General features: G+C 46.9%; 1 protein-coding gene and 1 long non-coding RNA gene across 4 annotated transcripts; one reads left to right on the plus strand and one right to left on the minus strand.

Annotated features, from left to right (window-relative positions):
• Window positions 1-46372: 46372 nt before the first annotated feature.
• LOC138557997 (uncharacterized) lies at window positions 46373-130100 on the minus strand. Its single transcript, XR_011298152.1, has 5 exons — window positions 129974-130100; window positions 129109-129169; window positions 122081-122333; window positions 121493-121625; window positions 46373-46530 (listed from the first exon to the last, which is right to left on the minus strand). It is a non-coding gene; the product is annotated as an uncharacterized lncRNA (long non-coding RNA).
• A 192-nt stretch (window positions 130101-130292) lies between these two features.
• Window positions 130293-181856, plus strand: LOC138557993 (zinc finger protein 615-like). 3 transcript variants are annotated; one of them, XM_069642648.1, is made up of 4 exons: window positions 130293-130554; window positions 165051-165319; window positions 171474-171575; window positions 172687-181856. In XM_069642648.1, exon 4 carries the CDS (start codon window positions 173089-173091, stop codon window positions 174499-174501), a length of 1413 nt encoding a protein of 470 aa, XP_069498749.1. In that variant the 5' UTR covers window positions 130293-130554; window positions 165051-165319; window positions 171474-171575; window positions 172687-173088; the 3' UTR covers window positions 174502-181856. The 3 variants fall into 3 exon arrangements, with proteins under 3 accessions (XP_069498749.1, XP_069498748.1, XP_069498750.1); XM_069642647.1 differs by lacking the exon at window positions 165051-165319; XM_069642649.1 differs by lacking the exons at window positions 165051-165319; window positions 171474-171575.
• The last annotated feature ends 53952 nt before the right edge of the window (window positions 181857-235808 follow it).

Consider the following 235808-nt stretch of genomic DNA (forward strand, 5'->3'; position numbering starts at 1 on the left):
CGAGGTCTGCTCGCTGGACCCGCTAAGGACGTCTGGTAAAACCAGGCATCCTTAGTGGGTCCTGCAAGCAGACCAGGATGCTAACAACGGGCACATCATTAACGGGCCTGTTGTTAGCATCCTCCCCATTCTCATTGAGCACTATGTGGGCTCAAATGAGGATGTACCAGGTCTGGGTTCCTTGAATGGAGAAATACCGGGCCCTCCAAAGTCGGAATGGCCCCATTCAAGGAACTCGGACCCGCTAAAAGCGGCATGGCTACCGCCATACTCGTAATGAGGCCCTAAGTCTTGAAGTGCATTTTCAAAATACACAGGCCATTTTGTGCCTTCTGGTGAATTGCATTCTGGTATTTGTAGTCTTCCCTTCAAGGCAGGGGAATAATGAGACAATTGTAAACATTTAGCATAGCATATTTCTATAAGGATTTATATATTTGTGTGAGTACTTTACTATATTTCGTGTAAAGGGATGTCATTTCACCGAAATGACTGAGGTAGCAGAAGTGACATCGCATGAACATTGACTTGTGATAATATCACAGGAAGTGATGTCATTTGAACCAGCCCCCAAGTGAAATCACAGAAAGTGATGGTACACAACCTTTCACACCTTGACAAAACAGGAACTGGCATTAAGCACGGTTCGTCAGTACACTAAGAAAAATATGGTTATGATATCACTGTAATCTGATAAAAATGTCATGCAAGAATGGATCACCATATGAAGCATTCATATTATCAGTGTGTGTATGCCAAATTGCTGTGAATGTAAGCATTTGCACGTACCTTGGCTAGCCTGTAGTTATGGTCATCCTGAGCTTCCGGACAAGGCAATACAAGCTGCTCCTGCTTGCTGTTGCTGTGCTCTGGCCAGAATGGCCATCCGGCTCCCAATCCTGTGCCACAGGATGTGGAAACCTGGCATAGAAGGAAATGGCAATGCGTGCTCAGTAGTCAGGGTGCACAAATACACAAAAAAACAATTGCAACGTGCGCCTAATGAAAAAATGAGGCAAAGCACCATGCAGGAAAAGCTACAGCAACACTTGACTTAAAGCGCCACTCAGTTGTGTTGGGAAGGGGACAGCAGAAATGCATGCACTAGGCCTAAAATCACAAGTCAAGAGAAATCTACAGCCATGCCCGAGCTCCACTGAGGACAGCCCACACCCCCAATCACCACAACGCCTCTTCATTGTTCTAACAGTGTTGCAAAGATGTTCGGGAGGAATGTGTTCTACAAGGCCGTGATAACAGACCGGCACCTGGTGTGCATGTTATCTCACACTGGCTAAAGCATGACCCGGCCCTTCCTCAGGTGACCACAACTTACAGCCCACATAACTGACTAAACCTCAAGATCCCTGAATTCCATGGCACCAGGTGCCTGTTGACCACCAACCCCAAAGTAACAAGTCCTGAAATGTTCCAAGAGGACGGACAGGGCACATCATTGAGCGACAATTGTGTGATTTATGTTGTGAGGTGCTGGGAGGGATACATTATAGGTCAAAAAGAGGTTGGAGAGCTTGGAGACGGATGGGAGTGAGTGAAATGTGTGTGTGAATGTTAGAGTGCCCCAGAACCTCCTTTGTGCTCGTCTTAAGACCTGCCAAGTGCACAGTATGAGTGATAAAATAGTTGTATGGTAGGAGTATAATTAATATGTTTCCTGACCTTCGATGTGAGAAGATGCTCACCGTAGCACCCACGTGATGGAAGACAGACGGCTGGGCTGGAACCAAGAGCCTGCCATCCCTTATGGGGTCGGCAGATTCTGTATAGGCACACACCAACCGCCGTGCAGTATTTTACCCTACTTAACTGCGGTATATAGGTGTGTTGCTTAATAAGATTCTGCTTGTACTACTTTTCAGTAGAACGTTCTTAGCAGCAGAGTTCTTTGCTTTTGCTCTCATCTGCGTGTGAGATTAAAACGTATTATCCTTACAAGATCGACTTGGGCCTTTCTTCCCTAGTGGGTTGTATTCTCTCTGGTGCGAGGGTTCAGGGGCGTGAATTCAATTGATGACCCTCAATGTGATCCCAGTGCCCTGGTACCTGCAGAGGCTTCCAGGCCGCTTCTCCAGAAGGAGCTGTGTCCACCTACAGAGACAGGTCCCGAAAAAACACATTTTCCGAGTGGTTTAGCAGGAGCCATTTTAAGAGAAGTCCTCTCTGTTCTTTGAAGTGGGGCCTGGCTCCGAGGAGAGTGCAGGCCGGTGTTGGAACCCTGTTGAGGAGTTTGGGTGAGCCACACGTGAGTAGACTCTTGTAAGAGATAACAAATAGTGGACAGATGCATGGGGAAGTGTGAAAGGCATGAGTACATGGAGAGCGAGGTCGTCGATGTGACATGGGTGAGGTCAGAGTTATTTGTTATTAAAATATGTACTTTGAAGAGAGTGTTCGGTAAGGCAAAGGTAAGGCAGGGAGCCCCTCCTCGGAAGCGGAGGGAAGGTGGAACCACAAGACATATTATTTAAAGGAGGAATACAGAAATAAAACCAGTGGTCTCATAATAGGCCTGGAAGTAGTGTTCATCCTGTTAGCTTATTTTATTGTATTTGTGTTGTATTGAATAAAGAGTAGGACCTAGAAGGGGCGGTAAGTGTGTGCATCGCGGTGTGGTATGGTATGGTATGGTATTGGATGGTTTTGTGGAGTGGTGTATGTGTGTAAGGAAGGGGGATAGAAAAAGGTTGAAGCTGATTTTCTTTGTTTTTGTTGTTATAAGCAAGCATCAGCGTGTGTGGTGCCTTAGTACGTCTTTGCAGGGTCAGTAAGAGATGGACACCACTAGCATGGGGAACTGGAACAGCAATAGAACATATGTAAAAAGCCTGCTACTGTATCATGACAGGGTGGAAAAATATAAGCAGTGGATTGGACAGAACTAAGAAGGAAATAGGGTCTTGAGAAAGGAAGAAGCCCGGGTGGGTGGATAATCTTGGGAGAGGAAAATACAGTGTTGGGAGAGAATGTGGAGGAAGAGGACGATGATACATTTGCGGAGGGTCAGAGCAAAGGAGAAGGAAGGGGTGAAGGGGCAGGTGAGAAAAACCCTCAAGTAGAATGTCTGTGGGCTGGGGACAGGTTGAGGAACACGGCCGGCCGGATGGCGTTGGTAAAGAGGAGAAGAGGAGTTGTGAAGAAGGGTGTGGGAAGTAGGGAAAAGATGCAGATGACCCTCATACATAAGGAGGCAGGGTGAACACAGTATGTGCCCTAGCCCCAAATGGATACGAATAATGTAATTAAGGCCCTCCCGTAGTTTACAGCAGTGGCGAGCAAGTGGATATATGAATTAGAAAAAGCAAACAGCAGGAGTGCCACTGACAATAGGGAATTTTAATAGCTTGATGGTTGCTATAATTGGGGACCAGGCTGGGGATATGTGGGTTAAGGCCAGATACCCAGGAGTAATCCGGGGGAAGATGCACATGATGGAGCAGCGTTCAATGGAGTAAGAGCACAGGTATGGGATGCACTACGGAGGGCCATCCCAGATCCCAAATGTACAGTTCCTGATGCAGAATACTATGGGTGATGATGAGTACCCAGCTAGAATTTATTCTTAAAATGCAAGACATGTGTAGAGCTGAAACGGGAGGGCCATGGGATCAGTCAATACCACGTTTCCATTTTATCGTAAAGAGGGGCTTGTCAAAGGAAGTGCAGAAGGCCTTGGATATGATCGTGGGTATTGAGGCAATTTGACAGCGGGGTTGGCTACAACAGAGTTTAACATACTCTCATAAGTACTTTTTGAAGCATGGTCTTAAACCAAATCTTCTTAAAACAAAGGAAAGTCAAACTTTGAATGGATCCTGGATAACTCATTAATTGGGGTGGTGGATGAATACAGGTATTTGGGTTTGGCCTTTCCTCACGAGGGGGGCTGCAGATGTGGTGGCAAAGCAATCAACCATGGGTTAAAAGTGCTTTCTCGGTTTTATCATCAATTTGGGGGCATCTCCCTGTGGATGTTTGGAAAGCCTCCAAAACTCAGGGCTTTGGAGGGTCACAGGTTCCCCCTCAACTAGTTCCCCGGGTGATGGGTTGCAACATGAATTGGGGCTTATCAGTAGAACCATCCAGGTCCAGAAAAGGCTTTTGAAATGTTTCTTGAATACCCATCTTGGCACCCCTACAAATCCAAACATCACTATTGCACTAGGAGTATACCTGTGCTTTGCCAGCAAAGATTATAAGAGGTGATATAACAGCGGGATAACTCTAATGAAACAATGAGGTTTGAGGGGTGCAATAGCCCTTGCTGATCTATCGGATAATCAGTGCGAAGTTATGCTTAAAAAAAAGGGAGCCAATTTGGAATCCGGCGCATTACAGGATAGAATCACGAAATTGCCCTTATTGCAACATTATCTCCACATGTGCAGTTAAGTTTAAACCCTCCTCAATCTTCTTTCACAAGCTCTGCAAGTTTTCCATGAGAGCTGGTGCAGTATGAGAAGCAACCATGAGTTTCTGTCTTCTGATTCGAGGAAACAACTTTCCTGAAGTGAGAAAGATCAGCCACCAACCACCTTAGCTACTGAACTCCCCAGCTTTTCTGAGGACAAGGAAGACCTTGAGACCAGGAGGGCTCCATTTAAGGTACATACTATCTGAGGAACGCAGCCTTGCTTAAGGATACGAGGAAGGTGCTGTTTATGCTACCTTAATCTTGGAGAAGAAGAAACATCACAGTAGGCCTGTCCTATACACCATGGAGCACCTTTGATATGGATATTCTTTTTCTAATGTATATGCAGTTTTTCCTTCATAACAGCAAATATTTATGTATTCAGCTAAACGCATGTTAGACACAAATAAGATTACATTTATGACAATCAACTTGTTATGCATGTCCCTAATCATGGTAGAACTGCAATTGTGTCTGCTGTAATACACAAGAATTGTACCTACGGCCAGTGCAGTATCTGGATGTCTAAAGAAGGCATTGGGTCAGAGATCCACGACTAAAGGAGATTTCCTGGGTACCCTTAGAGACACTGCATTCCAGTAAAAAACCTAAGAAAGCCGAGGCTGGTTATGAAGGGGTCAGATACATCAAGTGGCCCCCTGACCAACCAGGTTCTTGAAAATTCCAGGTGACATCAAAAAATTACTGGCTCCAGTTGTGGCATGTGTAGTATCAATCATATGCACAAAATATATACTTTGTGGTAGTTTTAGTGAGGCAAATGTGAGGCAGGAGTCATATCATCAGAAACTAGATATGGAGGAATACTTTCCACGACGTCACTTGCTGTGTGGCATGTAGTACTGATGATGTCTTCAAGGATGGACACAAAGTTCATCAAATCTTCTATATCTCTGTTACTTATGGACATATCTTAATTAATTCTCAAAGGAAACTATTTTCAACCCCAAGGCACGACTCGGAATATAAGGCAGACATTTAGTCATAGGGTATTCCGCACCAGCCATAAAAAGCCTGGTGGACCAGGCAGAGGGCCTTGAACTGAAAACGTGTGGCAACCGGCAGCCAACTGAGTTCATGGATAAATGTGACAGCCGCGTGGCAAAGTTCTGAAGAATTTGCAAACGATCCAGTACATAGGCGCACTGGAATATAGGAAATGGCCCATTGCAGGAGCCTGAGCTGGAAGTGGCCGTGCCAACCTGTGCCTCCATGGACAAAGATGAGGTAAGTTTAAACCCCAGGTCCTTAACCATGGAAACTGGCTGAGGAAAGCGGCCCAGAGAAGACGGTCAGTTACTTACATGTACAATCAACATATTAAACTTCCACACACCAAGTGACTGTTAGCATGCACCACACTTAGAATTCTGAACCCTAGCTTCCAGATGGAAGTGTGCCTGTTAGCATGTGCCACACTCATATGGAATTCTGAAGTTTAGCTCGTGCCACACCTAGATAGAAATGTTATTCTTAACATGCACCACACTTAGAATTTTAAACTTTGGCTCGCGTTGCATTTGGATAGAAATGTAAATGTCAGCATGTACTGCACCTAGATGGAATCGCATAATTGCAATGGACAGCAATGCCAACTAACCAACCAACTAACAATTCCATCCCTCTGCATACACCTCTCAAACTCCAACCAAACACAACCATAAGCCTAAAACGCAGCAATCCACACAAACTTCTCAACAACAAAATAAACCACACAGACTTGCATAACAGCACACAACGACTACGGACCGTAAAACGCCCCAAGCCCAGCCAATGGACCAACCGGGCTGAGGCTGCCAACAGCACATCACTGCTCTCTTGCACTTTTCCAGCTTATTCCCACTAACCCACCCCCTCTACTCCCCTTTTTCAGAGCCGCCAGAGCGCCATGGGACCATTTCAGTGGTGATAGTTGGCGGTACAAATGTCCTTTAACATTAACCAAGTGCCACTGCTTTATCTTTTTTAGAAAAAGGTTAGACACAGTGCTGCTTTAAATGCACATATGCACTTTTCCTTTTTCAGTCCATATAAAACGTGATACTTTCCAAGCTTTCTCATTGCATCTCTTACAGTGCCACCATTCCCACCTGCTCACACGTGTGTATACTGGCAAAGTGTCTATATAGAACACTTCAACTTAAGAACTGTTCTTTCCCAACCACTACTACTAGACACCAAACACTGCTCCAACTACAATCTGCCATTGCATTACCACTAGGCCAGTTTACCTATTCTTTAAAAACACATTACAAATACATTGCACCACAAACAGAGCATTTCTCTTATTTTTTTAATTGTGTTGTGCATCTTAGCCCAAACAAATTTTGACTTTTTAAACAGAATACAAATAGCATAAAACCATGTAATATTAAATTATATAATTGAACACAAATGAAGAAATGAAATAACTACATAGAACTTGCTGAACTGCATAAAAAGGAAAGAGAAAAATAAAACAAAACAATTTTGATAAAAAGTATAAAAGTTTCCATACTCTCGACAGATAAACATCAGAATATATGCCAAAGAATATAGAAGAAACTAAAGAAGATAAAAATACAAGGATACAAGGATTTGGACTCCTCGTGCAAGTACCAAGCATTAACTTACAACACCAATTTAAATAAGAACATGTTCAACCAGTTTTAAAGCACTGAGAAGTTTTACTACTTCCATTGTCAAGAAAACTTTAACTGAGATAATTCTCTCCCACAGGTCATCAGAGTCCAGCCATTTCTCCCTACCGAAGAACCCCTGCAGTCTCCCCCATCTCAATTCCCTGATCCCAGGACATGTTTTGCTGTATGTTTAGTGTTCATCTCACAGTCCTGACATATGTCCGATGGGACACCTGTCTTATCCCGATTGTATAGAATTTCCAAGGAGGGCAGGATGTTTAGTTTAAATTGAAGGAAATTCATCCTGGCCTCAGGGAATTTTTGTACATAGGTCGGTAGAGCTCTAAGTTTATCATAAGCTGAAAAAAATATATGGATAGCTTTGCTGATGGTAATCTATCGATTGTCCTGAGTCAATCTCTTCTCTTGGTAAATTCCTTAGATCTTAAAGGATTACAATTCAGGGTATCTATGTCTGAGTCCGCTGTGCGAAGGATATCGGAACATTTAGATTTAAGTATTTCCAAAAACATATTGGGCCTCATTACGAGGTTGGAGGTACCTTGCCGGTTTTACCGGCAAGGCTACCTCCAAACTCGCATCTGAGTCCGGAACCTGTGAATGGGCAATTACTGGGCTATTCTGGCACAGCCGGACCCAGTATTTGTCCTTTTGCAGGTGCCGGGCCCAGTACATCCCCATTCCCATTTGAGCCCCCATAGGGCTCATTGGGAATGGAGAAGATGGCAACACCTGTACCGTTAATAAAAAGTAATGTTGCTCCCATCATGTTCTGCTCACGGGTGCCGGTACGGCCACCATGTCAGACTTGGTGGCTCCAAAGGCCACCGCAAGCAGAACCCCTTTTATGGCAGTACGGTAGCAACGGTGCCGGTAGCAATACCAGGGCCGTTGTTGCCTTACCGTCATACTCGTAATGAGGCCCATTGTCTCCCTTAAACATTTGGATTTGAACGTCCTTGTAAAGAGAGTCAATTTGAGGGACGTTGATCAATCTATATGAAGTAACCCATCTTAATTCAATTGATAAAAGAAGGGAAGACAGACCCAGCTCATAACGGATAAAGGCCATAGGAACTGAGTTGGGAAGATTCAATACTCTCTTCCATATCCTTGCTTCAGTACATTCATAGTTTATTTCAAAGCTTTGGATGTTACACTCCAGTCGGAACAACAAGGTTGGTATAACCTTCCCGACATAGTATTTTATCAGCGGTATCAGTGAAAATGTACAATATTTTAAGTGGATCTTGATCATATGAGATCCTAACTTTATTGCTTCCAAATCTAAGGCGTTAGTAAGATCCAATTTAGTTGGACAAGATACACGAGTTCCCCTGGGGAAATGGCTTTGTTTTTGTCGCTCCATCTCTCTGTAATCTTAACGAACGCTGGGATCTTATCCAGTTCCTAAATGTATTATATTTTTGCCTGGCCTGTAGATAGTACTGAGATTTGGTCTTATTGGATTTTTTTAGGCGATAGATCTCCCTTCTTCTTTCTCTCTTATTTTCTAGGATCCTAATATCAAAACAATGGGTATGAGTTTTTTTTTTCTTTTTGGTAGAACAGACTTCTGGTGGATCCAAGTTCCATAACAATTTTACAAAATTATTTGGTTCAAGATAGAATAATAGCTTCTAATCATTCCAATCAGAGATCATTGTCTACAGCATAACATTCAGGTTCTGTCCCCCCTATCAAATCTAACCAGCCTACTATCAGCTACATTAGATAGCAACATCGGTTTCATGTGGGTCGTTTTCTGATTTAGAGGAATTTCGAAAGAACCAATCAAAATGGTGTGATCACTCAACTTTTCTTCTACAATCTTAAAGTGACTACACTTCTCAAATAGTACCTGAGAGGCAAAGATGTAATCAGTGGTAGAGTGTGAGGAGCCCCTTCTCCAAGGATGGGCAGCCCCAGTATCCATCCCCAGATTACCATTGAAGGCCAACAATTCCCATTCTTTCATACATTCAAACCACACTCTACCATCCAACATTGTTTGCTTTCTCTGAGCCAGATGTAACATATTATCCACTAAACAGTTTGAGTTAAAATCTCCCATTATTAATATATCATCTGTTGGATATTGTGTCATAAATACAGTCAAATAGTGCCACAATTTCTGCACAAAGGGAATAATTGGGATCCGAGCAGGGCCCCAGTAAACATTTACCATTAACCTACCCCTGTCCCCTTTCATGTTCTTCAGCAAAGCTCTTATGATGATCCCCAAGATTTCACAGCTGACCTCCAAAAGATCTTATTTCTACAAAATAGAGTTAAGCCACCCATCGGGCGCCCAACCTCCCCCCTCATGGACAGTTGGTGGTAAAATGAAAAACCATCTATATTGAAAAGCTTGGAGAGCCATGTTTCTTGAAGAAAAATCAGATCATGAGAACCAAATATATACTGTTTCATTACATCATTGCTGAATGAACGAGAGCCCCTGGAATTCCATGACAGGGTTCTAATCATCAATGTAGTTAGAGATGCTGATCCGCAATACCCAATTTGAAGAGAATCTGAGAGACAATCTCTGGCACCATTTCCAGCACTGTTGTTGAAGAGTTAGTTTCTTTCATTTGTCTACAGTCAGAAAGATCCAAGCCAAATTTCGATTAGAGGTAATGTTTCCAATGGGCTCAATTGGCTGAGATTCTGAGATACTTAGACACCTACAAGACCACTCGGCACTAGTTCCAGTAAAGAAGACCACCCAAGCTTAGATTTAAGTGTAAGCTTGACAATGTTCATATTGGGAAGACAAGGAAAGCCAACAACCTCAATATTGGTCGATATAAAACATTTTAAACTAGGGATTCCCCATATTTCTGCCAAAATAGCAGAGCAATTCAGCAGAACTTTTCCTTTCGATGTTGAGGAAGGACAGGACAGATATATGGATAAAACTTGCCCAGGGTTTTTCATGTGATTTTCCTTATGATTTACACCCAAAGCATCTGTGCGCTCCAAAAGGAAGATATCCTCGTAGGGATTTCTCCTCATGTCTATTATCTCTAGATTCAAATCCTGGAAAGTGAGGCTTCTCTTTTAGAGATTCGAAGAATGGTAGAGACTTCACTTTGTATTTTACATCTTGCCACAGTGCCTCTTTTTTATTAGGCACATCAACATGCCCTCCCATTTCTACAGACGGCAATTTTTTCTTATCTTTGGGGGTTTCACCATCTACCAAGAACTGATTGAGCTTGGCCATATCATCTCTCATCTCTTCCCATTTTGAGGGTATGAGGTCGAATTTCTGTGATTGAGTTATAGACGTGTGTTTTTGAGGAATCATACATTTCCCGGTCTTTCATCATTTCCAACAGGTGACCAGAATTTATTTGAGCTTCAGTCTTGGTGTCTTCACAGACCTTTACGAGTGAACCCAGGACAAAGCTGAGGGCTCCCATAGATGGAGGATTGAGGTGGCCATCCTGGTGGAGGTTTTCCTTCTTTTCTTCCTCAAAAGCAGTCAGCTCTTTATCAGTTCTTTTTTCCTGAAGGACTTTGGCTACTCTCGATACCTCCAAGAGAGCAGAGATGGCATTCAGCTCAAAAGATAAATCCACATTCGGCAGAATGTCTGAGTTAAGCAAATCTTCCTCAGGGAGATCTATTCTCCATTCGCCACGGGTCACAGCCTGTAATGGCGACTTAGCTGGCATAGGACTCCCTTTAGTGTTTTTCTCACTAGCACAGTTCTTTATGTGGCCGAGATCCCAAGGGAAGTAGTTAAAAATTGTATTTTTTATGGAGGTGGCCGTCAAAATATGATCGCTGTTTAAAGGCGGATTATGGATAGAAGGAGGCCCTTTTGGAGTAGGCGCCTCCACTTCACTTTGTACTGACAGAGAAAGTTGCGGGAGACCCGAGCACGATGGATTTTGGCCATCAACCGGGAAAATGCTTTGCTTCCCAAAAAAAGGCACAATAGTTTTACTCCGAGGCACAGATTTAAAAATAGATCTGTTAACTCTTGGTATAATAGATGAACTGGAGCCACAATCCTCTAATTCGGGAGTACGGAGGTCTAAGCCAGCTGATGCACTTCTCAAATTATAGGTCTTCGTTAGATCAAACGTAGAGGTCTCTCTTTTTCCCCCCTTTTTTTTCCTTGGCTCTCTTCTCTTTCCCTTCTTCTCTTCCTTTCCTCCCCCCCCACCCCCCAAGGAGAAAAGAAACTTAACCAAACTGCACAGAGTTCACAGAAGAGTAGAGTAATGTGCTGCAACCACCCGATAACACAGAGAGCAGTCGGCTCGCAGTCCCCACCCCAGCAGAGGACTTTGCCTGGTTACTCGGCAAGAGAGCAATTTCACAGTGATTCCGCAACTAGCCCAACGACCGTCGGGTGGGTCAAAGGTAAGTTACCCGCAGTCCCCACCGACTCATAAATCGGTAAAGGGCACTATTCTCAGGATATGCAAATCGAGCCGACTGTATGTGTATCACTGTGTCGTCTCAGAACACGGACGCCGCAGCAGCTATCAGTGGCTATCACGGACGCTGCAGCGGCTAGCAGCTAAAGCAAACATTAATGTCAAAATCCGTTCGAGAGGCAAAGTACCTTGAAGCAGACAGTCGTGAGACAGAATTAAATACACGGGACAAAGCCCCTGATCGAGTGTTGCTAATGTCAATAATAAGTTAACACCTCATAAGGTACTCGCGGAAAGCGAGATCCGAGCCAGGAAGCACAATCAAAATCAAAGCACGCACACCGGGTCTTCCTTGATTGAAAAGCCTTCACCTCTTCATCTTTTGCAGACGCCCAAGCCGCACTGCCCGCCACAGTCTGCCAAGGTCTGCAGCTACACTCTGTTGCCTCACTCTGTGGCCCGCTCCGCGACCGCAATCGATTTTTAAAGGTGTTGAATGGTAACAGGCTCCACCTTCCACAATAGTAGCAGTAGAAAGACTTGGGTTCCAGGACACAGTCTGCCAATGTCTGCAGCTACACTCTGCTGCCTCACTTTCACATTTCTCTTATAAAATCAAGAGCACAAATCTAACGAACATATGCATCTGTTTCACACACACATTTTTGCATTGTTCCGCATATCACAAACAGCACTAGTCTTAGTCTAAATCTTCTAACATAGTTAACATTCTTTACTACCTTACCCATAACACAACTTTATTAACTCCCCCCCCCCCAACAACTCCTCCCAATGATTGGAATGTTCCTGTGCTTAATGATTGCAAGGCTCCTGCACCAGTTCTCAGTACTGCCTGCGAGCCCACTGCTAGTACAATTGCCATGCCAAATGCCATACATAATGATTGTAATGCCCTGTGCATAATGATTGGAATGCTACTGCACCAGTTCTCAGTACTGCCTCTGAGCCCACTGATAATACAATTACCATGCCAAATGCCATACCTAATGTTTGTAATGCTCCTGCACCAGTTCTCAGTACTGCCTGCGAGCCCACTGCTAGTACAATTGCCATGCCAAATGCCATACCTAATGATTGTAATGCTCCTGTGCCAGTTCTCAGTACTGCCTGCAAGCCCACTGCTAGCACAATTGTCATGTCAAATGCCTACCTAATGATTGGAATGCGTGTTTGCCTAATGATTGAAAGGCTCCTGCACCAGTTCCCAGTACTGCCTCTGAGCCCACTGCTAGTACAATTGTCATGCTAAATGCCATTCCTAATGATTGTAATGCTCAAGCACCTAATGATTGCAATGCTCCTGCACCAGTTTAGTACTGCCTACAAGCCCACTGCTAGCACAATTGCCATACCTAACGATTGTAATGTTCTGATTACTTACCGGTAATCTTCATTACTCCTAGTCCTACTCTTCCTCGTCACAGTACTTACCTCATGAGGCACCCGCCTACTGACACAGGACCTTCTTCTATTTCTTCTTATTTCTATAACTCCTCCCCCACACCCACGTTACTTAGTTTCATATTACCAAGCCATAGCATGGGACCTTCCCCGCAGGGAGGGTGAGGAGGGTCGTCAGTACTGTGACGAGGAAGAGTAGGACTAGGAGTAATGAAGATTACCGGTAAGTAATCAGAACATTACCTCCACGTCCACTCTTCTTCGTCCCAGTACTTACCTCATGAGGTATACCAAAGCAACAAACGGGGAGAAAGGTCCCAATGAGACACAGAGTCAAAACAGTGCAGAAACGCACACCTTTAATAACTCCAATTTTACATCCCCACAGACAAAACTCCAACCCCGAAGGAACCAACCCCCGAGTGGGAGACATTCAACCTATAGTGGTTGATGAAGGTGCTCTGATCAGCCCAAGTGGCAGCTCTACATATCTCCTGTAGAGAAACCCCCCTAGCATCGGCCCATGAGGCCGCCAAACCTCTGGTGGACCGCCCCTGAACGTGCGCAGGCACAGGCAGGCCCGAAGCCACATAGGCCATGGAGACCACAAGACGGATCCATCGGCTAATGGACACTGCAGATGCCTTACGCCCAGCCCCAGCCGGGCCAAAAGTAATCAGAAGACTGTCAGAGCGGCGGAAAGGGGCAGTTCTAGCCAAGTACTCCAACACCGCCCGCCGCACATCAATGTTATGCCAAGCCACTTCCTCTGGCGTTTGCGGATTTTGAAAAAAGGCAGGGAGAACCAGATCCTGAGAGGTGTGAAAATGAGAAACAAGTTTAGGGAGAAACTTCGGATCACACCTCAGCACCACCGAGTCCGGCAGAACCCTCAGGAAAGGGGGGTGACATAACAGAGCCCCAATCTCCCCAAGCCTACGGGCAGAAGTTATGGCAATCAGAAAAGCAGTCTTCAGCGTCAGATGTTTCATATCAATTTCGGAAATGGGCTCAAAGGGAGGCCCTTGAAGAAACTTTAAGACAAGAGGGAGATCCCAAGGAGGAAGCCCCTTATAGGTACAAGGACGGGAAGAAGAAAAACCCCTGAGCAACTTCCCCACCAACACCTCCCCATCCAAGTGCCCATCAGAGTCCCCCAAAAGGAATTTTATGGAGGCCCACTGAGAGCGAAGCGTGGAAACCGCCAGGCCCTTGTCAAACCCATCATAGAGGAATTGAAGGATAGCGGGGAGGCCATAACGCAGGGGGGGAATCCCAGACCGCCCACACCAGTCCCGGAAATGGCTCCAATGTCTGCCGTAAGCCTTCAGAGTGGAGGGTCTAAGAGCATTCATTATGGAATCCACCACAGGACCAGAAAACCCCTGAGATATCAGCCTAGCCCGTGCAATATCCACACTGCCCATTGTATCTGGCGGACCCCCAACCGTAGCTCCCCCAGAAGGGGACAAGGCCACTTCGGAACCAGCCAAGGCTCCTGGCACCGAAGCTCCAACAGAGAGGGGAACCAACTCCGGCGGGGCCAGTACGGAGCGAACAACAATACAGTCACCCTGGATATTCTGATGCGCTGAACCACCCGAGGCAGAAGAGGAATAGGTGGAAAAGCATAAAGGAGACCCTGAGGCCACTGCACAGAGAGGGCGTCCACCCCCCATGCACCCTCTGTCTGAAAACGAGAGCAGAAGAGGGGAACTTTTGCTGAGGCTGGAGACGCAAACAGGTCCAGAATAGGGGTCCCGAACCTGACACAGATCTCTGCAAAAACCTGGGTCGAGAGGACCAGTTCCACCGAGGAGGGAAACCGGCGGCTGAGTAGATCCGCCCGAACATTGTCCACCCCCCTGATATGTGAAGCCAACAGGGACACCAGATGTGATTCCCCCCAAGCACCTATCTGAGCTGCCAGGGCATTCAAGGAGCGCCCGGAACCCCCTTGGCGGTTGACGTAAGCCAAAGCTGTCGTATTGTCCGTCCAGACCAAAACTGCCCGGCCCATCAGCAACCTCCAGAAGTACACCAGAGCCCGGAGAATGGCACACAACTCTCGCCAATTGGATGTCCGATGGCTCTCTTCCGGATCCCACAACCCCTGAGCAGAGAGGACTCCCAACGTAGCTCCCCAGCCCCTTCCACTGGCGTCGGTAGTAAGTGTGGTCACAGGAGGAATGATCAGGGACACCCCAGCCCGTAGTTTCGGAACCCTCAACCACCACTGCAGGGAGACCCGCAGCGCCAAAGACACCGGAATCAAAGCCTCGAAAGCTTGAGATGAAGGGAGCCAGTGGGAGAGAAGATAGGACACCAGGGGCGTAGATGAAGACGGGCCCAGGGAACTAGAAACACGCAAGAAGCCATGTGCCCCTGCAATTTCAGCAATAGGCGGGCCGGGACATACTGCCTCCCGAGAACCCTGCCCAGAACAGTCAGCAAGCGACGGACCCTCTCCAGGGACAGGAACACCTTCCCCATCCTGGAGCAAACCTGTGCACCAATGAAAACTAGATCCTGAGAAGCCTCCAGTTGGGACTTCTGCCAGTTCACCAGGAAACCCCAGTCCTGCAATGCCTGGCAGACCAATCGGAGATGAGAAATGACAGTCTGCTGGCAGGACGCTTTGATCAACCAATCATCCAGGTAGGGAAATATCTGAATGCCCCGCAGATGTAAGTGCGCCACCAGGGGAGCCACCAGCTTGGTGAAAACTCTGGGGGCAGATTGCAGTCCGAACGGGAGCACCCTGAACTGAAAATGTCGGGATCCCACTGCAAAGCGGAAGAACTGCATGTGCCAGGGACGGAGAGCCACATGGTAATAAGCGTCCTGGAGATCCAGAGATGTCATCCAATCCCCCTTTAATAACATCGGAAGAATGTTCTGTAAAGTCTCCATCTTGAAGTGTTCCTTTTGGACGAAGCAGTTCAGGGCTTTGAGGTCCAGAATTAGACGGTACTTCCCCAAAGGTTTGGGGACCAGGAACACCCGTGAGTAGAACCCCTGACCCTGCACAGGGAGAGGAACGGGCATGATGGCCGCCTTAATTCGGAGAGCGCGGCTTCCATGGCCAACCTCTTGAGCTGAGACCTGGGAACCACAGTCCGAACCATGCAATGCTGGACAGGAGGAGACAGGAAATGCACTCGATACCCCCATTGTACTGTGTCCAGAACCCATGAGCCGGAACACCACCTTTCCCATAATGGAAAAAACTGCAGGAGCCGCCCGCCCACCGGCAATTCCAAACCATCAGGACTTAAGTGCCGGCCCAGGACGTGAAGAGCGTGGAGGACCCCGACCCCCCCTAGCTCTCTGAAAAGAATGTAATGAGGAGCCAGGAAAAGACCTGCTGGTCACTGGACCAGCCCCAGAGGAAGACTTCTTGGCCGTTGAAGGAGGCTTGCGTCGAAGTTTGTCAGCATGTTTGTCCGCCCTAAAAACTTTGTGCACCTTATCCTCAAGGCAATCACCAAAAAGCCTGGACCCAGTGAAAGGAAGTTTCAGGGCAGCCACCTTCTGAGACCCATCAGTCTTCCAGTCCCTTAGGTGCAAATGCCTCTGGGCAGATATACCAGCCCCCATGGCCATGGCTGAACCACGTACCCCATCAAAAGCCAGATCGGCCAAAAACTCAACCTGTCTCTGCATGTCTGTAAGCAAAGGGGCACAATCAGAACCTTCATTGACAGCCTTTTTCAACTCCCTGAAACCATTCAACACTGTTTCAGCTGTGTAGGAACCATAGATATTTGCTGGAAGGGCCAGATGCGCCCCTGCATGAACCTTCTTAAGGCCGGAATTAACTCGGCGGTCCACTGGATCCCGGACGGCCGCCTCCTCGGCCGACATAGAGGAGCGACCCACCAGGCTGGCGAGGATATCGACTGGATCAGACAGCAAAGTCTCGCCCTTCAAAGGGTAAAGTTTGGACATGAAGCAGGGCATTGCAATCTTCTCCGGGTCATGCCATTCCCGGAGGATTTTTTCCCGGATATCGGAAACCAATGGCAACCCCTTCCTAGGTGTATGCCTATACTGGCGAATAGAAGGGTCGGCCCCCTCCACCGGCACCAGGGGCTCTGAAAATCCCATGCAATCCCCAACTTGAGCCAGCCCCTCCTCCACTCCCTCTCTGTCCAGATACTTCCCTTCAGCATCAGCCGAAGAGGAACAAGAAGAGGCCGATGACTCAGCGCCAGAAGAAGAGGATGAGGAAGACAGACGCCTGCGCTTGTGTCCATGAGCACGTGTGCAACTCCCTCTGCGATGCTTAAGCAGCTTCTTCAACTCCTTTCTGGTCAGGGAAAAACGCTTAGCCTTCTTCTTTCTCTTTCTGTGTAAATCAGGAGAAGAGGAAGACGAAGAAGAAGAAGACAGGACCAGATGCCTGCTCTTTGCAGAATGTTTTCCCATGTTGAGTAAGCTCAAAAACAGTGACCAAGGAAGCCTGCTTCACCAAATAACCCTGTACACCGAATCAATGCTCCACATACAAACAATTGCTAACGTGCCTCTCCCACATTCAAATAGAGGCCAGAAAGAACAACAACCAATAGGAACAATAATTCCTTTGGCAACATGCCTGCAGCACCAGAGGAGGAGCCCACCCTCCTCCGGAGCACGTGGCTCAAACAAGAAAAAGGAGCCGCCAATCCGTGCACAGCCACCCATGCAGCATGGCCATGCAACAGGAAAAACATGCCCCCCTTCTCCTTACCTTAACCCGGGTCCGTTCTCCCAGAACCCAGGCCACGATGCCCTGCGCTGGCCAAAGCCCAGCAGAAACCAGGCAAGGCAGCCTGACTCAACCGGGTCCCAAGCCCCGCAGGGAACCCAGGAGTCTTGCCACACCTGAAGGAGCCGAAGGCCCCGCCACACAGCCCCACCAGGGGGCCAGCATTCGGAGCTCTCCAGCGCCCCGCGCCGGGAAGAAAAACCAAGCCCAACCTGCCGGAGGCAGGAAAAATTAAACTAAGTAACGTGGGTGTGGGGGAGGAGTTATAGAAATAAGAAGAAATAGAAGAAGGTCCTGTGTCAGAGGTGGGTGCCTCATGAGGTAAGTACTGGGACGAGGAAGAGTGGACGTGGAGGTAATGGTCCTATGCCTAATGATTGCAATGCTCCTGCACCAGTTCTCAGTACTGCCTGCGAGCCCACTGCTAGCACAATTGCCCTGCCAAATGCCATACCTAATGATTGTAATGCTTCTGCACTAGTTCTCAGTACTGCCTGCGAGGCCACTGCTAGTAAGATTGCCATGACAAATGCCATACCTAATGATTGCAAGGCTCCTGCACCATTTGTCAGTACTGCCTCTGAGCCCACTGCTAGCACAATTGCCATGCCAAATGCCATACCTAATGATTGTAATGCTCCTGTGCCTAATGATTGCAATGCTCCTGCACCAGTTCTCAGTACTGCCTGCGAGGCCACTGCTAGTAAGTGTGGCGTTGCCCCGTGAGGGTATGCGCACGCGGCGGCGTGACGTTGCACGTCGCCGCGTGTGGCTTAAATAAATGGGGCGTGCCCGGCCGCAGCAGAGCGACCGGGGAGCCCGAAACACACGGACGTGTCCTGCGTGGAGTTTGTGGGTGGAGGGGCTCACGGGCACGCATGGGGGCATCCTGAGACCCCCAACAGTGGCGACGAGTGTTCTGGATGCCCGGGCCCGGCGGTGAGAGTCATCCGGGAGATTTTTCCATTCGTCGGAACATCCGCGGATGTTTCGTCTTACGCCGTGGCCACGGACCATACACGCGGCTGGCGGCCATTTTGCACACGTGGTTGCGGAACTTCCAGGAGCTCCGGTTTGGAGTCGGAAGGTGATCCGAGCCAAATTTTTGGATATGCTGACTGCGGGCAGCCTAACCTGCAGGCCCATGCCTGGGTGTTGATGTTTTGGCCAATTTTGGGTCTCTGACGTCGTGTAGTAGCTGGGAGACGGACTGAGGTGGCTGGGCCTTCTCAGCCCACTCCAATCTTCAAGCTCAATTTTTGGAACCTCCAGCCCGAGGAAGTTTCTTTAACCCCTTCATCATCACGAGGGTGGTGGCAGTGTGGGGAGAGGTCCAAGTTGCGGCCCTTAGGACTGGAACGAGGGTGCCTGTGCGCTTGGGCCTATGAGTGATATCGGCGCCCTGGAGGGTGCGGCTGCCACGACCTCGGAGGATTCACAGGACGAAGCGCTTGGCAGATCTATTTCGGCAGAATCCCCCCGCGGTAGGTGCCGCTCAACAACCCCCTTTGGCCATGGCCCAGGCCAGGGCGCAAGCGGCCCTGCAGCCCATTCCAGAATTTGACACTGCAGGTCCCCCATCCAGCCTGGGCCCCCGGTTGAGAAGATGGATCGGACGTCTGGACATGTATTTCCGGGCCGCCCAGGTGACGGACAATGATAGTATGGTGGCGACTATGTTGTATTCAGTCGGAGTCGCCGTCCAAGAGATATTTGAATCACTGACTCCGGTGGACAACTCCTACGACCAAGCCAAAGCCGCTCTCCTCACACACTTCATTCCCCTTGCCAACGTGGATTACGAGAGATTCGTCATGCTGTCGGCCAGGCAGAAGGAGGATGAGACTCTCGACACCTTCTATGGTCGCCTGCGCCGCCTCTCCCAAGGGTGTGCGTGGGGGAATGCGGAGGACATGATACGGACCATGCTAATCCAGGCTTGTTCATCGGGCAAACTGAGGCGGCAGGTCCTGAGGGAGCCCGGCCTCACCTTACCCCGCATCCTGGAGCTGGGGCGGTGTCATGAGGTGGCCGAGGCCCGTGCCAGCAAAATGGAAGCCGGATCCCGCGCCGCGCGGCCGGAAGAGGTGTGCACCGTCTGGCGGGGCGGCAGAGGGGTGCGAAGGCCCGGTGGTGCTCCCAGAGACAGAGCAGGAAAACCTGTGGAATCATGCCAAAAGTGTGGCTATGACCTCCCCCACCCATTTGAGTGTGTGGCAATGGGGAAGATCTGTGGACGCTGCGGGATACCCGACCATTTCTCGAGGGTGTGCAGGGCGACCCTACCTTTACTGATTCCGAGAGGGCAACCTCGACTGTGGACTCCTCGCCAGAATCGCCCGCCCAATGTAGCTCAGGTGGCGCAGGCGGAAGAGGATGCGCCGGCGGAGGAAGCTGAGGAGGAGGACGAGGAAAACATTTTCTTCATCTCCAGCATGGAAGTCCTAAAAGGAAGGAGCAGGAGACAGCCGAGATGTGTCGTGGAGGTGAACTGCTCGCCTGTCCCGGTGCTGGTCGACACTGGGGCATCAGCCAATGTAATGGCGAGAGGACATTATGCCGCGCTCAAACCACCACCGAGTCTGGCGACGCCGAGAGCCCGCATCTTTGCATTTGGGGGGCGGGAGCTCTTGCCATTGGACGGTGCATTCGTTGCAAAGGTGGAGCATGACGGGTCCATGATTAAGGCCCGATTCTACGTGACTCCAGTGAGCAGCAACACCCTGTTGAGTTGTGCGGCAGCGGAGGCTCTTGGCATCGTGAGTTTCGCATACTCAGTCTACCTAGAGGACATAAACGACCTGCTGGACAAGTATGCTGCCATCTTTAAGGGGATTGGGAGAATGAATGGTGACCCGGTGAGGCTCCACATTGATGAGTCGGTGCAGCCGGTGGCTCTGAAACATAGGAGGATCCCTTTTCATCTGAGGGACCAGGTTGATAAGGAACTAGACAACCTGGTGAACCTGGACATAATCGAGAAGGTGGAGGGCCCGACACCCTGGGTGTCCCCCATAGTAGTGGCGAGGAAACCGAAACAGCCGGACTCTGTCCGGATCTGTGTGGACATGAGGTTGCCCAACAAGGCCATCAGGAGAGAACGGCACTTGACCCCGACCATCGATGACATAATCGCAGAAGTGCAGGGGGCCAGGTTCTTCTCCAAGTTGGACCTACGAGCCGGATACCATCAAGTTGTCCTCCACCCAGAGTCCCGCTACATCACGACCTTCACTACTCACAGGGGGCTCTATCGATACAAGCGGCTGAGCTTCGGAGTATCATCAGCAGCCGAAGTGTTTCAAAACATAATTCGAGGCGCCCTCGCAGATCTGGAGGGCGTCCTCAACATTAGTGACGATATTCTGGTCTTCGCCAAGACTGAGCTGGACCATCTGAAACGTCTTGCCAAGACCCTCGAGAGGCTGCAGTCGCTGTGGCTCACCCTCCACAAGGACAAGTGCGAGTTCCTCCGCCCGACCATCGAGTTCTTTGGGTTCATATTCAAGGAGGGCGGTGTATCGCCGGACCCGAAGAAAGTCTGTGACATCAAGACAGCGCGACCGCCTGAGTCGGCATCGGACGTGCGAAGCTTCCTGGGTATGGTGACATGCTGCGGGCGCTTCATCCGGAACCTGGCCTCGAGGTCGGAGCCACTCAGGGCCCTGACAAAGAAAGACACAGCCTGGCAGTGGGGCCCGTTGGAGCAGGCGGCGTTCGAGGACATCAAGGGCGCCCTGACAGCAGATGATACCGTGGCCTTCTTTGACCCGGCCCTTGAGTCTGAAATTGTGGTGGACGCGAGCCCGTTCGGCCTGGGAGCTGTGCTCACTCAGGTGGGCCGAGATGGAGGAATCAGACCTGTGGCCTACGCCAGCAAAGCCCTCTCCGAAACCGAACAGAGATACTCCCAGATAGAGCGTGAAGCTCTGGCCGTCCTGTGGGGCTGTCGGCACTTTTGGCTGTATGTGCTCGGAAGACCTGTAACGGTGGTGACGGACCATAACCCACTGCTCCCGATAATGGCTGGATCCTCATCGAAGCCGCCGGCCAGAATCGAGAGGTGGATGCTTGCCCTATTGGAATATGGCGCCACCCTGATCTACCGGCCGGGTGCCAACAACGCGGCTGACTGCCTGTCCGGACACCCGGAAGGTGGTGGAGGATCAGTGCGAGACTCCTGCGCCGAGGAAGCCGACGACCACATCAGAATGGTGGTAGAGGGTGCCACTCCCAACGCAATGCCGCTACCCGAACTGGAGGCTGCCGCGGCCAACGACGAGTGCTTCCGCATATTGAGAAGCTCAATGCGATCGGGATCCTGGAAATCCGTGCTGGAGCTGGTGGCGGGGCGCACTCAAGAGGCCAAAGTGACCCTCGAGCAACTCTGGAAAGTGAAGGACGAGCTGTCCTTCTCGGAGTCAGGCCTTCTGCTGCGGGGCGATCGCCTGGTGGTGCCGGGCTCCAAAGTCAATGAGGTCATCAGCCTGGCACACCAGGGACACCAAGGAGCCGCCAAGACGAAGGTGAGACTGAGGCTGAAGGTGTGGTTTCCAGAGCTAGAAAGGAAGGTGGACGACTTCGTGGCGGCCTGCGTGTGGTGCCAGGCGGCCTCCCCGGTCCAGCGGGAGCCTGAGATCGAGGTAATGCCACGAGGGACCCGGCCGTGGGAGATCGTACATGCGGACTTTGGATCCACAGCTGTGGGCACCCACTTCCTGGCCATTGTGGATGAATACTCCCGATACCCCGAGGTAGAGTTCGTCGAGTCAGTGGCTTTTGAGCACGTGGTGGGAGCAGTGGAGAAGATCTTTGCCACCCATGGGTTTCCTGTAACCCTATGTTCGGACAATGGGTCCCCATTCCAGAGCGCACGGTTCTCGGAGTTCCTGGAGAGCTGCGAAGTGACACACAGGAAGGTATCCCCGCTGTGGCCCCGTGCGAACGGGGACGCAGAGCGGCTGATGAGAACACTGAATAAAACATTCCGAATAGCCCAAGGGCAGGGCCAGCCTCTCCAGCGGGCACTATACCAATTCCTGAGGGTATACTGCACCACCCCACACGCCTCGACGGGGGTTGCCCCGGCGGAAGTCTTATTCCGACGATGCCCCCGAGGCCTCCTGCCGGAGGTACGAGAAAAGGAGCCCGGCGTGATAGATGATCAACGGGTGGAGGCGGAGCGACAGATAAGGACACTCCAAGAAAATATCCGGCGGGGTCTCCGTCCACAGTGGCTGGAACCGGGGGACGAAGTGCTGATCCGGAACCGGCATCCCCATGGCAAGCTCTCGCTCCCGTATGAACCGGAGCCCCTGGATGTGGTTGCAGTAAAAGGGTCAATGGTGACGGCCTCGGATGGGAAATCGGCCGTCACTCGGAATGTGAGCTTCTTTAAGAAGCTGGATGACTCTCGAGCCGAACTCCCGCCGGACCCGGATGAGACGGACCTCCCGGATGAAGACACCCCCGGGGGGAACTCTCGGGGTCGCCAGATCGAGGGACTGGAACCAGAGGAAGTCCTGCGGTGGAGGTAGGCGGGAGGTACCCCCAGAGGGCTGGGCGAGGGAAACCTGCCTACCTCGGGGACTATGTGTTGGGACCGATTGATTGTGTTCCGGAGTGAGGGGACTCGGGTGGCTGACATTAAAGGGGCATGGGCTCTGAGTTTTCAATTGTTGTTTGGTGTGCAGTGCAATATCTAGAAGTGTGTGTTGTTGTTGTTCCTCCCGGAAAAAGGAGGAGTGTGGCGTTGCCCGTGAGGGTATGCGCACGCGGCGGCGTGACGTTGCACGTCGCCGCGTGCGGCTTAAATAAACGGGGCGTGCCCGGCCGCAGCAGAGCGACCGGGGAGCCCGAAACACACGGACGTGTCCTGCGTGTCCTGAATGTGCCTCAATGATTGAACTAGTGACCTTCTATCAGATCGCCAGTAAGGCAGGCTCTATTCAGCATCTACTCTAATAATCTCTATGGAATGTGCCTCAATGATTGAACTAGTGACCTTCTATCAGATCGCCAGTAAGGCAGGCTCTATGCAGCATCTACCGCCTCATTGATAGGACTAGTGACCTTCTATCAGATCGCCAGTAAGGCAGGCTCTATGCAGCATCTACCGCCTCATTGATAGGACTAGTGACCTTCTATCAGATCGCCAGTAAGGCAGGCTCTATGCAGCATCTACCGCCTCATTGATAGGACTAGTGACCTTCTATCAGATCGCCAGTAAGGCAGGCTCTATGCTGCATCTACCGCCTCATTGATAGGACTAGTGACCTTCTATCAGATCGCCAGTAAGGCAGGATCTATGCAGCATCTACCGCCTCATTGATAGGACTAGTGACCTTCTATCAGATCGCCAGTAAGGCAGGCTCTATGCAGCATCTACCGCCTCATTGATAGGACTAGTGACCTTCTATCAGATCGCCAGTAAGGCAGGCTCTATGCAGCATCTACTGCCTCATTGATAGGACTAGTGACCTTCTATCAGATCGCCAGTAAGGCAGGCTCTATGCAGCATCTACTGCCTCATTGATAGGACTAGTGACCTTCTATCAGATCGCCAGTAAGGCAGGCTCTATGCAGCATCTACTGCCTCATTGATAGGACTAGTGACCTTCTATCAGATCGCCAGTAAGGCAGGCTCTATGCAGCATCTACTGCCTCATTGATAGGACTAGTGACCTTCTATCAGATCGCCAGTAAGGCAGGCTCTATGCAGCATCTACTGCCTCATTGATAGGACTAGTGACCTTCTATCAGATCGCCAGTAAGGCAGGCTCTATGCAGCATCTACTGCCTCATTTATAGGACTAGTGACCTTTTATCAGATCTGGGAACATGAACCGAGGTTTTGTTAGTGATAACAGTAAATAGTACACAATGGGCTCTGCTGCATTGAAGGCGCTCTGGTGTGAACAGGGAGGCCAGTATGCATGGGATCTTCACACCTACTCTCCATAGCGAGAGTCGGCTACTACAGACGCCACAGCGCAGGAGCACTGAGGGATGGATGCAGAAACACATACTGTAGGGTTCCAAATCGAGGGGAGCTGGGAGCTATTTATCTCCTGCTTGTACCGTACAAGAGGTTAACTTGATATCGACAGCTACCGGGAGCTACTTTGAGCTCCCCAGGTCAACTGATGCCGAACAAGCAACATCTATGTTTAACTCTGTGCGTTTGAGACAATTAATAAATGCACTTTATTACACATGTATACAACATTTAAAGCATAAGGGTAATACATAAAAGCCAAAATGTTAGGTTTTGCATCGTATGTGTATGTAAGATTTGTGGAGCTAGCTCCTCCTTCCCCATTGGCTGCTCCTGGTCACTGGCTAATGCTGGATACCCAGGAGCTGCTTTTAGCTCCTGCTTTTGCAATCTTAATTTCGACCCCTGGGGAACTGATGGGGAAGGCTGTAGCACTGGTGCCCACTATCCAAATCCCTTGCGCCACTCACTGCAGGCAACTCGGATGCCGGGGTCACACTCCACTCCACACCTCAGCCCAGCTGACTTTCTTTGCTCATTTTATGCTCCAGGACTACCATGTTGTGACTAGACATTAGCCACCCTGGGGTTTTCAGAGGGGTGCTTGGGCTAAACCCACTTCCAAATGTGCCCTCTGGGCCCCTGCATCATTGGGCCTCTTCATATTCTCACCTGAACCCTCTTAATCATACTTCCTCTCCATTAGCCACCCTATCTGACCCCTCCCCCAGACTCGCGTTAAGTTGTGCCCCCCACCCCGACAGACCCTCTCTTAGGTGTTGCGCCCATCAGAGCCACCCTGCAGTGGTCGCAGGCTTGCCCTTTCTAGAACCTCTAGATTAAACCACTTATAATGAGATCTCTGACTTCAGTTAGCCCCCACCATGCCCCACTTCAGGCCTCCTACTTCAGACCAACTTTCAGGTGCGCCTGTTGGACTCTCTCGCCAGTTTCTAGAATAGTGCTCCTTTCTAAACTTCCAGCCCTCCTCTGCTTTTGCCCCAATCCAGCTCAGCCCCGTACCAGCTCTCCTCCTTTGGGACCTACTCCCAGGTACCCCTTTTTTTTCTCCAACCATTAGACCCTCAGATCTCAGGTAGATCCGCAACCCCATTCTTGTACTGATTTGGTTGACCTGACTTTAAGGTTAGATTATCGGTTGATGGAAAGAAAAGTGGAACAGAGGAAGGAGTTGACCGCATGCATAAGGTTAGATAAGGTACGCGCAGTACGTGAAAACCGAACGAGAGAGGGAGAATCTATTGTGATAGGAAGTGTTCCTGGACCTCTGAGGCAAGAGGAAAAGGAATAAAGGAGAAGGCATAAGCAGTGCTTGATTGTCCTAAAGGGATGGCATGTCCTTCAGGAAAGGTTTGGAGTCAGGAAAAGTAGTGTAGTGTGGGGAGGGGGACGGTCAGGAGGAAGGGTACATGCCCCTACATATACCCCTAAAGTGCCTCTTTCGAGTAGAGTACATATCTCTATATCAGATGGCAGAATATATACCTGGCTGTAGTCACCGGACAATTCCAACAATACCTGCGTGTCATCTGGCTAGTTGGCATAGCAGACCCTCATGCTGTCAAGCAGATCAAGCAGTGGCCTGGTATATATCTAAAAAAACATGGGGGAAAGGCAGGAGCCTTGAGGTACACAACAGGTAAGTTCTATTGAAGCAGCCCTGAAAATTCCCAACTGCTACTCTAGCTTTCCAAGGACCCACAAAGGAGTTTATCCAATCTGCAGCAGGTTTGGAACAGCTGCCTATTTCCAAAAGTCTCTCCATAAGCAGGGAATGGTCTACCCAGTCGAATGGTGCAGACAAGTCCAACAGCATCAATAATGCAGTATGACCCTGGTCAATGATATTTACAATGTTAGATTTCCAATCAAGAATAGTTTCTTTCCCATATCTGGCTCGAAAACCGGACTGGCGTGCCCTAATCAAGTTGTGAGATTCCAGAAAGTCTTGAAGTTGAAGAAATGCTGCTCTGTCCAATATTTTCAACAAAAAAAAGGATCATGATTGATTGAACTGTAGTTCTCTACTATGAAAGGGTCCAAGTTTTTTATTTTTTTTAAAGTGGTGTAATCCTACGCCTCCTTAATGGAAGCAGGGAGTAAGCACTTGGCAAAGGAAGAATGTATGATTTTGTGATGCAAGGGATAAGGGCAGAACATATATCCCCTAGGCATGAGGTAGGTTCCATACCCCTCAGGATCAGAAGCACTTCATCTTCCGTCACTTGATGAAAAGCAAACAAGCCTTGCCCTGAGGAAGGCGATGGCACAGTAATCGCACCAGAATTAGCAGGTTGCAATGGAGTGAGATTGAGAGATACTTGGCGGGATGCAATGTCCTGCTGATGGACAGAAACCGTTCTAACAAACGAATTATGAATTTCCTGACACCAAGCATTGCTCATTGCAATTTCTCACCTTTTTTTTTTTTTTTGGTTTATGCAATCCTTTCAAAATAAGAAACACTCTTAAAAATACATACAAAGCAAAATAATTATAAAAATTAAAAACACAAAATTAATTACAAAAGCAACATCATGGATGACGAAAACATCACCTAAATTATGTAAATAGAATAGAAAAGCTCAACAGTCCACACTATACACTGATTTTAGTAAGTTCTTATTCAATGTTTTTGAGAAACAGTGTCAGGGCATAGGTTAATTTTCTGTCTTTTTCCCTGAAGCATTCTTCCCACCATTCTTCAATTGTCCGGTGAGCTTTTTCTGCAACAATTGCTTCAAAAAGTATCTTTCTTATCGGTTCAAACGCATTGCAGGTAAGGATTAAGTGCTTGATGTTTTCTTCATGATAGTTGCAGAACCTACACTTTGGATTCAACTTCTTATATTTGGGCCACTGCATGATTACTTCTTTTGTTTTAAATTGATTCAATCTAAATTTCACTAAAAGTATTCTTTTTTCTTTGGACATTTTTCCAGGTATTTATACAAAGAATTATATGCTTTCCCTTCCAGTGGAACATTTTTCATTAACAAATATTTTGCTCTGCTCATATCCGTATTTATCCAATCATGTTCCCACAATTTCCTCTTAAAGGCATCTGGATTTTCAATCAGAGTAGTTTTATCACTGCTTATGTCAGCGAAGATTTGATGACATTGTTTTATCGAAGCAGAAAAAACGGAATTTGATTGTTTCTTCTCTTGCTCGTGGAGTATTTTCATTTGTAGTGGACCATTGGGCAGGATTATTTTGCGAAAAATTGCCAAGGTATTCCAAATGACCTTCGCATTAATAGATATTAGTCCCAATTCATATCGTACAACAGCTGCTGGAATGCCCTTCCCCACTTTTAAGATTCTGGACCAGAAAATATTTTCAAGGGTATCCCACAAAGTAGCTGGACATCCAAAGGCGGTTTCTGCACCAAATATTGAGGATGAGACGGCCTTTTGCTTGTAAAATTTTATTGTGGGAACCAAAGAAAATTTGCCATATTTCTTGCCATATTTCTTGTCAAGTGCTGCAGCTTGGGCACTAAGCTGGTGACACTTGGACTTTGTTTTTTCTATCCAGATGTGGTCGTTTATATTTGAATTCAGCCACTGGCCCAAGTATTTCAACTGATTCACATGTTGCAGGGGCGCACCATCCAAGTGCCATTTGAATTTCTTTGCATTAACTGCACATTTTCTAAGATCTTGTAAAGTAAGAACAACTGATTTACTTGGGTTTATGTACAACCCGTTGTCCTTTACATACTCCTCTAAAGCTTGCAGTTTACCTTGTAGCCCAATTGGTGTAAGATCCATTAATATCAGATCATCAGCATAAAGAATCCAATTCAGGGCAGCATCATCTATTTTTGGAGCAAAACCCTGAATTTTCCCCAACACCTCGCCAATATCAGAAATAAATGCATTGAAAATTATAGCAGCCAAAGGGCACCTTTGCTTAACTCCATTTCTCACCTCTTTTTCTTTCCCCCAATTTCACAGAGAATTATAAAAAGCTCCTGTGAATTAGATTTGGCTTTGACAATTCTGCTATTATAGTTGATAGCCTAACCGTCCACCACAAAAAGAGCGCTCATCCATGAGCCCGTCAACCACACGCTCATCGACTAAACAATGGTGGGAGGAGCAGCATCTATGCATTGGGAATCCCAGAGTGCCCCGTCTACTAAACCCGTTGATGGCTGGATTGGGGCCAGAAAGCCCAACGTGCACTCTTTGACCTGAGTCACATTGTCCACGAGCTTGAGGGCGACATCCATGAAAAAATAACTGACAGTCAGCTTGGTCAAGCCAAAGGAAAAACGGAGGCTACAAGACTGTCGACTGATGTAGAATTGAGGCGAGCTCCCTCATCGACGGGTGGAAAAATTTCTTACGCAGAGGAAATTCCAGCATAGTCATTGACGATGGCGTCGACCACGCCACTCATAGAAATAACTCCTCAAAGGCTGGAGGAAAACATACCGACCAGAACCAAGGGAGCAAAAACGAACCTCGCAGAATGCGCAGGCACACAAGCAGAAGGCAAGAGAGAATCAAGTCAGGCAGAGGAGCAGATGCAGGTGTACACCTCACCGGTCTCTCCAATCATTTATTCCAATGTGATGCCAGAAGATATCCTGCAGCATGAAAGCGATTCAGATTTCATGGCCCAGCAAGCACATTCCTGACACTTTTCGGATTCGGGACAGTCTGTGGTCAGCCATTCACGATCTCTCAGACTGCCACCCACACCTGGAAGGTTTCAGATCCAGTTGAAACCACAGGAACCCACCACTTAAGGGGCAACCAGTCGCCTGCCTGCAACTGCATATATAGGGGGTCATAAGCCTGGGTGTGTACACACGCCCCAGCCTGCCCAATCACTACAAAACCTGCAAGCTTGATCGCTTCAGGGCCTCTCGTCCTTGCTAGCGGTGTTGTCACAGTTACATGTTAGACTTTCACCCGCTCAATCACACCAGCCAGACGTACATCTGCCTGTCTCCCCCCTAAGACCTCCAACCAGGTCAACGGTAGGGTCCGCACCACACTCTGCACGTACGTCACCATCAAGGTCCAGACACACATCACCAGTCGGATTCTGGTCACCAATCTGTGCGACCTTCACTGGGAGAGTCAAGGTCATTGCACAGGTCAACAGAACACTGCCAGTACTTGCAGGGCAAGTTTAAAAGAAGGTGCTCCGCACAGCAAGAGACCCCACAGCCTGTGTTGCGAAGGTCAATGGCAGTACCCCTGCCAATGCCCTCGATCAGGTTCAGGGAGTAGGAGGAAGGTGAGCTTCCGGACATGGACACAGAAGGTCCTCAAGACACTGATTCCACCACAATGGCATCCCCCGCACACACCTATTGGGACACCGACACCTCAGTGGATGACCAACAGAACGAAAGTCCGAACTCCTCACCTCAGGATGACATAGGAGCTTTTCATGCTACAATCTCAAAAGCCTGTCAGGAGTTTAGCCTGGTACCAGTGGAGGACAAAAATAATGTTTCTTATTTGACCACAAGGAGAAAAAAGAGGAAGTTACCGGTGTCCATCCTGATATTGGACCATATCTGGGAAACAGGGATGCATACTTTAAAAGTTTCCCTTTACAGAGCCTGCTGCCACGGGTAGATGGGATAGCAAGTTTAAGGCGCCGGACTCCACAACGAAATGCCTGACTTCACAGCCCACGCCAGAATCCGTTGTGTCTGCAGTGGCAGGTAGCAAGGCACATTAGCAGGCACAACAATGCACCCTGCCACCGGATAACAAAGGCTGCAGGTTAGTCATTCGTGAAAAAAGTAATTAAAATTGCAGCAACCACAGTTAAAGCGGCTAACTCGTTGGCGATAATGTCTCGCTACGACCGTGAAATGTGGCATAGAATTGCTCCCTTGCTGGAACACCTGCAACAGGATAAGAAAAAAGAAGCAATGTCAATACTAATTGAGGGGGAAGAAGTGGCCAACGAAAGCACAGATATGGTGGTAGATCTGTCCGAAACCGGTTTTAAGCAAATCCAAACCAGAGTGGCAATGAGAAGACACAGCTTGTTACGGTGCACATATTTTAGGCCTGAAGTTCAACACAAAGTAGTGCATGCCTTTCGAGGGTAATGACCTCTTTGGCCACAAAATTGATGAGGCACTGAATGCAATTAAAACAGACACAGAGGCGGCCCGATTACTCACCAGCCTACAAACGAGGAAAAAATGTCATCCCTTTAGAGGGGCATCTGGAAGAAACTATCCTACCTCATCCAACAAAAGTGGTCCGACATATTCGAAGGGGAAGTACTACTGGCTCTCTTCCCAGGAAACTAACATGCAACTAACCTTTTTCTCCCAATTGTATATACTGCCTCTGCATCACTGTTTGTAATTACTGTACTTTGCCGATACAACTTGCCTATATGTCCCTATGTCTTGACTGTATTCAATGTTTCTGTATCGCTCCCTTGCTTATGCACCCTGCCACTATAACTTTGCACCTATGTAACCAAAGTAATGCCCCCAGATGCCTGAGGGCTTGGTGTGCTATACAAATAAATAAAATACAAAAATACTCCCAAGGATACAAAAGGTCCTTCCAAGGATACAAGAAATCGAAGGAGTTCCATCAGTTACAAAGCTCGAAAACAAACTAACACTCAAAGAGGGAGACAAGTAAAGCAATTGCTGTGACTATGCCCTAAAACAGGGGCAAGATGGGGGAAATGTATCCAATCACATTCGTCAGTGGCGCTGCATAACTACAGACAGGTGGGTCCTACAATAAATCACTTACGGACACCTGCTAGAATTCATGAAGCGGCCCCCTGCCACTCCCTCCACCTCACACTCAAGGTCACCTAATGGCGCTGCTTCAAGCGGTCAAGCCAATGCTGAAAGAAAAAACTTGAAAGGGTGCCAAAAAGGCTAAGAGGGCACGGAGTGTACTCCAGGTACTTCGTTATGAAAAAAAACGATGGCAAGTGGCGTCTCATACTGGACCTATGCAGTCTTAACAAATTCATAAAGACAACGTTCCAAATGGTAACGCTACAGCGAGTAATCACCGCCATTCAGCAGCACCACCTCTAGGATCCCTGGATATACGGGATGCGTACTTCCACATTTCCATACACCCCAAACACAGGAAGTACCTAAGGTTCATAGTGCACAACAACCATTATCAGTTCTGTTACATGTTCTCATTGGAGCACCACTACTCTGCCACCTATTGGGGTGCCTTTCCCCAATAGATGGCACTTCAGAGTTGTATAAGTTACTACGCAAGTTAACATCACTACTTCTGAGTAGAGTCTTATTACATGTGCTGCCTGCGATTGTGAAGGTGTTGAAACTAATAATGTGCATCTCCTTTTATGTTAATAGGTGACTGATGCCCTAGATATGCAACAGCAGTGATAGATTCCCTGGACTATCGCAGTGAAAAGCTTCATTGTTAGAATATGCAATTTCCAAGCATTTTAGAAGTGTGGAGGTTTGGGGTCCAGTTGTATTTTCAGAGTATTCAGGAACTGAGATTGAGAAGCTTGTTGGATACATGCTGGCTTCCATCCATGCAACACTTTCGTGGTAACATTTAGTAACCAAGCCTGTTCATTCTGTCAAACCTGGTGGATAGGAATATCTAGCACAAAAATGACATTGTGTTATGTACAGTAAGAAAAGCATTTCTCATTTGCTCTGAATTTGGAAAAGGTTCTGTGAAAAGGGTCCTGTCATTAAGCACCTGACAACAGAAACTGGCAAGAAACTGTACACGTATGCAGAATGTGGCAACAATTGCCATCTCAAGAATATACTTATTGCCCACATGAGGACATAGGTGAAAAAACGTATCAGTGCACAGAATTTGATAATGGCGTCCATTTGCATGATACACTTCTCTGCCACGAGCAAATGCATAAAGGTGAGAAACCACGTGTCTGCATTGAATGTGGAAAAGGGTTTGCTACAAAGGGAGAGCTTACTATCCACCAGAGAACACATACAGGTGAGAAACCCTATCAGTGCACGGAATGTGGGAAAGGGTTTTCTCAGAAGGGACATCTTATTAGCCACCAGAGAAAACATACAGGTGTGAAACCTTATGAGTGCATTGAATGTGGGAAAGAGTTTGCTCAGAAGAAACATCTTATTAGCCACCAAAGCACACATATAGGTGAGAAACCGTATGAGTGCATTGAATGTGGGAAAGGGTTTGCACAAAAGCAATATATTACTCTCCACCTGACAACACATACATGTTAGAATCCTTATGAGTGCATTGAATGTGGGAAAGGGTTTGCTCGGAAGGGACTTCTTATTCGCCACCAGAGAACACATACAGGTGACAAACCTTATGAGTGCACTGAATGTGGGAAAGGGTTTGCTACAAAAGGAGAGCTTACTATCCACCAGAGAACACACACAGGTGAGAAACCTTATGTGTGCACTGACTGTGGGAAAGGGTTTGCTGGAAAGGGAGTTCTTACTATCCACCAGAGAACACATACGGGTGAGAAACCTTATGAGTGCACTGAGTGTGGGAAAGGGTTTTCTACAAAGGGAGGGCTTACTATCCACCAGAGAACACATACAGGTGAGAAACCTTATGAGTGCCCTAAATGTGGTAAAGGGTTTGCTTACATGGGACATCTTATTTGCCACCAGAGAACACATACTGGTTTGGAACCTTACAAGTGCATGGAATGTGGGAAAGCGATTACTCAGAAGAGACGTCTCATTAGCCATCAGAGAACACACATATGTGAAAAACTTCATACCTGTGTTTAGTGTGGAAAATGGTTTAGCCATAAGGGAGGTCTTATTTATCATCAGTCCTTACATACAGGTGAGAAGCCTCATAAGGGTAGTGAATGTGGCGAATACTTCAGCACACAGCATGTTCTTATCTGCCATGAGAGAGGCCATGTAGTGAATGTAGGAAGAACTTCTTTGGGAAGAGAGATCTTATTTGCCACCGTAGAATACATACGGGTGAGAAACTTTATTGGTGCTCTGAATATGGAAAATGCTTCAGTCGGAACAGTCACCTTATTAGGCACCAGACAAAACATGCATGCCTGAGTCTATTTAATAATAATAATTTAGCATTTATATAGCGCTACGAACCCTCAGGTATCTGAGCGCTGCTTATTATTACCCATGGTGTGAGGTGCTCATTTATCGGCCTCGGAAGGATGAAAAGCTGAGTTTGGCCCTGCCGGGATTCGAACCTACATTGCAGGCTCTGCACGGATGTCAAAGTGAGTGCTCTACTCGCTGTGCTATCTGACCAGCTATTTCAGGTTAGTGAGTTTGGCATGGCTGCCTCCACAGCTGTTTTTGGTTTCCTTAGGCACACAAATGATGGCTGATTATGATTGTTGAATCACTGCAGTTTGAAATGCACCCCTTCTAGAATATTCAGAAGGGAGACTGTATCTGTGTTTAGGTAACCATTCTATGGAAAACTTGCAAATTAATGGGCACCAACATTTTGTAAAAGCTTAAAGAATCAGTGGTTGAATCAATAACTATAGACCCTCATATGATATATGGGGTGTCCCTTGGGACCCCGGCAACTAGTAAAGGCTCTGACCTTAAAGGATAGTTCCGGGACTTTTTTTTTATTGTCCCTACGGGTCGGCCATGTGTTTGTAAGCATAAATCGGTAGATCGTAGGAAACTTTCCTATGGACCTTACCCGACTTTTCGCCCATTATCGCACTCGAAATCAGCCTCCATTTTGTGATAATCCTATCATTCCGCCGCATCGACCTGGCTCACCTGCCTTTGCGGCACTAAATCAAATCCCCCGCCCCTGAAACAGACTTTATCAAAACATTCATATTCCCCGCCTCTATCCGTGACGTGACTGAGCTGCGTAGGCAAACGCGCCCAGGCGTCTTCTACGCGACTCCACACAGACCCCGGAAATCAACACAGATCAGCTCACAATACAGCGCACCACAATTCGGAATATGAAACTGTACTTTGAAATCAAACCGCAAGATTGTAAATGTGGTAAAGTACATTTATTTGACATCAAATGTTTAGAGAATATTCAGCGATTTGCATTTTTATTTGCTCATGTTCCAAAAAGTTCGTATTGAGGAACGCGATGGTCCTTTGCTGTACACAGGGTCTTAGAGCATCTCACAATACAGCGCCACAATTCGGAATGTGAAACCGTGGTTTAAAAGCAAACGGCAAGATTGTACATTTGGCAAAGTACGTTTATTGGACATCAAATGTTTAGAGAATATTCAGCGATTTGCATTTTTCTTTGCTCTCGATCCAAATTAGTTCGTCTTGAGGGAAGCGATGTTCGTGCGCAGTACACAGGGTGTTGGTTTACGATAAAAATAAGCTCTTCGGTCGCACTGATAATCGCATGGCTGTTCCAACAACGAGGCACTAGGCCACCACAACGGTAGGTATGTTGCATCTAACCGTTAGTACCGCGTAAGGGCATACTTGTACTTGGCGATCGTCCCATAAAATGGTCAGGGTGGTAACGTTGTTCACGCGGAGAAGCAACTGGCGGCTGTAGAAGCCGTCCGCCGGTGTCCGGTACTCGTGACACAGACAGTAGTGAATGATGTACCTAAAAACATAAAAAATGAAATTAGTCTCACCATCAGATCCTTATTAAAATCATAGCGAGGACAGCGCTACTGGGTGTACACAAGTGTTTAAAGGCGTGGCGAGGCAGGGAGGGGGGGGGAGTGGAGTACAAGGTAAGTAGCATAAAATAATAAATAAATAGGGCCAGCTGGTGGCAAGTGCAAGGTAAGTGCAGAACAAGTGCTGGGAAGGGGGGGGCTGTAGGATACTGAGACAGTCCCCCAGTGCAGGGGTTGACAGGGAGGCAGTGCAGGTGGAGAGTGGAAGGGCCCAGGACCGAGGTCGCAGACAGTGGACCAGTTGTAGCAGGGGAGAGGGAGAGAGAAAGCAGAAGCAAAGAGGAAGGTTTTGAGGTGCTTCAGTAAAAGCAGATGTTTCTCCTCAAGATAGTGCGCGGTAGAAAACAATATGCCACATAGAACGAACAAGTACAACTGAACCCGTCTTTAAAGCCACTGTATAGTAATGAAATTGCGGTATAAACTCATCAAAAGTTACTTACATTATATTTGCATTTTCCATTGTGTCTCTGTGTAGGGCAGACCCGAAACACCACTCCTTCTTTGCCGACGTTACTTCTTCTAATGAACGTGGCTCATCGTTTCGTTTCTGAAATTTTATTCATTATCTTTTCTTAGTCTTTCTGGATGGTCCCGGCCTGTCAAGGTCAAATCACAATAGAACCTTATATTGGGTCGTGGGCCGTTCCGCCACCCGAGCAAAACATCAAAGCAGCTGACCTTCACTTTGAGCGAGCACACATTTCTAGTTAGCTGCAGTTAGTGTAAGGGCATCTTGTCTGCGTGCCTTTTTTTTTTATTGTCCCTATGGGTCGGCCATGTGTTTGTAATACGGAAACATTCTATAATTTTTGTAAAAATGATTTATATTACTGTTTGGTTTAATTGCAATGGGCCTGCAACATGAGGAGACTCGAGAGAACAGACAATCAAATTACAATCATTTAAACCGTGATGTGTATTTCTCAATGAGCTCTGCTTTAGGTGGACATGGAACAGAGGCAATGTTGGGTGGCAATGCAGTTGTCCCCTGCATAGGTTCGTTCACCACTCCATGTATGTGCCTATCAAGGACATCTACGATAAGTCTCTCAATAAACTCATATTGCATATCCTCAAACACTGGTTTGATCACCCATTGTTTACTTCTTTTAGTGAAGGCCTTATTGTAGCGAAGCGTCCCTAAAGTTCCGGTCGTCCTACTTTGTTGACGGCCAACATTATGGTTATGTGCCAAGACCGCTAGAAGAGTCCGATTTATCATGCCTTCCATGCCAAAATGCAATCTTTTGGGCCTGTACTTTAGGCACATATTGTGGAACACCTCCAAATCTCCTGTGTGGCAGAATTCCGTGAGTCCCCTCAAATCTCTTGTTATAGTTTTATCAAATACAATCTTTTCAATGGCCTTGTGAGTGGGTGATGAAGGAATCAACCACTTCTTCTTCCGTGCCTCCTCTGTGGACAAATGGCCATGTTCACATTTGTGGAAATGCTCATTTGTCGACCATCGATGTACGTTGCTACAGTGCAACATTACTGACCGCCATTTTTCCAGTAGAATTTCCAACGACCCTTCACATGTTTTTGAGCTCCACCAAAGATGGTTGCTGATTGACTTGGACCACTGTGAAATACCTTGCATATCTTTTTTTTTCCTGCAGCCGACAATTTTTTATTGATTGTTTTTGCAAGATGCCATACGTCAAATTGGTGATTTATATTTTGTACTCTTCTCTCATTGTCTTGGCAATTGAAACGTGTCTGTCCGTGGCTATCAGGTCGATCACCATTCCCCGCGATTGTAGTTCTTGCAATGATGCTACAAAGCCAACTTTCTCTATGGCCACTGAGGATGTACTTTGTGACACCTGCACGACCACCGAACTCACAATTTTCTTACTTTCCATGTCCTGAAAGTGGTAGGTGCAGTACTTGGCTGAAAATCCTGGGCTGTCGCACTGTCCATCACCGGCTAGCCTGAAGCGTTTGCCCGCGAATGTACTTTCCATTGACATTTTTTCCATTCTCCAAGCTTCGCTGATGGCTGGAAATAGATAATCGGTTTGGTATTTGTAGAACTGACTTTTCGCAATGAAATGGATTCCCACAAACTGAAAGAAATACTGTAACTTTTTAAAACTTGAACCACTAAAAAGTGCGGCCGCTGCACAAAGTAGATTGCCTGCTGGCAGTTGCCCCAGCATGGGTTGTGCAGACCATGCGAACGGATGATATTGTGTACAGGTGGCATGTATTTTAAGGTTAGTGCCTCGAATTGCACGAGTCACATTAATCAATGGCTCCCCACATACTTCCCCACCAACCCAATGCCCACATTTCATCATCATAATAATATCCATCAAACAGCTATCGAATACAATGAATTTGGCCTCTTTCCTTATACTGTCACTCTGCATCCCAGCTGGTTCGGCCTGTAATGTTGAGGACATGTCACTCGCATGAAAGGTACAATCTCTGATATCGTCTTCCGCTATGCTGAGTGATATTGATGGTGTTTCATTGTCGTCCACTTCATTCTCTTCCATTGCAACATCTGTTCCTTGTCCGGAGATGGGAGAAAAAAACAATGTCTTCAACTTTCGCGCGCTCTTATTTTTTGCGGGTGTGGATTCTGTGAATTGATCTCCGACTGCATCCAAACTACCAGGAGGACATTCACTATCAATGGCTGGTGGTGGTATAGCTCCGTTGTCAATCACTTCATATTCTTCCCATTGGCACGATGCATCTCCAGTCTCAAGTCCCTGCCAAAAGGTTTGACAAGCAACATCTCTCGTTCGCTTCACTGTCTGTGTAGATCTAGTTCTTACACCCACTCGCAACTAGAGGACAGATTAGAAAAGGGATGTTCAGTTTAAACACAACTTACAGTATTGAACTATTGACAGTGAAAGACAACATAATATAGTGAACAGGACACTAACCTTCTTTTGCTTTCTTTTCTTTGAAACTTTCTTGCCTCGAACTTCAACATCTGGACGCTGTTGCTCCGACTCGTGTGTGCATGTCTCCACTTCCTCTCGCGCTGCAACGACTATATTTTCATGATAAGCACATCCATCACTCACTGAGGCTCCATCGACTCCCTGAAACATAGAACTTTCATTAGTATGTATAATAATATTGAAAACACAAAATGTACTTGGGGACCAATACCCATACGTACATCTCAATAGCAAAACACGAATGAACGCATTGTGTAGAACATTCAAACGACAATAGTTCACGCATTGTTGATCTAGTTAGATTGAACTGTCAAGATCCATACCTCGGGCTCCGCATAGACTTCCATTGATGATATTATTGAAGATGACGCTTCAGCAACTCCCTGAAACACAGTAATTGCATTAGTATGGTTTTCTATTTTGTTTAAAAGAACATAAACTTTCTGCAGGCGTCAACGGCTCATCTAAATAGACCTGCACAAATGATCAGTTGTCTAAAATAAATAATGGATATCTAAATATGATTCGATTTGCTCCATCGTTGGAAGTGTCACCACCCAGAGATCTGCATCAACTACTAGGGGTGATGTTCTTGTTGAAGAAGCTCCGTCAGCTCCCTGAAACATAGTACTTGCGTTAATAAAGAAGGAAGTATAGCGGATGTAATCACGTCATTTGATCTCGCATGATTGATCTGTCAGTATCCATACCTCGAAATGCATAAGAACATCAAGGGACGCTGTAACTGCGGTGCACACTTCTGCAAGCTGTTGCGCCGACCCGTAACTGCATGCTCCCCCTTCTTCTTGGACTAATGCTCCATCGACTCCCTGAAACATAGGACTTTCATTAGTAATGAACACAATATTGAAAAAAGAAGACACATAGGAGGGCGACGACAGAAGGACATACCAATGGCTAAAAACGAAAGAAACATTGTGTGTAACAATCACGCTACAAGAATGCAAGATCTGATGATCTCCATCGATGGAACTGTCCGGAAACGTACCTCGAGCATCTGAGTGACATCTACGGTTGTCGTCAATGCGTTGGACTCCTCAGCATCTCCCTGAAAGACAGTACTTGCATTATTTTGGATAACAATAATTATAACTGAAAACAAAGACTAGAGGACGAGTACTGTGGTGTACCATTAGGTAAAATAATTACACGATCAATTAAAACTATTGATTTACATGCCTAAAACAAGTCAGTGTCAGAATAGCTAAGTAAGATTACCCGATAGGCGCTTGAAGTGGCTGATGACTGCAATAACGACACGGATGGAGAATCTTCCGCCTTCATATTGAGTGGATACATAAATGGGGAAATTATTGTTAGCTAATGCTACACACTACCGCAAGGCCGAGAGACAAATACGTAAACTTGACTCACCAGTGGAGGGATGTGGACGAATAGAGTGGGAATAGCGGTTGAGAGCAATTTTCGCCTCGCTCGCGGTGTTTTCTTCTTTATTAGCAATGATGTGGAGTACATGTCTGGGCTAAAGTGCCTGCTGCAGATGCGGTATCGATCACCCCTCTTGTCCGCAAAGACTTCTAGGACTCTACTTTCTAGCTCAGAGGCTGGATATCCGCAATATCGGACCCATTCTCTTATCTGATCTATTGTCTTAGGGAAAACATGCATTATAGTACCTTCAGATTTGTTATGGGTCTTCGAAGGGCAACCGCCAATGGAACAGGCAGGCATTATGGAAAGTTCTGAAAAGTAAAGATCAACAATTCTCTATGAATACCAATGTGTTAAAACATTAAATGACACATAAAAGGTTCAATGCAAGGTCCGTTTTGGTTCTTGGAACTATACACGTTATTCACATGCGGATAAGTATTTCAATAACTTTCAAAAAATAGAAAAAGTAATTTGACTAAACTCAGAACATGTGACTAGTTCCTTGCATGTACTGTCGTGAACGAAAAGAAAACATGGATGCAATTTGATGACTACTAGCAAATAGATATAAATTAAAAAATTGGACGCAAAATGATTATGGTACATGGACTTACCTTGACGAACAAACAGTTAGATGCAGGGATCAGAGTAGTTTCTTGTCGTAGAACAGGGAGCAGTTCACAGGTTGCAAACTGACGAGTTTGCTCAAAGTGGTCACAGAAGTTCACAGAGACGAAGAGCAGATAACCAGCACCTTCACGGGTTGACTAGCAAAGCGCAAAGAAGTTCTCATTAGAAATATGAAGTGGGTTATAAAGAATTCGAAACAGGGGTGTGTTTGTGAATGAATGACGTGTATATGTCGTGGCATTATGCGGATTGCAGGGGGGTGTCCAGCGTGAGGGGGGATGCTTGGCAGGAGACACGGGGTCTGGAGGTAGACATGGGAACAACAACCCATGCTCTATAGACCACTTTGAAGTGTACATGGTCTTTGGCACCTCTTGGCCTTTATCGCTCCCTGACAGCTCCACTTGCCAGCGCAAGCACCCCGGTGCGAACTGCCTTTGATAGGGCGGGGGGTAGATTGGGGCGGTGGTCGTGCAGACAAGACACAGGAAGACTCGTGAATGGAGACACACTTATGTGGATTGCAGGGGGGCGTCCAGCGTGAGGGGGGATGCTTGGCAGGAGACACGGGGTCTGGAGGTAGACATGGGAACAACAACCCATGCTCTATAGACCACTTTGAAGTGTACATGGTCTTTGGCACCTCTTGGCCTTTATCGCTCCCTGACAGCTCCACTTGCCAGTGCAAGCACCCCGGTGCGAACTGCCTTTGATAGGGCGGGGGGTAGATTGGGGCGGTGGTCGTGCAGACAAGACACAGGAAGACTCGTGAATGGAGACACACTTATGTGGATTGCAGGGGGGCGTCCAGCGTGAGGGGGGATGCTTGGCAGGAGACACGGGGTCTGGAGGTAGACATGGGAACAACAACCCATGCTCTATAGACCACTTTGAAGTGTACATGGTCTTTGGCACCTCTTGGCCTTTATCGCTCCCTGACAGCTCCACTTGCCAGTGCAAGTACCCCGGTGCGAACTGCCTTTGATAGGGCGGGGGGTGGATTGGGGCGGTGGTCGTGCAGACAAGACACAGGAAGACTCGTGAATGGAGACACACTTATGTGGATTGCAGGGGGGCGTCCAGCGTGAGGGGGGATGCTTGGCAGGAGACACGGGGTCTGGAGGTAGACATGGGAACAACAACCTATGCTCTATAGACCACTTTGAAGTGTACATGGTCTTTGGCACCTCTTGGCCTTTATCGCTCCCTGACAGCTCCACTTGCCAGTGCAAGTACCCCGGTGCGAACTGCCTTTGATAGGGCGGGGGGTGGATTGGGGCGGTGGTCGTGCAGACAAGACACAGGAAGACTCGTGAATGGAGACACACTTATGTGGATTGCAGGGGGGCGTCCAGCGTGAGGGGGGATGCTTGGCAGGAGACACGGGGTCTGGAGGTAGACATGGGAACAACAACCCATGCTCTATAGACCACTTTGAAGTGTACATGGTCTTTGGCACCTCTTGGCCTTTATCGCTCCCTGACAGCTCCACTTGCCAGTGCAAGTACCCCGGTGCAAACTGCCTTTGATAGGGCGGGGGGTGGATTGGGGCGGTGGTCGTGCAGACAAGACACAGGAAGACTCGAGAATGGAGACACACTTATGTGGATTGCAGGGGGGCGTCCAGCGTGAGGGGGGATGCTTGGCAGGAGACACGGGGTCTGGAGGTAGACATGGGAACAACAACCCATGCTCTATAGACCACTTTGAAGTGTACATGGTCTTTGGCACCTCTTGGCCTTTATCGCTCCCTGACAGCTCCACTTGCCAGCAGCGCAAGTACCCTGGTGCGAACTGCCTTTGATAGGGTGGGGGGGTGGTTCGGGGCGGTGGTCGTGCAGACAAGACCCGTTTGCCGCAGGGCCTCACCAAGGAGAGGCCATCTAACTGAATGTAAGAGGATGGCTGCAGGATCTACTACATGGAAGGCAGGGGGGTGAGTTTATAAATACCTCACCCTCCCAGGAGAATATACACTAGATTCATTTAAAAAATCAAAACAACCATTGTTAAAATATATGTTGGGCTTTATTTTAGATTTTAGTTAAACATAAATAATAAACATTACACATTGTAAAGTTGAGGTTGCAGCACATCGAGGGAAAATCCGCGGTATTGTCCACTGTCACTGGGGAAATGTTGTCTAATGGCAAGTACCGCACAGGCAGGTATTACTCTCCGAACGCGGTGTCCGAACCTCCCGTGAAGCCACCAAGTGAAGCAACGATAGGCCACCAGCCTGTACCACCTGTGAAAAAAAAAGATGCAAACTGTATTAAACTGACCAAACTTTCTTATCAATGTCGATTCAGGTAACACATGTCATTTTTCTTAGAAAAAAATTATATCTAGAAAATGCACTATATGGAACCAATTTACATGCGTTCGAATGATATGTAAATGTAATGTTATATGTGGGAGACGACCATGAAATAGTGGTGGCATCACTGACATCACAAACAGAGTATACTTACTCGTTACTCGGATTACGCGGACGAACAGTGCCACGAAGTTCGTGCATAAGCACCATCATCATCCTCAACACTGTCCGTGAGAGGCAGGCTTCCCTGAACTCTGGCAGCTCGGTGATGCATTGCGGACTTTGCTCGCCTTCCTGCAGACTTTGCTCGCTTTCCGAAATGTAGGCCAAGCACCCGGAATTTTCACGGCAGCAGCAGTTCTCCTCCTCAGTTGGCATTAGCTCGCACCGATTGCACGTGCACCAGGTGGAGACGCCGTCCATGCGACATGGTCCAGGCTCTTCATCCGTTGACTGGTCCTCCCAACTGCCGTCCGAATCCCCATCGTTTTCGCGTGCTTGCCTTTCCAGTAGTTCCTCCTCGGTGTACTCGGGCTCGTACATATACGGCATTATTGTGGCCATTGTGCGGTAAAGATAGTAAAATAATTTACAGAGATGGTACAGGTGTTCACACGGGCTACAAGCGGCGAAGGTAGCTGACCAGAGCACTGAAACGAGTCACAGAATACTCAAAGTAACACAGAGAGAGGAATGGAATCGAAAATCTGCTGCTGTATGTTGTGAAACGGTCTGTTTATACTTATTGGGGAAAGAGGCGTCCTGCCATTTCCATGGCAACACGTCAATAGCTGAGGCGCAGCGATTGTTGACACGAGACGTGCTTGAAATGGGCAGTACGCGTCTGCTGATGTCAGGCTCAGGGGCGGGGGATTTGATTTAGTGCCGCAAAGGCAGGTGAGCCAGGTCGATGCGGCGGAATGATAGGATTATCACAAAATGGAGGCTGATTTCGAGTGCGATAATGGGCGAAAAGTCGGGTAAGGTCCATAGGAAAGTTTCCTACGATCTACCGATTTATGCTTACAAACACATGGCCGACCCGTAGGGACAATAAAAAAAAAGTCCCGGAACTATCCTTTAAGGGGAGGGCCGCCGCTCCGCCCCCAGCTTTCTGCTTAGCTAAGGTCTAGCACCCTTCTTATGCGACAGGGAAGCTACCAGCTACTGAACTGGAACCCCGAGGAAATATTGTCTTTTTCAGTACCGATATTATGCTCTTGCTACATAGATTCTAAAAGTTGATTCAGAGGGGCTCAAAGTGCATTTCCCACAGCTCTATCAATGTACACTCCCAGGTTCTGCAATGTGTCCACGACAGTTCCTGTCGCATCTAATGCACATATATAGGTATAGAGCAGGTTTTCACAAAACAGAACCGCTTCAGGAAGAGAGGCATAATATGCATTACATAAGTGTGTTACCCATTAGCATTTCACTGAACCAACCTCTTAGAGCCAAGACTGACTAACGTTGTAAAAAAGGAAGTATTTATCTACACATATAAAAACCCTCATACATTCTCTCTAGAATAACAAAATATTCCAACTCTCCACGTTCACGTAGAATTCAAACACATGTGTTTGTCTGGTAAGCATCAAGTCTCATATTCTGTGATCAAATCAATCTACATCACTTCTTTAGTTGTGGACATTCAAAAACATGTCAAGCACATAAAGCCCTCTCCAGTTCCACCTGAGGTTTAAATCGCCTTTCCATTGACAAAGGCACACAAGTCCTGTCCAGCCTTATCCCTTCTGCTTCAGGAAATTCAAAGTCCAAATATCACTGAATCAATATGTATAAAATGGCTTTGCATTACTAAAGGCAAAGCACAACGTTTAAACCTCTAAACTAATAACTTGTATAGCCTCGTCAAACCTATCTAATGGCAAATCACAATATATCAAGCAATACATTTCAATGTATATAATCACAATGTCCAAATGCAAAGCAAAATATCACTGCATCATCCAAAAAAGATCACAATTGGAGCACAGTGTTCAGTCAAGCAAACCCCATAGCAATACTATCCCAATCATGACTGAAATGGGCAGCTTAAGGCATGCACCCCCTGCTCCGTCTGACAGGATCTCAGCGTAGCATCACCTCAGCAAGTCAGCCAGTCCGCTCCTGTATAGATGCTTCTCAACCTTCAGACTCTTATGTCAGTTGTTATAACCCAAATTATTTCCAGATTTGACTATGGCAATGCCATTTTGTCTGTGCTCCCTGGCGTATGTGACTAACTTCAAACTGCTCCCTGGCGTATGTGACTAACTGCCAAACTGCTTCTGTGACCTCTCACATTGGCTTTAAGGTGCTTTGTCTGGCCCATTGCGCCTTTTATCGCAAATGCCTCCCCCCTTTCTGCATTGGATCCTTCCACCCTTGTCCTCCCTGTACCTTTAATTATATTCCTCTAGATGAGGAGGTGGTGTACCTTATTTTGGTATTTGCTCCCTATATCTGGAACGCCCTCTGTCTAAGATTGCATGCCACCACAGGCCGTATGACCTTCAGATGGTTGCTGAAGACCCATCTGTACTGGTTTGTTTTTCCTTCATTTTGCTGGATGTTCCTATGTTTTAATGTCCTCCTGCTGTTTGAACCCATAAACCATTGGGTGAATAAGTGCCATTGAGAAATACTTTCTTAATAAAAAAATGCAGCTCTTAATACCAACCCTTACAGATAAGCGGTTTATTAACAATGTACTCCCTAAGACTAAGCAAATACTCCCTTCAACAAAGAAGCCAAACTCCCAACTGTAAAATTGGAAGCAATGGAAAACAGAGGTGCCAGCCTTCTGGTTTCTCCCACTCAGGTTCATGAATATGTTTAGCCCAGTGATGCCAGCCGGGCAGTACCAGTGGATGCTGGTCTACAGGGATTTCTGCCAGATATGTAGAGAAACTATAAAGTAATGTATATTTTATTCTACATGAATTGCTAGTCGTAAAGAAGTGTGAATTACAAAGAGTTAAGTAAATTAACAAATTACTTAGCTCTCTATAATGGTTTTTTTCTGATGGATATACCTGAAGCAAATCGTATCAGTGATCAAGGCTATCTATGTCACACCACAATTGTTAAAATATTTGATTGGTATTTAGACTTTTCTGTTTATTATAAAACACACGTTTTTGTTAATAATTTTTTGTACCAAAAAAGACTGTTTCTTAAACATCAGTTCACCTACACACATTCTATGGCCTTAATCATTTCAATTTCAGACACAAACAAGGGCAATTGTATACAGTTGAGATGTATTGTTCACATAGAGCCCTCTTCTTAATGACATTTTTACAGATCCTGACGTAGTCCACGATGGATACAAAGTGTAGTTCTTTTTTCATAGGGCCTTCCCTATCTTTGCAGTGTCAGTGGTTGCTATATTTTCTAGTCGACGCAGTGTGTTTCGGCCGTCAGGTGAACCAGGGATGTGGTTGCACCACTACGCAGCCTTCATCGGGACAAATTCAAATATTGGGTGCACAATAATGTGTTTTGTGTCTACAAAGGAAACAAATAATTGTGTGTATTAGACAAAAAGGTGTGACATGTATATTAAAAAGGATGACAGAATTTGTCAGAAATTATTCAGCTTAGTCAACTAATGCAAGGCATCCTACCTTTTCGTAGTAGCCAGATATCCAGAGGGAAATCACTAGGCCTCATGTGATAAAACAGTATAGCTCAGTTTGGAAAATGTGTTACAAATAAATGTATATCAGTATGTATCCAGTTTACAACACCACATTTCAAGCTGCTCTAGTTCACAAGCAGGAGAGTATGAGGCTTACCCGTGCTTGAGTCGGGGTGAGCTTCACTCGGAACAGTCTCTCTCTTGTCCGAGATGGAAAAGACAAAAAGTGCCTTTCTTGCGGGTCCTGTAAAGGACACAGCCAAGGGTTAGCCGTGTGAACTGTACCTCAATCCGTTTCATCTCACTGCTAAGGCCTTATGTGATATGTGGTAAACGGCATCATTCCCCACACGATGGGAAGGAAAAAAAGGGCCCCATCCAGAGCTTCAACAACTTTCTTGGGGACAACCGTGGTGCTGCGAGATGTCTGTGTTGTTAAACAATAAAACTCATGCAAATTTGGAAATAAAATGGTGCCTTTCTGTCTGGAATGAAAGAGTTGTGGGTGTAATGATTTCACAGCTGTTCTTTAAATTCCAAGATTGAATAGTGGACATAAATGTATACAAAATAAAGCTGATATTGGATAAACTGACATGTCTAATGTAAAACTCTCCCACCTGGATTCATACACTGAGTGAAATGCTGACAAAATGAATATTGAACTTCAGCCAATATGTCACTGTGTTAACATCAAATATAAATTGTTAGTAATAACTCAATTCATGTGTTAAATCTCTTTTTGTTCTGGCTTCACTTTTCTGTAAACTGCTTCCTGGAATAGAGGTGATTCATTTGTTTTAATTAATGGGGTGACCACCTCTATTCCAGTTTTATGCTGGAATGAATGTTATTGTCCACTTATTAAAATGTATTGCCATGGAAATGGAAGGAGCTGGTCGTGACTGACTAGGTGGGGTAGAGAGAAGGAGGTGGTAATGGGTTCAGTGGATGGGTGGGAAAGAGGTGAACATGGTGGGAGGTGGTAGTGACAGAGGAGGTGGGGCAAGGGGGTGAGAAAGAGGTGATCATGTAGGGCGCTGGTCGTGACTGAGGAGGTGTGGTAAAATGAAGGAGGTGCTGGTGTTCAAATCCCCAGGGTGTGACCTTCTATACCTTAACCCTCAGCTAAAGAAGACATGGCATTAAAGAACAAATGAGGGAAATCAAGATAAAAGTGCTCACAAATCAATGGATTGATATAAAATTGAGTAATCGATCCAATGAATTAAACCCACCTTCTACATTTCCTGTCTTTGTATAAACATTTGCTAGCATGACCTGCCACTTTTCTTACACTCTGAACAAAAGCAATGGATTAACTTTATTTTGTTTGGGATAATGATTACTGTGGTGTTTTTCTTTGTATGGGATTGTGATTAATCTGGTGTTTCTTTTGCACAGGATTTTGATTACACTGGTGTTTCTTTTGTATGGGATTGTGATTACTCTGGTGTTTTTTTGCATGGGATTGTGATTACTCTGGTGTTTATTTTGTTCAGAATTGTGATTACTCTGGTGTTTATTTTGCACGGGATTGTGATTACTCAAGTGTTTCTTTTGCACAGGAGTGTGATTACTCTGGTGTTTTTTGCATGGGATTGTGATTACTCAGGTGTTTCTTTTTTATGGGATTGTGATTAGTCTGGTGTTTTTCGTTGTATGGGATTGTGATTACTCTGGTGTTTCCTTTGCACAGGATTGTGATTACTCTGGCATTCCTTATGCATGGGACTGTGATTACTCTGTTTTTTTTTGCATGTGATTGTGATTACTCTGGTGTTTTTCTTTGTATGGGATTTTGATTACTCTGGTGTTTTTCTTTGTATGGGATTTTGATTACTCTTGTGTTACCTCTGTATGGGAATGTGATTACTCTCGTGTTTTTTTGCATGGGATTGTGATTACTCTGGTGTTTCCTTTGCATGGGATGTAATTACTATGGTGTTTCTTTTGTATGGGATTGTGATTACTCTGGTGTTTCTTTTGCACGGGATTGTGATTACTCTGGTGTTTCTTTGCACATGATTTTGATTACTCTGGTGTTTCTTTTGCACAATATTGTTATTTCTCTGGTGTTTTTCTTTGTATGGGATTGTGATTACTCTGGTGTTTTACTTTGTATGGGATTGTGATTACTCTGGTGTTTCTTTTGCACAGGATTGTGATTACTCTGGTGTTCCTTTTGTATGGGATTGTGATTACTCTGGTGTTTTTTGCATGGGATTGTGATTACTATGGTGTTTTTCTTTGTATGGGATTGTGATTACTCTGGTGTTTTTTTGCATGGGATTGTGATTACTCTGGTGTTTCTTTTGCACAGGATTGTGATTACTCTGGTGTTTCTTTTATATGGGATTGTGATTATTCTGGTGTTTTTCTTTGTATGGGATTGTGATTACTCTGGTGTTTTTTTGCATGGGATTGTGATTACTCTGGTGTTTCTTTTGCAAGGGATTGTGATTACTCTGGTGTTTTTTGTATGGCATTGTGATTACTCTGGTGTTTTTCTTTGTATGGGATTGTGATTACTCTGGTGTTTTTTTGCATGGGATTGTGATTACTCTGGTGTTTCCTTTATATGGGATTGTGATTACTCTGGTGTTTTTATTTGTATGGGATTGTGATTACTCTGGTGTTTTTCTTTGTATGGGATTGTGATTACTCTGGTGTTTTTTTTGCATGGGATTGTGATTACTCTGGTGTTTCTTTGAAATGGGATTGTGATTACTCTGGTGTTTTTCTTTGTATGGGATTGTGATTACTCTGGTGTTTTTCTTTGTATGGGATTGTGATTACTCTGGTGTTTCTTTTATATGGGATTGTGATTACTCAGGTGTTTTTCTTTGTATGGGATTGTGATCACTCTGGTGTTTTTCTTTGTATGGGATTGTGATTACTCTGGTGTTTCTTTTGCACAGGATTGTGATTACTCTGGCGTTTCTTTTATATGGGATTGTGATTACTCTGGCGTTTCTTTGTATGGGATTGTGATTACTCTGGTGTTTCTTTGTATGGGATTGTGATTACTCTGGTGTTTCTTTTACACAGGATTGTTATTACTCTGGTGTTCCTTTTGTATGGGATTGTGATTACTCTGGGGTTTTTTTTGCATGGGATTGTGATTACTCTGGTGTTTTTTTGTATGGGATTGTGATTACTCTGGTGTTTCTTTTGCATGGGATTGTGATTACTCTGGTGTTTTTTTTGTATGGGATTGTGATTACTCTGGTGTTTTTTTCACAGGATTGTGATTACTCTGGTGTTTCTTTTATATGGGATTGTGATTACTCTGGTGTTTGTTTGCATGGGATTGTGATTACTCAGGTGTTTCTTTTGTATGGGATTGTGAACAGTTTGGTGTTTTCCGTTGTATGGGATTGTGATTACTCTGGTGTTTCTTTTGCACAGGATTGTGATTACTCTGGCATTCCTTATGTATGGGACTGTGATTACTCTGTTTTTTTGCATGGGATTGTGATTACTCTGGTGTTTTTTGCATGGGATTGTGATTACTCTGGTGTTTATCTTTGTATGGGATTTTGGTTACTCTGGTGTTTTTCTTTGTATGGGATTTTGATTACTCTTGTGTTACTTTTGTATGGGAATGTGATTACTCTGGTGTTTTTTTGCATGGGATTGTGATTACTCTGGTGTTTCCTTTGCATGGGATGTAATTACTCTGGTGTTCCTTTTGTATGGGATTGTGATTACTCTGGTGTTTTTCTTTGTATGGGATTGTGATTACTCTAGTGTTTTTCTTTGTATGAGATTGTGATTACTCTGGTGTTTTTCTTTGTATGAGATTGTGATTACTCTGGTGTTTTTCTTTGTATGGGATTGTGATTACTGTGGTGTTTCTTTTGCATGGAATTGTGATTACTCTGGTGTTTCTTTTGCACAGAATTGTGATTACTCTGGTGTTCCTTTTGTATGGGATTGTGATTACTCTGGTGTTTATCTTTGTATGGGATTGTGATTACTCTGGTGTTTTTCTTTGTATGAGATTGTGATTACTCTGGTGTTTTTCTTTGTATGAGATTGTGATTACTCTGGTGTTTTTCTTTGTATGGGATTGTGATTACTCTGGTGTTTCTTTTGCACAGGATTGTGATTACTCTGGTGTTTCTTTTATATGGGATTGTGATTACTCTGGTGTATGTTTGCATGGGATTGTGATTACTCTGGTGTTTCGTTTGCATGGAATTGTGATTACTCTTGTGTTTCGTTTGCACAGGATTGTGATTACTCTGGTGTTTTTTTGCACAGGATTGTGATTACTCTGGTGTTTTTCTTTGTATGGGATTGTGATTACTCTGGTGTTTTTCTTTGTATGGGATTGTGATTACTCTGGTGTTTCTTTTGCACAGGATTGTGATTACTCTGGTGTTTCATTTGTATGGGATTGTAATTACTCTGGTGTTTTTCTGCATGGGATTGTGATTACTCTGGTGTTTTTCTTTGTATGGGATTGTGATTACTCTGGTGTTTTTTCTTTGTATGGGATTGTGATTACTCTGGTGTTTCTTTTGTACAGGATTGTGATTACTCTGGTGTTTTGATTGCCCAGGATTGTGGTTACTCTGGTGTTTTTTTGCATGGGATTCTGATTACTCTGGTGTTTCTTTTGTATGGGATTTTTATTACTCTTGTGTTTTTTTTTTCCATGGGATTGTGATAACTGTGAGGAGTCAGGAATGATACTCGTCCACAAGTTAGACAGGATTTTGGCTGAAGACTTTTATTATAACTCAAGCTGTGTTGTGAGAAGGCCTTGCTGTCCCTGCACTAGCAGATTTTCCCAACCTAAACTCAAATCTAAGGATCAGTCACTGTCAGAATGTCCAAAACAAAACCATCATGTTTTCAAAGTACTATTCTGAACCTCCCACTCTAATTAAATGATTTCTAAGGTGCAAAAGATGATGTCTTTGGTCTTGCCATGTCCACCCCGGCGGTGGGGCCTGAAAGCAATTTGCACCATGTGATTTCCCGGGGTGCAGATAGCTTTCTTCTTTGTTCTTTTGTTTTGCCCAACGGGAGATGCGCTCTGCGTGAGCGCATCTCCTGTCTGGAAAAATAAAAAAGGCTGCTGCCATTAGAATGGGGGTAGGACTAGGTCCTTTTTCAGATTCTGATTGGTCAGACCGCCTTTCACGGTGCGGAGAACAGTTCTTGATGTTCCCTTGGGTCAACAGCAAAAGTTATCTTCAAACTTGTTGTCTTCTTTTTTATGTGTGGTTGGGAATACCTGGTGTACTCTCCTGCCAGGGATTTTGTTCCCAAGTCTCTTAAACCAACACATCCTACTGGCTATGTCTTGTGTCTTATGCACTTCCAACTCTCCTGGTGTATCTTACACCTTTGTAATAGTCTGGTATACTCTCCTGTCAGGGCTTTTCACATGTGTACTCCTGCCCACTCTCCCACCTTTCATGGTTCTGCTTTTTTGCCTCCTTGGCTAATATACTTGGTTTCTTATATATGGTCGCTTTGTCTCTTATATACGTGTAGCATGCATTGACGAACTTGAAAGTCTCTCTTCTTTGAAACTTGCTCTTTCAGCCTATCTCTGGTTTTAGAAACCATTCCTTTACTCTCGCTTGATTTCGCTGAAGGTGCTCCATCTGCTGACAGAACTTATACCTAAAAATGTTTCACCCTGCCTCATTCAGGGCAGAAAACCATTGTGCCCATCCAGAATGTTCCTGTAGTTCGATATCGGAGTCAGAAAGGTCACTCTGGGTTCCGAGTCATGGGGAATGTGAACCTGTAATTGTGGAAGGAAAGACACGAGAATTTGAGCAAAGGCACTGGTAGCCAATGACCTGAGTTTTGGAGAAATTGGGCCTCATTACGACCCAGGCGCTAACGGGTTAACAGCGCCGTAAAAGGCTGCGGCGCCGTTAACCTATTAGCACCTAATTACGAGGTCCCTTTGCGGGACCCGACCTTAATGGCTGGTGCAGACCAGCCGTTAAGGTAGGGACCCGCAAAGGGACTTTTGTGCTAATTACGGTGCCGCAATTTGCGGCACCGTACATAGCGCCTTCCCCATTCCCATTGAGCCCTATGGGGCAAAAATGGGAATGGGGAAGGGCCATGGAGGAAGGAGGAATTACCGCCCCGCCAACCTTGTAATGGGGTGGTAATTCCCCCTTTCTCCATGGCGGAGTCGGTAACTTACCGGCATGGACCATGGTGCTAATAGCACCATGGTCTTCCGCCAGGGTCGTAATGAGGCCCATTGAGTATCAGGTGGTAAATTGTTGCGCAGTGCTGAATTTTAGACAGATAATCATTGCTGTGGGAAGAAAGCTCTGGTTAAAGGAGGGAAAGTGTTGGAGAGTATTTGGAGAAGAACTGGTAAGGGGACTCGCAGCAGATGTGCTTGCTTAGGAGCTGGATGTAAAGTGTAACTTGTAGAAGCCAAAGAAGAGACACTTGAGGACATCTTCTGATAGAGTGGGCCAAGAGGATGTTGTGGCATGCAAGGAGGAGAGAAACTGTCATTTCAGTAAGTAGGTAGCAATACAGGCTTGGGCACTGCCCACCAAGCCGTGGTGCAACAGTCAAATAGGAACAAGAAATCAGAGAGACTGGTGGGAGTGGTGAAGCATGGGCGAGTGCTGTTTCACTGTGGAATTCAAATGGGATTTAGGTATGCGTTGGGTGAGCTTTCCGTCCATGCATCCCAATGAATGACGATGCAGCTGGGCACCATATGCTCATGAAATCTGAAATAGTTGAGAAGTGATACATGACGTGTTAAGCAGTGTTGATGTCATCAGCTGTTATGTTTACCCCCACTCCATCAGATGTAGTGACAGAGTAGAACAGCAGGCAACCTATTTTAGGTTAGGAAGATTGCAGTGAACCTGGAAGAGGTTGAACAATGAGAGCAGTTGGTGCAAGGCAGGGGTGTCTGCTCCTGGGTGATAATGGATTGAAAGAAGCATGGAAAGTGTCAGCCGACCAAAGGATGAGTGCTGTTCTGCTAATGGAGTGGGGGTAAGAAAGTGATTGTAGAAAATGAGAAGAGAGAGTGTGAGGGTGTTGGGGAGAATGCCACTGATCTTTAGTAGAGCAGTAGTAGACAGTCATCAAGGGCAAGGGCGTAGAGCACTGACAATTGGGGTGGCAAGAATGGACTGGGGGACCTTGATAACTTGCAAGGCTGGGAGCAGCGGGAGTAATATTACTTCATAATAGGTGATAGTACCTAACATACAAGCTGCATTTATCATACCGACTGTACCACGGCTATTCATAGTTGCGAAAATATGACTCCTGCTCTGCCTGAGTACAGGGATGAGTACCGGCTAAACCATCTACTCGACCTGACATTGCTACTAATCCGGCAGTGATCCAAATCCTAAAGGTCAAACGGGCAGAGCCTTGTAGGTATATCACCTTCACCTCTTTTGCTAATGTGGGCTGAGGACAGGCTATATCTTCAGGAGGGGTGTGAGCTGATAAAGTCACAACACAAAATAATAGTACAGTGGTGTCAAAATAAAAGAATGTCAATCAAGGTTCTGAAAATAGGAACTTTAGCAAAAATGATCAATAGATCCAACACATTGAAACAGTCAGGAAAACCCAGAGAAGGTATAGTTTGAGAATAAAGGACATTGGTGTTTCAGGGAAAAGATTTCAGCATAAGTGTCAATGTTCAAGATATCTTTTAAAAGGCAAAGACAGGTTTGCTTAAAAGCCACTGTATGGTCTTGTGTTTGGGTGCTCAACAATTTTGAAACAACCTTCTAGGAGCTTCCAGAGGTGATGATTTGGTGTCTGATTGGTGAGCTGGTCCTCTGGGTCCAACAGGTGGTCTGGTCCAAACTGCATCAGCCTGTGGCATGAAGAAGCTTGTGATGGGCATGTGATGTCTGCATCAATGCAGCTTACTAGCTGAATGAGGCAGGGACCAGGACCCATGGCTGTTACTTGGCTTTTGGGTTGCTAGGAGACCCAGTCCATGATCTCTATGGTCCATGAGAAAGGTCATCACTTGCTTCACATATTACTAAAAGGAAATGTAAACCTTCTGCCAGTCCTCCCTTTCTCTTGGGCCTAAAGTTCTTCCTCTCCTCCTTCACACCTGATGCCTCTTCTACTAACTCTGTCTTCTCCACCTTCTAATCCCTACCATATGACACACTCTCTTCTCGCTTCCCACTGCTTACTTTCACCACAAGGTCTCAGAATCCTCCACCATGGGTCACCCCATTCATCTGCCCTCTCCGGACAGATATGTGCAGGCTGCTGCTAAAATGGATGTGTACTCACTTGCATGAGGACCTGCAACTCTACCTCTCTGCCGTAAATTCTCTCAGCACTTACCCCCTCTTCCCTCTTCCTAGCTGCACTTGCATGTTCTGAATAATCACAAGGCATAGTAGGTTCGTCCCTCTCCCTCTTCCCCCCACTGATCTTAAATATTGTGTTGTAATGTATTTCCCAGCCTTGCTCCCTCTCTTCCCTGTGGGCGCTTTGAAACAGTATGTTCTTATTGTATAAGACCCTAACAAGCAAACTATAAATAAATTAAATAAATAAATAAAAATAAGTCCACTCTTACTAGAGCAAAAAGGGAATTCTACTTGACCCTCATTGAATCTCACTCCAACCATCCTCGCCGGCCACAGGACACCCTAAACTCACTCCGTCTTAGTCTGTCTATTGTGAAAAACCTAAGGGTGTTTCACGGCCCAGTCTCCGGGGATCCCTTTTTCAGGTGGTCATCGCTTTGGATCCCAACCCTGGGAGTGGACAAGCGAGGAAGGATCGCCTGGATAAGGGGTCCTTGGGGAGTGTGGACGAAAAACACCAGAGGGCAAGACATGGTATCCCTCTGTCCCTGCCAACCACCTATCCCATATTCCCTCTGCCTTCATGGGATATTACACATCACATACCTCGCCCCCCTTTGCATGCAAACCCTACTACTGAGATGAGGAAGAGTGAGTTTGTGAGGATTACCACTAGTGCTGGTCATTGGCCCTGTCCCACTAATGGGGTCAGGCACTTACTCCCAATCACACACAACAGAACAATATTGAGGTCTGTACTGAGTATAATAGGTGGAACACAAGAAATGTAAAGAGGCAAGACCGGGGAAGGCGAGCTGAATGGCGGAGCAGAGGAGCAAAGTAGGAGTCAGAAAGCAGGTCATGGATAATGGGATGCCGAGACGCTGGTAGGCTGCAGGATAGGGCTGCAAGCCGCGTGGCGTGGGAGCCAGGTCTCCAAGTAACCAAAGAGTTGACTACAAGGGCAGCGAGTAGGTGTGCTCGACCCTTGGCTTCAAGAGACTCCACAGTGCTTGATGCTACCCAGAGGCTTCAATAGTGCCTGGGAGCATCTGAAGAGCAGGTGGCCAAGACCCTGACCTCAATCGTGGAGAGAACCAAAGAGTGCAACATTGTATTCACTGCCATTGAGTCTGTAAAGGGAAGAGCCCGGTATGTGATACGCACGAGTGAACCCAAAATTACAATGTTGCACGCGAGGCTACGTGAGAAGAGGAAAAGTGCTTTGAAATTCAGGAGAGACTTTGTGATAAACCGGTGGGGGACTCCGAGAGCAATATAAAGTAACAGATCGGTGCCATAAGAGGAGGCACATTGGAAATATGCCTCAGTAAGATGAAAGTAACGAATGAATGAATGTCAAGGATATTTCAATGGAAAAGGCGTAAAAGTGAAGAGGGATTTGCTGCAATCCTTAAGGCTAAAGATTGTCAGAGAAGGTTGTTAGCTGTTTCTGATTGAGGGGCCGTGGGCCCACCTGAGTGACCTGTAATTGAACTATGAAGAGAAACCCTTTTTGTCGGAGTGGTCACACACAGGGGTGACAATACTGTGTGGTTGCGAAGGTCTCTGACAAAGTGCTGATATTGAACATTATTTGTACCCTGCTGTTGGAGTGGTCACGTATGGGGGTGATAGTAGCATGGAGTTGCGAAGGTCTCTAAGAGACGGAAAGTACCAAGTATAAAGGTTGGGGAAAGGATTTTTTCCCGAGCTCTACGAGGTGGAGCTAACCTGAAGAACAGTGTGATGCACTGACAGGTTTGGGTTTGTTTTGAACCATTGTGAATGAAGTAATTCGTCTCAGCGAATAATAAGAAAAGGAATATATTGTTTGAGAAACATCACGTGAGCAAGGGAAGCCCGGAAAAGGTCAAGTACCATTGTCATGTATTGAACTGTTAAGCAGCATAGGCAGACGAATCCTATGGAACGTGTGAGAAACTGATGAATTGTGCATTCCAACTACCTTGAAGAACTGTGTGAATACCCCAGTGAACTTAACTTGGGGAAGGCAGTGGAGGGCCATTTTGTCATTACTTAGAATACACTCTTTTTTTTTTATCAAAGATGTTATTGATTTTCAAGGTTAAACATCATTACAAACATCTCTCAACATTTCAGGGAGGGGGCATAGTGGGTGAAGGAGGGCGGAGGGGGAACGGAAGGGGGGGAGAAGGGGAGAGAAGGGGGGGAAATGTCAAGGCAGGGGTGTGGGGGGGAGAGAGCAATGTAATCAAAAGAAAACAGCATTAACCGTTACAAACTCAGCTTCAGGGACCTTGGTCAGACAGACCATCGTTTTTTTCATAGGATGATTTCATGGCAAAGGGCGGTCTTAACAGAATTAGTACTTCCCTTTCAATGGGTCTCACACAGTTGCAGTGGATGCAGGGTCGGCCTCGGCCATCAGCTGTCCTCCTCCCATCTTCTCCATATTTTCTCTGCTTTATGGGGGCACCCTCTTCCTTTGTACACCCGGTGCTCCATTACCGCACATATGTCCACGTCCGTGACCCACTGGTCATAGCTGGGTGTGCGCTCTGAACCCCACAGTTGTGCAATGTTCCGCCTAAGGACTGCGAGCGTGCTTGACCACAGCAGTTTCTCATATCGAGATAAGTCAGTTTCTCCGGAAACCCCCAGAAGCAATTGTTTCGGGCACCTCTGTATCGTCTTTCCCAGGACGTTAGACAGTTTATCGCAGCATTTCTGCCAGAGAAACTGAATACTGCTACACTCCCACAGAATATGAAAAAAGGTACCTTCCTCTCGCTTGCAGCGTAGGCACTTTGTGTCCACGGCCCTGCCCCATCGGAAGAGTGCTACTCTCGGGTAGTAGGTGCGGTGCAGGATCTTCAGCTGGACGAGTCGGGAGTCTCGAAGAGATGGTGGTTTCACGTGGGTACATCAGGGCCTCCGTCCAGTCTTCCGGAAGGAGGGGACCTACATCTCGTTCCCATTTTGTTTTCAGGTCGGATAGCTCTGAAGTTGCGAAGGAGGTTATTACAGTGTACATGGTGGAGGTGACCTTCCGCTCCACCCAATCCAGAACTATGTTTCGTTCATGTGGGGAGCTTTCGGGCAGATCTTGTATGGTCCGTCGTTGGGCTGTCCAGGCATGATTTAGCTGCATGTGGTGGAACCTTTCCGTGTCCGGCAGGGAGAACCTTTCTTGCATCATTTCAAATGTTGCCAGGTTGTCTTCCTGTACCACATCTCTAACAGTGGAGATTCCACGCTGGGTCCATTCGGGCCATTTCGGCAGTTTCCGTACTTCGGGGAGGTTGCAATTGTTCCACAAAGGCTGGGCCAGTGTTGTTTTCCCGCCCCAGCCCAAGAATCGAAGCGCTTCCTTCCAAATTCTCGTTATGTGGGATGCCATGTCAGATTTCGGAGGGCGGTCCAAGTCTCTGTGGAGGTGCTCTATTGGTTTGATTGTAGTGTTGTAATGGAAGCCCCTGATATGCGGGAGACTCCTGTCACCGTGAAGCATGTCGTTTATTACATCCATCTGACTGGCCCAGTAGTATGATTGCATCCTGGGCAGCCCGATCCCCCCTCCCAAACAGACCTCTGAAGGGTCGCAAGGACAATTCTCGGGTGGCCACCTTTCCAGAGCAGCTTTCGCAGGGTGCATTCGATTTTGTGGAATTCCCGGTGGTTGGTATGTAATGGCGCATTTTGCAGGACGTATAGAAATTTCGGGAGGGCGATCATTTTAAACAATGCTGCCCTACCCATCAGTGTCAGCGGCAAGGAGATCCAGTGGTGAGTGTCGTCTGCAAATTTTGCCATCAAAGGGGACAGGTTCAGGGTAGTATATTCAGTAAGGTGCAGTGTAATGTGTATCCCCAGGTATTTGAATTGTTCCTTCTCGATTTGGTAGGGGCCGGTCGCCAGACACGACGATGGAGTGTTCCCTATAGGAAAAAGGATGGACTTGGACCAGTTCACGCGTAGTCCACAGAATGCCTCATATTGGCCCAGCAGCTTCACGACTCTGGGGCAGGAGGTACTTGGTTCCTTCAGGTAGATGAGTAGGTCGTCTGCGTAGAGGGATATTCTGTCTTCCCAGGTATCGGACCATCGGAAACCCTCCCATGTTGGGTCGTTTCGTAACAGGATCGCCAGGGGTTAGATCGCAATAGCAAAGATCATAGTGGATAGTGGGCAGCCCTGCCTTGTACCCCTTCTCAGACTGAAGAGTTCTGATCACCAACCGTTGACCCTGATCCTGGCAACCGGGGATTCGTATAGTAGCTTCACCCAAGTCATGAAGTTCTCACCAAAGCCCATGCGATGCATGATGGTCCAGACAGCCTCCCATCTCACCGAATCGAAGGCTTTTTCAAAGTCAATTGCCAACAGGGCCAGTGGTCCCTGTATGCTGCCGGCTCTTTCCAAAGCCGCGAATAGTCTGCGGAGGTTCATGCGAGTTGATCTCTGTGGCATGAAACCGCACTGGTCCGGGTGGATCAGGGAGGGAATTACCTCTTGTAAACGGTCTGCTAAAAGCTTTGCCAGTATTTTAGTTTCAGAGTTGATGAGTGAGATGGGCCTGTACGAGCTACATCTGTCTGGGGGCTTGTCCGGCATAGGGATCACTACGATTGTTGCTTCTCGGAGATCTGGGGGGAGAATGCCCTTCTCACGAGCATGGAGGTACATTTGCAGGAGCTGGGGGGCTATCACGTTAGTGCCCACCCTTCGCCATAGCTCTACCGGGAAGCCGTTTGGACCAGGAGTCTTACCAGTCTGGAGCCCAGAAATGGCGGCTAGGATCTCATCCTCCGTGATCTCCCGCTCCAGTCGTTGCCTTTGCGCCTCATTCAGGGTACGGGTTTCAATTCGATCCATAATCGTGGTGTCCATTAGGGTTGTGGATTCACTGTATAGCTCTTCGTAGTATTCCGCAAAGCCCTGAGTTATTTCCTGGTCTGTCACCCTTGCTTTCGGACCATCTGCTTCAAGTCTCCGGACATGGCTATGTCCCTGCTCCTTCCTTTCCAGCCATGCCAGCATCTTACCCGCCTTGTCACCAGTTTCGTAGACCCTTGCTCTCATTGCAGTGTGCGCTTGGCGCGCATTGTCCATCGCTATGCTTTGCAGTCTTTTTTGTGCAAGTAGCAACGTCCGAATAGAGGCTGGCATGTTTTCATCTACGTGCCTCTTCTCTGGCTGTTTGACTTGGAGCTCTGCTTCAAGGATCTTACTTATATGTAGCCTCTTTTTGGCCGCCGTCCAGGATATTAGTTCGCCCCTCAGCACTGTTTAATAGGCTTCCCATAGTATTTCAGGGTTCGTTGCGGTCGGTGTGTTTAACTCAAAGTATGAGCTGGTGGTCTCCTGTAGTTTATCTATCAGCTCTGGGTCCCCCAGATAGTAACTGTTCAGGCGCCAACATGGCGGTGGGACCCTCCGGGACGTTATGAGTAGCATTTCTAGCAGAGAGTGATCAGAGATGCCTCTAGGTAGTATGTTTATTTCCTGTGCCCTGTGTAGATCAGTTGCGGGAGTGAAGAAATAGTCCAGTCTAGAGAGCGAGGCATGGGCCCCTGAGTGGAAAGAATACGCTTTAGCATCTGGGTGCAGTTCCCTCCACACATCGCACAGGTCGATTGCGTTGGCGAACGTAGCAAGCCTAGTGGGGACTTTGGTGTTCCTATTACGCATATGGGATCTATCCAGGGTGACATTCATGACTTCGTTGAAGTCACCGCAAGTATCAGGCAGTTAGAGGTGTCATTAGCAATTAGCGGGGTAATGTCAGTGAGCAGTAATTCCAGAAGGGTCGGTGGTGCATAGATCAGTGCAATGGACTGCCCCCATAGATCGCCCGTCACATATATGTATCTGCCTCCTGTGCCATGGGTCACTGTGTAGAGGTGGAGGGGCAGTTTTTTGTGTATCAAGATCATAATGCCTCTTGAGCCCATCGTAAAGCCTGAGTGAAATGTCAGCTTATAATGTGTACGCTTAAATAGGGTGCATTCTGTGCCTGCAAGATGTGTCTCGGACAGGAACACTATGTCAGCCCCCCGTCTGTTCAAAAATTGACGCACCAAGCGGAGCTTAATTGCATTGCCTAGGCCATTGAAGTTCCACGACATGTGCCTCAGTGTTCTGAGAGTGTCGACCTTATGACGATACTGAGTGTGTGTCGGTGGCCGCCCTGCTTATCACCGGCAGCGTTATGCGCCTGTTGGAGACATGCCAGTGGTGTGCTGGAGACCTTACTGGCCATGTTCCTCCATTAGCTTGATAGGACCCTGATATAGCTGTGCTTAACAAACCCAAAACCCCCCACCCCATACTCCTCCCAACTAGAAGCATTGGTCGCCCGAACAAAAACTCTATGGTGTCAACTGGACACCTAACATGCACCAAACTTAATATCAAACAAAAGTGGTCTCCCTCTAGGGAGAGCCCGGGGGGGAGGTAGTACTCCTCTAAAAAAGGGGGGATCCCCAAGGGCAATCCCCGCGTAGACTACACCTGGGATTTATTGTGCTCTCAGGGGGGGGGCTCTTTTCCTATCGTAGTGCCTAGGGCGTACCGCGGCCGCTACAGGTGGATGTGTGCTGCCTATCATTGTGTGTGTGCGTGTATTATGAGAAGATCTATGGTCTGACTTGCGTATTTCGGTATGGACACAGGATTGTTGAGGGGGTTATCACCCCCCTAGGTCTTCCGGTGGGTCCTGCGGTGGTGGTCGGCGGGGTTCTCGCCGCTGGTCTGGCTGAGGTCTTCGGTTTCTCCCCCTATTTTCATGGGGGGCGGACCAGTCTCCTTCTATGTTTTGCTCGGCCCAACGCCAAGCCTCCTTAGGGTCACTAAAATGGATTGTTGTGCCTTTATGGTAAATCTTAAGTTGTGCAGGGACGAGCAGGCCGTATTTCACGCCCATCGTGTGTAGCTGTCGTTTCAGGGAGTCAAAGGATTGCCTTGCCTTGCCCTCTTCACTTCCCTCGTGTAGTCCGGAAAAAAGGTGATTTTGGAGCCATTGAAAGTGACTGCTCTTTTGGCGTGCACATGTTGCAGCAGGGCGTCGCGGTCTCTGTGATTTAAGAATCGTGCTATCACAGTTCTTGGAGGGGCTCCAGGCGGTGGTCTGCCTGTGGGCACCCTATGTGCCCTTTCTATGGAAAAGAACTTGGAAAAGGCATCAGGCTCGTATAGGTCAGAGAGCCATTGTTCTAGAAAGAGTTCCATGCAGGGGCCCTCTGCCTTTTCGGGTATGCCCAGGATGTGTACATTATTGCGCCTGGACCTGCCCTCTCCTTCCTCAATTCTGTCTTCCAGCACCTTCAGTTTGGACATTGTGTTATGGAGTTGTTGTTGCACGGTGTTCATTCTGTCCTCCGTATTAGAAATGCACTGCTCGGCTTCCCTGGTGCGTGCCGTTAGTTTTTGGAGGTCGTGCCTGAGGAGGGAGACATCCATGCTAATTCCGTCCATTTTCTGCTCCATGGACGTGCGGGAGCCGGTAATGGCGGCCATGATGTCTTTGAGCGATATTCCTTGGTCCGTCTCCATGTCGACTGAGAGTTCAGCGGGTTGGGGAGGAGGAATGGTGTATTGATCCATTTTGCTTTAGGCGTGAAGCTTCCTCGGCCTGTCTTTCCCCATAGCGCCCGGTCCACCGCGTACGCTATGTGGGCCGATGTGGTTGGCCTCGTCCGAGCACCTCGGTGCCAGGTGTGCCCCTTGTCTCTTTTACCTTGTCGGCGGATCGCACCTTTCGTAGCTGCTATGCTCCGGGGATATGTCCTCCCTCCAGGGCCGACGGAAGTAACGTGCCTCCTGGGGTAAGGCGTGCTCTTTGCTCTCACACCGGCCCGCGGGTCCACGCGTATGATACTGGGGTCGCCTCACAGAGCCGCCCCGCTCGGAGGGCAGGGCTCACCGGTTTTCTCTCCCCCTGCAGGCCTTCTTGACTTCCCAGCCAGTGATGGCGCTCCGGCCAGACCCCCGAGGGGGCGGGAGCGGGCGCAGGAGGCCTAGGATCCACTCTTTGGCAGGCTCTCCCGCTACCTTCTTGTCTGTGCTGTCCTGCAGGGAGCGTGTCTCCGGTCGGGGCCTCCCCGGGGCCGCACCTTTCTCCCGCTGTGATCAATCAATCCGTTGCGGTTCAGCCACCGTCGCATCACAGCCTCGCTGGGTGTGCACCGGAGGTTCAGCTGCGTGCGCCCGCGGCCATTTTGAACGCGGGCCGGCTGCTATCGCTAGAGGACTTCACACGGTCGTCTCCGGGGAATCTGACCGCGGTTCTCTTCGATCTTCGCTCCAGGAATGCCCAAGGGTGCTATCGTATCAGAGTATTTCCAGCTCTTATTACCCCTGAAAACAGGCTTTTTTATATCAGGATGTTAGTGCGGCCGCGGGAGCCGAGCAGATGCACGTCTACTCCATCCCGCGGTTAGCCACGCCCCCCCTACATCCTTATTTTTAAATTAATTTCACCACACTTGGTTATTGTAAAGCATGAGGGCAAGTATATGTTTATGACACAGACTATTCTTTTTCTTTGACTGACTGACTTGGACTATTTGGTTTACTTTGATGGTCGAGACTACTCCCATTATAGAGTTAGGGCCAGATAGGATGTCTCCAACGCCTGTCAAACTTAATAAATGTTGAACCTTTTGTTTCTGTGTCTTCACTTGTGAAACCATGCATGCCTCATATATGGTGTCAGCGGTGGGATGCGGCTCAACTGAAACAAGTTGAGGAATCTATGCTTCTAATTATATTGCCTCCAGTTGGGGAAAGAATTCTTGTAAATTTAGAGAGCACAGACAGGATACAATCCATCAAACAATCAATCTTCTTACAGACCCATTATTTCTGGTCTCTAATACTGTGGGATATTCTTCCTGCTTCCCATTTCCAGTTGAAACAGTGGGACCATATTGTTCTAAAAATCAGAGCTCCACAAGCTTATATAAAACCCAGCGCTTTAGGGATCGTACTGGCAAGGAAAACTCTCTGGAATTAACCTACCTTCCAATTCTAAAACATTTTTTTCTGAGGTAAAAGGTCAATATTCCCCTCATAAAACTGATTTGGATATAGCGCAATCAGAATTCATTCTGGAGTGTGACGAAGAGGATAAACTTGAGTCTCTTTCAGTTTGTTCGGAATTCAGAAGCGAGTCGGATCAGACCTTAACTCCAGGTTTTGACATGGCCTCCCTAGAGAACGCCCTAACCTGTTTGGCTGCTCACCAATTACAGGCCAAAACATGCTTACAAATTGGGTTAGAACAACTTATTACAATACAAATCAGACCCTGTCTTCCACAACAGATTTTACAACTATACCATGAAGGTGAGGATTTAAACTTTGAAAGTCTGGCTGTCAAGTTTGGATGGGAAGATTACCTTAAAATCTGTTATCTGGGACCCATATGAGGTGAGCTTCAAATCTCTTATCAGGGATTCCCAAGATGGCTGCCATGAGGAGAGCTGTGTAAACAGAGTCCCCCTTCCCCCTGGGGCCTAATACCTAGGGATTTCACAAGCTGATCCCTCCCCAGGCTAGGGTCGGTATCACCTCCAGGTGATCCACAGCCCCACTGGCACGAAAGAGAGTGCAAACTGCTCAGAGGAGTGCTAGGGGGCCAGCAACACAGTAGTGAACGGGTAAGCAATAGAGTGAGGCCTGTGGGACAGGGCCCCCCAGCGGTTGCAGCGCATCCACAAGGGAAGCAGGAGAGGAGTAGCCCCAGAAACACGCCCGTGGGGACAGCAGTCCAGCAGCATCAGAGATACTGTAAGCCCCCTGTTGAGGGAACTTGGTGGGGCGGGGGGGCTCGACACGGCACACAGGGCTCCTATATGACAGTCACTGGGAAGCTGCCGGGTTTGGAGCCAGGCAGGTGCACTCCCATCTCCTCACCTAGTTCTACGACGAAACTTGTGGAGAAGTGGCAAAAAGAGAACCCACCACACAGAGCATAAAGAGCCTGGGAAGCTGGGGCTTACCAAAGTCCTGTTGTCAGCGCCAGCAGGGAGCCTGCCATGGTTTACCACAATCAACACTCCACTTGCCCAGAATCTCAATGGATAAAAAGTGAACACCAGTGAGCAAACGGACAAGATAACAGTTCCAGGATCCTATGTGACCACCGGCATTCAGCTCTGCTTTCAGCTCATAAACCTGACGCGATCACCAGTTTCATTCCCATCCCGGCAAACACCCGACGCAGTCACTAGCGAGCAATCTGCGTTTACCTCTGCACAATACAGCATCGTTCTCGGATCGTGCTGCCACTTAAAGATAACTTCATGGCACTCCTTTATAAGATCTAATTCCCTCGGCTGCCCCCCAAATTCTATAGTCATCGGCAAAACAAAAGTTAGCAATGACATGGGGACATGTGTAATCTGCGTACAAAGGACACCAGAAGGTATAAAAGGACACTAAACACGTTGCACTCTGCAAAACAAAAAGGCATTATAGAATACCCATCAAAAGATTCAAAAGGAATACAAAAAAGTGCATGCTACGTAAACAAGTAAACTGCTGAAACAATTGCTATTGAACTGAGGGACATATTACTGCACTAAGGAGAGCACATCTCAGTGTGGCCAACCGGGCCCCAGGAAAGCTAAGAAGCACTTGGGTGCGGAGCCGGCCGAGGGGGAGAGGAGGACCCCCAGCCCCACACCTAGATCAATGGCGAAACCTGTGGAAGAGTGGCAGACTGGGGGAGACAGCTGGTTGGAAACCCCCCCACAGAGTGTGAGGAGTCAAGGAAAGGCACTGCTGGGGCACCGCACGATGTTGGATATCCAGACCCTGGTCGCTGGTGAGTCGAGTAGCCGGCATGGAGAATGTGCCGGTGAGGCTGCAGGGACCCGGGTAGGCAGAGGACTAGGGGAGACCTCTCACCCACGGACAGGGTTCGGCAGGGTTGGCCTGAAACAGCAAAAGGAAATAGACATCCCACCCTGGTGAAGACAGGTTCAAAAGCTAGGATCGTAGATCACTGAAGGCCATCCCTTGGCACCCCCCCAACACTGCAGGGTCTAGCGTATCGATCTTTAACCACTATTAGGACCACCAGTACCTCTCCCTGCCATCGCTGGGTAAGAAGTCTAAAAATAAAGGAAAAGAAGCCCAAAATCTAACAAAATCCACACAAGAAAACAAGAGGGCAACTTGCAGAAACTTTGGTGTAAAGATGATGGACATTTGTTGGAGGGCAAGCAGGGGACCAGGAAGGACCAATGGAGGTGGGTCCCGAGACAAGCAGCAAATGACCAGGTAGTTACTCAAGGAGTCCTTTACTAGTGCTTCCAGGACTTTGGGGACAATATTGCGAACAACCTGCTGACGCAAATGAGCAAGATGAGCTATCACTTCTCTTCAGCTCTGCAAATTGATCAAGACACTCTAACATAAGGATTAAAGTCCTGGCGGAAGAAGTGGGCGACAATGACCTGAGCTTGATGGCCAAACAAGTGTTTGTAGGCTTAATAGTGCTGGAAGATGGTACAGAGATAAAAGTTGATCGGACCTTAGTGGAGCGACTAGGTGCAAGACCCAGGGATGTGCTGGTCGCACTGCATAACTACAAGCAAAAAGAGAGAGTGTTGGCAGCAGCAAGAAGAGTAAAGGCAATCAGTACAACAAATCCAGCCTGCAACTTTATCAGGAACGAGCCCAGATCACCTTGGCAAAGAGACAGATGATGGGTCCAGTGGTCAGAGCACTGAGGAAAAATGAGATATCGTACAGATGGACCTTTCCATTCGGTCTCTTGCTTGAATGGAAAGGGCAGCAACCCAGGATCACCTCATGTGAAGAAGGAATGAGACTCTTGGGAATCGAAGAGGAAGGAGACCATGGTTGTACCCAGAAATCAGCAAAGGAGCCGGTCAAGAGGAAGTTGTGGGAGTGGAGTAAACACACATCCATGAGCCCCAAGAATAAACATGTTCCAAACGGCCCATACGGAGGGCTGGCGGAAGATGGGACCCCCCCGACGGTGTCCATGATCACTACACAATGATTGATTTTGTTTCCACAGGATCATGAATAAGGCCCACCTGTGTTGGGTGTTTGGAAGGAGGCACAGTGGAAAGGTTAATAGAAAAGGCTATCTTGGAATTTTTCATGGATCTGGGGGGACCAGCACAGAAATACGCTGGGCTAGAGCTAGGGCTCAACTCCCAAGACGGAGGGTCGGTGGGGGGCTAGAGGCTGGTTGACCCTGCCCAGTGGAGAGGTGTGGGGTAGGGGAAAGGGAAACAGGGAAATGGGGGAGGTAGATGGGGGGTCCGAATCTAAGGCCGACAACTACAGATGCATTCCAAGGGGTGCACCACGACCATGGCTAAGAGGGACACGCTTAGGGTCATCTCCCTGAATATCAGGGGGATAAACTTCCAGGTGATGAAAAGGAAAAATGTAGAGCAATTCTTGGGGCGGGAGGGGCCAGGGCTGATAGCCGTCCAGGCAATTCACATCTGAAACCAAGACAAACATAAGGTGTGATTAAGGGGATACCGTCAAATCTTCCATTCTAGCACAGTACCTAGCAATAACCTTTCAAGGAGGTGGGGGGACATACACTTTGGCACAGGTATATGCTCCCAACGTGGGGCAAGACAGGTTTCTGAGGACAACAATAAATAAGCTGGAGGTCTTTGCGAAAGGCCGCATAATACTGGTAGGGGACTTCAACATGGTGTGGGACCCCTGTGAGGACAGGAGTGCGAGGCTCTTTCACAATCAGGGCAAACTGTCAGAGGAGTTGAAATGAAAAATGACAACACCAGTGGACGTGTGGAGAGAACTGCAGGGGAATTTGCAGGGATGTACTTTTTACACCCACGTGCGTAGAAGATTTTCGAGGATAAATCACGCCTGGGTGTCGAGGTCCTTACTCGGCATGGTGTTGGAATTACAGGTAGGTGCAATTGCCCTTGCCGACCATACTCCCATCACGCTGACCCTAGATATGGAAAACAGCCAGCCGAGCTTGTGGAGTTGGCGCTAACCACCTCACATTCTCATGAGATCCTAAGGGGAGAGATGAGGGTCAAACTATCGGAGTACTGCGAGGATAACAATTTGGGATGCATTCAAAGCTGCCATGCGGGTGACGTTAATAGCTTTGAAGGCCCGAAGGGATAGACAATTAAGGATGTTGAAATTGGAACTGGTGGCTAAATTAAAGCAAGTAATAAAAAGAATGGTGGAAAGGGCGGAAGGAGCGATCAGGAGGCAATGGTGGATGATAACGGGGAGTTGTAGTTCCTGAAAACGAAGGCCGCTAAGTCGTTCTCCAGCCTACCTCAAACAGAGATACTACATCAAAGCTAATAAAGCTGACTGCCTGTTAGCGAGGATGCTAAGGAAGAATGAAATGGCCAGAACCAAACTAAGGATCAAAAAAGAGGGGGCTAGGGAAAGCTCAGCGCTCTGCAAGGAAGTCAGAGGGAGCTTTTATTTTATTAAACTGTCAGATTGTGGTTGAAGTGTAGTCACTATTTCAGCACAAAGGTCCTCTTTTTTGTTAAGAGGGTACTTGTGAGTTGAGGAAAAAGTGAGCAATATAACAAGACAAGGGGGGGTCATTCCGAGTTGGCCAGTAGCCATGGTGCTATTAGCACCATGGCTGCCTCCCAAACCGGGTCCGGGTCCGGTTTGGTTCAATGGGGACTTAGCGGGTCATTCCGACCCTGGAGGACCCGGTATGTCCCCATTCAACCAACCATTCCCCATTCCCATTTGAGCCCCCATAGGGCTCAATGGGAATGGGGAAGGCGCTAATAACGGTGCCGCAAATTGCGGTACCGTTATTAGCGCCCTGGTCCCGTATCGGGACCCGTAAAGGACATGTGGCCAGACAACACGTTCTTTGAGGCTCCCACTAAGGGACCTCGGAATTGGGTGGTAAGGGATTACCGGCACCAGTCTCCTTACCAGTGCCCGGTATCCCTAAGCGCCCAACTCATAAGGACCCACAAGGTCCACCTGCCAGAACTGCCTATGCTGACTGCATCACAGTACCTCACTCACGCAGAGTGCGTGCTGGAGGATCTAGCGATCTAGCTTCCCATCTATGGCCGCCACTCTCTGGAACAAACTCCCAGACCAGATCAGATTGATCGAGTCCCAATACCGCTTTCCGCAAGGCCCTAAAAACAAGGCTCTTTGTCTAAAGTGTCTATTCCTCAGGTATAGTGTCTCTACTCCTGCTATAACTTGAACTCGACATACTCTGTATTGTAGAACATTGTACTCAGTAACTCAACTGTATAAATAACCGTATGTTGTGAAGCTTCAAATTGGGCCACTTCTTGTAACTCACAAGCAAGCCTCCTTAAGTCTACTTATAGTGCCTTGTTGCCTAGAGGGCTGTAGTGCGCTTTACAAATCCAAAAAATAAAATAAATAAGGTCTCACAGTTTCACCACCTTTCCACACAATTGGGGGTCAGAATTAGTGTAATGCTTCGAAAATTGCTACATATGAATCAGCAATTACATGAGGTCAGGGTCAATAAAAAGGACAATATATTTAAAATAAAATGTATAAAACGCTACAGAAGCGGAACCACACATCATTACACACATAAAAAATGTATACAAAAAGCAACAAAAAACTACAATGACACATACGAACACTATTGATGCATATATCACTTGAACCAGAAGTGGGTGCCAGGTATCTGTTGACTTTCTGAACCGACCTGAGAATCTTCATTCAAGGTAAGCACCCTGGTTCCATCTCACCTGCGCGTCTCCAGTGTTTCTTCACTGGAGACTAAGGAAGTCCCAAAACAACGTGCACAGGAACAGCCTTTGGGAAACACCCTCCTTAGAACTGCTATTTTAGTCCTCACCCCTGCTCGCTGGCACTCCAGAAATGCTCTTTTCAAAAAATGTTGCTAAAGGTAATCCTGTCCTGCCAAAGACTGTCCCCATTCACACAAGTGACCTCCCTTGTCCTACCTTAGAAATGCAAACCTAGGTAGGCCCTTTTTTAACGTATTACTGAATATTCCCTTCCAGTAAAGAGACTTTTCTCAAACTGAATCGTTCTCCTTGAATGTATCTATGTGCCTGATACATTGTGGCACTTTCTTGTTCAAAGTTTACTTACCTGTAAGTGTGGTGTGTTTTTAGATAGAGATTATATTTACAACAATAGTGCGTGGACGCTCTCTCTAATGGTGGTAATTTTGGAGAGTGTGCACTGTACTTGTGAACCACCCACTCACCTCCTGAGAGACATCCTGGGATTCTCATCTCCACTCTCACTAGATTGTTTGGTGAGTTTGAGGGAGTCGTCAGTAGGACCCCAAGTCAGAAAGATGCCCCTAAACACCCTGGCCCAATGGGATGAAAGGGAAATCTCTCGCATAAAAGGTTCTTATGGATGGTCTTGATTGTGTTGATTTGTTATAAGGAAAGGCATGCATTTCATCACCACCTCCAGAAAAGGCTAAGGATGGGGCTTTCTGCATTAAGGATTATGGAACAGCGGGCCAACTCGTCCCTGTCCTAGATCCACTTAAGTCTGGTATGTCCTTTTTCATCCCGGTACTTTCAAGATAAACAATGTCTTGAGTATTACAATAGCACATCTCTTTACTAGATACTGAGTTCTCAGGAGATAGAAAAGGAGAGTAAGGGTGTGTGGTTTTGGTGTGTTGTCCCAGACCATACCCAAGATAGTCATCTCAGTTCCCAGAGGGAGAGTCCATCCCCATGAGATCCCCCCTCATTATACCACTATCAGTTGGCCTCAGGGAGAGGTGACGACCTCTAGGGATTTGTCACATACCCTTCACCTAATGATGCTGGCGTGCAGCATTCTCTTGCTCAAGGGAAACAGGATAGAAAATCAACGTTCCCTTGATCTTTTCCATTTCTATGTTCCACACTAAAGCAAAAGAGCTGCAGATCGAAAAACCAGCACTTTATCTGCTGTTTGGTGTCCTTTCCAAGATTGAGCCATGTAAGGAGTGAATGGTCTGTGATTAATTTAAACTTCCTACCCGTCAGGTAGGAATCAAGATGTGATATCACCAAACAGCTGTGGTATTTTGGAATAATGTATTTAATCTCAAAACAATCTCTTTCACACATAATGTTTAGGTATTTACATTACTTTCGATAAGCACGAAAGTGACACGGACAGGTTTGGTATTCTAAAAAAAGGGGGTACAACTATGTACCAACCTCTGGATTTGTAGAGGTAAAGTTCCCAACAAGGTGTACAAGTAAAGTTTTCTCCAAAATACCACAGTTGTTTGGTGATCTCACATCCTGATTCCTTTGATATTCATATATGTACCCTCCTGGGCATATCAGGACCCTGCCAGCTGCCCTTTAAATACATGTTTGACTCAGCACAACCCGTGGTTGTAGGGCAACTTGTGTTAAGAGTATGAACTAACATCCATACTCTCAAACCAACTAACGATGGAAAAAGTAAACATAGTGTTTTACACGGATGAATACTTTCAGAAACTATTAGGCACAACAACAGCCTTTGGATCAGAAGGAGGAGCCATTGTGCAAGGTTCAAATAAAGATGATTTAGATACTATCCATCAAAACAGAAAGAAACTCATTCGCACTGAGATGCATGGCACCTTCATGCTTGAATACTTAAAATCTGGCATCATACCAGAAGGACTACAGGTCAAAAACATCCCCCGAGTCTTCACAGACAACCCCAAATTTAAGACCAATTTCAGTGGAGTTGGTAACAAGTGCAGCCGGGACTGGATCATCCTCATCATTGATACAGCAGAAGAAGAGTGTAAGAAACGGGGAGAAGAATTGGCCACACTAGAGAAAAAATTCATCTATGATACCACCATCACAGAAGCCAAGAAGAAACTAGAGAAACTAGAAGAAGAAGTTGCGAAGTTCAAACAGATCACAATAGATAGGAAGGTGCAGAAATACAGGAAAGAGATCTCTAATTATGCAGAGGAGAAAACATACCTCTACCTAAAAGACACCTAATATAGTGATTTACAACAACAGCAGCACAACAACTATAACAGATGTAACCAAATTGTCAATTTTTCTGGAAGCTCAGATTCATCTAGTGGCAGCCTCCCCTGTCCCCCAGGTGGAAATAGGACCACCGGATCACCACCACAACACCCTTTGTTTCAGAGGGGGGGTCAACGGGGCAGACCGAAGAGGAGGCCACAGCAAACGGGCCAGTACATGCGCACAAAACAGTGGCATACCAACCAGCCGTGCCATCAATCCCCATCTTCAATTTATCATCAAGAATGTTGAATAACTCAGAACAGACACTCTTAGAGAGAGGCTTATCCTTCATCCCAGCTACAAAAGCAGACTCCTTCCAAACAGAAGCAGAACTAAAAAGGTTTTTTCGAAACCTCAGACTCAAATACTTCTTCGAAATATATCTACCGGAGAAACAGGACTCTGAAAATGCGATTCCGCAGGAACCAGAAAGACCATGAGATAACAACACCATGGGCCTCAAACCAAGGTCCAATTTTATGCCACCTCCACACACCATTCCCGGAGAGTTTGACACCTTCGAAAAAATAGTAATCAAAACCATTACCGCTGGATTAGCACAAAAAAACGTATACCAAGAAAACCTGAGCAGAGAAGAAAGGACATCCCTCAGTGCACTTAACACCAACAGATCCATTACGATCAAACCAGCCGATAAGGGCGGTGGGATTGTGGTAATGAACACCACGGATTACAATGACGAATGCCTGCGGCTTCTAGCAGATACTACATCCTACAAGAAGCTGAACAGAGACCCTACCCAACGACTACAAGAAGAGATCACTAGTCTCACCAGACATGCAGAGGACGAGGGATGGATATGGTAGGATGAACGCAAGTTCCTCAATAAAACACACCGAAGGACAACAGCCTTCTACATCTTGCCCAAGATACATAAACATGCAACAAAACCAGCGGGCAGGTCAATTGTTTCAGTATGTGATTCATTACTTGAACCCCTCACTCTACACCAATCACTTTATGAAACCCTTCATTGGACAAATGTAATCATACATCATGGACAGCGCAGACACCATCAAAATCTTGCAAACCTTGAACTTGACCTCCAATTCGATCCTGGACACCATGGATGTAGAGGCCCTATATACCTCAATTTCACAACAAGAAGGACTAGAAGCACTTGCCTGCTGTCTAAACAAAAGAGCTGACGTTACCTCAACACCAACTAATTTCATTCTTGAATGCATTCGCCTAGCAATGTCTGAGAATTTCTTCCTGTTCGAACACCAAATTTACCAACAAATCAAAGGTGTCAACATGGGCGCCACATTTGCGCCAGATGTAGCCAAATTATGCATGGCTCAATATGAGGAAGATCACATATACCACGACAGCAACCCCTACAAAGACCACATCAGTCTGTGGCGTCGCAACATCGATGATGTTCTCCTGATTTGGCTAGTCAGCAAGGAGCTACTGTTAGCATTCCACCACTGATTATGAAACACACACATCAAATTCACCATTGAACTGGATTTTCAATCCGTCAACTTCCTGGACCTACATATATAGTGGCCTGGTAACCTACTGAAAACCAAACTCTTCAGAAAACCGACTGGTAGGAACAGACTTCTCCATTTCTCCAGTTACCACCCCCAAGGTCTCAAGTATAACCTTCCTTATGGGCAATTTCTCCGTATACGTAGAAACTGTACGGACAAAGAGAAATATGAACACCACGCAAAACAACTGCAAACAGGTCTCGGCAGAAAGAGGTTACCCAAAGAAATCAATTAAAATGGCAAAAGAAAAGAGCAGCTAAGACCGACCGCACCATTTGTCTAATGCTAAAACCAAGGATCCCATAGACAGGACCGTCTGTGTAACCACTTTCAATCCCATCAGCAACCTGATAAACACAACAATCAACAAACATTGGCACCTCATCAAGAACAAAGGAAGCCTGTCCAAAAAAATGCTTTTTGCATTCAGAAAAAAACAAAAATTTAAGAGACACTCTGGTGCACACTTTCCTTGAACCTGAAAAAACACAACCAACACTATGGAATTTACCACCTGTCGCGGGGACATTATAGCTGCGGCCATTGTGTGGCATGCCGGTACACTGAAACCAGCAAAACCTTCAGCTATAAGGACTTCAACTGGACAATGAGAAACCACACTAACTGTGAGAGTAAACATGTCATCTACGTCATCAAATGTCCCTGCAACCTCATATACATTGGCAAGACGATCAGGCCCATCAAACAAAGGATAAATGAACATAGATTGTGCATATAAAATGCCGTTCAAGACAAACCACTTGTGGGGCACTTTACCCAAAAAGGACACACCAGCAATTCTCATGGAACATCCACAAAAATGAGGAGGAGACATCAACCTAGCCCTAACCAGACTCGAACAGAAATGGATCCACAAACTTGACACAGTAAAAAACGGACTGAATATCACAGTCGAGTGGAAGCATTTCTGGGACTAACCCTGCTCTTTCATCTCAAATATGAAAGCATTTAGCCTTCCTTGTTAGTTACTGTGCATAAAATGAATATCCATATGCTTCTGCCTTAATTATCAAACTGCAGAGATATTATATGGGGTTTTACACTATATAATTTGTCATGTTACATCCATAACATTGTACACACATAGTGGTACCATCTCCACCAAAAATATTTTATGTAATGGATGCCTGGTTGTCCCAAGGGTTACCAAACCTTGGGTTTAGCCTATTGTAATACAAGAAATGTTTAGAAGGAGAATACTAAGCATATTGTGTGACTAAAAACGCTCTTCATATAGAGTTCCTTTTGATTTGTACTCGCTGTATTACAACTGAATTATCATGTAAATGAACCAGACTGGATTATCTCCATCCAACACTACACCGTGAGTGCAACTTTAAGCAGTCACAAGGAGCAGCTACACCGAGCGCATAGGCAGTCACCATTGCTCGGGCCTTTTACGCCTTATCACAGTGCGCACAACGTTTCCAAAGATGCCTGGTGGTTGAACCAGTCCCGGGCACCCCAGCGCTGGAATCACTGGCAAGCCGGTCTTTCACTTTTGGTTTTGCGGTAGTACGCCTGCCCAGCCGCACACCCCCACCCCGATTGGACCACTATCTCCAAGGGCGGGACACAGCTTCTCCCATTGGCAGAACCTTAAGCCCACGTAGCCCGGTTCCGTTCTTACAGTGTGCCTCACGTCATCCTACGTGCACACCTGCAATTCCATGGGTCCACAAGACCTCTCCTCATATGCCATGCGATGCTGTGGGCATGGTCTGGCATTATCTTTACCCTGATCTCCACGGCAACCGTCATACTCTAGACGGCGTGTCCGCAGCGAGATCGCCTTATCCACAGCGCTGGTAAGTGCCAAAAAAACCATAGGTTGATCATACTACTAGGGGCCTGCACGTTTATTATACGCGCACCGGAGGTGTAAGGGATGACTAGCACCCTTTGTGACCCGATTTCATTCCCACCCCAGGCGTGGCGTTTTATTTCAGCACCATAATGTGGCGATTCATTTCAGCACCATAACGTGTTGTTTAGTTCACCATTTCGTGTTGCTCCAGGGGCCCAGTAATTCACCCATGCCAGCACCATTGCACATCATTATTGACATCATCACTCTCCTCTGCACTGTAAAGAAACACTACCACGTGCCTCACGTGCTGCCCTCAAGCATTAAAACTACTTGCAATGGCGCCACCACGTCTAATCAAACACACCATCACGTGCTTTTAAATTAGAACTCACAGCCCCCCTTTCACATCTAGAGCATTAGACATTTACTGTCACGCATAATTGATGCTATGGCCTTTTTTTCCATGGCACCAGCTAGCTTGTATATCGCGGTGCACCATGCCATGTTATCACACCAGTCTGATTTGGGAGACGATATTCAGACATCATTTTGCCTTCCCTCATACAGATTCGAGGCCTAAAAAGGACCATTAACTGGCATTTTGGCTCCTGTTGCAATCCTTTGGATCCAGGAACCAAAGGTCCACTCGCTTCAGTGTATTCATTACACGACAGCCCTCCATGATGCCATGAGAGACTCTCAAGCACAGCCACACCGCCAAACTCTACATTATACAATACATGTCTATACATTATCAAATGTATAGATTCTAGGCCCTACTCAGCCACTAATAAGTAACTTGAAAGAATAAACAGTAAAATTCCAAGATCCTGACAGCAATCCTTTCCCCCTTAGATAACACTCACGGACAGAACCGCGCTTCACGTCTCTCCAGATGAAGGCCACCACAATAACAAGCTCGAAAAAAGCCCCAGTTGGCCGAAACACTACAGTGTCGATGATCTGTGGCACAACTGTTTAACCCCATTTGTATGTTTACATATAGTGTTATGTACACTGTCTGTTAAATACCCTTGGACTAAAAATAGTCCAGGGCAGCACTACCTCAAGTTCTGTTTGATCTAGTTGCTGTATTTACTTGTGCACCTTGTTGGGAACTTTACCTCTACAAATCCAGAGGTTGGTACCTAGTTGTACCCCCCTTTCTGAGAATACCAAACCTGTCCGTGTCACTTTCGTGCTTATCGAAAGTAATGTAAATACCTAAGCATTATGTGTGAAAAAGATTGTTTCGAGATTAAATACATTTCTCCAAAATACCACAGCTGTTTGGAGATCTCACATCCTGATTCCTTTGATATTCATATGTACCCTCCTGGGCATATCAGGATCCTGCCAGGCGCCGTTTAAATACATTTTTTACCCATCAGGTAGTACTTCAAGTAATCTGCTTCCCATTCTATCGCTAGCTTCTCTAATTCGAGGGTGGCATAATTCCGTTCCTGAGGGAATAGTTCCCAGCTGATCTGTAGCATGGGATGTTCCATGTCCTTGTACTCTTGTGAGAGAACGGCCCCTTTCCCCACCTTGTTGGCATCTGTCCGGAGTATGAAGTCCTTATTAAAGTTGGGAACCTTCAGCACGGGCTCACTACAAAGTATTGATTTTAGAGTGTTAAAACTAGTTTGGTCTTCTTTTTTCCATTTTATGTTTTGTGGTTCTACATTCTTTAACTTATGGGTCAAACAGGAGGTGATGGCTGAATAAGTTGGAATTAACTTCCTGTAATATCCGGTAAGCCCTAAGAAGGCTCTTAGATCCCGCTCATTCTTTGGGGCTGGTGTTCCTTGGATGGAACAGACCTTTTCTAGTAGGGGTTGGACTAATCCATTTCCCACCAAAAAAAACTAATATTTGACTGCTGACTGGGCCAAGTGGCATTTCTTGGGGTTGGCGTTTAGCCTGCTTGAAGCTCACCGTCTCCAGAGCCCTGGTTCTCTCCAAGCTTGTCCTTGGCCTCAAGCCCAGGGATCGTATCTCTCCAGGACTGAAATCCCTGCACTGGCTCCCAGTGGCAGCAAGGATTAAGTTCAAAACCCTTTGCATTATCCACAAGGCCTTTTGGGGCCTGAAACCTCACTACCTCCAACTCTCTCTTCCTAAATACCTTCCTTCCTGGGTTCTTCGCTCAACTCCCTCAGGGTTAGCCGCTTCTCCAAGCAACGAGTTGGTGGTCGATCTCTCTCTCCTTGGCTGGGGCCTCTCTCTGGAACAGCCTTCCTGCCTCCCTGAAACTCGAGGAGAACAATCTCCGGTTCCGGAAACACCTCAAAACCTTCCTCTTTGCTTCTGCTTTCTCTGCCTCTCTCCTGCCTCTCTCCCCTGCTGAATTTCCCTGCCGATTCTGCACTGGTTACCTGGCAACCCTTTCTGATCCTGGGGCCAGGTCCCACCTTTTGCTCACCTGCCCAGCCTCCCTGGCAACCCCCTGCACTTGGGGACTGGTTCTGAAATCCCTTCAGTCCCCTTACCTGCATTTATGTCTGCTCTTACCTTGCACTTGCCACCATCAGGCTGTTTTATTTATCGAAGCAGGAGCCCAAATGGCTAAGAGTGGAGAATGCCATCTTTTCTTTATCTGCTGGACTCGCCAATAGCCCTTGGTGGGATCAATAGTCAGACATGGTTCAAGGATAGCTCTGTCACAAGCTTTGACATACTCCTCCCTGAAGGCTACAACATCCTCTCTGCTCCCAGGCCACAGAAGACAGTGTGGTCGGGAGAGGCGCTGATCTTCCGAGAATGGTTACCTGTGTCCATCATCCCTACTCAGGCCTACTACTATTTTCGAGTGATTTGTTAGGAATCACACATAATATTGGGAACTGATTTTACACATATATATTGATGTCATACATTGCATCGAGTAGTATGCACCTAAAACTTAATATATAGCTAACGGTGAGAGGCCTAACATACAACTTATAACCTTATGTGCAGTTGAAGCTGGGCGAGGGTTGCCTTATTTTCATTATATACAATCTCCTAACGCACACCCACAGTGAAGAGATGGATTTATAATTCTTCCAGGAGAATTAGCTGCTTGGGTGAAACTGAGTGGCACACAGGCTTGTCCCCTGCCTCTTTGTCAGGAATAGGGGTTGGAGCAAGAGGGGAGTGTTTCATTGTCAGATATCCTGAAGCACGGTTCCGTGTTGACCCGTCGTGAAGTATATATTTCTTCCTACCAATGTGATTCTCAGGAGTACGAAAGGACAGGCTGAGAAACTAATTGATCGGAAGATGGTGTAGAGTCGTTGGGATCGGTAGAGTTGAGCGGACCGCAAACTTCCCGATAGATGGAGAATCCAGGTTCCTTTCAACGACTGCAGAATATTACACTGATTAACAATCAAATACACCCCTTTCCGGATAAACTTTAAATCAATAGTTAACAGACTAACCTGAAGAAAGCGGGTTTTAAACCAGAAGTGTTTCATGTAAGAATGTCCTCAATACAGGGAAATCTGGAGACCATAAGAAGAGAAAATACAATCAGTACCAGATAGTAAGTGAGTAGAGAATGGTAATGAAAGTTAGGTTTCTTACCCTGGTTTCCCTGGAAGTGGTCGTCTCTGGCAGCAGATCCCCTTCTCCTTTTCGGTACGGACTGTGTGATGGTATCAGCCCCGCCTGTCCGACGAACCAATTAATCCAATGGAGCACGGAAGTCACTAGTCCAGCAACAACCTATTCCCGCCGGCACGAGGACGCCTAAAAGGTGCTCAGGAAGTCTCTAGTCCAGCACCTAGCCTATTCCCGCCGGCACGAGGACGCCTACAGCACCCTGGAGGAAAGGACAGGGAAGGAATAGGAGGGGAAGAGGAAGGAAGGAAAGAAGAAGGTAAGAGGTCTCCCAACCTTCAAGGTCCAAAGTCGACTTAACCAAACCACTAGGCAAGAATAACCAAAAAACAATCCGAGGTCAAAATGCTAGAACAGGTAAGGGCAATCCGTGAGCAAATCCAATAAACGTAATCCGAGATCAAAAACCCACCAAAACTTTCAAACTAGAAGAGCCGCTGTCAATAAGGGATCAGAAGCAGCGAGAAGTAGGCGCCGGGCCATTAAGTACCTGAACTACCGGCAACAAGATGGTCACGTGACCCTGAACGTTTCCTGTCACATGGAAGACGCCGCGCCCACTGACGTAACCTCCATGGCAACTTCCACGTGAGGCGTCGGGAACTACGTTCCCGATGAAAACGTCTACCGCGAGTAGAGTGTGGATAAGGCAAGCCCGCCTCCTGTCTGATGTTCGAGCGTGACAGGCGCTTTTGGCTACGCGAAGACAAGAGAACCGAAGGGGTATCACAAGACCTGAGGCGTTTTCTGACAGTATCCTCCCCCAAAGGACCCCCATGCCCCCGTGAGGCCAGAAACCGGGATACCAACAACGGGGCATGCACATTCTGCTCTGGTTCCCATGTCCGATCTTCCGGACCGTAACCCTTCCAATCCACTAAGAAATACCTGGTACCACGGGAAACCTTGGAATCAAGAATGGAATTGACTTCATACTCCTCTACCCCTTGAACCAGTATCGGAGACGGAGAAGCCACTACCCTGGTACTGTCCACACAAGGCTTAACCATGGACACATGAAAGACCGGATGTATCCTCCAAGAGCACGGCAAATCCAACTTGACTACCAATGGACTCAAGACCTCCTTAACCACATAAGGACCGACAAAACGAGGCAACAAACATCGTCGTCCTGGAATGCGTAGATTCTTTGTGGACAACCATACCCGCGAACCTGGAACGTAAGTGGGTGCAGGACGGCGATTCCGATCCGCGTACTTCTTTGCCTGCTCTTGAGCTTGTTCCAGATGTTCCAGCACCCTATCACGGACCAGAGACAGGTCCTTGATACAGGACTGAACTGCCGGGCAATCCGCAGGTAGTTTCCAATCAAGAGGAAGGGTGCGTGGGTGTTGCCCATATAAGGCATAAAATGGCGATGTTCCCGTAGATGAATGGCTAGAATTATTATAGGCGAATTCCGCTAATGGAAGAACGGCTAACCAGGATTCCTGATGTTGAAGGATGAGACACCTGAGATACTGCTCCATAGTAGCGTTCACCCGCTCTGTTTGACCATCAGTCTGGGGATGGAATGCTGTGGAACACCGTTCATCCACCCCTAATGAGGACATAAGATGTCTCCAGAAGCGTGATGTAAACTGGGACCCTCTGTCCGAAACCACAATCTCCGGTAATCCATAAACCCTGAAGACATGTCGCAAGAACAGCTCCGCCAGCTTAGTAGCTGATGGCAACCCTTGGCAGGGAACAAATAGAGACATTTTTGAAAAGCTGTCAACCACTACCCATATAGTATCAAAACCGTCGATCAAAGGCAACTCCACCACAAAATCCATGGTAATCATCGCCCATGGTTTGGCCGGTACTGGTAATGGCTGGAGTAACCCCATGGGTTTCGCCGAATGGGATTTACATTGGGCACAGATGGCGCAGGTCGAGATATACTGCGAGACGTCTCTTCGCATAGAGGGCCACCAACACCAGCGTTTGAGGAGTTCGAGGGTCTTCTGTGAACCAGGGTGTGCTGCGATCGCGGCGTCGTGACATAATGAAATAGCTGCACACCGGGTATCCTGATTAGGCATAAAGACACGACCCTGGACATATGGAAGACCATGCCAAATATCCATGTTATATTCTGCCAATTCTGCGGGCTCTTTATCAACCCAGGTCTGAAGCGTTGATTTCAAAGTGGGTTGTAGAACACAACTACAAACCACTTGTGTTGGTAACAACAACGACCCATCCTGTGGACGTGAAACCTCATTCCCCAAGCTTCTGGATAGAGCGTCAGCCTTGGAATTAAGAACACCTGGGCGATAAGTCAACGTAAAGTTGTACATAGAAAAGAACTCATGCCAGCGGGCATGTCTCGCAGTGGTACACGTCAAGGACTGCAATGCCAACAGGTTTCTGTGGTCAGTAAAGACCTGGACCGGTACTTCCGTACCAAGAAGATGATGTCGCCAGACCATGAATGCGTCCCTAACGGCCAACAGTTCCCGTTCGGTTACGGTATAATTGCGCTCATAGGGCGTTAACTTGCGTGAATGATAAGCGACTGGATGTAATTCCCCGGTATCAGCGCATGTCTGGGATAGGATAGCTCCTACCGCAACATCCGAAGCATCAGCTTCGATGACGAAGGGACGTTGGACATTTGGATGCAGCAAAACAGGAGCTGTAGTGAATGCAGCCTTTAAAGACTCAAAGGCTATTTGGGCTTTATCGTTCCATAGATAGGGTTTCTTGTTACTGGTCAATTCGGTGAGGGGTGCAGCAATAGAAGAGAACTGTCTAATGAACCGCCTGTAAAAGTTAGAAAACCCCAGAAACGATTGCAACTCTTTCCTTGAAGTTGGTACAGGCCAGTTTAAGACCGCTTTTACCTTACTGCTACTCATCTGCACTCCTTTGTTGGTGATATCATAACCAAGGAATTCGACCTGATTTGCATGGAATACACATTTTTCCAACTTGACAAACAGGTGATGCTCCCGCAAGCGTTGTAAGACTTCTGCAACATGTCGTACATGTTCTTCCATAGATGGAGAATAGATAAGTATATCGTCTAGATAGACGATAACAAACCGGTCGATCATGTCCCGCAGAACGTCGTTGATGAAGTTCTGGAATGTGGCCGGGGCATTGCAAAGCCCGAATGGCATCACCAAGTACTCGAATAGGCCATATCGAGTCTTGAAGGCGGTTTTCCACTCGTCCCCTCGACGTATCCGGACCAAGTTGTAAGCACCCCTTAAATCCAACTTGGTGAAGTATTCCGAAGACCCTAACTGATCCAGTAAGACAGAAATCAGCGGAATCGGGTACTGATTTCGGATAGTACCTGCATTGAGCTCCCGATAATCAATACAAGGTCTTAAGTCACCCTCCTTTTTGGGTACAAAGAATAGCGGTGAAGCAAATGGAGAGTGAGAAGGCCGAATGAAACCTAACTCAAGGGCTTTATCCAAATATTCCTTAAGGACGGCTTCTTCCTTTTGGGTAAGGGAATAAATTCGTCCCGATGGTGTCTTAACATCTGGTTTGAGAACAATTGGGCAATCGTAGGGCCGATGAGGCGGCAGAATCTCCGCTTTCCCTTTGTCAAAAACATCCTGATAACTTGTGTATTCGACAGGCAATACGGTGTTAACAATTGCTCCAATGGTAACCACAGCGTCCAACAAAGCCCGACTAGGAGCTTCAGACGCTTCATACATAGCCTGTACTGTATTGCATGATCGAAGACATTGCTGAGAACTGAAAGCGATAACCCCGGTCTCCCAGTTGATGACCGGATTATGAAGCTTGAGCCACGGTAAACCCAGGATTAGTTTATATTGCGGTGCCATAATGACGTCGAATGCGATGGTTTCCGAATGCTCAACACCAATGGTTAACAATAACGGAACGGTATGTTCAGTAACAAGCCCGGAAAGAAGGGTTGATCCGTCAACGGCATTGACAACCTCAGGAACACTCTTTGACAATAAGGGAATACCCCGTTCCTGAACATATTGGGCGTCAATGTAGTTACCAGTTGCCCCAGAGTCAAGAACAGCTAGCGAACTCCAAGGCGTGACCTGGTCATAACTTAACATAGCGTCAATATAAAAGGGTGTGGACAACAAGGAACCCTGCATGGAAGAGCTCGGCGTAGGGGTTCCTTCTACGACCGGGCTTTGGCGTTTCCCGACTTGCGGGGTCTCTTTGGGCATGCACTGAGTAGATGACTCGCGGAACCGCAATAAAAGCACAGATTGTTCCGTCTGCGATGTTCTCTTTCTTCCGAAGTTAACGGGCCCCTTACTGCCCCGATTTGCATCGGTTCGTCACCGCCAGAAACAGGAATCGGGGAAACGGTAGTATTGACTGGAACTACTCTCTTCTCCCCTTTTCTTTCGGCGCGTCGGGCATCAATCTGAAGTACTAGGTCCAAGAAATCAGGAAAGGACGTTGGAACCACCGGAACCGTGGCTATAGTATCTTTCAATGAATCTGATAATCCTTTATAGAACAGGGCTGCCTTTTTATCTTCCGGCCAACCAGTTTCAGCAACCAACTGGTTAAATTTAGCCAAATACGACAACAAAGGAGTATCCCCCTGACGGAGACTCAACAATTCCAGATCCGTGGCTTGAGTCTTGTAGCGAGTATCAAACACCCTAGTCATGGCATTGATCAATGCATCGCAGTCGAACAATAGCGGACTGCCTTGTTCCAACAAAGGATTAGCCCAAACAGCAGCCATACCACCGAGATTAGATAAGACAAAGGCAGCTTTAGTAGTCGCATCAGGAAAAGAGGTAGGCCGACACAAGAAATGCAACCTGCATTGGTTAACGAAAGTCCGAAAGGATTTAGGATCCCCAGTGAATCTTTCTGGGGGAGCAAGCGGAAACTGAGCGGCCATGTACACATGCGTGGAGTCAGATCTGACCGATGGCCCTGCCTGACCTGAAGCGGAAGCGGAGGCCAAAGACGGAGAGCCTGTAACCACTTCCCTGATACCAGCTTGCATTTCGTCAATGCGCCGGTGGGTGTCAGCCTGGGCCGCCGTCAAATCGGCACGTAGATCGGCCACCAACTGAACCAAAACGGCCAACGGGTCATTCGCGGCATCCATGATAAGGCTTCTGATTCTGTCAGATATCCTGAAGCACGGTTCCGTGTTGACCCGTCGTGAAGTATATATTTCTTCCTACCAATGTGATTCTCAGGAGTACGAAAGGACAGGCTGAGAAACTAATTGATCGGAAGATGGTGTAGAGTCGTTGGGATCGGTAGAGTTGAGCGGACCGCAAACTTCCCGATAGATGGAGAATCCAGGTTCCTTTCAACGACTGCAGAATATTACACTGATTAACAATCAAATACACCCCTTTCCGGATAAACTTTAAATCAATAGTTAACAGACTAACCTGAAGAAAGCGGGTTTTAAACCAGAAGTGTTTCATGTAAGAATGTCCTCAATACAGGGAAATCTGGAGACCATAAGAAGAGAAAATACAATCAGTACCAGATAGTAAGTGAGTAGAGAATGGTAATGAAAGTTAGGTTTCTTACCCTGGTTTCCCTGGAAGTGGTCGTCTCTGGCAGCAGATCCCCTTCTCCTTTTCGGTACGGACTGTGTGATGGTATCAGCCCCGCCTGTCCGACGAACCAATTAATCCAATGGAGCACGGAAGTCACTAGTCCAGCAACAGCCTATTCCCGCCGGCACGAGGACGCCTAAAAGGTGCTCAGGAAGTCTCTAGTCCAGCACCTAGCCTATTCCCGCCGGCACGAGGACGCCTACAGCACCCTGGAGGAAAGGACAGGGAAGGAATAGGAGGGGAAGAGGAAGGAAGGAAAGAAGAAGGTAAGAGGTCTCCCAACCTTCAAGGTCCAAAGTCGACTTAACCAAACCACTAGGCAAGAATAACCAAAAAACAATCCGAGGTCAAAATGCTAGAACAGGTAAGGGCAATCCGTGAGCAAATCCAATAAACGTAATCCGAGATCAAAAACCCACCAAAACTTTCAAACTAGAAGAGCCGCTGTCAATAAGGGATCAGAAGCAGCGAGAAGTAGGCGCCGGGCCATTAAGTACCTGAACTACCGGCAACAAGATGGTCACGTGACCCTGAACGTTTCCTGTCACGTGGAAGACGCCGCGCCCACTGACGTAACCTCCATGGCAACTTCCACGTGAGGCGTCGGGAACTACGTTCCCGATGAAAACGTCTACCGCGAGTAGAGTGTGGATAAGGCAAGCCCGCCTCCTGTCTGATGTTCGAGCGTGACAGGCGCTTTTGGCTACGCGAAGACAAGAGAACCGAAGGGGTATCACAAGACCTGAGGCGTTTTCTGACATTCATGGAGCCAGAAAGGGCTAGGGCCTGAAAAGACATGAAAAACTACATTTCCCAGCAGTACTTGGGAAGACTGTGTAGTCAACAGCCGTGCGTGACCAGCTGACCCTGATTAGCAACAGTTTATGAGGAGCCAACGGCGCATGGCAGGTGTGGCTTATTTTGTGTTCGGTATGGAGCTGAGTTGGAGGAACGAAGGAGACGCCCGCATATGGATCCCGCTGTTGGTTGGAAGCGGCAGGCATGAGTTTTGTAGCGGTGAGGGAAGAAATCACTGCGGCTACTACGGGCTACACCATACTACGTCCGGGTGGGCTCGGGAGCCTCCCAGACTTAAGATAAGTGCGGGAGGGGTTCTAATGAATGGCAAAGTGTATGTGCTCAGCACGAGCATTATTATTTGTACAAACTGGCGTTGTTCTCAAGGTGGTTCTGTGATTTCATCATAGTAGCATTTTAGAACTCCACATGAGCTCTGCAGGTCCTTTGTGCAAGGCAAAACACCCCTGTAAGAAATAACTCGGCCTGTATTTGTTTAGGGAATACGCGTTCGTTAACGCTTGAGGTGCCTCATGTCCCCGATTACCCAGTGCTGCTAACTAGGTTCTTCTTGGGGAAAATTCATGAGTAGAGTGTGCAAAAGCAAAATCATTACGTTTACATGTTCACCACCAGTTATGTTCATTGTTTGTAAGTGTTGCTTATGCCAGCCCAGAGGGTCATGTGTTATGTCTTTCATAAAGGGAACATTCCCAGTTGTATGCCTCACCTTGCTTGCTATGCATATTGTTCATGTCAGAGGGTGAAATAGGTACATGTATCAAGGTGTACCAAAGGTGTATGTTATGAGACAAGGAAATACATGGTTGATGGTGTTACAAGGTACTAGGCAGTATAGGGTTTTTTCCCTGTTGCTTCCCCAGTCCTATCCAAACTAGGTTCTCCCTTACCCTCTATCGGTTGTTCCTAAAATACCCCACCCTGTCCACAACCTATCCCTAACCCTCTTCCCCCCACTGGCTGCCACACGGTGTCCTGTTTTCTGTCTATCTTCCGCATTTATTTTGTATGTTATTTATATGTTGTTATTTTGTATTGACACTCTGGTACTTCAAACCGGGAGCAGGGTTGGGGGGTTATCCCCTGCATATGTCGTAAATGTAGGGTCTGCAATGGGACGGGACAAGTTTATGGAGATGGCTTGTTTTTCTCAAACCCCAGACCTGCAGACCGCTTGTATTCATGCGGCCTAAGTCGTTATGTTCAAAATGGATCCGTTGTGTGCCACAAAATGGAGTCTGCGATCATGCTGCTGGCTGAGTATTTGTCATGACCCTCGCCCAAAACCCACTCCGACAAACCCATTGGCCTGGTGGAGTCAGGACTCGGGCCTCTAGAACCTGGCATCCTTTTCCAAAACCCTCTTGGGGCCACTCCTGGCGTCTGTGGTGCCAGGCTCACACAACATGTGCTTGGTAACTAATTAATGGGTTATCGGCCAACATGGAGGCTTCCACATAGCTTGGTTCCAAGGAACCAAGGTATGCGGTCTAGTGTTTTGGGTGTGGTAGTCTAGGGACTACTTTACCTATCCTATTTTGTTGGGGCTATTTAAACCACACCCGAGCAAGACAACATGCTTTGCGTTACTTTGCAGCTTGGAACGTGACGCTCACTGTGTCCAGCTATTCCCTCGAACCTCGGAGAAGCAGAACCTGCAAGGAGACAAAAGTAACATCATTAGCAGCAGCATCTTACCTGTAGTTATCATCTTTAGCCACTCGCAGCTACTGAGGACAGCTTCCTCGAATCTGCATGCCTCCCGGACAGAGCGACCTGAAAGAGGAAGATAGAGGCAACATTAAAGAAAGCAGTAGAGACATTTGCAAGTTACGAACTGCTCAAAAGGCTTACTTGGCTGGTCGTCTCTCGGCTGGCACCACTCCAGACATTCCACTCGCGCTGAAGAACACCGCAACCTACAAGGAAGGAAAACACAGATTAGCAAAGGCAAGACTTTGCAGCGCTGCGCATTGTGCTTACTTACCGCATCATAGCACTCTTAATACACCATCATTTACCACTGGGGCTCGACCAAGCCAGTTTGCTGCACTGAAGCTCTGCATACCTATGAGAGAAACAAAAGAGACATTTTAAACAAAGAAAGGCATGCAGGATAGCAACAAATCTAAAGGACAGCAATAAGACCTACCTGAACAATATCAAATGGGCCGGGGTCAGTGAAGTAACTGGACCATACACGCCCATGAAAGACAACGCGCCCCTGCAAAGAAGGCAGGATGGAGAGCACGCCTAATTCTACCACAACGTGATGAGAGGGCCCCAGATGGGCTGAAATCATACAGGGTTGGAGGGAGGATACTTACCTTGGTCAGTCAGCCTTGAACACAGTCCTCCTGTATTTTCAGGCAGAACCTTCCCCGCAGACCACATCTGGGCAAAGCTGAGAAGCATACCAGCGAGTCACCCAGCTGGGTGGCGTCCCTGTGGATACCAGGTGAGCATAACAGTATTGCAGCCACATGTGTCGACCCGCATCCATCTCCATCCTGCATCCCTGGCCACAGGCGCATGGGTGGCTGCTGGACGAGTCATAGTCTGCATGTTAGTGAGGGCAGTGGGGCCTTGAAGACCCTTCCTTCCATACATTCCCCCCTTTCGTTACTTAAGTAATGGATACAACAGTTGACCCAGCCTCTTTCGTTCGTCCTCCTCAGCCATGGCTTCGTCCCAGGCAGGTGTTCCCTTTCGTGGCATCCAGGCTCTACACACTCCTTGTATTCATCAGGAGTGCACGTCATATATATATACCCCCTATCTCCTTCAAGGTCCACCCACACCTCATCATACCACTCTAGTGTGCGGAGTTCTTTTATTGTAGTGTGAATAAAGTTGTCTACGATGTACCCGTCATAATACATTGCTGCCAATCTATATTTAGGCCCTGGGTCGTCTCCTGTTTTTACTTGTGCTTCGTGTGTCATCTGCATCACTCCTTTTGCGTTGCCCATTGCCACCATCATCATAGCACTGTTGGGAACTGCATCATCAGCGCAGCACCGAAGACCCAACTGGCACACACAAAAAATCAGGAGCAAAAAATCGATGATGAGTACTAATAGTTTGACGGCCATCCCAAGCCAGTAAGGGACCCACGAAAAAATGTCATCAAACCATGAGCTGGGCTGCACCCCTCCTTGTTCCTTCATCCGCTCACCAAGGTTGTGCACGGCTGCAATCACGTGCGAAAGAGTTCCATTGTCCGCTTCTGCAGAAGGTACGAATGTGCAATATGCGCTCCTGATTTTTCAGCAAACACCTCCATCCATGGCCGTCAACCGGTCTAGGACATACCTGTTCTGCATCATCATCAGCCGTAGGGCCCTTAGCTCCACCTTAATCACGTTAAATCCTTCCCCTGTGTCATTGGCCAGTTGAATCAGCTTCCAGCGAGTGATTTGGAGCCATTTTGCATTGGCTCGTGATTGGATGCTGGGGATGAGGGAGGCGAAAAACATTTCAGCAGAATTGAACAACCGGAACCTGTCTGGAATTTGTGCCAAGAGTTCTGTAGATGCCTTGGAGATGTAATTGGATGACCTTCTTTTTCGTGATACTGAGCTTTGCATGTTTTCGGCGGATAAGGCATACACTGGGGCCTCGTCAGTTGATTGTGGGGCTCCTGATTCCTGGACAGCCGACAGCCCCTTCCCACTTTGGATGTGACTTTCAGGAACCACCATCAGGGCAGAATGCAATGTTGCCAGGGAAAAAGTGCCCCTTCATGACTGTGGGAGTACGCCTGTTGGCCGCAAACCCAATATGTGTCCATTAAAGCAGCTGTTCCCTTTTTCATGTATGGGATGATGAGCATTTTGTTGCAGTTCTTGTTTGTGGCCATATTTACTTTTCCTTCTCCAAGAAAACACAGGTCGTAGGCGATTTCTTTTTGTACTTGGAAGGGCTTTTCCAGGGCTGTGACCCAAGTGAGCTTTGTGATTTTGTGGGTCCATATCGGGGCAGATGTTTTCTGTATCCATTGCAATTTTACAGCTGCCAACCCTTGCAGCGCCTCTGCTTTGCATGTGATCTGCTCGTCTTGCCATTTATTGTCCAAATACAATGTCCCTTTGATCACTAAAAACAGCTCTTTCAGGCACACCACTCCTTTAGGTTTTTTGTGGCATGCTTTTTCATTCTGTAACATTTCAAAAGTGACGGTGTGTGCCTGGAAGGTGTTCTTTATTATGCATAGCGTGAGATGAAGGCGATACTGGGCATCAGCGATAGGTGACTCTTGTGGCAGCAGTACTTTAGGAGTACCCGAGGCATGAAGTATTAGAGAGCACACATAACAGCTCTCATTGGCTGTCTGCTTTGCAGTGGAGCTCATGTCTACGTACCATTTATTGGACTGGTGTTGGTGTTGTGGGTCTTCTATTGTGTCTAGCCCCAGCCCATAATATTCATCATAATTTCTCTTCCCGCCCCCCTTTTCCGTCTCATTTCTTTTGGAGTGCTCTCTGTCTTTCCCTTCTCCGTACTGGGTTAAGGGTATTCCACTTGCCCCCCGCCCCCCAGTTCCCACACATTATACAGGGCAATACATTTCTTGACAGTTTCCGCATTCTCATGTTCTACATTTTTAGAGGACATTACCATTTCGGTTGTTTCTGGTGTTATAGTTGGATCAGTGTCATCATATAGCCAGGGCAATTCAGAAGAACCAGGGTTGTTTAATCTGTATATGTTATATGCGGAGGCATTATATAAGGCAGTAGGGCGCACTGATACAGGTATATTGGCTGTGTTGTTTGTATGCCGTGTGCCACTATTGTGTGTCCCATGCTCCCAAATTAGTTTAAACCCATCCCATATAAGATAGGTTCCCCTTCTTACCATGTTGGTCCCATTTCCTCCACCCTCATTTATATCTACCGATATAAATGCAATTGCACAGTATACTATCAGTCCAAACAACATGGAAAAGAATATCACTGCACACATAAAAAGTCCACATTCGTAACTATATCTACGCAAGTCAAAGTTTCTATTGGCCTTCCTATCTATCCTAATGCTGTTGCTGTCTGGGGCCCCTTCCGTTGCCATGGTTTCTCCTACATAATGAGACATAAAGGTGTATTAAGCAACACATATACATAAGAATTTTTCATATTTACATTCTTTTTCTACTTGTGCATTACTCTTTACTACTCAGTCTATGTTTGCTATGTATGTAATCTTTCTTATTATCTTAATAGAGGAGGGATACATGGAAGGAGAGTGAAAAGAGAGAAAGAGAGAGAGAGAGAGAGAGAGAGAGAGAGAGAGAGAGAGAGATAGGGAGAAAGAGACATTTCTTTTATCACATCATATTTGGCATAAACATAATTTTGTCTTTTATTTCTGCTTTTCATTTCCTGCCACGTTCACATTCTCCAGTCCCCAACATTTCCCTCCGAGGTTTGTGTTATCTCCTCTGTTGTTCCTGTCTCTGTTTCCCGTGTCACACTATCTTTTTTATCTAAGCTTTTCGGATGTCAGTCAAATGTATCAAGTACCTCAGCCCCTTCACCTTTACAGCTGTGGGTGTGCAGTACACCACTCCATATGGGCCATGCAATCTTCAAAGTTTTCCACCGACGTACGAAACTCCTTACGTACACCATCTCCCCTGGCAAGAGCTGACCTGCTGGACTATCCGCGGCTGGCGTTACCATGTCATTTGCTGCTTCTTTTGTGAACAGTAGTGTAGCTGCCTGGCGATCATGTGAGCTGCTTTTGTGAGTTTTGTCAGATATTCATTTAATTCTTCTCCGAGTACTGCCACACTCCTGTGAGCATCTGAGTGTCTGCGCAGTGGAGAGTGTGCTGTATGCATGCGTCTTCCTGTCACTATCTCATGGGGGGACAATGGCGGTCCTTGCTGGGTGGATTTCTCAGTTCAAACAAGGGCAGTGGTAAACAGTACACCTAATTTTTCTTTAGCGTGTAGCACAGTTTAGAGAGTCTTCCTTTCAAGAGGACATTTATTTTCTCAACCACGCCGTTCAATTGCAGCTGATAAATCATGCACAATTTATTCCCAACATTGCTGTTACTTCTTTGAACATATAATTGACAAAATGTGTCCTGTTGTCTGAGAGTAATACTCCGAGCAAAATACTACCCGCACTAGGAACTTCGCTGCACATTTTGCATCTGGGTGGGCACAGGGGCCTGCTTCCACCCACCTTGAAAAGGGGCATACCACTATTATCATGTAGCATGATCTGTTGCATCTCTCGCCCATGTCGGCGTAATCTATGTGTAACTCTCTGAATGGCCGGTTGGTTTTGGCAGTGTTCCCTGCAGTGTTCTTAATGTCATTCCTGAATTATATATCTGACATGTTGTACATTCCATGGCCATTTTTGATATTTGCTCCTGCAACCCTGGTACAAACCAATTTCCCTGTATTTCTGCTGCTATGTGTTGTTTGGCATTATGAGCTGGGAAGTGATGCTGTTGGAACACTATTTCTAGTAGTTTTTGGGGCATCACTACTTTACCTGTATTATTTTGACACCAGAGGAGATCAGTGGATGACTGGCTACACCCTCTTTTTTCCCACAACTCTTGCTCCTCAGCGGTTACTCCTTGTTGTAATTCTAATCTTCTTTGAACAATAACTTCATATTCACCTTCCTTCAAACGCACAACAGCGACCCCCACATGCTTTTCTCCTGTCTCTGAGTTAATGGATGCTGATACATCTATAAAATATATCTCCCCTTCTGACAATGCATCTTCATGTGGTGCAGGCGTGTGTTTGCATGTCTTCCACTCTGCATGCTTCTGTGAGAAAGGTTGCAGGGTTTACTGTTTTACACCTCACTATTTGCATGTTGGCACTTGATAATATTATCTCGTATGCTGTAGCTCTCTGTGTTGCTAGTGTGATCTTTGACCTCTCTAATATTGTGAATAATGAATGTTCCATGAACAATGTCACAGAACACCCCATCACAATTGCGGCACTTTTCTCAATTGCAAACGCTGCGGCTGCGAGAGATTGTTTGCAAGCAAAGTGTCCCTGCATTACTGCTTCTAATGTACCACTGTAGTACGCCAGAGGCTTGTGACCCAATGATGTTTTTTGTGTCAGTACTGCTGTCATGAGGGTCCCATCGCAATGCAAGAATAAATAAAATGTGTGCTCATAATCTGGGTTTGCGAGTACTGGTGCTGTCTTTTAGTGTACTGAAGGCAGTGTCCATTTCTGCTGTCCATTGTATGGCTGTGTGTTCTCTTTGTGCCTCTTTTAGTCCCTGTAATAGTGGTTTTGCGTACCCTGCCTATTCACATATCCAGGCACGGCAGTCGTTGCACGTACTGCAGCAGCCTTTTCTGGTATGATTCTTTTTCCATCTTTGGATATTAACTGTCCCAAGTGCAACACCTCTGTCAGACAGTATTGTGGCTTCTCTCGATCTACCTTGTAGCCTTTCTGGGCCAACAATGTCAATAGTGCAACAGAGTCCTGCCTGCACGCATCCTCGTTCTTCCCACAGATCAATAGATCATCCACATATTGAATGATCATGCTCTTTGTGTCGATATTTCCTAGATCGTCATGTAAAATCCTGTTAAATATGCTTGGGCTCTCACAGTATCCCTGAGGCAAACTGCAATGCTCATATCTTTTCACTCCCAGGGGGAATGCTTTCAAATACTGTGACTCGGGGTCCAGTGGGACTGAGAATAATGCATTCTTCAAGTCTACCACTGTAAAACTGGATGCATCCTTGGGTATGCTACACAATATTGATGCAGGATTTGGAACCAGAGGGAATTCTTTTTGTATGACGTAATTAAGTGGGCGTAGGTCCTGGATCATCCTCCACGTCCTTCCCTTTGCTTTTTTGATAGGGTAAATACAAGTGTTACACAGCGAATTTGAGGGCCCTATTATCCCCTGCACTAGCAAGGAATATATTGTTTCTTTTATCCCTTCTTTTGCTTCTCGGGACAAGGGCTATTGCTTTACCCGGGGTAACAATGCCCCTGGTTTGAGTTTTATTTTTACTGGTGTCACTTCGCGCAACAGTCCTACATCATGCAGGCCTGTTGTCCATAGCTCCTGTGGCACTAACTGCATGTCATTATCGAAAAAGGGAGGTGGAGTACCTACTACTGCCATTAGCTGTACTGGCACTTGCCTTGTCTGAATCATGATGTCGCAGGGGATTGCTATCTCCATCACTATCTCTCCATCACTGTCTGAGTCAGTGAAGAGGTCCTCGTCAGATAGGTCTCTGTCTGAGTCAGTGAAAAGGTCCTCGTCAGATAGGTCTCTGTCTGAGTCAGTGAAGAGGTCCTCGTCAGATAGGTCTCTGTCTGAGTCAGTGAAGAGGTCCTCGTCAGATAGGTCTCGCAGAGCTATGTTTGGATTGATACACAATACTGTTCGCCATTGACACCCATGTATGTCCATTCCTACCGCTATTCTTTGCGCGAACACCTGTACTCCATGCAAATCTAGGGACATCACTGTTCCTGGCATTATTTCTGGCCATGCTATAGGGCGAAAAACAGATTCTGCGGGCACTCTCCACTCCTGACGCTTCAACTCAGCTACAACCCGTGCTAGTGTTTTTAGCCCCTGGATGAACATGTCTGGATCAACTGGTATTCCAGGCACCAACATCACTCGCATTGGACAGATCCCCGGGGTTGAGCAAACTATCCCTCTTTCAGTAAAGGATATTGTCATATTGAGTTTACTGAGGAGGTCCCTCCCCAATAAGTTAATGGGCGATTCTTCATAGTACAGTAAAGGTGCTCGAACTGTCTTCTCGCCCACCGTTACATCCAAATCCTCTATGTATGGAACCTTGACCACTACCCTAGAGAACCCCTTTGTTTCCAATTTACGATTAGATAACGGAAACCTGCCTTCTCGTAGGCATGATTTTTTGGCTCCCGAGTCTACCATAAAAATGAATTGTTTGTTTCCTATCTCCACCCCCACCAGTGGTTCCTCAGCTGTATCGAGGGTTGTTGATAGTACTGGACACGCAAGTGCTCTCTGTGGGCTGTCCTATGCTGAATATCTTGTGTTTTCCCCATTGTCAAAAACATTCCCCGACACCACTGCCACCCCCCCAAAAGGTGCGGGGCACCGTTTACTGTTCTATTTAACGGGTTACCTTGTACATGGGTCATGTGTTCGCGGGATTTTGGGTGCTGTTGAACATTACGCGGTGGTGCTCTGCGCTCGTCTGTGCACCTCTGATCATGTTGTTCTTCTCTCCCTCCACCACCCTGGGTGGGGGTGGCCATACTGCTGTTCGTTTTGATAATTATTCATGGGTCTACTCCAACACTCCCTCCAGAAATGTCCCCACCTCCCGCAATTCCAACAATTCCCCTGTCCCCCACATGGACCTGGACCTCTGTACCCTCCATACCCATATCCACCCCCCCTTTGACCCTTTGACCTCTGTACCCACCTCGTCCTCCACGGGCATTCCTTGCTTGCCATTGTGGCCCTCTGTATTGCTCCTCATCATTCCACTGCTCCTGTCCGTTTCGTGCCCAATTAGCTGCCATTCTAGCTTGTATTGCTGTTGACCTCCTCCTCTCATTCCCTGTCTGTGGGCAGCGCGGCTACAGCTGCTGTGACCTTCACTAGTTTCGTCTGAATTAATTTGGCCTTGTCTGCCAGCCTTCTCTGTGCTATCTCCTTCTCTCTTTCTTCGATCCTTTTGCAATGCTATACTATGATGCTCTGTATCTATCTATCTGTATCTATCTATCTTATTGAGGGCTTTATGAACTTCCTTCAGGAAACCTCTCTTTATTATGAAGTAGAACAGGAAGGTGGATTGATCCCAGGCCGTGTCCGTCTCCGTCCTCCACATCTCCTGCACCCGTAAAATGAAGGTCATTGCATCTTCCTCATCAACCATTGTGCACCACATTACTGACTGTAAATCAGGTGTGTCTGGAAAAGTATCTCTTAGTGCATCCCATATTCTTGCCCTCACCGTATTAAAGGAGGCGCTATCATGGCAGTCACAATCCAATGTTATTCCTGGGAAGCCTGCTTTCACCCAGACCCTGTCAGCTTGGTCACCTACTGCAGATACTAGCAGGCTTTTGACATCACCTACTGGTAAAGGGATCCCAGCATTGTTTTTTTCAAATGCATATATCCATTTACTTGCCCCTCCTGATAGCCGGGGCAACAATTTTAATAAATTTGCCTTATCCATCTGGGCCCAGGGTATGTAATTTGGCCTTCCCCCTCCCCTGTGTATCAATGGTAGTTGCATCTTCCCCTTGGTCCCTTTCCCCGTACTCACCTTCGTCCCTCTCTTCCCTAGCACTGCCATCCGCCACATTCTGTTTCTTAACCTCCCATTCCATTCTTCGTCCATTGCTCGTCCCAGCAGCGTCTGTTCCATCCCCGCTGGCGCCCCTCCTGCTGCAATCCCTATTCTCCTTTCTTCTAGTTCTTGTTCCTCTATGTCACACCAAAGTTCTTCCTCTCTTTCTGATGCCATGCCCCCTCCGATTGTTTCCCCCTCGGTCATGTCTTGCCCTATCTCTATTATCCTTGTTGGTGTATCGTTTATCCGAAATAGTATTTCCCCCTTCTTCCACCCTTCTTCTGTAGACCTGTCGAGTGACTGTGACATTTATGTCTGTTCTATCCTGGAGGTGCCTGATCCACTTTGTTCACACATGTCTATTAGTCTGGATAGTACGCTTCGGGCCATTGTTAACCCTGAGTCTAATTCTTGTGTAAACTTTTCAATGTCTATTGCCGGGGTACTCACCTGTCCACCTGATCTTGGGCACTCATATGGGGGAGGCGCTGTGTGTTGAGGTGTGGTTGGAAAATTTGGGCTTTGACACATACACGGGATCACTGTATCCTTCAGCTGGTACTGGTTTTGGTAAAGGGTATATAATCGTACAACTTCTATTGGACCTTCCTTTTCTTCTCCCTCTTTCCCACCACTGCTTGTTGCCAGGGGAGATGAATTATGTTCCTTTACCAGCTCCTTTACTTTTATTGGCAGGACTTCTTGAAAAAGTCTCCATAAATCTAGTATCTCCCTTCTGCTGTGGTATTGCCTACCTTTATATTTCATGTGAAGACACGTGGCCACCATGTCTAGGACATTCTTATCGAAAAATCCCCCTTTTGGCCATACCTGGGGTAGGCCCTCCCCCTTCAATTCCGTGATCCATTGATCATGATATTTGGTCATTCTATCTGTATAACCTGCCAAACTCTAACATATATGGGCCAATGGCGTCTCTGCACCCATCCTGTCCTCTGACCGCTTCTGTTGCCTCTCCTAGTATGTTTTATATGGGCACAGTTTTCATTACCTCAATATTCTGTGTCGTTTTATATACCACTTTTGCACAACAGTATTCAAATTCAATTGTTCTTCAAAATGTCACACTTACAATGACCAATAATCATGCATGAACGGCATCCCCGCCCTTTCCAACGACATGTTCTTAAGGGCTCTTGCAGCCCGCTGTGCGCCGCCGGCATGTAGAGGGCAATAAGAACCGTTAACGACCTGCCATTGAAAGGGCGGACATGTCCAGTGCATGAACGGCATCCCAGCTCTTTCCATATGCAGCCTGCTAAAGGCTCTTATTGTCTACGGTGTAACTGGGGCGGGGAGCTGGTAATTAGACGACCCAGCTCCCCGCATTCGTTTTACCCCAAAAAAAGAAAGCTTGCAGCCGTATTAAAGCAAATGCGGTAATACCGCGCGCCGTTTGTTTTAATGCGACTGCAAGCCTCTTTTTTTGTAAAACAGATGTGGGGAACTGAGTCATCTAGTAACCAGCTCCCCACATTCGTGTTACAAAAAAATCCTTGCAGGCGCATTAAAGCAAAGGCGGTAACACCGTGTTTGCTTTGATGTGCATAGATGGTGCGCCTGGAGGCTGGCTGAGGCAGCCCTCTTTATTTTGACAGTTTGCCCTGTCACCCACCAAAGTATTCATTTGCCATGGAAGTTTGAAAGTTAATATAATTGTCGCTCCAAATACATTATATATGGAATAATATGCGTGTGCAGCTTAGATTACTTTATCCCATCCTAGTTTCAGTTTTTCTTCAGAAACTACAGCAGTTTCTATTTTAGGTGCTATGTCTCCTGTAGCCTAGATTATTTTATTTCATTTTATTCTGGGTTTTTTTCAGAAACTATTTCAGTTTCTATTTTAGGTGCTATGTCTCCTGTAGCCTAGATTATTTTATTTCATCTTATTCTGTTTTTTTTCAGAAACTAGAGCAGTTTCTATTTTAGGGTTTCTTTTGTTTTGTTTATGCTCTTTAAAGTTCCGGATGGGCCTTTCCCTCCAGTAACTTGTACATATATAGACAAAAAAAACTTTTTCATGTTACTTTATATTCTTATTGTGTTTTTCTATATTGTTGCTGGTCCTTTTCCCATCTTTTCATTTTACATTTTTCTAATCAACAACATTATAGACACAATATATTCGAACACGACGTTCAACATTTATTTCAATGTGCCCTTAAGCAAGGCTTACTTTTCATCAAGCGGCTCCGTTTGGGCATTTTCGGACTTGGCTGCGTGTTTATTTATGGCCACGGCCCAGAGGTGGGGTTTTCCTTCCCGGCTTGGGCTCGTGTTTCTGCTTGCCAAGCTGCTGTTTAGCTCCTGAAGGCGGATGGTGCATCATGTTAGTAGTATCCGCCCGCTTGGATACTTGAGAGGTCCTCTGCGGTGCCAGGGTTCAGGACGGATGCAGTGCCAGACGCCAATGTAACTCAGGTAAGCCAGCCCTATGCTGAGAGCTGGGGCACCGCGTTTGCGGTAACGGGCAGCAATTGCTAACTTATGCCTGCTGTCAGCCGTTTGCAAGGAAGGGGATCAGTATGGGCCTCTTTAGCTTCTGCTGTCTGCCGCGAGTCCTTAAACTATGTTGGACATTGTTCCTAAGACGGCATATTGGGCTTTTTCCAACATTTGGGATACTGCTAGCCATCATGTGTTATGCTGCTCTTTTTCCTATTACGCTCGGTAATGTCGCTATCTTCATGGGCGTTACAACAAATTTACCGCCTTAACCATTTGTTGAAAATGTCTCCTAAATGTCATGAAACACCAAGGAATGCCTTTTATTCTTGTTCTGCAATGCCGTTACTCCCATGAATACAGCAGCAATTACATCGTTTGCGCAATCTGTTGAAGCGCTTGGAAACACTTAGGAATACAATTTGATTAGCATTAGTCTGATCACCATAATACAAGCATGATCGGTTATGAAAACGCAATGCATTGGTGGTACATTGCTTATCTATTTCTTTATTTATTTGTTATTTTTTCACGCTGTTTCAGTTCCTGGTCTGCCTACTACACCATGCCGAATATCATTCTGTCTTGGTAGGACATTTTTTTCCCAGACGCCCTAACGCCATCTGTCGCCTGCAATACAATGTCAAGATTGATTTTTTCTTCGCCCTGTTTATTCTTACTCAGGTGAGCATAATTTTTTGATCCAATGGTCACATTGGGAAGGACTGCAATTCAGTGGTTTTTCGCTGGTTTCCGGAGAGGTTTGTAGTCATTTGCTACCACTCCCCGATTATAACATGTTCCTGTTTCTTGTTTTCGTTTTTTTGCAGTTCTACGTGGTACAGAACTGACTCTATTGGTCTACATTCAATTTTCAGGATTTATATTCGGGAAAAGGTGACCAGTTTAAAGGTTGAGATAATGGTAAATTGAGAATTTAATTGCTAAACCTTTTTCTCCCGTAAACAAGTATGGAGGATTTTCTGCCAGACTATCTTGGAGGGAGGTGTTCATCCTGTTCGCTATTCACAAGATCATTCTTATCAAAACCACATTTTTAGTTTATTGCGTTAGTAATTTAGTTTTAGTTTTATATTTATTGTATAATTCATTTATGAATTTCTTTGATAAGGTTTTTGTGTTTTTCTATTTTGTTTGATGTTTTAGGCAAAATTATGGATTCAGCCTGCAGAAATCTCTACAGCTGAATGCATTATCGCACAAGATATGCATTTTTCCACATTATAAATTCCAGTGACATACACCTTGATGGGAGTGCACCGTCTTGAAGAAGATGGGCATCAATTGTGAAACAGCTTAGATGCTCTGTACCATCGAAACTACTGTTTGTTTCCATGTCAGACCCAGTGTATACAATAGGTCATGACAGTATAGTAGTAGATGTATGGCACCCCCCCTCTCTTTTAGTTTCAACTCCAGAAATAATCAACATTGCCTTGTTTATGTAATTGTGGTTGTTCTTATATCATTAAATGTGGCCGTAACCTCTGACCACCAGCCGGATGATCCCCTTCAACCGGCATGATGTTCAGATTGCTCGGCTACATTAAGCCAGTACAGACTGAATTATCAGTCGTGTTTTTAGATAAGCACTATGTTTGATTATATATTCTACTTTCTGATTAAATGTTTTCATTTAGATAATGAGCTTGAACATGATTTAATATGTATATTTTAAACAAACAATAAAATACAAATAAAATATTCATGTTTTCTAATTATGTTGCTTTTAGTATGGTTTGATCCGTAGTTCCGAATTTGGGTGTCCCTCTCCCTGTCCTTTAGCCGGATTCCTCCCTTAACTTAATTTTTCCGCTGACATACTTTGTGTACATTAAAGTGTATATTGGCAGTACCACCCGGGAGCTGAGAATAAGGATAAGAGAACATCTGGCCAACTTAAATAGTCAAGATGCTTAACTACCTTTCTCATCACATTGGCAAAAGGAACATCAAATGGCACATCGAAGTGACATAAGATTTGTGGGTTTACAACACATCAAGCCACACACAAGAGGTGGTGACAGACAATTGAAATTACGACAAGCAGAAGAACGTATGATTTGTAGGTTATGATGTGTCCAGCTTGGTCTAAACCAAGAACATGAACTGAATGTATTTCTAACCTGACTTAGTAATGTGGCCAGTGCCTGTGTGTAACTCGCATCACCTAGTGCACCATAGCAGGTTAGCCCCTTGCTCTGGATAGTGACCAACCTTTAATGAAACTTTAACCTCTGTCATTCTCTATTACCTCACTTACCCGTGTATACCTCTCATATGAGAATATCAACTCGGTGCCTAATTATTACTGGCACACATACTTTAATATATCTCCAGGCACCTCATGACACGAATTATGAACTATGCATAAATAAGGGACTCTAGCTATATGCCTTGGTACGCGTGTAGCCATTACACTTTCATTGGATATTTGTTTCTGTCTGATATTATACTTTTCTAACAATATTAGTACAGTTGCACACATTGGGGCCCACTTTTAACATGAATTCACTTATTAACACGCACATGTGTTACACTGCTGAGGGTATGCTGCGATCAGAACAGCACCCAGTCACACAATCCGAGAGCGGGTTACAGCTGAACTATCAATTCACCGCCTGCTCGTTTAATAAAATTTTCGGCGGTAACCCAACATAACTTAGTGGCTTCAGATTACAGCTCATTTATGCACATTGTTCGCCTAATGACAGTTAAGGCATTTACCTAACATATTACAGAGTTTTTAAACCACAGCTCGACTTTGCATATTACTTCAGCTTTACGACCCATGCGACTTGGAAACAGACGTGTGTGAAAATGCTCAGTACTTCAGGACAATTATATTCATTGGGGCAGTAAAACTTCCTTTGTGAATCAGCAAACAGACGAGTGAGGTTCTGAAAGGGTGTTATGTGGGAGCACAGCACGGGGTTGCTAGGCAACCAGTGCTCAACCTGACATGACCAGTGACCATATTTTCTTGCTGAGCTGTTATAGGACAGCCCAGACAAAACCCACATTCCACAAGGCTGCTACCGGCCAGAAGGCAGTAATCCTTAGTCACGTACGCATTCAAGCAGTTAATGGGTAAGCTTCCGAAGCGTTGTCTGCAAACCGCATTTTACATGGCGTTTCCTGCCTGGTGTTTAAGATACACGGGCTGACACAACCTATGGTCTTCTCTCCTTCTCTCTTTGTCTTATTCTATTATTTAGAATACGAGTTGGCAACTAGACCTCACGACATGATTTGGCAAGTTTAAAATAGGATCACTTATCATATAAATCCTTTGATTTACAGGTAAGCTGCAGATCGCTATTCATTCCTATTTAGCATTGGAAAATGGGACTACTGACTCAGTATTATAATAGCAGGCCGTGTCTGCATTTACAGATCCAATATACTGCATGGAAATCTCGCAGAGATTAGATGACAAAACTGCCTAACCACACACAACCCTTGGCACACAGCCAGCACCACGTGCTCTATTTCTCAGGTACCCCTCTTGTTTAGACTGTTATTCTCTTTGGGATGTGGATATGCTCACCTACTACCTTTGACTGCACTATAATATTAATGAAAAAACACAGTTAAGATGGTGCATTTTTTCGCTGACTATTTCTTTTGTTTTTGTTTTCCCTTCCCTTTCCCCTACCCCGCTTTTGTATTCATGCCTCTATATCTTCATTGGAATTCCATAACCGTTGTTTTTGACCTACAATTATGTTGATGATTTATGTGTTGAAACATGTACAAACTTTTATGTCTGTTGGTAGCGATACATTTTTTACGCCCTGAAGACGGCCCAGTTAGGGTTGAAACACGTGTTATTATATAAATCCTGTGACTTACAGATCCAATATACCGCATGGAAGTCTCGCAGAGATTAGATGACAAAACTACCTAACCACACACAACACTTGGCACACAGCCAGCACCACGTGCTCTATTTATCAGCCATACATTTTTTACACCCTGAACACGGCCCACTTAGGGTTGAAACACGTGTTGGCGTTTTTGAAGATTAAGTTTGGCGATTTTGCTGAATAGGCTTATGGAACATTAAAAACAATTTCTTGGCATTTATGAGTAGACCAATCATATTTCCAATAATCTCATCTGGAACCTCCTTTGGATGCATGATAGTCTCAATTTATGTTACTGTATGTTTACCAATTTGGTAATTCTCAAGTTGTTAAAGTTCATACTCAATTGCATTAGCTGGAATTACTATTAGCTCTGTCACATATCATTCACATTGATCCAGGTTGGCAGTGCAGATAGTGAGGCATTCCAAACTTCTTACCTCTTTATTTTGATGGCTGGGGTTGGAGGGTGAACCATGACAGGGCTGGGTCTTCACGTTTCACCCCTGCTGGCCCAATCAACGAGGGGGTGCCGCACCACAGGGTGCGGGCCACCCCTCCAAATAAGGGGCTCTGCAGGGTGATGCCACACCACCCGGGGGTAGGACCCCGCAAATAAGGGGGCCCAGCAGCAATTATCTATGCAAGCCTCTTGTGACACAGCTTGAACATCACCCCAAATTGGATGTTTTTGATAAAATGTGTTAGTGTCCATTTTAATGAATATTCGGCAACACTGGTCAAAACTATAAGCCTCTGTGGGGATACGCCTCGGCGCCAGCAGGATATGTTGGCTGCACCGGCTGCACCGGTGATCGGGGGCCCTGGGAACCGCGGGTCGGCTCCTCCGCTCTCGGCTGTCATAAGCGCCGAGAGCGAGGGAACGCGAGCCGCTGCTCGGAAATGCGGCGCATCACAGCTGCACTCACCTGACGGGAGGCCCGACCCCGAAGGAAGGGGGACAAGGGCGCAGGCACTCCATGGCGGCGTGGAGTGGGGGCGACCGGCCCTTCAGCGTGGCGTGCCCCGCGGCGGCCCCGGAGCGGGTTGCGGCTGGAAGGCACCCAGAGCACGCCCATACCCAACGCGATCGCGGTTGCGATCACGTGATCGCCTCCGGCGTTTTCCAGGTCTCGGGAAACAGGAAATGGTGTACGCTAGCACGGCAGCCTTTAAGGGAGGCGGGACAACCCCTCAGCAGCCAATAAGGTGTAAGCCAGACAAGGCTGATGCTGATTGGTGGGGACTTGAACCTAGGGAACCCTTTAAAAGCGCGCCAAATGAAACTGACGAGGTTCTCTCATTTTCCAGGAAAGAGAAGAGGACGAGGAACAAAGATCGGAGTGGTGGGCCTATCCGGACACCACGAGATAGGACAAAGTTGGGAGCTGCTTCAATCTACATTGGAAGGGCCAAACACTGGTGAAGGAAACCAGAGGACGATACTCTTTGTTTTGTTAAGGACCCTTTACCCATTAGAATAAATATTGTTTTAGCATCCGCCTGTTTCCTGAAGTTTCATTATCACACTGGCGACGAAGGTGGGATACCGACAACGTCATGGAGGCACTGATCAAAACGCTATCGGAGGGGCAGCAGCAGCTGCAACAATTAATACAGCTGCAAACCCAACAGGCTGCTGCCGATAGACAAGCCTTCCAGCAGGCCATCCAGCTGCAGGGCACCATACAAACCACAGCCCAGGACAAACAACACAAGACCATAGCCCGTCTCACTGATGTGGTGGCCAATGTCAGAAACCAACCATTGGTGCCATCAGCTCTACTCCAGAAATATAGGGAGGGGGAAGATCCTGCCTTCTTTTTTACCAGTTTTGAGAGGATCGCCAGGAATGCGCAATGGCCTCTGGACCGTTGGGGACAGTATGTCGCCCCCCTGCTATCCGGGGTGATGCAGGGTGCCTATCAGGCGGTTAACCCCAATGGCAGCACTCCCTATGGAGAAATTAAGGCCGCAGTCCTGGATCGTCTAGGCCTAGATGAAGAGGCTTACCGGATACAGCTGAGAGAGACCAGACTCAGGGTGGGGGAAAGCCCGCGCCAGCTATACTATCGTATAAAAGACTTGGTCGAAAAATGGCTGCTACCTCCCACCCCAGCAAATCAATCCGTCCTCGACAAGATCATCCTGGAGCAATTCATCGAAGCCCTACCAGGACAGATGCAGAGGTGGGTTAGACAGCACCACCGGCCCTCCTTGACTGAGGCGGTAGATATCGCCTCAGCATACCCGAAGGCGGGTCACCACAAGATGCAGCCAACTGGAATAACAGCCCGGATAGCAATCCCAATATCCGACCCCCTTGCATTCCGAAGTGGTAGGACCCTACCCACGAGGTGGAGACACGCCGACGACAGCTCCAGAAAACCGGAAGACAAAAAAACAGGAGGTGAGGAAAAACACCCATTGGCAGCACCAGGATACAAGCAACCGCAATGCTACGAGTGCAATGAATGGGGCCATATAGCCAGGTTCTGCCCTAGAAGGAGACCAGCCGAACCGATGGACATCGGATACCTGAGCCCTGGGTCGGAGGAGAGCATCCCGGGTCCCTATGTGGTGGACATCCGGGTGGATGGCAGACCAACGCGCGCTCTACTCGACAGCGGCAGCCGGCAGACCGCCATATCACCAACCGTGAGTAACGCTCCCTATTTATCTAATATAACAGTACCCATTAGATGTATCCATGGGGATGTAAAGTGGTATCCAATGAAGAATGTGGTGGTAGAACTAAACGACACAACCACTCCCTTGAGGGCTGCCGTCCTGCCGTGTCTGCCTGCCCCGGTAGTTATAGGGACCGACCTGCCTGGCTTTGAACAGGCCATGGATGCCCTGGAGGAAAAGAGAATTCCGCGCGATTCCGGCGCCCCAGCGTCAGACTCTGCTTCCCTGGCCCCTGTGCCAGGCCGGAAAAGACGAACCCGGATGGAATGGTGTCAGGCTAGTTACATGACCAGACCCATCGATTGGAATTTGGAGGAGAATGAAGACACCCTTAGGGGGGAGACCCTAACTGACCCAACCCTACGGGTAGCACGAGAAAGGGCAACACAAGATGGGGAACCCGATCTAAGTAAGGGACCAGGGTTCCTATTACGCCGGGGTCTACTATATCGGAGATATAAGGGCGAGGATGAAGTCGCCAAGGAGCAATTGGTACTACCAAAAAAACATCGTGCCATAGTTGTACAACTGGCTCACAACCATCCTTGTGGCGGCCATATGGCTTCCCTCAAGACCCAGCAGAACCTATTGAAGCGGTTTTACTGGCCAGGCATATACGGGGAAGTGGCGCAGTTCTGTAAAAACTGCCCCACATGCCAATTGACCAGCGGTGTCCTACCAGCAAAGGCGCCACTACAGAAAATGCCTCTCATAACAGTTCCCTTCCAGAGAATCGGCATGGATATTGTCGGTCCCTTGGAACCTGCTAGCAGGGGGTATAGATATCTGTTAGTGATCGTCGACTATGCCACTCGATACCCGGAAGCGTTTCCCCTAAAGGGGACATCCGCCAGAGTTTTGTGTGATCAGCTTATTCCATTTTTCGCACGAGTGGGGTTGCCTTCGGAAATAATCACAGACCAGGGTACGAATTTCATGTCCGCCCTCCTACGGCAAGTATGTGAGAATCTCCAGATCAAACAAATGAGAACCTCAGTATACCATCCCCAGACCGATGGGCTGGTTGAACGGTATAACCAGACCATCAAGAAAATGCTGAAGAGGGTGACAGGGCCGGACACGAAGAATTGGGATCGGGTGTTGCCTCTGGTGTTGATGGTATTAAGGGATACACCCCAATCTTCCACTGGTTTCTCACCCTTTGAACTGCTATTCGGAAGACAACCCCGGACGATATTGGATCTGGTTAAAGAAGAATGGGAAGCCAGCAAAGAGGTATCACTCACTGAATACACTGAGGAGCTAAAAACCCATCTGACAGCTCTGCGTACCTTGGTCGAAGCAAACCTCAGCCAGGCTCAAACGACTCAAGAGAAGAACTATAATAAAGGGAGCCGAATGAGGACCTTCAAACCCGGAGACCAAGTACTGGTACTCCTGCCTACGTCTGCAAACAAGCTATTGGCCAGATGGAGAGGGCCATACAAAATCACGGACGTGCTCAGCCCAGTGACTTATCGGGTGCATCAACCTGATAGGACCACAACCGACAAGGTTTATCACATTAACCTTCTGAAGGAGTGGAGCGAGCCGAGTCTGAGTGCCTTCACAGAACCAGAATCAGAGGAAACCGTGAACACCGTTCCTGACACCCTCGAAGCCATCAATTGGGGCGATGTCCTCTCCCCGAACATGAAATCAGACGTCATGGACAAATTATTCCCCTATGCCGATGCCTTTTCTACGTTGCCCGGTCGGACCAGAATATTGGAACATGGGATCAACACAGAACCCGGAAAAACCATAAGGCTTAGGCCATATCGAATCCCCGAAGCCAGGCGAAGAGTCATCAGTTCAGAAGTAGACGAAATGCTGCGGATGGATATCATTGAGCCATCCAATAGCGTATGGTCATCCCCCATAGTTCTGGTTCCCAAGCCGGACGGGTCCGTCCGCTTCTGTATGAACTACAGACAACTAAACACAATTTCCCAATACGAAGCGTGTCCTATGCCGCGGATGGACGAGCTCTTGGAAGGCCTCGGAGCGGCCCTCTTTCTAAGCACCCTAGATCTAACCAAGGGATATTGGCAAAACCGCCTTCTCCACACCAAGGGGACTCTATCAATACAAGGTTCTGCCCTTTGGACTACACGGCGCCCCCGCCACGTTCCAGAGGTTAATAGATATCATCTTACGACCACATGACGGATATGCAGCCGCTTACCTGGATGACATTGTGGTGTATAGCAAGTCCTGGGAAGCCCATCTAAACCATCTGGAACTAGTGGTTGCCGATCTGCATAGAGCTGGTTTGCACATAAACCCAAAGAAAAGCATGATCGGAACCCATGAAACCAAATACCTGGGGCACATAGTGGGTGGGAGTGTCATGAAACCACAACTATCCAAGACTCAGGCTATACACGATATTCCGACTCCCACCAACCGGAAACAGATCTGAGCGTTCTTGGGGCTCGTTGGATATTACAGGAGGTTCATACCTGACTTCTCCTCGGTGGCTGCCCCCTTGACCGATGCTTTAAGGCTCAAAGGTGTTCCTAACCAACAACCCGAGCGCCCTGAACGCCATAAAACTCCTGAAACATAGGATTTCATCGAATCCTGTACTTTGTTGCCCGGACTTTCAAAAACATTTCTACCTACAAACAGACGCCTCGAACCAGGGCTTAGGGGCTGTACTCTCACAAGACCGGGGGGATGCCCTACGTCCTGTATGCTTTATCAGCCTGAAGTTGCTGCCTCATGAGGCTGCCTATTCAACCATTGAGAAAGAATGTTTGGCCATCCGATGGGCCATCGACTCCCTTAAGTACTACCTATTGGGTCGCCGGTTCACCTTGTACACGGACCACGCCCCCTTGCAGTGGCTTGCGCAACATAAAGATACCAACCAGAGGGTGCTCCGCTGGTTCCTCTCCCTCCAGCCTTTTGACTTCCTCACATTGCACAAACCGGCCAGTTTTCAGTTGGTGGCCGACTACCTGTCTAGGTGTGCTTCCCGGCCCGAACGGCCTGGGACTGGGGTGGGGATGTGTGGGGATACGCCTCGGCGCCAGCAGGATATGTTGGCTGCACCGGCTGCACCGGTGATCGGGGGCCCTGGGAACCGCGGGTCGGCTCCTCTGCTCTCGGCTGTCATAAGCGCCGAGAGCGAGCGAACGCGAGCCGCTGCTCGGAAATGCGGCGCATCACAGCTGCACTCACCTGACGGGAGGCCCGACCCCGAAGGAGGGGGGACGAGGGCGCAGGCACTCCATGGCGGCGTGGAGTGGGGGCGACCGGCCCTTCAGCGTGGCGTGCCCCGCGGCGGCCCCGGAGCGGGTTGCGGCTGGAAGGCACCCAGAGCACACCCATACCCAACGCGATCGCGGTTGCGATCACGTGATCACCTCCGGCGTTTTCCAGGTCTCGGGAAACAGGAAATGGTGTACGCTAGCACGGCAGCCTTTAAGGGAGGCGGGACAACCCCTCAGCAGCCAATAAGGTGTAAGCCAGACAAGGCTGATGCTGATTGGTGGGGACTTGAACCTAGGGAACCCTTTAAAAGCGCGCCAAATGAAACTGACGAGGTTCTCTCATTTTCCAGGAAAGAGAAGAGGACGAGGAACGAAGATCGGAGTGGTGGGCCTATCCGGACACCACGAGATAGGACAAAGTTGGGAACTGCTTCAATCTACATTGGAAGGGCCAAACACTGGTGAAGGAAACCAGAGGACAATACTCTTTGTTTTGTTAAGGACCCTTTACCCATTAGAATAAATATTGTTTTAGCATCCGCCTGTTTCCTGAAGTTTCATTATCACAGCCTCATGGTGAAGTAAATCATCAAAATGCCCCCAGGGGCCCCAGATCCATATTGTAATCCATGCCTTTTGTGACACCATTTGAACAGGCCCCCAGGGGGTCGTTTTTGACAAAATGTCATAGTGTACATTTTAAAGAATGTTTATTTAGCAATGCTGGTCAAAACTATTAGCCGCATAGTGCAGTAACCCCACAATCAGCCCCCAATGGTCCCCAATGAATAAGGGCCCCAAGCATGGCATGTTGTGTCTCTTGTGCGCTCATGTGTCTGGTGCCACTTGGTTTGGTCATTTGCAGTATGTGAGGCCAGAAGCTTGTGCTTGTCTATCTTTTTCTAGCCGGGGAATATGCTACATGGATCGCCCGTTTGGAGGCAGTCTGTCTAGATTCCGAAACCCTGACTAACGTCTTGAACGAAATCGGGATTAATGTTGAGACTTTTGGTGTGTATTAATATGTGTAATTAGATATTGATTTTTAATTATAATTTTACTTTTAAAATAATATGTGCTGTTTCTTTTTTTTGTTTCAGTGACACGCCCGATGACGCTGATACTCAACCGCTTGATGCGGCGTCTTCTGAGGCTGGGAGAGAGGCATCAATCATTGTAGCAGGTAATGACTGCTGTCACTCTATGTTAGTTTTATAAGGGATGGGACAGGGGCGTTACCTGCATCATCCTAAACCAATTTCTGTATTAAAAAGGTAAGAACCACCAGAAGTACATTTATTACTGCAGTTATCTCAGGTGTATAGCCGATAGTTAAAGGCTTTGCTACATCTCTTTGCTCAACAGTTCACTAAATGCAACCAAAGTGACCTCATCAGTTCAACATTCCGGTCTTCCTACTGTGCGCATCGCCTTGCATTTCTGGAGTGAGGAAGATGCTTCCTCCTGTGTTTCTTTTATAGTTTGTTGTTGCCTGGCTGATGTACGGATCACATGGCGGATGTCAAGAGTCCATATTGCGTAACTGCTATTCAATATATATATATATATATATATATATATCAATCAATCAAATGCCTGAGTGACCTCCTCAAGTCTATGGGTGTGCAATTTGCCAACTATGCCGATGATACCCAGATAGTTGGTACACTATCTGGGATCTACGACGAGGACCTGGCTACTATCAATGAGATATTGGGGCAATCCAGAAATGGATGGCCCTAAACTCTCTAGCTCTTAACGACAAGAAGACTGAGCGGCTTATCATTAGCACACCTTATAAAAAGAAGAACTTGGATACTCGATACAAAGCTTTCACACTATCCTGGTGTCCGACTATGTAAAAACTTTGGGAGTGTTTTTTGATGCCCATCTCTCTTTCCAGAAGGATGTATCCCATCTTAAATCATCATGTGCCTTCTTTATACATCTCCTGTGGCAAATCCGTCCTTACTTGTCAGAACATAACAGAGCTTCAATTGCAGCAGATATAGTCAACACCAAGTTGACTACTGCAATAGCCTCCTTATGGGAACAACCAAGGGCAATTAGGAGACTGCAGATTATATAGATCGTCGCGGTTTGGGCTGTCTGTGTGCTGAGTCGTCAAACAAACATCACAGAATATAGGAAGAAACTACACTGGCTCTCCATAGAGCAACGACTTAACTTTAAAGGGTTAGTCATGGTTTTTAAATGCCTTTCAGGTGATGCACCGGATTACCTTAAAACTAGAATTAAAAAAAGTCACACCAAAGAGGACTCCGTGATCGAATAATCAGATGTTATTGGTCCAACCTCGCACGACCCTGAAGAAATTGGGTGGCGCAAGCTTTACTGCATGGGCCCCTAAAAATTGGAATTGGATCCTGCTGCAAATAAAACAATGTACGACCTAGCAGCAGTTCAGGAAACATCTTAAGACATTTCTCTTCAAAGCTTAAGTTCAATAACAAACAACTAACAACCTCTGACACCTTGAAATGACTGTCAGTCACTATGTTTAGTGACTGTTTCCTACTCACCTACCACCTCGGCCTGTTTATGTTTTGTGTTGTCTGTCTATGTGAGCGTCCCTACACCTTCGGGTTAGTGTTGCCCTATATAAGAATGTATTTAGTTAGTTAGCCCGATCAGGTAGATACACGACAACATCATGCCGAGCAGCGACTTGATGGCCCTCAGTGTGGCGTTCTTCAGTGTCAACAGCTGTTGCGCTTTTCCCAAAATGTCTGCTAACCTCTGTTCCGAGGGGGCTGCCAGGCAGGATACTGTGTTGAGCCTGGCCCCCAGTAACAGCACGTCCTGCGATGGAATCAAGCAGGACTTTGGATAGTTCACCGAGAACCCCTGATCTGTCAGCAGCCGGACGGTCCTTTCAGTGTGATCGACGGCAATGTCCCATGAGCCAGTCATCGAGGTATGGGTACACATGTATTCCCTGCAGACGCAGATGGGCCGCCACCGGAGCCAGGCACTTTGGGCCTCATCACGAGTTTGGCAGTAACCCTTAAATGAGGCGGTAACGCTATTACCGCTGCATTTAATGGTCCACCAAATCACAGGCTTGCCAGATTTTCCCCCAGCTGAGCTGGGAGCAAATCCGCCGTGATTTTGCCGATTTTCAGCATTATTACCACCGGCGGTAAAAGCGCTGGTGGTAATAGCGCCGAACATTCCCCATTGGGAAAATTCCCAAATGAGCCCAATGGGGAATGGGGACTTACTGGTCCGCCAAACCCGTGATCCAGCGCTAATAGCACCAGTGGGTTTGGCGGTAGGGCTAATAGCCCCGGCGGTAATGCTGCTGGGGTTAGCGCCCAAATCATGATGAGGCCCTTTGTAAAGACTCTAGGCACCAACTTCAGTCCGAAGGGGAGAGCCTTGAACTGGTAGTGTTTCCTTTGTACGACAAATCGCAGGACGCTGCAATGTTTTTTGTGAATGGAGACATGTACGCATCATGTAGATCCAGCGACGACAGGAAGTCTCCCTCCTTCAGTTGGCCAAGCACGTGCTGCAACGTGACCATCCTGCATTTGTGGGACTTGATGTACTTGTTGAGTCGTCTTAGATCAAGGATGGGCCTCCAGCCCCCGGTCTTCTTTCTTACTAAGAAGTATCTGGAGTAAACTGCAGTGCCACGGAATCGCTTGGGAACTAGCTCTATCGCCCCTTTTTAACATGACCAGGACTTCCAGCCGCAATTGAGAGATGTGGTGTTCCTGCTGTGCCACTGGTGCTATCTGAGAACATCTTTTGCTGAAACTCCAAAGTGTGTCTGATGGTGAGAGCATCCTGTAATAACGAGACCTCCACAGGTAAGTTATTTAGGTATTTATTTCTCAAACCCGAACTCCGTACATCATCTCTTCCCTGCTCCTTTCTCTCTCTCTCAACCAACCGTCACCCCCCGAACATTAACACATCAACATTCTACTTCTAGAACCTTAGACAAGAGCTCGCGGAAGCACGAGCAACTACTACACATCTCCCCCTGTAAACCTCCATAATGAACATTCATTAATTATGAACATAGGTAAGGCAAGGTTGGACAGGAAGAATCCTTAATATGCAATAAGAGGCATATATATCTATATGGAACATTGATAATTCATTACAGTCCAAGCATTAATCATCTGCAAATTTTAAAACAAAATCCTTGTATTTCGCTGGAATATTCTTTATTCGGTTTGGGCGATTATTCACTTGGTTGGAGGATTCCGCAAGGGCAGAGTTTTCACACAGTCCCCTTCCGTGTGGAACTATGCTTGCATTATCTGATGCAAGCACTGACAACTCCTCTGCAACCCTTGCATCCACACCAGTCAAACCAAAAGCACCTTTATCAGAATCACACTCAGAATGTACATCCTTCCCCTTAGCACATGTGCTCCTTCTAATGGCACAACATCATCACTTTCCGAGGCAGACGCCTGCCTCCTTCCATGCCCCACCCGAGCATCCTGCCCCTGAACAGCCATATCCTTATCCCTCTCTAGGGGAACCACATCCTCAGAGGCATATTCTGGATCAACTCCTATTGTATCACCACCTCCCTCACAACACTGTTCCTTAGTACCCGCCAGCTTTCCCTTAACAAGGACCACCCTCCTCAAACTCCATCTGGTACCATCTTGCAATTTAACGTATCCATGACCTACTTTGGTCACAATTTTTGGTTCCATAAATTTGGACAAACCCTTTGCTACAAATCTTGGATTTTTCACCACTACAAGATCACCAATTTGTACACGCAGGGGTTTCTTTTTTTTAAGCTGAGATTCCCAAAAACTGGATTGTTTAACACGCACTTTGTCAAGAACCTCCTGCATGTTGATGCAACTTTGTACACCACCCCCAAGAGCGGCCACCCTTAGTTTAGATCCTGGTTTTCTCCCTCTCATTAACTCAAAAGGAGACACTCCAGTAAAGGATGAAGGGGTAACCCTATAGGCTTTTAGAGCTTCAGTCACCACACTGCACCACGGCAAACCATTTGCGATGGCCAACTGAACTGCCCCCTTCACAAACCTGTTCATCCGTTCAACTAATCCATTGGCCTCTGGATTGTACAAAGCCACTTTATGGTGACGAATTCCTAGTTTGGAGAAGAACTCTTGCATGGCGACTGATACAAATTGGGGACCATTATCGGAGACTATTCCAGCCGGAACCCCTTCCCTGTCAAACACTGCTGACAAGAAGTCAATCACCTTCTCAGTGGTGACCGAGGACAAGGCCGTGGCCTCCACCCACCTAGAGGTATAGTCCACTAACACCACAAAATATCTGAAACCTCCACCCAAGGTGTCCATGGGACCCATAATGTCTACTGCCACTTTTGACCACACCTCTTGCGGCACTTCCACAGGCTGTACGGGTTGGGGCGACGTTGTCTTACTTTTATCACTGACTGAACAAGCCATACAATCCCATCCTCGTCGCCAGTGTAATAACGAGACCTCCACAGGTAAGTTATTTAGGTATTTATTTCTCAAACCCGAACTCCGTACATCATCTCTTCCCTGCTCCTTTCTCTCTCTCTCAACCAACCGTCACCCCCCGAACATTAACACATCAACATTCTACTTCTAGAACCTTAGACAAGAGCTCGCGGAAGCACGAGCAACTACTACACATCCAGCACCCATCGATCAGTGGAGATGTTTCCCCACATGCTGACGAAGATCACCACCCAGCCTCACACCAGGGTGCAGGGGTGGGGGCCCAACGTCTTGGTCAGTTCAGTCCTGCTTGGAGGCCGGCGCGCCGCCTTGGGAGCCTTGACGAGGACGGCGGCCACCTCCAAAGGCCTAGGAATGGCCCCTCAAGGTCTGCTTGGTTGAGGAACGGGAGCGCTGGCAGTAAGAGGACAATCCTCCGCCGAAACCCTTCAAAGATCTGCCCGACTTCCCTCCTGAGGAACGAAAGGAAGGGCAGTGCTGTTGCTGTATGCCCAGGGCACGGGCTGTCTCTGTGTCGGTCTTGATGGCCTGAAGAGATTAATCGACCGCCTTTCAGAAGAGATTGTCTCTGTCGAATGGCATGTCCAGCACCCTCATCTGAACATCTTGCCTAAAGTTGGTGGCCTTCAGCCAGCCACGACGACAGAGACAAACCCTGTTTATGATCTGGCAGAACCCCATGTCCGCAATGTCCAGTGCCACGGTGATAACATGGTCTGACGCCACCTCGCTGTTCTAAAGGTGCCGCAAGGTAATGCGGTCAGGATACAGCTGCTCGGAGTCTGAACAAATGACAGAAGGCTCCGCTAGGAAGTGCGGTGAGGAGTCCTTAGAGAACAGCAGCTCCGGAACATAGCGTAGATGAACAACGATCAGAAGCGCCGAACCCCGGAAGCTCCTGATTTAAATACACGTCAGGTGATGTTTGCGTGTAGCTCGTGATGACGTTACATCAGCTGACACTCGCAAATGCCGTAGATCAGATCATGATCGGCATTATGCAGCTGCAGATTGGACGTTCTATGCAATGGGGATGAAGAATGCATAGTCCTTAAAAGCATAAGTGAAACGCTTGAAAATGTTAATGGAATCGTTTGCCAGGAAGTTTGCCTAAGAGACGCCAGTGCGTAAAAAACAGCCTGGCTGTCCTCTGGGCTGTGCAAGTAGGCATAGGGGAGAAGCCAGGTTTGGCAGGCATGACATTTCCTGAAACCAAGACGGAGAGTAGGTCCTTCGGATGAGTAAATGCATGCTACTTTGCCCTTGCAGTTCTTCCCCTCCAGGCAAGCAGAATGCATTATAGGGTCAGCTTTTCTGCATGGGAATACCAGTGTAAGTACCTCCTCAAGTCATGCTACAGTGCTGGACATGGAGGACATCACGGGAACTGGAGGTGCAGAGGCGGGTGCCAGCAGCCAGGAGGCATGAGGTGAGTCAACCACCCCACCTCACATGTGCATGCATCAATGACAGCCTAGCAGAGGATGCCCAGTCAACAGAAAAGGAGCCAAGCATGGTGGCAGGGTGCAGTGAGTGGGTACCACATCCACCACCTACCACAATAGCCATGCGAGTCTGATAAGTGGGGAGGGGAGCCAAGGGACCCATCAAAGTGCTATGCAGTACATAACCATGCTGGCAGCACAGCAGTTCCATGTAAAAAGCCAACCCCCCACCCCCAATTTGAGTGGCACCCATGGAGGAGACCTGCATGAATGGGGACCAGAAGCATACAAGCCACAACAGCTGCCCAGCACAGATCCCCTAGCCATCTCCACACACAGGCCAACAACCAACTGCCCATGTGACACACATCCATATCTGCATCCGTCCCCATCATTGTGAACACACATGTGAACACCCCTGACCAACCATGCCCATCAGCCCAATTGTCTGGGGGTCCTACTCAGCACCATGTAATAAATGTCTTGCATGTCAAAACACGTGGGGGAATGAAACCGGACGGCATCTCCTATGTTCCATACAGGCACTCAAGCAATGCCAGAGGCATTCGAGGATAATGAGTTGGCAGGCCCATCTGGGAGTGGGACATCTCGGGCACTCAGGAACCGCCAACACTACCACCACCACCAACACCACCAGCAAAGGCGCATGTCCTGACATGACACAATGCATCACAGCAGCACCAGGCCCACCCACAGCCCACCAGGAGCACAGTAATGCAGCTGCACCCACTCCTGCAGCTATGGGCTCCGCCACAGAGGCCACATAACCTAGCGGAATGACCGTGGAAACATAGGGAGACAGCATCCTGGTCACAACACATGCGAAGTGCCACCAACCCCTGGCTGCAGCCTCTACCAGCCACCTCCCACTACACCTGAGAGCTCACCCCGCCAGCAACAGCGTGGACAGACCCCATGAGAGCCCACCACGCCGGCAACAGCGTGGACAGACCCCCTTACCGCCCACCACACCATCGGCACATGCATACGCCCAAGCCGGACACTGACACACCATCATATGACTCCCCTGACAGCTGCCCACGCCGATAGCGCACCCCCTCTCCAGCGCAGCCTGCACCTACATTCAGCATGTTGCTGCAGAGGTTGGGGCACATGGAGCAGAGACAGAGGGAGATGGAGGCCATTGAGCATACAAACTCAGGACACCTGCAGGCCATACGCAACAGTATCCACAGGGACATATGCAGGATTGCACGGGACAATGCAAGGAACCGGAGAGTGACATCTGCCAGTACGGCCACACTGACGGCATTTGGCCTGAGGGTGAGGGATATGGCGCAAGGCATATCAGCACTTGCAGAGGCCATCCGCCAAAGGAATGAGTTGGTGCGCCAACGTCTCCCGGGGCCTAGCTCCATCCCTTCAAGTTCCACTACCCCAACAGGGGACACAGATTCATCAGTCCCTGTGCCACCTTTGCTCCAGATCACCAGGTGCTGGGAGAGGTGGGGGGCTGGAGGAGAGGACGAGGCCACAGACATAGTCAATGACATGACAGCAATTGACCCGAGTGGCCATGCCGTGGAGTTGGTAGTAGGAGGGGGGATAGTTGGTGCACAATAATTCATTAAAACTGTTCAACTTCATGAATGCAAGGACATTCCTGATTGTCTTCATGTGCAATGCTTGTTGTTTGTTTGTTTATTTATTTGGTAATGTGCACCAAACCCTTAGGTAGCTGGGCGCAAACAGGACAAGTATACTTAAAGCTTAGTTACAACCCATGCAGAGGGTACAGGCATACAATGATAACTTGCTACCACTTGCAGGTTACATTGGGGCGTGGTGCAATGGTTCCATATACATAACACGCGGTGTGTGGGCAATGGTTCCAAATACATAATAGAGTTCTATAGGCAGAGATAGGGAGGCAGATAGCTGGAGCAGTGCTAGGGAGGTGAGGCGATTGTTAGCAGCTGTTCGTACGTAACCAGTTCAATATGTTACGTCTGAATTTAGGATAGGGTTGTTCAGTTCTAATGTCTAAAGTTAGTGCATTACAAGATATAGCTTCTTTGACCGGGAAGCTAGACCCGTCAGCTGTGGCTAACTTAAATCTTGGGATCTCTAGGAGATGGGCATTGGCAGATCTGGTTAGTCGTGTAGAGGTTCTCCTGATTATTCTTTCTGAAGGATATGGTGGTGCTATATTGTTCAGGCACTTAGATGTGAGTGAAGTTGTTTTGAGCAGGATTCTGTCCTTCATATTTAACCAGTGGGCATTTCTTCTGAAGTTAGTAATGTGCTCTCTATTGGGGATATTTAGGGCAGCTCTTATGGCATTGGTTTGCAGCCTTTGGATTTAATCAGTGATGTATTTGTTAGCACCCGAGTACAAAGCATTACAATAATCCAGACGTGACATTATAAGTGCGTTAGCCACGGTGATACAATTGGTTTCGGATAGAAAGGCTCTGCAGCCCCGGATAAGCTTACAAGTGTAGGCGGTTGAAGATGCTAGTGTGTTGACTTGTTTCTTAAAGGTTAGTGTGGAATCAAGGTAGAAGCCTAGCGTTTTCCCTACAGGCATCACCATGATAGCATTACCGTCAATATTGAATGAGGCATAGCTAGGGCTGAGTTTTTAGGTTCACCTCTGAGCCTAGGATCAGCATCTCAGTTTTATCGTCATTCAGGCAGAGGCCATGGGATGCCATCCATGCCTGAATGAGGAGGTATATCCTGTTTACCAGAGCCGAATCCTCGAGAAAGTTGCCCGAAAGGGGAATGAGGATCTAGGTGTCATCTGCATAATTTGTGTAGGTGACACCAAGTCTGTCCAACTTGTCGAATAGGGGCTTAGTAAAAATGTTATACATAGTAGGTTAGACGCATGATCCCTGTGGTACGCCGCAGGATGTTTGTATAGGGTAAGCGGATGCTAAGGGGGAGAAGACTTTCATCGTACTGTTTGCTAGGAAGGACTGGACCCATAGTATGGCATCACTTGAGAAATGGGCTGCCGATCAGAGTTGATTGCATAAGACTGCATGATCCACCAGATCGAAGGCTGCCGATAGGTCAAGGAGGAGTAGCATAGCTCTCTTCCCATTATCCTTCAACTCATCGATTTGGTTCTTAAGGTCTATTAGGGCTGTTTCCGTCCATGTAGAGAGCGAACCCAGATTGTCGTGAGCCTAATAAGTGGTTGACTTCAAGGTAATCCTGGATTTGAAGGTACGCTACTCTATCGATTATTTTTAGAAGGAAGATGACAGTGGTGATGGGTCTTTAATTAGTTGGAATAGAGGGATCCAATGTTTGTTTTTTAAGTAGTGGGAGAACCCAGGATTCTTTGAGGTTATTGGGCACTGAGTTGGTCTTGAAGGAGGCATTGATCAGCTTCGAGATGAAGGGGGCTAGGTCTCTAGCTGCGTCCTTTATCATTTGGGCCGGACAGCTGTCTCCCTTGCAGTTTGATGGATTTAGGTAGAGAATGATTCTCTCTGTTTCAAGGATAGAGACTTTAGTAAATCTAAAGGGTATAGTGATTCTGTCCGGAGTGGATTGGTCGGTGGGTGGCTGCCTGGATGGGAGCAGTGAAGCTTTTTTGATAGCTATTTTTTATTGGAGGGAGGCAATTTTATTTGACAAGGCATTTTGTTTGTCGGTGCACCATTGCTTGTCTTTGGGGGCAATGTCGACGGGAGGGATAGGTGCTTCCATTTTCCTAAGGATGGTAAATAATTCCTTACTGTTAGATTTAGCCTTTGAGATTCTATCATTAAAGGTGTCCTTTTTTGTGATGATTATTTCTTTTTTGTACAGCTTACAGTGGTCAGTTAGCTTGGCTTTATTCTCATCGGTAGGAGAATGGCGCCACCTGGATTGAAGCTTTCTTTTTTGGAGCCTTAGTTCTTTGAGGTGGGGCGTAAACCAGACATTAAGGTGTGCTTTTTGTCTACCTTTGCGAAGTTTGGTAGGAGCAATAAGGTCCAATGCGTTGGTCATGGAATTGTTGAAGACCTCCACTAATAAGTTAGGGTCTGCATCACAGTCAAGGTTGTTAATAGCGGGGAGGAGATGTGGGAGTATTTTTTGGCTGTAATATCCTTTTTACTTCTTGTGGGGAGAGGTGGAGCCATGACAATGGTTTTGGGGATAAGGAGATCTAGTGTGGTGGAGAAGGAGATTAGATAATGGTCTGTCCATGATTGCGGGGCCATGTTTGTGATGGCAATGTTGCAGTTCAGGTCGGCCAACCAATTGAGGGTCCTTCTTTTGTTATGGGTGGTGGTAAAGACTTTTTGTAAAAACCCATGATCCATCAGTATAGCTGCTACTGATTGGGCATGTTTATCCTCAGGGTCAGTGAAGCCCAGGTTAAAGTCCCCCATCAGTAAGGTCTGAGAGGAGTCTTTTGTGTGGTTAGCTAGGAGGCTAGTTAGATCCTCCTCGAATGTTCCCAGTGGACCTGGAGGTCTATATATCACATGGATAGTAAGGGTACGGTTACTTGATAAGGGAAGTTTGGTTGTGAATGTCTCGCATGATTGGCATGACAGTGGAGTGGACAGTCTAATGGCTAGGTTCGTTTTGGAGATGATGGCTAGGCTACCGCCTCCGGCATTAGGTCTGTCAACCCTGAGTATTTGGTAGCCATCAGGTATGGCTAGCATAAGGGTGGGGCCTGCAGTGTTGGAAGTGGCTTGAGTCAGGGTAGTGCTCTAGAATAAATTGTCCATTAGTGCCTGCCATGCAAGTCTCCCATCCCTCACGTCATCCCTTTAAGTGGCTGGTCTGGCTCCTGCCTCCTGCCTCATGCAGTTCATCTGAATCTTCCTCTGGGTGTGGCATGTCCGTGTCTGGGGTAGTGGCACATTCCTCCTCAGGCAAATTGTATGCAGCATTGCGCACACTAGCACAGTTTGTCCGGGGCATACATTAGGGCTCTGCCAGTAGGATCTTGGCACCAGAATCGTGCCTTGAGGAGTCTGAAGGTGCGCTCAATGCACACACATGTCTAACTGTGGGCATGGTTGTAGGCGGTCTCATGTGGTGTATGTGGGTCATGCACAGGGGCATCAGCCACACCAGCTGGGGACATCCGCAGTCAACTGAATGAGGTGATGCACAGACAAAAGTCACAATGTCATACGTGGGGGAGGTCCAAAGCATTATTGGGGCAATGGTCATCGTGTGCATGCATGTGTTCATGCCACCCATGCCATGTGTATGTGTGATGTCTGTGCAGCCTTTGTCAATGGTGTCATGCATTCCTTTGCCTGCACATGCACCCTGTGTCATTGTGGCGGTTGTTCAGTGGTGTGTCCCTGGTGGCTGTGTGCTGCTCTCATGCATGGGACATGCTGGGTTGGTTTGTGTCCTAACCTACTATTCTAGGGGCAGTGTGTCAGCTTTCCCAAGTGGATGCACATGGGCGCATGGCAGTGGCACTGGCTAGCCTGATATTGGGTGCTGTAGTGTGGTTGTGGTACATGTGGTCATGTGTGTTGTTGTAATTGCTGCAGTATGTGTACGTCAGCGTGTGTGTCCAGCGTGTGCATGCACCCTTTGCTATCCCCTGTTGATTTGGGTGCTTGTCGGGTGCTGCTAGTGCATTCACTTGCCATGCCATGCTTTGCATCAGTGTTAACTCCCCCACCAATTTTCGTCAGGTGCTTCACTGTGCATATGTGGAGGCGATTGTACTCACCCAACATCCACATCCGTTGTCCTCTGTGCCTCTCCATGTATCCCGGCAGTGTGCTGTAGTGAAGGACCATGGAATCAGCTTGACCAGTGGGTTGACAGCTGTGCAGATTTTGATACTGCTCCCAATGTCCTCCTGGATTGTGGCCAGCAGTTTGGTGATGTTCTCCCTGTTCAGGCGATACAGGGTGACCAACTAGGTGTCAGTGAGGGCCCAGAGTAATGGCTTGACCCTGGGAATGGGTGCTTGCCTAGCGTGGAAGGTTTTCCTCCTCCTGTGCGGTGCTCACTGTGCCCTGGCCTGGTTGTCCAGCATCTCAAGATTCAGACACAGCACGAAGCAGCTGGCTGTCCCAGCTTGCAGCAAATAATGGCAGCATGGTGTTGGAGACAGTGTTTGGGGTAGGGCTGTGCATTATGTAGCCCTCTGGAGTGCATTGGATGCACCTGTGGCTTCATTTCTGGCACCTGTGTTCATTTGCCTCCAGCTGGAGGTTGGAGATAAATCTTGGCTGCATTAGCGCCGGATTTTAGTGCTAATACCACCGTACATGGACTTGATATGGCTGTAATTGCGCTTTGTGTTGTCAAGGCTATTAGCGCTGGCTGTAAAAGCACCAATTTGTTTCTGTGGCTGGAGGTATTAGCTCTGAATTGTGATCCGGCGGAACGGTATTGGCAGTGCTAATTCCGTTACTGCTGCATTTAAGGGCTACTGCCCAACTCGTGATGAGGCCCGTTATCGTTTACTGTGCCAAGCTAATCAGTAGTTTTGGAACAACCATGTACAATGTGGCTAGTGTAGCTTCTGGGCTGCAACGCAATGGTCTGGGATGTGTTCCAATAGTTCTTTTTGTTTTGGTTAATAGTATCCAATGATCTGAATACAATAATTAAGTCCTGAAAGACTACAATGGACTACCAGGCTTCTGGGCTAGGCCAGATTTGAGGGAGATTGTTGACGGATGTCAGGATTGAGCAGCAAAAGAGGGGCAGGATCTCTGTAACACTGACCCCCAGCCCACATAAAACACCAGGAAGGGGAGGCACAATACACTCCTTACTCACAAAGGAAGCCCTATTGTGAAGCCATACCACACCTGGAGGCAAAGGGGCTCTGTGTGCATGGTTTGTCGTGGAATGCTGCGATCTGTGCACAGAGATCAAACTACCTTTTCCTGAATGCCCAGCCGCTCATCATTTTGGGAAACAAAGCCTATAAAAGGCCATGCCACTCTGCAAACCGTGCTCAACATTCGCAGTTTAAGTGAGTAATATTTACCTGTTAGCAACTCGGTCCAGGTGCGTGTTTTCTTCCTACGCCGTTGCCTCCTTGTTTCTTCCTGGCCGTTTTTCATTCGTTGGTCTACCATCTGGCTTCAGGATGAACCCCTGCCCTCTGCACTGTTTCGGACCTAAAAGAAGAAAAGAAGCAGATAAGTGCTACGATGCAGCAAGTGCATGCAAGTTGAATCCATTATAATATCTGAAAGACCTGTTGCATGCTGGAGTGTGTCGGGCACTTAGGCAATACCTTCTTATCTGTAAAACTACGCTAGAGACCTGTTGACTGCCAGAAGTGCATCTGACCTTTGCACTAATACTTTGTTTGTTAAAAAATGCTTGGTGTGAATTAACAGTGTGCTTATGGAAGTGTGCTGATATAGCGAAGCTAATGAAGAGTGGCACTTACATCGCGTCTGGCCCGTTTGGACGCAACCAGAGAACCTTTCATCAATAACCTATCCAACCACGCTGTGAGCCCCTTGCAAAACCACCAGGTTCATAGCAGCGATGGGAGGGGAATGAAAACAGGGAAAGGAGGGGAAGACAAGGGTTGTAGCCTAGGTTACACGCTCATTGCTTTTACCTCTCTCTCTCCTCCATGCAGGCAGTGCAATTCACATCCAAGGATTACAGACTACATGACGGGATGATTCCGCCACAAGAAGGTTCAGCACATAGAAACCCATTTCTTTTGGGGGACCTGGGTGGAGGGGCCGTTTCATTCCAGTGCTGCTATCCAATCCCACGTTGGCGTCTGTGTGCTATCATCACTTGTGTCTCTGCTTTTCCTGGGAAATCTGTGCCAACCCTGCAGGACCTCAGGTAAGGTGTTACAACTGAAAAAAAGAGCATCAGGCTTTTAGACATATAAAAGCTTTCGGCTTCAAGCTTTTGGTAAACAACTGTGCTAAGGCTATAAAAAGCCAGTTTCTAGGAGGAGGCAGGCAGTGCTGTTTGTGAACCCTGAACAAATGCCATCTGGCTGGAGAGCAGTGCTGGAGGACAAGCATCGAGCTGGAACAACTTCCTCCATTATGGCCATAGAGGAGGGGTTAATATTCACACCTTTATTCTGCTTGGATTTTGAAGCTTTTGGAATTGAATGTTTGGGCTCTAGAGACTCAAAGCTTTTCTTTTTGCGAGAACTACTATATTTGCATGAGCTGCACAGGGAAGTAATCCTACCTATGGTAATCAGCTCACTACCTATGGAACGATTTTATTCAGATTTGGCTTATGTTTGCATCCTGGTCAATTCCAATTGACACTATATTTTTCAAGTCTCAGTTACCCTTTTTGATGCTTTTTGCTAAGTGACCATGATGTTTGGATAGGCGGTTTATCCATCTGAATTTGATATTTTGGAATGTTTGCATCATACAAACCACATGCCTTTGAAAGGATGGCAGACAGAAAACGTAGAGTAAAACCAATCCAAATGACCAATATAATCACTGCACCTCTTTGCAAGGAAAAACAAGGTTTATTATATGCAAAAGGTGTCTCAGACAGTTCAATAGAGCGAACCTGACAAAGAGCTTGTCTTATCTCAAGACGTTACACTTTATATAGCAGAAAAACCACAAATTGACAATACTATGCTTAATAATGAGTACAACATAATCCCACCACACTCATTGGCTACCACCTATAGAACATGCTAATCCCCTGTAGTCCCATGACCAATTGGCCACATCTACGCTACCCCCATTTCCATAGACACGTGGTCCCCTACATAGTAACTTCCGAACCCAAATTTGTGATTGGTGCGTCCTTTTCAATAAGCTTGTACATTTGGGACCATCACGTGATGTTCACCCTCCTGTTCCAGGTGCAATCAAAGCACCTTTGCAAGGCCAACCCTACTTTTGATGAGACAGTAGGCTTCCTCATTTACCCAGATGCAATGGTGCACGCGAGCTGCGCCCCCCAATTTGTACAAAATGTATTGGAATCAACTCTGCTACACCTGTCCCGAATCACAAGACTTTCCAGACATGGCTCCCTGCCCTTATCGCCTCACATCCACAAGTTCCCATGGATGCGTTGACGAGGGCACTGTTCTCGAGTCTGGATTTCAAGGGTTTGTTTGCTTAAATTGTGCGTCTAGGTGTAATTCATATGGGGTGTCCATCCCAGGGTGAGGGCTGTAGTGTTCTAAATCATCAGCTGGATGTTGGCATTACACAGCAACGTGCACTATTCTCATGAATTTGTCCTTACTGCTCTTACACCAACTAACATTCCGTTCCCATCACATCCAGGCCCTGCAGCTGGATACAATTAGTGCTTACCTGCGTACAATGAATGCCTCTGACCTGGTGGAACGGAAAAAGGGCTTTGTTTTTGTAGCTGGACTTACCGAGCAGCAGATCCACACTAAGTCCAGCATTTTCATCTGTTCATCGTGTGCTAGGCCTTAACATCCAAAATGGCGTTACTCCTGTCACTTTTACCACACTGACCTCGTTTCTACCATACTACCCTACTGACTCCATCTTCCACCTACATCTGCTTCTTCCCCCATATCGCACATCAATACATACTAATAATACAACAACTAAACACCCGCCTATAAAGGTGCCCTATCTATAACCTCTGCAACTGGAACATTAACACACGTGTTGCTCTTTCTGTGTTGCTATATGTGGGCATCTAAATGTATTGGATCTAACTAAGACAATGGGCCTCATTACGACCCTGGCAGCCGTGGTATGAACGGTGCCGGTAAGGTACCGGCACCGTTCATACCGGGCCGCCACATTACGAGTTTACTCGGGGGTGGCGGTATGTACGTCTGGTCTGGCCACACGTGCATACTGGCACCCGTGAGCAGACCAGGATGCTAACAACGGACTGTTAATCAGTCCTAGGAACCCCCACTTAGCGGGACCCAATCCAGAGACTGAAAGTGACAACTGCATCCACGACACCTGGACCCTCTGCAACCTAATTAAGCAATCCCAGTGAATGTAGTAATCCTAGTGGTAATTCTTAGCTTAATTGGAATAAGAGGGACAAGCTTGCATAGGAATTATACTGCGCACACACCCATAACAGGGATTAAGGGATGGAAGGTAATCACCCTACCTCTTCCTTGCCCGCTATGATTGGTGTAGTTCTGGCAAAGGCTACTCCACTGGCCTTCAGAGCAGCGGTCTTCAAACTGGGGGCTGGCCCCCGGGGGGTGCCAAGGATGTCCAAGGGGTGCCCCAGCATCTTTAAAAAAGGATTAAAATGACTGGTTTAATAGAAACTTGGATAAGGGGACTGCTTTTAATGGAAACTATAAGCAGTAAATAAATCTTCTTATATTTTTAAAGAGCTTGTGGGCACCCTGGACATCCTTTGATCCACCGGGCGACAGGGGCAACCGTTATGAGTGGGCCAGAAACAATAGTTTTACTCAAGGAGTGTGGGGAGGGGCTCAGTATGAAAAGGTTTCAAGACCACTGTACTAGAGTGATGGGATTGGGAAAGGACGCCTAATCTTTCACACTTAACTTGTTCTTTCATCACTGGAACTGTTTACTCATGTGTGGGCTTTGCAAGTACTTGTTTCTTCACTTTAAAGACTTGTGACTCACTACAAAACCTATATTCTTGGAACCGACGGGCACTGGGTCATCTTACCATAACAGGGAAAGACTAAGCACTATTGGTCTTATTCCATAAGAAGGGTACGGTTGTGTGTTGCTTTTTTAAGGCAATTTTTGTATTTTGTATTTAATTCATTGAGCACTTTCGCCAAAGCACTTTATAAAAATTCAAAATACAATGGTCCAATAAAAATGACGCATGATAACCCAATTAATGATCAAAGCTAATTAGAGGAAAGCGAAAGAAGAGGAGTTTTTAATTGGGAATGAAAAGAAATCTGATAGGTAGAGGATGCACCGACAGAATGAGGTAGAGGATGCACCGACAGAATGAGGTAGAGGATGCACCGACAGAATGAGGTAGAGGATGCACAGACAGAATGAGGTAGAGGATGCACAGACATAATGAGGTAGAGGATGCACAGACAGAATGAGGTAGAGGATGCACAGACAGAATGAGGTAGAGGATGCACAGACATAATGTGGAAGAGCATTCCAATGCTGAGGTGCCAGAAGAGTAAAAGACGGGAACCGAGAAGCCCAGGGCAGCTGAGGAACGACAAGAGGGACAATGAGATGACAGAAATCCAGCATCCATTTTAAGCAAAGCTCCCAAGATAACAACATAATTTCCATAATAAAAATCTGGATTTGCCCTCTTTGGAACGAGTAGGTTTATCCATTTTTGCTGCCCACTTTCACATGTAATTGACGGCATCATGATTCACAGTGATGCGAGTCAGGGTCTGGCAAAGTCGGAAGACCCTGGTAATTCCTCATTGGCGGGTGCCGGAATTTTTCGCAAGTTTGGTGGTAGCCTGCCGGTTTTACCGGCAAGGCTACCACCAAGCTTATAATGAGGCCTCTAGGCCAAGTTGAGGGAGCCACACCTTGGAGCTTCCCACCCAGGGCAATGTGTGGACTAGTGCTTCAAAGTGGGTCTTCATCAGAAATGCACACGGGATGCTAGCCAATAGGGGGTCCTAACACCTCACATTGCCATTTGGTCATTATTTCCAATGACTGGAGACAAGGGATACAGATGATTTCAGGAGCCTGTAATACTCTGATCACCTGAAAGTCTAACCATTCACGAACGCGTGTAAGCAGTCATGAAACTGTCCTTGACTCACCCCCCTTCACAAGCGTGAAAAAGGGGCTTCCTTTTCAGTCACCTCATGCTGATGCCCATCTAGCGGGTGGACAGGCAAGCGGAGTGTGGGTCTGTCATACTTCCGCACTAGATACTATCCTTTCCATCGACTCTACCTCTGTTAGGCAGAAACCTGTGCAGTTCCCTCTGGGACCACTGCAAACGATTTAAGACTACAAGTGTTTGGCAGTAAACCCACTTGGTAGCAGTCTGTACCACACAGATTCACTTGGTAGCTGTGGCTGAGCAGTCAGACTTCCCTCAAGAAGAGTTAGGCAGTATACAGAGTAATCACAATAGGTCAAGAGAACACAGTAGAACAAGTAAACACTGACCAGGGCTCGGTGTAAAAGAGATGTAATTATTTATTTAAAACCATATCTAGAAAAACACACAGGCACTAATAGTAAGCAATTCAAAAACACGGTCACTAAAAGATATACACTCCCTTAAAAGAATATTAGACAAGTCTTAAGTAAAGCCCCACTTATTTTCAGACAGCGGTGAGCGCTTAACGTAGATGGCACTCTAATAGTTTGTTTTTAAAAGAGAGAGAAAAGCAGAGAATAAGTTGAAACAGATCCCAACCCTTTTACAAGAGCATAATAAGAGAGGAAGGCAAAGTTAAACCGTGAAGTTAGAGTTCAATAGGCCGGATCCACTTTAAGAGGATCAAACAAAATGTGTCCAAGGTCACATGGTTGCAGTGCACAAAAGTCTTGTAATGGTTCAAAAAGGAGTTGGACAAAAGAAAGGGACCAGTTAGAGGGTTAAGGTGGCCAGCCCAGTCCAGAAGGTTAAGGTGTTATTATTACCTTGTAGCAATCTTTAGAAAGGGAGGCCTGGCTGACACGGTACCTTAAGTGGTGAGAATACTCCAGTGGGGGCAGTTGTTCCTGGCAGCGGATGCAAGTCGATGCTTCGTCTGGGGGAAGAGAGGATCTCGTCTGGGAGGAAGACAGGAGTCTGTTGCACTGCCAGGGAACAAACTAGCCGCAGAGTTTCTAAGGTACAAGGAGCGATCCGTTGATTCGCGGTTCAGTGGTGAGTGGCTATCCGGCCGCCGGGGTGCTTGGCACGGGCAGTTCGACCACAAACCGGTCTGGGGTGCGAAGTAAGAAGGCAAAACTGGTTGTGCCCACCAGTCAGGGGAAGAAGCCTCTCCAGCCAGGAGATCTTCTCTGTCGTCGGGAAGTGGTGATTCGGTTGCGCAGGGCTCCACCGGTGGTGTCGTCGTGGTAGGTCGGCTCAGCTTCTTCCTCGTCTGATTCTCAGGTCCTGTGGCAACTTCTGAAGTTCCAGTCCCGAAAGCCCTGCTTTTATGCAGCATACCCCCATTCACTCAGCCTAACTGTCAATCAAACATGCTAAGTGGTGAGCCGGCTGGCTCACCACTTGGGCCAATCACACAAGAGTGCGACTTGACTTACCAAGGTAACTCAGTCCAGGGTGCCTACACCCCCTCCCACTCCTCCCCGTGGTACCCAGATAGAGTGGCACCACTTTTGGAGGCTTCTGTGGAGAAGCCCGCCAAAAAGTGGAACAAAGGGCTCGACTTGGGTTGGAGTCACAGAAGAGAACACAAACGCCATTTTAGAATCGAGTCCTGGCAAAAAATACCAAACCGGCGAATTAATATTAAATAAATAAACCGGCGGTATGTTCGAGGCTATGAGAATTAAATAATTAACATTGGTAGTCTCGAACAAATGGGAAAATGCCATAGGAAAATATTTGCGGTCGAATATAAAAAGTAGTTTCCACTGCCACCAGCCAAAACTTGATCAGGGGGGACGGAGACGTGCCCCCTCGACTAACAGCCCCGGGGCAATCAAATTGTCCCGACCAGTACGTCCACAATAGGATGGTTTGTACTGGTTTCTGTTAATAATTTGGGACTAGTAAAGTCAATGGTGACTTTACATGCCCTGGGAGACAATAGTCAGTCCCAGGGTGGGGTGCCACTATGACACCCCTGTGTTACTGCACGGAGGGTGCTGTGTAACACACATAGTAAAACACATGAGACCCTATGCAGTAAAGGACCCCATAGCCCATAAAACACATTGACAGTCAAAGGAACACCATAAATCATGTCCAAGAGTGGGAGAAAAAGAGTATCACTCTTGGCAGGAGGAAAAAAACAAACTCCAGAAATCCAGCAAAGCTGCTGGGGGACTCACTAGGTTAGGAAATTCAGCCTAAAGAGAGAATTCTCCCTAACAACCTCTTGCTCTCAATTCCGCTCCCGAATGCTCCCTCATTCATACTTAGACAGGAAACAACACCCAGATAGATGTCCAAGTGCATATCCGGCGTTCCGTTGCTCCCCAGGTGATCTGGAAGGAGAACAACCAACACTACTTGTAGCTACCAATGTGCCTATTTAATTCACTTGTAGAGCTCCACTCCTCCACCCGTATAGCAAAGTGCTGTGATCCACCATACAGATTCAATAGCGAATTACTAATTAACAGGACAGCAGAGGAATGCATTAACATAAAATAATAGGTTTATTTGTAGAGTGTTGACCCCTAGACAGAAGCTAACAGATGATCATTGTTACACAACTCAGTGGTACTAATTCTGTTAATCTTGGACAGATTAAGGGCTGGGTGGCCCAGTGACTAGAGGACACACATATGGATCCTTCTAGAGAATGCATTAGTCCACTGAGCCACATACATGGACCATAAAGCTGGATCTGGACACCACTTCCAGGATGAGGCATGAGAGAGAAATGGAGACAAGACAGGAGAGATGGGGACATGAAGGGTCCAGGGACGCAGGGTGGGAGACAGGTTATCTCAGAAGCATAAAGCAACATGTGCAGAGAAACAAACTACAACAGTTATTTACCTTTTGTTGCTTGTTCTTCTTACGTTGTGCTGAGTAGGATGACACAATTGTGTGTTTAGATCTAGAAATGGAAGAAATTCCATTATTAATTAAATACTACAAACACAAGACATCGCTTCCCACCCAGTAATGCATCCTCCATCACATACACAGAAGACAGGATTAACAGAAGGTTTGCTTAACACGTGGCCAAAAAAGATGACTGCTTTCTCACCAAGAGGAGTGAATAGTTGCTGGTCACTCACTTACAGCAAATTATTCCCCAATTATTCCTTAAAAGATTGTGATGGATTCAGTGTCAAAATGTTTTTTAAAAGTGTGTGGAACTATGTTCACTCACCCTGCCTCCATTTCTGCCCACTCCCCCATACTCATGGGTCCTTCCTTTCCTCCACTGCACCCTGAAACATTGTGTTTTACAACAGTTCTTGTAAAACTGAATAAAACGAAAGAAAATCGATTTAATTACCACCATTAGTGTGTCATTATCCCATTCAGCCTGCACCTACATGCAGCCTCCACTTCACTGGCCACACCTCTTAAAGAACATGCCTATCCACATGCACACACACATACAAATACACACACACACAGACACCTCCCACTGCCTGCAAACAGGATCCTAGAACCATTCATAGGCAGATCCAGAACACTGTCAACCTGGGCTTCTTGGCTGTTTGGGAATGGGTTTTACATCCCAGTCTATTGAAATAAATTATCCCTTTCAAACACGTGAGAGAGAGCAGTGCAAGGCTACACTGGCTTGATATCGGGATGGCCCAGGTTCGAGTCTCCAGTAGGGATGCATTTAAAAACAAAGTATTCTTTAAAGTTGAGGTGCTGCAGCGGTATTCTGGGTGCATACATTAAGGGGACGTTGTACTCTTTAGTTCCCGCCCACTTTGACCGCTGGATGTAGTTCACATTTGCAAATGTATCATTTGATGTCCCAGGAAGACGAAAAGGAGCCCATCCCCCGCTCGGCTTCTCTGAGAGCGACTGCTGATTGGTCGAGATAAAGATCTGCATCTGCAAAGCCGAACCTCAAACCTGAAAAACAGACATGCGCAATGGAGAGATACTGATCATCAGAGCATGCGCAGTGCTGAGATACTGATCCTCAGAGCATGCGCATGCTGAGATACTGATCCTCAGAGCATGTGCATTAAACGCATGATGAGCCGGGCGTGCGTACACCATGGAACACCCTATGCATGCTCAATGATCCTAAACAGAAGTGTAAACATGCTGAGCGCTGAGAGCGCAGGAAAAGGACCATGAGAGGAGCTTGGCTAGTTCCCATCAGAGAAAAGGACCATAGCAACGGCCCGCACACTCTTATTTACGTGGCTTCTGACGTCATCATTGTGCGTCCCTCTGGCTCCAACTGGCACTCGGGAAGGCTCTGGCTGCCGGAAAGAAGGCTCCTTGCGCGGCCAAAAGCAGGTGAGAAGCCACGTCTCGCTGCGTAGAACCAACATCCGGCCTGTGTTGCTTTGTCCTTTCGTAGAGTCCTACAGCTCTACATGCTCCGCCCCCCAGGCCTGAATGGTGCCTGGGCCTGGCCAGGCCCTCTCCTGTTTCCTATCATCCAGCGTGCGTTGCATTGTCCTTTCATGGGGTTCTGCAGCTCTATATGAGACTGTGCTGTGGGAGTCTGTACCCGCCCACCTGTGAGGTCCCAGGGAGGCCTGAATGATGCCTGGGCCCGGCCACTGCCCCCAACAGCCTCACCTGCTTCCTATCATCCGGCCTGTGTTGCTTTGTCCTTTCTTAGGGTCTTACAGCTCTAATTGACCCTCCCCCCTGCTCCCCAGGCCTGAATGGTGCCTGGGCCCAGCCAGGCCACTGCCCCGGGCCTCACCTGCTTCCTTTCATCCGGCCTGTGTTGCTTTGTCTTTTCGTAGGGGTCTACAGCACTATGTGAGACTGTGCTGTGGGCGTCTGTCCCCACCCACCTGTGAGGTAGGGTGGCCAACTGTCCCGGATTTCGCGGGATTGTCCCGCAATTAGGGACTCTGTCCCGCAGTTTGCAGAGTGGCTATGCAGGACGCAGGTTGTCTGCCACCAGCACAACCACTCTGCAAACTGAAGTGGCCGTCTACACAGCATGGCGCTGCTGCCTGCTGCTTTCTTTCTCAGGGCGGCTCTGTGGCCCTGGCTCCTTTGAGCCTGCAGGTCGAGCTGTAACGCTCTGACACCTGCATAATTCAAATGCAAATGCTTTGTTCCTGGGGTCGTGATGGTCATGTTTGCAATTAAAAAAGTGACCATCCCCTCCCAAGGACAAACCATTTGCATGTCAATTAAGCCAGGAATTAAGAGCCATTAAAACATTTTTTATTTAAAAAAGGGGTGGGCCAAACGTGAATGATGTGATGTCATCACCGCCTTGTGGGCAAGTGTCCCGGGACAGACTATCAAAGAGTTGGCACCCTACCCTAGGGGCGTGGGTGGTGCCTGGGCCAGGCCACGGCCCTGGCCTCTCCTGCTTCCTATCATCCGACGAGCGTTGCATTGTCCTTTCATGTACACACCCACCTGTGAGGTCCCCAGGAGACCTGAATGGTGCCTGGGCCCAGCCAGGTCACTGCCCCGGACTCTCCTGCTTCCTACGGTGTGACTTGCATTGTCCTTCGATAGGGTTCTACAACTCTACATGTGACTGTGCTGTGGGCGTTTGTCCCCACGCACCTGTGAGGTTCCCGGGGGCCTGAATGGTGCCTGGGCCCGGCCTGGCTACTGCCCCGGCCTCTCCTGCTTCCTATCATTTTTCTCTGATTACTCTTTTGCAGACAGTGCTCCCCACCATCCACACCTCCGCTGAGAATACAACCGCAGTGGCTCACTTTTGGCAGCCACCAGGATCGCACTGTTGCATAAAATTGGCTTGGGCACCAATGTAAAAGTGGCCCATAGTTGCAAATTGCAATTCATTCTTTTTGTGACAGGCTGTTTGAACAGTACCTAATGAGTGGTTGGGGGGGGGCTGTTCAAACGTAATGCAAATTGTACGATTTAAAGGACATTTATTCAGCAACACTGGTCAAAACTATTAGTTGCATAAAAAAGTAACTCATCAAAGTGGAGCACTTTGACCAAAAAAACTGGCACGCACTAGCATTTAGTGTTTTTTGGTATTGATACTTTATTTCTATCACACTCGTTCATAAGTGTTTCAGAGCGCGGCAAGGGAGGGGAACAGGGGAGAACAAAACAATGATCTTACTAGGCCCAGTGACAGTGAGAACGCACAAGTGCATGGGGGAGGGGAGAATTGGAAAGTGCGAAGCAAAGGAGAAATGGATAAATAATAATAAATAAATAATAAAGGCAACAAACAGTGGTATTGCAGCCAGCATTGGCAAGTTGCTAGGTTTAAGGCAGCAGACGGGTGTGGTCTGATAAGTGCAGGAAGAAAAGGGGGGGGGGGCTGTATGGGTACAGATACAGACCCAGACCCCAGTGCAAGGGGTGGCCCTGGGGGCAGTGCGGGAGAGTGGCAGGGTGAGCAGGACCTGGGCCCGGAGGCCAGAGGGATACAGTGCTCGATTGTACCAACATTTCCTATGTAACTTACCGTAGTTTTCCTCACTTTTACACATGTGAAATCAGGCAGCAGGGCGTGGCCATCTTGTGCTAATTTTATCTGTTGCTACATCGCCCTAAGGTTAACTGCCCTGGTGGCACAATCATATCTCCTGCCCCTGAAGCTGACATCACCATTCCTAGCGATATTCTGTGCCATGACGTTACTGAGCAGCGTAGCCAAACACCCCCAGTCATCACCTACGTGTTGACGTCAGTTGATGCGGAACCCGGAATAGCAACACACATTCTCTCACAACACAACGTGTCCCAATTTTGAAAAGAAAACATTATTTTTTTAAAGGAAACCTCAATACTCTGCAATTTGTAATGCACTTTTATTTCACAATAAATGCTCTGAGAACATCTGCTGATTTCCATATTCAACCACATTGGTAATTTCTTTCTTTTGTTCTCGATCCACAAATGTTTATCGCGAGTCCCAGGGTATTCCTTTGGGTACATGAAGAGCGTTGGACGCACCGTGAATCGCAAGGTTTCGTCATCAGCCTGGACTAGACCACCGTAAACTATGTCAGGTTGCTCCTTATCGCTGATACTGCGAAAGGGCATATCGAGCCAGTGCGATCATCCCAAAACGGCGTGATTGTAATCCAGCCATTCAAGTGTATCTGCAGCTGCCGGCTGAAGAAGCCATCAATTGGTATCTAGAAAAGATGACATTTGCAGAACGGCAGGATGTACCTTTTTAGAAAACATAACAGAAATGTCTCAGTAGCCGTTCTTCTTATTTATCAATTTGCCCATTCATTCTGCACCGTGTGAAAACTAATGATAAACTCAAACGCGAAACAATGGAAACACAGAGCAAACATAGTGGAAAGTTGAGTCTACGGTGTGCTTGAGCGGTTAGTGCTATGGCGTATGTTTAGCTCACAATGGGATGCAGAAGCTGACGGAAGAATTCGAAGAACACATAAGTAATATTCGCGTAGAACCACAAACACCCATTACAATGTAAGCCAATACCGGTCAGAAAATGAAGCCTTGACCCGTTCATCTATAAACTCGTCTACAGTAAAAACATACATAATTTTTGGCATTTCCATTCACTCGGCGTAATGCAGAGTGTCCGTTCAGATCGACACATTTTCATAAAATTAAATTGCTTGTTCCTTTCTCAAGTTTTGGAATGGTGAACCTAATCATATTTGACAGTATTACACACCTCCCTTCATTCTTTCCATTCCAAATCCTCCCGCTCTTCCAAGGACAAAAAACAATCAAACCATATACTGTGTAGGGTGCGTGGGTGTGCACAGTTCACAAGCAAAATTCAAACGCGTTGACCTTCACTCCCATACGAGCGAATAGCCCTTCAGACCAATGTGACATTTTAAATATTTTTGAAAAACGAACTGTTTGCTGGCATCCACTAATGCCGCGCAAAACTTATAGTGATTTACTTTTTTTAAATGAAATCAGTTGGTTTACTTCCAAATGCTTTATTTTTAGTGTCCCTCTGTTGAACTGCTCACTCTCCCAGCGCCTCGCACAGCCAGCCCCCACCACCTGTCAGCTCAGCTCGTCTTCTGTTCTCACGGCAATGCAGCTAATCATTTTTGCTAGTAGCGGGTCTCAAGCCCTGACAAAATGTGCTCATAAGAGAATGTCAGAGCAAGCCCTGCTCCAACCTTGGTGCACAATCCGTCTCTGCTCACTGACTCATGCCATCTCCAACCCCCTCCTGCCAGGCCGCGGTCCCCTGAACCCATGACCCCTGTTCCCTTTGAACGCATCTGGTCCCCAGGAACTACCCTGCATCACCTCAAATTAACCTCTCATATACCTAATAACACTGACACCTATCACCACTGCGTTTGAAATCGTAAAATTCCAAAGGCCGCATTTCAAAGATCGGCCCCTCTAAGGCATCCGATAGCAACGCCCCCTAACACATGCCCCCATAAAAATATAGGTCAGAATGCAGCTATTTCTCACCAACAACCCCCTTTCATGCGTCGTTTTGCTTACAGTCAGTAGTTCTTGTGTGCCAAGTTTCTTATCTAGCCTAGGTCTCATTCCTTTGTGGGGCACATATTTACTTAGCTGTCTGAACACGTGCTTGGTAAGGCAACTGCATAACCCCAAGTTGCTTTCATGCTGATGTCTATCTGACCCTCCTCCGATCAGTGAAGGACCAACAAGAGCTTGACGAAAGCGGGAAGTGTGAAAGCATCGCGTAACACTGTATGGCATCTTCAAAAAGGCACTTCTTGCAACAACAAACAAATTGACAAAGAGGATACGTTTCTCAAGAAAATTTGGATGCTTTATTTGGACAATTTATATAAACATTGTTATAAATAGCTGCTAATCATTTGTACCGGGAAGTGAACTGTTACATGAGGTGTGCTTTTGGTGGACAGGGCACGTTTGCAATGTTTTTTGGCAGTGTATGTGTCCTAGGAACAAAATCGTGACCGATTCCATGAGTATGCATGTCCAAAACAGTCAAAGTGAGATCTTTCACAAAATCTAATTCCATTTGCTGGTATATTGGCTTGACCACCCATTTTTTTGCTTCTTTTTATAAAGGCCATTGTGTAACGAAAAGCAACCCAAAGTTTCCTGCAGTCCTAGATAGTTCTTTCCCTACGTTCTCGTTATGCGCTAATAACACTAGTAATGTTCGCTATTGCATCCCGTCTATGCCGAAATGCAATCTCTTGGGCCTGTACTTTAGGCACATATTGTGGAAAACCTCCAAATCTCCTGTGACAGAATTCTGTGATTACCAACAGATCTCTTATTAGAGTTTTATCAAACGCAATCTATTCAAGAGCTTTGTGTGGAGGTGAAGATGGAATCAACCACTGCTTCTTGTGTTCCTGCTCCTCCGATAAAGGTCCATGTGCACATTGGTGAAAATGTATGTTTTCTGTCCCAAGAGTGAACTTTGGAACAGCGGTGCATTAATAAGCGCCATTTTTCAAGTAGAATTTCCACAAACCCACCACAAGTTTTTGAGCCCCGCCAAAGATGGTTGCTCAAAGACTGGGACCACTGTGAAATATTTTCAGAGCCCCTTTTTGTTTCAAATTTTTTTTAAATTTGATTTGGCAACGTACCATACATCACATTGATGGCGAATGTTTGGAAACTGCTCTCGCATGGCCTTGGCTCTTGAAACATGTCTGTCGGTGGCTATGAGGTCTGTTTGCATTCCCCTCGATTGGAGGGATTTTATAAAACCATGTTTCTCCATGGCCACTGAGAATTTACATTCGGACACCTGCACGACAATTTATTTTTTGTTTCCATGTCCTTAAAGTGGTATGTGCAGTACTTTGTTGAAAATCCGGGGCTGTCGCACTATCCATCGCCAGCTAGCCTGAACCGTTTGTCAGAGAATGTCCTTTCAATTGACATTTGTTCAATTATCCAAGATTCACTAATAGCAGGGAATAAATATTCTCGTTGATATTTGTAATACTGCGTTTTAGAAAGGAACTGGAGTCCCACAAATTGACAGGAACTGGACCACTGAAAAGGAAAGCAGCTTCGCATAGTAGATTTCCAGCTGACACTTTGCCCAGCATCGGTTGAGCGGACCATGAAAATGTAGCCTGTAGCTGGCCACAGGTGGCTTGGATTTTCAGATTAGTGCCTTGTTATAGACGAGTCACATTCACCAATGGCTGTCCGCATACCCCCTTGAACTTCGAAACTACAGTAGCTTTTACTGAATAACTATTACACTGTACTTATCCCCAGGTCTGTACATTTCTGAGTAACTTTTCACGCAACAGTGCTTTGATGCTCTTGGGCTTCATGTGCTATACAAATGTAAAAATAAATAAAACAAACACACTTATCTAATGGCAAGTTCCTTATTAGTGGTGGTTCATTGATGAACCATTGTCTGGCAAGTGTTCACTTTCCCATTTGCAATAGCAAGCATGATTCCCGTCAAACAATGCCTACAAGAAGGTGAACTCGTCATACAATACCTTTTTTATGTGTGTCTTAAACGCACATTTACCAAACTCATAGGATGTTTTTTAGCTTAACATTACTTTGTGTTCTTGTAATTTTCCATTCAAAAATTAGTAAATAAAGCTACAACCATAGTGTTTATTCTCAACATGGATTTATATACTTTTCAGCTTGGATGATTTGTTTGTAAGTTTCAAAACCTCTCTACAAAACAAAGTGTTATTTAAAGTACTATTTCTACCAACTAAAGCTGGGAAGATGTTTGGTTAAGGGCCTTATATTGCAGACTGGTCTCAAATCCCGGCTTCACAATTAACAAAAGTGTGTGATCCTTGGCAAATCATTTGATCTCAAAGAAGTGCCCACAAACCAGTCAGTTGACATGTTTATGCTACACACAAAAGGGAACTGCTTCATATATAATGATAATGCCACTTAATCTGCACAGCAAAGTTATTTGTCTCTTGGCTTACTTATAAAAAAGTTTTGTAATGTAATTTACCATCACATTTAGTATCCAAGGCTAAATATGAGCTAATTTTCTGTGGTATCGCTTCCAGCAATGACAATATATATGCACATTACGGGAGGCTTCATTTGCACAGCCACTTAAGTTATAAACCTGGCAACTTTCAATGGGAAGCAAAGTTCACGTTTGTCATGAGTTTAATGCCAGCATGCATAGCAAGTTCCCATCACGTAACGTGGACATTAAATAAAAAAGACTAGCCTACGCTTCGCTTGCTTGGTTCGGACTATAGATGGGTTAACCATAATCCTACCTTTTGGTGCGCTCATTGAATTAAGATGGTGTCCAAATGGTAACATGTACAATAGCCACAGCAACACATACCATGGCACTGCAGCTTTTCATGAGTAATGCAGACTTTCACATGCACACAGACCTCAGCATTACGTGTGCATACCTAGCATTTCATATGCAGCATAGCTTTTCAGGCACAAACTGTAGCCTTTCACATGCATGCACACCAAAAATGCACATGTGCACACTCAGCCTTTCACATCCTTTCAGATGCATGACACAATAGCCTTTTGCATGCGCACATGAAAGCCCATCATGTTTAAGGCCATTGCAGTCTGAGTGGAATATACAGCTCCGCAAAGGTGGACAGAGAAGAAAGGGGAATTTGGACAATTGAATTAGGAAGCACGATGTTTGAGAAAAAAAATAGATAAAATAAGAGCCTCCGAAGTGGTGAGGGGAGATGGGCAAGAGAAAGCTATAGGGTTGGTGGATACATGAGAGGAAAGGGACCAAAAAAAGGGGAAGACCTTTTCAGGGTGCAAAAGTGAGCAAACAAATTATGAAATAGAAAAATGCTGGGGTACAGAGGTGGAAGCAATGACTATCGGAGAGAAAGGGCTAACTTGTTTAGTGCCATCCTGCATCCCTCCTATATTTACAGTGGAAGATATACAGGCTCCCACACAGTCACCATTACCTGCAGTTTGCATCAGCCAAAGTGCTCAATAAATGTGAACTTTGGGGTCAGCCTGCAGCTCTGCTTTCCTTTGTATAGGCCCTGTACTTTCCTGGAGCCTGGTACAAAGAATAATAAACATGCTCACCTTCTTTGAAATTACATCGCAGTTAGTGCGACATGATTTATAAAATGAAAAGCAATTGATCATTCTTGTCTAGTGAATTGCGATGCGGTACTGGTTATTTTATGCCTTATATCGGCCGAACAGGACCCACTGAAGTCGAGATCTTTGGCAAGTTCCTCGGTCAATTGCGTTGAGGCTTCAACGTCTGTTATTTCAGCTTGGGTTATTTGAAGACAAATTGGAGAAACCATCAATGTCGATTGTTTATTGGGTTGCCTTTTTATGCGGCTGTAGATTGTGTGAAGCGGTCACTGAGTAATTTAAAAGCATCTTCCTTATGATCAGTTTCTTCATCTTGTCGAGTTCTCAGATTGTAGCAGTGGTCCAAAAACACTTTGCTTGCTTCGCCGGTCACATTCAATTCATTTTCTGGCCTTTGGGCATAATTTTTTTTTTGATAAAACATTTTTATTGTATTTTGTGACATAACCAAAGCGCCCACCGAATCAGGGGCCAAGAACAACAAAACAAAAAAAGAGGGGGCAACAAATTAAAAGCACTCCAGTACAGCATCTTCAGTCACGTGTTTACATAGTATTATAGTTTCTCTCCTCGCAATGGGTCGCGGGCTACCCGTCCCACCCACTTTCTGTTCATGTGGAGGCCACCACTGCATCGGGACGTCAAGGTCCAGTTTCTTCCCATTTTCCCCATATATTCGGGCATCCTCTTGCGCCATAGACTCGGTGCTCCGTCATGGCACATGAGTCCATGTCGAGTATCCATTGTTTCAGTGTCGGAGGGTCAGGCACTCCCCATTTTTGCGCAATGTTGCATTTCCTTAGGGCCATCGCAGTGTTCAATAGCAGTTTTTCCCATTTATTAGATTCAGACATGTCCGGTACACCCAATATTAAGACCTTCGGATCTAGTTCAATATGATAAGTAAGAGCTCTGGACAATTCCGTACAGCATGCAGTCCAATAGTCACGGATCCGAGGGCATGTCCAGAGGATATGATAGAAGGTGCCTTCCTCCTCTCCACAGCGGAGACAGTTCGGACTCACTGCCCTCTTCCAGCCATATAAGAGAGTTTGAGGGTAGTACACCCTATGCAGGATTTTAAGTTGCACCAATCTAAGTCTGGAGGAGATGGCTGCCTCCCATGGGTGCATTAGGACCTGGATCCAGTCCTCGGGGTCTATTTTCCCCCACCTCCCTTTCCCATTTGGCTTTAATCCCAATAGCTCGGGGGTTTGCGAAGGAGGTGATAGCATTATAGAGAGTGGATGTACATTTGCTGGGGGTATACTCGGGTAGCATATTGCGTTCTATCGGAGTATAGTCAGGGACTGAATCACCTGGGGGGTATATGGGTTCGGAGGGCATGGATCAATTGCGTGAAGTGATATCACTCGGTGTTGGGCGGTTGGAATCTACCCTGCATGTCTTCAAATGAGGTTAGTTTCCCATCTTTTAGGATATCTTTAATTCTAAGGATTCCCGCTCTTACCCAGCGCGGCCATGGTTCAAGTTTCTCGATTTCCTTCAGATTGTTGTTGTGCCATAAGGGTTGTGCTGCTGTTATTTTATCCTCCCACCCAACAAACATGTGTGCCTGTCTCCAAATCGTAGTAGTGTGGCCCGTAATTGTGAGCGGTGGGGCATACCCGGAGATTGGTACAGCTCCTGCAGCAGGTCCGCACCCTGCATGGGTTCCACTTCTGCCCTAATGTGAGGTAGCGCCCGGTCCCCGTGGAGCAGGTCATTGACCACCGAGAGTTGTGAAGCCCAATAGTAAGTCTGGAGACGGGGTACGCCTATCCCACCCTCCCAGACTGACCTCTGCAAGGTACCTAGGGCAATGCGTGAGTGGCCTCCCCCCAGATGAGTTCCCTAAGGAGGGTTTCTATACGATTGAATTCAGGGGCAGCGATCGCAAGCGGGGCATTCTGCAAAACATAGAGGAATCTTGGTATTGATATCACTTTAAAGAGTGCGGCTCTCCCCATGAGGGTCAGAGGGAGGAGTCTCCAGTGGTGGAAGTCGTTGACCAACCTATCCATGATCGGCTGGAGGTTGTCTTGCATATTTAGTGAGGTCAAGTGTTACCCAGATCCCCAAATATTTAAAGCCCTGCCGTTCAAGCCGGTATGAACAATTACATTACGGATATCTTCCAATTAATTTTCAACCTACTGAATTCCCCGTAAGAGACGAGTATTTGAGTTACTAAGGGGCAACTCCGAACTGGATCAGCCAGTTATAATAGAAGATCGTCTTCATAAAGAGATATGCGGTCTTCATGCCCTTCGGGCCACTTAAATACCTTCCATGCCCCGCTTTGACGAAGCCACAGTGCCAACGGTTCAGTGGCGAGGGCGAAGAGGAGGGGGGAAAGGGGACAGCCCTGCTGCGTGCCTCTACCTAAGGGAAAGGCTCTGGAGGTCCATCCGTTCACTTTAACTTCTGCCTGGATGTTTGTATAAAGCAATTTTACCCAACCCAGGAAGCTTTCTCCAAATCCCATACAGGCCATGATTTCCCAAAGGCAATCCCAACGGACAGAATCAAATGCAATCTCAAAATCTATTGCCAGCAGTGCTAATGGGGTATCAAGGATGGGGGCCCATTCTAGCGCCAGGTGGAGTCGGCGTAGATTCATCGTGGTTCATTTATGAGGCATAAAGCCACACTGGTCTGGATGTATAATTGTATCCGCTACACGTTGCAGTCGGTTAGGCAAGAGCTTGGCCAGGACCTTGGCTTCGCCATTAATTAGCAAGATCGGCCTATAAGAGGCACATTGCTCTTGGGGTTTATCCAGCCTGGGGATGATCACTATGGTGGCTTTACATAGGTCGTCCGGGAGGGAGCCCTGCTCTAGTGTGGCCAGCAGCATCTGATGCAGGGGAGGTGCCACGTTATTACCTCCCACTTTCTGCAATATTTCTCTGGGGAATCCGTTTGGGCCCTGGGTCTTCCCTGGCTGCAGCTGTCCCAGGGCTTCGACCATCTCGGCATCAGAAAGATCGGAGTCCAGCATCTCGCGTTGCTGCGCCGGTAGAGTGGGGAATACCACTCCATCAAGGAGGGTCCGGTCCAGCGGTAGCTCCGGGGCATGGTATAGTTCAGCATTAAGTTGGGCGAAGCCTTCTGCTATTTCGGCGTCTGACCGACAGATCTCGCCCTGCGGGGCGATGATCTCACGGACCGAGCGCCGACCCTCATCCCTCCTCTCAGGCCAAGCCAGCAGCTTACCGGCTTTATCCCCCAGTTGTATATCCGGACTCTGGATTCCCAGTGGGCCTCTTTGGCGTTGTCCAACGTAAGGTTTCAGAGGCATTCACTGGCGCATTGAAGGGACATGTGGGTCTGTGGGGTAGGGTCTAGGGTATGCTCGTTCTCTCTGTGGGTTACCTCCTTCTCTGCCTCAGCTATCTTCTGGAGCCTCTCCTTTCTTTTGTTCGCTGTCCAAGAGATTATCTCTCCCCGCAGCACGGCCTTCTAGGCCTCCCACAACACCATCAGGTCGGTTTCATCGGAACCGTTAATCTCGAAGTACTCAGTTGAGACCTCCGTAAGGCGGTCCACCAAATCCTAGCTGCCTAAATAGCAAGTGTTCAATCGCCACGTTCTAGGAGGGGCCGCTCCCTGCAGCCACTTTTCCACCAGGAGAGGCGAATGGTCCGAAACCCCCCAGGGGAGCAAATCTGCCGAGAGCATATTAGACAGGTCCGTGTGTGGAACAAATAGGTAATCAAGCCTGGAAAGGGAGCCATGGGCCCCGGAGTGGAACGAATAGCCTCTGGTTCCCGGGTGCAGTTCCGCCATACATCACCAAGACCCAGGGCAGACACAAAGTTAAACAGCCTCGTGGGGAGGTTCGGGTTGCGTTGTCTAAGGTGTGAGCAATCTAGGGTGTTACACATGACGTCATTGAAATCGCCTCCCAGGAACAACTTGTCTGATTGGTGCCTCGAGTCTGCTTATTGACTGGACTACGCCGGTCCTCAAATAATAGTTGCTCCATGGTGAATTTGGCAAGCAGCATCTTTGGTTTCATTTGTTGTCTGTGTCTTCATACTACTTTTTTTCTTCTGGGCCTCTAGGAGATGGGTTGTAAAAACATGTTCAATGTAAATCCAACATACAGATGTTAGGCAGAAACCTGTGCAGTTCCCTTTGGGAACACTGCAAAAGATTTAGCACTACAGGTGTTAGCAGTAAACCCACTTGGTAGCAGTCCGTACCACACAGATTCACTGTGGTAGCTGTGGCTGAGCAGTCAGACTTCCCTCAAGAAGAGTTAGGAAGTATGTAAAGCATACACAATAGGCACTCCGATACAATAGCACAAGCAAACACTGACCAGAGCTTTGGTATCAAGGTATATAATTATTTATTTAAAAACACACTTGTTGAAACACTCCAGCATGATTATTGTAAAACACTTCAAATCACTGTTACTATTAATATATATACATACATCCCAGGTTCCCTATCAGACAAGTCTTAGTTAACACCACTTATTTCCAGACAGAGGTGAGCGCTTAACTAAAGATGGCACTCTGATAAGTTAACGAAAATGGGAGGGAAAAGGGAGAAATTTAGGTAAGCACGCAACACGAATACTTCAGGGCACTTAGCAAGGCAGAAAAGGCAAGTCTACTGGTGAGCCAGTTCAAAGGCCGGGCCCACTCTTGGAGAGAGCAGGGCACACATGCGTCCAAGATCACAGGTTAGACAGGCTTGAAAAGTCTTGTAAGTAGTTCAAAAGGATTGGGTTACGCTTCGAAAAGTTTAGTGAGTGTCCCAGGCTAACCCAGGTTCGAGAGGCGAGGGCTTAATCTACCTCGTACAATCGGTTGCAAGGGAAGCCGGGCGGAGCACAGTATCTTATGTGGAAAGGATCCTGCAGTTGTTCCTGGCAGTGGGTGCAAGTCGCTGCGTCGTCCAGGGGAAGAGAAGAACTGGCCGTGGATGAAAGATGAAGGTCAGTGCACTGCCAGGGAAGAAACCAGCCGCAGAGTTTTCTGGCAAAAGGGTACTACCCTTTGTTCGCGGTTGTGGTAAAACGTGGTATCCCGGTTGCCAGGGTGCTTGGCACAGGCAAGGCGGCCACGAGATGTTCCAGGAAGGCGAAAAAGGAGGACAGACTGCTTATCCCCACCAGTCGAAGGAAGAAGACTCTCCGGATTGGAGATCTCCTCTGTCGTTGGGAAGTGGTGAGACGGTTCAACAGGGCTCCACCGGTGGTGTCGTCGTTGCAGGTCGGCTCAGCTTCTCCCTCATCGGATTCTTAGGTCCTGTGGCGACTTCTGAAGATCCAGTCCCCAAGACCCTGCTTTTATGCAGCAAACCCCCATTCATCAGTCCTAGCTGTCACTCAAACATGCTGGCCAATCACACAAGAGTGCGACTTGAGTTGCCGAGGCCACTCAGTCCAGGGTGTGAAAAGACCCTCCCACACACCCTGTGGTACCCAGACAGAATGGCACCACTAAAAAAAAAAAGCATGTTGTGAAGACATCAGCCCAAACAATTGTTTGTTACCCTTGTTTTCTTGATATTCTGTGAAATCGCGTTCTTCACTGTACGACCACACCAGCAAGCTGGTCCGCCACCTCTGATCCATGTGCCCCTTCTAATTATGATTGATCACCATTGTGTTTATTAATGTTTTAAATTCGATTGAGCCCAAGATGCAGTATAGGCTGGTGGAGGAGGCTGCAATTTTGCTGATTGGTGGAACGGCAGGGGTAATGGGGGGTATAGTCTTAGGGCCTGTAATGGCCGTTTGCCTGGGGATGTGCTGGCCATTGAGCCATTCGATAACGTCCACTCGTGCAGTAAAATAGCCACGCCTCTGCATTTGACAAGATAGTCCATCTGTAACAAATTTCTACATACACAAGAGAAGCGAAAGCTGGTCTTAAGAGTCGTTCGGGGCATTGAAAGTGACTGATTGTACTGGCTTTAGTGGGTGATGGCCGGCGTAATATGAAGTGGATTAATGTTAATCTACCACAGTTCCCTCCATTGGATTATGGGGACAATCTTCCTCTTTTATAACATTTGACCACTTTAGAGAGTACTGCACATCTAATGTTACAGATCGTCAATGCAGACCTGATGAGGAAACCTGGCCCGTTTTTCTCTAAATCGCAAAGCCGTTATTTTCTTACGATTGCCCGAACCCCTTGGTACAGTGCCGTCAGTAGTGGAGCAAAACGAGCTTTAATTCTACACGCTAGCTCCAACTCACTTTGTATAGTTCGATTATCCAAGAGACCAGGAAAGCATAGAAAAAACGAGCCTGGTCTGAAGATATTTGGAACCAACTGCTAACCGCTATTGGCAGGGGGGATTTAGGGGTTTTCTGGGCAATCATGCGCTTATGCTGTGAGAATACCGGTAGTAATCAGCAGGGCTGTGTTCCTGAATCTGTGTGGGTCGATCATTTTATGGAACTATACAAGAATAGATCCTTTGTCCAGGATACACAAGGACCCCTGACCAGCACTCCATGCGTGATTGACCTCACTGATGCAGCCTTTGTCATCTCCTGTGAGGAAGTTAGCAGAGCTCTACAGAAGCAGAAATTAGGCAAGACAGCGGGCTGGTTAGGGTCCCTATTCATTTTTACCTGTTAGAACCTGGCATGTGTTCCATATTTGACTATGCTGTTTATCGCTGTTGTACAAACAAATGTTGTTCCCGTCTCTTGAGCGCAGGCAGAGATCGTGTTGATTTTTAAAAAGGGATCTACCAGGGAACTACCGTCGATATCTGTTTGACTAATATATGATAAAGATGTATTGACAAACCTGGATTATTGATACTAATCTTATGGTCAGGCAGGTTTCTGCAGTGCCCTAAGCACTGTGGATCAAAGCTTGAGGTTGTGCATAATATGTGACCAGTACGCCGTCTTAAGGATCATGAATGTGTATGCCATCTTTGTAGTCCTCCGTATGGCTTTTGATATTGGCATGGAGCCGGCTATGGGACATTTTATGAGGCTCAGCCCTAAACCCCCAATCATACAAATAAGCCCTCTATATCTTAGTCTTTCCCTGTTAAGGTGTGTAGACCCATTGCCCTTAAGTTCCAAGAATATCCAGTGATGAAAGAAAAAGTGTGGAAGGTTAGGCGTCCTTTTCCCAATCCGATCACTCTAGTACAGTGGTCTTCAAACGTTTGCTTACTGAGCCCTCCTCACCCCCTTTTTGAAGAAAAATACAGTTTCTGGCCCCACTCACCACCCACCTTAAGTTTTTCTGTTCTGTCGTCTGTCCTGGGCCACTTTTGGGCCGGCCAAGTCTCTCGATTTCCATGAATATCATTTTTAATCTGTTTGAAATCACTGGGACGATGTTTCAGTCAATCTAGGGCATTTTAACGGAATAAAGGGGGAAGGTGGTTCATCTGCATCTACTTCCGTGGCAGACGAGAGGTGCCTCCCCCTTTTTGTAAAATGTTTGTTTTATTTAATACCTTGTGTTGCCAAAGAGAGATCAAGCTCAGTGATTTTCCTATTAGGGGTGCCCCTCCTAGGAGCAACCCCGTGGGCTGGTGATAGCTCTTTCTCATTGTTGGGGAGAATTCTCTCTTTAGGCTGAATTTCCTAACCTAGTGAGTCCCCCAGCAGCTTTGCTGGATTTCTGGAGTTTGTTTTTCTCCTGCCAAAAGTGAGACTCTTTTTCTCCCACTCTTGGACATGATTTATGGTGTTCCTTTGACTGTTAATGTGTTTTATGGGCTATGGGGTCCTTTACTCCATAGGGTCTCATGTGTTTTACTATTGTTACACAGCACCCTCTGTGCAGTAACACAGGGGTGTCATAGTGGCACCCCACCATAGACTCCATACCCTAGGACTGACGACTTTACTAGTCCCAAATTATTAACAGAAACCAGTACAAACCATCCTATTGTGGACATACTGGTCGGGGCAATTCGATTGCCCCGAGGTCTGTTAGTCGAGGGGGCACATCTCCGTCCCCCCTGATCGAGTTTTGGCTGGTGGCAGTGGAAACTACTTTTTATATTCTAAAATGGCGTTTGTTCTCTTCTGTGACTTCTGTGACTCCAACCCAAGTCGAGCCCTTTGTTCCACTTTTTGGCGGGCTTCTCCACAGAAGCCTCCAAAAGTGGTGCCACTCTGTCTGGGTACCACGGGAGGTGTGGGAGGGGGTTTAGGCACCCTGGACTGAGTTACCTTGGTAACTCAAGTCGCACTCTCGTGTGATTGGCGCATGTTTGATTGACAGCTAGGCTGAGTGAATGGGGGTATGCTGCATAAAAACAGGGCTTTGGGGACTGGAACTTCAGAAGTCGCCACAGGACCTGAGAATTCGACAAGGGAGAAGCTGAGCCGACCTACCACGACAACACCACCGGCGGAACCGACTCACCACTTCCCGACGACAGAGATCTCCTGGCTGGAGAGGCTTCTTCCCCTGACTGGTGGGCACAACCATTTTACCTTCTTTTTTCGCACCCCAGACCGGTTTGTGGTCGAACTGCCCGTGCCAAGCACCCCGGCGGCCAGATAGCCACTCGCCACTGAACCACGAATCAACGGACCCCTCCTTGTACCTGAGAAACTCCATGGCTGGTTTCTTCCTTGGCAGTGCAACGGACCCTGTCTTCCTCCCTGACGAGATCCTCTCTTCCCCGGACGAAGCACCGACTTGCATCCGCTGCCAGGAACAACTGCCCCCGCTGGAGTATTCTCACCACTTTAAGGTACCGTGTCTGCCAGGCCTCCCTTTCTAAAGATTGCTACAAGGTAATAATAACCCCTTAAGCTTCTAGACTGGGCTGGCCGCCTTGACCCTCTAACTGGTCCCTTTCTTTGGTCCAGCTCCTTTTTGAACCATTACAAGACTTTTGTGCACTGCAACCGTGTGACCTTGGACACATTTCGTTTGATCCTCTTAAAGTGGATCCGGCCTATTGAACTCTAACTTCACGGTTTTACTTTGCCTTCCTCTCTTGTTATGCTCTTGTAAAAGTGTTGGGATCTGTTTAAACTTATTCTCTGCTTTTCTCTCCCTTTTAAAAACAAACTATTAGAGTGCCATCTACGTTAAGCGCTCACCACTGTCTGAAAATAAGTGGGGCTTTACTTAAGACGTGTCTAATATTCTTTTAAGGGAGTGTATATCTGTTAGTGACTGTGTCTTTGAATTGCTTACTATTAGTGCCTGTGTGTTTTTCTAGATGTGGTTTTAAATAAATATATCTCTTTTACACCGAGCCCTGGTCAGTGTTTACTTGTTCTACTGTGTTCTCTTGACCTATTGTGAATACTAAGTATACTGCCTAACTCTTCTTGAGGGAAGTCTGACTGCTCAGCCACAGATACCAAGTGAATCTGTGTGGTACAGACTGCTACCAAGTGGGTTTACTGCCAAACACCTGTAGTCTTAAATCTTTTGCAGTGGTCCCAGAGGGAACTGCACAGGTTTCTGCCTGTAGGTTCCCTTCCGCTACTGCAACATCGATTTGTTCAACCTTACAGGAAATGTGGTGTTTTACAGGTGTCTCCATCCACAGTGCTATCCTCACTTTCCGTAATGTTATATTCAAAAGATAAGTCAGGTCTTCCATGTCACCTTCAGCATTGGTATGATCTATCCGCGTCTCAGTTGGGGTTGAAGGACCGCCCGTGTTTCGCTTGTTCGGGAGGGCTTTTATCCAGACCTTTAGCTTGCATCAGCAGACCACTTGTATTTGGAACCATGATGTTTCTAATTGCCCGTTATCGAATACCTGCACTTTTAATCTGTCCTCTTTTACAGGGTGGTTTAGCTGTTTTGTGTTACTGTTTGGGGTGAATGTCCCTTGTTTGCCTCCGGGCCTAATTTAGAGAAGATGTCATATTTCTTCAAGGGGTCACGTGAACACATAACCTTATTACTCACAGCCATCACCAGTTCATTGTTATTAGAGACAGATAATGGAAGGACCAGTGTATCCTTATGTGCGCAGTCCCCACCTGAGTCACTAGTTCATTGGCAGTTCAGCTTCTCACCCTGTTTGTGCGTCTGTGGACAATTTCCCTTTCTTTTCTTGGGTGTTTTGGATCATTGCTGCTTTAGTACTTGATTGCTCCTTCGCCAGTGTAGTGGGATCAGAGAGGCAACCAGTTACCACATCTGCCTCCTTTACCGCATCGCGCAACTTTTCCAAGTCGGCCTGTCTCTTTAATTCATCTTGGATAATCGGGTCTGTGATGCTATGAAGAATCTCTGATGTTTTCTTTGTTTTTATCTAAATTGGATTGTATTGCAGTTACAAAACCTTCTAAAATCACCATCTTGGAATTGATCATCTCTAGAATCATTGAATGGTCCCTGATTTGATGGTTTAGGGACACATGCAATTTCATATATGGCAGAAGTGTTAGAGTAAGAGTCGCTGTTAAGTTAGTATCTACCTGCACCTTAGTCGATGCCTGGTCCTCCATTTGTGCTGCTGCCATCTCCATTAGAAGATCTTAATCGGTTAAGGGTTTTTCCTCGATGATCGACGAGAGACGGAATCGTTGGATTTTGCAGATTTCCATTTCTTTGGGCACATCGAGCTTGCTGGTTGCTCTTGTTGTGGGCTCTTATCATATGATCCTCTGTCCACAATTATCATGGCCCTCCCGACATGAGAGAAGTTCCATTTTATCTCCTTACTGTTGATGTTAGTAACGGTATCCAAACCTCTTTCGGTGGTCTTCCCGTTGACCTAGCAGTTGCGTCTCGTCTCTCAATCATGTCTTCTGAAGGACTCTATAGTATAATCGGGCCTTCAGTAAAATAACCTTTGTTTTGAGACCAAGGAGGCTGGAGTGAGGCATGGAGACTTCCAGATTGATTTCATGGGGGGGTTGATTTGTCTTTTTAGTGGACCAGTCATTGTGTGGTTTACCAAACCTATAGATCGTGTGAGGTTTAGTGTGGGAGGGCTGCGTGCCTCCCCCTAATGATTGAAAGGTTTTCTGCCCTCCAAACCCCTTCCCTCCACGTCTTCTCTGCACCTGGACTTGCCCCTGCACCCTTTTCAGGGTTACAGAGGCAGTTGGCTCCTCGTTCCTCAAGAGGATTCGAGCTGCGGGCGAGTTGAGATTGCTTTCCAACTGCATTATATTGTCAGCGGAGGTGGCAGAAAGTCATATTTCCACAACTATAGGTAAATTAGGAATCGCTGCCTCCATTACGTGCAACGACCATCCAGTCGACAGTGCTCCCTCAATTGTGCAGTCCAAGCCTATAAGCTTCTGATTTGTATCAGCCTCCCCGTCACCGAATGATGTAATATGTATGTCCGCTCCCTCTGCTGATAGGATTTCCCCAATGCTTACATCAGTTTTTGCCCTAGTTGTAGCCAAGGCTTCTCGGCGTCCTCGGTTCACGTAGCACAAATGAGGGTTCCAGACGGCAGACGGAGGCAACAATTGAAACCCCTTCCTAACGGTAAAATTATACCAGGTTGTTTAGATATCCTGTGTAAGTATACGCTTCTGTCCCGACCCCAGCATCGGATTCAAATGCAGCTAGAATCAAATGAACAACTCCAACAGTCTTCCAGCTGCGTGACTTTCCCCAACAGCGTGTGTAACAATAGACCAGAAACCAGCTTCCTAGATGGCTCCTCACGCCAACGCCTGTTAGTGGTGACCTGATGGCGACCTGGGGCTTCTGAACACGTTCACCAGCATGGACTGATACAGACCTTGTACAAGGCGGCCGCCGGAAGAGTAACTTCTCTCTTTCTGTAGTGTTCTTTAATTTTACTGATTTAACTGCAGTAACTGCTCCCACTTAGCCAGCCAATTCTCGGCCGCTTTGAGGAGCAGCTGAAGATAAGTATAAGTATGGGAGGTGGGGAGTGGAGCACGTCTGGTCAACACAGCGTCCCCCTTGCTTTTTTCCCCTCTTAAAGTGATAGCGTTCTTTTTGCCAGGTCTCGCTGTAGTAAACGGAATACAATGGACGCAGTCAGTTTCACCAAATGAAGCAGAGCGTTATCCTGCAGTAACTTCTCCCACTTAGCCAGCCACTTCCTCTTTAAAACGCAATATTGTAATGGTGATCCAAATAACTGTTATTAATGACCTCACATGACTCTATGTGCTGGAATATGTATAACCTCCGTACCAGTTGTTGCACTTGGCAATAATGTCATGGGTGTTAGTGATGGACAGGAGAAAGTTGCTGAGAGCAGTGTCAGTGGCAGAGGTTTGAGTTGGGGGTGGGCAAGCAGAGGATAAACGTGGAAGTGAAGGCAGCAGCTGACACTCGTTTCATCGAGCGGATGTTAGGGCTTTTGGAAGTGCGGAAACAGGGCCACAGGTACCCAGGTGGGAGGAGAGAAGAGTGGTTTGACCAAGAGACAGGGGTTACCAGAGGAGATGTGAGTGGTCGGTCAGAGTGGGTGAGGACATGCAGAGTGGGTTAGACCAGAAGGGAGAATGGAGAGGGATGGAGAGGTGCAGAGGTCAATTAAGAGTGGATGCTGTGCCAGGGGAGTCCAATTGGATGTTAGTCACCTTAGAGAAGCAGATTGAAAGTAAGGAGGAACAGAAATCAGCCCATACAGGGAGGTAGTGACTGAGGCCGGTAAATGGTAGCAATGGTCGGGTTAGAGGAGGGAGAGATTACCAACTTGCATACCAGGCTCTCAAGAGTAGAGCTGAATGGGTAAGATGGAAAAAGGATCCCACTCAAGGAAGATTATGGCAATCCTACCGCGGCTTGGAAATCTTAAAGCCATCGCGTAGGCGGGAATCAAATGCAGTGACTGAGCTGGCATTGAACCATGTCTCAGTAAGAGCGAATGTCCAAGTCATTGTCTTCTAGGAGTCCATGTCAGCAGAGTATTTGTTGGCTGAGCGGACAGGTCACCAGTTGGAGACAGTCTCTGCCTTTGAAGGTTTTCTGAAGTGGATCACATGTGTGTGATACTTCAGGCAGGTGGAACCCGGCAGAGAGAGTGGTAGGGGGAGAGGCAGGAAAAGGAAGAAAGTTAATGAGGGATAGCTGGATCCGGTCAAAGATAAGGAGATTGACCTGAGGACCCTGAACCAGGATAGTGCCAGTGTGGTATACATTTGCGATGCAGCGTGATGAGAAGAAGCCCGCCAAGAGGGCTTCCCACTTGGTGTTGGTGCCACAATTAATAGGAAAGGATGTGAAAGTGGGGAGAGTAGAGATGAGAAGTCCATAGGTCTGGAGAGGGGACGGAGAAGAGAATTTCAGTGAAGATCTCTCTGGAAGATGCACTAACGTAGGTGTCTGCGATTGGAAGGCCAGGATTTTCACCCAACGTGTCTTTTTGTGTGTGCACTTAACATCCAGATTTCATGAGCGAGAGAGGATAGGTGATAGTGTAGCAGTTAGAGTAGATTAGAGAGATGGTGAGTGGCATAGGATAGATGAGAGAAGGGGGGGGGGAGTTAGGTTTGGGGCACTGCACTCTTGGCTCATGCTATTAGGCGGCCTAGTAGCTAAGGGGGGTGGGCATAAATACAAATGCTGAGCAATAGCTGGGGTGCAGGATTCAATTTTAAAAAGGATCACAATTCACAAAATGAATGCAATATGTTAAGCACCTTCACAATGCAGTGCACAGAATGGATGCACAATGTTAAGCACACCCACCTAGATTCGATTTAAAAAAAAGATTGCAATGCACAAAATGGATGCAAGATGTTAAGCACAATCACAGTGCAGTGCACAGTGCAGTGCACACAGGTACGCGAGAGGAAAGGGAGAATCGCAACTAGAATGAATTTGCCACTTGTAGAACACAGAGTGCAGTGAAAAAAAGAGGTGTTCAAGGGAGAAAGGCAGAATAGGCTTGGCACATTATGATTCACTTTGCGCAGGAGGAAGGGTGGGGCAAATAATTGTTTGCCAGGGGGACACTCCACTTCCCTTATCCTCTGCTTGTGTGTTTAATTTGCACTGCAAGTTCCACAATTCCTTTCTTCTTGTACAACGTAACAGTGCCTTTAAATCACTTCCCTTCATCAACAAACATCTTCTGGCTACTTTGTTTCCTCCCGCGATCTTTCTATGCATCTGAGTAAGAGAATGCCGGAACCCTGGTCACATTGTATCCATTGTGCTCTGCTTTCCAAAATGTCGGTTTCATTTTCAAACGTACGGAGCTCCACTAGCAGGCATTCTCCTTTTAACTCCACCGCACTTGATGCATTGTGTTTACTCTTCTGTTTGAAAGCTTTTCAGATTTCTGGACTCACCGGCTCTTATCTGAAGCTTTCTTAACACAGCGTGTTGCTGTAACAACGCTGCAGGGGCTGCCCGGCTGCTCCGAGACACTTCTCTCAGTGCCTTGCAGACTGGTATGGTTATTGTGCTGTGTGCGGCTGTAAATCGTCCCTTTGTTGTACTGCAGCGCCTCGCCTCAGATCTCGCAGCATACCAGTGGCCTCTGCGTGGTCGCAGGCCTGTACTGAGCAAAGGCCCACATCTCTGTCAACAGGGCTCCTCGTGCATCCAAAGTCGGGTGGATTCCCCGCCGCGTTGATCCGCCATATAGCTCTTCAGATGGGTACATTGTGAAGAAAAGACTGAGGATGATCTGAAGGATGCTGTCTTGTGCTGATTTGGTTGACCTGACTTTAAGGTTTATGGAAAGAAAAGGGGAACAGAGGAAGGAGGTGACTGCTTGCATAAGGTTAGATAAGGTATGTAAAAACCGAACGAGTGAGGGAGAACCTATCCAGATTGGAAGTATTCCTGGACCTCCTAGTCCAGAGGAAAAGGATTAAAGGAGAAGGAATAAGCAATGCTTCACTGTCCTAAGGCGGGGGGCGATGCCATGTCCTTCAGGAAAAGTTTGGAGTCCGTGTAGTGTAGGGATGGGGAGTGTCGGGAGTAAGGGTACTCGCCCCTACATATATCCCTAATGTGCCTCTTTTAGTAGAGTACATATCTCTGTATCAGTCACTTTAGTCTTTGAGGACGTCATCGTCACTGCTTCAGCAATGATTGATTCTGGGGTTACAGGTAATTTTACTGCTGTAGAATATGTGCAAGCCTTGGTATCATTACAACCCAAGAAGCTCATTGAACCTGTGCAATCCACGGACTAATAAGTGAGCATGATTCCCTAATCGTGAAGAAAACATATTGCTTGGTTTAATTGCAGCACCCCAGTTTACGATAATACTAGGAATGTCCTGGTTAGTGGAGTGCAATCCCACTATAGAGTTCTTGTTGGGTCCATCAGCGGTCTGCTCTTCCCCCCCCCCCCCTCTCACCCCACCACCCCCTTATTTTTAATATTTATGTTCAACCTCTATTTCATCAGCTTGACAAAGCCTCTATTGGCTTCTGGTCGGGCCCGGATTAAATTTAAATTGTGTATTATTTATTAAGCACTTCAGGGCAGAGGGTGCCTGGCTTTACAGGTGACAATTACTCCGTATTGGCCAAATTGCCCGTTATCTTCGGCCTCCCAATGTCTTTTTGAAATTTCCATCCTATCGGCTGGAAAGAGTTTTTTTTTTTTTTTTTCTGTAGCTGGACCAAAACTATGGAACTCTCTCCCTCTATATCTGCCAAAGATCCGAGACTTTGGTATTTTCAATAATAAAACACCCAAAGATGTTAGAGCGCTCAGTTTAATAAAAATTCAAAGTTTGACATGAAAACCTAATGGATTTTATTTGTTCATCTGAATCTCAATAGCCCATTCATTCAAACTATTTAAAGGTGGGTGACCACTCGTAGCTTGCACAATAGAATGCCTGATTTACTAAGAGGGAATATACACAACATGGTAGTATTGTAGGTTCCTTTCTTACCAATAAGCACAAATACAATTTGCCACAGATGTTGTTGCATCATTCGATAGATTCACTATACACAGGTGGACTTTGACCAATTAAATGGTGTTTCTTCAAATTTACAACATGTGTGGATGCCTAGAGGTAGCCTGAAGTGTGCGAAACATTGGCATGTGCGCCAATGACTTTATGTTGGGTCTAGGTCATTTTGCTTAGTGTTAGAGGGTGTAGAAATTCAGATGTTCAGGGTTGCCGGATTACGCGATATGTTGACCCCTAAGTATCTAGTCTGATCCATGTGCCTTTGGAACCCCCAACTCATCTGCAAATTGAACTACACCTTCCGTCATTGGGAAGAGGACGGATTGTCCGATTTATTTTAAGCCCCAACACCTCCTCGAATGTAAGTAAATCCCGCCTTATTGGATTAAGGTTGTGCTCAGGGTTAGATACAAATATCCCCATGTCGATATTCAAGGATTTCACCACCCTGTGTTTGCATAGTTGGATTCCCATGTGTAGGTGACTTTCCCTGATCGCATCTGCCAACGGTTCTTTCGCCAATGCGAATAGCAGTGGTGACGGGGTGGGGGGGTGCAACCCTGTCAGGTGCCTCTCTAGCCTGATATCAGGGGTTAGTTGACCATTCACTCTGACCTTAGGTAATTGGTACAATAGCGACACCATTGAGGTGAATTGCTCCCCCCGCCCATCTTCCAGAGCACAGTGAATAGGAAGGGCCATGTCAAATGCCTTTGTGATATTATAAGTTCAAACTGTTGTACCACAGCCAGTAGACCGAATATTCTACAGAGACCATGGAATGTGCAGCGACCAGGTATGAACACTGACTGATCTGCTTTCACCATCCTCTACATCAATGGTGCCAGTCTGGATGCCAGCACCTTGACTAGGATTTGTTGGTCTAAGTTAATGAGGTATATGGGTCAATCGGTCTTTCAGGGCCTTGTCCGGTTTAAGTAGCATCACTACCACTGCATCTCGTAGGGATGCTGGCAGTTAACCGTCCTTTAGGCTTTGGTTAAACATTTGTAACAGGTAGGGCCCCAGTTTCCCGGCGTACTGCTTATAAAACTCTGCTGTAAACCCATCCAGCCCAGGGGATTTCCCGGATGGCTGAAATCTAATAGCCCCTAGCACTTCCTCTAATAACTGTGGACGACCAGCCACTCTCGCTCCTCATCTGGACACCAGTACAAGGCCACTCGCTGCAGATAATCCTCCATCACCCTTTGGGAGGCCTGTGTCTGGAAGGAGTATAGCCACCTGTAAATTTGACAACATTCTTGAACTATCTCCAGGTCCGCGAACCTCTCCATCCCTTGTGCATCCTTAATGGTTAACATTTGGTTTGTGGCATTGTCTATTCTTGCAACTCTGGCCAATAGCCTCCCATTTCTCTGTCCTTCCTCCATATTGCCACACTGTGGTTTTCCCCATTAGAAATATGACCTCTCAATGTGCTAGTTTGTTAAACAGGTGCATTTGTTTATTGATCTCAGCCTGCTCTGGCGGCATTGGTACGGGTGTTCCCGTTTGTAATTGCTGAATGCGATCTTCAGCATCGGTTATTTCCCTTCTGATCTGTTTCATTACCCCATATTCTCACGAGATGCATTCATCTCTAACCACACATTTAAATCTCTCCCATAGGATCGCGGCTGATTCCTCTGATCCTTCATTTATTTCAAAGAATGTATCTATTACCCCGTCCAGACCCTCCCAGAACACCATGTCCATCAGCCTCTCACTTTTGAAGTCCCAGGGGGGTCCTTCCCATTCCTCGAGACGATGGTTCTATAGACAATAGCATTGGGGCATGGTCTGACGGTGTACGTGCCAGGATAGATGCCTCCGTTACTGATCCTCTAAGTGTTTGAGAGATCAGGCAGTAGTCCAGCTGGGAGGCCGAGTTGTGTACGGAGGAGTGGAATGTCCTAATGCTCCAAACGATGCAATTTCCCACCCAGAGCACGTCCTGGAGTTTGCTGGTCATCTTAGGCGTTGGGTGATGAGCGCCCACTGTGCAGTCCTTGCTCTGCTCCATGACTGCCCAGATCACCTACCCGGGTATCATCAGCTGCCCTATTTGACGGTCAATACATTCTAATGTTTCCGTTGTGTCTTGGTTGGGACCATAATAGTTGATCCGAGTATATAGTCAATGGCAGATCAAACACCCCCCCCCTTATTGGCCTCCAAAGACTACTTGGTGAGCTCGAGTCCTAAGCATTGGAGAACAGTCTAAGGATTAACACAGCTAAATCTAGCATCTTAAAAATCCAGAATACCAAAGTGAAAAATAGACATTCAAGCTTTACATGGTCTATCAGTACAATCTCACGTGCGATCATACATGGATAGAACATCAATGATAATAAATCTGAGCACCCAACAAAGCTGAGATGAAATACACATTTCAATCCCTATGCTTCATCATACATATGGTACATTTTCCTGTCTCCATCTGCTGACCTGTTAGAAGCAAAAAATAATTCCTGCATAAACATATGGCGCCCAATCCAAATTCCCGGAGAATCCGCTGAACTGGGTTTACCTAGGTTTGTTCTAGAAAACCATACTACCATTGCCTAAAAGCTTTCCAATCCCTGTCGTTCGCTATGAGTTAGGACAGATCTCACTAAGGGTGGTTGTATGCTGGAATCCATTACTACTTGATAGGAAGGGCGTGCACTGTTGTACATTTCATTGCATACACCATTGTAAACAAACTGAAAATTCTGTTCATACCTGGAAGGAAGATTGCGTCGTCAATTTGGAGAAAGCTGATATTGATAAAACCACAATATCGAACCCTGAGCATGGAAAGCGAGTTCTGGTACAATGACTGGGTTAACAGAGGAAAAATGTAATCAATACAACATTTTTAATCTGGTATCTTCACTCCAAAAATGTTCAATCAAACCCCTAAATACTTACAAAGATTTCTTGACCAAACATATTGCATGGAAATAATGAGACTTTGATTTAATCTATGGCCCACAAGAGTGCTAATAGCAACGAGCTCTAAAGGGCGTGAGCGTGCAACTACTTGTAGATTTTGCAACCTAGAGACCCAACCTGAAACTGGTGCACTGCACCGTGCTATCCATATTAAAGAAAGAAGCTTTCTATGAATTTCTTTGTGACTGTCACACCCTAGTGCACTGTGGTCCATGACTGTGAATGCACAACATATCTCTTTAAGCATTGCCACAATTAACTTCCCTCAACGACTAAGCTTGTGACACTGATGCACAGTATGATGTACAGATGTCCAGCATGAACTAAAGAACAAATGATTTTGTCACACTATGTATATAGCAAAACCTAACTTTAATTTTTCAATTCATAATGAAAATGTTGCTAATCATCTTGGGGTAATAAATTGTACTATATGAACAAGCATGCTCTTCCATAACAAGAAAACAATGAAAATGCACTCGAGAATGTGTTTTTAACAATGTTCAATATGATCTGTATTTATATCCGTTTCATTATTTGAAAAGTTATAACAACTACTAAAATAAATAAAAATAAGATTGTCTGCCCTGTATGGTGACCTCTACCACCGGGCCCCTTACCTCCTGGTTCTTGATCACTGTGGTCAGACAGAACCCAACAGAATTATGCATTAGGACACACACCGCCCGAGAATAAGATGAGTACAAGGAGAAATGGTGGTGGCATGCCCAGCCGTTCCCAAATCCTGCTTCTTTGTTTGGTGTGAAATATGTCTCTTGCAGAAACGCTACCACCACTTGATGTCTTTGCATATAAAGTAGCACCCTACGGCATTTAGATGGGCAGTTCAAAACCCTCAAGATCCATGTAATTTTTCTAAGTGCCCCAGGTATTGCATGTCCATATCAATATTTCAACCATGAATTGTACAGTTTGCATTGCGTTGCACAACGTAATACTCCTTGAGTTTATAGTATACAATATTAACTGACATCTTTGTTTCCCTAACCCCATAAGTTTTGGGATGAACCCTTATCCAAGCAGTCTATTCTCTCCTGGTCTCCCCTCTTCTGAGTCAAGGATCGTCTGGTTGGGCTGTAGCCCGACCGTGTGTCATTTACAGAGGCTGTCCAGAATGTGAACCAAATGCAAGCAACGCTGAACTCCACCTCTCCTGCTCCCCCGCCCCCACTGACAACCCCAACCTGTCGGTAATCTGATCTCCACCCCCAGCTGACAAACCCAACTAATCAGCATCACCATTTCTCCCCTCAACGGGTGCTTCCGCTTGAGGGGCAGCTATAACTTTAGTTTTCACCTATTATCAGAGTTCTGTCCTCTACCCCGTGCCACCCGGTCGCGAGTAAGGACAGGTTATACTGGATGCAGTGTCATCCATTGTTATCCATTCTCCTATCCCGCCCCCACACCCCCCCGGGCCTGGGGGTTCCATTGTAGAGTTTTTCAAGGAACATGTTGGCTTCTTCCCGGGTGTGGAAAAAATAATGTGCGCTCTTCATGGGCTATTAATTTGTCCAGAAACATCATAGCAGAGCGTATGCCTCTCTCCGGCAGTTTTTTTTTTATTTTTTATTTTTATTATTTTGCACATCCATGTAGATTCTTCAAGATGCTTGCACCTTATCAGAGAAGTCTGGGAAGATTTTGATGGTGTCCCCTTGGTATGTCACGGTTCCCTTCTCCCTTGCTTTGCGAGGAGCTAGATCTTTATCCTGGTAGTGCACCATCTGGGCTATGATTGGGCATGGAGAGTCCCCTGGTATTGGTTTCTTCCCACTTGGAATATGGTGGGCTCTTTCCACTATAAATGCCGCTGAGAATCCGTCTCCTCCCAATGCTTCTCTTGTGACTAGTGGTTCCATGAATCTTGGCTCCACCGTTTCAGGTTCTCCTGTTATTCGTAGATTGTTCCTCCTGGATCTGGATTCAAGAGCCTCCTGTTTTTTGGCAAGTTCTTTAATTGCCTGTCTCACCCGTGTCATTTCTCTAGATGGCAGTGCTGATTCATCCTCTACTGTAGAGAATTCACCCTTCAGCTTTGTCCAATCTCACTCTCTCTCTCTCTCTCCATGCTTGTCAAGATGGACCTGCATGTGGTCCGCCTTGCATGTTAGTTTCCATCTTCCCATCAAGAGGTTGTATGCTGTTTTGCAGCTCATTGAACATCTCCTTGATGTCACGGAACGCGACTGAAGTATCGTGGGTCATAGGTTGAGTACTTCAGTCCTGTAAGTCTTCCATGGTCTTATGGTTTTTCGCTAGGGTGGGGGTGTTGATTTGAAACTTTGATTGTTGTAGCCCCCCCCCCCCCAACCCTCCTTTGTTCGCTTTTGACATCTTGCCGGGCATCCGGGATCTGGCAGTTTCCCCTCTGTAGTCTTTTTGGTTCAGCCTCTGGGACAATTTCCAAATATGGGTGCAGCTGTCCAGCCCAATGTCTATATTACATGCTGCTTGATCCGAAGCCCCCGCCCCGCTGCTGAAGTGTTGGTATTACTGGTTTCAACTGCTCAGTCTGTGACCCTCCCTCCAGCGGTTTTTGAGTACCACAGTCTGGTGTGCTCTTATCGCCTTCCCACCTCTGATCACTATGACATCTTACTGCTCAGACACTTGGTGCATTGGGCCACAGAGAGGTGAGCAGCACATTGTCACACATGGGATGTGTCAATACAGCTCCGATATATCACCTTTTGGGGGGCAAGGATTAGTATTCATGATCAGTTTCTCATCCTTCAGTCCCTAGTGGGATTGGCAGGTTCTGCGTTCTCAAAGCACACCAGGGGCCCTCCACTTCACTCCTCACTTGGATATTTTACAAGGTAGAGGTGCTCTGCCTCCCAAGCAGATTCTGGTTGGTTCATCTTGTAGCCAGTGGCTAGTCTCACAGGTCAATACTGCTCCGATGCGTTTCCTGGTCGGGGGGGGTTTAGCATCCATGATCTGCACCCCTTCTCCTGTCCCCATTGTAATCGGCGTGTCACACATTCTCAATGCACACCAGGGTCAGTGACTCTCCACCTTGAATGGGCTAGAGGCGCTGCACCTCCCGATCATTTCCAGCAATTTCCCCTTGCAGCCCATGTTCAGTCCCTGTAGTGCAGGGTTGTGGGGGGGTCCTCGGCTCCCCCAGTGCAGCCTGTTGCTGTGGTTGTGCTCCTAGGTTTGCTGGCAGATCTCGCTTGCGCCCTTCCCTCAACAAATCTAATAAGCCCCTGGCCAGGCTGCACAGCTTGGCCCGCTCTCTCCATCGTGTTTGTGCTTTGATTATCCCTGCGGGGTCAAGGGACTTACCTTGCTCTTCCGGCGCTTCTCGCACGATCAGGTTGGTGGCTGCTCATGGCGCACAATCTCTCCTTGGCCGCACCTACCAATCCCGTCTGGGTTGGCACCACTCCAAGTGGTTGTATCCTCCGCCCCGGGGAAGGCGGCATGCCCCCCACACGGTGGTCGCTTGGTTCCTCAGGGGTCACTTTGCGGCTCGCACTCCGTGGCGAGCCATCGCCTCGCTCGTTGTTCCCGCTATTTGCACTCTGCCGCTCACCGGCTTGTGTCCCTTATGAGTCTCCATCCACTTCGGGAGAGTCACACGGCTCAGCGCCGAGGTCGCAAAGTGGAGTCACTAGTTGCTCCTTTTCCCGGGGTCCAATGGTCACCAGATTTTACTCAATTGTCGGGAAGACCTTTGCATTGCCTGACACCGCCTTAGAATGGGTCACTTTGCCAGTAGGTCAACAGGATCTTGTCCGGATTATAAGAGGTACCGGGAGCTCATCTTGGCTGGGCTTTCTAGCGCCCCCTCACGCCCTCCAATTTCTAATCCTACTCCCGGCTGGGACCTCAGTGTCGTACTCGCAAGGCTCGTGGTGAAGGGGGCGGGGGTGGGCCTTTGGCCTAGGCACAAAGCCAGCCTTAACCACCTTAAATACAAGACAGCCTTCCTTCCTCATAGCTGTTACTCTATCAGAAGGGTTAGCAAACTACAAGCTCTGCCAGTACAAGATCCATTCCTAGTCCTACACAAAGACAAGGTAATGCTACGCACAAACCCTAGCTTCTCACATATATCAAAATTGCATGTCCATCAAACGATGGAGCTTCCTGCATTTTCAAAGTCAATCAGGAAGAAAGATCGGTTCTTTGTATCAGTAGCCGCTGGAAGAGAAGTGGACCCTATCTCTGAAGCGGCAATTTCTAAATGGATTGTCAACTTCATCCAACTCTGTTAAACTCTTGCCAAGAGAACATTGCCCTTTAAACCCAGAGCACACGCCACTCGAGGCACCGGGGCAACTTGAGCCTTCATAGCAGACGTTCCTCTAGATGCCATTTGCAAGTCTGCCACTTGAAGTTCAGTACACACCTTCACCAAACACTAGTGTCTGGACAGTCTTGTGGTGACACACAGGTGGGACAAGCGGTGCTGAAACATCTCTTTTTGCAGCGCTGCCTTCTAATAACCCACCTCCTTCTAGTAGTGCTTGCTAATCTACGCAAAGCATGTGATTCTAAGCAGATCTACAAGCCTCAGAAAGGATACAGAGTAATCATGGATCTGCTTAGATACACATGCACCCGCCCTTCCCTCTTGGAGTAGAAGGAGCATGGGTATTAGAACCATGGATCTGTCACAACTCATGGTTCTTCTTACACTTCATGCTTACACTTCCCTCTTGTCAGGAACAATCTGAGGGACTTCGACGCGTGAGGGAATCGTGGTACAAGGGATGGTATTAGTCACGCCCTGCCGAAAACGTTTGTGCATTACTCCAGCTTCTGCTAGATGTCAGCCTATGGAAAGCATGTGCATCTAAGCAGATACAAGCATCAGAAATACAATTATGGCGAGTAATGTTTCCCATATATATTTATTTTCACCTATTCGGCCACTGGTGTTCTCCTCCTACCAGGTTCATTGCTCAGGGATGCAGTTTTTACTTGCAGCTCACAGCCAGAGCAGGTGTTGTCTTTCAGTGTTGATTCTGCTACAAGGACATCTGGCCGTTGTAATTCTCAGGCTTGCAAGGAACCCGCTAACATCCAGACCCACAGTGGGGGTTGGGAGGGTGGGGGCAGTAGCCCACAGTCTGGCACTCCAAAGCAAGGCATTTTGCCTTGGTGCAGCATCCTATAGGACTCTGACACTTACACCCTTGTCTTTGGAGGTGGTGCCCCAGGTCGAGTCTCCACTAGAGTGCATCACCTCAACCCCTCCACCCCACCCCGCTATCCCACTAGAGGCACCCACACAGCCCCTGTTACCACTAACCTGCACACCTCCTGGTCCACATCCAGTCCTATAAATATTTGTTTTAATTGCAGACATGTGTAGTAACTTTTTAAGAGTAGCATGAATTGCGCAAAGCTTGGTCCCTGTAAAAAAAAAAGAAAAGGTATCCGCACCCAGAAGGCAGCTCGGTGGGCTAATAGAAATATATATACTCTTTCCTGGGGGCGTAGAGCTGAAATGCTGCACTTTGGGCTTCCTGACTTGGGTTTGAGCGCCGTTACCAGGTCTTCCTTCACCCAAATGTGGTAATGCTGAATTGAAAATAGTTCAGATCAATGACGGGCAAGAACCATCTTGTCTACCTGAAGTTGACAATTAACATGCCTACTGCAACACAGTACTACATACTGTGAAGATTCACAGGTTCTCGTCAGTTCTTCCCAGAGGGGAGCCCTTCCCTGTGAGGTTAGAGAGTTGTGGCCGCCACCTAATAGTCCCTATGTGGGATTAAGGACTAACTCCCTCAACCGGTTTACCCAGAATTTAGGATCTTTTGAATGAAACTCAACCTGAGAATACTATTGGTTGTTATTGTAATATCTCTTCACCTAGATTTTATATAACTGAGATGAGGAAGAGCCAAGAAAACATGCAGAGTAATAACAGGTTGACTGGCAATGGTACAGTAACGAGTTGGCCCAGGGAGGCATGTAGATTGCATCAAAGGCACTAAAGAAAGACTTTGACGTTAAGCTGTGGAGAACTCAGCTACACGCCATAAAAACTGATCAAGGACTTGAAGGGGAGAGTAGGGACAGCCTCGAGTGAAGGCAGCGTCTTTCCATCACAGCCCAGGAGATTCAAACCCAGAACAGAGGAAGTCCTGAGAGGCAGTCTGTCCTCAGACGAGAGGACTTCGTACAGGAAATTGAGAAGCCTTCCATGACTGGGTACGGACCCATCTCCACTAGCCGCTGCAAGAAACCAGGTGTTTGAACAACCTCAAGCAGATGGACTGTGTGGTCCATAAACTGTGCCGTGATCGGCAAAGCAGCAACGAGAAGCTGAAGAAAGACACACTGACGCATGCAGAAGAAAAGCCGACCCAAGGCGGTGGAACCGGTAACGTGCCCTAGCCACTATCAAGATAACGGAAGCCGCAGGTAACCCAAGTCAGTTCTTGGTAGGTACTCTAGTCAAACCAAGAGCCAAGAGGTACTCTGGAGTCATCTCCCTCGTCCTAGTGATAATCTACAAAACTGGGGAAGACAAGAGTGGTTCAGGAGTCCTCTCCCTTGTCACAGTGGATACCTAAACAAGGTTGAAAAGTGTTAAAGGACAATAACGGATGGAGTAATCTTCCAAACAATAAGCCTACTAATAAACAGTGAAACAAGGGACTCTTACAACTTTATTTCAAATGACTGTACAAAGACGGCCCTCAAGGTTGATCCAGACAGACCAGAAGAAGGGAGTCATTCTCTTGGTAGTACCTGTTTTGTCGAGTCAGTACCTGTTTTGTCGAGTCAGAACTCAGATCAAGACTGTTGCAGAATCCTTTAGAAATTATGCACTTTGCTGGGAGAAGAAGAATCTAATCTAGAGGAGAGGATGATTTTTAGACCAAACACAGCCTTTACTGCTATAGGGGCTAATAAGATGAAAGGACTCAGACTTAAGTAACACAACCTTTGGAAGGAGGTACATCAGTTTCTGATGTTATTCTTATTTGTAGTATTGACAGCTTGTGCATAATGCAGCCAAAGTAAGACTCTTTGTTCAGCCTTTATCCCAAGATGATATGAGGCGAACTCTTTCTTAAAAGAAAGTTACAATGCAAGATCAAAATGTATGCACCATTTCCGCTCAGCTCTGCGGACAGTTGCCCACCATGCCCAGAGTTTTGGTGAGAACCAGGGAGCTGAGACGTGCAGTTTTCTTTATCAATTTTCAAGGTGCCAATTCATTTGCAGCTGCCGAGCAAGCGGTAATAAGCTGAGACCATGGTAGAGGCAGGGGCAATTTGTTCTGTTGTGCAAGCACCAACGGTTCGATATGGTGCCTGATCTCTGCAATACTTAGGGCTGAGCCTGCCTTTTATCCAGTTGAGGGATCCTAACTCTTGCGGTGTGAAATTTCCCAACTTGCAGGCCTAATCAGCTTGTGACCCAGCATATCTTCCTTTTTTATCTAAACTACTTCTCCATTTGTTACCAGAACTGTTCTGTTCTATCCAAGAACACTAGCCGATTGACTTTGGCCTGGCCTATTAAATTGAGCTGACCCTTTTGCCTCACAGAAGTTTTTTCTAACCCTCTGTACAAACCGTGGCCTTTTATTCCCATTGAAAGTCATTGAAGTGCCATTTGACTCCTTTTTCAGGGTAGCTTAAACTGTCTCTACAACTAAGAGTTTGGTACTGTAGTGCATTGATGCTTAATATTAAATTGATGTCTACTAGTGTATGTTTTCCAAATGATTGTGTAAATAAATGTATAGAGTTTTACCAAGAAACCTTGAGTGTCTACTTGAACCCCTGTGATTGTGATACTCCTGTGTAACTTCATTTACTGCTCACATTCCCTCTTGGGATAAGCCAAAGGTTGGTATTTACTTGCACCTGTAGTCCTAATTGTGTGTGGTGTTCCCAGAGGGTACTGCATGCAATTCTGCCTAACATGTACCATGTGTCTAACCTCTCCCTGGCTCTCTAACCACTAACTGGTACCTCTTGCCCACTGCATCTCTACCTTCTGCTCTAACTTTCAGTGTTATGCGGATGATACCCAGCTCTTCTTCGTGTTCCCCTCAGCCTCTTCTGCTCCTTCTCTCGTACTAGACTTCCTGCCCGCAAATCAGGAATGGTGTGCCCCAACCATCTCTGCCTTAATGCCAGGAAGGCTGAGATCCTCCTCATTGGGGTACCTGGGGATCCTCCTTTCCTCTAGCTCTGGCCGCCCACCCTGGGTCCTCTACCTGCTCCTTCCTGTGAGGCTAAGAACTTTCATGTCATCTTCTACTCCACCTTCTTTATAGGTGTAAGTTTCCTTTTATTTCTTTTGGAGTGGACTATCCTCCATGTTTTATTGTACATAGTTTTTTGGTGTGTTTGAGGTATTTTGTTAGTGAATTTCTTTCTTATGTAAAATATTTTTGATACACATGAAAAATGTTTAATTTTCTATTTTAACATGGACATTTTTTAATATTATGATTGATGATTTGATTAACAATATGTAAGATTAAAATACAACTGTTTAATATATATATATATATATATATATATATATATTAATTTCTTTTTTTTTAAAAATCTCACATTCATTGTGCCTGTTTGGTAGTCCATATAGTAGCCTTGATCCTGCTCATTGTTAGTCATGTGTGTGGTTGCTTACTTGCATGTGTCATGTTTGCGGGGTAAGTATACATATGGGGCGCACCGGGGGGTGGAGTGGAAGTTTGTGTGTGCACAGGCAAATGGCATTTCCTTTCACATGTGCAGCATCACTGTGTATTTGCCTTGACAGTGTTTGTGAGTTAGGTGGGTGTGGTGACTGTGAGAGTATTACATGTTCAGGACATTTGCACATGATTTGCTTGATGCTGTGTAACACACTGGTGGTGCTTTCCAAATTCTCACCAGCATGTGTTTTCATAGTCCTCGTCATCATCATCATCATCATCTCTGGTGTTGATCGACCTCTTGCACTGGGATACGCTATTGCCATTTCATAGTATTTACACATTGGCTGCCCATTGCAGCTGACTCAGTTTGTGCTGCACTGTCCGATTGCCATGTCCTTCACACATGGGCATACCAGTGAAGTATATTTTAGGGATTCTCTTCTAGGGATAGCAGCTCAATGATGCAGGTGATGTCACAAATTGAGGGGGGCGGCCTGCAGGGTGGGGTCATGGGGGCTGGTTTCTGCCATGTGAATGGGTGCTGCCTGCAGGGTGGGGTCCGGGGTGATGGGCTCTCCCATGTGGAGGGGGCTTGCCTGCAGGGTGGTGTCAGGGGGGCTGGGTTCTCCCATGTGGAGGGGGCTACCTGCAGGGTGGAGTCAGGGGTGATGGGGGCTGGGTTCTCCCATGTGGAGGGGGATGCCTGCAGGGTGGTGTGATGGGTGCTGGGTTTCCCCATGTGGATGGGGTTGCCTGCAGGGTGGAGTCAGGGGTGCTGGGTTCTCCCATGGGGAGGGGGCTGGCTGCAGGGTGGTGTCATGGGTAATGGGGGCTGGGTTCTGCCATGTGGAGGGGGCTGCCTGCAGGGTGGGGTCAGGGGTGATGGGGGTGGGGGGGGCTGGGCTCTGCCATGTGTAGAGGGCTGCCTGCAGGGTGGGGTTGGGGTGAGGAGGGCTGGGCTCTCCCATGTTGAGGGGGCAGCCTGCAGGGTGGGGTCAGGGGTGATGGGCGGGGGGGGCTGGGTTTTGCCATGTGGAGGAGGCTGCCTGCAGGTTGGTGTCGTGGGTAATGGGTGCTGGGGTTCTCCCATGTGGAGGGGGCTGCCTGCAGGGTGGGGGCAGGGTTCTGCCATGTGTAGGGGGATGCCTGCAGGGTGGTGTCACTCCAATCTGTTGGGTTGGGTGCTGATGTGCACCATGCGACTGGCCAGATCGCCCATGCCTGAACCCGGGTCTGCTTGAAAACACGTTGGATAGTGGTTCCTTTGGGAGCATTGCCATGTGGTGACAGCTTTACCTGTCATCAGGCCCATCCATGCTGGGAGCCACATGCTTGTTATGGTCGTTTGGCCAGTGCGTTGTAAGGGGAAGGGGTGGGGCCGGGGGGATGCATTCAAAATTTAAATTGGCTGCTGGCTCTATGGTTCAGCACTCCCTTGATCCACCCAATGTTGAGGGTGGAGCTGGCCTTCTCCCGCGAGGGTCAGGTCAAGGGGGGGTCCACAGTGCCGCCTCTGGTGTCTAATGATTACTGCTGGTGTTTGGACCGGAGGCTGCAGACGCTGCCCTTTAGGTCATTCTACCGCTTCCTACAATCCTCAGCGTCCTGTGGGACGGGGCCCTCAGCTGTGCCATTGTTTCAGATAACTGACCAGACGGCTGCATTCCATTGCACTGATGTTTTAAGGTGCCGGGAGCTATATAGTCCCTCGGCATGGGCCTTCACCTCACCATCCTGGACCTGCAGCTCCACCTCACAAAGTTTGCTTCCTCAGCCTCTGACCGGGCACCTTCGCCTTGGACGTTCTCTCTCTCTCTGTCTCTCTCTGTCTCTCTCTGTCTCTCTCTGTCTCTCTCTCTGTCTCTCTCTCTGTCTCTCTCTCTGTCTCTCTCTCTGTCTCTCTCTGTCTCTCTCTGTCTCTCTCTGTCTCTCTCTGTCTCTCTCTGTCTCTCTCTGTCTCTCTCTGTCTCTCGTTTGTCTAGATGGCTACAGGAAGTATTGTATTTCGAGCGGATTGCGTTTTTCAAAATGGCCACTGCCGTGCTTCCCCTTCTAGCAGTAACGGTAAATCCACCAAATCTGTGCAGAATTACTGCCATGGACTCGGTTTTGGCGGTAATTCCGCTGAACGGAATTACTGTTGCTGCTAATGGTGAGTGGGCGCTCCCACCAAGATTGAATGCAGCAGTGATCTGTTATGTTGTGATGCAACGGACACACCTTGTTAACGGGGCATGATACTGTGCTGTTCTATTATAATTTATGGTGATAAGAGGGAGATCAGATGGGCGAGAGGGCACAGGCAGCTTGTCTGTGTTTTGCATTTTACTGACCCAATTGACTGCCTATTTCCAACCCATCGCTATGGCCATTATCACTCACTACCTACCCTTCCCCACCCAAAACACATCCTTCTGAAACCTATTTGAGACACCCCTGTCTAGCAGCTGTATAGGGCCTGCTAGTGTTATTTTGTCTGAGAATGGCTCAGGTGCATCTGTAAAGGAACCTTTGGTGTAATAAAGATATCATGACAGAGTGTGCCTTCAGCTGTTTGATTTATAAGCAATACGTCTCCTCACATCTGATTGGAGTCCTGTTAAACAAAAAAAAAAAAAGCTCTGGCAAAGCCAACACTTTTGTATATGATAGACATTTGGACATTTGGCACACACTGACATATGGCCAGGTACTTGCACCATTTTCCAGCTATTTTATGGGCAGGTACTAGTCTTATGGAAGGGCCTCGTAAATGCTGATCCCTAGTCCACACAAAAGCCAAAACTATTGGCTTTGCCCATGCTTGTTGTTGTCCTGATGAAGGTTCCTTTACTAGCCAGACCCATAAGACACTAAGCTGAAGTGGACTGAAACACATCATGTCGACAGGCAGCCAATTATATATCAACTGAAGTATATTATCAAGTATACAAAGGGCACCTGGTTGATGCCTTGCTCTACCCCGGTTAGTAGACTATATAACAAACAACACAATTGAGCAAGGTCATAGTTGTCCAACTAATGATTACAACTTTGCACTTCTGAATGTCAAAAAGATCTGAATTGACACAATTCTTGGAGCAAATACTGCAGTTATTATTTTGTGTGCAGTAGGTGTAAAAATACCTATACATATTAAGCCATAGGATATTCAACATAAAAAGTATACATGATATAGTGCATGGGTAGAAAAAATTCAAATAGACAATATTTAAAGTTGGAATTTTGACAATTACATTCTCTAAATCTCTTAAATTAGGGGACATGAGGGACATGAGAGACATGAGACATCAGTGCTTGTAATTGTCTAGTAGACCGTACAAAAATGTGAAACAATTAAACGTTGAAAGACAACATAACAAACAGGTCAACACAACAGTGTTTCGGCCATTTTAGCTAAACTTGTGAAGCAGTGGTTTAGTAGGCCTTCATCAGGACGGATCAATTCTTGTGTGTGAGGAATCCTATGTGATCGTAATCAAAAAGGTACATTGGCGTACATCATCTAAGTGTCAGCGTACACTGATGGTAGTAGGTAAGTTGTGGTTCTGTACAGGGTTCAATCCAGTCAAAATGTCTGTGTGAGTACAGGTTCTCAGCACAGGGTGCTTGTTCCTGCGTATAGGTCCGGGTGTTCAAAATGGATACAGTTGGCCCCTGCGGCGGTGGATGACGCGCTTGGATACACTGAAGTTCAGCGTGTGGACGATCGGACCTTGCAGCGGCTGAAGTCCATTCTGACAAACTGTTGGCACGATGATGCACACATAGATTCCCATGGTATTTAAATGATGTTGGTGGGATTTTATATTTTTACATTGTTTTGTTCTAAATAAAATATGTATTTTTGTAATAGAGGTTTGCTGACATATTGGGCATTATTTGATTAGCCTTAAGTGTGTGTGTTTTTGGGAAAGTTAGGGTTGATCTAGCTCATTCCAGAGTGATGGATTAAGGGAGGCTTTCGGGCCCGCTCTATTAAAGAAAGATCATTGACTCATTCAGTAAAAATGCAGGTGTCTTGACTTGGTGTTTTACGAGTGGTTAGACCTGTGGCTTCGAGGTACTTCATCGAGCTTTGTTCTGAGTTTACCTTTTGTAGTGCGCATCAATTAACATCAGTGATTTAGACAAAACACTGAGGTAATGTGGGTTTTTTAGGTTATAGGAAATATATGTATTCATTATCTTACATACTTCTAATGTAAACACACAACAGTAATAGATTGTATGCAATCACCCGACAATTTGGTCTTAACAGAGCCAACAGTTAGCCAACGGAGAAGGTTTTGCAAATGGGGTCCATCTAATTTGCATAAGAATACATTAATTTGAGACCAACATTAATACGATTTGCTCATTAATGTCACCCCAGTTTTGGTTTTTAGTTTCTCAAGTAGCGTTAGTGCTTGCCACCTATTGTATACTCTGATAGGTTCATCATATACACCGTCTCTTAGACCATATGCTTGCCAAAATGGCATCTCATGTGAGTCGGCACAGACTCCCAAACTTTCCAACACTACCCAGCAGATGCATGTCGGAAAGGCAAGTGAACATGGTTCATCTGGACTGGAGAGGAGTATGCCTCGTGCCTCACGCATACCCCATGCAGAGGAGGAGGGCGTGTGGAAGGCAACAGCACAACACGACACCTTCGAGGCAGAGGACAGAACCAAGAAGCAATCCATGTCTGGCCTTCTTGAGTCCTCCCACCAACCAGTTGCTAGGGCCTCCTGCAGGTTCAGCCCTACCATGGTGGGATGGTCCTTTGGGCAGACCACCAGGGAAAGGGAAGCATTGAGGATGATAGCCAGGTACTAGAGTAGTGAAGGCAGCAGCAAGGTGTGGTTTAATAGACCAAGCACTGGCAGGCAAAGTCATTCACAATATCACAGCAGGCTGATGCAATATTTATGATGCGGGGAAGTGGAGGGCCTGGGCCATGCACAGCCTTTACTCCTGCAAGAATTACATTGCCAACGCGTGGTAGTGTTCAGCTGTAGGTTCCTGACAGCCCAGCTGAAACAGTTCACCAACTTGTGAAACAATGCAAGGATCTGGGAAAACCTGTGCATTACATTTTTGGTAGAGGAAGATGATAAAGATATGAATTAATCGATGGTCTTTGCTATGTTGGGAGGGGTACTGGGTCAAGGGCTGGACTCTGGCTCATTCTGCTTCTTAGTAAAGAACCTGAATGATGGAGTTTTTAATTGGTCTTCACTAAGCGAGTTCAGAAGCACGGATGTAGAGACTAGGATGGAGGGTGTTGTACAGCAGCGCATTCTACTTTTTATTGCAATCGCTTATTATAGTACATTGTGGCCAGATAAATGGATCCACATTCGGGGAGCACTGAAATTGGATTAAAAGGGGACTCGAGATCAATATGCGCCACACAAGGATATGGTTAGACCAAGATTGTTAAATATTGTGGGCCTTGAAATCCTAAAAAAAGAGTTGTTGCTTCAGGAGGGTGGTTACGCTCACACAACCTTAAGTGGTGGCTGCACAGACGACACATGGAGAACTGTTGAGGGGAGCTTGTCTTCTAAGGATTATCCCCTCAGAACATGGAGCACTTCCAAAAAATGTGTTCCTTGTGTCACCTCAAACTGGTGTTTGTCCCCCATACTGGACCGATGAAAGGTACTCACATATACTGTTTATAGCTACCTACATTAGACGTACAATAAATGTAGGACTGACGGATGAACAGGTGGACAGTTGCGCATTATGGTGGGTCTATGCATGCTATTCACCCGTAAATGCATCTTATTCCAGGGTCGCTGCCATATGGGTTGCAAGAGATGCTGCCAGTGGAATTCTCACCCTTTCAGATCATGGATCTGTGGGATTATGTTGAGCGGATTCCCCTCGAGTAGGGTGAGTAGAGTCTCCACAGTAGATCATTGGGAATCATGTGTTATCCCTAAATAGCAGCATCAATTTGTGGTTGTTTGTAGAGATGGGGCAACATCCCCATTGGTTACTAGGGATGTGATGAGAATAGTTCTTGGTCACAGCGCAGAGGGTACAGGGGCGCGCTGAGATTCAACCTAAGGTGCAAGGATCAGAATCCTCAAAAAGATGTCATGTTATGGAGTTTGGTAAGTAACAGACCCATTGACACCCACTCCTTAACAGTAAAACGTAGGGTGTGCCACCTCCTGAAAACTGCACTGTGGTATTTTGAACAGGGAAACAGAAGTGAAGTGGGATCCCTCTGGCCAATTAAGTTTAGTACCTGGAGATGGGGCACTTATAACTTAGGAAGGCAAATGGGGTAATGTGGAGTTTGTGGAGTCTCTCCTACACTTTATTCTTGTGGTCTCTGACACGAACTCCAAACTCATCCCTCACCTCCAGGATTGACAGAAAAACAAGCTGATCTAGGTTTAAAGTCGATGTTTGAATGTAGTGGCAGCATGGCCTGTGCCGTTCTCACCATGGGAAGAGATTGGCGCTTTACCTTTAAATCAACAGTTCTGTCCCGGTTTCCTCAATGGTGCTGTTAATTATATTGTTCATATGTTGGCCAATACACCCGTCATCAGTGATTACACAATGGACTGGTCAAGCAGGCATTCGATTGGTGGCAAACGCCTGCCTTTATCATTTGTGTATGGAAATTGGGAGCATCCGTGTGCTATTTAGTCATTTCAGAATAGATATATTGGTAGAACATATATACATGTTCCTGATGATTAAAATATGCATTTAAAATGTTTGTTCCTAGTGTTTTAGATGCAAAACATTTCTAAATAAAAATGAATCCCATTATTCCTGCTGCATGTTACCTCTGTTCCACTAAATGTTCCCATTGGAGCACCACTTCTCTGCCCCCTATTAGGGCGCCTTTCCCCACTAGATGGCACTTCAAAGTCAAATAAGTTACTATGTGAGGAGTTACTTTCTGAGTAGTCTTATTACATGTGCTGCCTGTGATTGTGAACATGTTGAAACTAATAATGTGCGTCTCCTTTTATCTTAATAGGTGACTGATGCCCCAGAAATGCAACAGTGATTTAGATTCCCTGGACTATCGCAGGGAAAAGCTTCATTGTTAGAATGTGCAATTTTCAAGCATCCTAGAAGAGTGCACGTTTGGTGTCCAGTTGCCTTTTCAGAGTTTTCAGGATCTGGGATTGCGAAGCCTGTTGATACACGATGCTTCCGTCCATGCAACCTCTTTGTGGTAGCATCCAGTAACCAAGCATGTTGATGCTGTAAATCCTGGGGGAGAGGGATATCTAGCACGACATGACAACGTTTTATGTGCAGTTAGAAAAGCATTTCTCATTTGTGCTTTGAATTTGGATAAAGGTTAATTGAAAAGGCTTCTCTTGAGTCAAGGCACCGGACAATAAACTGGCAAGACACTTTACATGTGCACAAAATGTGGGAACAATTGGCATCTCAAGAACATACTTCTTGCCCACATGAGGACATGGGTGACAACCCATATCAGTGCACTGAATTTGATAATGTCATCCATTTGCATGATACAGTTATCAGCCACCAGCAAATGAATACAGGTGAGAAACCTTATGAGTGCACTGAGTGTGGAGACGGGTTTGCTACAAAGCAAGAGCTTACTATCCACCACCAGAGAACACATACAGGTGCGAAACCTTATGTGTGCACTGACTGTGGGAAAGGGTTTGCTGGAAAGGGAGTTCTTACTATCCACCAGAGAACACATACAGGTGAGAAACCTTATGAGTGCATTGGATGTGGAAAAGGGTTTTCGAAGAAGGGAGGTCTTATTAGCCACCAGAGAACACATACAGGCGAGAAACCTTATGAGTGCACTGAGTGTGGGAAAGGGTTTTCTACAAAACGAGTGCTTGCTATCCACCAGAGAACACATACAGGTGAGAAACCTTATGAGTGCACTGAATGTGGGAAAGGGTTTGTTCAGAAGGGAAATCTTATACGCCACCAGAGAAAACATACAGGTGAGAAACCTTATGAGTGCCTTGGGTGTGGGAAAGGGTTTTCTACAAAGCACGAGCTTACTAGCCACCAGAGAACACATACAGGTGAGAAACCTTATGAGTGCACTGAGTGTGGGAAAGGGTTTGTTTTGAAGGTACAACTTACACGCCACCAGAGAAAACATACAGGTGAGAAACCTTATGAGTGCACTGAATGTGGGAAAGGGTTTGCTGGAAAGGGAGGTCTTATTATCCACCAGAGAACACATACAGGTGAGAAACCTTATGTGTGCACTGAATGTGGGAAAGGGTTTGCTGAGAAAGTACATCTCATTAACCACCAGAGAACACATACAGGTGAGAAGCCTTATGTGTGCACTGAATGTGGGAAAGGGTTTGCTGGAAAGGGAGGTCTTATTATCCACCAGAGAACACATACAGGTGAGAAACCTTATGGGTGCATTGAATGTGGGAAAGGGTTTGCTACAACAGGAGCTCTTAGTATTCACCAGAGAACACATACAGGTGAGAAACCTTATGGGTGCATTGAATGTGGGAAAGGTTTTGCTCAGAAGGGATACCTTACTACCCACCAGAGAAAACATACAGGTGAGAAACCTTATAAGTGCACTGAATGTGGGAATGGGTTTGCTTCAAAGCAAGCGCTTACTTTCCACCAGAGAACACATACAGGTGAGAAACCTTATGAGTGCACTGAATGTGGGAAAGGGTTTTCTACAAAGCAAAAGCTTACTATCCACCAGAGAACACATACAGGTGAGAAACCTTATGAGTGTGTTGAATGTGGGAAAGGGTTTGCTCAGAAGGGAGCTCTTACTAGCCACCGGGGCACACATAGATGCTTTCTGTAAAGCTATGAAAACCATCCTCTTCACATAAGGTTTCTCTCAGCACCATGAATACTAATCAAATGTCCCACTGCATAAACTGCATTGTAATGATCAAATGCATAAGCTGAAATGACAACTATGTTTGTAGCAATCATAATGTGCCAACGACTGCTACAATTCCTGTACCCCTGTAACTAAGCTCCTGCAAGTAACAACACCTCAATGCCCCTGGGCTGTTTGCGTGCTATATAAATAAAAATAAAATACAGGTGAGAAACCTTATGCGTGCACTGAATGTGGGAAAGGGTTTGTTCAGAAGAGACCTCTTATTATCCACCTGAGAACACATACAGGTGAGAAACCTTGTGAGTGCACTGAATGTGGAAAATGCTTCAGTCAGAACAGTCAACTTGGTATGCACCAGACAAAACATGCATGCCTGGGTCTATTTCAGTTCAGTGAATAGTTCAGTACCCAGGATGTTCTTATCTGCAATGAGAGAGGACGTGTAGGTGGTGAAATCTCTTCTACAATTGAAGGTCATTCCGATAGGAGGTGCTTCTACAATGCTACTGAGTTTGGCATGGCTGACTAATACTGTGAAGAACCTGCCTCCACAGCGGTTTTTGGTTTCCTTTGGCACACGAATGATGGCTGATTATGATTGTTGAATCACTGTTGTTTGAAATGCATCCCTTCTGGAATATTCAGAATGGAGACTGTACCTTCTGTATTAAGGTAGCCATCCTATGAAACACTTTGCCTAAGGACCTCATGCAAATTAATGGACAACATTTTAGAAAAGCTTAGTCAGTGGTTCAATCAATAACTATAGAACCTCGTAAGATATATGAGGTGCCCCTTGGGACCCCGGCAGCTAGTAAGGACTCTGCCCCAGCTCTTGGCTCAGCTAAGGTCTAGCGTCCTCCTCATGCTCCCATCTACTGAAATGGACCCCAGAGCGCATCTTGTCTTTTTCAGTACTGATATTATGCTCTTGCTACATAGATTATAAAAGATGATTCGGATGGGTTCAGAGTGCATTTCCCTTCCCAACTCCATTGCACAGCTCTAGCAACGTACAACCCTTACAATTTACTCTGCAACACCTCCACTGCAGTTCCTGTTGCATCTAATGCACGTATATAGGGATAGAGAAGGTTTTCACAAAACAGAAAGGCTTCTGGGAGTGAAGCATAATATTCATTACATAAATGTTATCGATTAGCATTTTACTGTACCAACGTCTTATAGCCAAGAATGTAAAAAGGAAGTATTTGTTTACACATACACAAATCCCCTCATACTTTCCTTCTAGAGTAACACAATATTCCAACTTTCCACGTTCACTTAGAATTCAAACACATTTGTTTGTCTGATAATAATTCTCATATTCTGTAATCAAATTAATTTATATCACTTCTTTTGTCAAGGACACTCAAATACATGCCAATCATATAAACCCCTGTCCAACACCACCTGGGTTTTAAATGCCCTTTCCATTGACAAAGACACAAAAGTCCTGTCCAGCCTTATCTGTTCTGCTTCAGGAAAATCATAGTCCCAATATACCGGCTCTATCACTGAATCAATATGTATAAAAGGCATTGCATTTCTAAAGGCACATCACAAAGTGTTAACCTAAAATAATAGCTTGTATAGGCTCGTTAAACCTATCCAATGGCAAATAACCATATATCAAGCAACACATTTCATTGTATATCATAATGTTCAATTCATAGCAAAATTGGAGTACATTATTCAGTCAAGCAAACCCCACTGCAATACTAACCCAATCCTGACGCCCTCTGACAGGATCTCAGCATAGCATCGCCTCAGCAAGTCAGCCAGCCCTTGTCTAAATGCTTCTCAACCTTCATACTCTGTCAGTTGTTATAACTCAAATTATTTCCACATTTGACTATGGCAGTGCCATTTTGTTGTGCTCCTTGGAATTTGTGACGAACATCAGGTGGCACAAAGTGCCAACACGCTTCTTTCAGGCATTGAGACATGTGGCCATATCACTGTTTCATTACAATCCACACTGGCTTCCTGTGACCTCTCAGATTGGGTTTAAGGTGCTTTGTCTAACTCATTGTGCCTTTTTATAGCAAAGGTCTCCCCTTTCTGCATTGGATCCTTCCTCCCTGTACCTTTACATCATTCCTCTAGATGAGGAGGTGGTGTACCTTTATTTTATTTATTTATTTGCTCCCTATATCTGGAACGCCCTCTGTCTAAGCTCACTGGTTTGTCTTTCCTTCATTTTTCTAGATTGTCTTATGTTTCAATGCCCACTTGTTGTTAGAACCCATAAACCTTTAGGTGAATAAGTGCCATAGGGAAAGATTCTTAATAAAAAAGGCAACTCTTAATGCAACCCTACAGATAAGCTGTGTATTAACCATTTACTCCCCAAGAATTAGCAAACATTCCCTTCAAAAAAGTAGCCAAAAACCCAACTGTAAAATTGGAAGCAATGGACAAATTGGTGCCAACCTTCCTGCATTCTCCCACTCGGGTTCATGAATATGTTCAGCCCAGTGATGCCAGCCAGGCAATACCAGTGGATGGTGGTTTACAGGGATTTTCACTGGATATGTAGAGAAACTATAAAGTAATGAATATTTTATTTTACATTAATTGCTAGTCATAAAGAAGTGTGAATTAAAAAGTTGCAATTTCTTTCTACTTAAGTAAAAAGAACAAATGACTTGCCTCTCTGCAATGTTTTTTTCTCTGATGGTTATACCTGCCATAGATTCCTCATCTATGATATCCATATCCTTGTGCAGCTGTTATCCAGAAACCATTCTGCCGATAGGGGGTGCTGCACAGCTCTGTATCAGTGGGGTGTACAAAGAAACAAAGAACTGGATGTTGCCAAATTGTTATGTGACTGCAATGGTCAAAATGGCGCATAGCCCTACTCACATCTGTGCAAAGAAGATAGTACAGCATTTATCCACAGTATGGAAAAATGGGCACATAAACAAAAATGCAGAAAGATTGGTGTAGAATTGTATTATATGCTTGCAACACAATATAGGGAAGGGAACCGTGACTCCAACAGGCAGTTTTGGCCCACCCTCTATGCCATTTGAGATGATCCATTTTGATTTCATAGAAATGGAAAGGTGTCAGAACTATAAATATGTGTTGGTAGTGATTTGTGCTTTCAGCAAGTGGGTGGAGGCATATCCCTTAAAGGATTGCACTGCAATGACTACGGCAAAAGTAATGCTCAAGGAGTATTTCTCCAGGTTTGGGCTGCCCCGTGTCCTGTGGTCAGACAACGGCCCATATTTTGTGGACGCAGTGGTATTACAGATCTGTGCAGGTCTGCAGATAGATAAACGATTCCACAGCTCCAGGCATCCCAGTTCCGCCGGACTTGTTGAGAGACATAACGGTATTCTAAAATCAAAGATTGCAAAAATATGTGCTGGGAGCAAGTTGAGTTGGGTAGATGCATTACCTCTACCGCTATTATGCATGTGTACATCTGTGCAGGCTAAAACTGGGCTCTCTCCCTATGAAATTATCATGGGGAGACCAGCAAATGTATGGTGTGCACCGCAGCCCAAAAGATTATGCAAGGTAGAGCATCCTGTGTTAAGTACATACTGTGGCCTTTTAATGCAGAAGTTGCGTTTGATTCATCAGCAGGTGCAGGAGGCGTTACCAGTACGATACGCCGGACCGGGGCACGTGCTGGAGCCAGGAGACTGGGTGCTGATCAAAAACGAAAAACATCATTAGCACCCAGGTGGCACGGCCCCTATCAAGTAATTTTGGCGATGCAGACGGCCATTCGAGTAGACGGCCGCACGGCCTGGATCCATGCGACGCATGCCAAAAGATTCCCAGGTTTGCTGAACACTACGCTTGACCAAGACGACCAGAGAAAGGAAACGGTCTTGGAAGCAAAAGAAACTACTGACAGTTGACTGCCACAGCATCAGCCTGAGCGATAAGTGAAACTCGAAACGAAACTTGAGCAAGAAGTGAAACTCGAAACAGAGCCTGGAGAGACTGCCAAAAAGGGGAAAGGGCGAAAAGTGCCCCAACGCTGGCCAGTAGAAACAACATCATTGTTGAATGACACAGAATCAGCATTGCAAACAGCTGCAAAAAAAGGAGCGTGTGCCCCTTTGGCACCCATCAGATCCTGTAACCACACCAGAGCCAATAACAGAATCTGCATCATTGCCGCGGCGCTCCACGTCACCTGTCATTGCGCCGCAGGCTGACACTGAGCCTGACACTGGAAGTGCATCGGCACTGTTCACAGATCACACTATACCAGGAGTGAAACGGTATAACCTCAGGCCTTGGAGGGCGAAGTGATCCACTGATTCTTGGTGTTTTTGCCTTTCGTTCCACTCACGGTTGGAGAAGGAACCAGGGGTGTAGAGGAGAGAGGTGTGAGAGTTGTGCAAATCGGACAATTCAAGACTCACGGCTCCTCGGTGCGTTTATGACAGAGTACATGTGTCCTAAGCCAGAGCAGGACAAGCTGGATGCACATAGTACTCGGTCACTAAAAACTGTTCAGAAATCGTCTGAGCAGTGGGAAAAAAGGAATACTACTAATCTTGCCCAAACCAATGGTAAAGGCTGTGAAGGGCTGGCAGACTGAACTATGACATTTTTCCGTTGAACTTTTGGCATCAGAGCAAGTGTAACAACGAGAGATATCCACGATGAACATTTCCAGTAAGAGGAAGGATGATGAAGAGCAAATCGAAACTGGTTCCAGCTTCCTCCTGCACCGCTGCTGAGAAAATGATAGTTATAGAGACTGTAAATTCAGGGAAAATGCATGGTAAAAAAAATGGTGTACTAACTTGGACGCTGGTTCTGTGTTTCATATGTATGGTAGTACCAATGACAATAGCCATTGTATTATGGTGCATGGAGTCAAAGCACCCATTAGAAACACTCTTACCAGAAACGAATGTGTCCACTACTGAAAGCCAGGTTCATGTAATCACTGGTACATTGTCCAATTGAAGAACCATAGAGAAGGGTATGGCAACAACACGTTGTTGCTAATAATGAACATGACCCATGCCGTTTTAAAGAAAAGAAATTGCTGGGTGTGTGCACATTTACCACAGCATGGTGGGAAAGGGATAGGATGGTATGTACAACTGTTGCCATTAAGTTCTGCATGCAGAACATCTTTAGGTGCAATGTTTTTTTGGGAAATGGAACTGAAGCAGTACGGGTCAATTAGATTAAACAAAAAAATCGAGGGAATTATCATGAGGCCTGTGGGCTGCTCCATATTCCATAAAAAACGTGTAATAATCCCAAAACCCACGCCAAAGAGTACACGAAAAATAAGAAAACAATATAGGCAGGATAGATTGTCCTTGCCAGAAAAACATCAGTAATGAAGTTCCGCGTGAGAGAAGAATGGAACAAAGACGCTGTGCACCTTCCTATGCGGTGAATTACAGCCCAAGAACTGTCTCGTTATGCCTGAAGAAAAAAGGTATCTACTTAGTAGGCACGTCCTCTGGGTGCATGGATACAGTGGTCCTAAAATATGAAGTTGAACCAGTATACGTAGGAGACCCTGTTTATTTCAAATGTGGGGAAAGCGCATACCCATGGTTACCTAGAAACTGGGGAGGTACGTGTTACCTGGGTCTACTGTTTCCGGGAGTGTTCCTCTTGGAAACAGCAGAAGTAGCCAGGCGGTTAAGAGGTAGAACCCGAAGGAGTAGCGAGGACGGAATGATAGCATTAGATGCAGCCAAATCTTTTATACCATTCTTGGCCCAAATAGAAAACTCGTATAACATAAGGAAACTGTCCAGAATACTAAAAAATACAATAGATACAACAACGGATATCTTATACAACATGACGTTGAAAGAAAAAGGAATTAGGCTAATGGCACTACAAAACAGAATGGCTCTTGATATAATATTAGTTGACCGTGGGGGAGTTTGCAGACTCGTAAAAACTGCATGCTGTGTGTTTATAGATGATTACTCCCCTACGATATTTAAAGCAATCCGGAAATGACATGTCCTAAATTCCACACTCTCTACTGAAGAAGGGGGTTGGGGGATAGGATCCTGGTTTTGGGGACTATTGCGGTCCTGGGGATGCAAGCTAATTTCGATACTAGTGGTGGCGCTTGGAATATTCATAACATGTTGCTGTTGCATATAATGCCTACCAATAGCTTGCACTGAGATAACTGAGGGATGTACTAAGGGATGTATGCACATGATGTCGAGAGGAAAACAAACCCATGGCCAAAATGACAAAGACAATGATGAAACAAAAACAGTAAAACAATTCATGGCTATAGACATTAATGATGAAGATGATGCTTATGATTGCATGCAAGGTTCAGACATAGATACCCCAGAATTATCCTCATAAGAGGAGGATACAATGAATGAATAAGATGCTTGGCATATGGCCAAAAGGAGGGTTTGTCAATCTGGAAAAGTGAATACCCTTCAGTTTGGATGATAGACATATCTTGATGGCCGAAGGCCAACCGTCTTATGCACAGAATTATAGAAATGTAGATTACTATACTTGACCAACGAGCAGCCATTTTAAACGTAGCAAGAATTGCCATTTTGCTTGTTAACCATTGCTCATTGCTTTCTGTCTAAACTGCTTTGTAGCCTGCAATTCTTGCGAATTCTGCTTACTCTGCTCAACTGTTAACATTGTTGTCTGAATATGAAAGGGCAAGGCGGCAGGACTAAGGAGTTCGTTGAAACTCCTCACAAGCAGCCCGGAAAGGAATGCCCACGCTGCCTCTCTGTAGCCTTGAGGGAGAGCCGCAGGGCATTTAATCATTTCGCAGCTGCCAGCCAGTCTAGTACTATGGTAGAATATGTTAGAATAAAGCAGCTAAAGGCTTGAATTATGCTCTTCTTACGGCCCACCTTTCACTGAACCCTTTAGAGTGTGTCGGCTCCCAGGACACGAATAGCCCCTCATAGATAGCAAAGCTTGGAATGTGACTCTTCCCCCGTGTTTAGCTCGCTTCCAAGAACAGAAGCACTGTGTTCTGTTCAACAACTAGAAGATGCCTCCGCACTTGCTAAATTGCACATTGTTACTAGAATAGACATCGAAAGTGTCATAATTGTCATACTCTTCAGAAAATGTCCATCACCCTGAGTTCAAAGAAACCCAATAAAGGGGGATGTTAAACATGACATAGATGATTGTATGATATGCATTTTGTATATATGTAAGTGATGTATGTTGTTCACTCTCTTGCATCCCTTGAGGTCTAGAGAATACACGTTGCGGGGCATGAGACCTGAGTTGGCCAACTGAGACTATTTTTTTCTTGCAAATAAACCCTAGCATTTGGAATTCAACCTTGTGTCTGGCGTATCCTTTTGTGTATGGTTGTTGCCTTGTTTCCATATCGCGAGGGACCCCTAAGGGCCCCTTTCAGCTGCCTGGCAAATGCCTGCAGGGCAAAGGTGGCAGCCCCTCCTGGTAGAATGAGCCCATATACCCTTACCCCCCATCCTTCACACCAAGATCATAGCCTTCTGAGATGCAGAGAATGATGCGCCTGTACAGGGTCTGTTTGGTCACAGCACTGCCCGCACCAGCGCAGCCAACAAAAATCTGGTCATCCTTCCTAGCCTCTCGAGTATGAGAGACATTGAAATTAAGGTCCCGTATTGGGCCCAATCAATGAAATCTTTCCTCTGCCTTGGAAGGGTGAGGTGGAGGGAAGAATGCAAGAAGATGGATCTGAGAGATGGAAATCTGAGACCCTCTTTGGCAGAAAGGAGGGTCTTGCTTCCAGTCCCCTTCTCCTTGGGGGGGTGGTGGGGAAAACAAATGCAGAGGTAAAACTAAGTATGGAGCTCACTCACCCATCTCGCGGATGTGATGGCAACCAGGAAAATCACATAAGGGTGAGCATGGTACAGAATGAAAGGTCCCAAACAGAGGGCCCATAAGAAAAGTTGTAACTACATTCTAATTCCACACTGGAACTACGAACTGGTAGGGAGGTAACTGATTATACAAACCCCACAAGAACTGCATGACAATGGTGATTGTGAAAAACAAGCCCGTTTCTAGGGACCTCTTGAACACAGAAATGGTGGCAAGGTAACCCTTCCAAGTGTCAATCTGCAGGCTTGCTTGGGCCAAGGAAAGCAGAAAATCCAACACATGGGGCAGTGGACAGGATAAAGGATCCAGGACCTTCTCCGGCAGTGAAAATGTATGCCACCTGCAGGCATAAATGGAGTTTGTATCTGGCCTCAGAGTTGAAAGGAGGACTCCTTGTATCATAGTACCTCAGTAGTCCAGCATGAAGGTTAAGGCTGCTGAGGTTCAGATGGAGAACACGCCCCTCTGACTGGCGCATTGGTGCAAGGGAGGTCAGGTGGGCCTGTCCATTGACTCTGGATACCACGTTCTCTAGCCCAGTCCAGGGCGATTGGGATCAGTGTGGTTTTGAACAGACTGGATCTCCTGAGGGCCAGTGGGATGACTGGGATCGGTGGGTACTCATAAAGGAGGTCAAAAGTCCACTTGACGGTCAATGCGCCCCCCAAAGCTCCCTACTGAGGAAATTCCCTGCAGTAGAACTCACTTCCGATTGACTCTGGAAGCGAAGAGGTCTAATTGATGAGTCGCCTCCCCCCGCCCATAAAGCGAGATCTCTTTCAGAACTTCTTGACGCAGCTCCCATTTGTGGTAGGCTGAGGTCTGGCTGCTCAATGCATCTGTTGTGATGTTCTCCTGTGTGGCCTGATGAGCCGCTGTTGGGGACACCTAGTTCTCCAGAACCACATTCTCCTTGCTTCTCTGCCCTCTGGAGCATGCTCTGCCACACTGACTACAGCTGACCAGAGGCCAAAGGAGAAGTTCACCATGGCACAAGATGCATTCATGGCTTTCACCACTAGGCTGCCTGACGCGAACACTTCCTTGCCTCATGCGTCCAGCCTTATGCTTCACCTGCGTGATGCAGAGGAGGGATAAGGTAGAGGTTTTCGGGCTCACTGTAGTGGCCTGTACCACCATGCTTTCAGGTAATGTGTGGGTGGAGAGGAAAGCTGGGTCAGAAGGTGCCGGACAATGCTTCCATGCTAGGACCATGTCCATTAGGGGTGACCGAGGCAGGTGTCTCCCATGCTTCTAACACTGGTGCCTCTACCACCACGTTGAAGGGCAGCAGTGCCTCTTCGGTGCATCGTCCAGAATGTTGCAGAGTTTGTATTGCAATCTGGACCTGGGCGGCACAGAGGAACCCAGGGTATCGACCACCTTTGCCATCAGGCACTAAAAAGCAGATTGAGGTTTACCTGGTGTTGGGGCGTGGCTACGAGAGCCATGTAGGAGGACGCGTTCCAGCGGAGCTCCCGAGATCCTGAACAGATCCGGGCAAATCAGTGCAGTACGACTGCTTATTGAATACCGACGATATGCATGCCAGCGTGTGAAGGTGCTACCCGAAGTACCGTTAACTTTTGGAGGTCATAGCAGCTACGACGGCTAAGATCGGAAAAGAAAAGTCGAGAGACGCTGAGAACAAAGGGCGATCCAAAATGGCCGACATAGGCCCGAGGCGGGATTGAAAAGAGTTGCGGGAAGACCTAACCAGGACAGCGTGTAGTGCGCCCACTCATAATTCGGTAGACCTGCACATCCTCAGAACCATGTCCAGTAAGGCAGTGCGACCTAAGGCGAAACAGCCCACGCTGGACGACTTCACCAAAACGTCCCCAGGCCCGGACGCCACCAAGAATAAGGATGCACCGGCCGTGGGTGGCGCGACGACTTCGAGCTCTAACCAAGGAATCCTGGCAGCGATTGCGGACCTGAGAGCGGCCTGGGAGTCGAAATTAGAACTGGCTGTCTCTGAATTAAAAACGGCATTGGACCTCAAAGTTGGGGAGGTCCAGGAGGACGTCAATCTACTGAGACAAGACGTTAGGGTTCTGGCGGAGCGCACAGAGTCCCTGGAAAAAGAAGTTGGCCCGAATACGGCGGACTGTGCCACCCACAAGGCAAAACTGCACGCCCTAATCCAAAGGGTGGGCAACTTGGAAAATAGAGTGGAGGAGGCGGAAGGACGGGCCCGTCGCAACAATATCCGCATTGTGGGCCTACCGGAAGGGACGGAGGGCCGTGACCCTACGGACTTTGTTGAGACCATGTTGCTGCAAGAGATACCCGGAGGGGCCTTATCCCAAGGCTTCGCAGTGGAGAGAGCACATAGAGCCCTAACGAGGAGGCCGCCTCCCGGAAACCCGCCCAGACCCATCATTGCCAAAATTCTTAACTATCGTGATTGGGAAAGAATATTAGAACATTTTCGAAAAGGAGGCACGATCAAGAGAGGAGCAGCAAACATCACGGCGTATCCGGATTACACCCTAGCTGTGCAGCGGAGCCGCATGAACTTTGGGACTGTGAAACGGAGGCTGAGGGAGGCAGGTTACAAATATATGTTGCTTTATCCTGCAAAACTGAAGGTCATACAGGCGCATAAAACTTTATTTTTCGAGACCCCAGAGGACGCCATGGAGTGGCTCGACGCACAGGGGTGCCCTCAAGAATCGGCGGACCGGCCCCAAAAGGACTCGGAGGAGCTGCGGAAGACGTAAAATGGCATGGACCCTGAGACTTGATTATAGTCGGTTCGGAACCTTCGATATGGAAGGTCAGTTGGTTGTACTGTTTGTCACAAACATTGAGATTATCATTGAACGGGAGCCCCATGGAGCGATACTCTCTCCCCACAATAGCTTAGGTTAGGTGGCCATTAGGGCAACCTCACCCTACTGGGCTCCGTGCACGGACCGGTGTTTGCGGAACCAGATGTGGGGGTGCCTGAGCTCTTTTGTTGAAGCTGGGCAACAGTTGGGGTGTGTGGTGTTGGGGGAGGGTGGGAGAGGGAGGGGAAAGGGAGTTGGAGTTTGGTTGTGTGTGTGGTTAGTCTGGGAATGAGCTTATTCGCGGAGTGGCTGCAGTGGGACGCCTTCTGTGTCACGAGCACCGCTGGAGGTTCCCGTAAGTGGGGTGGGAAGACACATAGCTGCCATGGGTGACCTCAAGATTGCCACCTGGAACGTCCGAGGCCTCAATAGTTACCTGAAAAGAAATAAAGTCATGTTGTATCTTAAACGACAGAAGATCGACATTGCCCTACTACAAGAAACGCACCTGGCCCAACATAAATTAGACCTTGTAAAGAAAAAATGGGGTGGTACAGTGGTGGGCTCCCCGTACTCGGCCTATGCCAGAGGTGTGCTGATCTGGGTGGCCCCGCATGTCCCACTCAGAATTGTACGAGAGGAGGTAGACACGGAGGGTAGGCTGGTAATACTGAGGGTACTGATTGAGAACAGAGGACTGAGTATTATTAATACATATGCCCCCAATCAGAATACTGCTGTATACTTCAGGACTCTATGTACACGCCTGGGCCCGTGCGCAGGGGAACCGATTATCTGGGGGGGGACTTTAACTGTGTTCTTGACCCCAAGATAGATAGGTCCGACAGTAAAGTAGACAGGCCCACCCCAGCGGCCAGGGCTCTACGGGTACTATTAGACGACTATGGACTAGAAGATGTCTGGAGATTGAAACACCTCACGGCCTTGCAGTACTCTCATTATTCGGCCCCTCAACAGTTGCACACGAGACTAGATTACTTCTTTGCTACGCCAGAAGTGGTGATAACAACTACACAGGTTGAATACAGAGCGAGGGTCCTGTCGGACCATTCGCCCTTGGTGATGGCCTGGCAATATGGCCGCCCCAGAGGGCGGATTCCAACATGGCGCCTTCGGGCGGAGGCGCTCAGAGACCCGGTCTTTAGAGAAGATATTAGAGAGACGATTACAAGGTATTTTGAGGAGAACACAGGCAGTGTGGATTCGGCTGGTACACTTTGGGAGGCCTTCAAGGTGGTAGTGAGGGGCGACGCTATTTCTAAATCAAAGGGCCTTCAGGGGGGGGTTTTAGCGGAGCTGGAGAAAGTGGAGAAAGAATTGGAGCGTGAATGTACCAGAGGGGGAGGGGACACAGACCTAGTACTCGAATTACAACAACGATGCTCAGAGCTTTGGGAGCGGCTTTGTGACCTCAATTACAGGAAATACGTGGAGAGGCAACATGCAGGAGGTGACAAAACTGGTCGCCTACTGGCATGGCTTTATAAGAGGGAAACCCCCAGGGCCCCGGTCATGATGATAGAAAGGGAAGACGGAGAGGAGGCTCACACTCAGGAAGAGGTTAATGCTGCTTTCTTAGATTATTATAAAGCGCTGTATGAGGACAAAGGGGAAGACAATCTGGATAAAATCAGGGACACACTGGAAGATATAGAACTGCCCAGGATTAGCGCAGAGGAAAGGGAGGAGTTAGATGGCCCCATTACGCTAGATGAACTGGAAGAGGTGGTGAAACGGCTGCCTACTTGCAAGACCCCGGGCACTGATGGACTCCCGAGTGAGTTCTACAAAACGTATAGCGCAGAGATACTCCCCCCTATGCTGGAAATGTATAACGAATCATTCGAGGGAGGCCGATTGCCAGACACGCTCAGAGAAGCACTGATCGTACCACTACCCAAGCCTAACAAGCCGAGACAACATTGTGGATCGTATAGACCGCTGTCGATGTTGAACCAAGATAGTAAGATCCTGACAGCGGTCTTGGCGGACAGGCTGTGCAGGGTCATCGGCAGACTGATACACTCGGATCAGACAGGTTATGTCCCTGGCAGGAATATAACTCATAATCACAGGCGGCTCCACCGAGTGATAGAAGAAGGGAACAGAAGAGATGAGGAAATGGCAGTGATCTCCCTAGACGCAGTTAAGGCGTTTGATTCGGTGAGGTGGCCGTGGCTGTTTGCGGTCCTGAGGGAATATGGGTTTGGGCCAGGCTATATCAGATGGGCGAGACTACTGTATAGCCAGCCGACGGCTAGAGTGCGTACGGGATCAGTGATATCCGATAAGTGGCACCTAAGTAGGGGTACTAGGCAGGGATGTCCATGGTCCCCGATGTTATACATATTGGCCTTGGAACCCTTAGCGGTATATCTTAGACAGCAATATGACCTGGTGGGCATCGAGGTGGGAGGAAAGAGCCATTTGATATCCTTATATGCCGATGACTTGCTGCTATACCTAAAGTATCCGGAAGAGAACCTCCAGTATATTTTGGAGGTCATGCAGAAGTATGCCGAATTGTCCGGCATAGCGGTTAATCCCGGCAAGTCGAGCATGTTCCCCCTAGGGTATTATTCGAGGGTCCCCACGGAACGCTTACCGGTATTGCCCGTGCCTTGGGCAGCCGAGTCCTTCCGATACCTCGGAATAGACATATATCACACTGTGGGAAACGAACATCTGCATAACACCCAGGTTGCTGTGGATAAAATCCGTGCGTCTATGCGATTTTGGGAAAAGCTGCCGCTAGCGATGATAGGGCGAGGGGCGTTGCTTAAAATGGTTGTTTTGCCTAGACTGCTGCATTTCTTCAACAACATACCATACTTAATAGCTAGGAAGTTCTTTACCAAACTCGACAGTATGTGCAGGGACTTCTTATGGCACGGCACTCGCAACCGAGTGGCGCTGTGGAAGCTACAAAACTTCTACGATAAAGGAGGGATTAAATTACCACATTTTGAGGCCTACTATGTAGCGAGCCAATTGCAATATGTTACACAGTGGCTCTCTGATGAGGAATCTCCCGAGTCCAGGTTGGTTGGGACAGATTGCACCCCGTTTTATTTGAAGGAGATCATCTGGGTCCCTAGACAAGACTTAAATCTTCGCCCTGGTATGCTTTTACTTGGGTGGAAAATGTGGCGTAGAGCATGCCAGCTACTGGAAAGCCCGGATCCGTGTTCGCCGCAGGTGCCACTGGTTGCCTTGACTGCGGGGGATGGTCAACTTAGAAAAACGATTAGAATGTACTGGGAATCGGTTGGGTTGGCCAAGTTAGGAGATATATGGCAAGATGGGGCCATCAAGGATTTTGCAGACCTAGAAGAAGAGTCTGGGTTACATGGGGGCCAATACGTTACATACCTCAGGTTGGTACGGATTATCCGAAAATCTTGGCCTGAGACAGTGTTAGCGGAGGATCCGGACGCCCTGATTGATACAATATATGACATATCAGAAGGCGGACACGAGATCTCCAGATTGTATGAGGTGGTGATGTCCCGAGTGGGGAAGGACTTGACAGACTTGAGACTAGAATGGGAAATGGAGGTGGGGGTTCAGATGACTGATGGGATGTGGGAACGGGCTCTGGGATATCATAAAAAAGTGTCCAGAAATGCTAGATTACAGCAAATCCAACTATACATCACACACAGAGCGTATATGACCCCCAAGAGAATAGCTAAGTTTGCGAACTCGGGCAGGCAGGCATGCCCGAAATGTAACGAGGAGGACGCGGACATGACGCATATGTTCTGGTCCTGCCCAGTAATCGAAGTCTTCTGGAGAGAAGTGTCACAGAAGTTGGCTGACAAAGGGGTCCCGATAAGCATTGACACGACCTGGGCTTGCCTTCTAGGGGGGTTCCCCAGACCGAAGAACACCAGACACCTGGGGAAACTGAGAGACCTAGCGTATATACTCGCTAAGAGGAGGATAGCTATGAACTGGAAGCAATGCTACAAACCTAGGATAGAGATGTGGTGGAGGGATCTCCAGAAATGGGCGGAAGCCGAAACCATGGTCTGGCAAGAGGCATGCAGTAAATGCGGGGAGGAGGATGTGGGCAACCTAGTAGCCTGGAGGTCATTGGTCACTGGTCTGTTTGGGGTACGAGGAGAACCTACTGCATCGGAGGAGGAAGTCACCCGGCCACACCAGGTCGATACAGAACTACCCTGTGGATGAGCTCTTGGGGGGGGAGGGGGGGAGTGTAGTGTTGTGTTTTGTTAAGTGTTTATTGTCTTACTGTATATAATGTCACAAGTTTGTTTATACTGTTTTCACTTAAAACAAAATAAAAATATATTTAAAAAAAAAAAAGAGGTTTACCTGGTGTTGGTGCTGGTAGAATGTCGAACTACAGGGAATTGTCCAGATTGCTACCCCTGGCATGTTAGCTTCCAGGTCCAGCATAGCGACACTCCCATAGAACTACTCTGGGAAGTGTCTCCTCTCTAGAATCCATGGGCTCCAAACCCAGGGCATCTCGTTGTAAATGTCTTACTTTTTTGACATGAAAGTGTCCATGGGAAGTGGCACATATTCCTGCGGAGTACATGGTGCGGTGTCGTTCAAGTGTGAATGCGTGGAAAAAAGGAACTGAGGTCGTGGAGTGTGGCTCCACTACTTATACTGGCCTCAATGTCATTTCTGGTGCAAAGCGCATAGAGGCTTTGGACTGACCCGACACAGAGCCGGGACAAACCCCCTGACTGCAGGAATGTTTCTAGAGAACAGCTGTGCTAGGATATAGATACCAAAGATGAGGAATCCGTGGAAGGAAGGAATCCATTAGAAATGCCTCTACTGGGAATTCTATTTGTACACCCCCATAAAGTAGTTTTACTTTAAACATTAACACATAGAGATTAAAATACCCCAAATTTAAATTATCTGGAGCACTCATGTATAATACAAACAGAGAAGGCTATACTCCTACGTCCCATCCCCTTTCCTCCATACTTGAGGGACATTCCTCCTTGCTGTGGGACGGGACCAGAGCACTTTGTAAAAAGCAACACATTTTTTAAAAAAATATGTCCTTCCTCTTTACGCGGTACGGCACGCGGCCGTAACCCTGCCTTCCTTAGTTCCGCCCAGCACATCACCCATTAGTCCTTTTCTCCGCATGATCGGGACTGGACGCACTTGCATCTTCGGAAGATTTTTTCCTTCCAGTTTCCTTCTCTCCTGCTCCGGTTTAGCGGTCGCGTAGTAGTCCGTCTATGCCGGTTCGGTTAGATTTTCCTTCTTGTTCGTCCTGCGAGCGACGATTCGCTAGGGCGAATCCCCATCCTCTTTGTTTAGAGTGTTTGGGTCCGGATCACGGGTGGGACTCGTGCTTCTACTGCAATTCCCTTTCGGTCCGGTCACTTCAACGTCGTCTGGAGCGGTGGGAGGTGTTTCAGCGCGTTCCTCCCCCGCATTATCAGAGTTTCATCAACGAAAAGAAGAGATGCCCGGTTAGTTCTTTAGTTTTTAGGACACCCCAACTCAAAAGCTCTGTTACCGGGTTCCCCTGAAGTGCCTTTCAGGCCTAAAAAAGGTACCAGAGTTTTCACCGAGGGCCTCCGTAAGGGGCCTGCTTACACCGGATTCCAATCTGAGGCCCCTCCTGTGGGGGCTATTCAACGGCCCAGTTCTACTGAGGCGGTGAGTACTGGAGCTTGCTTCGAGGTCTCCTTGTCTGGAGCTTCCCATACAGACACCGGGGTGTGCCCCAAGGCCTCGGCAGAGGCTTTCTGTACCGAACCAAGGTTTGAAGCCCCTCGTGAGCGAACTATTACCGGCCTCTGGTCCAAGGTTCCTCTATCTGAGGCTAAGGTGACCGACAGAACTGAGAGGCCTGTTAAGGTCTTGTCGGTGAGGTGGATTCCTCATCGTTCCCGCGCTTGCGGTGATACCGGTTCTGTCGAGGGGGCACAGAGTGAGGTTGCTTACTGTAATTCCTCTTTTACCGGTGTTGCCGAGGTTCCTCTGTTAGAGGATAATTTGTCTGATAGTATGTCTCAGAAAAATCCGAGGCCACATAGTACCGGCTCTGCTGATGTTCCTTGTCTCAAGGCTAAAATGAAGACCCACGGACCCGTCTGTGGAGACCCCTGCCTCACTCCCACATGTGACGCAGTTCTCCTCAGGCGCTGACAAAATGGTGGACGTTCCCACCAAGACAACAACGGCCATTTTGGATTCCTCCTCCTGTGAGTGTTTTTTTCAGGTGAACATCGATTTCCTTGTGCGAATCCCTTTCGTCCAGTTTATGACTTGAATGCTCGGTTGCCTTTGCCGCACACGGTTTCGCTTCCTGCCGCATCTGTGCCCTTGATCTACGTTAATCCAGCTGGTGAGGGCCCTTCTTGGCAGGCCTCTCCCTTATGGCCGTGGAGCAACTCCTCTCATGAAAGACATCTGCCCGCCCTAGTGTCTGAGCCTTCGGTAGAGGATGCCTTTTTTGGAAACTTTCAGAAGCTTATGCATTCTGACTCCATGAAGTAGTACCTGAGTTCTTTTGAGGTAAATCTGCCCACCGGTGCCGTCTCCTGTGCCGACGGTTCCTACTGTGACACTGGTTGTCCCGACAGCTGTGCCACCTCTAACGGTTGGCCCACCTCCAGCCCTTCTGCCCCTGCCTCCCTTGTCTCCAGTAGACAAGTCTTCGCCAGAGCCAGATGTGTGATGCAGGTCGATACGGACGCATTGGATGACATGCAGGGAGATCAGGATAACGATTACCAGCCCCACTCTGTTAGGGCGTTCCATTACCGGGTGCTGGACATGTGTCTTCTGGATGTTCCAGTACCTGAGGCAACTGCTCTGCAAGAAGGGGTGCTCTCTGGGACGTTCACCTTGTCTCCTCAGGAGCGTAGCGGCGTGTTCTTCCAGAAGGACATTTTGGCCAAAGTCTGCAAGGTCTGGGATAAACCACACTCTGGACTGATCGTAAACAAAAAGATTGATGCTCGATATAGGCTTCATACTTCGGAGGAGGTATCCTTATAGTATTGCCCACTCCCTTCCTCGACGGTGGTGGTGTCGGCTGCCACACAACAATACAGAGCGGCTTCAGCGTCGTCTAAAGCATCGGCCCAGGTCCTGGCCATAGAGGACAAGCTTATTGACTCTTTGGGGCGGAAGATCTTTGCTAATTTGGCCCTGCAGTTGTCGGGTGAACGCAGAGCTCATATTAGAGGGGGCAAATATGAATATGTGGAAAGGTCTGTTGGAATTTGAGGAGTTCTTTCCCGCTGACAAGCTGGACGATTTTTAAGGCTGGCATGTCAGATGGCAGAGTCCTGGCGCAGGATATGCTTGAGGCTGCGCCGCATCATGTCGACACCTCAGCTCGGGGCCTCATGCTTGGTGTGGATACCTCTCGTCAGGCTTGGCTTCATGCCACAAAGTTTTCCAAGGAGGTTCAGGATAAAGTTCTGGACCTGCCTTTTGACGGCAAAGAACTGTTCCATTCCTCAACAGATGTAGAGCTGACCAAGACTAAGGACAGCACTCAGACAGCCAAGTCCCTATCTGTTCTGGTGAAACCACCTTTCAGGGCTCAGAACGCCTTCACAGCCTTGGCCCTCCTGGTTTTCGGGGGTGTCTCGATCGAAAGACGCGTAGAGTGGATCCTGCAGCTGGAAACTCCCGTCAGCATTGAGGCTGGTTTTTCTCTCGATCCTCTGCCTCCTCCTCAGGATCAGGTGGTCCCGCCACTGAGAAACCTGCTAAATGAGGGTTTTCGATGCTCGCACGAGACCCAGGTGGGAGGGAACATTTAGTCTCACTGGGAGGCGTGGCAGACTATCACGAGGACCAGTGGGTCTTCTCCGTTGCTTAGGCAGGCTTCTGCTTGCCCCTTCCTGCTACCCCAACCATCAATCCCCCCTTCCATCAGTCTGGGACACCCTCCCTCGGAGCCGAGGTCCGGAGCTTCTGGATCTCAAGGCTGTGGAACCGGTTCCCATAGGGGAGCGAGGGGAGGGCTTCTACTCCTGTCTGTTTACGGTGCCCAAATCCAACCAGGCTGGCCTGCACACCATCCTAGACCTTTCTAGTTCAACCACTGGGTGGGCCACTCCCACACCTGTCAATGTATGACTGCAGAATGTTACATTCTACCTATGTTTAAGTTTAAGCCTTCTGTAACAGCGCCACAATGCCTCAGGGCAGCTCTGTCTGCTTTATAAATGCAAATAAATAAAAAAGTTGCCTTCATCAGCAAGAGCTGGTGCTCCCTTCCCACTTCAGGAGCAGTGGACCGCCGGTAAGTGCCCGCCCATCTGCGACGCTTCACGAGGAGTGTCGCCCGACCCCGGTAAATTCAATCTAAATTTATTGGCCACCATTATCTTCACTTTGCACCCCTTTGCATTCCCCTAACAGCGCGCAGACAGCACCACAACCATCTGCACTATTCCTCACCACGAGGAAATAGCCATTACAAAATGGCAGCCCGCATCTGTGCCTGATGGCTTTGTTGTGATTTAAGTGCACCTTGCCCCATCCTCCCGTGCCTATTTGCCATCAGCCCCTCTTATTCATCCAATAGTGAGCCGGCCGGCTCGAGAGCCGGCCCACACTAAGGCACTCACAAAGGCACAACGCCTGTCGTGAGCCTGTGTGAGTGCCTCTGTGTGCCTTGGGCCACGAGTCCTACTCTGTGCCCCTGCCTACCCGCCAGTCCTTGCAATTTACAAGATCACCAGCCAAGCAGTGCTACACCCGCCTGTTCAGGACATCTTCAACATGAACTGTGACACTTGGTAAGCCTACCCGCAGGCCACTTTTTAAGATTCTGAATACTGCATACACTCTATCCTGCTTTTATTATGCATTATATGAAACTCGGTCTGCACCATTTACAGGTGCATACCACTTCCACCATGATTACTATGGCCATAATGTACACGCTAGTCGCTGTGCCTCGTTGTAACAGCCTGCTTCATGTTTGTTGCAGCCATTGTTTTAACCCTGCCTCATGCTAATCGCTGCGCCTTATCACTACAATTGCCCAGCCATATGTTTGCTAAGGCCTCTTTGCACTAGCCTTGCCTCTTGTTTGCTGCTGCTGCATTAGCCTTGCCCTCTCATGATTGTTGCTGCCACTGCATTAGCCTTGCCCTCTCATGATTGTTGCTGCCACTGCATTCGCCTTGCCCTCTCATGATTGTTGCTGCCATTGCATTAGCCTTGCCTCCTCATGATTGTTGTTGCCACTGCATTAGCCTGCCGTGTTTACCTACTGCACCAGCATCGGCTGCACTGTATAGTATTAGCCTAGCCTAAACTGCTGAACCCTACTGTAGCTTGCCCACTCTGAACTCTATTTGCACCTACCTTTGAATTAGCCTACTATCAGCCTTTCAGGCCCAATCAGGACACAGGCTTATAACCTATTGTCATTATGTACCCCCATTGGTCATACAAACTCCTAACCGGTGCCCTACCGAAGTTGGCTTGGCTTAACGCTTCACGTTGCCTTCTCCTTCCTCTCAGCATCACAGACCAATAGCCTGGTCACCAACACTCGCACCATTATGTTCTCCTGTACAACGACCCCATACAATACTCAAACCTGCCCCATAATGACAGACACACAAAACTGCATACAAAACTAGCCTGCAACAAGAATGCTCTATCGCACAGGCTCCATGCAGCACTGCTGATGGAAACCTAAGATTGCGTGCTCGCCTATCTAAACTATATGAACTACCGGCAAAAAAGATTGAGCATCTAAACTACCTAAAACGGTGCCTACCTCATAAAGTAGACGTAGAGCTTACTACAAGCTGCACCAATCATAAAAAAAACACACCCAACCATCCTAGACAGGCGACTCAAGACAGTCTCAGTGCCATTTCTGCATCAGAAAGCCACCCACTAAATCTTAAAGGAGCTCTCATAAATGCCAGGTCTCTAGTTGCTCATGCAACTGAAATATCGGACATTATCCTAACAGATAACCTTGACTTCTTGGCCATTTCAGAATCATGGTTGCATGATGCTGCAGGCCCTGCCCTATCTCTGGCAGTCGCTGATAACTATGATAACTATACCATCCTGCGAGCAGATAGATATAGCCCTCGAGGTGGAGGATTAGCAATTATAGCTAAGACCAACCTAGATGGTTGCCAGTCAAAGGATCGAATCTAAAGGGTCGACAGGTCAAAGGATCGACACCAAAGGGTCGACAGGTCAAAGGATCACATTTCTTTTTCCACATTTGTTTTTCCCTAACCAAAAGCCTAAAAAAATGATATATATATATATATTTGCAAAACCGGGAAAAAGAATTCCAATTCTCCCAGGGAGGGATGGCACTCGTGGCAAGACACAAACCGCTGGTATAAATTACTTCCTCAAATCAAACCAATGCAGTATGGCGTTTAATTCAATGTCCAGTTTTATTAGGCATCAGCCAGATTTAAAAAGTGCACGGTACAACGCGTTTCGCCGCTTACTCGCGGCTTGTTCACGTACAAGTGAAACCCACAACCAACTGTGTACATATAGGTGTTTCAAGTAATTAACCAGTCTCTATGGTTCTTTGTGCCCTTAGTTCTTTGTCACTCTCTAGTACCGGCATAAATTGCTTCCATGAATGGAGAGAAAACAAGGCGGCCATTTTGTAAGAGGCAAATTTGTCTTGTATAATAGAACAGAAGGAATTGTTTGTTTCTGGCTAATATAACCCAAGTGGGTTAAATCTTTTGTGAGTTTGCCAGAATTCAAACTAGTATCTCTTTCTCATTAATAGTCTAAGCCATGATAACAAAAGAAATGTTATCCATTCCTGGCTGATATGACCCAAGTGGGTTAATTCTTTTATAAATTTGCCAGGATTTAGATCGATATCTCTTTCACAAGTACAAATTCGCTTCAGTAGTTTTTAATTCTAAAATATCAAACATATAGTCCTAAAAAAATATTTCTAAAAAGATTTTTCATTGTTCATTTTTTACTTTTACTTTTTCTTGCACAATACACATGCCTGGAGGATTATATTAACAGGCTGTGATTCGATATAGGTGTTTGCAATAAATTTGAATACAAGCAGAATACTAAAGTGCTAAGTGCTTAAAAGGTGTCATGTGCTAAAGTGCATCTATTGCTATATAAAGCAACAGGAATAAAGTGCTAGTGCATAAAATACAAAACATAGCGTAAACCAATTTCTGCTATTCAATCTGCAAACATAGATATTAAAAACAAACCACTTAGTACAAAAGTAATAAAACTAATAAAAATATGTGCATTATTATATTACAATAGAATTTAGGACAATTACACAATTTGAAAGACATGCCTATGTTTAAAATTTAAGACTCTCAATTCATCAATTTGGACTGGACAACCATAAAAACAAGAGCTGGCTAAAAAAGTTATCTAAGTGAATAAAATTTGACAATATAACACAATACAAAATTTAAAAAGATGTTTTTTGTGGCGAACAGACTTCATGTGGAGAGTTTAACACTTGTTAATACACCGTTCAAGATAAACTATATCGGTCCTGTGGCTCTAGGTTCCTAAATAGGTGTATAGTTCTTCATCTAGGTTGTGTCCTTTGGGTTTTTTCGATTCAAAGTCTAAAATATATTTGGTTTCTTTTTTCCGTAAATCAAGTTCTCTATTTCCTCCCCGTGGGTTGGCTTTTATATGATGTAATCCAAGAAAACTAAAACAGCCCAGTTTGCCCTGATGAGCATCTTTAAAATGAACAGCCATAGGATAGGAGGGGTCTGAGTTTTTTATGGCTCGCATATGTTGTAAAATTCTCAGCTTTAATTTGCCGATGGTGCTGCCAATGTACCAACGGTTACATGGGCATAGGAGTCCATAGACCACAAACTCCGTATTGCATGTAATGTGATTTTGTAGTTCAATAACTTGTCTCGTAACCGGATGCATATAATTTGTTCTATTTAGGGCATACTTGCAGGCTTTACATTTAGTGCATTTGTAAAATCCTTTTGGATTTGTATTTAGCCAGGAACTGTTTGATATTTTTTCCACGGGGGGCAAGAAACTACTGACTAATGAATCTTTAATTGATGGAGATTTTCTGAAGGTGATGTTAATGCGATCTTTCAGGACGGTGGAAAGTACTTCATCAGATTGCAAAATATGCCAATGTTTTTGAAAAATTTGCCGAATCATATTGGCATGAGTTCCAAATGTTAAGATTAGCCTGGTTTCGTCATCCTGTTTGTCTTTCATTGTGGTACAATTAGAGGAGAGCAGAGTATTTCTATTGGAATTACGAGCTTTCAGATAGGCTCTTTCCAAAACTGATTTTGGATACCGTTGTCTGGCAAAGTTTGCAGCAGTAAAACGACACTCTTGATCAAATTTTTCAATTGTGCTGCAATTACGTCGAATCCTAACGAATTCGCCATAGGGAATACTCCACTTTAAAGACACCGGATGATTACTGGTTGCGAAAAGAGGCATATTGGAACTTGTTGGTTTCCGATGCAGTTCAGTTAAAACTTCCTTTTGATTTGTTTTCACTAACACATCCAAAAAGATCAACTGGTCTCGACTGTGAGTTTCTGTGAACTTCAAATTCATGTTATTTATGTTCAATATTTTAACAAATTCCAGCCAATCACTCTCATCTCCATTCCAAAGGATGAAGAGATCATCAATAAACCTGAGCCACAGGACCACTTGATTTGTATATTTGGTGTTGCATTCAATCCATACTAAAAACTTCTCCCACCATCCCATGGTCAAGTTAGCGTATGATGGTGCAAAACTCGTACCCATGGCCGTTCCTCTGATTTGGTTGTAAAATTCACTATTAAACAGAAAGACGTTGTTGGTAAGGCACATCTCTATCATTTCAATTATCATTTCTCCATGTGAGAGATAGTTTAGAGATCTTGTATTTAAAAAATATTTGCAAGCCGTTTTACCATTCTCATGCTGTATAGATGTGTATAATGAGACAACGTCTAATGTGGCAAACATGTAATTTTCTTCCCACGCTATTCCTTCAATCTTACTTAGGAAATCTTTTGTGTCTCGTAGATATGATGGTAAAGTAAATACGAGGGGGAGAAGAGTCTGATCCACATATTTAGAAAGGTTTTCTAATGAAGCTCCATTCAAGGTGACAATAGGACGATCAGGAGGGTTGGTGGGATGTTTGTGGATCTTGGGGAGAAAATAGATGGTTGGAATGCAGGGGAATTTATTGTACAGGAATCTGCAATCATCTTCGTCTAAAAGGCCCAAATCGGACCATTTCTTTAAAAGACATTCCACTTCAGATTGGATTCTTTCAGTTGGATTTCCTTCAAGTTTTTCATAGCAACTAGTATCTAATAGTTGTCTTTCAGCTTCTCTGATGTAATCCACTCTGTTTTGTATGACGATGTTGGTACCTTTGTCAGAGGCTTTGATAACGATACTACTGATTTCTTGTATTTCTTTCAGTGTTTGTCTTTCTTTAGCAGAAAAATTAGGTTTGGCTTTGGTTGTTTTTAATCGTGCTTTTTGAAGATCATGAATCACCAAATCTTGAAAAGCTTCTAGTTTGCCACCAGGTTGGAATAGTGGATTGAAACGTGATTTAACTTTCAATTTGCTTTTCATGGGCCAGTCAGTCTCTATATTTAACATTTCCAATGAGATTTCTGATAAGGCTTCTTCGTTTTCGTTTGTTGATTCCAGTTCTGCCAGATCAAGTAAAGCATCGAGATCCTCTATGCAAATAGCTGTTTTACCTTGAAGAACTTGTTTAGGCTTGTTTTTCGGAGGATTCAGGATAAAAAAATTTCTTTAATCTAATTTTTCGCATGTATTTGTAAAAGTCAATCCTGGTTTCAGCGTAATCGTATGAGAAAGTTGGACAGAAGTTAAATCCATACTGTAAGACTTTAATTTGATCCATATTGAGGGAATAGCTCGACAGATTTATGATGCTATTATCAGTATTAGTGCTGTTCTTCATTTCTGTTTTTTCTGACCAGAGCGTGTTCTTGAATTCCCATCTGGCCCGTCGTTGCTTGTTCCTTTGTCCCCTCCTTGTTTTCCTTTTCCACCACGTCCTAGCGATTTTCCCCGGCCTCTGCCTGAAAATTTCTTTGAGTTGCTGCGGCCGTCTAGTCCTAGCATTCTCATTTCGTCTAAAAAATTGGGTTTTTTTTGGAGCATTTTCCTTTATATATATATATAATTAAAAAATAAATTCGATCTTTGACCTGTCGACCCTTTGGTGTCGATCCTTTGACCTGTCGACCCTTTAAATTCGATCCTTTGACTAGACACACTAGGTTATGAGAGTAGTTCTAACACCCACTATGAAATCTTGCAAAATGCCTCACAGTCAAATTACCCACTGCTAACTCCCAAACGTTGAATATCTTTCTTATCTATAGACCGCCAGGCCCTATTGGAACCTTCTTGGAAGACATATCCTCGGCCTTCTCCAGCATGGGGTCTGGCATGGATTCACATGTTCATAAATATTCCCCGTCGTCAGCCTGGGAATCCTCGGTAAAGAAAAAAATCAGTATCAGTTATGTTTCTGATCTGTCTTTCATAGTAGTAATCAATCACTGGTCTCTGGGTCATACTGCCCCCAGCCAATGACTGCCCTCTCCCTAAGCCTCTCCCCTGGCAGCCATCCTCAGATTTTTACCGCACGTTCAAGTGTTGGGAGTCCTCGTGCTATAGCTCTCGAGATTTTACTGCGTTTTGTGTTTTTTCAAGGAGTTTGATCTCATTTTTCGGTCAAACGAGCCTTAAGCTCCACCGTTTCTACTTCCGATCAACGAGGACCCGTTTTGGAATTTTCTACACCCCTCCAGGGTGAAGTTTCGTCGAGTTACACTTCTTGGAGGATTCCATAAGATCTGAGGCCTACCTTGTGGACATGGCCCAGGACAAGGGAAGCTCGACACCCGGATCCAAGCTGTTCAGGAACTGCCCTGGGTGCGGATTACAGAATGTTTTCAAGGAGGATGAGCATTTGAGATGTCTCTACTGCCTTCACGAAGACAAAATACACGTGGAGAAGGACTGTGCGTTTTGCAAGAACTTGTCGGAATGGACTATGAGGGATCGTCGGATCTGCCTCGCCAGCTGGCTGGAGAAGAAGAAGAAGAAGCAAGAGCGAAGTCCTGTGAGGGCGCCCCGGCGACGGGGGCCCAACAGAAGGCAAAGCACTGCAAGTCCACGGGCACCGGGAGCGCCGAAGGGTCTTACTCCTCGGCTGCCAGGCCGGATGCACTTACACTGATGCCATCAACCATTAGTCAACACTGTGGCTCGGTGGAAGAGAAAATCCGAGAACACGGGTAAGCTTCTGGAGAGGCCCTGGTCGATCTCTAAGGAACCAGCCGAGGGGAAGCGAGGCAGTGACCCTCCCCCCAAGGTGAAGGCCTCAAGCCCGCCTAAGGTGGTGAGGACCTTCATTCACCCAGCTAAGGCCTCTATCGAGGGAGTCGCGGCGGCCCTGGCAAAGCCTGTGGAGGCTACCCCAATGGAGGTGACCTCGGGGCCGAGAGTTTACCTGCCACCGCAGAGGGAATCCTCTTTTCAGCCCATCGATAAGACCCCCGTGAAGACCTCGGTGGAAAAAGAGGTGGGGCGGTGGCCGTTACGCACATGGATCCAGCCTCTGCGGAGGAGCTGGTTGAAGTTGTGAAGGGCCACATCAAGAGGTTCGAGGAGGTCCGGTCCCACTGGAGGAATCCCGAGGAGGCGGATGAAGAGAGCGATGGTGGTGCCGACGAGGGTCCTGTGGAGGAGGAGCAACCATCGCGCCCGTCGCAACCAGTTCCCGAGCCTCAGGACAACTTGGCGGCCATTTTGATGGCAATCCAAACCGTATGCACAGAGATAAGGACAAGGTTGCCTCTACCCCCGACGGACGAACCAGCAGAACTGGCCCCGTCGGGAAGCCCTCCAAGCAAGGGGAGGAGAGTTTACCCGCCCTTCCAGCCTTTGCGGCCCGCTCAGCCTTCATCTCCTTCCCCTGATCCTAGGGATGACACAGGAACGGATACAGCCACGACGGGGACGGATGACGATGGTGGTGACGACGGGATGGGCCTTCCATCACCATCCCCTCGGGCCTCCCCGCCCGATGAAATTGGCTCCTTCAATGCCATGATTGCGAGGGCATCCAAACTTTTCCCGCTCTGCCCCGAAGAACAGAAGAAGGAAGGCTTCCTCAATCAACGGCGCAAGGCCAAGAGGAAGACGGTGCTCGCGGTACCGTTGCTTGACGATATCTGGGACGAGGGACTTGCTCTCCTGAAGAACCCGTCTACGACGCCTGCCAAGAGGGATCGTACAAGAAGAAGTACCGGGTCCCCGATAACGCCCTCTTGTGCCTTAGGACACAGCCAACCCCGGATTCAGTCATCTCTGCGGTGGTCAAGAAGAAAGCGGCGGGGGGGGCGGCTTCATCTTCAACCTCCCCACCTGACGGCGAGGGAAAGAAACTGGACCTCATGGGACGACGAGTCATCTTGTCTGCGGCGACAATTAAGGCGGCCAACGCCCTAGCAATTGCAGCCTGCTACAACAGGGAGTTGTGGTACAAGATCGCTCCCCTGCTGGACTGCCTACTGGACGACAAGAGGGCGGAGGCCCTGGAGATCCTGCAGGAAGGTGAGGTGGTGTCAGACCACGCCATAACGGTGGCCACAGACATCGCTGACACTGGGTTCCGCCAGTTGGGCAACGGTGTTTGCCTTCAACGGCGGGGATGGCTCAAGGCAACAGATTTCTGCCAGGACGTGCAAACCAGAGTTTTGGACATGCCCTTCGACGGGAACAACCTGTTTGGAAAGACAGTGGATGAGTCACTTCAGGCCATCAAGAGCGACACGGAAACAGCTTGGGCCTTGGGAGTTTTGCAGCAACGATGGCCGCCCTTTCGGATGTCCGGAGTCAGACAGGGTGCCTTCAAGGGATCCGGCGGCGGTTCCTCAACGTACAGCCAGGCGGCCCGCTCCCATTGCAGGAGGCCTACAGAGGATGTGTCGTTGTCGCCAAGGCGTCAAGGCTGCCACCAAGCAGGACTGAACTGGCTGTAGCATCAGGCCCCCACCTGAGCACCCCGGTGGGAGGCCAGCGGCGAAGTTCATCAGCGTGTGGGAGTCCATCTCCACTGACCGTTGGGTGCTGTATGCCTTGGCCCACGGGCACACTCTTGAATTTCTAAAAAAGTGCCCCCGCATTCCTCCCATGGCCAGGAAGGAAAATCACATCCCTTAACTGCTGTTAGAAGTAAGGGCGATACTCAAGAAAAGTGCCATCGAGCTCGTTCCGAAGAGGCTCCGGGGCTCCGGAGTATACTCAAGATACTTCCTCATCAGAAAGAAGACAGGCGGTTGGCGCCCTATCCTGGACCTGTGTCAGTTAAACAAATACCTCAAGGCCCAGAAGTTCAGGATGGGCACCCTCCAGCACGTGCTGGGACAGCTGGAGGAAGGCGAGGTCCTATCCTCGCTGGACTTGGAGGATGCTTACTTCCACATCCGCATTCTAAAAGGACACAGAGTTTCTCAGGTTTGTAGGACGGCACTACCAATTCAAGGCCCTGCCATTCGGATTGAAGTTGGCGCGCAGGGTATTTACCAAGTGTCTAGCACCAGTGGCGACGCGGCTGCGCCTGCGGGGGGGATCCACGTTTACCCCTACCTAGACGATTGGCTCATTCATGCAAGGACAAGAGAACTCGCCATCGAACACACACCGAAGACCGTCCAACTACTCACAGAGATGGGATTTTCCATCAAGTACTCGAAATCCCGCCTGGTTCTGTCACAGGTCGCACTGTTTCTGGGAGCCAAGCTCAATACAGTGGCGCGATTGGCCTCTCCGTCGGAGGAGAGGACGGAGGCCATCTTGGGCAAGGTGCAGCACCTGCTGGACACAGACGTGGCCAGGGTGAGATCCATCAAGTCCCTGCTCAGCATGATGTCCTCATGCATCTACCTGGTGCACCTGTGCAGGCTATGGATGCATCCTCTACAAGAGTTGCTCGACGCCCGTTGGATACAAGCGGCGGGCAGCTTTGAAGACAGGATCCCGCTCAATGAGGCCTTCCGCCAAGCAATTCGGTGGTGGGGCACCCGCGCGCATCTCGCAGCGGGCACAGACTTGCAGACCCCGGCACACCAGGAGACGGTGATGACTGACACCTCCCAGGAGGGATGGGGAGCGCACTCCGTAGATCTCCACGCAAGAGGCCTTTGGCTCCTGGAGGAGCGGTCACTCCACATCAACATCCTGGAGCTGTGAGCTGTTCTGGGCTCTCGGGTCATTCCTTCCATCCCTCAAGGGCAAGGTGGTGAGGGTCTTCTCCGACAACACCACCACGATGTTCTACATCCGGAAGCAGGGAGGCACCAGATCCCCAGCCGTATCCAAGGATGCCCAAGATCTGTGGCACTGGGCCGTCGCCCAGGGGATGTTTCTGATACCATTTCATCTGGCAGGAATAAAGAAAACCATCGCCGACTCACTCAGCAGGGAGCTGCGCCCGTACTACGAGTAGGAGCTGCATCAGGATCAAGCGGATCGAACCTTCCAACGATGGGGCAAACCCTAGATCGGCCTGTTCGCGATGGTGGCGAACTCCAAGTGCCAGAGGTTCGCCAGCAGGTTTCCCCAGCCGAGGAGCATGGGCGATTCTTTCTCGTTCCCCTGGGATGGCCTGTTCCTGTATGCATTCCCCCCGTTGCCGTTGCTCCAGCGACTCGTCAACCAACTCAAGAGGTCCCGGTGCAGGATGATCCTCGTCGCACCGACGTGGCCGAGGCAGACCTGGTTCCCGGACCTTCTGGACTTGTCAGGGTCCCCCCCCAATCAAACTGTCAATGGATGCGGATCTTCTCTCCAGAGAAGGAGGCGCCATCCTCCATCACGACCCGAAGTCGCTGAACTTGCAGGCCTGGCTCCTGCAGCACTAGAGTTTGGATGGTACGATATCCCGGCGGACTGCAAGGAGCTGCTTGCAAAGGCCAGGGCATCCTCAACTCTCAAGTGCTATGGGCACAAATGGAAGAGGTTCTCTGTCTGGTGCCGTGCACAGAAGATTAACCCTCTGTGAATTATGCCCCCACAAGTGCTGCCATACCTGCTGTCGCTGACCAAGGCGGAGCTGTCCCATGCCTCCATCAAGATACATCTGGCGGCGATCTCCCGCTACACCAGAACTATGGGACGATCATCTCTGTGGTCTCATCATCTGGTGAAGGAGTTTATGAAGGGACTGTTCCATTCATTCCCGCCAGTGAAGGCTCCGGCCCTGGCGTGGGAGCTCAACGTTGCGCTGACCAGGCTCATGGGGGGCCCCATTCGAGCCTCTGCATTTGGCACCGTTGAAGTTCCTGTCGTGGAAAACAGCATTTCTTGTGGCCATCACCTCCGCACGATGCGTGGGAGAGATCCATGCCCTATCCTGCAAGCCTCCATACTTGACTTTTCACGAGACGAGGGTGGTGCTGGGGACGCACCCCTCCTTCATGCCCAAGGTGCCGTCAGACTTCCATCTCAACGAGCCCTTGGTGTTACCAGTTTTCTTCCTGTCGCCGGCCGAAAGGACTTTGCACTCGCTGGATGTAGCTAGAGCGCTGAAGTTCTACGTGGACCGCACAAAGCATTTTCGGAAGACATCACAGCTGTTTGTGAACTTTGGACCTGTGAACCAAGGGAAGGCTCCGTCGAAGGCTTCCATTTCCAGATGGCTCTCCGGCTGCATCATGCACTGTCACGAGTTAGCAAACCGACCGTTGCCTGGCCGTCTGAGAGCCCATTCGTCCAGAGCGATCGCTGCTACCACAGCGTTCTTGTCTGGTGTACCCCTGCTGGACATCTGCAGGGCTGCTACGTGGAGGTCGACGCACACCTTCACGAAATTCTACTGCGTCGACCGGGATTCCAGGGAGGAGTCCAGGGTCGGCCAAGTAGTTCTGCGCAACCTGTTTGCCTGAAGGTGGGCCTGGTGAGGAGGTAAGAGTTGCTTAATGTTGAGTTGTTGAAATGCTTAATGTTGAGCCTTGCCATCTCCCGTGGTTTTGCATGTGTGTATTGCTATGTATTCTTATATTCATGAGCATGTGAATCCATGACAGACCCCATGCTGGAGAAGGAACAAGTTACTTACCTGTAACTGTTGTTCTCCAGCATGGGTCTGGCATGGATTCACATGTAAACCCTCCCTCCTTGCCCTCTGCGGCTCTTCACTTGGTCATACTGTCACTTTACGTGCTACCAAATCTGAGGATGGCTTCCAGGGGAGGGGCTTAGGGAGAGGGCAGTCATTGTCTGGGGGCAGTATGACCCAGAGACCAGTGATTGGTTACTACTAAGAAAGACAGATCAGAAACAAAACTGATACCGATTTCTTTTCTTTACTGAGGATTCCCAGCCTGACGACGGGGAATATTCATGAGCATGTGAATCCATGCCAGACCCATGCTGGAGAACAACAGTTACAGGTAAGTAAATTGTTCCTTATCCAACAACTTAAAAAACACCTCCCACACCTTAGTACTAGGTGATTTTATCTTAGGTTACAATGATATCAAGGACACCCACTCTGTCATTGCCACAATACTGACAGAACTTGGCTTCACTCAGAAAGTAAACCTACCCATGCAGTGTTAGGAAAGATTTCGTAATTGTAGGTAATTTTCCTTCCATGTGGCAACCCCTAAACTTTTTGCTGTTGTTTTTCATCTTGTTCTCGACTTTGCCAGGGAAGTGCAGCCTTCTGCCGCACTCCTCTGGGCTTTCGCTCCATTCTTACGGGGAAACTGACATGCCCTTAAAACAGTCAGTACCGGGAAACGCTGTTTTCCGTAGTTTCTTTTATCATGTTGCGGCTTTCGTGCAACATGACACAAGAGGGCACTGTAAGCTAAGTTACTGCTCTCTTGGGTCTCTAGCCTTCTACAGGCCCTAGATACTCTTTTAGGATTGTAACTGATTGGTGCAAGTGATTCACGGACGGGAATGGTGGCAGCAATTGTTTCTTGTGTTTTGTGCTCCTTTTGGCGTTTTAAGCGCGTTTCTCGCGCTTAACCCAAAATGGTGGCCTGGCTCCCAAAATGGCCAGACCACGAGGCTCCTTTGTCCTGTCCGCTGACCGTCTTGCTCCCTTCACCTTCCCCAGGTCGAGCCGACCCGGGGCCTTCCTTATTTGGGCATGTACTTTCCCGCGAAACACGGATGCTTTCGCGGGCTTCTACATGCCTGGTGTGTGCCTCCAGGATGTGGGGTGGGATGTCTGGTCCCAATACACATCCTGGGTGCCAGAGAGTCTAGGGTGTTGTGAATGCCTGGGACCACCGTGGTCCCTGATAGGTCCACGTATGTGTGAGTGTTGATGAGCGGATCTCCCATTGGGTCCCTTCCGTTTTGGCGCGAAGGGAACCGTGGATAACAGGGGGCTGGAAACACCACTACCATGTCGATCTCCTGAGTTCTCACGAACGAAGGAATACAGGAGCCAAGTATCCTGCAACCAAGAGGCTGAACTGAGGAATCTCTGGTGACCCGCTGAAGGACTGCTACTCTGCACTGCTGTCGCCTTGTGAAACCCTTTTTACCTTTGATCGAACCAGAAGGCCTGTACTGGTACTTCGACCCTTGGAATAGCGGGAACAGCTATTCTCGGCATCTTCACCATCTCCTGCTAGTAAGCCTTCGGAAGCGTCTCTGGGCCATCCAGCAGACTGACCAGCCTACACAGGAGTCTTGCTCTGTAACCGCCGTCAGGTTGTGTAGTATTTCGAGTCCTTGTCACTCTCACACGATTCGTACACTTGGCGTTCCCAGGTCTGAAGTGAGTAGTGTACATTTGGCTCAGATACACACGGCGGCTCCGTTGCCCTGCTGTGGTAACAAACTGTGCGTGTTCCTTCGTTTGGGACGTCTTTTACTCAGCTCTGCTGCTGCAGACTCAACACGACGACGAGACGTCCCCTGCTCTTCTGAACCTGCCAGCGACTGAAACTGACGCGGAGAAGCCTGGGTCTACTTGCATCGGGGACCGGTGAGTAGCCTAGCTAGGAACTGGTCACCCTCCTGCAGGAGCCCATAGCTTTTCCCCGCTGTGTCAAAACAGCACGCCTTTCCGTACTCGCGCTCTGCTTCTGCCCACAGTGGAGGCTGCGCTTGAGTTGCGGAACACTGTTCTTCTTCATTTGTGCACTAAGCTGAACTGCCTGATTTCCCTCGAAGAGACTCCCCTTTTGCCCGTTTCCACCAGCGTGTGCAGGTACTTTTGAGCACAAGGCTCCACTCTTCGTAGGGCTCGGACTTCCTTTTAGTTAGGTGCCTCTGAAGGCGGACTGGGTCTAAGCATTATTTCGCACTGCCTGTTTTCCTTCCCTTTTAGGTGGACTACACATTTCGTGCATCTAACGCTTGAGACTTGTTGTATTTGTATATATATTGTATTGGTATGGTATGTGTTGGTTTACTAGAGTTGTATTGTGATTTCTTGCTACGGTCATTGTTTTAAAGGCCTTGCAATAAATGTGTATATATTTGTAATATAACACCTGTTTGGAGTAGTTTGTAAGTGTCCTTGCTTTGTGTGCTCATTGCGGGCTTTCAGTCACCCTCACCCCTCTTGAGACCTAGTCTTGACCGCCGCGATCGCTACCCTGATTGGTCTGGCTTGTCCAGAGGTTACCCTGTTCCAAGTAATTAGGTTGGCCTTCTGAACTTCTGCGCCACCAGGACAGAGTTCAGAAATCCGTATTAACACGCACGACAAAGGTCGAACTCTCTACTGGATCGCAGAGTACAACTGTAATGTCAACATCACGCCCATTGCTCCCCAGATCTGGACGAACCACCATCTTCTAGCATTTACATTGGCAACCAATCTAACCACAGTCCAGACCTCCCCGCTTGCTCCATCTACCTTTACGAGGAATAAAAAATGCATGACAGTTGACAAACTGCTGCCCCACATATTACCTAATCTTAATTCTTTACCAGACAACTTGGACCCCAATTCCTTAACTGAACAATATAACGCAATCATGAACTCTGCCCTTGACAATATTGCACCTCTCAAATTAAGGAAGAGCAAACTTAAAAAACACCTTAACACCTGGTTCACCCCTCATCTAAAAAACCTTGGACTACGTGAAAGAAAACTTGAACTGCTTGGAGACTCTCACCCTCAGCAGAGGGTGAGAGTCTCCAAGCAGTTCAAGTTTTCTTTTAATATAACACCTGTTTGGAGTAGTTTGTAAGTGTGCTTGCAAAACAAATTAAACCTTACCAACATCTCAACCCAATATAAGAAAGACATCCTCCTAGCTAAACAGGAGATGTATTATAACAGAATATCACAATCCAAATCTAGTATCAAAGAACTGTTCATTATTCTAAAAGAATTGGAAACACCTATCGCACTGCAAGAAAACTGTATCAAAGATAAAAAGTGGTGCACCAGTATCCAGCACGCCTTAACTAACAAAGTGTACAACCTACAAACTAAAATTGCTCATAAGAAAGTCTCTCAAGCACCTCAAACCTCTCACAGTATAGCTCCTCTGCCGCACTGTGAACATGAAACTCGCTTCAGCTTCTCTAAAGTTTGTCATTGAGGTGGAGCAGGTCATACTGGGACACAAACCGTCCAATTGCAAGGGTGACCAATGCCCACCACAATTTATTAAGGACGCTGCCAGAGAACTCGCGCCCTTCATTACCAAACGTATCAACTCCTCATTCACAACTAGTACTGTCCCAAACAATTTGAAATATTCCTGGGTACTACCAATACTCAAGAGCAAACCCTGCACCCCGCCATACCCACTAACTTTAGACCCATCACGACTATGCCATTTCTCTTAAAAATCTTAGATAAAGTGGTCTACATCCAAATACAGAACTTGCTGGAATCTAACCTTCTACTAGGCTCTCGCCAATCCGGATTCCGTCCCCAACACAACATTCTGTCCCTACTTCTGCATTGCTTTCTACGGACTTCACTTTTGGTAGGCATTCTTTAGGGTCTGTTGAAAAAAATAAAGAAGGTATGGGTTGGGGTGTTCTGCAATGTATGTGTGCTGTGTGCATGAGTGTTTGAGTAAGATGATGTATGTAATGGTGTCTGATTGTGCATTGGGTACTACAACTAGTAGGGATGTGTATTCTTCAATTAATATGTTACTAAACTCAGGTTCAGATGACAGAAAAAAATAAGCTAGTGGTGTGGAGAAGTACAAATAGTAAATCTAATGTATACAATAAAAATAGTTGTTTGTTCTATAATATGAAAATTCTAGCGGTTGAGTTGGGTAATTTGTGTATCCAAAAGTAGCAATTTGTGTGCCATTCTGGCTGTAAATAGCTGTTTAAGACATGGGTATTTTTGGACAGAATGGTGCACAATCTCTATTTTTAGGCACAGAAATAGCATGAATTAACTTTACAGTATGTTTGAGTGATAATACAAATATTATGGTGATATTCTACTAACTTTTATACTAAAATGAGCAGTTTACTTCTTAGTTCTTCTTTGTTCTTGAAATTCGGCTGCTTCTTTTCAGGAGAATGGTCTTCACTGCAATTGTAAAAGAAACAAATTAGTAATTTTGTTTGTATATAGCATTGTTTTTTAATTTAGATATTGCATATGGATATGCATGGAGCTGCAAGTAGAAATCTTGGAGACTTGTACAGTATTTCTGGTAGATGGTGCTTGCCAATGATATGACACTTGTACTCAGAGAGATTCACAGTACATCTGCAGTGCTGATCTATGATGATGCAGTTAGATGTAGAGGTCTTGAATGTGATTGGTGCATGGTCATGTGATTTCTTAGCTACATCCAATGAGGGAATGGCAGAGAGAGTGAAGTGGAAATGGTAGAAGGGCTGTTCATGTTACGATATGTCCGCGGACATGGCGGTAGTTCGCGGACATCGGGAGTTACATCTGGGGATTTTTGGGTTCAGAAGTCATGCAAATGAGAATGAGTACTAAAAGGGATTGGTCAGGAAAGTTTAGTGGGTGTGTTGTGCCAGAGGAGAGTTTCTCATATACTGTTTTTGCAGAGAGAACAACAGATAGCTATGTCTGTGTATTTTAGGAAAAAGATTGTATGGATTTTGGGAGATTCAGGGATATATTGGTTGAAGGTGCATGCAGAAAGCTGTGGAGTAGCTGTAGATCTTGGATTCCCACATGTGGAAGTACACTGGCATGGAGTACGTGGAATGAAGTGGTTGGACTTGCTACCTCTCTGTGCTACTTTGGAGACAGAGCAACATCCAGACATAATTATAATTCATTGTGGAGGGAACAGTTTAGGACATGTGACTGGAATTTATTTGCAATTTGCTATGAAAGAAGGACTTGGAAAGGTTATGGACATGTTTCCTAATTCTCAAGTGATATTTTCACGGATTGCGCAGAGACAAATGTGGCTTCATTCTTCTTCATTTGGTCCACAAATAGAAAAAACAAGGTGCAATGTTAATAAAGCTGTTTGTGCCTTTCTAAAAGATTTTGGCATGTCTTCTTTTCACAATGAAAATATTCTGTTTCGTAGTACAAACATTTTTCGCAAAGATGGAGTCCATCTTACTTATGGTGGCAATCAGATTTTTCTGAGAAATGTACAAAATGCATTGCAACCTTTTTTGGAATTACAACATCCATTTTGAAGTAGGTGTTAAGCATTTATAATTTTGACTTACAAACACCTCCCAAAGGCTCTTTTCAGAGCCACCACTTCCAAAATTGCAATGTTTGTGATATGGTAGCAACCCAATTTTTTAAATGTTCGCGAACTGTCCGTGGACTTCTAAAAAATACAAAGGGCCCTGCTTCATTTATTTTCACTTCTATTTTTTAACTGTGAAAGGCAGCTCTGAAAAGAGCCTTATTTTTTTTTATTTTTAATATTTTGTATTTTTTTTGGTTTTCTGCTTCTGACTTTTATTCTGGGCACAAACACCGCAGGAGATTACAAAGTCTCTAATATCCTTTTTCCATGATGGCCACCAGAAATGTCTTTTAATCTTTTCCATGGTTTTGGTAATGCCAGGGTGCCCCTCCATTAGAGAGTCGTGATAACAGGAGATTACTTGTTTTGTATTTTCTCACAGGGCAAGTGCAATCGTCCTCGGAAATATGGTAGGTCTTGATCCACTGAGAATTCTTTTCCCTTTAATTGCCAGTCCTGCAAATCGGCCGGAGTTAGGAGTGATTTAACCGTGGTCTTGATGTCTTCAAAAGATTGAGTGCTGACCAAACCCAAAATCCTTTGTTCTGGGATTATGGGTATTGGTTCTGGATTGGTCAAATGTTCATCTACTCCCATCCGGGAGAGGGCATCTGCTTTTCCGTTCTTACTGCCTGGTCGATAAGTAATTATAAAGTCAAATTCAGCCAGAAACAGAGCCCAGCGAAGCTGTCTGGAAGACTGAGCTTTGGCCGTCTTTAGATATTGTAAATTGCAGTGATCAGTCATTACGGTGACTGTGTGTCTGGCTCCTAAAAGATAATGCCGCCATGCTTTAAAGGCCGATCTGATAGCTAAAAGTTCCTTGTCTGTAATTGAATAGTTGATCTCGGGAGCCAAAAACTTGCGGGACCAAAAGGCTACAGGGTGTAACTGGTGTGTGACCGGATCTCTTTGTGATAAAACTGCCCCCATAGCAAGACTAGAAGCATCCGTTTCCATGATGTAGGGGAGTTCTGGGCGAGGATGTTTTAGAACAGGTGCAGAAATGAATTTAGCTTTTAAGTCCTGAAAAGCTTGTTCTGCTTCAGAAGACCACTCAAAACGTTTGTTCTTTTTTAACAGAGCGGTGATGGGCTGGACTATCTGAGAAAATTCAGGAATAAATCTGCGGTAAAAGTTAGCGAAGCCTAATGTAAGAGGATTCAATTCAGCACTACAGCTAAGTTAACGCCTAGTCTAGAATACTGAATGAAAACCCTTATTGATATGTCTTTATGTCCAGTTCATGCGTTCTGGATGACTACCCCTATATAACACCCCTCTCTTGGAATCCCCCTGACCCCACTGAGCCAAGAAGTAGTTCTGTTTTGCAAGTTAAAAGGTGTATTTGATAAATTAAACCATAGATATATATATCCCACTTTATAATAAATTAATAATTGAATATCACACTTAATCCGATATGATAAAGATTAACAACGGAGAATCTAGCACTAGCACACTTCTTATAATCACTAATGAGTTGACATGAAATGGATAAGGTAGCACACTGGTAAATAGGAACAAAAGTATAATGTGGTAGAGGATGCTTTATGTAAGCTCAGGTGGATGCAATATTCAATGAATGCAGTACAGAAAATACTCAATATGATTTCAACCAAACAATGTAATCACTTTTCTCTGGCAATCCCCTCCCCCCCCTTGATGCAAGGCAAGGAAATGGAAGGAAAACACACAGTTCTCAGAAATGCAATCAATGTAAATCAGTTCACCCCAGCAAGCTTACACGACAGAAGTTTAAAACACAGGCAAATGCTTTGATATGTGCTAGCAATGGATGAGAAATATACTGGAAATGCTTTTAATTCCCTTTCAGAGGTTCAGGGTGATTGGTATCTAGTTAATATCAGTCCAGGCTCACACTAGCAATGAGGCAGGGATAGTTAGCAGGTTAAACGAATTTCTGGCAAAGGGAAGGCAAGCAGCAGCAGTTTTTACATGTGAAGAAATTTGCAAATCGCGGTAAAATTCGCGGATGCGCCGAGCGCTATTACAGAGGAACCACAAGGACTATCTCTATCGTTTTGGGGTCCTAGGAAAGCCTAGGATATCAGCTTCAAAATGAAAGTTACTGCAAGTCTCTAGCACAAACGGTTGCGGAGATATGAGCGATTAAATAAAGGTCGTTTTTCAGATTTGAAATTTTAAAGTTCAAAAAGACAAGTGCAGCTTGCAACTAGGAAATGACAAGTGACAGCTTTACAAATGACAGGTGACAGGAGGCAGTTCTACTTAGATTAAATAGATTGAATTATATTATTTTAACTAGGAGATTGGTTCTGCACAGTTTTCTAGGTACTCACACTATATTCTTGAATTAAATGGGCCTCATCACGGATCTGGTCAGGGTTTTAGACGGGACTCTGGTCTCTGCACTTCACAGTGTTCTGGGTCAGCTCTCTCTGGTTCTCTGGTCTGGGTCTCTAGTTCTGGATAGATTGAAGTCTCTAGTTTGGCTCTCTGGAGGTTTGATGAATTTGAAGTCTGGATCTCTGGATGTTGTATGGTCCGGCAGAGCGCGTTGCAGCAAATGGAATTGAAGGTCCCTATCTGTCCTGTCTGTCTGCTTTTATGTGTTTAGAATGTGGGTGTGTTCTAGCATCACTGACCCTACCTCTCTCTCAGCTTCTAATTGGTCAAACTTCCATTTATCATTTGATTGGGGAATGAACTGTGAGTCAGAGGGATGTCATTTTATGGCTTGCAGATAGGACACTCCTCTGTCAGATTGCACACATTCTATATTTGATAATAAAAGACATATTTCACAGTTACACAGTTGCTTGAAATTACATATACATGGTGTGGCTGAATTTAGCCATGTCTCTGTCCAAATCTGCTGTTTCTAAGAGCTTGCATTCAGAAATGGCACATAATTGACTTTGTAACTGATTTTTCAATTTCTGACATTGACCCAACTTTACATACATGTGCGCAGGGAGTATGGACATTAACTGATGAAGTTTCAGACTTTTAACATGCATACATTTAGAGTAATATCCACTTTTCCGCTAACACCCCCCTGAACATACCACCGGTTCTAAAAACCTCTTAAACTGTGGGCAGAAAAATCACAAGAATTATGGTATCATTTATAAAATTTTCACATGTCCGCTCTATGAGTTATTCATCTTTTTAGAGTTATGTTCTGGATCCAAAGGGGTGTGGTTTCCTCTCAGCACAAGGTAGAAATACTGGTTTTTCCAGTTCTGCCAAGCCAGCTTGCTCTCACAGGCAGTGCCCCTCCCCTTTCCTCAGGAGGAAGCCACTTTTTACGACCATTTACGACTCCTGCCAATAAAACCTTTGCCTGAGCCAGGACAGGGCTTTGTTCACTTTCCTGCAGAGCACAGGTAATTCAATTATCAGATAGATGGCATATCCTTAGTGTGAGCAGCAAAAGGGCAGCTAGGCCTGGGAACACAGCTGTGACTCAAGTTTCACTCCTGATGGGGGTAGTTGCCAGGCAGAATTCAGTTCCTTAAGCCAGGTTTCAGATAAAATGTCACTTTTTGTTCCCCAGTTCCTGCATTCAAATAAAACTAAACATTTTTACATATGCAGCTAGAATGCTGATTCTAAGTGCAAACTATGACATTTCAACAGTTACAAAGGCATGTGACACCAAACATAGGTCACTCATTTAATCTAAACATTTTCGATTTTAGTGTCTTTAAATCCAGTGCAACTTAAACTGCTGACTCCATAGCTCAGCCAGTTTTGTTATAAGCATTGTTCTGGGCTCTTCATTTCCCAGATTTTGTAGGCACACAAAACTCCATTCTACCAAATGTCTGCTGGTGTTCAGTGAATATTTTGCACATATTGCAATGTTTGAAATAGGCACTTTGGCTTGCCTTCAGAGAAACACAGGGTGGTTTTAAACTGCCGGCTTTTGGATAGTGGTGAGTACTGGTACTGCACCCATTTTTGAGATTTAAGAAATGAATTCCCCACCATTCTAGGTTGCATTTGGCAATCAGCATTTCCATTCCCAATGGTTTCAGACTACTGTGCGGGTAGTCCAATGGTGGTTTTAAAGCGCTTTGAAGCTAACCGGCGCTACTGTTTTTCCTTTGGCAACCCATTTCCCTCATGGCAACCCGGCCTTTCATTCTCGCACTGGTGGGTGGCAAGTGAGGCAACCATTTTGGTGTGCGCACAAACTGCGCAGCTTTCCTGGATTTCGGCGCACATGTGGGTTTTCCGCCATCTTGAATTTTCTAAGCCCACAGCACCAAATGTTGTGGCATGATAGCTTAAACGTGGGTCAGGACACCCAACAAGCCCCCACACGCGACTGCACTTTGAATTTGAGTCGATGGGGAGTCGCGTGCCCAAGGGTTTTGACCCACGCACCGGTCTGTCCGCATAATCTTCTTCCGGTAGATGGCACAGTTCAGCATCTTTTCCTCCATCCGGTCGGATCGATCGGTTCTCCTCGCCAGTCCTGATGGGAGTATTGGGTGGTCCACTGGGCCCATTGGATCTTCGTTCCCGGTCTCCGGATCGTCCTCCTTGGCCAGTCTCAAGGTCTTCTTTCTCCTAGGACGACAAAGGAAGAGCGGCAATACCTACTCATAGACGTTTTTCCACCACTGTTGAGATGGTGGGACAGCATATGCATTTCATCATGACGAAACATTACATTCTTATTTTGATAAAAAACAGTATAACTAAGAGACAGTTTCATGCAAATCACAATATTTTAGAGACTAGATGTGGTATGTTTTATGATTGGAACAGAATTAGTCTGAGACAGTACCCGCTAGGATTCCAGAGGATTCCTCCAGTTGTTGCAGAGTGTGCCTGGGAAGGCAACATTTCAACTGGTTTATGTGGACCCACTTGTCTTCCCCCTCTGCCGAACCGCCTTTGGGGATGCGGATCTTGTAGGCCACAGGGGAGATTTTGTCTATAATTTCAAAGGGTCCCTTCCATGTAGGCAAAAATTTGCGCTGCGTGGCCTGGTTCCTTTGGAAGTTGTATAGATAGACCCGGTCTCCCACCTGATATTCCTTCCTGGAAGTTTTCAGGTCATAATGGGTCTTCATGCTATCAGCTGATCTTTCTAGATTCCGCTGAGCATAAGCAAAAGCATGTTGAAGGTGTTTCCTTAAATTCTCCACATACTCATGAGTTGTGGAGGCATTTATCAGTGTCTGTTCTTGGGTCCTGTAGAGCAAATGCTGGGGAAGCACCATCTTGCGCCCAGTCATCAACTCAAATGGTGACATTTTGGTTGCAGATGAAGGGGTAGATCTGATAGCCATTAGGACCAGAGGTAATCGGATATCCCAACTTGGCCCAGAATCTGCCACAAACTTCTTTAATATGCTCACAATTGTCCGGTTATATCTCTCTACTGCCCCAGAAGAAGCTGGTCTATAAGCAATATGCAGCTTTCTCTTGACCCCCAGTATCTCCCACATCTTTGTCATCACTTCACTGGTGAAGTGGCTACCTCTGTCTGACTCAATCCTTTGAGGTAGACCAAAACGGGAAAAGATGTGGTTAATCATCAAGGCAGCTGCAGTTTCTGCCTTGCAATTTGGGGCTGGGAGACATTCCACCCACTTGGTAAACAAGCATGTCACAGTCAACATGTACTTATTCCCCCTAGCCGAGCGAATCACAGGGCCTACAAAGTCGATTTGTAAATCTGACCATGGCAGTGTCATTCCCCTCTTTTGTAAAGGCGCCCGGTGCGTAAGGGATGATGGCTGAAATTGTGCACACACAAGACACCCCTTCAAGTATTGGTCGAGGTCCTGCCCCATGTGTGGCCAGTATGCAACCTCTCTTAAGATTTCCAATGTTGTGTGAAACCCCCTGTGACCGGCAGTGGCCGCATCATGGGCGTGACTTAACATCAGGCTTCGGAATGAGGTAGGAACCACCCACTGATCGTGGCCAGCTTTGGATTTCCTTACCAGCAAACCGTCTTGGATTCGGAACATTTTTGGACATTTCATCAACACTCTTAGGTCCTCTTTCCCAATGTAATCGGTATCCGTCAGGGGAAAGTTCTCAGGGTCCTCAAGGTGCTGGTAAAATTTACCAATAATTGGATCCCCCTTCTGAGCAGTAATCAAATCAGCATCCGGGGTCTCCTTACTCCATTGTGCAATTGAAAGGTCGTTGTGAGCATTTGTCTGGGACCTAGTGATGGCAGTGACCTGGATTTCCCCCAACAGGGACTCAATCTCAATTAGATCCCCTTGGATGGCCCCGGTTTTGGCCAGCTGATCAGCTAAGTCATTTCCAGTTTTGTCTGGTCCCTCTACTTTGGAATGACCCTTGATCTTTTTCCAATAGATGGTCATCTCATTCGATGTGACCAGATCATCAATGTTTTGGATCAACTTCCCATGTTTCAAGGGTTTGTTGTTAGCACATAACATGCCTCTGGTTTTCCAATTAACCAGGTGCTCCACGAACCCGTTCCGTACATAATCCGAATCTGTGATTATGACCAGTTTGTGGAGTTGATGCTGGACAGCAGTGAGGATGGCCTGATGCACAGCCATCAATTCTGCCACCTGACTACTTCGGGGACCAATTTTGTATCCAGCGGAGGGTTCTGGGGACTCATTCACCCATGCATTCCCTACGCCGGCCACCAGTTCTTTCTCCCCGTCGTTGTCAACATGGTAAGAGCATCCATCCACATAGACAGTGGGCATTCCCTCACACTTGTCCTCTTCAAAGACTTTGTGTGGGGAATTAAGGTATGCCTCCATGTTGTCCTTTATTTTTAGACTTTCGTCCTCGAGACAGTTTTCTCTGGCACAATCATGCAAGTCAGCCAGACCTTGCGCGAGGGGACTCTTCTTGTTTTGGCCATATCGGACCTCCACAGGAAAGCCTTGCATTGACAGAATCCAGGAAGTAATTCGGGAATTACTCACATTTCCGGCCCGGATTCTGTCACTTTGGAGATATTGCAGAGGCTGGTGTGGAGTCTCCACTATGATGTGTTCCCCCTGGATAAACGGGCGGTAATTCTTCAATGCCCACACCGTTGCCAGGAGTGCCTTCTCACAATCGTTGAATTTCTCCTCCACAGAGGATAAAGTTTTGCTCGCATAGGAGATTACTTTATTGACCTGGTCATGCTTTTGGTATAATACTGCTGTCAAGCACGTATTAGAGAACCCCGTCTCCAGGAAGAACTCCTTGTTTCTGACAGGGTAAGCTAGGCAAGGCGCTTGTGAGAGGCTTCTCTTGAGTTGTTTTACTGCCTCGGCTTGTTCTGGACCCCATTCCCACTTGACCCCCCCCCTTCAGGAGATGAATCAGGGGTTTGGTGATCTCTGCGTAGCCCTCAATGAACTTTCTGCTGTAATTAGTCAGTCCAAGGAGGCTCCTTAGTTCCCGCAGAGTGGTGGGGTCTTTCAGTTTCTGAAGTGCTTCCACTTTCTTTTCCTGGGGACAGAGGCCCTGAGGAGTAATCTCATGCCCCAAGAAATTAACACGGGTTCTACACCACTGTGCTTTCTGAAAGGAAAGTTTTGCTCCGGCGGCCCTCAACTGTGTCAGAACATAACGGATCTCCGCTATGTGTTCCTCCACAGATGAACTTTTGATGAGGACATCATCTACATAAGCCAGGTTACCCCTCGCACCCAGGTCGGGCATGGACTTATGTAGGAAAATGTTGAATTCATTGCCGGAGTTGAGGTATCCGAAGGGAGTCCGGGTCCATGTGTACTGCTGGCCCCCAAAGGTAAAAGCTAGTTTGTATTGGTCCTCCCTGCTGACAGGCACGGTCCAGTATCCATTGGTCAGGTCTATTGCAGTGAATACCTGTGACCCCTGAATCTGGGCCAGCCCTTGGTCAATGTAGGGCAGAGGCCATCGGGAAGTATGGACCCGTTTGTTGAGCTCCCTAAGGTCGGCGCAGAGTCTCCACTGGCCGTTTGGCTTCAATATTCCCAGCACCGGATTATTGAAGGTGCTGTGGACGGGACAGATTATTCCCCGGGACTCAAGGTTCTTAATTATTTCGGTAAGGGACTCCATTGATGCGAGAGGCAAGCGATATTGCTTCACAAACACTGGAGTCATGCCAGGGTCCGTGGGGATTGTGGTTGTGTGGATGTCAGTGCGACCACAGTCATATGAGTCTACCGCAAAGAGATCTTGGAAATCCAAGAAAACTTGTTTCAACTTTTGCTTTTGTTCCAGAGTCACACAGGCATCAGCTAGGTTGACTCTCTCTTCCACCATCTGCCTGAAGCCTGGGAAGACTTCTGGTTTGGCTATCTCCGCGGCCTCCTCCAGCTGGGTGGAGAAGTCCCTGGTCAGAGTGCTGATTTGGACCGGAGGCTTCAGGTGGGCAAGGCAGCCCTCATGGACCTGGAAAATCACCTCATCCCTCCTGAAGTCACAAGTCACATCTTCCTTACCATAGGGGCAAGAAGTGTACACCAGGAAGTTCCCCCCATGCCGGGTAAAAATCCTGTCTGGTGTTGTATTGTCCTCACTGTCACTGTCAAAACAGTCCTTAGGGATTGGTCCTAACAGTTCATTTAATAAGTCGATGGAAAAATGTCGGTCATCAACCGCCATTCCAATAATGGTGCCTGCGGCTAGAGTAATACTCTTTAAGTCGCTGTTATCCACCTCTATTGGAATGGTGTCATGTTCTATGTTGACTAATGGTGTTGGGTTTACCCCCAACCCTTGCTGTTGGAGAGAAGCATTTAGATGTATGTAAGCATCAGGGTTTTGCAAATATTGTCCTCTTTTAACTTTCACTTCCAGGGAGAATTGTCGGGTCCTTTCTGGGATGGTGACTTCCTCTTTGATCTGAATTTCAACTGCATAAGGTAGCAATTGAGCTGACCTAAATGCTTTTTCTGGATCATCAAAGCCCATGGGATTATCCGCTAATCGGGACCAAGCTTTGAAGTTTATTAGGTCCAAACTAATGGCAAAGCGATTGAGAATGTCACTGCCTAAGTAAAAGGCGGCAGGGACGTCTCGCACGACCCAACAATTGTGGACTATGCTCTTGTTGCCAATGGAGATTTTGAGCATACACCTGCTTGGCAGGAGATGTTTGGAATTAGGTGCTTCCAGGTCCATTTCCCATTTGTCTATCAGTTTGAATGTGGGAATGGCTGGATCTTTTGGGAGTTGGCGAAACATGGCTTCGCTGATGAAGCTCTTACCGTTGTTCACACACACTCGAGCGAGAACAGAGTCCTTCCCATCATTTAACTGAACAGGGATGAACAACTGCTCTCCAATTTGCTGAATATCAGCCAGGCTCTGAGCTGATTTCACATCTTTCTGGACTATAGGAGTGGGAGTTTCTGATTGTGGATTAGTATAGAATTTCAGAGTGTTTCCTTCCAGCGTGGAATACCACTTTAGACTGGAAGGAAGGTTGATTTTCAGAAATAGAGAGGACCCCCCATCACCAGTCTGTTGTCCTACTGCTATTACTGTCACGTCTGGAATCTGGTTGTTCTGGAAGTGAAATTCTACTTGGTCAGATTTTTGTTCAACCATGTGGCATGTGCCGTTTAAACTAACATGGTTGACACTCTGTTTTAATTTTATTGGTCGGCTAGTCTGGGTCCAGAGGACCTTGTTTACACAATCTATTAGGGGTGACAACCTTCTCAGGAGGTCATTCCCTAGTAAACAAGGGGTGCCCTCCGGGGTCACAACTATGACCGGGTGTTTCAACTTATGTCGCCCAATTTTAATGTCCAAGTCTGCAGTCCCCTCAACGGGAATTTCCTTCCCGTCAAAGTTCTGTAGTTGTCCCGGAAGAGAGGTGAGAGGAATTTGGTAATTCTCTCCCCTTCCTGCATTCAGTTCGTCAAAGGCCCTTCTGGACAGAAGGGTAGCTTGAGATCCAGTGTCCACCAGTGCCAAAATTGTACCCTGCCCCTGTACTTGTACCGGGGCATGATATCTTCCCTCCTTCTCCTCAAGGGGGCACAGATAATGCACATTTTTGGACAACTGGTGGGCTAACTTTCTGGTTTTGGACATCGCTAGCGAAGAGATTTGGGCAGAATTCTGTGGAGAGCCTTGGGAATCTGAAAGAAAAATTTGGCAACTGGAGATCAGAGCCAGTGTGGGTTCCCCTGGCTCTGGTTCCGGGCCGCCCCCCCCTTTTTGGAGGCAGTCACCAGGATGGGTTTGAACCAGGGGGTTTTCTTGCTGTTGGTTCTGGGATGAGATGGTGGGCGGCGGTAGCTCAGTCTCCACATCTCCCCAGTCTGGATTTGCATCCCTAGGGACCCATTTTTCTTTGGGAGGAGTTCCCCCCTCTCTGAAGGAGAAGATCCTTTTCCCAGGATCCTCTGAGGATCCCTCTCCCTCAAATTGGACGATCTGTACCTCCTCCTCAAACTGAGTCTGTTTGGGTCTTTTGTTTCTCCTACCCCCCCTCTGCTCCTTAGGAGGCAGACTTTCAGGGGCAAGAGATTTTGTTTCCGGTTCCTGGGTTTCCAGGGGCTGTTTACAAGTGAGGAAGGAAGCTTCCTCCAAGGCTTTACACCCCCCTTCCCCTTGTGCCTCCTCCCTGGGAACCGGTGAGTTATCGGGGTGCTGCCCCCGTCATTGTTTTGGAGCACCAGGTCCAGAGTTGGGTGCGTTCTGCGCCGGCACGCCCATCTGAGGGTTCTGCTGAGCCCTCAGTATGTGACCCAGGTCCCGCGCCATGTTTTGATCCTGGCGCTCTAACTGGGAAACCCGCTCAGGCTGATACGGGGCCCTGTTTTCTCCCCTGGGCTGATCCCGGGAAGGGTAGCTGTCCCTCCTCTGGTAATACCCCGGGTTGGGAAGATTTGGGTACCCCTCCACCCTTAGCCTCCCCTCTCCCGGATTCAGTGGTCTGGGCTCAGGGAATTGGGGAAAGAAGGATGGATGGTTTTGGGGCTGGAAGTCGGGTGGATATCTGGGGAAAAAGTTCTGCCCAGGGTTTGGTAAATTTCTGCCCTCCTGTGGGAAGTTTGGAGGGAAGTTCCCTGGGTTAGGTGCTTGTCTGGATCCCCCCCCTTGGGCTGGAGGAGTCCACACATAACCCAGGATGGGTCGATTTCCCTTGTAACGGGGACTTACATAATCAGGAGAGCGAGGGGACCCCATTTGTGGGGCTGCCTCCTTGGCTCCCTGTCTGTGACTGACCCGAGGACCTCCTGGGCCTAGCATTATTAGGTGCAGGCAGGTTTTTAGGCCCCCCCATCTCCAAATCCAAAACGGGGGTGACCTTTACCTCTGCCACCTTGGCAGCAGCAGGGGTGCTGTTGGCTTTGGGGTTTTTCTGGGCATTACTTTTGCTATCTATCGGTTTCTGCACCTCATAGATCCGGGTAGCCTGTTCAATGACCCAGTGTAAAGATCTTTTCTCGTGAAAATCCCTCACGAGCTGGGTCATGATATATTTGGGCAAGGCATGGAAAAATGTATTTATAAATTCCCTGCTATCCGTGCGCACCCTTCTTGTGGTCTGTGCAAAAGCACGCTTTAACTCCTGCACAAATTCTTGTGGGGCCTGATCCTCCCCACATTGCAAATTGTAGGCTGCCTTGCGAGCCTCTTGAGGATTTCTGTGAACATAAAAATGTTTCAAGATGGCCGCCTTATAGGTGGACCATCTTAAATGATTTTGGTCCTCCAGCCCCGCAAAGAAACTGGAGTATTCCGGGGAGAAGGTCCACTTTACATATTGAATACAGCTTTGGCTGTCCTTCAAATGGAAAGTCTCCATCATTTGTTCAAACAACTCTAAGTGCTCCCAAACAGAATACTTAGCGTCCTTATGGTAAGGCGTGATGACGCTCCTGATCGCCTTAATCTGCTTTAAGGGGTCCTTAAGCAAGGCCCTTTTTGCCTTATTGGCCTTTTTGGTTCGGGTAACCCTTGTCCATTCTTCCTCGGACTCAGAGGCACTGCTCCCAGAGGTTCCCGTCTGTTCTTCCAGGTTTTCCCGGATTCTGCGAGCCTGGGAATGGCTGGCAGAATGTGGGGACCTGGTCTCCTGTGTCCTGCGCAGTTCAGAGGAGTCTTCAGATTCCTCCTTGCTGCCAGGATTTGATGGGTACCCCCTCCACTGACCTAACTGGGCAGAGGTTTTCAGGATGCCCTTAATGGGCCTACTCTCCTGGGGTTCCCCATTGAACTGTACTGTACTTGGGTGCCCATACCCGGATGCCCACCCCTCCATTCCTGAGTGGTACTGGCCTATGAGCCCCATACTCTTAGCTGGATAGTAATCTGCCATCCCTGTGGCCCTGTGCTCATGTGCGCCAGGGGACATGGGGGTGGTAGAGTCCAGGGACTGGGGGAGATGAAGGCCCCTGGTGTTAGGGCTCCTGCGGTTATGGTCAGGAGTCTCTCTTTCCCAGCGGACCTCATCTCTATCCGCCCCTGCTCCCTGTTGCAATGCAAGAGCCTGCATTTGTGCTTTCAGTTCCTCTGTTAAGGCCTTACTCGACTCTATCAGTCTCTCCTGCATCACTACCTGTTGTTGGAGCCTATCATTGTGTTGACAGAGGGCCTCATTTTCCCTCTGTGCTTCCTGGTTGGTCCTGGAGAACTGGGCCAGTCTTTGCTGCAGGAGGGTTACCTCCTGAGCTGTGTCCCTATTGGCCTGCTCCTTTCTTGCTAGAGCATCCTCCACCCTCCTGGTGTGCTCTAGCAAGTTCTGGTGTTCTTTTTGGAGGTCACCCAGTCCCTGGTGGGTCAGGTGATTTTCTTCCATGTTTCTTTTTAAATGGCAGACTTCCTGGCCTAAGGTATCCCTTTCCTGACTGAGAGCCTGCATCTGTGCTGCCAGGTCGTCCCTTTGCCTTTGGAAGGCACCAGCATTCTGGCGCTCCTGATCAAACTCTGCCTGGGTATCCAGGTCTTTCAGAATTAGTTTGTTGCTCTCCGCCTTCACTCTATCCAGGTGGCCTTGCAGGGTGACTACCTGCTCAGCACATACCCTGTTGAAGTCCAGTTGTTGCTCCAGCTTTTTCTGGTTTTGCAGTAGGGAGTCCAAACCTTCTTGGTATTCCTTCTGCAAGGCCAGAAATCTGGTATTCTGTTCTACCTTTTCCTGTTGCAGCACATCCATATCCTTCTTTATTTTAATGATGTGCTGCCTACTATCATCTTCTGACTCCTGGCTCCTCTGCAGCCTCTGCTCAGAAGAGACCAGGTCAGATTGGACCTTCTCTAACGCCATCTGTTGCCTATTTGCCAGATTTTGGCTTTCAGCACATCTATCCTGCATGTCTCCCATATATAGGTACAGGTATGCCGCTATCCTAACAATCTTGTCATGTTCATCTTTGGCCTTAGGAGCCATATATAGTTCACTCAGGGCCACATGTAATGGACCCTGATCTCTCCATTAGTCTGACCCTGTTTCAGTGACCTGTCGTGTGATGGCCTGCAACCAGGCATCCTGGCCCTGCTCAGCCCATTCACCTCTCACAAATAGTTTATGCAAGAGGTGCTCTCTGGCTATTTTCATGTCTACTAAGGTCGTCATTCTAGAGATTGGTCTCTGTCCTGACTTACAGAAGTTTGTATTTTATTTTTGCAGAACAGAACTTTTCTTGGAGTGTCCCTTTTGAGGAATGCTTCACAGCGTAATGCAGCGTGGTGATCCGACCGGATGTATGTATCCCGTCAGTTAGCACACTGTATTAAGCTGCACAAGTGGTAAATCTAACCCAACGTCTCGGCTCGAGCCCCCAATTTGTAAGAGGATTCAATTCAGCACTACAGCTAAGTTAACGCCTACTCTAGAATACTGAATGAAAACCCTTATTGATATGTCTTTATGTCCAGTTCATGCGTTCTGGATGACTACCCCTATATAACACCCCTCTCTTGGAATCCCCCTGACCCCACTGAGCCAAGAAGTAGTTCTGTTTTGCAAGTTAAAAGGTTTATTTGATAAATTAAACCATAGATATATATATCCCACTTTATAATAAATTAATAATTGAATATCACACTTAATCCGATATGATAAAGATTAACAACGGAGAATCTGGCACTAGCACACTTCTTATAATCACTAATGAGTTGACATGAAATGGATAAGGTAGCACACTGGTAAATAGGAACAAAAGTATAATGTGGTAGAGGATGCTTTATGTAAGCTCAGGTGGATGCAATATTCAATGAATGCAGTACAGAAAATACTCAATATGATTTCAACCAAACAATGTAATCACTTTTCTCTGGCAATCCCCTCCCCCCCCTTGATGCAAGGCAAGGAAATGGAAGGAAAACACACAGTTCTCAGAAATGCAATCAATGTAAATCAGTTCACCCCAGCAAGCTTACACGACAGAAGTTTAAAACACAGGCAAATGCTTTGATATGTGCTAGCAATGGATGAGAAATATACTGGAAATGCTTTTAATTCCCTTTCAGAGGTTCAGGGTGAGTGGTATCTAGTTAATATCAGTCCAGGCTCACACTAGCAATGAGGCAGGGATAGTTAGCAGGTTAAACGAATTTCTGGCAAAGGGAAGGCAAGCAGCAGCAGTTTTTACATGTGAAGAAATTTGCAAATCGCGGTAAAATTCGCGGATGCGCCGAGCGCTATTACAGAGGAACCACAAGGACTATCTCTATCGTTTTGGGGTCCTAGGAAAGCCTAGGATATCAGCTTCAAAATGAAAGTTACTGCAAGTCTCTAGCACAAACGGTTGCGGAGATATGAGCGATTAAATAAAGGTCGTTTTTCAGATTTGAAATTTTAAAGTTCAAAAAGACAAGTGCAGCTTGCAACTAGGAAATGACAAGTGACAGCTTTACAAATGACAGGTGACAGGAGGCAGTTCTACTTAGATTAAATAGATTGAATTATATTATTTTAACTAGGAGATTGGTTCTGCACAGTTTTCTAGGTACTCACACTATATTCTTGAATTAAATGGGCCTCATCACGGATCTGGTCAGGGTTTTAGACGGGACTCTGGTCTCTGCACTTCACAGTGTTCTGGGTCAGCTCTCTCTGGTTCTCTGGTCTGGGTCTCTAGTTCTGAATAGATTGAAGTCTCTAGTTTGGCTCTCTGGAGGTTTGATGAATTTGAAGTCTGGATCTCTGGATGTTGTATGGTCCGGCAGAGCGCGTTGCAGCAAATGGAATTGAAGGTCCCTATCTGTCCTGTCTGTCTGCTTTTATGTGTTTAGAATGTGGGTGTGTTCTAGCATCACTGACCCTACCTCTCTCTCAGCTTCTAATTGGTCAAACTTCCATTTATCATTTGATTGGGGAATGAACTGTGAGTCAGAGGGATGTCATTTTATGGCTTGCAGATAGGACACTCCTCTGTCAGATTGCACACATTCTATATTTGATAATAAAAGACATATTTCACAGTTACACAGTTGCTTGAAATTACATATACATGGTGTGGCTGAATTTAGCCATGTCTCTGTCCAAATCTGCTGTTTCTAAGAGCTTGCATTCAGAAATGGCACATAATTGACTTTTTAACTGATTTTTCAATTTCTGACATTGACCCAACTTTACATACATGTGCGCAGGGAGTATGGACATTAACTGATGAAGTTTCAGACTTTTAACATGCATACATTTAGAGTAATATCCACTTTTCCGCTAACACCCCCCTGAACATACCACCGGTTCTAAAAACCTCTTAAACTGTGGGCAGAAAAATCACAAGAATTATGGTATCATTTATAAAATTTTCACATGTCCGCTCTATGAGTTATTCATCTTTTTAGAGTTATGTTCTGGCTCCAAAGGGGTGTGGTTTCCTCTCAGCACAAGGTAGAAATACTGGTTTTTCCAGTTCTGCCAAGCCAGCTTGCTCTCACAGGCAGTGCCCCTCCCCTTTCCTCAGGAGGAAGCCACTTTTTACGACCATTTACGACTCCTGCCATTAAAACCTTTGCCTGAGCCAGGACAGGGCTTTGTTCACTTTCCTGCAGAGCACAGGTAATTCAATCATCAGATAGATGGCATATCCTTAGTGTGAGCAGCAAAAGGGCAGCTAGGCCTGGGAACACAGCTGTGACTCAAGTTTCACTCCTGGTGGGGGTAGTTGCCAGGCAGAATTCAGTTCCTTAAGCCAGGTTTCAGATAAAATGTCACTTTTTGTTCCCCAGTTCCTGCATTCAAATAAAACTAAACATTTTTACATATGCAGCTAGAATGCTGATTCTAAGTGCAAACTATGACATTTCAACAGTTACAAAGGCATGTGACACCAAACATAGGTCACTCATTTAATCTAAACATTTTCGATTTTAGTGTCTTTAAATCCAGTGCAACTTAAACTGCTGACTCCATAGCTCAGCCAGTTTTGTTATAAGCATTGTTCTGGGCTCTTCATTTCCCAGATTTTGTAGGCACACAAAACTCCATTCTACCAAATGTCTGCTGGTGTTCAGTGAATATTTTGCACATATTGCAATGTTTGAAATAGGCACTTTGGCTTGCCTTCAGAGAAACACAGGGTGGTTTTAAACTGCCGGCTTTTGGATAGTGGTGAGTACTGGTACTGCACCCATTTTTGAGATTTAAGAAATGAATTCCCCACCATTCTAGGTTGCATTTGGCAATCAGCATTTCCATTCCCAATGGTTTCAGACTACTGTGCGGGTAGTCCAATGGTGGTTTTAAAGCGCTTTGAAGCTAACCGGCGCTACTGTTTTTCCTTTGGCAACCCATTTCCCTCATGGCAACCCGGCCTTTCATTCTCGCACTGGTGGGTGGCAAGTGAGGCAACCATTTTGGTGTGCGCACAAACTGCGCAGCTTTCCTGGATTTCGGCGCACATGTGGGTTTTCCGCCATCTTGAATTTTCTAAGCCCACAGCACCAAATGTTGTGGCATGATAGCTTAAACGTGGGTCAGGACACCCAACACTAACATGCTTTGAACTCCTTTTACTGAGGTTGGTGATGGCCACTTGATGATTGCATCAACTTTCTTTGAATCCATATGGTCTCCGTTAGGTGACAATATGAATCCCAGGAACTCGACTTCAGTTACGTTGAAAACACATTTTTCAAGCTTAGCAAAAAGATGTTGACGCAATCTCTCGAGAACCTTTTTAACGTGTCTCTGGTGTTCCTCTTCGGATGATGAATAGACGAGGATGTCATCAATATAGACAACAACACACACGTCTATGAGTTCTCTAAGGACATTGTTCATAAAATATTGGAAAGCGGCAGGAGCGTTACAAAGCCCAAAGGGCATCACTTGATATTCGAATAGCCCGTACTTGGTGCGGAAGGCCGTTTTCCATTCATCGCCCTCTTTTATCCGTACCAAGTGGTAGGCTCTTCTGAGATCCAATTTTGTATATATACATGCCTCTTTGACTTGGTCCAGGAGTTCAGGGATCAAAGGTAACGGGTATCTGTTTTTAACGATGATTTGATTCAGGGCGCGATAATCTATGCAAGCCCTAAGGTCTCCTCCCTTTTTCGGAACAAAGAACAGAGCCGATGAAGCTGGAGATTTGGAAGGACGGATAAACCCGTTAGCTAGGTATTGGTCCAAATATTGTTTGAGGTGAAGATTCTCTGGCTCGGTGAGGGCATAAATCCTGCTGCAAGGAGGAGTTGTTCCAGGTATCAAATCTATTTGACAGTTGTAAGACCTATGAGGAGGCAGGGTGTTAGCTTGATCCTTCCGGAAGACTTCTTGGAATTCCTGGTATTCGGGAGGTAATTTGGGAACCTCCTCAGAAGAGATTGCCGCCAGTGAAACATCAGGCCTAGGATAACAAGTGGTAAAACATTCTGGAAACTGAACCGTCTTTGCTCGCCAATCGATCTGAGGATTGTGTTTCTCTAACCAAGGGATTCCCAGAATGATCTGGAACTGAGGAGCCTTGACCACATCAAACACGATTCTCTCCCGGTGTCCATCTTAACTCACTAACGGCACTTCTTGGGTGGCATGCGTTACTGGTCCGGAGGCTATCTCCGTGCCATCCACAGTAGTAATGACGTCTTTTACAGCCTTAGGGACAAGGGATAGATTGATCCTTGATACCATTTCACGGTCCACATAATTACCGATTGCTCCACTGTCGATGTAAGCTTCAATTGCATGCAAACGATCCGGACGTTCAGGACTAATGAGGACCATGGGTACCACGAAATGCGAGGTCACGGGACAGATCTTAACGCTCGGCAAGAGGACCTCTACTCTTGTCGGGCTAGGTCGTTTCCCTGCTCAGAATTTGTGGTACAGGTATCCGCGGCTCCTACAGCCTTCTTAGCTGGTTTCACTGGACAGTCCCGAAGAAAGTGTCCTGAGTTTCCGCAATAGAGGCATAATTGCAGCTGCCTTCTTCTTTCCCGCTCTTTCTGGGTTAAAGGTCCTTTCATGCCCCCTGTTTGCATGGGTTCCACCGTGTCAGCTCCCCTAGTAGAGGTCTGTGGTTTGGAGAACACTCGGGTATCAAATTTAGAACGATCTGCCTTCCTGTTCTGCAGTCTATGGTCCAATTGGACAACTATATCAATGTAGTCAGAACATTCTTGTGGAGGATTCACAACTTGCGCTAACACATCCTTGAGCTCTCCACGCAGGCCTCTATAGAAAAGTGTTATTCTCTTGTCCTCGGGCCATTGTGTTTCCACTATGAGTCTATTGAAGGAGGCTATATAAGTCAAGAGATCTTGATTGCCCTGTTGTAATGAAAGAAGTTCGTTGGCCAAGGCCTGCCCCTGTGCATGTCTAGCGAACAGTTTCTCCATGCTGGATTGGAAGGCCTGAAAATCATGCAAAACCGGATCATCCTGGGTGACTAAAGGGATCGACCAATCTGCGGCGCTACCGCTGAGGTAAGAAAGTACAAAAGCCACCTTGGTCTGGTCTGTTGGAAATGCTGCTGGCCTACATAAGAAGTGTAGGCGGCACTGGTTAATGAATACTGCAAATTTCTTTGGGTCACCAGGAAAACGTTCGGGCGGAGCCAAGGGTACATTACCGGGCAGATTGATTTGCACTGGATTTAAAGATGATGCAGAAGGATAACTTCCTCCTGGAGCGGGCAAAGGTGTCTGTCCTGCCTGCGTTTGTAGCAACTGCCTAGCGAGGTCCTCAGTTCGCTCCTTGGAAATTATCAGTTCTCTTCTTAGAGAGTTCGTTTCCTGACGAGCTGCATGTACTTCTGCTCTTAATTCCCCGAGCAACTGGGCTAGTTGATCAGTGTCTGAGGTTTCCATTGCGCCTGGGTAGGAGTTTTGTGGTGGGCTTCGCGTTCTGTAACGCTCACCTGATTCCCACGGAGGCGCGGGTCTTGGCAGGAAGCTGTCTGTGACTCAAAGTGATGTGTAGGACTCGATTGGCTTCTGGGGTCGAACCTCTTCGCACTGTGTGTCGAACTCGAAGAGTGAGATTTCTGCAGGTGAAAGAATATGGGGGTTAATGATCTGGGTTGTTGAATGTCCCTCTCTCTCTCTCTCTTCATAGCTTCTCCGTAGAGCCCCCAGGTCAACATGCTCACCTTAGATAGGTGAATGCTGGACTCTCCATCTGCGTCTGGTGCAGGATGCCGTTGCCAGTTCCTTCACTGGTGAAACATAGGCCTCTTGACATCAGAGGATCGCTACCGTCGTTAACTGCACGAGCGGTGAGTTTCCGGACACCTTTTTAGTCCTTATAGTCTTTAGGTGCGTGAGCACATTAATATAGAACAGGGCTCTGCATAATGCTTTTTCCTATTTGTCTTGCAGGGCTCTTGAGATAGGAGATGGTGTGAAGAGAGCCGAAGTTGGAGCCAGAGCCTTGGAATGAAGCGCTTGGAAACGCGTAAGTAAATGCAAGCGCTCTAACTGTCTCTTTTCCCTTGCAGCTGTGAGTTCGTGCTGAAGAGATGTTGGAAAACGCCAGAGTATTTGCAGGCGTTCAATTGTGGCGAGCGCGATGGACGTGAGTAAATACCTGTCTAATGTCTCTTCGTTTGTCTTTCAGATGCTGGGTTGCAGCGTTGAAGAAATCCGGAATTCGCGGAGTGCTGTTAAGTAATACCAATGCTTTTGTCTTCACAGGCGTAGGTGCAGCGTGAAGAAATGTTCGCTGCCGATGGATCAGGTGAGGAAAGCGATGCGTGTAAAGGTTGCCGTGCTAACCTGTTGTTTCTTGTCTTTGCAGGTGCTGCTGAATACTGGATACAGGAGTGGTAAGTATTGTTCTTGCAGGTTCAGGATCGGAAGGAAGAAAGGCTGGAATAGACTCGGTGAGCGTTCTGCTGCAGATGCAGAATAACGCGAAGCACGTTTGTTCAATCGGGTGTGGTTTAAATAGCCTTGGAGTGATGAGGCGTCTTCCTCCACGGCCCCGCCTAGGTAAGAAAAGAGTTCCAGAAGAGTTCCCGTGTTGTATCCAGGGACTGGAGCTTGCCCCACCCAGGTAAGAAAGTAGTTCCTGTTCACAGAGGATTCCTATGTGGCTGGTAAGTAAGCAGCATGGTCTGCTGCAGTTAAGTCCACCCAAGCATCTTCATACATATTATGAGCCCGGCGCTTCCAGTGCCGGGACCGATGGCTTTGATGAGCCTGGTGCCACCGGTGCCAGGACAAGGTCCAAAAGGTCCCAGTGGGGACCGGCTGGTGCCTAAGATAACGGTTAGGGGCCTGCTCCCAAGACGTTGGGCTGTTCCTGACTCCTTGGAAGCAGTGATCATGACAGCAACCCCCCCCCCCTATCCCTCTCCCCCCAGGACCCTCCCAAGAGTGTCTTCTCCGGGGGTTTTGGCTTGTCGGGGTGATTCAAATGGAATTTCTTGACCAGACGAGGTGCGTGGACATGCTCTGAGGGCTCCCAAGACCTTTCCTGGGGGCCGTATCCTTTCCAATCAACCAGGTAATATAATTTAGATTTGGAGATTTTGGAGTCTAGGATGTTCTTTACTTCGAACTCAAGTTCTCCATCTACTAAAACAGGTTCCGGGAGTTCGGTCAATCGGGTTCCTGGTTGCACTGGTTTTAGTAAGGAGACATGGAATACTGGATGTATTTTCATATGCGAAGGCAATTCCAATTTAACAGCCACCGGATTAATTATGGTAGAGATAAGATAGGGTCCAAGGTATCTCGGGATGAAAGTGCGGGGTCCTTTTAGAGGTAGGTGCTTAGTGGATAACCAGACCTGATCTCCCACTGCGTAGAGAGGGGCCTCTTCACGGTGCTGATCTGCTCCTTTCTTAAATTGAGCTTTAGCTCTTTGCAGATGGGCAGTGGCTTCCTTAAAAGCACGAGTGATCTCCGAGTGCAAGTGATCCACAGCAGGTGTTTCGAATTCTTGGGGAGGATCCAGGTTAGAGGTTCTAGGATGGTGTCCGTATAATAGGAAGAAGGGAGTCTTCCCGGTTCCAGAATGAGTCAAATTGTTATAGGCGTATTCAGCGATCCAAAGAATGTCCTTCCAAGGGTTTTCAGTTTTTTGGAGCATGCAACGTAGATATTGCTCTAGAGTTTGATTTGTCCTCTCGGTTTGTCCGTCAGTTTGGGGATGGTGACTGGTAGAAAGTCTCACATCAATTTGGGCTAAACGACAGCAACTTCGCCAAAAGTGGGAGATGAATTGACTTCCCCTATCGGAGACCAAAACCGAGGGGAAACCGTGTAACCGAACGATGTTTTCTAAGAATTCTCAGGCTAATACTGAAGCTGAAGGTAGGCCCTTCAGGGGAATGAAGTGAGCCATCTTGGAGAATAGATCCACGACTACTAAAATGGTATTATACCCTGAGCATGGAGGTAAGTCCGTGATGAAATCCATGGACAGGGTATGCCATGGACAGGGAGGGATGTTTAGTGGGTGAAAGAGACTGGCTGGTTTCTCCTTCTGACTCTTATTCTGGGCACACACACCGCAGGAGATTACAAAGTCTCTAATGTCCTTCTTCCATGATGGCCACCAGAAATGTCTTTTGACCTTTTCCATGGTTTTGGTTATGACAGGGTGACCCTCCATTAGTGAATCGTGATAACAGGAGATTACCTGTTTTTGTATTTTCTCACTGGGCAAGTACAATCGTCCTCGGAAATATGGTAGGTCTCGGTCAACTGAGAATTCTTTTCCTTTTAATTGCCAATCCTGTAAGTCGGCCGGAGTTAAAAGTGATTTGACTGTAGTCTTAATGTCTTCAAAGGATTGAGCGCTGACCAAGCCCAAAATCCTTTGTTCTGGGATTATGGGTATTGGTTCTGGATTGGTCAAATGTTCATCTATTCCCATCCGGGAGAGGGCATCTGCTTTTCCATTTTTACTGCCTGGTCGATAAGTAATTATAAAGTCAAACTCAGACAAAAACAGAGCCCAGCGAAGCTGCCTGGAAGACTGAGCTTTGGCTGTCTTCAGATACTGTAAGTTGCGGTGATCAGTCATTACGGTGACTGTGTGTCTGGCACCCAAAAGATAATGCCGCCAGGCTTTAAAAGCCGATCTGATAGCTAAAAGTTCCTTGTCTGTAATTGAATAGTTGATCTTGGGAGCCGAGAATTTGCGGGACCAAAAGGCTACAGGATGTAATTGGTGTGTGACCGGATCCCTTTGTGATAAAACTGCCCCCATAGCAAGACTAGAAGCATCTGTTTCTACGATGTAGGGGAGTTCTGGGCGAGGATGTTTTAGAACAGTTGCAGAAATGAATTTAGTCTTTAAGTCCTGAAAAGCTTGTTCTGCCTCAGTAGACCACTCAAAACGTTTGTTTTTCTTTAACAGAGCGGTGATGGGCTGGACTATTCGAGAGAATTCAGGGATGAATCTGCGGTAAAAGTTAGCGAAGCCTAGCATGCTTTGGACTCCTTTTACAGAGGTTGGTGAAGGCCACTTGATGATTGCATCGACTTTCTTTGAATCCATATGGACTTCGTTAGGTGACAATATGAATCCCAGGAACTCAACTTCAGTTACGTTGAAAACGCATTTTTCGAGCTTAGCAAAAAGGTTATGTTGACGCAATCTCTCGAGGACCTCTCTAACGTGTTTCTGATGTTCTTCTTCAGATGATGAATAGACGAGGATGTCATCAATGTAGACAACAACACACACATCAATGAGTTCTCTAAGGACATCATTCATAAAATACTGGAAGGCGGCAGGAGCGTTGAAAAGTCCAAAGGGCATAACTTGATATTCAAACAGCCCATACTTGGTGCGGAAGGCCGTCTTCCATTCATCGCCATCTTTTATTCGTACCAAATGGTAGGCTCCTCTGAGATCCAACTTTGTATATATACATGCGTCTTTGACTTGGTCCAGGAGTTCAGGGATCAAAGGTAACGGGTATCTGTTTTTAACAGTGATTTGATTCAGGGCGCGGTAATCTATACAAGTCCTAAGGTCTCCTTCCTTTTTTGGAACGAAGAACAAAGCCGAGGAAGCTGGAGATTTTGAAGGACCGATAAACCCGTTAGCTAGGTATTGGTCCAGATATTGTCTGAGGTGAAGATTCTGTGGCTCGGTGAGGGCATAAATCCTACTGCAAGGAGGAGTTGTTCCGGGTATCAGATCTATTTGACAGTCGTAAGACCTATGAGGAGGCAGGGTGTTAGCTTGGTCCTTCTGAAAGACGTCTTGGAATTCCTGGTATTCGGGAGGTAATTTGGGAACCTCAGAAGAGGTTGCCGCCAGTGAAACATCAGGCCGAGGATAACAAGTGGTAAAACATTCTGGAAACTGAACAGTCTTTGCTCGCCTATCGATCTGAGGATTGTGCTTCTCTAACCAAGGGATTCCCAGAATGATCTGGAACTGAGGGGCCTTGATCACATCGAACACTATTTTCTTCCGGTGTTCATCTTGGCTCACTAACGTCACTTCTTGGGTGGCGTGCGTTACTGGTCCAGAGGCTATCTCTGTGCCATCCACTGTAGTAATGACGTCTTTTACTGCCTTAGGGACAAGAGGTAGATTCATCCTTGATACCATTTCACGGTCCACATAATTACTGATTGCTCCGCTGTCGATGTAAGTTTCAATTGCATGCAAACGATCCGGACGTTCAGGACTAATGAGGACCATAGGCACCACGAAATGCGAGGTCACGGGACAGATTTTAACGCTCGGCAAGAGGACCTCTACACTTGTCGGGCTAGGTCGTTTCCCTGCTCAGAATTTGTGGTACAGGTATCTGCGGCTCCTACAGCCTGCGGCTGGTTTCACTGGACAGTCTCGAAGAAAGTGCCCCGAGTTTCCGCAATAGAGGCATAATTGCAGCTGTCTTCTTCTTTCCCACTCCTTTTGGGTTAAAGGTCCTTTCATGCCCCCTATTTGCATGGGTTCCAAGGTGTCAGCTCCCCTAGTAGAGGTCTGTGGTTTAGAAAACATTCGGGTATCAAATTTGGAACGATCGGCCTTCCTGTTCTGTAATCTGTGGTCCAATTGGACAACTAAGTCAATATAGTCTGAGCAATCTTGTGGAGGATTCACGACTTGAGCTAACACATCCTTGAGCTCTCCACGCAGGCCTCTGTAGAAGAGCGTTATTCTCTTATCCTCAGGCCATTGAGTTTCCACTATAAGTCTGTTGAATGAGGCTATATAAGTCAAGAGGTCTTGATTACCCTGTCGTAACGAAAGAAGTTCATTGTCCAAGACCTGCCCTTGTGCATGTCTTGCGAACAGTTTCTCCATGCTGGACTGGAAGGCCTGGAAATCATGCAGAACTGGATCATCCTGAGTGACTAAAGGGATCGACCAATCTGCGGCGCTGCCACTGAGATAAGAAAGCACGAAAGCCACCTTGGTCTGATCTGTTGGGAAGGCAGCTGGTCAACATAAGAAGTGTAGGCGGCACTGGTTAATGAACACTGCAAATTTCTTTGGGTCACCAAAAAAGCGTTCGGGCGGAGCCAAGGGCACATTGCCGGGTAGATTGAT

This window comes from Ambystoma mexicanum, unplaced genomic scaffold (genome assembly GCF_040938575.1).
Source record: "Ambystoma mexicanum isolate Mex_15411 unplaced genomic scaffold, UKY_AmexF1_1 Mex_scaf31, whole genome shotgun sequence".
Lineage (NCBI taxonomy): Eukaryota > Metazoa > Chordata > Amphibia > Caudata > Ambystomatidae > Ambystoma > Ambystoma mexicanum.

Bases quoted from the DNA above. Each gene is read 5' to 3' on its own strand.
- LOC138557993 (XM_069642648.1), top strand. From the start codon at position 173,089: ATGTGGGAACAATTGGCATCTCAAGAACATACTTCTTGCCCACATGAG.